This window comes from Momordica charantia (assembly GCF_013281855.1).
Source record: "Momordica charantia cultivar OHB3-1 chromosome 5 unlocalized genomic scaffold, Mcharantia_2.0 BLBB01000005.1, whole genome shotgun sequence".
In the NCBI taxonomy this organism is placed as follows: Eukaryota; Viridiplantae; Streptophyta; class Magnoliopsida; order Cucurbitales; family Cucurbitaceae; genus Momordica; species Momordica charantia.
The window spans coordinates 5919285-6199431 of record NW_028275163.1 but is presented as its reverse complement, the minus strand read 5'-3'; the positions used below and the strand labels follow the sequence as shown (position 1 = coordinate 6199431).

Sequence of the window (280147 nt, the reverse complement as noted above, 5' to 3'; positions counted from 1 at the left end):
AAAAATGAACTCTACCAAATTCGCAAGAATTACGCAGGAAAATTACTTTGGTTTCAAAACTCAGATATATGGAGGAATAAATTCTAGTGTTGACATCGGATTGGAGAAGTTAGAAATTATTTAAATTATATGATTAACTTTTGGAACTTGTGGCCATATCAAATGCAAAATGTTTGGAATTTAAAATTTTTTATATCCCGATTTAATAATAGAAAAGAATGTAAACGTTTGGTTGATAAATTGGTCAACTCCAACATTTTTATTGCTCATATCGACCTAATAAAGGATTTATTTTTTAAATAATTATTCTTTTACAAATGACTAAGGTTTCAAAGTAATTACAAAAATAGGATAGATAATATCGTAGAAATCGCTACGATTTGACCAAAGTCGTAGGCATGGACTGCGATTTCATGGTAAATCACAGTCATCGCCTGCGACTTATTCCGAAATTGTGGTCTTCGACCAGCTGGAGCCACGTCTCTGTTGAAGGAAGTCGCAGCCAATGGCTACAACTTGCTATGATTTTGGTGGGTACAAAAATGTCACCCACCCATGGTCCCTCTCCCTCAAAGTTGTTTCTTTTTCCTCCCATCTCCTTCCTCCATTGCCACCGTCTATACAAAAATGTCCCCCATCTAGTTCAGCTCATCAACCTCACTCATCACATGTTAAGATGGAATCTCGTCGTGGACGTCGCGTAAGAAGACCACGACAATGTAGTACAAGATTATCTATATTTTATAATATGTTTAAAAGTTTATATCAACTTTTTGTATCGAATGTTTAACAATTATAAAATTTGATATTTGACAAATGTTTGCTTTATAATATTCACGAAAACACAAGTTTATAATTCATTGAATTTGTTTTAATCCAATTTAAAACTTTCAGACTTTAAATGACATTTTAATCAAAAATTAAAATATAATAATAACAAATAAAAAATGTAATCACATCTTAATTAAATTTCACAATATTAATAAAAATAAAATTAAAAAAAACTGAAATAAAAATAACAATAAAAAAATAAAAAGGTTGAAGTCGCGTGCAATTTCGCAATATTAATAAAAATAAAATTAAAAAACTGAAATAAAAATAACAATAAAAAAAATAAAAAAGTTGAAGTCGCGTGCAATGTACGCGACTTCAAACATTAAAAAAAAGTAGAAATTGCATGAATTGTATGCGACTTCCATATAGGCGTGTACGCGACTTCCACTTACTCACCCGACACGTCAAATATCTACGACTGAAATCGCAGTCATTGTATGCGAGTTTTGACTTTGACTTTGACTTTGACTTTGACCTACCCTATTTTTGTGAATAGTTTTGAAAATCTAACTTAAAATTTATTTATTTAAGTTATATTTATTTTATTATTATTTTTAAACTAACATTATTTTTGTAATTTATTTTTAGAACTAGATTATTTTAAAACTTTGTCGCTAATAAAAGAGTACTATTTATTTTATTTTTTAATTAGATATTTATATAAATAATATAAAATAAATATTCTATGAATTTTTTTAGTACAACCAGCAGTAAGGTGTAGGTTTGAAGGAGTAGATGCCAACTAATGCTGAGTTATGCTAATGTTGGTAAATAGATATGTATTTTTTTTAATACAACATGTAGGAGTGGGGGATCGAACTCACAATCTCTTATTGGAGATATATGTCAATTACCACTAAGATATACTCAGCGTAAATAAATATGTATTTTGACATAAAAAAGTTTAAAATTAAAAGAATATATATTCTAAACCAAACTTAAACTCAGGTACGTTAAGAAAATTCACAAAAAAGGGTAACATTGTTTAAAATACATATTAAACTTATATTATAGAGTTCATTTTTTTTATTTGTTTTGTAATATCTATCATGAAAGTTTCATAATCTAAATTTTGTTCACATTCATATTAATTTAACCATGTCAAATTTTCTCAATTTTCCAACCCACATTTTCAATATTTCCAAACCCATAACAAAGCACTTTTAAAAAGCTTCATCTCACAATAACTATATAACAAAATTAAAAAATATCCTTCAATATTTTTTTTCCCGTAAAGGTTAGTAATACCCACAATTTTTTCTAATTATTTTTCCTTTCAAAATTATATATTCATGATACAACAATTTACTCTAAAAAAAAATACAACAATTTACTAATCATCCGATCACTAAGTCATAGATGAGAAAATTAAATTGTCATTTTTCGAGAGATTTGCCTTGAAGAGACTTTTATTTTCATTTGGAAATTTGACTCTTTTACTGTTATTTTTATTTACATGGTAGCTATATTATTGAAAGCTTGTGGTAAAAATGAGTTTCTTTCTACCGAACAAAGTAGTCGTGTTCAAAGGTCCGATTAGATGAGGATCGTTGTTGAACTTCTTCTGCTTGACGACGGGTAGTGAAATTCGAAGGATGCAATAGTTTTTCTTCCATATGGTTTTTTTTGTTAAATAATAATTTTTATAATTTTTTCATTTTTTAAAATTAGTGGTTAGGAAGATTGTCAAATATAAAAGAAAATGAGTGGTGCAAATTGAATCCTCCTTACCATGTGACACGTGACCTTTCGACCCGTGAAGGTACAAGCTAGTTTTTTTTTTTTTCAATTCATATATATATATATATATATATTTATTGTGTGATTCCAACTAATAAAAAGTACAAAAAAAAAAAAAGAAGAAGAAGAAGAAGAAGAAAAATGAACATGTTAAAGAAAAAAAAAGGAACATTTTAATACTATTTTCGCATAATGAAAGCAATTATTTTTCGAGGCAATTATTTTTCGAGTTTTTTTTTTTTTCTGAGTACCATAAATAGGGTATAGGATTTAAACTCTGTGATTTTTTGGTCAAAGACATGTATATTTCAAACTCAAGTTATTGAGTTGGACCATTATTAGTGATTGAAATTTCAACGGATTCCTCCAAATTTTATTTTAAATTTAAATCTTGATTTTATTTTAAACTTAGTAGATAAGATACCAATTATTTCTATCGAGGTTGAAGTTCAACAATCTCTCACACTTCCTTGAGTTTAGAGTAGCGGTTAAGATATCTTACTCGTTTTCTAAAGGTCAGAATTCAATCTCCAATCTCTACATTGGTTATACGAAAAAAATGATATCAAATAAGAGAGTAAATAATATTTATGAATTTGGACCGACGAGCTCTTATGATATATCATTTTCATTTAACTAGCTTTCATAACATAAGAAACAGAAAGTGAACAAAAATTGATAGAAAAAAGTAAGTCATCAAGGCTCAGCATCCACCATTTACAAATACCTTGTAATTTCCCATTAAACTCAAAAAACTTAGGCTGACAGGATGAGAATAAATTGATGTTTTTAATACATAATTAATCTTTTTGTTAATTTTATTTGGGTGTTCACATTTCATTTTTTCAAATATGGAAATACTGAAAGAAAAAAAAGGTGAAAATTGTCTAATCCAAGATTAATAAAGAGTAGAAATGGAAAGAGCTGAAAATAACATGAAAAACAAAAATGTGGTTTGAAAATAAGAATTTAAATGTGAATGTCTCAGTTTTATGCAAATGTCAAAAAATATATATATATATATATCAATAAAATGTCGATGTAGGTGAATATTTCTTAAAAATCTATAAAAATAAAAAGTTCACAACAAATATTTAAATGGTCAAAATAATAATCTCACTATTTCTAAATAAATTAAAAATTATTAATATCAATGTGACAGGGCTCCACCCCACTGTACACGAGAATGAATCATTGTGGTGTTTGTAAAACTAATCTTTTATTGATATTTTATCAATTTTTTTATACAATCATAGATTTACCCTGCATATCAATATCGAATTCATGCACGCTTATAAAAAATGTTGATATGTCGATAAAAATTTAATATAAGAGAGATAGTACACGAAGCTGTTCGGGATGAGACAAAAAAGATGGAAAGATTTGAGGTTGGTTGGAAGATTAAATATTGAATTATTGGAGTGAATCTTAGCTAAAGATTCAATGAATGGGTTTGTTTCACGAGTCACGTTTGGCCATCGGTATCCATGATGCCGTCTTTGACCCACCATCCAACACCTACTTCAAATTTATTTATATCGTTAAAAACAAAAAGTTGTAGGATGTTCCAAATTCAATCCAAACACTCTTTATATTTGTTTTAATTACCCATCTAATCTATATGGTTTATGTTTAATTTCAATTTGTTCTTTGAAATTTAAATTTTTTTAATTGGTCTATGGTTAAACAAAATCGTCTCTAAATTGTATTTATCACACGACTTACTTTTTTCTTTGTATTTTTAGGTGATCGTAAATTCTAATACAATCAAATAAAAATTCAGAATACGATACGATGTGTTACATATTTAATATGGTAGGTAGGAAGGATGGGTTGTTAAGACTTTAGCTAAATCTAATGATTAAATTAAAACTTTTAAAATTGTTTGAGACCTAAATACAAATTATTTAACTACGTAATTATGTGTTAGTAATAACTGTCAATTTGATTCTTTCAAATATAAAAAATTCAGGCAATGGGGAAGAATGTTTGAAAGTATAAAAAAATAAGATAAAATAGCATAAAAATGTTTAGAGTCTGAAATAAGAGTTTTATTTTTTAAAAAAAATTAAAAGTATTGTAAAACTTTTAAAAGTACCAATAATATCAAAATGAAATGAAGGCTCCGGAGTAAAATAGAGTTTTTACAGAACATTCCAAAAGTGTCGACAGAATCCTTCGAAAATTAAAGAGAAAAAATGAATTTTTAAAATTTAAAATTTATTATTATGGCCGTTTTTTTTAAAGGTATAACATATCAGGGTGGAAAATCACACCAACGATACTTGTTTTAGCCAACCTTTGTAGCTTCAATACATGGTCACGTTAGTATGTTAATACGCATTTTTAAAGTTTAAAGACCAAAATCACTGATTTTAGATGTTAAAAAAAGAAAAAAAAATCATTAATTTTAAAAAGTTATAGATTAAAATAAATGCTTCTAAAGTTCAGAGATTAAAATAAAATGGTGTTAAAAGGATTAAAAGATATTCATGCATAAGTCTGCCTCCATGGGCGGAGTTTAAAAATTTTTCAAATGAGCCAATTTTGCATCATAACAATATATTTCTCATTTCTAAATAACTTAATTAATTGGATCAAATAGGTACTAAGGTTTATTAAACGACCTAGAAATTTTTCATTATGATACAATTATGTAACATTGGTACTTAACATGAAAGGTACAGATATGACATAAATTATATGGTGGGATCTAGGTCTATACCGCATACAATATGCACCTACAAGAAAAACAGTGTACGTGACATAACTATTATTTTAAATGAAGGATGCAGATACAATATTTTATCTGGATCATTTTTTATTTTATTTGATATTTGTTATTTATTATAAAATTTGTAATCCATAGACTATAGACTAGTCTCCACGCAACAATCTTCTTATAATTCATTATGAGATATCTCTTTCCTTTTTATACAATTAAAAATCAACATATATAACACATATAAAAACTAGCTAATTGAATTGGATACTCTTAACAATATTAAAATTTTAAATTACAAAAATTTGGAGCTCTTGGTGTACATTTCTTCTAGGATCACAAGGGTTTCGAAAACCAAAATTTGAAAATAGGTTAGAGAATTTTTTTTTTTCTCATGCCTAATTCCAACGTATGAAAACCTCTCACATTCTAGCCTTAATTAAGGTTGAAGATATTGTCCTGTTGATGGAAATGTCGAGATCTCAATTTTATATCAATGATAGTGTTGATAAAATATAGACGTTGATAGATATTTATAGAAAAATCATAAAAATAAAAAGTTATAAAACATATTTAAATGAACGAATAACCATTTCACCCTATTGATTTAAATCTCATTAATTTATTTTATTTTGGTCTCTAAACTTTTAGAATGTTTATTTTAATCTTGAAACTTAAAAGAATACTCATTTTGATTCTTAGTTTAGACAATATCTGTCCACCTGATACTTATCTTAGTCAATCGATGTGACTTCAATACATGGTCAAGTTAGCATGTTATACACATTTTCAAAGTCGAGAAACTAAAAATCACTAATTTTAAAATGTAACATACTAAAATAAATATTTCGAAAATTTAGAGATTAAAATAAAATAATCTTTAAGATTTAAAAGGACCAAAATATATAGGAATCAAACCTCATCCTATATATATATATATATTTCCTGAGCAAAACCTCATCCTATTTTGTTGTCATAATAAAAAATTCTACCATATAAATCAGAAAAAAATATCGAACTTTCTTAGCATATCATTAAGGGAGAATGTATTCCTCATGTCATACTAAACTTTTTCCCAAATGATTTGCAATTTTTTTTGGTACAATAAGTGTAGATGGTAGATCGAATTTACAACATTTTGATTGAAGATATATGTTGAATAGTGCTCAGCTACGCTTGATTGAGCGGAGTTCAAAACTTTTCCAAAATGAGTAAATTTTGCATCATAATATATCTTTCTCATATCTAATAATTTAATTAATTGGGAGGGACATTCAGACAAAGTTTTAAAATAATCTAATTACAAAAATAATGTTAGTTTAAAAATAATAAGAAAATAAATGTAATTTAAATAAATAAATTCAAGAGTAAGTTAGATTTTCAAAAGTATTGATAAAAATAGGTTAGGTCAAGGCGGAAGTAGTGGAAGTGGCGTATATTATACGTGACTTTCACATTTTTATTTTTTTTTATTTTGGAATGTACGCAACTTGAACCTTTTTATTTTTTTTATTTTATTTCTATTTCAATTTTTTATATGGTTATTTTATTAATATTGCTAAATTTAATTAAGATGTGATTAAATTTTTTATTTTTTGTTATTATATTTTAAATTTGAATAAAATGTCATTTAAAGTCCAAAAATTTAAAATTAGATTAAAAACCAATTCGATGATTAAAATGTCATTCTCTTGTATTTCATCTTAATATGTTCTATAAAATAACATTTAAATTTAATGTAAAATAAATCGATAAAAAATATTAAATTAATAAAAACAAGGTATAAATTACATAAATATAAGTAATAGTTTTTTTAGAAAAAATATATAATTTTCGAGTATTAAACAAAGTCAATAACATATTTATCCACCCTATTTTTTAATTATTTTGAAATTTACGCTAGTTTTGTCCTTTGTTTTTTTAAAAGTAATTATTTAAAAAAAGAATCCAAATTATGTTGCTTTTGTAAAATCTGTCCATATTTGGGGACAAATAATTTCTTAAAGTGTTATTTATATAATTAAGTTGTTGATTATAGGGAACATAAGGGGAGACAGTGGGTGGGGGAGAGAGGGTGAGAAGACCCTCGATATATAAACTTTCCCACAAATAGACCCACGTTAGGGAGAAGTTGCAGTCAGCAACTGTGACTCTAGTAAAAATTAGTCACGACTGCAATTTACGATGGAATTGCAGTGTATGTCTGCAACTTTGATCAAATTTCAGTCCATTTTTGTGATTTATCTACCATATTTTTGTAATTATTTTGAAACCTATCCTAATTTGTCATTTATTTTCAAAAAATAATTATTTAAAAAAATCCACGACAAACTAGAAAAAATATAATAAATCTTAAATATTATATATATATTTTTTAAAATTGGATAATTGTCCCCTCTGCTCGGCTCCTGCCTCTTCGTTCTCTGACATTCTTGTTCTTGTATAGTCATTTGTAATTTATAGACTTGTCTCCATCAAGTAGGCCCTCCAAGAAGACTAACAAAGTTAGAGTACTCGAGACTTTTATAATCTTGTTGTTTTTGACCACTTTGTTATTGAATGAGAAATTTTTACGAATTACTTAATACCACATCATAATTTAAAATTATATTTTGGGACCAATTATAAAATTATACGTATCCTAAATTAATTTTAAATCGGCAAATCAAATTATGCCACGTGTCTCTCTTAGGGTCGTCTGATGAAATCAACTAATTGGATTAAAACCCATAAAGAGATTAGGCTCAAGCCCATAGCCTATTAGAGCCCATGGCCCATACAAGACCCACCAAGCTCTATAAATAGTGTGGGTCATCTCTCATTTTGAAAAGAACAAAAAAAGATCCGGAAGCATTAGGGATTCAGAGCATTCGGTGCATTCAATTCTGAACCCTCTCTTCGCCAAGCGACCGACCGAAGAACTTCAAGAAGCAGACCCATTGATTTGAGAACAAGCTCAGAGGATCATACATTACTATCCTCCATGGTATGTATTTTTGTTTTTTTCTTTTTGTTTTACAGTTAGATTGGCCCGACCGAACTTTTCTCTCTCTAAAACTTGGTGTTTTATTATATTGCGAATTTATTTTTATTTCTATTTTTTTTTCACTATAATTTTTCTTTATATTTCTAATTTTTTTTTCTTCAACATATCTTTTCCTCTCAACTTTACTTATTTTCTCTAAATTTTTTCTCTTTTCAGTACGAGGTGGGAGATCGAACTCACAACCTTTTGGTTGTAGATATATGTCAATTACCATTGAACTATAGTCGCTTTAGCCTCTTTTTGTTTTTGACTTTCCCTTTACTAATCTTTTTCCCATTTTTTTCTTTATCTCTCTAAAATTTATCTCTCAAAAGTTTATTTCATCTCTCTAAGCTTTAATTTTCATGTCTCTACATTAGAGAGAGAAAAGTTTCCGTAGGGTCAAGTCTCCACTCCAAGAATAGGAAATGATTGTCCCGACCCTGTCCCCGATTCTATTTTTTAAATAATTAATATATTTTTATTGACATAATTACTAGATTGTGAATAAATTATTAAATATATTTAAAAATTAATTATTTATACCAGTAATAATAACTCTAAAAATAATTTCTATATATTTATTACACTTTTTTTAATTTTTTAAATTATAAAAATAATTATAATTAATTATAAAACTGGTAATTTTTTCAACCAATATCTCCGTTCGCAAATAAGGATTCTTTAACATGGATCTCGATTCTTGAATCGAAAAACGAGGTAGAGAGGGAGATTAAAAATTTTTATGAGCACGAGAATGAGAGATGAGATCCTAACTCTTGCCCCACACCATTGGTATCTCTACCTACATCGATTTTTTCTCTCTAATATACATGTTTAATTTTCTAACTTTTTAAAAACAGAAAACAAAAAAATGGTTATCCATTTCTGTTTTTTTTTTTTTTTTTTTTAAAACAGTTATAAAACATATATCACCCTAAAACTAAAAACAAAAAATTAAAAATAGAAAAATAAGAGCAAAAAGACAGAAATGGTTACCAAGGACCCTGAGCTAATTGAATTGGACACTCTTAACTATATTAAAATTTGAAATAAAAAAATTTGGAGCTCTTGGTATACATTTCTTCTTGGGTCATAATAAGGGTTTCGGAAACAAAATTCTAGGTTAGAGAATTTTTTATAGAAAAGTGTCAATGGTAATTGATAAAATATAGATGTTGATAGGCATTTATAGAAAAATCATAAAAAAAAATCATAAAACATATTTAAATAGACAAATAAGGGTCAAATCGAGCATAGCTCAAATGGTTAAGACATCTATCTCTGACCAAAAGATCATGAGTTTATATATATATATGTCAATTTTTTTTGCACTACTATGTAAATGTTTATTTACCTTTTACATCGAGGTGAAACGCATAGGCATAAAAATATCGATAAAAATGTCAACATGCTGACAAAAATTTAATACTAGGTATTAAGTTAATACCATTTCTAATCCTCTTCCCTAAAAAGTAGATTTTTTTTTTCCAAGTAAACAAGGGATGAAGATCTAAAATCACGACAGTTAAACTGTGCTAAGGTTGACATCCTCTAAAGTTGTACTTACAATTTTTTCTTCTACATGTAGCTAGCCACATATGGTCCTGTAACTCTAGGCAGACCTGTGTTTGGGCCCACAATTCAGGCTTCAAGCTTGAATTTGTTGGGCCCAAATAGGCTGGGCCCTTTCTATCTTGGAAACCTTTAGCCCATTCATTATTGAGCTTGGGTCTGGGCTTAAAGACTAATGATCCCACAAGCCTCAGCCACTTATTGGACTCGGGCCTTAATTCTTCAATGTAAAATAAAATACCAAGCTACTAGCCAGCAAGAGAATTTAATGGATCTATATTAGCGGAGTTTAGAAATTTTCATAACGGGGGACAAATTTTACATTATGATATTTTACAGGTATAATCTTTCCCTTCAAAAAATTTAGAAATGGGAAAAAGAGAAGGAAAATACTAAAATTTTAAAATCTTAATTTTTTTTAAACTTCTTAAAATACTAGAAAAACTTAGATCTCCTTCTTTCTCCGTCCTTGTCTACATATTGTGATGAAAAAATAATGTAGAACTCAAATTGTAATTATAATTAATTTTCATTCATTAAATTATGATAACTCTAATATAAAATTTTGGTTACACTAGACAATTGTTATGTCCATAAATATAATTTATATTGTAACACATGAAATATTATGGACTGTTTCCTAGCCTTTTGCCCTCATAATGTATTATTGTGTTAGTTAATTAAAAGCCTTAATTCTATGGATGCATTTTCATACATCAATTTGATAAGCATTCAAACATTTTATTTTAGTGGGAGATTTTTACATTAAAAAAAATAACAAAAATTTGACAGACATATGTGTTGTTTATTTATTTGATAAGTAGATATCTATACAAATTACTTTAAATTATATGTGGTGAGTTAGACGTTGAATCTTAAAATGGATTCTAATTTTTATTAAACAATCTAAAATAGTTGTTCTTTTTTAAATACAAGACATAACAATTAAATTGCAAGAAAAATATTATTTTATTATTTATGTGAGAAAACTAGTTAACGCCCATCCAAATGCTAATCCGAACATAGTTCAAATGGATAAGATACTTACTATCATATTTGTCAAGGTTCAATCTTCCAGCTCCACAGTTATTAAACTTGAAACAAAAAAAAAGTAATGAATATGAATATGACTTATCCACATTCAAATTGGGAGAAAAAAAAGAACGAAGTAATAATCATAATAATGAATAATGAGAGAGGGGTAGACTTTATTTAATACCTAACCCTAGATAGCATTCCAACTAGGTTTTTTTTTTTTTTTTTTTTTTCAAAAGATAAATTAAAAATAATTAATGGCAAAACCCAAAGTCATATTTTGCTGCAACAGAACTTTTAGTGTGGTCTCAATTTAAATAATTTTACAAGAGAAATATTTCTTGCAATGCCACAATTGTTTAACTACAACAACTTTAACAAATCATTGGATTTTATTATGCCCTTTCTTTTTCTTTTGCCAAATGTCAATAAGTGTACTCTTTTTAATGATGCGTTTGTTGCAGGCTCAGGAAAAAAAAGGTTTATTTATTTTATTTTTCTATTATTTCTTGAATTATTGCAAAAAAGAAGAAAGATTTGAAACCATAATTAAAGAATGGAGTTACTAATCGTTATAGTGATTGTGAATGTTAGGATATAGAATTAAATTGTATTTTAGTTTAAGATTTTGCGGTAAAGGTTGGATATTCTATAAATGATTACATTTATCGTAATCTATCGATTCAAACCAGAATCTGTGGTCGAAGAGGATCTTGAATCAGCTCTCTCAAACCATAAAAAATATGTTCAAGAAGATTCCGGAACAGATGTGAAAAAATGTATAAATAAAAAGCAATACAATAAAAACACGGAAGCGGAGCTTGATTTTTTCCTAAAAAGATATTTTCGTTTTCAACCGAGATGATTCCTTAAATCAAAGAATGATCAAAGTATATTGTCTCCTGTTTAGAACCATAAATCCGAGAAAAATTGTTAAATCCTCTATTCAAAGTGGAGAAATGAGTCTGGATATTTTAATAGTTAGGATAGATTTAACTCTTACATAATTAATGAAAAGGAAAACATTGATTATCGATCGATCCAAAAATGAAATTCGACCCAGGTTTATGAGCCTAAAAAGAATCATCATCTTGAGGAGCATATTAAAATCCAACATAAAAAATATCCAAAGCATGGTATGGTATCAGCCATATAAATCGGTTATTAATCTAGTCTTTATTGTGTGTATATATATTTTTAGGTTCTTTCTCAATTTTCGCTACCATAAAATCATAATAATGTCTAAAAATTACAATTTGAAAGGAATGTAATAAAATACCAATTAATATTGGAAAGATAATTAAGAATAAATATAAAAATACAAAGTCATATTACAACTTTATCTAGGCGTGAAAGTCATAGGTAACATCCTTGATTATTGCACTTTTGGCTTTATAACCAAATATGATTTTTTTTTTTTAAATGCTTTGTTTCTTTTTAAAATACTTTCAAATTCTTGTTAAATATGTTTTGATTTTTTTTCAAAGAACTTTTTACTTGGTAAATAGTAAAACTTTCAAAGAACTTTTAAATTATTTAAATTCAAAGAACTTTTAACCAGATCAAACCTAAATTGTTGAAATTATCAACGAAAATAAATGACTTTAGTTGCTAATGTGGTCTTTCAATTTCATGAACGTATATATTTAAAGTCTCCTTTCATATTCTTGATTACTTTAAATCTATTTTTTAATTTCTACCTAACAAAAATGTTTTTTTTTTCGGCGTATGAATGATATCAATATTATTAACACGTCCCTTCAAAATATTTGTTAATTGTACGAATGTAGATAAATATCGATGTTATTATTTAATAATATGAATGATATTTCCATCCACTCTATGTTTTTTTTGGGTCAATCAATATTAATGATATAGACTACAAATAAACTTCATTCAAAATCTAAAGACGTAATTAAAATTTTCTAAATTTTGCAATTCCCATAAGTGGGAGTTATTTATTTATATTTTCACTTTTTTAAGCTTTAAGAAAGATATTAAACATTAATGACTTGTTTGGTTATTTTTTCCTTTTTTTTAAATAAAGAAAAATATAATTATATTTGATACCATGAATTGTTTATTATTATTTTTTCTTTCAAAAAACGAAAACTTGATATTATTGAAAACATGAACAAGTAACAAGTTTTTTTTTCCTTCAGAATTTCAAGTTTCTAGATAAATTTAACAACAAGAAACAAAAAAACGAGAACATTACCAAAACGGGCTCTAAATCTTTTGCCGAGGCTCGAACCAGAGGCATACGCATGGATTTGCATTTTCAGCCATGCAGAAAGCAAAGCCTTCCCTCAAAATTAAGCAATAAAATTGAAGAATATTGTCTGTTGGTGAAAGAATTTGGATTTTTTTTTACCAAACAATTAGTGGCTATCTACTCTACATCGGGAGACAATTAAAAAGTCATACGCAGAAGAAAAATATAAAGAAAGAAAAAGTTTCCCAAGCAGAGGGAACAGTAGGGAACGACTTGTCGCATTCAAATGATGAGCCATTCCTTAAAATATTAAGTCAATTCCATACAAAAATTAAACCCCAATACAAGTCATTAAAAACTAGAGCTAACTTTACTTTGATTTATTCTCATCATTTATGTCTTACTAATAAATTAATATATGTAAGCCCCATGTGATGTAAACAATTATTTATAAATGTATAGTTTATTTACGTGTGATACTTTGGGATTGAAGAAGTCAAATTAAAGTGGTCATTAGTGCCATAAAAAAAAATAATGAGGTAATATTATTTGTATCATAAATGAGAGGTTATGAAGATTCTAAAGTATGAGATCACAAGATGAGGAAAGTTAAAAGGAATTGGCAAAATACCAAATAAGTTGCACTTTAATTCTTTGTTAAGTAGTTCATTTCTTATTAAGAAATCTATAATTAAGAGTGCTTAGCTTGAAGTAATGGTACGGTGAGAAAAGTCTTAAAAAATCTTTTTATAGGATGGTCAAGTACGTGGGCGAGGACAAAAAAATGCTAAAAAGGAAGCCCTTTTTTTTCTGTTTTTTTATAACAAAAGAAAAAAGTGCCCGTTTGAATAAAAATCTCCTGACTTAAATGTAGCTCAATATTACCTGACATGTTTGTAGGAGATGTAGGAAAATGTTCGGGGCATTCAATTACCGGATCTAAATTTTGTTATATATGAATAGTGATGGATAGTTAATCTTGTTATTTATGAATAGTGAGTGATGCAATTGATAATTTTATGGAACTAGTAAATTAATACGTGGGACCCGCGTGATGTAAACTATGGTTTTGAATTATTTATGTAATGTGTGACACTTGGGATTCGAGAAGGTGTAGAGTGGTATTTCTTATGCTAAGTGGGTATGGATATTCATTTTATACGCTACTTACTAAAACATCAATATCATATTAAAAATGAATGTAGAACCACAATATTAAAGAATTATTATAAAGACAAAACTATAATGTAAACAAAGAAACAATAGTGAAAATTTTCTTATATCATGTGATTGATAAATTTTCAAACAAAATGATGTCAATAGCTACATTGAAGAGTGACAGAGGGATTGTAAGATTGTGCAAAATGTGTGATAATATATTAACAACAAGATCTCATAAATTAGTTTATTATCCATTTCAATTTATTTTGATGTAAAAGAGTGCTTAATTTCTTGTCGAGTTTATTATATAATATAGACTAATTTATCAATTATAATGTGGGAGTAAAATATTGTAGGTAATAAGATAAAGTAAAAGTTAAACATACATAATAACTTTTAGATTAAATTTTATTTTGGTTTATTTTTAAATGTATATACTAATTCTTTCCATCTATCAATTTTTAGATATGTTGTTTTATCTCTGGTGTCGGAACAAAAATAAATTTAGGGATGAAAATAAAATAATTATTTTACATAAGGTTCATTGACTAAATAATTTTTTTTTTAAATTTAGAGTTCAAAATAATATAAATTAAGTATGAAAGTTTAGGATCAAAATACTATACAAAACTCTATTTTTATTTTTAAACATTATGACAAATTGTTGATAACATCCCCTCAAGGGACAGTCAAGTTGGCAAGGATTTAGAGTCTTTGGTTTCCAAGTTTACGTCTGTTTGTGTGACAAGCATGTAGGATCCGATCCACTTTAGACTATGGGGCCTGAGCCTGTTCCTAAAGCATATGCCCTCGTACCAAATCCAACATATAAAGAAGTCTAGGCCGACGCAAAATCTGCACATGCAGAATATAAAAAATCTTCCAAATCATCAAATGAATAGTACGTAAAGAAAGAGCCTTTTGATCCCCAATATGAGTCTCGTCTTTCGAAGGGTCTCATTCCGTTCATATGTCGCTCCTTTGTAGCAGGGTTTTTGTATGTTTTAGATAAATAAGACAAGCACGTTTCGAGGTCTCAAGTTCGAACTTTTTGGTATACTTCCATTTTCCACTTTGTTATTTGGATGGCAAATAGCAGTTAGCCACTAAATTATAAACTTGTAAAATAATCCATAATATATTCCAACGAGGGATTAATGATTAGTCAACCATGTTTATTAGTTTATTAAATAAAATGGAGAGAGAAGAAGAAGAGAGTGGAAATCCACTAGAGAAGTATTAACACACAATTAATGAAGAAAGAACTTCTCCTCATTTTTCTTCACTTGACAACATAATTATTTATCATTGTTTTGTAGTTTAATAGCACTTTGATGCATTGTGTCTCCAATATTGCTTTTTTTTTTAATCCTAATATTTAGTGATGGTAATAAGTAGTCTTGTACTTGGATTATTTCAAACACCACTAAGAATTAATTCACTTAGTGATATAGTAATAAAGTAGTTATGTGCTTTGATTATGTCATACACCATTTAAAATTAGTAGATATATATAATTCACTCAGTGATTGTTATGGATGATTTTCTACGATTTTGAATGTAGATATCTTGATTGCTTCAAGATTCTCCCCACCTAACCAGATTTTTTAGATGTATCAGGATTTGAATTCCATAGTAATCACGATTCAACTCCGAAGTAAACCAAACCCTAAAAGTATGCTCACAACACTCTATACTTTATACTCAACTATTCCGATTCTGATTTAAGCATCGGAGCCTGTGTGGCAAGAGTCACACCGGTCTTTAATGCTATTCTGTTTTGCAGGTCCGGTCTTTAGTGCTATTCTATTTTGTAGGACTCATGGATCCCTTTATTTTAAAAGATTGATGTGAATTTGGCGGAACCCCAGACGACCAAATTTCTGCATTAACAGTGATAATAATAAGTATAAGTAGATGTACTTTGATTATTTCAAATACCATTTGAAATTAGTAGATGCAATCACATCTTGTTATGATGGTTTTAAGGGTCAAAATTTCACTTTAACCTTCATATTATTTTATTCTTTTTAAAGAAAATTTATAGATTATGTTTTTACTCTATAAATTTTGAATAAAAAGATATATTTTAGTTATCGCAGCTATGTTTTTTTTCTCAATCTCATTTTGATTCTTAAACTTTTAAAATAATTTTATTTTGATATTTGAAAATATCTATTTTAATTTATGAACTTTCAAGTTGATTATATTGTGATGTCTAAACTTTAAAAAAAATATCAAGTTTAGTTCTTCAAATTATTTTTAAGGATTGTATATAGGTTGTTAGTTTCAACTTTGATCTTAATATTTAAAAAGTGTTAATTTTTTTATATAAAAATAAAAATCTATTAACCAAAACATAATTGAGGGTTATGACACTACGTCGTCATGAGTTCAAAGTCCCACCTCACATATTGTACTAAAAAAGAAAAAAATAACCCTATTTCAAATGGAAATTTATAAGGATTTTTTTTAACTTTTTCATCTTGAGGTAAAATTGAAACTTAAAATTTAAGTTTCACATTTATTGTGTAATTACAAGGTTAAATGTGTAACTATACTTTTCCATGATCTGAAAAAATTTTGTTGGAGATTTGAATGTTTTTGTTCCAAAACTGTAACAAACATTCAAGATCTAGAACATTCGTCAGGAACATTTTTGTTAGATGTAGGAAGATTCTAGATGAATAATAAGTTTACAAGGAAAGGACAGGATTTTTCATGGGAGCAGAAGTTTTGAACAAGAATAAAAATATTTCCCCCTTATTCTGTTTTATAAAGAAAATGAAAAGAAAAGAAAAGAAAACAAACAAACACAACGTCAAACATGCGTTTAAGGGTTTAATTTAATTGAATTAATATATTTAAAAAAAGTAATTCGTAATGAATAAAGAATGGGTGTAATATATAATAATTAATGATGGCAGTTAGCAATAAAAATTAGTAAATTTTATTTTGAGAAACTAATTTTAATATATTAGTGCCATGGAAACCTTAAAATCATGGGGGAAAATAGTTTTTTTTTTTTTTTTTTTTTTTAATAACTAGGAGTTGGAGCTTGCTCCCTATACTAAGGACTGTGCCCCTTCCAAGGTCGAGACCTAGGAGACATCAATGATTTTTGATATTAAATTTACTAGAAGATAAAGTTCGAACTTGAGGCTTATAAGTCAGTGTGACCAAGAGATCCTAAACCATCGTCATTAGATATAGTTTTTTTCTAATAGTAGGACAAAAATTGACACGTATGTTAAACTTAAAATCAAAGATAAAAATATTATTTTAATATAACATCTGGGGTGAGATTTGAATTCACAACCTTTTAGTCGGGATATATGCTTTAACTTTTAACTATGTCAGGTTAGCCAAAAATAAAAACATTAATTCTTAAAATTCACAAAAAAAAAATATTAATTCCTAAAATTAACGACCACACTTAAACTTAAGTCAAACGTACATTAAGATCTAAGTATAATTTTTTTTCTTAGAAAGTATTTGATAAGTTATTGAAAAATTCAGAGAAACCTGTGTTAGCGACCACATTTGCTAAGATTATTAAAAATGTTATTAGGTAAAATCGAGGTATCATATGTCATAAGTCTCGTTTGACCACGCGGGTCGATTCCAATAAGACTGTTTAAATATCGAGTGCATCGGACGCAATTTTGAGCATAACAATTTTGAGGACGAGTGCATCTGGGTATCCCTACAAAAGATAGCCAGCGGGCAAGATGCCGACTTTTTGTACCCAAATGACGATACATCTCACAAGATCGTCTAGAGTATTGCCACGCCCCCATCCATAGTACAAAGAGAGAAAAATGATATAGGTAGTCTCCATAAGCTCTAGGCACGGCATACGATGTCCTTTTGTCTGCCTCTCACATTTGAACTCACTGACTCCCTCCTTCCATTATAAGGATAAAAGAGCAATCCTAATTGAGGTACTCGAACTTTTCTTACTCAACCCATTATGAGAATTCAACACACTCTCAAGTAGACTCTCATCCTTGAGATTATAGTGTCCCTATCTACTCTATTTGCTGACACTTCTATTCCCAACTTAAGTTCTAACTTAAAGATCAGAGTACGTTCGACAAAATACCATGCTAGAATTTTGTCATAGGTAATTAGAAGTTTGAAGACAGAATGCGTTCATGTGTATCTACCCAGAATTTGTTGCCAAGAAATCAACATCAACAAAAAAAAAAAAAAAGTTTAAAAGAGAAACCTGTGTTAGTGGCCACATTGTAAAGCTATAGAAAGTAGTCTTGTATAGCATTTCTATAAAGCTATTAGAAAATCAACTACAATACTTTTCTAAAGCTAAAAAACAAAAATAAAAAATCATTATAATGTAATAAAATTATGGAAGATGGTTTTGATAGAAAATAGTAGGGAAGGTTAAATGGAAATATCTAATTTAGTCCTCATATATACCTTGTTATAAAAGGAAGTTGTCAATGTAAAATAAAACATTAATAAGACATTTTATCATAGTTTGTTTTTACTATAATTGTCATTGAAATTCAAATTTACTGTGGTGAGTTAAACTAAAAATTTCATAGACGAAAACAATAAAAATGAAGAGTAATAAAAGTATTTAATTATCTTATAGTATATTTTATAATATCTTGACCTTGCAACTAAAATTTTCTAACTTTGCTTTGTGTTACCTTTTTATATCAAACCAATATTTCAAAAATTAAAAAATCATTCGTGTATAGACTTTTCAAAAATGGGAAATCAAACTAGTGGGTGAAAATGTGCATGACAAATAAATATACATCTTTTTCAAATGGCTAATGTGAAAATCATGTTTTACAAAAAGTTTTACACTTTCAATATTCTAAGAACTTAACAAATTTTCAAAAGATAATAAGAATTAAGATAGATGTATGAAGACCAACTTCCTAAATTTCAATATTACTACCCAATTATAGAGCTTTTGGGCATATATAAAATAATAGAGTGAATTTTCAGCTTCAAATTGATTATTTCATGGTCTACAAAAAGATATGGTTTTGGTATATTTTTGTTGATTAAAATAAGATTCACTTTGAAATATGGGTAATATGTCCATTGAAAGGATGTCCCCTATACCTAAAAGGAGTCATAAAGCACAATAGATGGACATTATTACAATTGTATTTTCTCATGCCTAAATGCCTAAACTTTTGTTTCGTCAAAGTTACGATAATTACTTTTTTTTGAGTTCAACAACTGCGAGACTGGGAATTGAACCATTGATCTTTGAAACGGTAATAGGTGTCTTAACCACCGAGTTAAGATTTGTACAATAGAGATATCAATTTGGACCTAGTAAATTTATAAGGTAGTAGTAATTTCTCTTGTAGATTTGGATTCAAAACTCTATCTCTTGTTTGAAGGATAATATTATTAAAAAATATTTATAATCGAGTCATCCTATTAATAGCCTATAATAAGTTTTCGTTTTTCATTCACATAAATTGCTCTCATGTTTATATGTTTATGACATTTTTCACTTTTGTCCTTATTTTATAAAAAATTCAATTTTATCATTTGAATAAAATAAGCATTTGATAGGTTACCAATAAAGTTTTATGATATTTAATAATTAAAGAAAAACAATTAACAATAAAAACTAAATTGACCCGTGATAACTATTTCGTTTTTTTATTTTTTGTTTTTTTATTTTTTATTTTTAATTTTTGAAAAACTGATAACCCATTCAATTTGTTGTTTTTTGTTTTTCAAAAACCATTTTTAAATTTTATGTATGTAAATTAAAAAATAAAAATAAAAATTTTCAAAAACAGATTTATGTTTTTCATCATCTCATTTTTTCTTATAATACTTCACTTTTTTTTTCTTTTCCATATTATCTCTAAAAAATTTATTTCTCACTCTTAAATGTTTTTCTTATTTTCTCGTTCAATTTTCTTTTATTGGAACTTTTATTTATATTATTGTAAAAAAAAAAATTGGTACGCAGGTTTGGAATCCTATACAAACAGGAGGCTTTTCCTTTCAAATGACAATAGCCTTATACTACTGCGAGTGCGAGGCCATTGCACGAAACCAAACCGCTCCCCCGCCCGATCAAGTAGCTGTTGCTTTGCTGGTAGGCCCACTTATGTTAGGGGGTGTTTGGGGAAAAGAATACCCTGGACACGAGGACCCGTATTGGTGCTCCAAGATGACTCATGAGTCATGCCCAGCTCGGACGGCCGAGATCACCACCACTAGCGTTGACAGATGCTAAGTATGAGGGCCGAGGTGAACCTGGCCGAGGTCCGACCTACCGGGAAGCTCGGTGGGGGCCGATGTGAGCTACTGTCAGCGGCGTGATTATCGGGTGTAACCGTCGGTCCCGAGATTACCGAGTGTAACCGTCGCGAGATTAGCGGGACTACCACCCATAAGTAGAGGACCTCACTCCACGATCAGGTACGATGATTTCTGACCTCGAACTAAACTGGGAATCCGACCTATACTGACTTGATCGTCGGAGTGCTCACCTTTTTGTGCAGGTCCGCCCAAGTATTCAGATCGGTCCGGAGGCCGAGTTCGAGCTACAATCAGAAATACACTCTTGTGCATATCCTTGCATAAACATTTGGCGCCGTCTGTGGGGATACGCCAATCTAAGTCATCCCAATTCTTTTAAACCAACACGCAAGCGAAAATGGTTCAACCCGCAAACTCGACCAATACGGCAGATCGAAGGACCCTAGCTGCCAGCGATGCCCACCAGAGGGAGGTCGGAGCAGCAGTGGTAGAGGGGCAAGGTCACGACGGCCTAGCAACAGAACCCCTCCGCAGGTCGGCACGAATCACCGCGCCTGTTCTACCACCTGCGCACCCCCCAAGGACATCCAAAGCCACCCGTTGCCGAGGTGGAACCTCTAAGAAGGGCGCTCGGGGTCCAGCCCCGGCCCCAACAAGTGAGAACTTGGACACACTCCAGAGAGAAATGGAGGCAATGCGCACGCAAATGCGGTCCATGGAGGAAATGTATAACGAAATGATATTAGCTGCAGGCGCAGGGTCCCGATCTGAGAACCGAGTGACGCGCGTTGGCATACGCGAGCAAAGGGGTTCCCACCTCGGCCCAGTCGAGGAGGAACATCCCGAGGACGACGAGAGCGAGGGACACACTCGCCAGAGAGGAGACCTCCGTGAACACCTCAACAGAAAGAGAGGCTCATCTCTCCGAAAAGGACAGTCACCATCCCGCTCACACAGGAGCTCCAACCAGCAGGCTGAATCCTCTCACAACCCAGCAACTCCTGCAGGAGTGATTACAAGGGAGGAGTTCGACCAGTTGAGGGGCCAGCTCGACGCTCAGGTGGAGGCCTTAAAGGCCAAATGTGAGCAGAAAGAAGGTCCACTGAACGATGGCGACTTGGGAGAATCGCCCTTCACCTCGGACGTTTTGGAAGCACCGATCCCTCCGAAGTTCAAAGCTCCTACCGTGAAACCTTATGATGGATCAAAGGACCTCAAGGATTATGTTGAGGTCTTTGAAGGCCTCATGGATTTCCAAGCGGCATCAGACGCAATCAAATGTCGTCCTTTTCAGATCGCGCTTACTGGCAGCGCGCGATTGTGGTATCGGAGACTGCCAGCCAGGTCGATCTCGACCTACTCTCAGCTAAGAAGGGAGTTCCTCGCCCAGTTCTCTTCTCGGCATTATGACAAAAAGACAGCGACCCATCTCGCCACCATCAGACAGAAGGAGGGTGAGACGCTGCGAGAATATGTCACCAGATTCCAGGAGGAGCAATTGAAGGTCGCACACTGCTCCGATGACTCGGCCATGTGCTATTTTCTCACCGGTCTAGCCGACGAAGCCCTCACGGTGAAGCTTGGAGAGGAGGCCCCGACCACCTTCGCCGAGGTGCTTCAGAAGGCGAAGAAAGTCATCGATGGACAGGAGCTCCTCCGAACCAAAACCAGCCAACCTGAACGAAAGATCGGCGGGGGCAGAAGTGGAAAAGATATAGAAAAGGCAGATCCCAAGTCCAAGGACAAGGGATCCTTCTCCAGCGGCCGAGCTGAGTATCGAAGGGCGGAGAACGGACCTACCAGGAGCCGACCTTACGAACGCTTCACCCCCAACACGATTCCGATTTCCGAGATCCTAACGAACATCGAGGAGTTTGAAATGGAAAAACTACTCAAACGTCTTGAGAAGCTTCGGGGAGCCCCAAAGAGGCGCAGCAAGGACAAGTATTGCCGCTTCCATCGGGAGCACGACCATAACACGTCGGACTGCTGGGAGTTGAAACGCCAAATTGAGGATCTAATTCAAGATGGCTACTTCAAGAAATTTGTGGGAAAGCCCAGGACCAGCTCGGCAGAGAAAAAGGAAGAGTGGAAGCGTTCGAGGACGCCGCCCCGGTGCACTGACCGACCTGCGATCATCAATAGCATTTTCGGAGGGCCAAGCGGGGGTCAGTCCGGACAGAAAAGAAAGGAGTTAGCTCGTGCAGCCAGGCGCGAGGTGTGCATCATCAGGGAGCAGAGGCCGACCTGCCCAATCACCTTCGACAGTGCAGACATAGAATAGGTCCACCTGCCCCACAATGATGCACTTGTGATCGCTCCCTTGATTGATCATGTGGTGGTCAGGAAGGTGCTGGTAGACAGAGGCGCATCTGCTAACATCCTGTCCTTACCGACCTACCTCGCCCTAGGATGGACAAGGTCGCAATTGAAGAAAAGCCCGACACCGCTGGTTGGGTTCTCTGGAGAATCGGTCATCCCAGAAGGTTGTATCGACTTGGCGGTCACACTTGGGCAGGACCAAACTCAGGTCACCCAAATGGCCGAGTTCGTGGTAATTGACGGTAGATCGGTCTATAACGCCATCTTTGGGAGACTCATCATCCACTCATTTCGGGCCATTCCCTCAACACTTCATCAAGTTTTGAAGTATTCCACCCCCAATGGCGTGGGCACGGTCCGAGGAGAACAGACCGCTTCGAGGGAGTGCTATGCCTCCGCGCTCAAAGGCTCATCGGTCTGCGCCATCGAAACTCTCGCCCGTGGGGATGAGATGCTCGAGTTCGAGGCCGACCTGCCGAGGAGGGAGTTTGTCGCACCCACTGAGGAGCTCGAGCTTGTTCCTCTGCTTAGTCCTGAGAAGCAAGTAAGCATAGGAACCAAGCTGGGGGCTACCGACAGAGAGGAGTTGATCCACTTCCTCAGATCCAACTCGGACGTCTTTGCGTGGTCTCACGAGGACATGTCTGGCATTGACCCAAAGATTATGACGCATCGCCTCAGCATAAATCCATCATTCCGACCTGTAAAGCAAAAAAGAAGACCTATAAACAAGGGGAGGAGTGATGTAATTGTTGAGAAAGTTAGCAAACTTTTGAAAGCTGAATACATAAGAGAAATTTCGTATCCCGAGTGGCTCTCCAATGTTGTATTAGTTAAAAAATCTAACGGAAAGTGGAGAATGTGCGTAGATTTTACGAACTTAAATAAGGCATGCCCGAAAGATTGCTTCCCACTGCCGAGGATTGATCAGCTCGTGGACGCCACAGCCGGGCACGAACTGCTCATTTTCATGGATGCCTACTTTGGGTACAACCAAATCAAGATGCATGTCCCGGATCAAGATCATACCGCATTCATAACGGACCAAGGTCTGTACTGTTACAAGATCATGCCCTTCGGTTTAAAGAACGCAGGAGCGGCCTACCAGAGAATGGTGAACAAAATGTTCGCCAAGCAGATCGGCCGGAATATGGAAGTGTATGTGGACGACATGCTTGTCAAGAGCAAGCAGTCTAAGTCGCATCTCTCTGATCTGACCGAAGCCTTCGAGGTTTTGAGGACATATCAAATGAAGCTCAACCCAGCTAAATGTGCCTTTGGAGTCTCTTCGGGAAAATTCCTTGGCTTCATGGTGAACCACCAGGGGATCGAGGCCAACCCCGAAAAGATTAAAGCCGTGCTCGAGATGGAAGCACCCAAAACACTGAAACAGCTTCAGTGCCTCAATGGCAGGATTGCAGCCCTGAACCAGTTTGTTTCAAGATCGACAGATAAGTGCCTCCCTTTCTTCAAAGTCCTACGAAAGAAAGGGCCGTTTGAATGGACAGCAGAGTGCGAACAAGCATTTCAGCAATTGAAGAGCTACCTCTGTTCGGCATCTTTGCTCGCCAAGCCCCTGCCAGGGGACAAGCTCCAATTGTACTTAGCAGTGTCTGACAGTGCCGTCAGCTCGGCCCTAATCAGGCAAGAGGAAGCGCGGCAAAACCCGGTCTACTACACAAGCAAGGCTATGACCGAAGCCGAGACCAGATACCCTCAAATGGAAAAGTTAGCTCTTGCTTTAGTCACCTCGGTCCGACGGCTTAGACCATACTTCCAAGCCCATACTGTGGTGGTGCTCACTAACTTGCCCCTAAAAAACATCTTCCATAAGCCAGAAGCTTCTGGACGCCTGATGAAGTGGGCAATGAAGCTAAGTGAGTACGACATCCAGTTTGAACCCAGAACTGCGTTGAAGGGACAAGCAGCGGCAGATTTCATAGCCGAGCTCACACCACCTTCCGAGCTGAGCGAGTCCGACCTACCGTGGACAATCTATGTCGACGGATCCTCCAATGAGAAGGGGTGTGGGGCCGGGGTCCTCTTGCTCGGACCAGGAGGCGAGCGATTTGAGTATGCCTTGCTGTTCGGCTTCCGGACTTCTAACAACGAGGCTGAGTATGAAGCATTTATTGCCGGCCTGCGAATCGCTAGAGCATTGGGGGCCTCTTGTGTTAAGGTCTTTAGCGATTCCCAGCTGGTTGTGAGCCAAATCAAGGAAGAGTACCAAGCCAAAGACTCCCGAATGGAGAAGTATTTGGGCAAGGTCAGATCGTACCTCGCCCAGTTTCGAACTTACGAAGTAAGCCGGGTTCCCCGAGCAGAAAATTCTAATGCTGACGCCTTGGCCAAGTTAGCATCAGCGTACGAGACCGACCTGGCCAGGTCTGTCCCCGTCGAGATCTTAGATAATCCCTTGATCTCGGAGCCAGATCTGATGGAGATCGACGCTCCAGAGCCCTCATGGATGGACCCAATAGTGGACTTCATTAGGGGCAATTCACCACAAGACCCCAAGGAGCGCAGAAATTTGGCAAGGCGAGCAGCTCGGTTCGTGGTCCGAGGTGGAGCATTGTACCGACGCGGCTTTTTCCTGCCTCTATTGAGATGCCTAACCCCTGAAGAGGGCCTATACGTCCTCAGAGAAATCCACGAAGGAGTGTGCGACAATCACTCAGGCGCCCGGTCGCTGTCAGCCAAAGTGATCCGACAAGGATACTATTGGCCGACCCTCAGCCAGGACGCCAAGAAGTTCGTTAGAACTTGCGACAATTGCCAACGCTACGGAAATATAATCCACCAACCTCTCGAGCTGCTCAACCTCATCTCGGCCCCGTGGCCATTCGTGCAGTGGGGGTAGATATCATTGGTCCTTTCCCTTTGGGCAAAGGCCAGACCAACTTCGCTGTGGTTGCTGTGGACCACTTCACAAAGTGGGCCGAGGCCGAGACACTCTCCCACATAACGGAATCCAGAGTCACGTCCTTTGTATGGACAAATATCGTATGTCGCTTTGGTATACCGAAGGCCATTGTGACAGATAATGGGAAGCAGTTTGACAACGCAAAGTTCAAAGACTTTTGCAGCAAGCTTGGCATAAGTCACCTTAGCTCGTCCCCCGCACACCCGCAAGCAAACGGGCAGGTGGAGGTAGTCAACAAGATCATCAAGCGAGGCATCAAACTTAGACTGGACTCCAAGAAAGGCAGGTGGGCCGAGGAGCTACCAGAGGTTCTATGGTCGTACCGGACCACCCAAAGAGAATCGACGGGTGAGACCCCGTTCTCCCTGGGCTTCGGCTCCGAAGCTGTAGTCCCGGTTGAGATCGGCATGCCATCTGACAGAGTAGAGCATTACGAGCCTACAGCAAATGAGGAAGAGCTGCTCCTCAACCTCGACTTGTTGGAAGAAAGAAGAGCAATGGCCCAGCTACGCCTGGCGGAATATCAGGGCAGAATGGCCAGACACTACAACGCCCACGTTCGACCTCGGACCTTCCAAGTCGGACATCTGGTCTTAAGGAAGGTTCAAACCCACGTGGGTGCCCTTGACCCGACCTGGGAGGGGCCGTTTGTGCTCAAGGGAATAGTCCGACCTGTGACGCACATATTGGCCGATCTGAAAGGAGACGTCCTCGCGCACCCATGGAACGCGGAGCACCTGAAGCGTTATTATCCTTGAAATGCCAAAATGGTTTTCAATGGATCTGTAAAAACTGTTTCAAAAGAATTATGATCGGAATAAATGTGATGATTTAATTTCATGATTCCGAGTTCGACCAGAAATTAAATGGGGGCCACGGACTCCCACACGATCACATTCCAGCAGTCGGTTAAAATCCAATCCTCCAAAACCTAAGGGTACGAGGTGCGATGCCAAAACCACTGACGAACTTAAAATTCAAACCTTCAAGGTAAAGAGGCGATGTGAAAAGTTCAAAATGATCAAGCCTCCGAACTTGAGGGTACGAGGTGCGATATGAAGAACAGCTTCGCACTTAGGATTTTAGCCTTTTAACGTTTTTTAAGTTAAGGGTGCGATATTAAAAAATCCAGAGTTGGTGCAATGCATTGAATACTAGACAGAGATTCGAATTCAAAACTTCAAGTATTTTTGAAGGCGCGACCTCAAAAGTACGAGGTGCGAGGTGACATTGGCTTTAGCTTAAAGAAAAAGCAAAGAAAGGAAGGCAACAAAGTAAAAACAAACGAGAAGCCTCTTTATTCAATGAAAAGCAGAGCCAAGGCTTATAGACCTTGCAGCTCTTCCCTAACACTTACAAAATAAGAGAAGAAAGACAGAGAAAGGCCTCATGAAAGGTGATCGCCTAAGAGCCTGCTTGAGGAGCGCCCTCCTGAGTGGTGCCGACCTGATCCTCTTCGAGGTCGGAGTAGTCAGAGTCCAGATCTCTGACGTACTTATCCACCAACGCTTGGGGGCCAGGGGTGCCGCTAGGCCCGGACGCCCACTGCTCAGCATACCTCTTCTTCAGACCACCGAGATCGATCTGAAGGTCAGACATGTCGGAAGCAATGCCCTTCATGAGAAACTTGAAGCCCGCGTCAGAGAAGTCTTTGGCAAATCCATCGAAGTCAGGATGTTGCCTAAACGATTCCTCCAGTAGGGCTCCATTGCTAAGACGCTCCTTCACTGTCTCCAGCTCGGCAGTCGCATGCTTCAGCTCCTCCTCCTTCGCTTCAAGCGCCTGGAGCATGTCGTCCTTTTCCTCGAGGAGTTGGAACTTCTCCTTCTCCAAGCCCTTGGTGATAGCATGGGCAGCTCGGAGCTGGGCCTTGCGTCTGTCCTCTTCTTTCTTCAGCAGCTCGGCCTTGACCTCCACCTCGGCCTTCAAAATTTCCACCTCAGAGTGAGCTTTCAGCAGCTCATCCTTCATGGTGGAAGAAGCAGCCTCCAAGGCAGCAGAGAACTCCTCTTTCTCCCTCGCTGCCAGAGCTTCCCTCCCATCCAGCTCGGTCTTCACGGCCAGAGCCGATTGAATGGAAGCAACAAACGCCTAAGAAAAGGTACAAAGAAGAAAGTTAGACCGAGCTACCTGTTAGGTAAATTGAGCAAAAACACCAATCTTACCTCAGCGACGTAGTCGATGGTCCTCTACAGGACGGACCCCGGGTCACTTACAAATTTGGACGCTCTTCTGAGGCAGCGGTCCAAATTTGCAGTCGAGATGCGGGACACCTGGTCCCTCACCCAAGAACTTGACGGCTCAACTATGAACCGTGCCGTCACGTCGGACGTCCCGCCCATCCTGGCTTCAGGATCATCCATCCGATCTGCGAAGCTCGTAGGCAAGACCCCACGAGCTCCGACCTCCAAGGGGGAGGTGGTCTTCTTCTTCTTCCTCCTTCGCTTCAAAGGGACTTCCTCCCTCACCTCCTCGCCCAAGGGCGAGACGTCCACCGCCTCGGTCTGATCCCTGGGGCGCTTCTCCCTCGAAGAACCCCCAGAAGACTCCAGCTCGATCACTGGGGCTGGATCTTCCGAGGCTGGCCCTACCACAGCAGGAGTGGCAGGTTTCGAACTCTGGGCGGCCTCAAGAGCATGGGCTCGGCCCTTGGACTTGCGCTTCACGTTGCTTGCAAATCCGTAAACCATGGCTGCAAAACAAAAATAGGAGTCAACACAAAGTTAGAGGAAAAAGGGGGGGAGCAAGCTCGGCATACCAAGTTCGGAGTTCGGCCTTGAGTTTTCAATGGGACGAACTGCAGGGTTGTAATCTAGCAGCCCGGACTCAAGCAGCAGGTTGTCGGTCACCAAGGTTCCGACCTTCCTACCCCTCGGAAAATGCTCCTTGTAATATTTCAACGTGTCGAAGGAGGCTTGCGTAAGCTCGGGGACTGGTCTGATTGATACTGCACAAAGACAAAGTCTGAGTTAGACCTGAATGACAGGAAAGAAAATCACAAAAAGTAAGAACTACTCCGTACCTAGGTTCCCAAACCTAGTGGGAACGTCAAAGAAGGAACGACCTGACTCGTCCTTTGCAAGCCATTCCCCAGAAGCGTAGAACCACTTCCTCACCCATCCCTTGATGGAGGTCGGCCCCTTAACTATACCGCCTGCGCCTTTCCTTGCGCACATATAGAACCGACCAGGCTTCTTAGCTATCCTTTTCGCTTCGAAGCACGTGAGGAGCTGGTTTACGTCCAACAGCTCGGCCTCTTCACTATCCCGAGCTCGTAGCCAAAAAAGGATGGCCAAAGCGAAAATGACACCCCACCCATTGGAGGCCACTTGAGCCGGAGCCAACCCAGTTCGGAAGAGAAATTCTTGGACAAAAGGGTGAAGGGGAAGTCTGAGGCCGTACTCAAACATTTTGAAGTAGAGAGTGACCCATCCCTCTGGAGGATTGTCAGCTCTCTCCCCCTCCTCCGGAATCCTAAGGAGGATGTTCTCAGGGATAGCGAATCCCCTACGAAGGGATCCGAGGTAGTGCTCAGGTATCCTAGAAGGGTATTCCAAACCCTGACCCGAGGTGGAGGCATCACTATCCTCCCGGTCATCGGAGAACCTAAAGTTTTCTATCTCCTCGAGCTCGGACTCTAACCTACGAGCTAAATCCTCATCGGACCCTAAGTCGCTGCTAAAAGAGGGTGACATGGCAACTACGTTCGAAAGAGAAAGTGAGGGAAGAGACCGACCTACCAAGGGTTCGAGTGCCTTCAGATCGAACTCCAAGAATTCAGGAAACGTGAGGTATGACCTGAAGGATTGGGGGTACTTATAGCTCGTCGGAAAAATTTCCCCACCGTACACGTGTAATCAACGAGCGGCTAGGATCCTCCCGAAGATCCGAAGCGTCGGAATATTTGAATATTCCGACGACGGTTGTGTTTTCCCACGAATAGGAAGTCGCCACGCGTCCAAAACAAGTCGAATGAACTTCTCTGCCAGGTCGAGATCGGACCAGACAGAGAAGGGGCCAATGTTTGGGGAAAAGAATACCCTGGACACGTGGAGGACCCCTATTGGTGCTCCAAGATGACTCATGAGTCATGCCCAGCTCGGACAGCCGAGATCACCACCACTAGCGTTGACAGATGCTAAGTATGAGGGCCGAGGTGAACCTGGCCGAGGTCCGACCTACCGGGAAGCTCGGTGGGGGCCGATGTGAGCTACTGTCAGCGGCGTGATTATCGGGTGTAACCGTCGGTCCCGAGATTACCGGGTATAACCGACGGTCCCGAGATTATCAGGTGTAACCGTCGCAAGATTAGCGGGACTACCACCATAAGTAGAGGACCTCACTCCACGATCAGGTACGATGATTTCTGACTTCGAACTAAACTAGGAATCCGACCTATGCTGACTTGATCGTCGGAGTGCTCACCTTTTTGTGCAGGTCCGCCCAAGTATTCAGATCGGTCCGGAGGCCGAGTTCGAGCTACAATCAGAAATACATTGTTGTGCAACCTTGCATAAACAGGGGGCATTGTCCCTCTTTATTTATATCTGTATTTATTTATTTTCTCTACAAATTATATTTTGAATCTTGTTTTTATCTCTAAATTCGTTTCCCCTATAATTTTTCTATTTCTTTATAATTTCTTTTTTTTTGTTATTTAACATATTTTTTCCTCCCGACTTTATTTTTTTTCCCTCTAAAATTTCTCTTTGTCTTTAACTTTTCTTTCACTATTTATTTTCTAAATCTTTTTATAACAAAATTTCTGCAGGGTTGGGTCCAAAAATAGGAAATGCATGTCCCGTCCCATCCCCGATTCCATTTTCTAAATAATTAATATATATTTATTACACTTTTTTAAACTTAAATTCTAAAAATAATTAAAAACAATTATAAAACCGATAATTTTTCTTCAAAACATCTTTCAGACCAAAGAACGAGGTGGAATGTGAACTAAAAATTTTCACAGAGTACGAGAATGAGCGAGACATCCTAACTTGCACCCACACTATTTTCATCTCTACTCTACATAGAATTTTCTCTCAATATATATTTTCAATTTTCTAACTATTTAAAAACAAAAAACTAAAAATGGTTACCAAACATTGGTTTTCTGTTTTTTAAATAAAAAAAGAAAAAAGTTTTAAAAACAGAAAACCAAAAACCAAAAACCAAAAACAAGAAAAACCAAAAATCAAAGAGTTGTTTGATAACTCATCCAATTTTCTATTTTTTATTTTTCAAAAACCATTTTGAAATTGTATGTAAATTAAAAAAAAAGTAGGTTTCAAAAATAGATTTTTCTTTTTATACTCAACTTTTTTTTTTCTTTGTCATATTTATCTTTAAAAAAATTATTTCTCATTCTAAAATTTTTTTCTTTCTAAATTTCTCTCTCTAAAATTTTTATATTTTGAATATTTATTATTATTTGTCTCTCTCTAAAATTTTCTATATTTTTATTATTATTATTTTCTAACCGATCAGTTTTATTTCTCCCTCTAAAAATTCAATATTTTTCATAACTTTTTTCTCTCTAAAATTTCTTATTTTATAACTTTTATTTCTATTCTTAATCTATTTCCTCTAAAAATTATATGTTATTTTCTCATTCAATTTTCTCTCGTAACTTTTGTTTATCATTTTATTTATTTATTTTCTCTAAAAATTATATTTTGAATCTTGTTTTTTATCTTTAAATTTGTTTCCATTATAATTTTTCTCTTTCTTTATATTTTTTTCTTTATCATATTTTTCCCTCCCGATTTTACTTTTTTTTCTAAAATTTTCTCTTTTTGTCTTTGACTTTTCTTTCACTATTTTTTCTTTCTAAATCTTTTATTTATCTCTCTAAAATTTATCTTGAAAAGTTTATTTACATCTCTCTAAACTTGTATTTTTTTTGTCTACATTAGGGGATGACAAAAATTTCTACAGGGTTGAGCCCAAAAATAGGAAATGCATGTCCCGACTCTGTCCCCGTCCCCGATTCCATTTTCTAAATAATAATATATATTTATTATACTTTTTTATACTTAATTCTAAAAATAACTAAAAAAATTATAAAACAGATAAATTTTTTCTCGAGAACATCTTTTGGACTGAAGAACGAGGTGAAGACGTGGTCGAAAAATTTCTTGGAGCATGAGAATGTGGGAGAGTATGGTTACTCGCACTCACACCCACCCACATTTCTCTCTCAAATATCTATTTTCAATTTTCTAACTTTTTTAAGAATAAAAAACTAAAAATGGTTATCAAACATATATGATTTTTTTTAAATAGAAAACTAAAAACAGTAATAACCAAAAACCAAAAAAAAATGGTTATCAAACGAGCCGTAAATCAATTCGGTTATCAAACATATATGAATTTCTTTTAAATAGAAAACTGAAAACAATAAAAACCAAAAACCAAAAACAAAAATGTTATCAAACCCGCCCTAAATTAATTCGTTTGGCAAAGTTTACAAACTGAAATATTCCAAAATTTAGACTATACGAAATTTGTAAGATTGAGGACAAAACTAAAAGTATGGAAGTTAAAATCTCAATATCAATTAAAAAAAATTCAAATCTTAAATATGATTTAAAATTTTAATTTATTTCTTTAACCCAAAAATATTGTTTTAATTTTATTCCAGTTATTTGAACAAAAATCTACAAACGTGCACTAACATTTTGTTTAAGATTTTTTTAGACAAATCAAAATAAATATACTTTAAATAAAAGGTTGATAAGATCATGAAAGACATTTTGTTAGAGGAAAATTGTGTCAACATCTCATTATATTGACCTAAACATTTAATAACCTCGTTACTTCAGAGGAAAGAAAAAAGAAGTAATTTGAGTGAAGTAAAATACAACTAATTTGGGTAGGGGCGACTTTTAAACCTCCGACCTCAATTAAAAGAGTAGATATAAATCTTTGATCTGGGCTAATATTACATGTGGTATGAGTAAGAAAATTCTGGGAAATCGTTAGAAATGGCTACGCACAGATTACCAAGTTTTTCTAAATTACACGTCATGGCCAAATTTGATTTCCTAAAATTTAGAAGAGGTGTATAATTACGTATTTACCCATCCACACATTTGATGACCATAGTGTCTATCTACGTTTTCAGTCTCCCAAATCAATGTTCACTACAAAATCTAGATAATCCCTAAAATCTTTCCACAAAACTGAAACCACCAAATCTACCTATATCATTCAAATTAGTTTAAAATTGAATTATTTTGTTTCTTCGTGTCTTTTTATCGATGATTGCATATCTCATTTTATATATATACTCAGTCAATGACCATCAGTCCGAAGTCCAAGTACAACAATTAATTTGAAGTTGGTATTCTTAACCGTAAATGTACATGTAGACCATGGGACTTAGACTTGATCCCATGCCCACAAGCATGGTCTAACTATTGGTCGGAGAAGGTTGGATCTAAATACGTTTGTTCATGATTTCTACCAAATGTCAACATTGTAATTATTATAGCACGATGACATACATCCAATTGGTTAGACTGACAACATTGCGTCAACAATTGGTCAAGATGAGGGAGACATCCTCCCTCCAAATGTAATGCGCTCTGGTGGTAGGCTATCGAAAAAGAGACTTGTTGCTCTTGTTGAAAAGAGATCGACAATAAAATATGGTAGATGTGGTCGGTCAAGACACAATCGGAGACGGTGTAAAAACGCACTCTGACATTTGTTTTATTCTTTGTTTTTTCTTAATTGTAATCTTCACTATCTTTTTTATAATAAACAGTGAGAGTTATTTTATTATTTGTTTTCCAGAAAACAATTACACTATCACCAATTTGAGGGTCGGATAAGGTCGTCGTTACAATCAATTACCTCATATAAGTTGCATTTTGATAACGTAGTATTAAACAGTCCATACACATAGTATATATATGTAGCTACTCCATGATCAAAAGGAAGCATATAAAATCATCATAAGAGAATCCAACATCTGGTCATGAAAGAAATGCAATCAGATATAAGATTAAATTATTCATACACCGTATAAGTACGTAGTTACCCCATTTTCAAAAGAAATTATAAAGAAGTTACAATCAGTGGTAACTTCATGATCCTGCAAGTCAAAAATTATTGTCAATTGCCTTGCCTTTAACCATATCTACATGGGGAAGAAGACATGTCTCAACATATTATAAGACCCTAAAGAATTACCCAAAATAAAGAAGATATGGAATTATTAAACTACGACATTTGAAATGAATACATCAAGATTTTGAAAGAATGTTTATTGAGAAAAGGAAGTGAGGAAGTTCCTTTCCTATCTCACAAAATAAGCAAGAGATGTCAATACGATGTGGGTAGATAAAGGATTCTACAGAGTAGATGACCATTTTGACTGGGTTACGTTTGTCAGAAAACAATTGTAGTTATCATCTTTGAACATTGAATATAAAAAACCAATATCGATCAACTTGGGTTTCCATGGTCACGAGGAATAAGGGAAAGGATATAGGATTACAAAAAAAAAAAAAAAGAGAATGATAAATATAAAACGGTGAGGGGCTCTTTGTATTTATTTACTGCCTATATTTTGTAAAGAAGATTCATTTACTGAAGAATATGTTCAGCGATGAGGGAGCTTTTGTTTCCATGGTCGCTAGGGATACGTTCAGTTTTGTATTTATTTGAAACATTTGCATTGGTTGTTGGATCGGTATGGCAATCCTAGACGGGGTGAATAGGTTTAATTAACAGAATATTAAACTTTTTAATAAATGGACTCAATTTAAACAAAAATAATACACTTTTTGAGATATGCAATTTTAACAAAGTAAGATAAAATAAATTCTAAGGCAAACAAGAGAAATTTAAAGCAAACAATCAAATTCTAAAATTAATTGCAAAAATAAATAAGAGAGAGTGTTAGAGAAATTTGACATCGAGAATTTTTATATAGTGGTTCGGCACAACTGTCCTACCCCACTTCCCAAGCACCTCTTGGGTTGTAAATTGAAATTCTAACTCTTTCCACGGTAGGAGTCAAACCGGTACACTGCTCTTGACAAGACAAAGACGATCCTCTCCACGGTGAGGATCACACCATTACAATGAGTTGAAGATTTTGAAACACACACTTACAAACTCTCATATAGAGTAAATATACAAATTTGAGCTCACAAAAATTTAAATCCTCACAACAATAAATTTCTCTCACAAATAAGATGGAAAGAAAAATTGAGAACTTGGAGAGATTAGTAAATGAGAATTTTGAAGTTATGGAAGATTGAGAATAAGAGAATTGTTGTGTAATTTTGAATGAAAAGTTTAGTTTAAATAGAAGGAAGAAAATGGTAAAAAAATCAAGTTTATTTTTGAACAATTAGATCTTAATTATTAAAAATGAGGGTTGAAATAATTTTGAAAAGAATAAATTAAGAATAATATATATATATAATTTTATTATTATTATTATTATATATATATATATAATTCAAAACTTGTCACATCTTTTATATATGTGTGAGAAAACAGTAAAATTTTCAAAACTTTTTTTTTACACCGACACATGTCAGCATTTAATGTAATTTTTTTTTAAATTCAAAGTCACTCTTTATAACTTTGAGTTTTTTTTTTAATCTTTTTCTTTTCTTTTTCAATATATATATTTTAAAAATAGAAGTTTGTCACCTGTCAGGTTACGAACTGTTCACGTCATCTTTTCGGGTATTTTTCCTTCCAATTTGTTTCGATCGTAACTTCTCCGTTTGAGCTCCGATTTGGATGATCTAACAGTCATTGGAATCGTTGTAACGAGCTCTACGTTGTGGACACTTTAAAATATAAAAAATGTCAATAAATAAAATTAAGTTTGTTATCATCAAAACATTAATTAATTAATTTGAGATTAAGATCAAAAAGCCAACATTGGTAGGTTTCCTAAATAATATTAAATTAGATTTACCCTATATATACACAACATATAGTTTTAAAAGAAAGATTTGGGGTTGTGTAAACCATATAGGTTTTATAAAAAATATGATGTATCTAAACAATATTAAAACAACGACATTTTAAACCTTAAGTCTTAGATTTCAACTACATCTCCAACAAAAAAAAAGTATATATATATATATATGTTACGATTTATAAAAAACAACGTTTATTATAAAAAAAAAATCTATTAGATCTAATTTTGATGTGTAGGCTCAATGTTGTCTTCTACAAAATCTAGTACACCACAAAAACTATATTTAAGAAATCCAAGCTCGCATATGCCCCAAAAACTCCATCAACAAGACATGCACTGATGGTAAACATATATCCGGCGACGAAGACGCATAAAATCTTTCTACACAATGGCACCGACAGATTTGTTCTTTAGAGAATGAGAACAAGAAAAAGCTGTCTTCCACAATGAAAGACGACTATTTATTTTATGGAGGAAAAACAATTTTCGTGATATAGTATGATTACAAAACCTCCAGTTTTACTCTCCCAATATACCAAATTTTACTACCTCCTCCATATTTTTGAAACTCCAAAATACATGGTTTAGTATTACATCATCAACTTTGTTTTAGTAATTTTGGATATTTTAATACTAAATTACATTCTCAGATAACTTAAATGAAATCTTTATTAAGTTCATAGTTCATCTATCATGTTGTTTATTTTTTTTTTAATTTAAGATTTCAAAGAATCAAATCAAAATAATCTCCAAGTTAATTTTTAAAGTATCTAATGTATATTTGGTCTCCTTAAACTATTATCTACTTTTCTTAGGTATAAGTTGCTTACAAATTTCCTAAAAAATCAAACTAATGTATGACATTTTTGTTTGAGGGTATATCTATCTCAAATAAAATATAAAATCGTAGGATAGTTTTAACCATTTCGTTTCAGGGCATATCTATCATAAATAAAATTAGAATTTGGATCATAACAGTAAATTAGCCACTATCACAATATTTGATACTTTTGATCATTTTTCAAAACGTATTATTTTTGTAGTCATCCCTCCGGTTAACGAAAAAATTCCTAGTCTACAAATAGACTGGATAAGGTGTAGGGATGAGCCATAGGTCATGGGATGAGCTCTTGGGCCAAGTAGCCTACGGGCGGAGCCCAAAGCCTTTTTTTTTTTTTCAAAAAAGAATGAGCTGAAAAAAAGGAAACAATCACATCAATGGATCAAAAGTAACAACTAATATATGATTCTCCAATATTCTCTCTCTTTCCCATATTTTTTACTTTACTATATCAATCATTCTAGTCTAAAATTTTAGAATTCACCCCACCAAAAGAAGTATATCCAACACTCTCTAATAGACCCAATAGTACAACTTTTATTTCAAACAAAAAAGAAAAACAATAATACATAAATTACAATCTAAACTCTAACCTTAGCTCGGTAAATTAAGGTTCAATCTCAAAAATAATTTACCATGAGATGGAAACCAGTGAACATTAATATCAATATTCATGGGGTTACATCTCAAAACCAATTGACAATAACATGAATAGTTCATGTCTATTATAAACCATTGTAAGGTCTGGGATCCTTAATAATTAATACGGTATCAGAGCCCAAAAAATCAAAACGAGCATTCAGTCAAATAATTGGGTCTCAACAAAATTGGTAATCTCACATCGAGAAGATAAAAGACCTAACAACGATTCATAATATAAGTTTGCTACTCTTCTCGTTACTAATTAATTTTGAGGATAGAAACCCTAAATATTGATATTTACTCGTTAATCATATTTACACCCTCCTTCCCCCTTTCACGTTGCCATCAAATCAAGCCCAACTTTCCCATTTAATAATCAAACAATGGAGAGACTAAAGAGAGAGAATGAATAATCACATAAAAAACAGTGAAAAAGTAAGAGTTAAAAAGTTAAAACAAAAATACAATGAATATCCCATCTATAGTTTTTAATTATTTGAGTGGTCCCTTTGGTTGATAGAGAGAAGCCATGCAGCTTTAATACCAATCCAGTCACAGTCAGAGTTACTTTTCTACTGCCCACAGCCGCAGCAGCACACGGACAGAGAAAAAAAAAAGGAAACCAGAAAACTTCACGTGTTTAATTTATTGTCTTTCATTAATTCTGATTATGGTCGGTTGTTTCAGTTTGACATGTTGAAAACAACGTAAACTAAAATGAAAACATGTTTCTGCCACACACGAAATTCTTGTACTGTCCAATGTTCGTGGTTTTGTGGTTAAGTTTAGTTAAACAAGTGTCAATTTTTGTCACATAAATTGGATACTCCTCTCCTTCACGGCTGTTTTTGGCTCCTATAACGGTATGAGAAGTACTGAAAGAGAGCTATAACCGACCATTTCGGTTGACCAATGATTTGGTTTCTTTTGATTCTTTAAGTTTTGTATGCGATATAGCAAGGTTAGTTGACTATGAACTTCCCGATAAGATATATGACTAGTCGAACAATATTAATCTTACGATAAAGCTTGAGCTGATGATTAGAATAAATTTAGATATCTCAACATACTAGATGCATTTTATATCGATAAAGTCAATTGACAATGAGAAGAATAGTCTATTTATATCATAAAATCTTGTTAGGTTCTCCAATGTGAAAGGATTCCTGAAAAAGGTTTCATTAACTCCTAATTCATGTCGAGTAGACCTTGTTGTTGCGAGATCGCGAGATAACCTAAGGCGGAGGGGAAAATACGAGGTCCCCCGAACAGCCCGAATCCCACGAGTGAATAGAAAGTTGGATCTATACGTCGTCGGCTCCCCTATCAAAAGAAAAAATTCAGGACAAATGGGAACCGTTAACTCTAAAAAATCATCACAAACCTCTATTTTTCTTTTCTATTGCAATTTCTGATATAAAATATATATATATATATATATATATGTATATTTATTTTGAGAACGAGTTTTTGGCTCAAACCCTTTTGAATGTAGCGGATAACAGTGGAGCCTGAGAATTGATGTGTATTGGTAAAGCAGTCATACTTCCTTCACCTAAAGGAGAACCAAATCTAATTCTCTCTCGATATGTTCCTCAAAAAATTCGACCACAACTTGATAGATCTTATGGCTCACCTTCGAGCACTTCTTACCTGATCTGAAGTTTATCCACAAGTTTGTTGTTAAGGACAACAGTACCCCGAGTACCCCAAACGAGAGCTTGCTCTTATCCAAGGCTTCTGAGCACAACCTGATAGAACACACTCACGGATTACACCATGTTCACACCTTTTGAGACTCACCACTTCTTTGTTCGGCACCCAAGAATTCACCAACACAACTAGGTTTAGACCATGGCTCTGATACCACTTTTTAAGGACAACGGTACCCCGAGTACCCAACGTATCTCCACAATGATATGATATTGTCCACTTTGGGTATAACACTCACGATTTTGCTTTTGGTTTCATCCAAAAGGCCTTAATCCAATAGAGATAATTGTCCTCTCTTATATATTCATGATCATTCAATTCCCTACTCAATGTGGGGCTTTGTTTGCAATCATCTTACAAACCCAACATTCTTAATGACTACAAGGCTCACCAATCACTTTTTATTTGACCTCCGAGGATTTCCCTGAGACAACTATGTAATTAGGTCATTGTTTGATACCATGTGGAGGATCTCGCATCGAAAATATAAGAAACCTAACAAAGGTTTATAATTTATATGGTCTACTCTTCGCATGATCAATTGGTTTTGAGATGGAACCCTATTAATCTTGATATATAGGCAAAAATTCGTCGTGGTAGAGAAGAAAAACGACACACGAATTAAAATGGAATTTCAATCAGATGTGGGTATCCAACGCTCCCGCTATAAATTAAAAAAATTGATTTTTTTCAAGAATTAAATCTTATTGAAACTGTCCAATATTGAGTTCATCTTTCATAACCGTATTATTTTTATTTTTAAAAAAATGTCACAAATTTAAAAAAAATAATAAAAAATTTCTTCTCATGCTGACAGTTTATTTCTATTTAACTCAATCAAATTACGCTAACATTTTTAATTTGCTGCTATAAATTAAAATACATATATAGTCTATTTTTTCTTAATAGCCTCCAAAAGTAACTATCCTTGAAAAATGATGAAAAACAAACATTTGGAGAAATAGGTGCCACAACTTTATTTTGCAATATCTTTTGTCTAGTTTGATTTGTAGAAACAAGAGGGAAAAAGAGAGCTTTTATTGGAATAATTTTTGCATATGAAACTATATATATTCATGTCTTTTATTTACATATAAAAATACTTGCTTGTCTAAATAAATTAAAACATATCCTCGTTTATTGCATTGAGGCAAGAAACATGCCACACAGCACACGACCAAACATTTACCTGTCTGTCTGAAATTTTGACATTGCAAAATGGGAAAAAGAATATTATTTAACAATATATAATCCCATATGCATATTATAATTCAAAGTTGAACATGGCTCTTGGTGTATAATAATAATCCTTTGACTTTTACTATATTTTTTTGTCCATGAATCTTGGAGGCTCTAAGCGTATATGTAAACATTTTTGATCAAGATCCATGTCTAAATGTGTATGAAAGTAAAATCACATTGGTAAAATTTTAGTCCTTATTCAAAGGATAGAATTCTGAAAGTCGTTTGCTTCTTTTTCCAATTTGATCTGTCATCGTGTATCTTACGAGTTTGTAATTTAGTGGAAAGTCATACGATATCATGCATGGTCACGTAGATTACATTGTATTTTTGTGTTTACGTTTTAATCATAATTTTGATTTAGTCTCTTATCAATCAAAGACTCCGGAAGAAGTAACAAGAAGTCCAACAAGTATTATCAGCTGCACTTCGGAGAAAAAACCCTATTTGTTTTTCATTAAAAAATAGTACTTCTTAAGCTAATAAATTCCAAATTCATATTCCTCAACTAATGATTTGCAAAAAATCTCAAAAAAAAATTATGGTACTATGGGAATACCTATTCATTATTCATTGTCTGCCAAGTCAGCACCTTATTAAAATTATATGGCATCCACCAATATTAAAATAATTATTTACAAATACAAAATTACAGTGTGAATAAAGGGAGTATGATAGGTACTCTCATAATACCATAAATTTTTCCCCAAAAAAACCCTCACATAATTCCAACAAAACATCACATAGTGAAAGGCGCTCATTTATGATTGACCATCTTTGCTGATAAAATTTATCACAGAGTGGAAAATCAAACATTTTGATCTCAATAAAAGTTGTAATGGGTGTAAATGGTATCTTATCCACTAAATTATATTTTAATAGACGTCCGAATGTAGTTGGGTTTAATTAATTTCATCCAACTTTTAATTTTCTCTAGAACTAAAAAGTTACAATAATTCATTTTCCAAAAAAAAATTACAATAATTTGGTACCATATGGTTACTTTATGCAAGGTTTGACTTTGGAAAAATATATATATATATCTTGAGAAAGCCTAAGGAAAAAAGAAAACAAAATAAGAGACGTAATTGCTTAGGTAATTAATTTAGGAAAAGAGTGAGAAAAAGGGATAATTTCTAGGAATTTTCTTGGCTTCACATCTGACAGAATCTTCAATTCAACCAACAACGTTAGCCACCAGACAAAACACACTTGGGAACAATTAGAAAGATTATGTTATATATATATATTGCACTAGATATTAATTTAATTTAATTAAGATTAAGCAACAACATGTGAAGTACACGATTACATGGTTTTTTAGAATAATGTTGGAAAAATCACTCCATGTTACCCAGCTGCCGCGTCCATATTTTTCTCCACAATTTAATGTTAATCATGTTTTACACACATATATATATATTCTTTTTTATTTTATTTTCCGAGTTATGATAGGTATGACTCAAAGTGTTTGTGAGTTGAATTAGATTGTATTTAGAATTTTTTTAAAGACAAGATTGTGTTTAGAGTTGAGTTGGATTTATTTCGAAATTGTTATTTATTTATTTATTTTTGTTCTTTTATATTTGAAAATTTTGATATGTGTATATTACTTTTTGCTTTTTCATTTACAAAAAATGTTTTCAAAACTGTATAAAAGGTTTTTGAAAAATGGAAGAAATGGTTTATTGTTATGTATATTTATTGTTTAATAAATGAGGAAGATTAAAAATGAAATAATAATTTTTAATAATTTACTAAAAAAATATCAATTTTCAAGTTGAACTTTTGTTTTAAATTAATTCAAATTCTAAACTAAAAAATTGAAAGAGTTATAAAACACATTCTTATTTTTTAATCTTTTTGTTTTCTTAGGATATATATATTTTTTCAATATGAATGAAAATGAAAATGTTTCCAAAATTGCGGCCAATCAACAGTTCATGTGTTATTATCCATTAATTTTACGTTTCTCATGTAAAACTTGATTTCCTTGGAATATTAAGACTATGACATATAACTATATAAGTTAATCATATTTTCTAATTTAATAAAAAAAAAGTTATCATTAATTATACATTCTATCCTAAAGGAATAAAGATTTAGAAACTACCTTTTTTGTTTAAATTTTTTATTAGAATTTTGAAAACATTTTTAATATTATACTTTCAATTGCCTTGGAATATTAAGACTATGATATATAACTAGGTTATCATTAATTTCTTTACCAAAAGAAAAAAATATATATCATTAGTTTCACCTTCTATCTAACAGAATAAAGATTTAGATATACTACCTTTCTAGTTTTATATTTGGACTAGAATTTTGAGAACATTTTTAATATTATATTTACAAAAAAAAAATTTAGAAATAAATTAACAAAACAATAGCATTATTGTTATTAAACCAGCACAATTTAAAACAAGAATAAAAGGAGCCAACGTGAGAATACATTAATTTAAATAAAATAGTTTTTCTTTAAGATTTAATCTCACTCTATATTTAGAAAAAGAACTTAATATATTTAGCTTATTTAAGGCATATTTTTATCACTGGCTAATTCAAGCTATTAAAAAATTTCATCACTCCTATTTCTAAAAAAAAAAAAAAAAAATTCATCACTCTTAATTACTTTTTATTTTTAGTTTTTGTTGAGTTTAAACAGCGTAGATATTTGAATCTACGAACTTTGAGACGGATTATACACATACTTAAAAAGTTACCTCAACCTTAGAAATGGTGAAAAAATTCACCAAAATAGTAAGATATCTTACTTAAAGAACAAAAAGAAATTTAACTAAAAAAAAATCCTAAAATGAATTTTTTTTCAAGAAATTTGAGAAACGCGTCTCACTAATTAATCTAAGAGAGGAAAAAATGGTCAATTTGAACCCAAAAAAACACCAAATATATTTACATCCAAGACAAATTCTTCCATCTAATTCAAACCCTGCAAAAAAGTCATCTTAACTCACCATTAAAAGAGATGAAAAAAATATATAAGAAAACTAACTTCGAAACAAGAAATCTAACTCGTTCCAGCTAAAACAAATTCTTCTACCTAATTTCAAATTATTTGAGAAGGTCATCTCACTAAACATTAATTTATATGTATGAGACGAGTAAACAAAAATACGATGCAAAATCAAAAGTCAATCGAACAGTCTTAAAAATTAGTAAAAAGGAAAAAAAAATTACTTAATCTAAGCCGTTCCAGAAGGTCATCTCACTGCACATTAAATTATATGTATTAGAAAAAAGAAACACAAAGCTAGCCATCTCACTAAACATAAGTTATGTGTATAAAAAAAATGAAACAAACAATATCTACAAGATCATCTCACTAAACATAAGTTATGTGTATAAAAAAAATGAAACAAACAATATCTACGAGATCATCTCACTAAACATTAAATTTAATGTATTAAAGAAAAAATGATTATAAAAGGTTTAGATATGTCACTAAACATTATATGTATCAAGAAGAAAGTAACAAACGATTCTAGAAGCTGATCATATTAAACAGTATCGTACATGTATTAAGGAAAAAAAATGTCTTGAAGCCAGAAGTCAAATAAAAAATCTTTAAAAAAAATGATATATACTTAATTCAAGCCATTTGAAAAGGTCACCTCACTAATCATTAAATTATACGTATTCTAACATCGATCAAGGTTATCATTTCACTCATCATTAGGTTAAATTATACATATTGGAACATATACAACGCAGGAGGTCGAGATCGGAAAATCGTAGGATAAAAAAAATCAAAGTAAATCTCAAGGCTGCGACTTCAATTACACGTCCAAAACCCTAAATGGTTCTTGAACTAAATTATGACCATATCAAAGGATTGGTAATGATTCTAAAGCTTCACATTTCCCCTTCTTCACACTGATCATATTCATGCATGTCACCTAATTACAACACTATTGGATGTCTTTGTCTTGCCCATTCTTTATTTTATTTTTCATCAAATCCTTCCATTCACATTCAATTATCAATATTCGGTTCAATCCGATAATCAATTAACAATGAGAGGTGTAGTCTATATTGAGATCCTTACCATGTCTGGCTCATCGATCTTGGTCGGATCCCATTTTGGACCGGATATGCTCGTTTTAACTTTTGGACTCTTATACCATATCAATATTCATGAGATTTCATCTCAAAACCAATTGACAATTTTTAATAAGTATTTTTGTTTCTTTATTCTTATAATATACATTCTAATCAAATCCAATAAAAGAATGGTTGGATTAGTGTGTGTGTGTGGTAAGTAAAAATAATTAGAGGAATCCAAAAAGAAAACTGATTATAAAAAAAAAAAAAAAAACCCTAGTAATTTTAAGGTCTTTTTAATAACAATTTTGATTTTTCAACTTAAGCAATAGTTCATCAATAAATACATATAACTAGATGTCAGAGGTTAAAATCCATACCTCACATTTTTACTGTAAAGAAAAATAATCTAATTGAGTCGTTAAGTTGGTAGTAATTTCTTATGTTAGGTTTTTAAGTTGTTGAGTTTTGTGGAATATTAACTTATTCTTTTTAGACTAATCTAATGTACAATAGTTGTAATTTACTGAAATAATTGCATAAAGCTCCCATTTTTAAGATGTTGATGACCTTAACTAAAAAAATCTTCAATGATAGAACAAACTAAAAAAATACACTCAATTTTTATAACCAAAAGAAAATGTCAAGGGGTTAAGTTTTATTGTTGCGAAAAATCACTGCCAACGTTTTTTTTTCTATCTTTTTTTCGACGTTTTAAAGTGTTGAGAAAAATTCAAATTCTTGTAGTGAGTGACGGAAAAAGTAGTTCCATAGTTCCATAGAGAATTAAATAAGAGATGATGTCGAGTAAAACATAGTGTAAATAAATTAGTTTTCATTTGAATTTCTTGATTGTTTCTTTATTTCGTTTATACATCATATGAAATTTTGCCTCCCTAATTTTTCCAAGAGGCCAATTCCCTCAACAATAAGAAAACAAATGATCCAAAAAAATGTACAACTTTTGTTGCTATGATATATCTCTATCAAGCTCTCCTCTACCTGAGGGGGAAAAAATAGTCAAAGGCTGAGGGAGTTTTTTGTTTCTTTTGTTTCAAAACCCTAAAAATATCAACACCCATTTCTTGAATTTTTTTTCTCAAAATCTTTATTCTCTTTGTGACCTAATTTTGTGATTGGCTCAAGTATCTCACTCTATTGCTCCCCTGATTCCGCCGTGGAAACATGTTCAAGCTCTGAGCATTACTGCAAAAAAACTCCATAGCCCTATTGATGAAATCCCCACCACTGTTGTTCTTTCTAATAATTCTCCCATTTTCTTCTTCTTGTTCTTCCTCTTTTGGACTCCTCAACAAGCTTATGTAAGTCTCCAAATCATGAACACAAGAAGGGTTTTGCATGTTGAAGAAATCAAGAACCAATTCCACTCCAACATGTTCATAGCTATTGTTTCCACCTCCATTCAAGAGCCCTCCAAAAACCCTAAAATTTTCATTGAATAAAACTCCTGGCATCTTGGTTATTGGGTCATTCACGTTCACAATTCTCAAAACTTTGACTCCCAATTCCTCACATCTTTGTTTGAAGCCTGAATTTCCCACTCTTGGCCCTCCAAAGGAGAACACTGAAACGGGAACCACTTCTTTGTTGTTCACTCTTCTGTTCAATCCTAGCTCGGCTATGTCATAGGCTAGAAGAACAGCCAATGCACTCCCCATGCTGTGCCCTGCCATTGTTATGCTCACTTCTTCGTTTTTGTACTTGTTCAACAGCCTCGAGACCTCCGAGAGTAGCTGCTCCCGGCAGCTCTCGAGCCCGAACTTGATGCTTGTCTCTTCTGAGGTGTAAAGGGTCAAGAACCCAGATTCCACCTGAAAAAACGATCAAATTTACCTTAAGCTATCAGTTTTTATGGTGTTGGAATTGTGTGATTATTTCTACCCTAATTATGGGTCATGTGCAAATATAAATAAAAAAGATTTAAATTAATTTCTCCTAAATTTCTAATAAGAAATCTTGTGTTGCTTCCAATTGATGTTTGATCCCGAAAGAGAATAAAGGGATCTTCGTAGAGTGGATTTTTAACACTTTCTTTAGTTATCCATCAGGTTTGTTTATTTTTAATTGTTGTTTCAATTTTTCATTCCCAATTGAGATATATTAATAGTGATTTGTTGGGTCTTGTGCTGATTTTTCGACACGGGTGTAAATGAAAAGATCGAAATATAAGCGTTTGAGTTTAGTGTTTTCGATTTACAAACCTTGACGTCGGGGCGTTGGTTGTGGGGATCGAGGCGGGCGGGTGTTAGAGAGCTCATGAGGTTGGCGATCCATTCGGAGTTGGTGACGGTCCCACGGAAGGTGATGACGATGTCTCGTCGGCCGAGGCTCTTGCTGGTCTCATCGGAGGAGACGGCAACGTACCCGATCCACCGCCCGCAACACGGCGGCGAGTTTTGGATGGGAGGAATGTTGATGTCCGGTGGAGTAGCATAGATGTATTTGGTTACTTCATAGCCCGAACTCTCCAATCCCACTTCCTTCAACAAACTCCTCTTCCCAAATTTGCAGGTCAAGTACCGTTTGGAGTTGGGATCAAGATCAAACGCCTTGTAACACACCGTCACAAACTCCCCGTACCGGATAACCTCACGGCGGAGGAGCGGGTGCAGCGTAGGCTCCACTAGATCTTCCCAGTTATCACAGCCGTGAATCTTCCGCCACAGCCGCGCCAGTCCAGCCACTTTGTGGACCACGGCAGCGGCCGTGGCAGGAGAAAACACATCGATCAACGGGACCAAGACGGAGGAAGAGGAAACCAACTGTCGAGAAGATGAATATGAGGAAACAACATTATCAGATTTTCTCGGTAGCGGGAGCGAGACTTGTCCGAAAGAATGAGACATGGGGCGACTGGTTTCAGAAAATGTGACATGATGGGGAATTGGGTTGAGCTTCAAAGTTATGGCCGCCATTAGAGGACTTTAGAGAGAGAAGAAGAGGAGGAGAGAGAGAGAGGGGTGAGTTTCTCAAGGGAAGAAGAAAATCAAGAGGAGAGAGAGATATATAAATAGAGAAATTTGAGAGAGGAGAGATAAAATTTGGATTAAAAAGGACAGTGGCTGAGAGAAAAGCGAAAGCCATATGTTTGGCAAGCGTTTTGACTGAGAATTTAAGAAAAAAAAGCCTTTTTTTTTTTTGGAGAAATTAATAATACTTTATTTGGTCGGTTCCTTATGAGCTCTGGATCTCTGTTGCGGCTAAGGGAAAGATCTCAAATATAAAAACAACATTTAATTGTAAAATAATAATAACAATAATAAATTTGTTTATTATTATTTTTTAATTAAAAAAAAAACCCAACAAGGAGTTCATTAATTAGGTTTGGTCCATTATGGTTGACTCCACAAATCATTAATAAAAATATTTTCAAACATTTTTCTTTGTTATATCAAAAATTTAAATTATTTTAATATTACATCATTAATGAAAGGGCGAAGATTTGAACTTAAAAATCATTATTTTTCTTACCGTATTATTTTTTTCATCATTCGATTCAATGTTTTAGACACCCTTTTCGTTTCTAACTTGTTTTTTTTTTGTTTTTTTTTACTTGAAATGATAATGGTTGGAAAATTAATCTTATTAGTTTTGTTCCTGGAAAGAATCAATCAATTGTTAATTATTGGTATTAAATGACTCAACCCCATTCGATAATGATTTTCTTATAATTGTACTCAAATAAATAAATATATAATTTTCTTCTAATTATTTAGTTTTAAAAAATAAGGTTTTCTACTCTTTTTTTTTCTCCTCCTTCAAAGTCTCAAGATTTTTAAAATAAAAAATACATTTTTGAAATAACAATATTTTTTGTTTATGGCTTTGCAATAGATCATAAAATAAATAGATCGTTAACAAGAAAAAAAAACTTATTTTTTCCAAAAAAAAAACATTTAATAATTTTACCAACTCAAATACATAAGCTAACAAGTTCATTTCTAAATAAAATTTGACTTCAAACTCGAACCACAAATCAGACACGTACTCTCATCATAAAAAAAAAAACCTAACAAGTAAATAAAACCACGAATCACAAATCAGACACGTACTCTCATCATAAAAAAAAACCTAACAAGTAAATAAAACTACGTATAATTTAATTTTTTTCTTCTCTACGGTGAGAAAAATTTCACAAAAGAAAAATATATTCAACAAATTAAGAAGAGGCTTGTTTAACCTACCGACCCTAATTTTAAATTTTGTAAAAAAAAAAGAATCATTAATAACCTATGAGTATCTCGTAATCAAAGTTTAATTTGTTGTTAGAGAAAAAAAAAGGAAAAAAAAAGGTGAAAGGCACGTGGAGATATATAGAGTAAAAGAGAGCGCGTGGGAGGTGGGGGCGAAAAGGAAAAGAGTTGACACGCGGTGGGTGCGAAGAGAGAAAAAATGGTGTGTGTGTGTGGGTGAAGTGAGAAATGGGGTGGTACTAGCCGAGGAATTCGAACACGGTGCGGCGCACGTGACCTTTTTTTTTTCCTCTCTTTTTTCTTTTTTTTTTTTATTCAACGCGTCTTTTATTTTTATTTTGATTTCATTTTCACAGTCCATTTTACGAAATGAGGAACTTCCTTTCTAGTCTTTAATTAAAACTATGACTTATCACGTACAACACAACTCAACTACTACTCTTTCTTTCTCTTCTTTCATGGTCTAATAATTATTTGGACGGTTTTCATCTCATTTTCTCTTTATGATTTTACGTAATAATGTTTTACTTTTCAAACCTAAAATCTAAGGGAGATTTGGATTACGTTTGTAGCCTTATTCCAAAACCGCTAGAACAAAACATGATGAAATTAATAACTCTTTTTTGTTTGGTAGGGATGAATCTTCCACCGATTCTTGAAAGAAGTTCAAGACATTGTGTGACATGTTTCGGAATAGTTGGTGGTGTGGTATGTTGGATCGTAAGGTGTAGCAAGGGCAAAAAGGAAGAAGGAGTGTTGAGGATCCACGTTGAAAAAATAAGTGTAGAATTTATCAATTATTTAAATTGATGTAAATCCAAAAATTAAATTTAGATTTGAATTTTAGACTGAGAGATGAGTTGAGTAATGCACTCTCAAATCTCTCTTCTCTATCGACCATGTGTTTCATTCTAAGAAAATCCACAAAAAAGAAGATTGAGAGAATTTTATTGCTGCAAATAAAATGACCCATTGAAATTATTAATGAACACAACCATTTATTTAAGGAAAATTTTATGACAATATAGAAACGGAAATTTTCTTTATTATTATCATTTAGTATGCATTACAAAAATTTCTCACTATACAACAAGGAATAATTACAAGAAAAACACTATTTTATTTTGGTATCAATCATAAAAGATAGCCTACAAGTTGATCCAGTAAAATAAGACTTCTTTTTATGAAATTCGTTTATTACGTTACGAATCATTAAACGATTCATTTTTTAAATAACATTATATATACCCTGTAAAACACAAAGAAGATTTTTAGTTTCAAATTATTCTTATATGCATCATCAGTAGACGTGAAATGTGAGATTTTTCCATTCGTTATTAATCTCCGATCACTACTTGGTTTTCTCGTAGATTTCGTTATGCGCTACAAAAAGTTAGTACCTAATTCGTACGAAAAACCCAACAATAAACAACCCGACAAAGGTTTATAATATACATAGTTAGACTACTTCTCTCTTTGTTAATTCATTTTGGGATAAAACCCTATCAATATAGATATGAACGGATAATTGTCCATCTTAGTTCGTTTAGATTTTTTTGAAAAAATAAAAGCACATATAAAAGTTAAATATTGTAAGATTTTCTCTCTATTTTGTTGATCCCCATCTAAATTTTACAAATTGATATATTACATATATAAAAGGCCATAATGTAAAATTTTGCCTCTCCACTATTGAAAACTTTTTGCTAGAGAATGATGTACAGAAGAGTTTGAAAGAGATTCACTAGCAATATTGATATAAGGTTCACATTTCTTTTTTGTTGCTTATCCACTCATAACTCCCTATTTAAACTACATTTAATTTTGACTAATTCTAAGAAAACATTGTGAAAAAAGCACATGCTAAAATAAGGAGTATTGGATTTGTAATGGTAACTATTAATCTCGAAAGTAAATACAATATATGTTCTAGTTATATAGGATGCAAGAGAATATCGAGACCACTAAGAATATCGAATCCTAAGTTTGAGACAACAACACCCTTGTTAGATCAAAACCTTATTCAAATATTAAAATTTTCTTCAAAATTAAAGATATTCTAAAATAATTTATATTTTGATGGTCACATTAATTACCATGTTGAAAATTGTGTTCCATGAACTTTGCGTTTTTAGAAGTTAAAAGGAAAAGGAAAAAGTGCTAGAAAGAATAGTTCAAATTTCTCATTTTCTTCTTGAAAATTAATATATGAAGTTTAATTTTGTCCACTAACAATATTCAAATATTATCTAACACCTATAAAATATCCCATAAAAATGTTCTCACCAAAATAGTGGTGGAGCCACGGCCACCATATTAAAAAAAGGGACGATAATTGCCCCTTCTTATCAAGAATTAGAAAATTTGAGTACTTTTATATATATATATATATATATAAAATTCTTCCCTCTATTTATTAAAATGTGCTTAATAAATTAGATTTTTGGTCCTACTCTTAAAAAATTAAAGTGAGGCCTTAATTTTCACATGTAATCACTCACTTGATGAGAGTGAGTAGCATTTGCCAAACGCGTTTGAGTATGATTTATAATCTTAGATATTGGATTAATAAAGTTTTGTCTCTGTTTAAGTCAAAAATTTTACAAGTTCATTGTATCAACATCTCTCTTGATTATTGCTTCAAGAAATGATGAAAGTTTTCTCTTTTTTCATACTTAGCAAGTGTTTTTGTTTGTTTTTTGTTTAAGTAAAAGAGCTTTTAATTAATTCATTTGAGATGCTTTTTAGATGTGTCATGATATGTTTGACTTCGTAGCCAAAAAAGTTCCTTTTAATATTTTTTTTTGGTTGGGAAAAGATATAATTTCATTAAGTAGGTACGTACCGGAACGTATAGAAAAATGATGCTATATAAAAACACTTCAATTGAGAGAAATAGTAGAAGAGTATAATTACAAAAGAGGTGAGATTTGGAAGACCACGGGAAGAGTATAATTACACTCATATGACATTAAATTTTAATTTTTTAAGGTTGGAAAATAGGGCTTATCTAGAATAAGGAATGACTTAAACGTGGTTTGTCAAAGTAAGCATAACTCAGCGATGATGGACAAATATCTCCAATCAAGAGATTGTGAGTTCGATCTTCACCTCTACATGTTGTACTCAACAAAGAAAAAACAAAGAGGAGTGGTTTGTCTAAAAAAAATGGAGTGGTTTGACTTTTTTTTTACTAATTTCAACAAAATTACAACATAAAAATCTCCAAATTAATTAAACTTACTAATCTCTAAGAAAATGAAGTGCTAACAAATAATATATAAAAAAAAAAAATTTTTTGATTGAAGATATATGTCAATTACTGTTAAAGTAGGCTTGGCAATAAATACACAAAATTAAGTCCAAGAAAATCAATAAATTAACATTGGCTTAATCTCCTCCACTCATTCGATAATAATAAAAGGCAAAAAAAAAAACTGTTGTGTCGTGTTTTTTTGAAACTCTATCGATTACATTTATCAAAGCTAAAGTTTAAGCACATGAAATTGAAAATTTAAGATAAAAAGTTACCTTATTTAAGTCCAGAAGAAAATTGAATTTTGAAATGGAAATTTTAAGATAAAAAGTTATCTTATTAAGTAAACAATAAAATTGAATTTTTAACTGAATATATTATCGAAGTACTTTTAACCATTAAAAAACAAATCGACACAAGATGAAAAGGATTCTCAAACATATACTTTGAATACTTTCATTTAGAAATTAATCTTTTCACCCTTAAAAGAGAGAAAGGAAAAGAAAGAAATTAAAAATATAAATAAAAACCCCAACAAAAAGCTTAATTGGGATGTTCTTTTATTATATGTTTTTTTATTTAAAAAAAATTGTAACAATTTACTGCTGTGTCAAAAATTTGTTTCATCTTTGCAGTTTTTTTTTTCTACACAATAAATTTTTTCCCCTTATTTGATTATTTCTCCTACACTAAAATGTTGGGTGTGTATATATAGATTAGAAAATTAAAATCACCATGCATTTTAAATGAATTCGATTAGCACATGATTTTAAATGATTTGAAATCTTACCGAATTTCAAATCCTGTTTTTATGTAAAAAAATTCATATCAAAATGGTCGGATTTTGCAGGATTTCATAGAATTTTAAAGTAAATTACCTACTTAACCTTGTCCTATTTTAATTTCTAATTAATAAATTTATATTAAAAGTCCAAATCATTAAAATTTTTATTTTTTTCATTTCCAACTAACATCCAACAAAGAAATTTAATTCATTTCAAATCATTCTCGTTCCAACAATATAAAGAATTGAAAATAATTTCTCAAATTTCAAATTGTGGAATTTAAAATTATTTTTTTAACTTTCTAGACGTCAAACAAATCAGGACTAATCTTTGTGGACTCCATATCATTCATTAATAGTGCTAATTATATGACTAATCATGAATGAAAAATGTATATACTCCTATACTCTCCTAGTACTGAATTTTTTTCCAAACCTCTTCATTGGGGTCACAAATTTATTGAATTAATTAGAACATGGCTCATAACATTTATATATGAAATGTCAAAAAGTCCCCTAAAAGGTTAGGGCTTCTTAGCATCTATAGCTCTTGTGTGAATATATTTATGAAAAAGTTGAGCTTTTTACATTGGGGAAGGCATTATCAAGCTCTTTTTGCATTATTATAATTATTATTTTATTATATGATCAATAATGCATGTGGGTATTATCATATTTATATAATAAAACTACAAATATTTAATTTCCACACACTAATCAGAGCCATTTAATTTCAGCTGGTTGATGTTCTTTGACCATGTCTTCTCATCAGATCCAATAATATTCTCTCAATTGCTTTTCGCACCCACCTTTAATTCCAATACACACGATAAAAAGTTCATATGTCATCTTCAAATGGATAATTTTGGATTTAACCATGTATATATTGGAAAAAAAATTAATATTCATTAATAAAATGATATGTGATGTGAAAATATATTTTATTAAATTTTTGATAACTCGAAATTGTGGATCCCTGTAATTCTGGGGTGTTGACGGTTACCTAACACTGTAATCGATATTGCGAGACTCGTCTCTGAATGGGAAAAGCCTCAGCTACACGCTATATGGAACTCAAATCGGAGAAGGGTATTTCCATTTGACCACAAATCCACTATACCACCTGCTAAAATATATTTTATTAATTAAGTTGAATAAAATATAAATATTATCCACCCAAATGTAAAACTACTTAATTACTTTTTTAAGCCCTAAACTATAATAATTTTTTTTTCTTTCGAGAAACTAAACTATAATAATTTATCCGACTTAAAATAACTTGCTGTTATAATAAAATAGATATTCTTATTGTAAATAGAAAACAGACTAATAAAAATGCTATCTACTGTCGATGGATTTTCTTATTGAAAAGATATCCATTTATGTTCAGTAATAGTGAGTATTTGATTGAAAAAAAAATCAACAGTTAAAATATGAATTTTAAATATTTAAAAGAAAATTTTAATGCATAGCATAAAATTTTTTTCCTAATATAACATAAATGTGACTTTTCTTAGCACGTTTATGTTATATTTGAGTTTGAGTTACTTTGATTTGGATTGCGCTATTTTTTATTAAATTTCAAATTTCTTCCTTATGTGAAATAAATAATTATTTATGCGATATATGTAAATGATTCTTTTTATATTAAAAAAAAAACTAGAGAAGAAATTAAAAAAATGGCACAAATGTTTTCTTTTCTTTTCCTTTTTTTCCTTCACAATACAGTGCTTTAAATGGGAATATAGAGGTTATACGTAAAAGACATTTTTGTAATAGTTTCATTCAAAGCTTCAAAATTTGGAGGAGAAAAAGAAAAAGAAGTTGAGAGAGAGCAAATATGAATTAACTGACACCGCATCCAAATGAAAGGAATAATTGTGAGATCATGTAAGCAATAGTTAAGAAAGGCTTAAATGAATAGGTAGTTACTATCTATATATATAACATAAGATCCATCTTCCTCTTCGGTGGTTCAATTATAGAAACTCTATATATAGTTAACGATGCTTAGCATGAAAAAACCCTAAATTTTTGGTGACCGATCCTTAGGAGTTTTCTGATACGGAGCATGTGAATAAGGACAAAACATGTTGAAAATACTCGTGTTGATATGTAGGCACAAGTACGTAGGTAACACGTCCAAGTCCAAACCCTAGCTCGGAATTCAAAACATTCCTTGGACCTTATTAGGGTTGTGCAGGAAACATATTAAGCAAATCCTAGCTTCAAACCATTGAAGGAATGGTCAATTTCAAAGAGGGGATTCTTGTAATTTGGAATCTCAAGCCATGGTTTTGTCCACATAATATGCATATTAATGAACAAGTCTCCATTTTTGAACCCTTTGGTAAAATCCTAATCCCACTTGATGCTTCCTTTTCCCATGCTTTAATTCTTTTCATTTCATGGTGTAAAATATTGGCCAATCTTAATTCAAGTCCTCCTTTTTGGTCATCTTAACATTGCATTTAGACCCATCTAATTGTTTTACCTTATATTTTATTGTCCCTCAAATAACTATTAGTCCTATTTTTAGTTTGGCTTTTCAAAATCTCTCAAAAATCCAATAATGCTTTCAACTTGTCAATTGTTTAAACAAGCTTATTATTGTTCAAGTTCAATTGGGGCCATGTAGATGTTTCTTTCTATATTCTATTTGTTTTTTAGGGTTTAATTTTGGGTGCCAAAGTTAGGTTAAGAAGCAAGGCAGCCCTCTATAATTAGGTTATTTGTTTCTAATATAATAAATTCATGAAAATAGTTGCTAAGATTTCAATTTCTATGTTTCCAAAAAATAATTTGACAAAATCAATAGACTAAACAGAGTTGAAGATAAAATAATTCTGACTTTAAATTTTCTTTTAACCAGTTGTTTTATGTTCCGTTTATCGTTATTTGAAACATTTTTCTTTTCAAAGGCAATTGGTAATGAGGGAGGTAGCTCATGTCTATTATAAACCATTGTAAGGTCTATTTTCTTTTCAATGTGAGATCTTTAATATATATATTCTGATCTTCGAGAATAAAATCATTTCCCTCGATTGGAGTGCTTTCATATAGCCTTATATATTTGATCTTCGAGAATAAAATTATTTCACTCGATTGGAGTACTTTCATATAGCTTCTCTCTTGTAATTTGTATGTTTCTCACATACACTTTTGAATAAAATTGATTCCGATATCTTATACAAAAAAAAAAAAAAAGCTTCAAGTATAAATTAAACACAATCATGATATTTGAAACAAAATATTTCATCTAAAATAGGTAAAAGATGGAAGCATCTTAGCTAGTCAAAGATCACACAATTTTGTAAGTTGAACGAAAGAAGAATTTAAAAAGGTCATTACACAATAGTCAAATTTCAAATTTCGAGTTTGAATTCTATTTTTAAAAGTTGTGTTTCATGTCATTTAATTTAGGCTCAAATGATGAGATTTGCTACGAAATTAATATTTGTTACCAGTGTAAAACAAATAATTTGGATGAGAGATTTCTGGAAACGGCAATTTGACCTTAAAATTGACAAAGATGGATGTGAACACTAGATAATGTGTGCTATTTATAATATTAGACGAAAATTTGACATTTGGTTTATATATATATATATAGCCAATCCAATAGGAACAACAAGAAATTTTGGGCATGAGAAAATCTTCAAAATTCCCCTCTCGATATAGATTCCCCATTTGAAATAAAATTGACATCGTCAATATGAGCATAGCTCAACAGTTAAGACATCTATTTTTTCTTTTAAGGCCGGAGACTTAAATCCATCATCCCTATATTTGTTGTACTAATAAACAAAGAAACAAAATTTCATCTCTATATATATGTTGTACTGAAAAAGAAACAAAATCTGAATCAGAGAAAATTTTTCCTTTAATATTTTTAAGAATGGGGACAATATAGGAATAGATATGAAAGAATCGAATCTTTAACCCTACTTTCACTTTGCGATGATCAAAATCTTTTTCTTTTTTACTATGTAGACCGTTAAAGATCTCAAGGAAGAATTTATAATATAAGTGAACTACTCATCTCACCACTAATTGGTTTTGGGATGAAACTTCATACATATTAATATGGTATCAGCCCAAGATTATGATGAGGTCCAAAAAGAACCATGGGAGATGTTAAGGATCCCACTTCGAGAAGATAAAAAACTTAACAAAGATTTATAAAATATATATAAAAAATATCCCATGAGACATGAATATTGATATAGATTTAATAAGATTTCAACACCAACTAAATTTTAGCCACTTTTTAGGATTGACATTTTTCAAACTTTGACTTCTAAAAAATGGCTATTCATCACGTAATTTTGTTAAGTTTTCTCAAGTCCACGTAGAAAAAAAAAAATCAAAATCAAAACGCAATGCAGTGATCACGGACGGGTACGGAGAGATTCCCTACTACTTCTATTCATACTTTAAGATACATATAATTGTCTACTTTATTCTTGGGATTATTCTATGTGTCGTTTTTAAAGGGTTCGTGAGGTAGCTAAAAGTGAGTGGAAATAGTAAGATGAGAACTTTTTTCGTACTTGGATACTCCTTCCCTTCATTGTTTGATACATTGACATCATGTTATAAATTATGTGCAGTTTATCAATCAAAATTGAAAAAATTAATTATATATACAAAATGACGGTGTGAAATAAGAAAAGTACAATATTTGTGTGATACTAAATTTTATTCGAAAGTAAAATAGTGCCAGGTGGGATATTGATCAGATTTGGATTAGGTTTTGAGAGCCAACGCGCTTTGGGATTGGAGTGTTGCCTAAAAGGACTTTTTTTTTTTTTTTTTTACCAAACAAACATTAAAAGGAAAAAAGGGAAAAAAATAAATGAGAGTTTCGTCGAACATTCGAAAATCTCAACCGTCCATCACTCTTCGCCATCAGCCGTCCAAATGCTTCCTTTTGCACTTTTGGTACTTTCCACATAAAGGCTGACACTATTATATGAAGAAAAAGAAAAAAAAAAAAGTGAAAGTTTTCATCATAGAGTTTGGAGGATTTTCATTTTTTATTTATTTATTTTTGTATTTTACAATTTGGAAAAAGATCTCGTTTTTATTTTCCATGGAGCGGATTTTAACTTTAAAATTATTGAGACCAAAAGTTTTATTGTCAATGGAGGCATATCAATAGGTAAATAATTCAACCATATTAGAATAGTCCACTTATATTATAATTTGGTCTCTCATATCATATTAATATTTGTGGGGTTTTGAAAAAGTAGCTCATATATCTTATAAATCTTTGTTAGTTCAATTATCTTTTCGATGTGAGTTATTTAACATATATAGAGCCGCCATGGTACTTATTTAGAGGGCCACGACACCGCCGCTTATTAAAAATGTAAAATAAAGACAATTTCTATCTGTAGCACCATGATGCTACCGCGATTTTTTTTTCTCTAAACTTTCTTTTGATTCGTTAAATCGGTGGAGCAATATAGAAGGGAAAATTTCGGGTCATTCCTTTGATGAGTATGGTGCAGTGAGTGTGTGAGAGCATCTATTGTTGAGAGTTTGAAAGAGGCTTGTAGATTGATTTACGAGCCTTCTCCTTGAGAGAAAATTTAGAGAAATCATTTTTGTGTAGTTATAAACTCTTATACTATTTACAATCTTGCGACGATAATAGAGAACTGAATATAACCCACATTAGATGAATCAATATAAATCTGGTGCCGATCTCTCTCTTCCCTTAACTTGATTTGTTATCATTCTAGATGACTATAAATTTTAGGTTGATTTATCTATTATTTTAAGTTATGAATTCCAGTTGATATAATTGAACTATGATTTGAACTAGAATATGATATGGGGTTAGATAATATAAATTGTCTAAATTTGTGATTGATAATATATAGTTTTATATCCCTGACAAAAAATCCTACTAGGGTATTAAGAGAGCAGGTACCTTCTTATCAAAGTCCCGAACCAACATCATAAGATAATCACTTACATATGTATTCAATAAAGAGGTCAGTACACTTTTCCACTTTCTAATATTGATCGGTGGTTATGAATTTTATCTTGATTGTTCCCCGCTCTTTTAATTGAATATGTTCTCGAAATAGTAGACTTATTAAGCGAACACTTTAGTTATCCTCATCTATGTGAATCAAATAACGCACTTTCAGGCAGGAATTAATAATACATTCACAATTAAAATTAAATGAACATATAATCACCCTATTGATTTGCACTTTTTGTAACAATATCTGATAATCTTATAAGAAACTACAAGGCTCATCCTGGTACACTCTTATACAAAATAATAACTCACCTGATTCCACCCAAACAATTAGGATCAAATCATTTATAATTTTACTAAGTTGGTCCTACCAAATATGTTATGAAGAAAAGACACCCAACCTTTCTCTATATACTGCGTAGCGCTTTTATGTTACTACTTGAACATGATCCTCTTGAATAGTGGCAGATTTAGAAATTTTATTTAGTGAGGCTTCATTTAAATTTTAGTAAAAATAATTTACAAAGTATAAGCATTGAAATTGTCCACAACAATTATACCAAATAGCATGTAAAAGAAAAAAAAAATCGAAACAGCAGGAGGGTGGTGAACAAAAATCTTAGTTTTAGAATATTTTTAAAATTTGACATATTTATATAAAGAAAATTTTCAATTTTGAAGGGAGCTTCACATGAGATAGGAAAATCAACATCTATAAGAGAGAATCTACACCAAAAAGAAAAAATCTATAATATCTACAATTAGATTAAAAAATTTTCTATATATATTTTTAATATAGGGGCCTTGAGGGGGGCTTGAGGTGCATAATCCACAAAAGCTTGGGAGAATTTTATTAATAAAATTAAATTATTTTAATATATAATAAAAAAAATTTCAAAGTTGAGGGGAGCTCGAGCTTCTTAGATCTACCGCATAAATCATATTAAGCAAAACTATCAAATTCATCCACTTTTCTATATTGTCATGAATTTTTGTTTTTTTTAAGGAAAAAGAAAATAATTTTTATATATCAACTTCTAACATTTAAGAAAGATTATTATACCTGTAACCAGTTAGCACATGTGTATTTCACTAAATTGTTTGTTTTCCAACCAAAATTCTAGTGAAAAATCTAATTAAGATTAATTAATTGATATATTTTTAAGCATAATGATTAAATATTACAATGCATTATTAAGTTATTGTACAAAGACGACTGATAGTATATTTAATTTAACCTTAATTTTGTCAAACTAAACTATAAGTTGAAGTTGAACGTACGATGAAAAATTGATACACTTATCAAAATAAAAGTTAGAAATTTTTCTAATATTAAAATAAATTGTGAATGAGAGGAGTAGTTGAGATTTATTATAGGTCCTTATTAGGTCAGTTATCCTTTCAACGTGGGGTCTTAACAAAATTATCAAATAATTTAGTCAATAAATATATAGGAAATAAAATACCAGTCATAAAATTATCAAAAGCCCGAAGTAAAACATGAAGGATGCTCATGGTCCAAAAATAACTTAGAAAATTAAACGCAATCATAAAGTTAGTAATTATTGAGCATAGTTCAACAGATCAAACCATCTGTCTCTGATCGAAAAGTCGTGAGTTCGAATTTCTCATCACATATATTGTACTAAAAAAAATTAAGGTTCAATTTTAGAAAATTAAAACTTAAAAAGTTAAACTAAATTTATTTCACTAAATACTAGAGTAAATAATGATCTTTTTTTGGCGAAAGTTTATATTTTTTTCCACCCCATATTATAAATGGGTGACTTTATTTTAAATTTGAATTTTAGACATAGCTTAATATCTGACAAAATTGATGTGAAAAACATTCTCCAAATCCCCAAAGTTCCAACACTCAAACAACTATTTGCAGCATTTTACACATTGATTTTATGAATTTTTTTTCCTTAAACGAAAGTATGTGTGTAATACCTTAATAGTTTAACATAGTCGCGGATAGCTAGAGAAATTTTTTCAAAGATTTTATTTAAAGTTGAGTAAAAAAATATTTACAAATACGTAATTCGAAGAATTCATAACTATAACTTAATACACCACACTGATCTCCTAAAAATCACGAATTCTACTCAAAGCTAATTTCAAAGAGACCTAAATTAGATGACCTGCGTGTGGCACCCGATCCAAAGGGCAAACTTGATAATTTATAGTAAACTATTAATTAATAATCTAATATATTTCAAAACTATGGGGGCTCAAAGCCCTTGGACCTATAGTAAATCCATCCCTAGTTTAGAACGTATCCATGAATAATAGCTCAACTTAAATTTGTATATAAAATTTAGATCTTAATTCTCACCCATATTTTGTACTTTGGTTAAAAAAATAAAAGAAATAAAAAAAAAAAGTTACACGGTTTTGCAATATTCGTACTTTTGTTACAGAAAAAAATTTGGACTTTTTAGTGTTTTTTCTTTTCTTCTTTTCTTTTCTCATCGTGTAAACATATTAGATAGCCTACAGAAGGAGTAGCATGCATGTCCCACATGAGGGTATACTGCAAGACAATTTAATGCACGGAACAGGATATTGTTGGGGACAAAACAATGAACTTATTATTATTATTATTATTATTATTATTTTCTAGTAATCGATGTCTGTGGTTTATGCTAACAGATTCCTATTATTAATATATATAGGGTTCCATTTTTTTTTAACGTGAGATATTTAACATGTCCCTTCAAGATCGTGGCTCTTTTGGCTCATCGATCTTGTTCGGATGTTCGTTTGAGCTTTTTAGGCTCTGATACCATATCAATATTTACGGGGTTCCATCTCAAAACCAATTGACGATGAGAGGGGTAGTCCATGTCTATTATAAACCTATGCAAAATTCCTTTTCTTTTCAATGAGGGATCCTTAACATGCCCCCTCAAGATCATGGCTCTTTTGGCTTATCGACCTTGGGTCGGATCCCATTTTTTGGATCGGATGCTCGTTTGAGCTTGTTCGAGTCTGATACCATATTAATGATGAATAAACCACTACTCAACTCATGCAGTGAGAGTGTTGAAAATCCAAATAAATGAATTTAATTTATCCAACCCATTAACTTAAGCTTTCAGATTGAGTGGTGATTTATTTATCTTTAATAATGGTATCAGACCAGGAGTTCCTGTGTTCGAACCCCTATTATTTCATCCCTATTTATATTGATTTCCACTTGTTAGACCTGATTAAAAATCCAACCCAGTGGATGACAAAATGATGAACTAAATTGTTTTTATTATAAAGTTTTTGAGGTAATAATTATGCTCCGACAGTGTGATGTCTGGTTTGGTTTGTGATTGTTGTGTTGTTAACATTCTCTACTAACAGACAACCTAGCAAGGTGTGATGGGGGGTTTTGTCCAAAAGCCAATTTCACCTAATACTAAGGGAACACAAAAACAACAAAGTGTTGTGTTTCCTCAGTTTTTTTCCCCTCTTTTTTGTTTTTTTGGTTTCCACAAATATTGAGATCTTAATTAGAGAGATGCTTTCCCTCTTTCACTTGACTTTCATTTCCAAATGATCAGTTAGCCATGTGGCACACCATGCATTATATTTTCCTCTCAACATATTGTTCTTATCTAAGGGAAAAAAAGGTATTTCCCAATTGTGTGGTCTTAACTTTGATGAAGTTTTGAAGGTTGGCTATTGGTTGGTGCCATTCACCTAATTATTTGGGTTATAAATTTGTCTAATTTTGATGTATTGATTATGAATAACTATTAACAAGAAAGATTTATTACTTAAAATAAATTTTAGGACTACTTTGATGTTTTTTTTTTTTTTTTTTTACTCTTTGGTTGGTCTTAAACTCTTAATTTCATTGAATTGAACATAAATTTGAATTAAGCAACGAGAATAGAACTTTTAATTTTTATTTATTTATTCTTTTAATAGTTTGTGACTAGTCATAGACATTCTTATGGTTGGACGAGACTAATTTTGTAGGTGTCCATTATTATGATCTTGTGTTGGATAATTTTGTTGTCTAAATTATAATTTCGGTATTTTATTAATGAGTTTGAAACTTTTTTACTTGTTTGATTTTGTAGTTGCATTAGGATATTTTGAGGGTTAGACTTGCATTTCTACATAGCTTATTTATTTTTCTTGAGAATTTTTATAAGTTAATTTTGAGGAGATATTTACTTCACCACTTATTTCATATTAGGATTAAATTTAATGAAGTTTGAAGTTTAGAGTTAAATTGATCTATTAGAAGTTCTTATTTTTATGATTTCATTAATTTCCATGATTTTTTTTTTTCAAAGGTAGTTGATTTCATTAATTTCCATGATTTTTTTTTTCAAAGGTAGTCGACGTTGATACCTCAAACGATTTTTCCATCAATATCTCTATAAATTTGAGACTTGAATATTTCCACTGACTTCAACATTAAATTCTTCTATTTAGTTTAACCCAAGATAATTCTAAAAAAATCATAAACAATTCAACGAAATATTGCTTATGAACCAATTTCATTTGAACACATTTTGGATTGTGTTGATTAATTAGATTTTGGGGTGATTGGTCTTTTTTTAACTCATATTTTCCAATTGTGTATAATTAGAAATATTCTAAATTCCAAGGCAAAAGAAGTGGGGGTTTTGTTCCAAATGTGATACACCCATTGAGTTGATACATTTAGGAAGCAAAACAAGAATTGTGTCTGTGTTTTGCTTAAAATGACAAAACCAACCAAGAAAAAAAATGGATCCTAAAGAGTTGGGTCCATACCCATTTTTCAAAAAGAAAAGATTAAACACAAACATAATAATTTATTTTCCCCTTTTCCCACTATTTTGTTTGATGATTTTTTGGGTAAAATATTTAGGAATCCATATGACATTTGGAGGGAGCTGTAAGGGAGTACATGAAATTTCAGTTTGGTTGGAGAAGGAAATGATCTAAATTATTTCTATTGATACGAGACCTTTTGGATGAAATCAAATATAAAGTAGTGAGAATTATGTAAAAAAAAAAGCAAAATCATATGATGTAGGTATTTTGAGTAATGTTGTCGGGAACAATAATTTGAAAGTTCTTAGGATTAAAATTTTGATTTTGATTATTTATTATTGGTATCATCTAAAAATTATTATTATTAGTACTAAAAAAAATATTATTAGTATTATTATTTTGGACGGCATGATGAAAATTACAAAACTAAAGCGTGAGAAGAGTTTTTATCTAAAATAGCAAAGGAGCCCCAAAATTTCACATTAATTACGGGGTGGAGAGAGAGAGATCAGGTTTGTACGAGGTGGACGGCGTGTTGAAAATTACAAAACTAAAACGTGAGGTGAGTTTTTATCTAAAATATCAAAGGGACCCCAAAAGTTTACAGTAATTTCGGAGGGACCCCAAGATTTTGTACAATTTATGAGCCGGAGCCGGGAAAATTTTCCATCATGGGTGAAATGAAAAACACACGTTTTTTTGTTTGGTTTTTGTCGGATTTTTCCCACTTCTCTTCTCAGTCACAGTCGTCCCTTTTTTTTTTCTTCCTTTCCTTTCTTTCTTTCTTTCTTTTGGTGGTTTTCCATAAACAAGGAAGTTAATTTTATATGAATAGCTTTTCTTTTCTTATGTAAAATTATAAATTTAGTTTTTGAATTTTGATGAGTTTACTTTTTTTTTTTAATGATACGACATGTTTATTGGAGGAGTTGTAAGTTGAATGTATGGCTACAATATGAGAAATTTGAAATTTTCACCCATCCTATAATTCATTTTGGATTTACGGTCTCATTCTGAAAAAAAAAACTAATCTATGACTCCCCTCTTCCTTATTTATTAATAATTTCATAGTTTTTAAATGTAAAATTACCGTAGTACCTCCATGTTTCAAAATCAACCATCTTTCCTTCCACAAATCTCTTTCCAATATTTATTCCCTCCACAAATCTCTCACAATAATTAATTACAACCTTAAAAAGTCTAACTTTCAAGAAAAATAAAAAAAAAAATTCAAGATTACAAAAATCTTGGACCAATATTTCATTAAATGCCCGAGATTTAATTGATAACAATAGGGTTAAGAGGAGAGAGAATGCAAAAAAAAGTGAAATTTCCGGATCCCGGACCGGGATCCTTCGGTTCGGGTCTGGGATCCGCAAATTTCAGTTTTTTTTTCATTATCTCCCCTCTTGTGTCAATTAAATCTCGGGCATTTAATGCAATTTTGGCCCGATATTTATGAAATCTTAATTTTTTTTGTAATTAAATCCGAACAAATTTTATGCATTTATTCTTGGATCATGCAAATCTTTTTTTCACCCTAATTTAGTTATTGGAGGATTTAATCTACATATATATTTTTTTTTTGTGTGGATTCGTTTGTTAAGTAATTGATTCCTAAATTAATCCATATTAGATTCAAAATTAAAAAACAATGGTAAGTGTTGAGATGAGAGATTGGTAGATAATTTTACTTAAAATAAACAAGGATATTTTGGTAATTTTACCTAGACAAAAAGTGAAAAGGGGTCACAAATTAGAACAATAGAGGTCACAAATTAGGTTTTTTTAAAAGGGGTCAAAAATCCAAATAAGTTCTATAATAGGATTAAAAACCTCAATTTCCGGTACAATATGACAAACAAATTACTAATAATAATAATAATAAAAAAGTGGGTAGTTGGACAAAATAAATTTGTATGATCATCGTCCATCATTTTAGAAAGAGTTATGTGATTGCATGTAATATTAATATTGATTGAGTTCCATCTTAAAATAAATTGACTAATGAGAGGAGTAACATGTATATTACTAACCACAGACATTTGTTAGGTCTCTTATCTTTTCAATCTAGGATTCTTAACAATACCAGATCAATAATCATAGATTTTATTTCAAAACCAATTGACACCGTCTTGAAGAGGTAATGATCCCACGTTGAAAAGATAAAGAGACTTAGCAAATTCTTATTGTCAATTAGTTTTAAGATGAAACCTTATGAATATTCGTATGATATATTAGAGCTCAAACAAATCAGACGAGCATTCGGTTCACAAAAAAATGAGATTATGTGTTAAGATTGGTGAGCCCAAAAAAACCACCATCTTGAAGGAGGCATATTAAAGATCCCACATTAAAAGATAAAGAGACCTAACAAAAGTTTATAATTAACTTGGATTACTCATCTCATAGCCCGTTGGTTTTGAAATGAAACCCTATAAATATATTTATTAATATTTATGGGGTTTCATCTCAAAACCAATTGACATCTCTTCAAGATGCATGTTAAGGATCTCACGTTGTAGAAACTCTCCATGAACATTTCAAGTATTTTCCCAAACATAATCAAAATCATTATTTTATCATTATTGACTTATAAAATACATGTTAAATATTAAAAAGAATAAATATAGCTAACATAAAAATGGATCTTTAATTAAAAATAAATCTTCATATAAAAATAATTTTTTTAATTTAAAATTTTAGAGAACGAGAAACGCTTACCAAACACATTTCTATGTTTTTAATAAAATAATAAATAACAAAAAATAATAAATAATTACCAAATATATTTCTATTTTAATTAATTTATTAAACAAGAAAAATGGGAAACAAGAAACATATACAAGAAAAGGAAAAAAAAAGGAGAGAAATAGAAATATTAACAAAGGGAACTTTAGAATATATATATCCTTGTTGAAAAATTGAGGAACGAAACAATTTAAATAATAAAAGAAAATTCAAAATGGCATTTCCCACCAATTTTCAAACTTGATTTCCCACCAAATTTCTCACTAATTTCTCACCACTAATTTCTCACTAATTCACCTTAACAATGAGCACCACATTGACCTTATTTATAGGCCATGGATGAGCATGTGGTGGGATTTACATGACACTAATAATGTCTAAAATTGAGACATATGGGGCATTAGGGTTTCCATACATGGTGCATGGATAATGAGACACCTCAAGATTTGGACACTAAGCAAGGGTTAGTGGACATCTATTTAATTTAAAAATTCATAATACTCCCCCTTAGATGCCCATTGTATATATGAAATATGCCTTGTTAAAACCTTACTAGGGAAAAACCCAGTGGGAAAAAAAAGACCTAGTGAAGGAAAAAGAGTACATATTTCATATAATCTAATAAACCCAAAATAATACAATATATTTAACTCCCCCTCATGGACACATCACTTGAGATCTCTGAGTCGTCGTATTCCAATGTCGCGCACCAATGTTTCAAAGGTTGTTGTAGGTAATGCTTTTGTGAATATATCTGCCAAGTTATCTTTCGAACAAATTTGTTGAACAGTGATAGTACCATTCTTTTCAACATCATGAGTATAGAAAATTTTTGGTGAAATATGTTTTGTTCTATCTCCTTTAATATATCCTCCTTTGATTTGAGCTATACATGTTGTGTTATCTTCGTAAAGTATCGTTGGAAGATTTTTACTAGATGATAAATCACATGTTTCACGAATGTGTTGAGTCATTGATCTTAACCATACACATTCTCGACTAGCTTCATGAATTGCAAGAATTTTAGCATGATTTGAGGAGATGGTTATTATGGTTTGTTTTACTGATCACCATGATATAGCAGTTCCTCCACATGTAAACAAATAATCAGTTTGAGATCTAGCTTTGTGTGGATCAGATAAATATCCTGAATCTGCGTATCCAACTAGATCGAAATTTGATTTGTTTGAATAAAACAAACTCATATCAGTCGTTCCTCGAAGATAGCGAAATATATTCTTAATCTCATTCCAATGTCTTTTTGTAGGATACGCACTATATCTAGTTAATAAATTAACTGAAAATGCTATATCTGATCTTGTGTTATTAGCCAGATACATAAGTGCACCAATTGCACTAAGATATGGTATTTCAGGACCAAGAAGCTCTTCATTATCTTTTCGAGGTCTAAATATATCTTTTTTCACATCAAGTGAGCGAACTTCCATTGGAATATTTAATGGGTGCGCTTTATCCATATAAAATCTTTTCAAAATTTTCTCTGTATAAGTTGACTGATGTACAAATATCTCATCTGCTAAATGCTCAATTTTTAGGCCAAGACAAAATTTTGTTTCCCGAGATCTTTCATCTCAAATTCTTTCTTAAGATACTCTATTGCCTCTGAAAGTTCTTCAGGAGTTCCAATTAGATTCAAATCATCAATATATACAGTTATAATGGCAAATCCCGACTGTCATTTCTTTATAAAAACAGAAGGACATATTGGATTATTCTTATATCATTCTTTCAACAAATATCCACTAGACGATTGTACCACATTCGTCCTGATTGTTTTAATCCATATAAGGATCTCTGTAACTTTATGGAATACAATTCCCGAACATTAGAATTGGGTACTTTAAATCCTTCAGGAATATTCATATAAATATCATTATCAAGAGATCCATATAAATATGCAGTGACCACATCCATAAGATGCATGTCAAGACTTTCAAACACAGTCATGCCAATTAATTATCTCAGTGTAATTGCATCCACCACAGGAGAATATGTCTCCTCATAATCAATACCGGGTCCTTGTGAAAAACCTTGTGCAACCAATCTTGCCTTGTATCTTGTGATCTCATTGTTTTCATCTCTTTTTCTTACAAATACTCATTTGTATCCCATAGGCTTAACATTTTTCGGTGTTCGGGCTACTGGTCCAAAAACTTGACGTTTTGAAAGCGAGTTAAGTTCTGCCTGGATTGCTTCTTTCCATTTAAGCCAATATGTTCTCTGTTGACATTCTTTCATAGATTTTGGTTCACAATCGTCACTTTCAGATAAAATGTCAATAGCAACATTATAAGCAAAAATGTCATCAATAACTACATTAGTTCGGTTCCATCTTTTTCCAGTCATAACGTAATTCATTGAAATCTCATTATTATCTTCAGGTACTTGACTTTGCTCAATATCTTTATGAGTAGTCATGTTTAGGATTTCTTCTAGAATATCCTCATTCTCAATTGTGTCATTTTGATTATTGACTATTTTTCTTTTCTGAGGATTTTTATCTTTGGAACCCATTGGTTTACCACGCTTATGGCGTGTTGCAGATTCATTAATGACAACTTTTTGCATTGGGATATCAATTTTAGATGGAACATTCGAAGCTGGTATATGTGACTTGGTCACTTTCTTAGCATCAATAAATGCATCTGGTAATTGATTTGCTATATTTTGCAAATGAATTATTTTCTGAACTTCAAGTTCACATTGATCTGTACGGGGATCGAAATGAGACAATAACGATGCATTTCATGTAATTTCTTTTTCCAACTTTATTATTCCTCCTCCTAATGTTGGAAAATTTGTCTCATTAAAATGACAATCAGCAAATCGTGCAGTAAATACATCACTCGTCAAGGGTTCAAGATATTTAATAATTGATAGGGAATCAAATCCAACATATAGTCCTAGCCTCCTTTGAGGACCCATCTTAGTACGTTGTGGTGGAGCAATTGGAACATATACTGCACATCCAAAAGTTCTCAGATGGAAAATATTTGGCTCTTGGTCATAAGCTAATTATAACGGGGAATATTTATGATAAGATGTTGGTCTAATGCGTATGAGCGACGCTGCATGTAAAATAGCATGTCCCCATACAGATGTAGGAAGCTTAGCTCTCATAAGTAATGGTCTAGCAATTAACTGCAATCGTTTTATAAATGATTATGCTAAACCATTTTGTGTATGAACATGAGCTACAGGATGTTCAACATTTATCCCAATTGCCATACAGTAATTATTAAATGATTGGGATGTAAATTCACCGGCATTATCAAGGCGATACTTTTAATTGTATAATCAGGAAATTGTGCTCGTAACTTTATTATTTGAGCAAGTAGTCTTGCAAATGCAAGGTTTCGACTTGATAATAAGCATACATGTGACCATCTACTTGATGCGTCTATTAACACCATAAAGTATCTAAAAGGACCGCTTGGTGGATTTAGGTCCACATATATCACCATGAATTCGTTCTAAAAATGTAGGTGATTCAGTCCCTACTTTAAATGGTGATGGTCTAATGATCAATTTGCCTTGAGAGCAAGCATCACATGATAATTCATTAGATTGAAGAATCTTTTGGTTCTTTAATGGATGTCCATGTGAATTTTCAATCATTCTTCTCATCATTATGGACCCAGGATGACCTAATCGGTCATGCCAAATGGTAAATATATCTGGATCTATGAACTTCAAGTTCGTAGTTGCATATGTTTCAATTACTCGTATATGAGTATAATATAATCCAGAAAATACAGCAGACAACTTTTCAAATATACGTTTGTTATGTGAGACAATAGATATAATATAGAGATATTCTATATTATTCTTGTTATCAGTCTCAATATGATAACCATTGCAACTTATATCTTTAAAACTCAGTAGATTTCTCTTTGATCGACTAGAGAACAATGCATTGTCAATTGTAAATTTTGTTCCTCTAGGCAAAATTATGTCTGCTTTTCCAAAACCTTCAATCAAGTTTGCAGAACCTGATATCGTATTGACTTTTGCTTTCAGCATTGTCAATTTAGAAAAATATTGTCTACTTTTCAATATTGTGTGCGTAGTTGCACTGTCTGCCAGACATAGATCACCATTGCTCATTTTCGAGTCATCCAATATATGAAAACTGTCCATGCTTCTTCAACAGGGAAAATGACAGAGGCTCGTGCTGATAACGTGTTGTAAAATTGAGGAACGAAACGAGGCAACGTCGGGGAAATAAAATAAACAAAACAATTCAAATAATAAAAGAAAATTCAAAATTCAAATGGTATTTCCCACCAATTTTCAAAGTTGGTTTCCCACCAAATTTCTCACTAATTTCTCACCACTAATTTCTCACTAATTCACCTTAGCAATGAGCACCACATTGACCTTATTTATATGCCATGGATAAACATGTGGTGTGATTTACATGACACTAATAATGTCTAAAATTGAGACATATGGGCATTAGGATTTCCACACATGGTGCATGGATAATGAGACACCTCAAGATTTGGACACTAAACAAGGGTTAGTGGGCATCTATTTATTCCTTAATATAATATGTTTCATGTTTTGAACCCATGAAAGGGATTATTAAGTTTTATTTTAAACTTATTCCAAATATATATCACACACCAAACTATTTACAAGAATAATGTTTGGAAAATGGTACGTCGTCTCTAAGACGACCTATGCCACTTCACGCTTTTTCAATTGCATGGCATTTTGCTGGTACTATGTGTTTTTTAAAAAAATTAATTCTCAAGAAACCACCTATGCCAATTTTGTACCTATTTAATATTATGCTGCAGTACAATCCACTTTTTAATTTAGACTACAGGTTTTTGGGTTTAAATCTCTATTATATTTTTTTTCCTTTTTATTCAATAGAACCGGTATTGTAAATTGTTTTCTCTTTTAAACAAATTCTAATAATTTTTTTTTGACAAAATTCAAATAAATGTTATATATTAAAATTTATCTTCTCTTCTCAAATAAAATAACAACTAATCCTAAAAAAATAAAATAATAACTATGAAAAACCATATTATTAAAAAAAATGTAATCAGATGTTTTTACTTTTGAACTATAATTATCACATTACTATAATTTATTTCATTTACTTAATTGGTAAAATAAAATCTATCTTTTCTTGTAAAATATTTTTTAAACAATATATTTTTAACAGTAATTACTTCATTTTTTTAGGATTAGTAGTTGTTTTTAGAATGAGTAACATTTATTTAAATTTGTCTAAAAGAGAAATAGTTACAATATAATTTATTTTATTTATTGTTTTAGTACGAGTAGGTGCGAATTATCGTTGAGCTGTGTTCATGTTGGCAAAAATAAATTCTATCTTTTCTTTAAAATAATTTTTAAAAATAATATATATTTTTTAATAGAAATTTTTTTTTTGGAATTATAATTTTAGTAGGGAAGATAAATTTTAATAGGTAACATCTATTTAAATTTGTTTAAAAGAGAAAACAATTTGCAATACAAAATTCTATTGAATAAAAGGGAAAAAAAAGTGATATAGCGGAGATTGAACCAAAAACTCTAGATTAAAAAGTGGGTATACAACCAATACACCATAATATTAAATTTGTACAAATTTGACATAGGTCCTCTCTTGAACAGACAACATGCCAGATTTAAAAAAAAAAACAAAACACATGGTGTCAGGCGCCATGCAACTCGGAAAGCATGAAGTGACATAGTTTGGTGGATGATATATATTTAGAATAAATTTAAAATAAAACATAAAATTAAAAAAAAAATTCCCATCAAATCATCAAACTTGTTCTGAATATTAAATATTCTCGAACTTGTTCTGAATATTGATATTCTCGAAGTCTCACAAATTCAATTTCTCTGTTTTATGTTGACAAAGTAAAATAATAATAATCAATCTAAACATAGCAACTTACCAAAGTATTAAAACATCGTAGTTTCAAATTTCCACGACTCATATATTGTTATACCAAAAAAACAAATCAAAATAATAATGGTCATGATTCATGATTATTACAAACAAAACAAAACCCTAATCTATATTATTCACCAAAACCGACGCCCAATTTTCGAGTCCTTTTTCCACTTATTTTCAAGACAATATGAGCAATTACTTAGAATCTCAAAAGTCTAACTCTTAATTTTCCACTCTATGTACACGTGTAGAGAGTGCTTTAACATTTTTTTAATGATCTGTGTGACATTGTTATTGTTATTGTTTTGTTTTGTTTCGTTTCGTGCGAGTTTGGTTTTGTTCTCTGACTTTGACTTTTGACTTGTTCCAAAATCATTCATAAGCAAGCACTGTTACAGTGGAGGCAAATTGTGTCTGAATTTTTCAACCCACTTCACATTTGCATTATTATTCAATCACAACCAAAAGCTCTTCTTTTAAAATAAAGTTTTTGAGTTGACCATTTCACACCTTTCATTTCTTGGTCCCCTCTCTCTTTTCAATGTTGTTGGGAGATTGATTTGGGAGAATCTCTCTCTCCCCTTTCTACGATCCAGAACCTGAAGCAGTTGAAGTTGATGATTTGTTTTTCAATTTTGCGTCTGTCTGTCATCATATTATTGGGCTCGTTGAGTTCGGTCCTATAAGTTTAAGTTCGACTCTTATTTTAACCCTTGATGAACTTAAAGGTATATATTAGATCGCCAATTGATGTTGAGATGAAATTCATGAATATTAGTATGGTATCAGAGCTTAACAAACTCAAAATAGCATCCGATTAAAAAAGGGACCCGATTGAGTCAAGAAGAACTACCATTTTATAATGTACATGAGCTACTCCTCCTATTGTTAATTATTTTTTAGATGGAATCCTATGAATATTGATATAAATTTATATGTTTATTCTTTATCTTTAAAAAAACATATGTGAGAATTAATGAGGATTGAGACTCGTGATTTTTTGATTGGAGATATGAGTGTTAACCACTTGAGCTTAGTTTTTCTCTGCTACTTGATGAAAGTTATCTATATAAATAAATATTATTTGAAGTTACAATATACAGTTGATGAAAGTTATCTATATAAATAAATATTATTTGAAGTTACAATATACAGATCATGAGTTACTTTTTAAACTGTAACAATGAAGATGCCCTTAAAGAATGACTATTTGCGTATGTAGGGGTATGAGACAATGCGCATACCCTTAGGTATAGGGATATAAAAGTCAAAGGATTGCCGATTCCTGGATAATAAAAAAAACATATAACAATCATCAGGTCGAATTTGGAGATTAAAAAAGAATATTTTAAAATTTAGGAAAATAAATTTTAAAACAAAATCTCTTTTTAATTTAGGTTCAAGAAGGTGAACATGAAGGTGACATAATATATATAGATAAATTTAATAAATATATTATTCATTGAACACATTAAAGAGCTTAAATTCATGGCAACTTTACGTTGGTTCTTCAAATAATTGTTCGTCGGTAAATATGATATATCTTCTTTTAGTACAATATGTAAAAGTGGGGAATCGAACTTACAACCTCTCGATTGGAAAAATATATCAGTTACTGCTAAACTAGGTATGACATGTCTTTGTTACTAAATAATATAAGCTTTAGTTGAATTATGTTTAAATTGACTAATATTTTTATTTTTATTTTTTTTTTCATTGTTATAATTTAATTATTTAGATGCACATTTTTTTAATGGTTGAAACGTGGTGCTTTTAACTCTTTACCTGATTAATAACCAAAATGACTATGAATGATTTAGAAAGAGAACTCAATTAATAATAAATATAAAATCAAATATAATATATATATTGGGTTCAAGTTCAAGTTTTTCATTTTATGGTTATTCTAAGAATGTTAGTTACATGGATAGCTTCATTTTTAAAATATTTATAAATATATATTTTCTTCAAAGTAATTATAAATATATCATTTCTAAAAATATAATATCACTATAAAATTATTTTAAAACCTTAAAAATGATTGATTGACTTAGATATAATTAGTAACCATCCCGTACAATTTTATTTTAATGTAATATCATTGACTAAACATAATTTGGATGATTAACTTAATTAGATATTAATTACTTTTTTAGTACACGATATTGATTGTTTTTTAACGGTTGTTTTCTAATGTTCTATCTAATGAAATAGTATTCAAATCTCAATAACACAGACATATATAGTTAGAATATTTCACGCACCTATTAATGTTTATTATCAATAATTTTAATTAAATTTTTATTTTTTAAAAGAAAAACTTTTCTGAGGAGAATCGTACCAAAAAACAAGAGGTTACATGAAAGCACCTCAATTTATAGCAATAATGGAGATATCATAATTACAAAAGATGGATGATTCATTTGGCCAAGATGAAATTTTTGTTATATTTTTATAACATAATTTTTGGATTTTAAAATATATTAGGTAGGTCTAATTATCTAAAATATATTATTTGGATACTCGGTTTTGCATATATCATATAATTAACTGTATGGTCCATTAGTATATATCGTAAATTCGTGATCAATTACAATGCTAACCTATATTAATGGATCGTGTGGTCTATGTTAGACTAAAACCGGAGTAAGCTATAGTCTTTATATTAATATTATAGACTATGATCAATGAGTAAATCATAGTCTTATAATGATGTTTCTAATGAAGCACTGTTGAAGTGGTGGCTTATTACTATTATATAGTCTTAGTCATATATATAATATATAAATAGATTTATATATAACTACCACACCAAACCATGTCTTGGTTTATGCAATTTTTGAACATGAATTGCAACTCAAAATGGAATTTCGGCTACATGATAATTATAATATGATCACTTCTACCGATTCATACCACATAATTTATAATTGCGGCTACCAATATCATAGTTCAAGATTAAAATAATATTGGGCCTTTGTCTTGATTATTTTAATCATACATGCATTTAGCAACAATAATTAAATTATAACATGTTAGTGTAAATTTTCTTTGCCTTTCAAACACTATATTTGGGTCTTTATACTTTCACGTTTAAACTAAATTTAATTTTACCTTCTGTCGTTTATCGTATCAATATTTTTTTTAAAACACAACCAAATGTCGGATATGAAGATTTGAATCTCCAATTCAATAGAAACAAGTAAATATTGAATTATATTCATATTGACAATATCATATTTGACATTAGTTCGATGGTTGGACAATTTTCTTCGATGGTAGATAACCAAATATTGAAAAAAAATAGATTCCAACAGAAAATGACGAAAATAAAGTCAAACTAACTAAAGTATATAATTTAAGATTCATTTTTCTAAACAAATATTTTAGATTATGATGTCGATCGTAGAGAAGCTACCCTTATCATTATTAAGTTGCATGCAACATATACGTTACCAGAAATTATTATGATAGTTCCCATTATTTTCAATTGTAAAATGACCAACGAACAATAATCAAATATTCTCATAAGATGATCAATCATAGACTTTTCAATTATTGATATCTGAAAAATAATTAAAAAGTTATATACCATGAAATAAAGTTCGTTATAGGTATAGATGTCACCAAAAAAAAAATATATATATATATATTGGTGATACATTATGCAACATCATCAAATATCTTATTCAGCATTTAAAAGTAATATATAAATTTATTTAATACATATAAATATGAATATAATCCAGTCACTATATATACAGATTTTTGTCTTGATGATAAAGTCAACCATAGATATTTGGGTCGCCATCTATTACTATTAAAGGCATTTTATATACTATAGGAGCTTCAAATTCTAGTCCTCACATTTATTTTACTAAAAAAAATGTTATTTCATTTTAAAAAATATTGTGAGTTCTAATATAAACCCTACTTACCAAAAGTTGAATCTCCACCTCACTTTAATTAAAAAAATATATATATGTTCTGTTTTTTCAAATCTTAAAGTAAAAAATATATCATTTAGTCATGTCTTAAGTTCCAACCATGTATAATCTCCCCACAAAATACAGTGAATGAATAAAATTAGATTTAAATATGGTATCTTTAAATTAACTTCCATGTTTTGTTTATTTTAATTTCTGCTCTTCGTTTTTTTCATTTTAATTCTTATACTTTTGAAATATTTGTTTTGATTCATTTTAAAAAGGATCATTTTGGTCCCTTTATTGTTTCTTTATTTTTTTTATCATAATTTCAATACAAAACTACACTCAATAAATTTCTTGCAACAAACTATCATAAGTGGTTCATTGGTCTAAATGAGCTAAGATAAATTGGGAGGGAACGAGTTAAAATTTCTGCTCGATCAGATCATGGATCGATCTCCAAACATGCTTAAAATGCTTACGTACGATTTCCTTTCTTTTCTATTTTTCTCTCTTTGTTATCTAATCCAACGATTGCAGGTTCAGATAGAGCTACATCCCTTAATCTAGACATGTTTTTTAACCTCAATTCACAGCAATCTCATGGGGGAATCACATGGGCTTGCACACATTTAAAACCAGCCCCATATATTATTGGGCTTGTACCAATAAAAAAGCCCAGCCCAAACTTGAATAAATCCTGTTCAGATATGGCTTGAACTTATGGGATTTCTTATTCTAATTGCAAACCAAATAGTGTGTATATTTTGATTTTTCAAATATCTAAAAGGTATGAGTACATCCATAGGATTATAATTATATAACATAATTCAATGTATAAAATTTACACTTTTGTAAAGAAACAATCCAATTTAAGATGGTATCTACCATAAATTTACCGTTATATCCTTTTGTACCTACGCCTAAATATTAATTATTTTTTGAAATCCAAAATTGGTTATTTGGAAGGTTACATTTTAAATCCCTTTGGGCCCCTTCGATACTCATTTTAGTTTTTGGTTTTTGGTTTTCTGTTTTTAAAAAAACAAAAACCATATATGTTTGATAAACCTTTTTTTTTAAACAACAGAAAACAAAAATATGTTTGGTAACCATTTTAAGTTTTTTGTTTTTAAAAAGTTAGAAAATTGAAAATACATATAAGAGAGTGAAAATTTTATGTAGAGTAGAGATGACAATGGTGTGGGTGCGAGTGAAGATGCTCTCCCATATTCTCATGCTCGTGAAAATTTTTAGTCTCTATTTCTACCTCGTTCTTGGGTCCGAGAGATGTTCTTGAGAAAATTTATCGGTTTTATAATTATTTTTAGAATTTAAGTATAAAAAAGTGTAATCAATATATATTAATTATTTAAAAAATGGAATCATGGACGGGGTAGAGACATGCATTTCCTATTTTTGGGATCCGACCCTATGGAAATTTTTGTCTTCCTCCTAATGTAGAGACATGAAAATGAAGTTTAGAGAGATGTAAATAAACTTTTGGAAGATAAATTTTGGAGAAATAAATAAAAAGATTTAGAAAAAAAAATAGTGAAAGAAAAGTTAAAGACAAAAAGAGAAAAATTGTAGAGAAAAAAAATAAAGTCGAGAAGAAAAGATATGTTAAAGAAAAAAAATTATAAAGAAAGAGAAAAATTATAGTGGAAACAAATTTAGAGATAATAACAAAATTCAAAATATAATTTTTAGAGAAAATAAATAAATACAAAGATAAATAAAAGTTACCGCGAAAGAAAATTGAACGAGAAAATAAAATATAATTTTCAGAGGGAAAAATAGATTATGAACAGAAAAAGAAAAGTTATAAAATATGAAATTTTAGAGAGAAAAAAATTAGGAAAAATATTAAATTTGTAGGGAGAGAAATGAAGCTGGCCTATTAGAAAAAAAAAACACAAAAATACACAAAAATTTGGGGAGGGACAAATAATAATAAATATTTAAAATATGAAAATTTTAGAGAGAGAAAAAATAAAGTTTGTAAGGAGGAATTTAGAAATAAAAAATTTTAGAATGAAAAATAAATTTTTTAGAGATAAATATGAGAAAGAAAAAATAAGTTGAGTATTAGAAGAAAAAATAAAAATTTTGAAAAATAAAAATTTCTTTTTGAAAACTACTTTTTGTTTTTGAAATTTATATAGAATTTCAAAATGGTTTTTGAAAAACAAAAAATAAAAACGGTTCTTTGAAAAACGAAAAACCAAAAACAAAAAACGAAATGGTTATCAAAACGGGCCCTTAATTTTTGCCTAATTATTCTTTCCAAAAATAAAAATTACGAAATCCAAAAAAATTCTCCATTATTCCAAATTTTCGAAAACCTCATTTCGACCTTTCTTCTTCCGTTTGGTTTCCTTCCACAAACCGTTCCTTCCACCATTGCTTTCGTCCGTTCGAATTTCTTCTTCGTCATCAGAGGACACCGTTCTAGGTTCTCCTTCGTCTCCGGTTGCCCGTCCATTGTTCCATCCGTTTATCACGAGGTTTGGTCGCCGACCGTGCATCTTTAGTCGCCGACCGGAAGCCCATAGCAGACCGTAGCTTCTTCTTCGTCGTCGGCCGTCGACCGTTCGAGCTATCCCGTTATCCTAAACATGCGGATATAATATATATCTACAACTAAGTACGATTCTGGTAGTTATAGGAACTCAAAATAGTCGGATATATTTTATATTTATCATATAGATTTATCTTGTAATTGTATTGGATTGCATTTGCTAGGTTAATGTTAATAAGAGCTGTTTGGGGAAAAGAATACCCTGGACACGTGGGGGACCCCTATTGGTGCTCCAAGATGACCCATGAGTCATGCCCCAGCTCGGACCGCCGAGATCACCACCACTAGCGTTGACAGATGCTAAGTATGAGGGCCGAGGTGAACCTGGCCGAGGTCCGACCTACCGGGAAGCTCGGTGGGGGCCGATGTGAGCTACTGTCAGCGGCGTGATTATCGGGCGTAACCGTCGGTCCCGAGATTACCGGGTGTAACCGACGGTCCCGAGATTACCGGGTGTAACCGTCGCGAGATTAGCGGGACTACCACCCATAAGTAGAGGACTTCACTCTACGATCAGGTACGGTGATTTCTGACCTCGAACTAAACTGGGAATCCGACCTATACTGACTTGATCGTCGGAGTGCTCACCTTTTTGTGCAGGTCCGCCCAAGTATTCAGATCGGTCCGGAGGCCGAGTTCGAGCTGCAATCTGAAATACATTGTTGTGCATATCCTTGCATAAACATTTGGCGCCGTCTGTGGGGACGACAATCTAAGTCATCCCAATCCTTTTAAACCAATACGCGAGCGAAAATGGTTCAACCAGCAAATTCGACCAATACGACAGATCGAAGGACTCTAGCTGCCAGCGATGCCCACCAGAGGGAGGTCGGAGCAGCAGTGGTAGAGGGGCAAGGTCACGACGGCCTAGCAACAGAATCCCTCCGCAGGTCGGCACGAATCACCGCGCCTGTCCTACCACCTGCGCACCCAAGGACATCCAAGGCCACCCGTGGCCGAGGTGGGACCTCTAAGAAGGGCGCCCGGGGTCCAGCCCCGGATCCACCAAGTGAGAACTTTGACGCATTCCAGAGAGAAATGGATGCAATGCGCACACAAATGCGGTCCATGGAGGAAATGTATAACGAGATGATACTAGCTGCAGACGCAGGGTCCCGATCTGAAAATCGAATGACGCGCATTGACATACGCGAGCAAAGGGGTTCCCACCTCGGCCCAGTCGAGGAGGAACATCCCGAAGACAACGAGAGCGAGGGACACACTCGCCAGAGGGGAGACCTCCGTTAACACCTCAACAGAAAGAGAAGCTCATCTCTCCGAAAAGGACAGTCACCATCCCGCTCACACAGGAGCTCTAACCAGCAGGTTGAATCCTCTCACAACCCAGCAACTCCCGCAGGGGTGATCACAAGGGCGGAGTTCGACCAACTGAGGGGCAAGCTCGAAGCTCAGGTGGAGGCCTTAAAGGCCAAATGTGAGCAGAAAGAAGGTCACTGAACGATGGCGACTTGGGAGAATCGCCCTTCACCTCGGACGTTTTGGAAGCACCGATCCCTCCGAAGTTCAAAGCTCCTACCGTGAAGCTTTATGATGGGTCGAAGGACCCCAAGGATTATGTTGAGGTCTTCGAAAGCCTCATGGATTTCCAAGCGGCATCAGACGCAATCAAATGCCGCACCTTTCAGATCCCGCTTACTGGCAGCGCGTGATTGTGGTATCGGAGACTGCCAGCCAGGTCGATCTCGACCTACTCTCAGCTGAGAAGGGAGTTCCTCGCCCAGTTCTCTTCTCGGCATTATGACAAAAAGACAGCGACCCATCTCGCCACCATCAGACAGAAGGAGGGTGAGACGCTGCGAGAATATGTCACCAGATTCCAGGAGGAGCAATTGAAGGTCGCACACTGCTCCGATGACTCCGGCCGACCAGAACGAAAGATCGGCCGGGGCAGAAGTAGAAAAGATATAGAAAAGGCAGATCCCACGTCCAAGGACAAGGGATCCTTTTCCAGCGACCGAGCTGAGTATCGAAGGGCGGAGAACGGACCTACCCGGAGCCGACCTTACGAACGCTTCACCCCGACCACGATTCCAATTTCCGAGATCCTAACGAACATCGAGGAGTCTGGAATGGAAAAACTACTCAAGCGTCCTGAGAAGCTTCGGGGAGCCCCAGAAAGGCGCAGCAAGGACAAGTATTGCCGCTTCCATCGGGAGCACAGCCATAACACGTCGGACTGCTAGGAGTTGAAGCGTCATATTGAGGATCTAATTCAAGATGGCTACTTCAAGAAATTTGTGGGAAAGCCCAGGACCAGCTCGGCAGAGAAAAAGGAAGAGCGGAAGCGTTCGAGGACGCCGCCCCGGCGCACTGACCGACCTGCGGTCATCAATACCATTTTCGGAGGGCCAAGCGGGGGTCAGTCCGGACATAAAAGAAAGGAGTTAGCTCGTGCAGCCAGGCGCGAGGTGTGCATCATCAGGGAGCAGAGGCCGACCTGCCCAATCACCTTCGACAGTACAGACTTAGAGGAGGTCCACCTGCCCCACAATGATGCACTTGTGATCGCTCCCTTGATTGATCATGTGGTGGTCAGGAGGGTGCTGATAGACGGAGGCGCATATGCTAACATCCTGTCCTTACCGACCTACGTCGCCCTGGGTTGGACGAGGTCGCAATTAACGAAAAGCCCGACACTGCTGGTTGGGTTCTCTGGAGAATCGGTCATCCCAGAGGGTTGCATCGACTTGCCGGTCACACTTGGGCAGGACCAAACTCAGGTCACCCAAATGGCCGAGTTCGTGGTAATTGACGGTAGATCAGCCTATAACGCCATCTTTGGGAGACCCATCATCCACTCATTTCGGGCCATTCCCTCGACACTTCATCAAATTTTGAAGTATTCCACCCCCAATGGCGTGGGCACGGTCCGATGAGAACAGAACTCTTCGAGGGAGTGTTATGCCTCCGCACTCAAAGGCTCATCGGTCTGCGCCCTCGAAACTCTCGCCGGTAGGGATGGGACGCTCGAGTTCGAGGCCGACCTGCCGAGGAGGGAGTTTCCCGCACCCACTGAGGAGCTCGAGCTTGTTCCTCTGCTTAGTCCCGAGAAGCAAGTAAGCATAGGAACCAAGCTAGGGGCCACCGACAGAGAGGAGCTAATCCACTTTCTCAGATCCAACTCGGATGTCTTTGCTTGGTCCCATGAGGACATGTCTGGCATTGACCCGAAAATTATGACGCATCGCCTCAGCATAAATCCGTCATTCCGACCTGTAAAGCAAAAAAGAAGACCTATAAACAAGGAGCGGAGTGATGTAATTGTTGAGGAAGTTAGCAAACTTTTGAAAGCTGAATACATAAGAGAAATGTCGTATCCCGAGTGGCTCTCCAATGTTGTATTAGTTAAAAAATCTAACGGAAAGTGGCGAATGTGCGTAGATTTTACGAACTTAAATAAGGCATGCCCGAAAGATTGCTTCCCACTGCCGAGGATTGATCAGGTCGGTCCCCGTCGAGATCTTAGATAATCCCTCGATATCACAGCCAGATCTGATGGAGATCGGCGCTCCAGAGTCCTCATGGATGGACCCGATTGCGGACTTCATTAGGGGCAATTCACCACAAGACCCCAAGGAGCGCAGAAAGTTGGCAAGGCGAGCAGCTCGGTTCGTGGTCCGAGGTGGAGCATTGTACCGACGCGGCTTTTCCCTGCCTCTATTGAGATGCCTAACCCCTGAAGAGGGCCTGTACGTCCTCAGAGAAATCCACGAAGAAGTGTGCTGCAATCACTCAGGCGCCCGGTCGCTGTCAGCCAAAGTGATCCGACAGGGATACTATTGGCCGGCCCTCAGCCAGGACACCAAGAAGTTCGTTAGAACTTGCGACAATTGCCAACGCTACGGAACCATAATCCACCAACCTCCCGAGCTGCTCACCCTCATCTCGGCCCCGTGGCCATTCGCGCAGTGGGGGGTAGATATCATTGGTTCTTTCCCTTTGAGCAAGGGCCAGACCAAGTTCGTTGTGGTTGCTGTGGATTACTTCACAAAGTGGGCCGAGACCGAGACGCTCTCCCACATAACGGAATCCAGAGTCACGTCTTTCGTATGAACAAATATCATATGTCGCTTTGGTATACCGCAGGCCATTGTGACAGACAATGGGAAGCAGTTTAATAACGCCAAGTTCAAAGACTTTTGCAGCAAGCTTGGAATAAGTCACCTTAGCTCGTCCCCCGCACATCCGCAAGCAAATGGGCAGGTGGAGGCAGTGAACAAGATCATCAAGCGAGGCATCAAACTTAGACTGGACTCCAGGAAAGGCAGGTGAGCCGAGGAGCTACCAGAGGTTCTATGGTCGTACCGGACCACCCAAAGAGAATCGACGGGTGAGACCCCGTTCTCCCTAGCCTTCGGCTCCGAAGCTGTAGTCCCGGTTGAGATCGGCATGCCATCTGACAGAGTAGAGCATTACGAGCCTACGGCAAATGAGGAAGAGCTGCTCCTCAACCTCGACTTGTTGGAAGAAAGAAGAGCAATGGCCCAGCTACGCCTGGCGGAATATCAGGGCAGAATGGCCAGACATTACAACGCCCGCGTTCGACCTCTGACCTTCCAGGTCGGACATCTGGTCTTAAGGAGGGTCCAAACCCATGTGGGTGCCCTTGACCCGACCTGGGAGGGCCCGTTTGAGGTCAAGGGCATAGTCCGACCTGGGACGTACATATTGGCCGATCTGAAAGGAGATGTCCTCGTGCACCCGTGGAACGCGGAGCACCTGAAGCGTTATTATCCTTGAAATGCCAAAAGGGTTTTCAATGGATCTGTAAAAACTGTTTCAAAAGAATTATGATCGGAATAAATGTGATGATTTAATTTCATGATTCCGAGTTCGACCAGAAATTAAATGGGGGCCACGGACTCCCACACGATCACATTCCAGCAGTCGATTAAAGTTCAATCCTCCAAAACCTAAGGGTACGAGGTGCGATGCCAAAACCACTGATGAACTTAAAATTCAAACCTTCAAGGTAAAGGGACGATGTGAAAAGTTCAAAATGATCAAGCCTCTGAACCTGAGGGTACGATGTACGATATGAAGAACAGCTACGGACTTAGGACTTTAGCCTTTTAACGTTTTTAAGTTAAGGGTGCGATGTTAAAAAATCCAGAGTTGGTGCAATGCATTGAACACTAGACAGAGATTCAAATTCAAACTTGCAATTATTATAATTAAAGGCGCGACCTCAAAGGTAAGAGGTGCGAGGTGACATTGGCTGCAGTTCAAAGAAAAAGCAAAGAAAGGAAAGATGTTGCCAACACCAAAGTAAAAACGAACAAAGCTTCTTCATTAAATGGAGAGCAGAGTCAAGGCTTACAGACCTTGCAGCTCTGCCCTGACACTTACAAACAAAAAAAAGGAGAAGAGAAGAAAGACAGAGAAAGGCCTCATGAAGGATGATCGCCTAAGAGCCTGCCTGAGGAGCGCCCTCTTGAGTGGTGCCGACTTGGTCCTCTTCGAGATCGGAGCAGTCAGAGTCCAGATCTCTGACATACTTATCCACCAACGCTTTGGGGCCAGGGGTGCCGCCAGGCCTAGACGCCCACTGCTCGGCATACTTCTTTTTCAGACCACTGAGATCGATCTGAAGGTCAGACATGTCGGAAGCAATGCCCTTCATGAGGAACTTGAAGCCCGCGTCAGAGAAGTCTTTGGCAAATCCATCGAAGTCAGGATGTTGCCTAAACGATTCCTCCAATAGGACTCCATTGCTGAGACGCTCCTTCGCCGTCTCCAGCTCGGCAGTCGCATGCTTCAGCTCCTCATCCTTCGCTTCAAGCGCCTGGAGCATGTCGTCCTTCTCCTTCAGGAGTTGGAACTTCTCCTTCTCCAAGCCCCTGGTGATAGCATGGGCAGCTCGGAGCTGGGCCTTGCGTCTGTCTTCTTCCTTCTTCAGTAGCTCGGCCTTGGTCTCCACCTCGGCCTTCAAAATTTCCACCTCAGAGTGAGCCTTCAGCAGCTCATCCTTCATGGTGGAGGAAGCAGCCTCCAAGGCAGCAGAGAACTCCTCTTTCTCCCTCGCTGCCAGAACTTCCCTCCCATCTAGCTCGGCCTTTACAGCCAGAGCCAATTGAATGGAAGCAACAAACGCCTGAGGAAAAACACCAAGAAGAAAATTAGACCGAGCTACCTGTTAGGTAAATTGAGCAAAAATGGAGACACTAGTCTTACCTCAGCGGCGTAGTCGATGGTCCTCTGCAGAACGTACCCTGGGTCACTTACAAATTTGGACGCCCTCCTTAGGCAGCGGTCCAAACTTGCAGCCGAGATGCGAGACACTTGGTCCCTCACCCCCGAGCTTGACGGCTCAACTCTGAACCGTGTCGTCACGTCGAACATCCCGCCCATCCTGGCTTCAGGATCGTCCACCCGATCTGCGAAGCTCGCAGGCAAGACCCGACGAGCTCCGACCTCCAAGGGGGAGGTGGTCTTCTTCTTCTTCCTCCTTCGCTTCAGAGGGACTTCCTCCCTCACCTCCTCGCCCAAGGGCGAGACGTCCACCGCCTCGGTCTGATCCCTGGGGCGCTTCTCCCTCGAAGGACCCCTAGAAGACTCCAGCTCGATCACTGGGGCTGGATCTTCCGAGGCTGGCCCTACCACAGCAGGAGTGACAGGTTTCGAACTTTGGGCAGCCTCAAGAGCATGGGCTTGGCCCTTGGACTTGCGTTTCACGTTACTCGCAAACCCGCAAACCATGGCTGCAAAACAAAGAAAAAAAAAGTCAGCACAAAGTTAGAGGAAAAGAAGGGGGTAGAAAGCTCGGCATACCTAATTCGGAGTTCGGCCTTGAGGACTCAATGGGACGAACTGCAGGGTTGTAATCTAGCAGCCCGGACTCAAGCAGCAGCTTGTCGGTCACCAAGGTTCCGACCTTCCTACCCCTCGGAAAATGCTCCTTGTAGTATTTCAGTGTGTCGAAGGAGGCTTGCGTAAGCTCGGGGACTGGTCGGATTGCAACTGCACGAAGGCAAAATCCGAGTTAGACCTGAATGACAGGAAAGAAAATCACAAAAAGTAAGAACCACTCCGTACCTAGGTTCCCAAACCTAGTGGGAACGTCAAAGAAGGAACGACCTGACTCGTCCTTTGCAAGCCATTCCCCAGAAGCGTAGAACCACTTCCTCACTCATCCCTTGATGGAGGTCAGCCCCTTAACTATACCTCTTGCGCCTTTCCTTGCGCACATATAGAACCGACCAGGCTTCTTAGCTATCCTTTTCGCTTCGAAGCACGGGAGGAGCTGGTCTACGTCCAACAACTCGGCCTCTTCATTATCCCGAGCTCGTAGCCAAAAAAGGATGGCCAATGCGAAAATGACACCCCACCCATTGGGGGCCACTTGAGCCGGAGCCAGCCCAGTTCGGAAAAGAAACTCTTGGACGAAAGGGTGAAGGGGAAGTCTGAGGCCGTACTTAAACATTTTGAAGTAGAGAGTGACCCATCCCTCTGGAGGATTGTCAGCTCTCTACCCCTCCTCCGGAATCCTAAGGAGGATGTTCTCAGGGATAGCGAACCCCCTACGAAGGGATCCGAGGTAGTGCTCAGGTATCCTAGAAGGGTATTCCAAACCCTGACCCGAGGTGGAGGCATCACTATCCTCCCCGTCATCGGAGAACCTAAAGTTTTCTATCTCCTCGAGCTCAGACTCTAACCTACGAGCTAAATCCTCATCGGATCCTAAGTTGCTGCTAAAAGAGGACGACATGGCAACTACGTTCGAAAGAGAAAGTGAGGGAAGAGACCGACTTACCAAGGGTTCGAGCTGCCTTCAGATCGAACTCCAAGAATTCAGGAAACGTAAGGTATGACCTGAAGGGTTGGGGGTATTTATAGCTTGTCGGAAAATTTCCCCACCGTACACGTGTAATCAACGAACGGCTAGGATGCTCCCGAAGATCCGAAGCGTCGGAATATTTGAATATTCCGACAACGGTTGTGTTTTCCCACGAATAGGAAGTCGCCACGCGTCCAAAACAAGTCGAATGAACTTCTCTGCCAGGTCGAGATCGGACCAGACAGAGAGGGGGCCAATGTTTGGGGAAAAGAATACCCTGGACACGTGAGGGACCCCTATTGGTACTCCAAGATGACCCATGAGTAATGCCCCAGCTCGGACCGCCGAGATCACCACCACTAGCGTTGACAGATGCTAAGTATGAGGGCCGAGGTGAACCTGGCCGAAGTCCGACCTACCGGGAAGCTCGGTGGGGGCCGATGTGAGCTACTGTCAGCGGCGTGATTATCGGGCGTAACCGTCGGTCCCGAGATTACCGGGTGTAACCGACGGTCCCGAGATTACCGGGTGTAACCGTCGCGAGATTAGCGGGACTACCACCCATAAGTAGATGACTTCACTCCACGATCAGGTACGATGATTTCTGACCTCGAACTAAACTGGAAATCCGACCTATACTAACTTGATCGTCGGAGTACTCACCTTTTTGTGCAGGTCCGCCCAAGTATTCAGATCGGTCCGGAGGCCGAGTTCGAGCTGCAATCTGAAATACACTATTGTGCATATCCTTGCATAAACAAGAGCAATTCATAATAATAAAGCATGTGCTAGGGTGTCTAAATTGATAGAATATGTTAAATGGTTATATGCGGATATAATATATATGTATAACTTTATATGAGATTGGGACTTCAATAATTAAATATTATATCCGAATATATTTTATATCTATTATTAAATAACAAATTGCAAGATACAATCCAGTTATGTTGCTTTTTGTTGCTGTTGAAACTTTTGATGTTATACTTCATAGTATCATTAAATCGTGGGTATATTTTTCAACTATTTTGAATTTGAAATCATGGGTAAATCTACATATTAATTAATTTAGAAATTGAAATCATGATAATCCTTTTACAATTAATATAGACTAATTCATGTACTAATCTCAATTAATAAGTGAATTAAGGGATTAAGGTGGGCCCACAATAATTAAAGGATTATGTCTACCATTTAATTTAAATATTTTATATTGCAACAAAAAAATTAACAATAATAAATATAAATCCAATAAATAAGGATAAAATCGGTATTATAAAAAATTCTAGATGCAGAAATCTAAAAATGTAAAATTGGAAAACTTTAAACATTTGTGAAAATAAGTTTTTAAAAGAGTCTCACGAATGTATTAACTCTATCTAAAATGATAATGTTTTTATAAAAAGATAGTAAAAAGACATTAATTTAATTAAAACATCAAATTCATGTCGACTTGTGCTGAGCATAGTCGAGTGGCTAAGCCATATATTTTTGGTCTATGAGATTTGGTGAATTAATTTTATATTATATTTTTGGATTTGAAAATGTTTTATTTATTATTTTTGGATTTCCTTCATAATTTCCTTAAGCATTAATTATTCATTTTTGTAATTTTGTCTAATGGATTTATTTGAAATTTGTGATATATTTGATCGAGAGATTTGAGGAATTGATTGTTTTCCTTGTCTCATTGTCTTTGATTTGACTAGCCTTAATTTTTATTGATAAATTGAATATTTTCCATAATATGGTGAGTAGTTTTATTCTTTAAATATTGAAAGGTGGTTTACACAAAGGATTGATATATGGTTTACACAGGATTGATATAGCAGTATTTTTCTTACTTATTGATTGATCCAATTGTGTCTTTCTTACTGCTTGATCCTTTGTTGGTGAAAACCGAAAACAGATTATTTGTTCTCTTTTAGTTATATATATTGAGAACGTACTTCGTTTGAAGATGGTGATCGTCATAAACGGTTATTGAATACACTGAACGTAGATCGTCAAAGAGATTGGAGCAAGGGATTGCGGCATAAAAATAAAGAAGAGAGTTCTTTTAAATTTATGCACAAGACAATATGTATTGTGTACTATGGGGTAGGTAGTGAAACCGAACCACGTTAAAAACGTCGTGTGTTCATCTACCTTTTTAGCTTTGCATATTTTTAGCATTTTTACAAGTCAAATTAATTTTTATTTCTACAATTGAAAAGTAAATTTTACATTCATCGTTATCATCCATTAAGACATTAAATAACTTGGATAATTAAGTCGTTTCAGGATTACATGGTAATATGGCATTACTATTTTTCTAATATTTTTCTTTCTCTTATTTCTCTTCATCTTCTCCAACGGGTATAATTGGTGCCAATTGTTGACTATCGTCGTTTTAGCTGTCTATGAAATTTGCGCCATTGACATAGGGAAAAATATAAAAAAATTAATTAAAAGATTAAAATAGAACTTTTAAAAGTTATGGACCAAAATAAGATAATCTTACAAATTCATAGACACTAAAATATGGTTTAACTTAAATTTTCTTGTGTTAAGTTGGGGAATAAAATAGAACTTTTAAAAATCGAGGGAGTATAATAATGCAGATTAAAATTTTAAGAAATAAAACTGAAACAAGTATGAAAATTCCAGATTTAAATTTTTTTTAACAACTTTAAAAAATAATAAGAAAATTCATACATGCATTGCCCATGTGATGTATTTTAACATGCATTTTTTTTATTTCTAGACTTCCTTTGATAATGATTAAAATTATTTTTTTAAGTTATTATTATTTTGAAATCTTAGCCCATTTTAAAATTAGACTATAATTTTTTTGAGTAAAATAAAATATAAAATTTTGGTTAAACTATTTTTTTCATTTTTAAAATTTAACTAACATTAAAGTAACATTTTAAATTTAAATACACTTTTATTATAGAAGATAAGTATTATTTTAATTTTAATAAAGGTAATGAAATAAATAAAGTATATGCTAAAGCAATTTTTTCTTTTTTCTTTTTTTAGTACAAAACAAATTATTATCAAATAGGCATTAGCTCTTGGAAATGCATGTTACTTGGTGTCTTATTATAAAGGGTTAAATTGGTAAAATGATCAATCTACCCTAAAAGCTGGTAATTAATCCATGTTAGGGACTTTTGTTGTTTTTTACAATTACAACCTTTCAAACTTTGTAGGTTAGTTTTGTATGAAATCCCTAATAATAGCCTTTGATTTTTTTTTTCTCAATTAGGTAAACATCTAATGGTTGTCTGGTGAGATTAATCGAGATGCATGTAAGCTGGTTCGGATATATCAAAATAAATAAAAAAAATTCAAAGAAAATATGAGCATCCAAAAATATTTAGTGTTCGAAACTAACCTACTATATATGTTTGTATATAGTGTTGGAACACTAAATAATCTAACTTTTACAAAATCAAATTTAAATAAACTAACTTTTTTTACAAGCAATAAATTAAACTAACTTAAAATATAGCGTAGATATTTTTTAAATAAACTCAAAAAAATAATAGTTGATTTGAATTTGATTTCTCTACCATTTGAAATCCGGAAAAATATCAAATGTAAGAGTATGAGATTGAATAATCCACTAAACAACTATAGTTTGGATTAAAGATTGCTTGCATCAAGTTTGTTTATGCAAGGATATGCACAACAGTGTACTTCTGGTTGTAGCTTGAACTCGGCCTCCGTACCGACCTGAACCTTTGGGCGGACCTGCACAAAAAGGTGAGCACTCCGACGATCAAGTCAGTATAGGTCAGATTCCAAGTTTAGTTCGAAGCCAGAAATCATCGTACCTGATCGTGGAGTGAGGTCCTCTACTTATGGGTGGTAGTCCCGCCAATCTCGCGACGGTTACACCCGGTAATCTCGGGACCGTCGGTTACGCCCGGTGATCTCGGGACCAACGGTTACGTCCGGTAATCACGCCGCAGACAGTTGCTCACATCGGCCCCTACCGAGCCTCTGGGCAGGTCGGACCTGAGCCAGGTTCACCTCGGCCCTCATACTTAGCTTTCGCCGGCGTTGGTGGCAGCCATCTCGGCTATCCGAGCTAGGCATGACTCATGGGCCATCTTGGAGCACCAATAGGGGTCCTCCACGTGTCCAGGGTACTTAATCCCCAAACAAAGTTGTAAATGGGGATTTTTGCAATGGAAGTTATTTAAGAAGTAATTGTTTCAAGCTGGCTTGGGACCAGATATTGGATTCAAGCCACATGGAAGGCAACTCCAACCAAATGAGCCATTGCGTATGTATGGGTATGGGGACAGTGTACTAGGGGTGTTCACGGGTTGGGTGTTGGTTTTGGGACTAACCCGAATTTTCAGGTTGGCCTTATTTAGGAACCGTCGAGTTTGAATTGGATGGTCAATCTAACCCAGAGTTGGATTTGATTGTCACGATGTATTTTTTTTTAATTCTTACTTTTTAATTATCACGGGGACGGGGAGTTATGATTAAAATTAAATGATGGATGAGATTAATTAAGATACAAAATAGAATAAGATAATATGAAAACCTTAAAAGCTAGAATTAAAACTAAATGGACGTTTGACATTTATATATATATATATATATATATAATACATATATATGCATAAATTCAGGTTAGGTTGGGTTGACCTGATTTTTTAAAGGTTGAATCCGAGACGCAACCCGATCAGGTTGGAAAAATCACAACCCAACTCAACCCTTACAATTTGAGTTGGATTTGTCGGGTTGTTGGATTTTCTAAACACCCACAACATACGGGACATAAAGGTCTAAGGGCAATTGTCGGATTTTCTAAACACCCACAGCATACGGGACATAAAAATCCAAGGCAATTTACTCCTGGATAATAAAAAAATTATTTAAGAAGTAATTGAATGAACAAACCACCACTCAACTCAAAAGCTTAAGCTGATTGGTTGAGTAAATTTAATTCATTTATATGGATTCTAACAATAATGACAACAAATAAAATAACAAAAAAATACGTTGTATATAAACCATTATATACCATAGGTAATAAGATATAGAGAATTAGATTTAGGAGTCGATTAATTACAAAAAAAATAATAATGAAGTAAGTTAAGAGGGTAAATATGAACTCTTGAATATGAAATAAAGGAAAATAGTGTTAGCAAACTAACATAGCAAAAAAAATTATAATTATATGTTACGTACTAAATTCAAAATTTTAAAAGCAAATAAAAAAACTACAAATCTTAGATTAAAAAAATATATAAAATCACATATAAGGTCGAAAAATATTAACCTAAAAAGTATTAAATAAAAAAATCAAATCAAATCTAGGATTATTGAAAAATGAAAAAAGGAAAATTTTAAAAAAATGAAGAAAGATGCGACAAATATAAGGAGTCAAACATCTTTGAAGACTCTTTTGTTGCTAAAGAAAAAGAATGTATGAGAAGAAAGTTAGTAAAAAGGTGCGAAGAATTTGACAATAGATAAAAGAATAATCAATAAGGCAATCGAATAGAGAAAAAAAAAATCAATATACACGACCGAATAGAGAATAGAGAATATATATGTTGTATATAAATCAATAAGAGAACAAGGTAAATAAGAGGAAAAAAAAGTGTGATAAGGTCTTAAGAGCATAAAATCAAACGATGGATTAATTATATTGTAAATTGTAAAAGATTCCCGAGTATATAGAAATTTAAAAAATAAAAGTAAAATAAGTTAAATTATAATATAGTGTGATGTAAATATGATGTATTGAAAATGTCAAATAGAGCATAATTCAGCAGTAATTGACATATATCTCGAATCAAGAGGTTTCGAGTTCAATCCCCACCCCAAAATATGATGTATTGAAAATTGACTAAAGAAAATTTGTGCACCAAACCAAATAAAACAGGAAAAAAATAGTTTAAATTGCATGGTATGTAATAAATTGGAAATTTCAAATAAAAAATCGAAACAACAAGTCTTATATTAAAAAAAAAATCTAAAATCACGTATAGGCTCTTGAAAATTTATTTTAATTTAAAAACAACCCAAAAAAATCTTAAATTAAAACAAAATTGAAAAATAAAATATAAAATTGAAAATATGAACAAAAAAATCTTGAATATGTAAAATTTAAAATAAAAAAAATGTAAACGCGGATTTTTTTTTATTTATCCTTGCAGCTCGAGTTGTTCATGATATTGAGTGGATTTTGCACGCGCCAAAGCGGGCCATCGAGTTGGAATTTTGTCGCTATAATGAAGTTGCTATGGCTTCTCTTTATATGGGCCGGCTCTCTTTGAGTTGTTTGGGGGAGGTTTATATTCTTCGAGGGGATTGTATCTGGATCGTTCGTATGTCGGCTGATCTTCGACAACTAGTCTCTCAGGTTTTAGCTGGGGGTGGATCGCCTTGAATTATAAGGTCTATTACCATTGTACTATATGGTCTAGGATCTTCTTTTTAAGTAGAAATAATGGTGTGAATATAGCTCTACTCAAGATTCTAATTTTGTTTTAGTACAACATGTGGGGGTGGAAGATCGACTCACAACCTCTTGGTTGGAGATATATGTCAATTATCGTTGGGTTATGCTCGCTTTGGCACTCAAGATTCTAATTAAAGGTAGACTATCGTGCAAGTTGCAATGGTTAGTTTTTAAAATCGTACTTATTTTATATCATTATACTAATCACATTGCCTATTACTTATTGAACTAATAGCAATAAATTAGTAATGAAATTTAACATAAAGCCTATATTTTAGACTTTAGATTAGTTTATTAGATGTTTAATTAAAACTAACGGTGCTTTCTCTCTTTACCCCTTATATATATTACAAAAAATAGAGAGATGATTCATATTGGAACTTAGAAATATCCCATAGTATCCATTTTTCCAAGAAAGTAAATATGGAAGTGAAAATTCTTTCAAGAGAAATCATTAAGCCTTCTTCCATAATGCCCCCTCACCCTGAAAACTTCAAACTTTCCCTTCTTGATCAGTTCTCCAATCTCAATTACATTCCCCTCACATATTTCTACCATTTCAATAAAAAAGATGGTGATTTTGACCAAGAATGCAATTTGCAAACTCACAGAGATCGCTGTCAAAAACTCTGAATTGCTAGCTGGAAGAATAAAAGATGGATCAATTAATTGCAATGACGAAGGAGCCATATTTTCAGAAGCAACCATTGATTGTAACATGTTTTAAATCCTCAAAGAGCCTCAATACGAGAAATTAGGTAAACTTTTACCTTGTTCTCCAATATGCACTGAAGAAGTTGAGAAATATGCACAAATTGTTGCTCAATATTCAACACTTTTTCTTGTGGTGGAATTGCCATCTCTATATGTTTCTTACATAAACTCATAGATACAACAACTGTAAGTTGTTTTCTTCATTCTTGGGCCTCTACAACAAAAGGGTCATTCGATTCATTGCCAAAAGTTGAATGTGGGGATTACAATGAGCTTTCTTCCCTCTTTCCAAAAATGGAATTCCTCCCATTTCATCAAGGAGATCATATGTTGAGAAATCCCAAGCAAAAGAATTGTGTCCAAAGGTTTGTGTTTGATGGGAAGGCAATATTGAATCTAAAAGAGGGCGGAATCCATTGACGTTCCAAATCCGACATCCGTGGAAGTGGTGACTGGATTCATATGGAAACATGTCATGGACGCTGCAACACTAAAATTAGGGTTTCAGAAGCCTTCTATTGCAAATCATGTAGTAAATTTAAGAAAGAGAATGGAGCCTACACTGCCTGAATTCTCTATTGGGAATATTTTGTGGCTATCAATTTCACAATACTAGAAAAAAGAAGTTCCCACAAAGTTGGATGACTTGGTGAGATTACTGAGGAAGTCATTTGGAGAGATTTGTTGGGAAATTGAAGACCCTAAATAATTTCTCCTTCCAGAATAACGACACAGCAAATTATACTGGTTCACCACTAAGGATTACCTCCAGTCTTTCACTCATATGTGGGTAATTCACTAATAATTGTTTAAGGATTAGAATACAAAACTCTCCCCAAAAATATCTCATAGAGATCCCAACAAAAGCCCTCTAGCTTCTAAGTATTATAACACACTATACTTAGGTACAGGAATCAAAAACACTCACTAAACCCACTGGATACGGAATCCTTTTCAACACTGCCCACAATCACTCAAGTCTTTTCTATTTGAATTTTGTACAAATGAAACCTTAATAAGGACTCTATTTATAAGAGGTCAAATATCCTAATTCTTATAGGAAAACAATATTGTAATCCTTATAAGACAACAATATCCTACTCCGGGTAGGAATTGGTAATAGTGTTGAAAAATTCTTTTCTTCATAGGATATGGGTTTCCTGTTTTTGCTCCATAATCCCAACAAGATTAATAAAAGTTATGTGCAAAAGTTGACAAAACAAGTAGGGGGAATTGGAGCTGTTTCTGTGATTCGTGAATCGGCCAAGGAATTGGTTTCTAAGAAGCCAAATTCAATCATGTTTAGTAGTTGGAGAAATATGGATTTGAATGGTGTGGATTTTGGGTGGGGGAAGCCCATATGGACAAGTTTTGCAGCACCTCCAAATTTTCGACCCTACAATATTATGTTTTTGCTCGAAACTATATCGAGCGATGGAATAGAGGCATGGATGTTGCACGATGAAGATAAAATGAAACTTTTGAAACAAAATCCAGAATTTCTCGAATTTGCAATCATCAATCCAAGTATTCTCTACCATCACGAAGAAAAGTGATGGAGAGTATTCAGAATCATAAACCTTTGACTATAGTAATTTATGTTTACCGTAAAAGTTAAGCCTAAGTTGCCTAACCAATGATTTAAAATAATAAAACTAGCTAGGGTAGCAAAGAGTGCTACTTTATGTTTACCTATAATAAAAATGTGTTGAAATTCAGCACAATTATGTTAGAAGATCCTTTACATATTCATCACAAGCAAAGCTAGGTTGTATCTCATGGTTTCTAAGAGATTGTAGAAACTGATTATAGTTTAGATATGGCGCTTTTAACAACATTGCAACTCTAAAATCCATGTATTTGTTTTCCAATACTCTTGCTAAATGAAAAACTTTGGCAATTTCATCCAAAGACTTCTTCATCGCAACTAACCTGTCACAAATAGATTTAAACTTCTTCAGATACTCTTATAAATTGAGACTATATACCTTTCTCAAGGTTGACCAAGGCTTCATTGAGATGAATTTCATTCTCCTTGGTCATGGTGGGATGTTGTTCCTTTAAAAAAATCTACACTTGACGTGTTGTATCAATATTTTCGATCAGGCTAAGGATTTCTTCATAAATATTTCTCAATAGCCAAGACACTAGCTAAAAGTGTTGCTCCTCCAAGTGAAGTATTTTGGATTGCATTGTGTCTTTCCCTTGTTGTCCAATGTATTCTTCTGGTGGCGTGTCATCAGTGAGATGTCACTCAATTCTCATGCTTCGAATGAGAGAGAAGATCTCAGATTTCCAAAGAAGATGGTTGGTGGAGTTCATTTTGGTCGAAATAAGGCTAGAACTTTGGTGGAAAACTTGTATGGTAAGAGTATTTACTGTTTTGGTCATTGTGAGAATTTGAACAAACTAATTAACACTTCTTTCGTGTAAGTATCAGCTCTGATACCACGAAAAATTATAGAATCAGTTTGAAACAAATTGCAATTTTATTCACAATGTCAAAGTATACAAAACATCCTAAAATTAATACTACTTACACAAAAACTAAAGTCGGGAGAAAAGAGAAGAGTGCAACGACTAGCTTTGATTGGGGAATCTACATATTTCTCAAATAAGGTAAACTAAGGGTATGTTTGGAAGTTTAAAATCACTTTAGATTGATTTTTTAGACATCACTTGTACGATGATTTTGGAAAATCAATTATGCTTAAATCTCTTTTTTCAAAATAACTAATTCTACCATCACTCCCAAACACATCCTAAGTTATTGAAAATAGAAATTAATTATAATTAATTATAGCAAAAATTAAGCAATGACAAAACAGCTGTAAATGATCAGCAAGGGCAAAACGAGCATAGCTCAATAATTGGCATATATTTCCAACGTGAATTCAATCTCCACCTCGTAAAAAAAAAATTTATCACCAAGGGAAATAATCAACTAGCTGTGTATTCCTTCTACACTAGATTTGGATGCCTAGTGAGGGGCGGAGATATTGAGATTTCAATAAATTCAAATTTCACAATGCAAAGCAAGCATTTCTACAATATTTATAGCAATAGATTAGATTATATTAGAATATAACTAATATATAAAATGTTAAAAAATTCTTTTATATTATAAATTAAAGGATGACAATTCTATCAAAAACAAAAAAGTTGTGTTAGATTAATCCTTAAAGCTACTGGCTATACACACGCTATAGCTAACTATTAGGATTCAATTTGCAAAGATTTTACCAATGTTTTTTTTTTCTTTCACGTGAGTTGTATGTTTTTTTTTTATACGTCAGTGTCTAGGTCAGCTTACGTACACCCGACTAATTTTATAGGACAATTATCTGACTTTACAACATCTGGTATCAGAAAACCCATAAGAATTACTAATTTCACATAAGTTGTATGGATCACCAAGTATTGTTTGTTTTTTTTTTTTTTTGTCAAAACGAGTATAACTCAGTAGTGATTGGTCCACATGTTGTACTAAAAAAATTACTGTTTTTTTTCTTCCTAGTTTTTATATTATTTTTTTTCGTACGAATTAACGGTGGGAAGGAGAATATTTCACAACCATATGAGATGGTAGAGTTATTTATTGTTTAATCAAATGAAAGAGCAAGGGAAGGCAAGTCAAAAAAATTTCGCAGATAGAATTAAAATTTTACATTGTCACTCTTTATATATATTATCTTTCCATTTTTAACCTTTTCCATTTTACATTGTGGATGATACTTGGCATATGATGAGGATGCACGGGAATTTGGATCTTCGGGCAATCAAATGCTACCCATTGTGTTGATGCAAAATTTATGGTTAGGATTCTAAATTTGCACCAATTATTAATCATGAAATCAGAAGCGGACGTCAACCTGTAATACAAACAACATTGAACAACGGTGTGGTGCTAGCTACGGTGACTCCGATATCCAAGTTAGAATCGGAAGTTGGTTGAATATGAAGAATAGAGTTTTCAGCAAACTCTCAAAGTTGAGCTTGCTCTTCTATTTATAGAGGTCCAGTCCTGAAGTTCTTACGAAACATATCTTTCTAGGCTTCGGCATTTTGTCATGGACAAGATGTCAAATTCAGAGGTTGTTGGCTCATTATAGGATTTTGCCAATGTTGGAGTAGGTTTGGGCCATGGATGAGCATCGTCGAAGTGTTGGTCGAGAATTGGTCGACGCGAATAAGCTTCGTCTGTGAAGTAGATGAATCGCTTCAAGGGAGTCGGATTCCAAGTGAATTGGTCGACGGTGTTCTTGTCGAATTGCACGCAATCCCTCGCAAATAGCCATCACCTCTAGGTGAGTAATATTTCTTTCCGCTCTTATAATTCTACAGCCTGCTCTGATGACTTCTCCCTTCTCGTCTCTTAAAATCCAGCCAATCCCCCCGATGTTTGTATCAGCTCGCCATGCTGCATCTATATTCAACTTCCATGAATTTGATGTAGGAGGTTTCCATCGAGCTCCTGTATTGTCTCCAATTCATCTTGTCAGGTACAAGTCCTTGTTTGTTGACTTTTCTTCTAGATTTGTACTTTGACCTTATATTCCCATAGGAATAAGGTTTCACCAGTAGGGGACAATAAAAAAAGTAAAATGTAAGAAAGAGAATCAAATAAATGAGTTCTAGATGTTTTTTTTACTTTCTTTTTTATTTAGTTATAAATTATTAATTATCAATAAAACACAATTAAGCAATATTGAACTTCAATTTACTAATTCAAATTATTTTCATCAATCTTCATTGTCTTATTCTAACATTTATATCGACGTCGACATTTTGAACTTTGGTTAAAACGCATCAATCTCCGACAAATAATTCGTGAATTTGCCTACATTATTATATTGAAAGAATAATAATAATAATTTAATATTTGATTTGACGAAAATACCTTCTCTTTTTTTCCCTTTATTCTAAGGTCACAGGTCTACATCGTCTGCATATTAATTGATTGAACAAACCTAACAACCGTCCATCTTTAATTCCTATGTTTCTTTTTTTATTCTTTCCTTTTCTTTTATTTTTTGGGTACAACACTTTAATTCATATGTTTGGTTTTCAATAGTTCCAAAATTTAATGCACGTTAATTCAATATACAAAATAGATTCAATTAGTTTTTTTTTTTTTTAAAGGAATTGGTTTTATTAAGAAGAATTAAATGTGGGTACTTTATTGTTGTTGTTGCAACACAATATATAGATAGGTAAATTAAAAATTCAAATACTAAGAATTTGTTGCAAACGTTAAATTACAATTTCATCCCTGTGCTTTAACCCCTAGTTTCAATTGTGTTCCCTATGAAAATTGTCCGATCATTTGACGAGTCCTTTATTGATGGTAAATCAGCTACATGATATTACATTTTATTCTAACTAGTAACAAATAGGTGGGATGTAAAATAACATAGTTTTATTTTAAAGTATTTAAAACATAAAATTTAATTAAATAGTTAAAATGTTAAATAAATAAATACAATTGGTTTTTTTTCTCTCCATATTTACCTCATCAATATTTTTTAATTTTTTATTGAATTTTTTTCTTTGTATCTAACACAAAAGTCAACGTTGCAATAAATCTTATCATTCATTAATATGATCAGTCAATTTGGTGACTAAAATAATTTCAGTGGGAATGGTTACTTGATATTTTTAGCAATTGAAAAACAGAATAACCACGACTTAACACGTATCTCTAAACTTATAGTACAAATAGACAAATCTTTTTTAAATTGAAATTTTAATAATATCTTTATTATTAGATATTTAGAAGGTTATAAGTTATTAAGTTTCAATTTATGCCTTATTTATCTTAATAAAATAAAAAGATAAATTTTACTGAGATTTTATCTTTTTGAGTTTCTTGAAAATTTTAAAATCAAACTAAAAAGGTAAATTTCACTTTTCCGAGAAGAAAAGGCAAAATTTACTGTTAAAATAATACAATACCCATTATATTTTTATTGACATTATTTATAGAGTAATGTTATTAATTTAATTTTATAGTCTTATTTAAAGGAACATTTTGTAGTCTAATAGAAAGTATCCAAACCAAACAAATTAGATAAATTTCACAAAGAAGATAGAAGATGTAGATGTTGTTAGTTTTATATATATATAAATATAAATATCTGGTTAGTTTTTTAAAAAATCAATGTTATTAATTTTCAAGATTTGTTATAATATTGTTGATTTTTGCCCAACATCAGATCAATAATTATTTGTTATTGTAAAAAATATATATATAAATTATTAATTGTTAAAAAAATTCACATGCACCCCTTACGGAAAGAAAAATGGGCAGCAGTAAAGCTTCTAAACTATTGTTATTATTATTATTATTTGATAAAGAGCTTCAAAATTATTTAATTAAATATAAAAATAAAAAGTAAACCTGATTTTGAAAATTATAAATTTTAAAATAAAATACAGTATTAAATATTTATAAATAAAGTTACATGAATTTCAACTCTGACATAGTTGCCATCACAAATATAAAAATTAGCATCAGTTCCGAAAAATCATAAAAAAAGATAATTTAGTAGGCTCCAATGCTTAATTAGCTATGGAGAAATCGCTTTGCAAAGTATCTAGGGTATTAGACGTACCTCTAGGGTTTAGCACATCGCTTTACTTATAAGGGTTTTTCTCCTTCGAGATTTCTCGTGTTGGGATAGCATAGCCCACCATTGATGGAGTTGTTGGATCGTAGGGATTTGTGGACTGGGTCAACTCACATGATGGGAGAGAAGGGACGAGGGCTTGGTCGTTTGGCGAGTCTCGGCCCATGCGGCTTGACCATTTTTTCGCCTTTTCTCGGTCGCTTGGCTCACTTGAACCTCTCCAATTCAGCTCGGCCCACTTCTTCTTACTGACCGAATGTCATCTCATAACATAGTATATGACAAATTAATAATAAATACTATTGTTTTTTTTTTGTGGAAGTAAAGTTTTTATGGCATGAATCAATTTTAGAGTTAAATAAAATTTTGGATTTCCTTTAGATAATGTATTTTTTTAAAAAAAAATTTATAGGATCAGAATGGTCACAAAAATAATTCCAAAAGTATAGTAGATAAATCACATACATTTGACCGTGATTTAATATAATTTGTGTATACGTTTTCACCATAAATTACTTATTTGTCACATGACTAGGTTTTATTTTTCAATAATTAATATATATTTTATTAACATATTTACTAAATTGTGAAAAATATTAAAATTTTGAAAAATTAATTATTTATAATAGTAAATAATAATCCTAAAAATAATTAATACATATTTATTACATTTGTTTAATTCTAAAAATAATTAAAATTAATTACAAAACTGATAATTTTTTCCACAAATATTCAGTTCCCAAATAAGTATTCTTTTATTCTCGATTCTTGAACCAAAAAACAAGGTGAAGATATGGTGGACTAAAAATTTTCACAAGCATGAAAATAGGAGGGTGCATCTCGCTACCACTTCCACACCATTGTCATCTCATAATTTTCTCTCTAAAATGTATTTCCAATATTTCTAACCTTTTAGTTATCAAACGACCCTAAACTATTTATTTTTAATATTACGTCGCAAATGAAGTTATGGAAATTCAAACCTACCCTCTATAATAAAAAGATTTTTCAAATATCTAAATAGTTGGTTGACACACCCAACCATACATTTCTCTCATCAGTAATTCATGCCCACAACCAACAACTAGCTCATGCATTTAAGATAGCTCTTGTTCACTGAAACTTCAAAATTAAAATAAAAAATAAACAGGTTTTAGCATTAATGCCTTAAATTTTTTTTTAAAGAAAAATCTACTTTTAAATCTATCAACATAAATTGTTGTAATAGTATCCATTGTTATAACAATTAAAAATACAATAGTGACCATAAATATAGAAGAGCTCCCAAAAAAAAAAAAGTGGCATGATCAATCTGGTGTGGTTCAATTTTTTCAAATCTACCTGCACAAAATTAAATTAAAATGTGATAAATGGAATGACGATATGGTAAAATGAGGTTACATCGTGGGTTTGAGATATTCAACAAACTGTCAACTCCTTGTGTAGATATATCACTATCTCGCCAACAACAAACATTAGATCAAATCATCATTTAAAGTTGAGAATAAGTACAAAACAAACACAAATATTAAAAGTTTGCGGATTATATATATGAATCTATACTTTGACGTAGATTTTTGTAAGATGCTTCAAATTCATGTATTTTTTCAAAGACATTGAGAAATGTTTTTGAAATTCTGATTGATTTCAAATTTTATTCTTTATCAAAATGATCGAATTTTGTTGGTTTTAACCATGAGATTTCAAAATAAATTATTTATTTAATATTGTCATATTTTAATTTTTGGATGAAAAATCTAAATCGATAAACTTTCTTTTTTTTTCTATCGAGTAACATCCCAACAAAAAATAATTTAATTATAATCATTTCAAATCATTCTCATTCTAAACAAAAAGAAAATAAAAAAATTTAAAATCATTTTATTGGACTTTCTTGACCCAAACACAACTTTAAAATGATAAAAAGTTGAGCATTAAAAGAATTATTTACCAATGAAATTGGTATGGAAACAAAGAAAATCAATACCATAGTTATTCATTGTCAACATCATTTACGATCGGTTCGGTACCTTCAGAATTCTGAGATATTTCAAATTTATAGTGTGAATAGAGAGAATGGATACTAAAACAGTAAGCAAAAATTTTCCCATAAAAAAATCTCATTCATTTATATCGAACACACTTTTTCGATACTTTATCGACATCGACGTATCCAAGGACTTATAGCACGTGGATACTTTTTCCACCAAAATTTTCCTTTGGGGTCCAAACTTTATCAGAAGCCAATAGGAAGGCGACATTTATGATTAAAAGTTATGTGGGACTGTGAAGTGTCAACTGTTTTTCTTCAGAACCATTTAACAATACTTGACGCTTGAGAGCTCTATCTTCAGCAGAGCTCTCTTCAACGGCCGCCATCAGTTCTTCAGATGCTCTCTTCTTCTTTATTGCGCTCCGACCAACGCCCACCTAAAGCATGAATCTCCCCAACGCTCTGAAAGCGAGGAGAAACCTCACTTCGCTGTTTCGTATCATGCTACTGTTCCGCGATCTCCGTGCATTTTGATGAAAACAACGTGAGAAGATTGTTGCTGTGTTATGATGCAAGGTTGAATTCGAAATCTCTTTCCAGGATTACGAGGTTCTTTCTGCTTCTTTTTCTACCTATTTATCTCGCTATTTAGGGTTTTCGGAGCGCGCCATTGCTGGAAACTCTGCTCTGCGTCTCGTGATTGAGCGCGTAGGTATGGATTTGCTGCGGTTTTTTCGGAAATTGTAGGGTTTTTTTTTTTTTGGCGTTTTTAGGATTTCATTGAGTTTTGAACCGTGCTCTTGTATGTTTTAGTTGTGAATTGGTTTTATGGAATTATCGTGCAGAGGAGATGAGATTTAATGGATATTGAGTTGATTGTTTTGTAATGATTGAGTTTTGGACTGATAAAACTCTTCCATGTTCAGTGACTTTGTACTCCTGGTTGCGATTGAGTTCATTGTTTTGTTGCTAGTTATGAAATTGCGTTGATTATCTACTGAATAGGCTTAGAAGTACTAGTGACCATGTAGATTACTTTAGGATTGAAACGAAATACTGGAGAACCATATACTGTTTGAGTACATGAAAGAGAAGTTATTATCTTATATTTCACTTTATCACTACATTCTTATTATTATTAGATAACTGATCAAAGATTCAATCCACCACCCTAACGAAAAATGAAGATTCAAAGCTTTTGGTGATTTAGATATGGTTTAAGATTCCCCTTTTTAAGTAGTAAAGATGCAGGGGGACTCAACTATTAAGTTCAATTGACAGAATAATCAGGCAGTGTAAAGAAACAAAAAAAAACTCCCGTGTGTTAAATATTCTATATTTCTTGGTTTCCCTTTTCTCCACACAAATTTGTCATCTCTGCAGAGCAGACCAGAAAGATAGGATGAGTGGTTGTTAGAGGTTTTACAAGAGACCAGACTGAGGCTCCATTGTGTTTGTTGATTGTGTGGTAGTGGAGGGATTGATGTCGTTCGGGATTTTCCCTTTATGCATATGTATTGTATTTCTTAGCAACTGTTTGTACCAATCTTTCATCATGGTGAATTCTTCTCCCAATGCAATGACTCTTTACACAAAATCTGTGTGTTTTTCTTTTGATCTTTTTGTACTTCTCTTCAACAGTTAACATACATTCATTACTGTTTACAGGATGACTAATGGCAAATATTAGTAAAGATGAGCTTGAATGGATAGAAAGAGTGAGATCAGAAGGAAATGTTCCAACTCTTGGTGCAGATGATGACTATTCCTATGGTTGGGCTTCCCCACCTGGAGACAAGTTCCTGGTGAGAGGTCCAGATTACTTTTCAACCAAGGCAAAAGTTCCTGCTGGCGAATCTCTTCTAAAGCCGCTCGGTTTCGACTGGATAAGAAGCTCTGCAAAGATTGGAGAGATCTTGAACCATCCAGACAACCGTATCGGGAAGGCGATCAAGGACTCTTTTCCAACAGGTCCTAGGCCTTTTATCTGGGCATTTAATATACAACTTCCCTGCAAAGAGAACTACAATCTTGTGGCTTATTTCGCAGCCACAGAGCCCGTAGCCAAAGGCTCTTTAATCGACCAATTCCTCAAAGGTGATGACCACTTCAGAAACTCAAGGCTGAAACTGATTGCTGACATTGTAAAAGGCCCCTGGATTGTCAAAAAGGCTGTTGGGGAGCAAGCCATATGCATCGTCGGGCGCGTTCTTTCGTGTAAATACGTCATAGGAGACAACTTCTTCGAAGTCGACATCGACGTGGGAACAAATATCATGGCGAAGGCCGTGTTTCATCTGGCATTTGGTTACTTCACAGCCCTGACAGTTGATATAGCTTTCCTCATTGAAAGCAAAACAAAGTCTGAGCTTCCTGAAAAAATTCTGGGCTGTTTTAGATTCTCTGATCTGAACCCTGCTTCTGCCATGGCAATGGAGGCATCTAATTCCTTGGACAGGTCTGCTACCAGTTTGCAGCAAGCTTCTGGGGCTACATGGCTGTGGAAATCAATTGGGAAAGGTATTTCTAGCATTCCTCATTCTGGTACTCAAGAAAGTGATTCAATGTTAGAATAATCATAGTAATGAAAATTTGATTGGGAAATAGAAAAAAGAAGGTTAAATTTGAGGCTAAATGTATAATTTATGTGTTAATGTTCGAGACGAAAGTCTTTCCAATATTCGTGAGATGAGAAGATTTCCCCATAACCTATGTGACATTCATAATTATTAATTCATGTTTTATTAGGATGTGAATCAATAAAACCTGCGATATTTAAAATAAAACATAAAAATATTCTTCTTTTGACCAATAAAATAATAGGTTAATTTAACATAAAATTTGGTAACTGCTTGTTAAACGGGTGTTGTCACATTCCTTACACCCAATCAACTCTTGAACCAAAAATCTATTTTTTAGATCGTGTTTCTTTTTTAATTACGTGACCAATCACACCTCGTAAATAGTCCGATGACATTGGTTGCTTTATGTGGTGTGTAGAGAGAGTGGGAGGGGAAACTAATAAAAAAAAAATTGGAACAAGCCTTAAAAATATAAAAATAATATAATTTTCACCCCATTTAAAAATGTTGATTTGAACTTAACTAATTAAGTTAAAGCACAAATGGAAAGGGGAAGATAATGGTTCTATACAAGTACTGATAGTTATTTTTCATTGATACAAGGCGTTTTGAGTAGCAGCCAATTTCATATCATGGTAAAATTTACAGAGAAGGTACGTTGGCCCTAATAGATACCAGTAACCCCAACAGTGTAACATCATTTTTTGACATATACTTTTGTCAATGTAATTAAGAAAAGAAATGCAAGTGGCATGGAATTTTTGAAGCAAGAAAATTGTTGAATTTTTCATCAAATGGAAGCCAACATGAAAGAGTCTAAGAAACAATGCTACCCCCTAACAATAAGAAATAATGCATAAAACATGCACATTTCAACCAAAAGTAACCTAATCCCCAACCCTAAAACTTAAAACTCTCCCACACAATTAGGGCATGCCGTGCCTCTCTCTTTCATAAATTACCAACTATTTCAACTCCTCAATTTGAGACTCCATCCCCCAAAATTTCTCTCACTCTAAAACTTTTTTTGTTTCTCTCTCTAGAAAGAGAATAATTTTTTCTGATGGAGAAGAAAGGGGCAGTGAGGGAGGAGTCTTTCCTACAGCACCCAGTGCTCTTTCTGCTTGTTCTGGGCCTGGGCTTTGTGGTGATGGACCCATTTGAGATGGGCCCTGTTGGGGGCCATGATTTCAGGCCCGTTAAGCATGACATTGCACCTTACAGCCAGGTTATGGGCCGCTGGCCCAAGGACAATCAGAGCCGTTTGGGCCTTGGGAATTTGGAATTTGAAGATGAGGTTTTTGGGCCTGAGTCCTTAGAGTTTGATGCCTTGGGCCGTGGGCCTTACACTGGGCTTGCTGATGGCCGCATTGTTAGATGGATGGGGGAGAATGTTGGGTGGGAGACTTTTGCAATTGTCACAACAAATTGGTAAATTTTCTTTTGCCTTCAAAATCAAAATTTATGTTTAAAAATACCATTATTAGTTTGGGGTTAATTTTCATTTGATTTGGCAAAAAGTACAATAATAGCCTCAATGTGAATTTGTTTCCCTAAATTTTAAAGAGAATGTCAATAGGAACTGAATTGTTATCATCACTCACAAACGTGCTATTTATCTTACTTCGGTCGACCTCAATTATATATAACACATTCAATTTACTGAAGCCCTCCTTCGGCAAAGAAATGAACTTTGAAACACTCATCTTGTACTAGTTGTTAGACACTTCACACTCACCAATCAATTTAACGTAAGGAAAAACGTTCTCAAATCAGGTCAGAAAAGCTATGCGCTCAAGGAGTCGAGTCAACGACGGAAAAACAATGGAAGAAGGAGAAGAAGTGTGGAAGGCCACTTGGGGTAAGATTTGAGAAAGGGAGTGGGAATTTGTACATTGCTGATGCATATTATGGGCTGCTTGTGGTTGGCCCTCAAGGAGGAATTGCCACTCCCTTAGCCACTCATGTCCAAGGAACTCCCATTCTCTTTGCCAATGATCTTGACATCCATAACAATGGTTCTGTCTTTTTCACAGATACTAGCAAGAGATACAATAGAGTGTAAGTATATACATCGAATAATTACCGGGCGTTTTTTCCTCGAGTTTTGATCTAATCTCTCGTGTTTTTACTTTTTTTTAGTTTTGTTATTTTCACTAGTAGATCTTTAAATTAGCTAATGATAAACTTCTATAACATTACTGAAATTTAGATGATAAATTAAGCTACCTAAAATTTTTAAGAGATCGACAGAAATTTCAACTTTTTGTTTCTCAGATCCTTTAATTTTTATTTTAAGAACATTTTTCTTGAAATACTTATAATTATGCATTTGGATACTATTTTTAAAGTTGTTTTTAAGTTATAAATTTGTTTGGTTACGCTGGATTTAGAAGTAATTCTAGCAATCAAAAGTATTTTTTAAAGTAATTTTCAATCCATCACTTTAAAGTTATTTTTTTAATAATAGTCTCTCAATTATTTCTTTAAGAAAAAAAAAATCAATACAACTTTTGTACATGCTCTTTTATTTATTATTGAACATTGTAATTAAAAAAACACTTTTGGTCTTCTAACATCACTTTAAAAACTATACAAAACACACTCTAAATTAATAATTCTCCCAAACATGCTTTTAAAAAACATGATTTAAGGGAAAAAAAACCGCAGGCGCACACATTTTCTTCAAAAATCGTCTCAGACAAACACTAACTATCATGTCTTATAAACTTACTAGTGTATTACCACGTGCAATACACGTAAAATTTTTTTTTAATTATAAGGTAACTTAAATTTTATATAATTTCACGTAAAATATTTTAAGTATAATTATTTTTAAAAATAATTAAGATTAATTTTTATATATATTTATTATTATCGACAGCTAATTACTAATAATAAAATGTACTATTTATAATTAATTGTTAATGATATATTTTGTAAATAAATAAATTAAAAGTAAAGGAAAAAATTATATATTAATAAAAAAGTAAATAGGTATTTTAATATTTTTATTTTTAAATTATTTCAACCTAATATGGATCCTTTATTTTATTTTTTTAATATTTTGTTTGTTTATTAAATATTTGTTTAGAGCTGACATTTTGTTATATATGTTGAATTTTTTAACTAAATATAAATTATTTTATTGATTTAATTTTATATTATAATTAAAATTATTAAAGAAAAAATCTTCAAATTATATTATTAGAAAATAAAATGACCAAAAGTTTATATTCCACCTTTTAAGATTCTATATAAATTATTGTTTATAATTAATTTATTAATTAAACATTTTTTTATGTATTGACTTCTATGATTTTTTTTTTCAACGAGCTTGTAATTATCTATATTTTAAACAAATATTCTAAATAAAATTGCTCAAAAAAGAAACATTCCAAATAAAAAACACACTAATTAGAAAAATAACAATAGTAACAAAAAAAAATCCAAATACTTACTATACACTCATCTTTTAGAGTAAATATGTTCATTCTTGAAGATTGCTTGACATATACTATTATTCAACTTTGTAAAATTGTGGAATGGTAATGTCACAAAAGTATTCGAGATATGTAGATTCAACATATGCCTCCCTTGCAACTTGATGAATATGTCACAAATATCTCGAGACGTTTTCATGATTGAATCATCTTTGAGAGATGTTTGAAGTAACTAAGAATAAAAAAGTATTGAAACTTGTGAAAAACATGTAGAAGAAAGCCTATTTTTATAGTAGTAGAGGATAAAACGTTACAAAAGCCTTTCAAATTCTAAAACTCTTGAAATTCTAGTATGAATTTTAATTAAAGAAAAAATTAATTTTATGTTGTTGGAAAACTTTTTGCATTCTAACCTTTTATATTTCATGCATTTATAGTATGGATAATTAATAATTAATAGTTAATTTAATATTTGTAATAATATATTAATGGTATAATTTGTAATTTGTAAATTTAGTAAAGGTCAAAAGTGTCCAAAAATGTTTTTCCTACCTCCTACATTTTTAATATAGTATAGATATCATCTACCAATCTTAAATCTTAACGTTCACCCCTAGAAATGATATAAATTGACAAATATCATGGGACTAAACTATATATTTAGCAAACAATTAATTAAAACCTGTCTTTGATTATTTGTAGGGATCATTTCTTCATATTGTTGGAGGGAGAAGCTTCTGGTAGGCTTCTTAGGTATGATCCTCCAACAAAAACAACTCATGTTGTGTTGGATGGGTTGGCCTTCCCAAATGGGGTGCAGTTATCTAAAGACCATAGCTTCCTTCTTTTCACAGAAACCACTAATTGCAGGTATGTCCCGACGTTTATAATGTTGGAGTGTTTTCTTAGTACAACAAATGTGGGTATGGAAATCGAATTTTAACCATCGAACTCAAAGAAAAAAGTTGCATGTTTTACTGCTAAACTATTTTAACATTTGCTAATTGTACTTTTTTCACTGGTCAATGTTAAAACTAGTCGATGATGAACATACATGAGATGATAGTATGTTGTTGGCACAAATTTTAAGAATAAATTAAGCTACGTGAGAGAGGAAGTTTCTAATTCCTCGTCCAAATTGTCATGACAGTAGTAGAAAATAATTTCTATTTAGGCAACCTATATAATTTTCATTGCTAACAACTCACTAAAGATGTGCTTGACATGCCTTTTAAGAAGAAAAAAAGTGGTCTTTTAAGTAAAACACTCTTTTTAGAATTTCTAAATCCTTTTTCAAAAAGCGCCATCAACTAGTAAAAACATTTACTACAACTCTATGAAATTTTAACCAAACATCGCCAATCCTTAAAAAATATTTTGTCATCCATAGACAATACTTCGAAAGGCACATGAAACACAAACTAAATATCAACACTAACCGACATAAAGAGAGTATAACCGAATAATGCTAAAACTTAAGAGACTAAAACAAATGCTAACAACACGATGTTGTATTGTATATTCTCGTACTAACATCTTGGTGCAGATTAATGAAGCTATGGCTAGAAGGGGCGAGAAATGGGAAAGTAGAGCTCCTAGCGAATCTTCCAGGCTTTCCAGACAACGTAAGAAGAAACGAAAGAAATGAATATTGGGTAGCGATAGATTGTTGCAGAACTCGAGCTCAAGAGGTTCTAACCCACAATCCATGGATAAGAAGCATCTATTTCAGGTTGCCATTGAGAATGAGCTTCTTGGCTAGGCTAATGGGGATGAGAATGTACACTGTGATCTCTCTGATCAGTGAAAATGGAGAGATTTTAGAAGTTCTCGAGGATCAAAAGGGAGATGTTATGAAACTGATGAGTGAAGTTAGAGAAGTGAAGGGGAAGCTTTGGATTGGGACTGTGGCTCATAATCATATTGCCACTTTGACTTACCCTTTGCAAATCAACAACAGTAATTCAACTTAGATTATTAGTCCTTTGGTTTATTTTTCTTTCAAGTTTGGTGAAATGATTTGGAACCATTTGGCTTTGTTGTTGATATTTTGATGAACTAGTGATTTGGGATGCTTCTTTTGTGTGGTGTGTGCTGGTGTTGTAGTTGTAGATGGTTTGGTATTCTCATTCCTAACAAAAAAAAAAATTAACTCTTGATCTTCTTCTTAAAGTAAAATAGAAAAAGTAAGCGGCAAAATAAAGAAATAGAAAAAGTAAGCGGCAAAATAAAGAAATATGTGAAAGTAGTGTTAACAATCTTAATTTTAAAAAATATAAAACCAAAAACAAAATGGTCATCAAACAGGTTCTAAGAAATCGACTAAATCAACTAGGGCCCATCAAAAACATTGTTTTAAGATCATCTTTGTTCTCTCTATGACGCTTTAGGCTTGTTATCCAAGAACTTGTTCAGAAATACTGTAATGAAAGGAAGATAGGAGTTTGTCGCTAGGTATTTGACCAAATAGGATCATCCAGTTCCTATAGAACCTATCACTAAAATACCCTTAGAGGGGGATAGGGCTAAACGGAGCGAAAAGAGTTTTCCATGAGATGAGAAATGAAAACTATTAACCCCACACGAGGTTTGTGAATAAGTGATTGATAATAAACAAGGAATGTCCGTCTTTCTACTAAACAGGATGTATTGAACTCATAATTCATTAGATACTTTTCATGAATGTCAACTAAGTATTTTTTATAATAAAAAAGAGAATATCTACCGAATTGAACTGTTGTTCATTTCAATTTGAATTAGGAATTCAACAGACAATACAAGCAATTATTAACTATATATACATTTGATGGTATCTAATACCATTATGTATTACAAATTACTATAAAGTAGGAGGGTTTTAAATGCGAGATCTAAAAACATATCTCTCCGTGGCACCGATATGCTCAAGACTCTACGATATGTTATCGTAAGCAATCGTACACAGAAAAGAATAAGTTTTGCAAGAAAAACTCAAGTGTAACAAGATAAAAAAAATAAAAATAAAAACTATTTTGGCCATTCAAATAGTCACATATGCTTCTAATAGGATAACTACTAGGGTTGATTCATTCACTTTTGTTTCTACAATAGTCCAATATTCTTTAGATACAAAAATTTTCTATTAACATATGCTCAAATACTCATAAAAATCAGCAAAGCAACTCTCTACATAGCCACATTTTCGGTTCAGAACACGACTCTTCCAAAATCTTGAAGTTGGTCATATGGACAGCTTTCTTTTTCTTTTTTATTTGTGTGGTGAAGGCAACCAACCTAGTGTATTCTTTTTTAAAAGTTAACCTAATTACACATCTTTGGGATATTGGGAAATCCAATGAGGAAGCTTTTTTTCTTTTTCCTTCTAACAAATAAGTATAAGACTAGAAACTAACTTGGGGTGAATTGCAACTCATGTCCCTTCTACCGCAAAGTGAAAGGAATCTATCAGAGTGCAATAGCAAGGGACATTTCTGAGTCAAAGTTGATCCTTCATAAGCTTCTTTCAGAAATACTGTACTCCTCACACCTTTATTAGTAATGTAGAAGATCCCATGATGATTTAATAAGCATAGCAAAAGTTTTGATGGTAGAAGAAACTCTCGGTGAAACGCATCCAATTGTGTTGATGTCATTCTCTTTTCCGTCGTCATGCTCATAAACTCGTGAAGAACTGCGACCACTCTCTTTCTGGCCTTTGGATCAGAAGCATCAAATCTCCTCGCATTCAAGTAGGGTGAAGGAAACTCCATTTTCTGCCACCTTTCAAGATGCTCAAGATAACTCATGTTTGGCCTAAAGCCTGGAGGAAAACACATTTTGAATGCAAATGGACCAGCAAAGTTACCATCTTTTGAGATTCTAACTCTTTTTCCACACACACGAGATGCCATAGCTCCCGCTCCAACTTCAGCAAATCTTCCCTCTCGAGCGGTGATTGCGAGTGAAGAATCCCAATTTTCCAACTGGAGGTGGGCTTTACCATTAACTTCCTTCACTGAAAAGAATTCAGGGTACTTGGGAATTAATGAAGTTTTGAAGTCACAAGGCAAACCCAATTCAGAAGCAATGAATTCAATACTTTCAAGCGGTACTTGACAATCAACTGACAACATTAACAGCTTCCTCAAATTCTTTACTAAGACGGGTTCCATTGCACTCCTAACATTAGCTTCTTCACTAGCAATCTTTTCAGCTTTATTGGTTAGCCTAACATAAGGGGGGGTTCTACTACCTCCAGAATCGACGTAAAATATAGAAGGGTACTTCTCAATAACAGCCATGAAGTTCCATTTCTGCACAAATCCGACTTCTTTCTCCAAGTCCCGTAGAAGTACAAATTTGTGTTTTTGAGATTGAATAATGTTTATAAGCCTTAGTATAAGAGATGGCTTTTTCTGAAAGTCCATGACTTTGTCAAGTTCACCAACTCTGTAATATATTTTTCTCTTAGGTCTCATTCCACCACTAGATTTGTGCCTCACCAAGACCCATGTAGAAGCTAACTCCTTGTGATCGAGAACATGTATTCCCAAAATTGGGTTAAAGTTGAGGTATCGATTTAGGCCTAAGAACAAAGATTTTCCATGCATTTTAAACCCTAAACCCTGTAGGAACAAATTTTGAAACAGTGTGCGGGCAAACTTGAAAAGCCCCTCATCGGACCATCCTACATCAGATCCAGAGCTATAAACTCTTTCATCTTAGTTTGTAAAATGAAAACCTGATGAACCAAGAATGAGTTCGGGTAGGTGCAAAAGAATACCTGCAAAAAGAAGAGGAGAGGACAGACGAATTCGACGATCCGGCGCGAGAAGACGTCAGACGAGGGGAAGGCTAGGGTTTCTGAGCAACGACCATTATCGATTTTGAGGAGACAAAGACGCTGTAGTAGACGGAGCTTCAACACTCACAAAGACCGATCTGCCGTCATCTATGGCACTCCACCGGCCGCCAGTCTCCCACGGACGCTCCACTATTGTTGTCCATCCAAACTGAGGTTTTTCCCTTGAAGGGTAGGTTTTTAGTTCCTTTTTGGTTATGTCTTGAGAGAAAAAAAAATTAAAATTAAAATTTAAAAGTTAAAAAATTAAAAAGAATACTTTTGGCGGATGTGCATTGCTAAAGTAATAATTTAATCTCTGATATTTAGTTGACGACGATTTAGTATTATATTTTTAAATTGGTAACAGTTTAGGCCTTGAAAATAATTTAGTCCTTGTAATATATATATAGATGAACTAAAGAGAGACCAAATAGTTTTATAAATTAGAAAGATTAAATTATTATAGGATAAAATTTGACACTTAATTTTAATAAATTTTTTTACAAAGATTAAATTATTACAAATTTTAAACTACATAATTAAATTGTTACAAGTTAAAGTTGAGAGACTAAATTGTTACTTTAGAAAATTAATTTAGGATGAGACTAAATTATTACTTTAATAAAAATACAAGTTCCAAATATGTTTTTTTTTTTTAAATTAATTTAGCCACGCCTTGAGTACAAGGTGTGTTTTGGGTAATAATAAAAATGGTCTTAGGGATAATTAAGGACATTATTAGGGTATTGAGCATACTTTAGTAATTGAGCAAGTACTTACGAATACTTTGTATGGTTAGTTATTGTAGTTCCATTATCTTTTATATTAGCTCGCATAGTCATCAGCCAGTGCCTATAATTCAAATAAAATAAACTTAGTTTATAAAAGTCATTAAGATTAAACTCTCAAATTCTTCAACCAGCTAAAGCATTCAGGGTTAAGTTCCAAAACAACGAGATTGAGTTCAGTTGATACAATCCCAAATTGGGTACACGACCAAACTACAATCCATTATGCCTCTCTCTACAAGTATGATCAGGAAGTACAAACACGGTGCAACAAGTAGATTCAAATACTTCAAAATCAACAACAAATAAATGGTAACACCTAATTCTCAGATTTTCATACCGGCTGAGAGGATGGTAGATGATGTTAATGATCCCACGTTGAAAATAAAAGAAATTTAACAATGGTTTATAATAAACACGAGCTACTCCTCTCATTGCGAATTGGTTTTGAGATGAAATCCCATGAACATTAATAGATGAGAAAGGTTGTCCACACTGATAGACTGTTACTTGTAGAAATTATAAACTGCAGTGACATAGTAAGAAGAAGATGAAAATAAAATAACCTTTAAGAAGAATAGGAAAAAAAAAACATGTCTCGACGACATGAGGGAAAAATCCCCCAATGTCGATGTCGACACCTTAAGGGATTAAGACCTGTAAAATCAGTTGAAGATGATAAGATCTATTCCAACTTTCGACATTTTGAATCTTAATCCAAACATCCCTGAATTCAAGTATGGTAAAACAATATTTTAACGAGCAAAAAATATTGAGTAAACTCGTCTAAAGCACCTTCTTGCTCACCCAACCAAAGATCTAGTACCTGTACTTTACAGGGCGTGCAAACGAAAGCAAATTAATATAGAAAGTAAAAAAAAAAGAAAAAAAAGCTCGATAAATTCTGATCCCTATTCAAGCTACCGGGAAAATCTCGCCGGAGAAAGAAACCAAGATGCTCACAGATTCCAATATAACGTTGGAGAAGCAAGGGGAAACTCATAAATTAAGACTTACGGAAAAGCTGGACAGTGATGGCGTCGGGAAATTTGAGGGGCCTTCTGCTTCTGCCCTTGCAAAACTGCCCTAATCATTTGTTATTCTTTGATGCAATATCAGTGTGCACCATGAAAACAGAACAGGAAATTGGGGAAAACCAAGACAACTTCGAACGGGTTAAAGACTTGTAACATCAATTTTTAGTTTATATAGATTGTTATGACTATCGAAAAACAAACTTCCCCCAAATCTTCTCGAAATTGGAACCTCCACGTGAAAACCTCGATCACGACGGCGGTAAACTCCGAGGCGACGAACACGGCGAACGAAATCCAGAAGGAGATGAGATTGCAAAAAGAGGCGAAGATTTGAGACCGAAATTCTACAGAGAACTGAAGAAGGGTGGGGACTGGGGAGGTGTGTTCCTTCATTTTTCTTTCTTTTTTAAAGCCATAAACCGATCCAACTGAATCAATCCGATCTTAAACCGACCCGTATATGTATCTATGACCGTTTTTAATCTTAATACCAAAACGAGCCTAAGTGATATATATTTCCAACTAATAGACCGTGAATTCCAATTTCGTGAGTTGGTTTTGATTTGATTGGTTTATTTTTTGTTTTCTTTTTCTTTTTACCTTTAAAATTCTGTTTGATTTCGTAGGTTTTATTTTTTTTATTATTTTTTTGTCTTTTATGATTCTATTTTAATTTCACTTAATTTTATATTTAATATTGATAATTTAAATAAGTTCATCAAATTTAAATTTAAAACAAAAGTATCAAAATATTTAAAATTGATAATTTAAATAAGTCCGTAATGACGATAGAATGTTAAAACTTAAAATTATATTTATTTATACAAATTAATTATAAATTTATGATGGTACTTTCAATATAATTAATAATAAAATTTCAAAAGTTTTAGAATTATGATAGTTTTATAGTTTCACTTCTACGACTATATTAAAAACTCCATCTCTTTATTATTATTATCTTATAAAGAATTTGTTAATTTTCTGTATAGTGTTATTTCTTTATTGATCAGTAATAATAATATTTCTTTTATAAGTTGATATATACAATAATCTCAATTGCATAAATGTTTATCTGTTTAATAAAATTTATCGTAAATGTTAAGTCACTTTTGCAAATCTACATAAACAAATATTAAATACCTCAATTGAAAAATAAAATAATATGAAAACTTATGGATTAACCTCTTTTTACGTTCTTACCTCCAAAATTTTTTATTTTAAACTTTTATATATATAATCTTTTAATTATAAGAAATCAAGAATAAAAATTAGATTAAAACTACCAAAATTGTGTAATTTATATATATATTTTTTGAAAAAACGACAAAGATTAATTAAAACTACAAACTAAATTTTGTTATCTTCCTTCTATATAAATTTTTTTCCTGTCTATTATATATAATTTTTATTTCAATTTTGCAAAGTCTAAAGAAGTTGACAATTTGAAAATTGATTATCTAACTTACATTTTATCTTTAACTTCATATGTACTATTAATTTCAAGCCTATTATGAATATAATAGTATGTATATGAGAGACTATTATATATATAATAGTTAGTGGAAAAATCCCAATATTTTGTATACATTGCTTATTGAGCATATTTTTGAATTTCACATAACTTGTTTGAATCGAACAACTTAAAACATAACGTGCTAAAAGACTAGTATATAATAAGACCATTTTAAACTAAAATCATGAATTTTAATAACATAATAAAAAAATCTCAAAGTCAACCTATGTTAATCGACCATATCATCAATTAGAAGCGTTTTGGTATTGAATTTTCCAGAGCCAAGTTTTTTTTTCCACACATTTAAGTTGGAATCGAATTTTTGCATAAAATAAAAGACCCATAATTTTGTTTATTAACGGTCAATTTTAATTTTTTTATTTGTTTTTTTTATCAAAATTTTTTATTTGTTTATGTATGTACTTTCTTCTAATAAAAAATTATACAACCCTTTTTTTAAGTTAACGTGATTTTATTATTTATCAATTATCAATATTAAATAAATGATTCTAATAAATAGATTAACAACTAATAAAATAAAATTTCTTATTATTTTATTTTAATAATAATATTATTATTTTAATTTAAAATAATATTAGCATAATTTTGAGTGAATAGTATTCGTAATTAATTAGCTAGAAATAAGAATTATATATTTATTCCTATTCTAAATCACACAATTTTAGTTAATAGTCTATGATTAATAGTAAAAATATAAAATAAATAACACTTTCGATTGATTTATTAATTTTTAATTCCTATTATTGTAACAAACCCTTATTTTATCCCGTTGATCTTCTCCTTCTACAACACTGTGAAAAATTATCTGTTTTATTTTATTTATTTATTTATAGTTCGAGTTCCTTCTTGAACTTACTTTTTGACAAATTTCAGATTTTTTTTCTCTCTTTTAACGAACAAAATTTTCAGATTTTGATATAAGGGCATTCAACCCACCCCATTCCCGCCGGTTTCGGTTTCTGCGCTCTTTTTCTCCGGCGAGTCGCGGCGTTGATCGTAAAAACAATGCTCCTCCGCCTCTGTAAACTCTCCCTCCGCTAACCATGGACGCGATCCTCTCCTCCGCCGTCGAAGAAATCTGCTCACAAGGTCAAAACGGACTCACTTTCCGCAATCTATGCTCCAGGCTCCAGCCCTCTCTCTCAGATTCCGGCCTCGACCTCTCCAATGGCGTCAAGGCCGCCCTCTGGACCCAATTACTACGCGTGCCCTCCCTGCAATTCCAAGCCGACAAGGTGGCATACTCTGCTAAGGACCCCTCGGTTCAGTCCTTCGAAGATGCTGAAAGGTTGAATTTGAAGATCGTAGCTGAGGACCATTTGAGGGATAGCTTTGTAGGGCTCTACAATGTGCGATCAGCCGGTTCCAACATGTCCGCCCCTCAGCGACGTGTCCTTGAGCGCCTCGCGATTGCTAGGTTCGTTGTGATTACGCTTGTTTTTTGCCTCATTCTGTAGTCTGCATATGATTTTGTATTTTGATGAAATCGAGTTTGTTTATTTGTTTTGATGTGATGTTTTTCTGTTTACGTTTACTGAGTCTCACTGATGGATAAGTATGATTAAAGTTCATGGGCATGCTCATATATTAGGTGCAATTCGTACTTCTTGTCACCCATTTGATCTTTTTAGTATCAATCTCCTTGTTTTTGATGGGCCAAGTTATGCAATTTTGGAGATATATGTATTGTGATAATCTCTATATTTGTTATTTTCTTAAATGGGAGATGAAAATGAACTCGATAGTCATCAATGGTTTCAAAGATGGGCGTCCAAACTGAAATGTCAAATGTTTCTCTGCAAGTAAGACACATTCTGATTTAGTTGGATTATAAGACTACCACTATAATCTCATTTTGGTAGTCTGGATGGAGCCCTTGTATACCCTTGTTTTATTATTTTCCTTGGTTAACAGAAATCTTGTTTCTATGTCGAAAAAGAAAAAGAAAAAAAATATTTATTTTCAAATATTATAGTAACAATATATTATTTTCAAACAAATACTAATCTGATTAATACTCTAATTAGTAATTAGGTTGACATTTTATAGTAATTTAATTTAGTAAGTAATAAACGTTATGTTGTACTGTAATTAGCTAGGCAAAATAATATCTAATAGATCACTTGCAGAAAAGATGGAGTGACCCAAAACCAACTTGCTAAGGAATTTGGAATTGAAGGAAGAAACTTCTTTTATGTAGTGAAGAGCCTTGAGTGTCAAGGGTTAATTACAAGGCAATCTGCAGTTGTTCGAACTAAAGAAGCTTTACATACTGGGGAGTCGAGAAATATTCCAATCGTGAGTACTAATTTGATGTACTTGCACCGATATGCAAAGCATTTGGGCTGTCAACAGAAATTTGAGATTACTGTGGAAGAAAATAATTCTGAGCATCTTGAAGATCCGATGGAAAGTGCTGCTGTTGAAGATGGTTTGCCTGGAAAATGCGTTCAAGATGTGCTTGTGAAGGACTATTTGCCGAAAATGAAAGCTATCTGTGATAAACTTGAGGCAGCCAATGGAAAGGTGCACTTTCTGAATGTTTTGCAGATATGTCAGTGATTTAATTATGGTGAATAGATTTGGTGATGGATATCCCAGTTAAGCTTATTTGATAATCCTAATTGCATTATTCTTTTTGCTGCAGGTTCTTGTTGTTTCTGATATTAAGAAGGATCTTGGTTATACTGGATCTTCTTCAGGACATAAAGCTTGGAGAGAGGTTGAATTTATTTGCATTTTCTGCCTTAACGCTTTTAGCTACCAAATATTTGTTGTTAAATTATTTCTTATAGTTCCAATTTCTAAACTTTTTTGCTGCTCAAAATATGCTGCCAGGTCTGTAACAGATTGGAAAAGGTTCGCATAGTTGAGGTGTTTGAGGCTAAAGTAAACTATAAGGTAGTTTTGGTTTATTTCTTTTCGAGCACGTATTCATAATATTACAACATTTTCTATTTAATTCTTTCAACATAAACTTTTTTCATTTCTTCTTTAATTATCTGTGAAACAATGTATCATTTTTTTTATTGTTTTTTTTTAATCCTCCCTGCCAACTTTTGTACCGTTTTACCAATAAATACTATGTATGTTATCCATAAAGCACACTTTTGTGTGGGAATTATTTATGTTTTCTAGACAAGTGAAAAAATCTTTTATTTTTTCCACAAGAAAACACGATATTTGAGAAGTTCCATAAGAAATTACAATGAAACTCCCTTTTGGTGAATAATAAGCAGCCCAAAAGAAAATGCATAAATTAATCACACAAACCCAACAACCCCCAATGGGCAGCCCAGCTGTCAAAGGCTTGGGGTTTCTTGATCGTACTAGCTTTGAGATCTCAAATTCGAAGTCTTTGGTAGCTCAATACCAAAAACCCTTGTTATCTCCCGAGTTTGGGCCTTGGTGTGGGTGCGGGTGCCCCTGGGTGTAGGGGAGCAAAAGCCCCGACTCCCAATTATCAAACAAAAAAAAAATCACACAAACCCAATAGAAATTTGTACCAAAAAAAAACCCAACAGAAATTATTTCTTAAAAAAAGTACCCCAATATGATTAGATATCAAAAGATGAAAATTTGCTAAAGTCTCCGGGTAGAGCACACCATGAGGCCCAAAGTGTTCATTCAGATTAAAATATTTCATCCCACTGAGCTATTTTGCCTTTGAAAATTAATTGTCTCCTTGAGTTGTTTATTTCCTAGAATATATGAAATTTTGATGAAGAAAGAGACTTATTTGTGGGAGAAGTATCGGATATGTATTCACAGTCTTGGTTTGAAGAGGCTTAAAGGATGATGAATTGGAATGCTGTAATCTTATGCAAATGTTAGATAAAGTGGGACTTAATGGAAGAGCAGAAAAGTGCAAATTGAATTTAGAAAAAGATGGGAAATTTTCTGTTTAATCATTTGTAATTCACTCACATAGTCACATGAAAGTTCCTCTTTCTCTAAATCATTTTTCTGACATTGGAAAAAAAGTCATCTTTCTAGAAATAAAGAAAAAGAGGAACTTTCACGCGCATTCTGCCTCTAGCAAAGATTATGCCAGAAAGAGCCTATAGCAAAGATTGTGAAGCATGAGGACTCTAGCAACTCCACCCACTTAGTCGTTCCTATGGGTAACAAAAAGTTAGATGGTCTTCCTTTTAGAAGATTTTTCTTGGTCTTCCTCGCCGTTCCTCTTCCTCACCCACAACCTCTCCTTCTTCCAAAAAAAAACAAACACTCTATGCTGGCTGCCCTCATATTCCCTTTATTAAGTTCTTCGCTCAAGTTCGAATCCTCCTAGCTGTCTCCTCTGAAATTTCATTTAATCCTTCCAATCACCCACCACCCCAACCCATGTCTTCCACCTCTTACTCCAACAGCCTTCTTTAGTTTGTTTGATTGTGGTTCAGAGGCACTTCTTGTTTGACGACTAGCCACATGTTAAAGAGGCCCACCCAAATTCTAATACCCCCTGCTGGACCCCTAGCCCTTTCCATTCGAATAAAGCTAATATTAGTTGTGTGAATCAGGACCAAGCTAGACATCTATGCATTCAAGGCGGATGGTAAATTATGGGATCCTTTGTGCTTTCTTTAAAACAATGGTGCCCAAGCAAACATGACAAGCCATCCTACATGCCTTCTTGTGGCAGGTGGATACAAGTTAGAAACATTCCCCCTTCACCAATGGCATTTGGGCACCTTCATACAAATTGGAAATGCATGGGGTGGCTTCATGGATTGTGCCAAGAAGATGTTATTGAAACTTGACATCATGGGAGCTCCGATAAAAGTCAAGTTCAACCACTAGCTTCATCCTAGTAGAGGTTCTCCTAAAGGCCCACCCAAATGATTCTTTGAGTTTCAGCTTTATGGCCTTGATCTATGAAGCACAACATATGATCACAAAGTTTGCTAGAAGCCACGATTCTTTTTTACGAGATGCTGTAGTGGACTTTTTCAGTTCGTTGCCCTAGGATCCAAACCCGACTCTACCTTCGTTTCAATCCCTTAGTACACCATTTAATGCACCTCAAACAATTCAATTCTGATCCCTCTCTTCCTCCCTTCGGATTCTACTTTGGTAAAAGCTTTAGAATTGGCCTGTTCTTTGTTTGTTCTTAGCCTCATTGAAAGAATTATATCTTGGTTCATTAAGAATGGAAATTAGCAGTTGTCGTATTGATGGTTCCTTTTTCTGTATTTGGTTTGAATATGACATGTTCATGGTAGAGGATGTGGAAAGGACGGTTCAGGTGCCTCTATACTCTTCGCAATTCTTATGGTTCGAAGGTCATATGAAGGAAGTTACTCAATAACCGATTCATGCTTCATTATTCTTTCAGCTGCTTGATGATCTGGGATAGTGTCGAGTACAAAAATTTAGAATCAAAGGTCTTTGGTTTCTGGAACGGGTTGTATGGCCTTCCACTGGAGGTCGTAAGAGTGCTCTAGTACCTGCTGGTGCTAAAAAGGATGGATTGCAGGTATTCTGGAAGATGCTGAAAACGTTCCCAGTCATGTTATCAGAAGCTCAAGAGCTAAAGATGGTAAGGAATGTTAGCTATATTGATGGTAAGACTGCAACCGTAGCAGGAAAGTAAAAAAATCTGGGAACCATCAAAAGAGTACCAAAAATGCCCCAAAGTATTGAAAGAACTTATGCTGACGTTGTAGCTGGAAAGGAAAAGAATGTACCTGCTAGGCCTTTAGGTGTAATTTGTAAAATTGCAGAGGAGTCAAGGATGATTAAAACAACAAATGTTCATACCTATTGGGTTAAAAAAGAAACAGAGGTTCTGGGTTTGGATTGGAATCGCCTAATGGTAATATCAAAGGGATGTGCACGTGTTGATTGGAATGAGATTACCAAGGTTTTAAAAGAAAAGTTCTTGCTTGACTGCATGATAAATCTTATAATGATTGATTAGGGACTTTTGAGATTTACAAATGAGAAGATACTGAAGCTTTGTGAGCTTTATGGCAAGTGGAGGAAGATAGGGAATTTTCATCCGAAATTAGAAAGGTGGAATCCTCACCTCACCTGCGTAATAGAAGTGAATTCATTCATGGGTATGGTGGTTGGATAACCATTAAGGACCTACCTTTGTATTATTGGTCTCGTGCAACTTTTGAAGCTATTGGAAGACATTTTGGTGGTTTGCTGGAAATTTCTTCAAAGACACTTAACATGTTGGATGCCTCAGAAGCCTTCATTAAAGTTAAACCTAAATATTGTGGTTTAATTCCAACCACAGTGACAATCGTTGATGAAAAATATGGGTCCTTTGAGATTAGGGCTTCAGCCAATTGTCTTCCATCTTCAGTTGATTCATATGTTTCAAACCTGGATTACAAGACACTATCAAACCCTTTGGATGTTGAAAGGTTTCGCAGAATTTCGGAAGATGAACAGTCAGATCTTATAAGGAATAATTTGGAAGCTGAAAAGTTGCAGGATGTTGAAGAAAATTTAATTATGGGAATTCAAAAGGACGCTTCAGAAGGAAACCCTAATCCGCCAACTCGAATTGAGGATTCAACAAAAATAGGGGTGATTAATGAAGAAAGAGACTCAATCGTGGAAGAGCAAGGATCTCCCTTAGTTCACGCAGTTCATTCACTGGGGAAATAAGATCTCCATTCAAGGAGCGTGGTTTTGAGGAGGTAATAACGGGGATCCTATTGTATGAGCAGGCGGAAGATGAACCGATTTTTATGACAGCTGATAGGGTGAATTTACGTCGCCCTAACTTTGATGCAGAGATGTTGCCAAAAAGGAAATTTATTCCAGCCTTGCCCTTTCACTATACGAGGAGAAAATTCTCTGCAAAACTAAGAAAGGGCTTTGATTCTCTAAATTCTGTTGGGCTAGCCCCTTTAAATCTAAATCTGGAAGATGCTTTTAATGAGGAAAGAGAACAAAATCAATCAGGGGAATTTGATTTGAAAAATAAATCTATTCCTCCCGGAGTCAAGGATCTGATTACTTTTAATATCGATAAGTCTTTTTCCCTTGAAAAAATTAAAGATGGTCAGGCCACGAATAAAGAGGTTCTGGGGGCTACATCTCTTACATCGGGCTGTATTAACTCCACAAATATGCAGTCGAAAAACCAAGAAGAAGACTGTTCTGATATTGAGGATGACTTTAATGGAAGTATTAGCAACCCAGATTACTCTTATCATGAATTGGAAGATAAAGAGATGAGTAACTTCGACTATTCTAATTATTCGTTTGGAAAAGATCTTAATAATCTCTGCGATATCACTGAGAAAGTTATAGTTGCTTCCCCTGTAGAATTGATCAATAAGTCTAATCTAGTGGAATCTAAAGAGAAACAATTCGAAGCTTCTTATAGTGTGCATATCCCCCTTATTTTGCAGCTGTAGGGATCTCTTTGTCCCCTATTAAAACAATAGCATGAAAATAATCTCATGGAACGTTCGTGGCCTTAACAATTACAAGAAGAGACTCAAAGTCAAGAAGACTATTATGAAATACAATCCAGATGTGGTTCTACTGCAGGAAACCAAGCTTCAACAAGTTGACCAGGATATTATTAAATCCCTTTGGAGCTCTAAAGATGTATGCTGGGCGTGTTTGAACTTGGAAGGTAGATCAGGAGGCATCTTATCTTTATGGGATGAAAGTAGAATCAAGTAACTGAAGTTTTGGAAGGCATTTGCTTAGTAACTATAACAGTATCCTTTTCCCACTTGAATAATGTGGTGATAAAAAATGTTTATGGTCCATCAAACAATAGAGGCAGAAAACGACTGTGGTCCGAACTCAGGGATATCGCAGGCTTCAGTGAGAAATTATGGTGTTTGGGAGGTGACTTTAATGTCACAAGATGGTCTTCTGACAGATCTTCGGGAGGTCGTATTACCAGAAGCATGAAGAAATTTAACCGTATCATTGAAGAGTTAGACCTATTGGAGGTTCCTTTATCAAATGGTAAGTTCACATGGTCAAGAATGGGAGACGATTCTACACACTCACTTTTGGACAACTTTTTTCTTTCCAGAGAATGGGATAATTTGTTTAACACCTCACCCGGTAAGTAGAGGTGAGAGAATAACATCAGATCATTTTCCTATTATCCTAGACGCAGGGGATTATAATTGGGGTCCTTCCCCATTTCGCTTCTTTAACTCTTGGCTTGAGAATAAAGAGTGTGTTCGCATAATTGAATCCAAACTCTTGGAGGATCGTTCTTATGGGTGGACTGGTTTTGTGATATCGTCAAAGCTAAGAAATCTTAAAGCTGTGCTAAAACAGTGGAATGTTCAAAATGAAAAGATGCAGAAAGAAAAAGAGGAGAAAATTGTGTCAGAAATTAATCTTATTTATACTAAGGATGAGATGCTTGGTCTCTCTCTAGCAGAGGTCGAAAATAGGTGTGTATTGAAACATAAATTGCTGTGCTTGTATCTGTCCGAAGAATAAGTTATGTTGCAAAAGTGTAAGCTTCATTCGCTTAAAGGGGCAGACGAAAATAGCAAATTTTTTCATAGATACTTGGCTGCCCGTAAAATAAAAGTGCTGATTTGTGAATTGAAAGATGAATCGAACGGTTCATTGGTAAATCAAAGGGAAATTGAAGCTGAAATCATCAGGTTTTTCGAGTCTCTATACAGCAGTGAGGGAATCCAACGATTCTCCTTGAAGGGTATTAAATGGAGACCAATTTCTAGCCAAAACAGTAGCTGGTTAGAAAGGTCTTTTGAAGAAACAGAGATATCGAGTGCTATTAAGAATCTTGGGAGAAATAAGGCTCCGGGGTCGGATGGTTACACGATTGAGTTCTTCATCCGTTTTTGGCAGAGGTGGAAAGGAGATTTTGTGAGATTCTTCACGGAATTTCATACGAGTGGCCTAATTAATGCTTGCCTTAAGGACAATTTTATTTGTCTGATTCCTAGGAAGGAAAATGTGGAGAAAATCAAGGATTTCAGACCCATTAGTCTCACTCCTACATACAAAAGCCTAGCCAAAGTCCTTACAGAGAGACTAAGGCATGTTATACCCAACATTATCTCCTTAAATCAAAGTGGTTTCATTGAAGGAAGACAAATTTTGGATCCAGTGTTAATTGCAAATGAATTCGTAGACTTCTATAGAACTCAGAAGAAAAGTGGCTGGATTCTCAAGCTTGACATTGAAAAAGCCTTTGATAGGATGTCCTTGTTGTTGTTCTTAATATGAAAGGATTTGGAAGTAGGTGGATTAAGTGGATAAATGGATGTATCAGAGGCAATAAATTTTCAGTATTTATTAATATTTAATAGGAGGCCGAGAGGGAGAATACAAGCCTCTCATGGACTTAGGCAAGGTGACCTTCTTTCAACTTTTTTTTTTTTTTTTTTTAATTAGTGATGTGTTAAGTGGCCTGTTGGAAAACGATTGTGAAAAGGGCATTTTTTTGAAGGATTTACACTGGGAAGGGCTGAGGTGCAACTGCATGTCTCCCATTTGTAGTTTGCAGATGCCACTTTGCTTTTTTGCAAAAATGACGATGTGATGTTAGAAGCTCTCTTTGATACTATTAAAGCCTTTGGGTGGCTTTCGGGTTTGAAGGTGAATTGGGATAAATCTTCATTGAGCGGGGTCAATATTGACTCCCAAAAGGATGCATTGACGGCCAAAAAGTTCAATTGCAAACCTGAATCTCTTCCTATTTTATATCTTGGGCTGCCTTCGGGAGAACCCGAAATCTGCAGATTTTTGGAATCCTATTATGGAAAAAACTATGTAGAAGCTCGCAAGGTGGAAGAGATGCCAACTTTCAAGAGGTGGTAGATTAACTCTTTGTACATCAGTACTTGGAAGCATTACTTTGTATTATATTTCTTTATTCCAAATGCCGACAATGGTATGTAAGAAACTGGAAAAGTGTATAAGGAACTTTTCCTGGGGTGATAATCTGAAAAGTTCTGTGAATCATCTTGTTAGATGGGATACTGCATCTCTATACCAAGAAGATGGTGGATTGGGTATTGGCAACCTTACTCAAAGGAATGCATTGCTAGCTAAATGGGGATGGTAAACATGTTCTATTTTGGCATCATCTATGGTTAGAGCAATCCTTAAAGATCAGTTTACTGCCTTGTTTCGGGTTGTTTCTTTCCCCTCTACTTCAGTTCATGAGGCTTGGGATCTGGTTTCTTCTTCTTGGAGAACTGAAACTAGAAGAAATCTTAAAGATGAAGAATTTGACGAGTACTTGATGCTCTTGTCAGATATGAATTCAGTTTTTTTTGCAAGAGGATGAAGATCAGTTGGTGTGGAGCTTAGAACCTTCAGGGTCTTTTTCGGTTGCTTCCTTATGCAAGCCTAAAAAGACTTCTTCCTTGATGTCAGACGATCAATGCTTTAGGTTGTGGAAGACGGGCAGTCAAAAAAGGGTTAACATCCTTTCTTGGATTCTTATTAATGGCAAGGTCAATACGGCAGAAATTCTTCAAAAGAACTCCCCAAATATGCACTTGCAACCATCCATTTGTGTACCGTGCATGGCAGCTTGCGAATTTCAGATGCACGCCTTCTTTTCTTGTCCATATGCAGCAGATTGTTGGCTTCCCTTGCTCCATTTGTTCAATATTTCTTGGGTGTTGGATTTGGAAGTGTCGAAGATTGTAAATCAGATGCTTTTCGGTCCATCCTTATCTTCTAAAGCGAGCCTCCTTTGGGCAAACCGGGTCAAAGCTATCATCTCAGAGCTTTGGTTTGAGAGAAACCAAAGGATTTTTGAGGAAAAAAGGTGGTCCTTGGTGGAGTGTTTCAATATGGCTAAATTCAAAGTGTCTCAATGGTGTGCTCTATCCAATCTTTTGTTAATTACTCCCCTAATATCATATATGCTAATTGGGGGCTTTCCTTTTCCTACAAAATGTCGTTTGTTTCTTATATTTTTGGTATTCTAGATTGTTTCTTTTTAATTTTTGCTATGTTTTTTCACTCCTTTGGGAGTTTATATCATTGAACGTTTTAGGTTCCTTTTCATTTAATCAATGAAAAGTTTGTTTCTTGTTAAAAAAAAAAAACAATTCAATTCCGACCAAACTCATGAGCCAATTAATATCCTCTCTTCTGTCTATCCCTTCTCACAACCTCTCTTCACCTCCTCCTTTTGCAAGCCCGTCCCCAAAATCCTTCTCCTGTGGTTTCTCAGTCCTTGACCCCTTTCACCTTTAATGTTGTTGCTACAGTTGGCCCCCTTTTGCAAGCCCGTCCCCAAAATCCTTCTCATGTGGTTTGTAAGTCCTTGACCCCTTTCACCTTTAATGCTGTTGCTACAGTTGGCCCCCTCATGGTCGCCTCAGTTAATACCATTCTTAAACAAGGCACCAAGCTTCCTCCTTAAGATACAACCACCATGGCGACCTCAAACCCCCCTCCAATACCTGCCCGATTCACAGTTCTCCCACTCCAAGGACAATAAAGTTCTTACACTTTGTAGTGCTGGAGACAGAGAGCTGGTTGAACTGGGTCTAAGAGGATGTTTGCAGTTCTGCCTTTTCCATAAAGTGGCAAGCCATCCAGAACTTGATCCTTTTGAAAGTCTCTTGTTTTTTAATCTTCACATCCCCAAAAATATTGTGATTTCACTCCTTTAAACTAACCTTGAGGGAGGCTAACTTCCTCATAAAGCAAAAGCCTTCCCACTTACCAACTGTGCTTTTTATGGGTTCTTTGGAATGGAAGTAAATAAAAGAATTTTCCTTGGTGAAGGAATACTCTCTTTTTGGTGGATCATTTAAATTTTTGTGACCGTTACTCTTTTACTCTTATCATCTCTCTCTCTCTCTATATATATATATTATATTTGTAATTATAGCCATACTGTTATCGGTACTTGTCGGGCCAAGGTTCTCCCCCTTTTGTTAATTTTGTTCCAGTAAAGAAATTGTTTCTTGGAAAAAAGTTTTTTTTTTTTTTTAAACAAGAAACAACTCTTCATTGATAAATGAAAAAAAAAATCTCAAGATACACACCCCCCAAAGGAGCAAAAGAAAAAGAAAAAAGGAAAAAGGAAAGGACAAGCTCAACGAGGAGCAATACAATCAAATTGAATAAGAATGAACATTAAGGAAACTAAAATCACCAACAAAAGGCCCAAGAACAGCTAAATCGAAACTCGGGACACCAAACAAATGTGGCCGACCAAATGAAGCTCCAATCCCTACTTGGATGAAGAAGGATATGGAGAAACAAAATCCTCGAGAACATCCTCAAGCTCCTTTATGTAGTCTTTCAACAATAGAATTGGTGTAATACCAAATATGAAAATTCATTAATCTTTCAATGAATTAATAACAAGGGAGAAGGGTGCCTTTTGTAAGGCTGAGAACCCGAGAGAAGGCTTGGAGTTAGCTTGAACTAATTAACTGAAAGATTTACCTACTTAACTAACTAACAAAAGGCTAACAACTTAAAACTATACAATGAAAACAGAAAATAGAGAATAGTCAACCGAATAATACATCTTCAATCTGCTGCCACTTGTTTTTCCAGACTTGAAAACTATATACAGTGGAACCTCACGTTCCATTAATTCTTACTCGTATTTTCTTTTCCTTCGTGGACATCATGCCTTTATTGTCATTTTATTTTAAATGTTACTCTTCCTCATTTTGACAGTCTGATAGTTGTCTACGTCTACTGAAGAAGTTTTCTCCAAAGTGTTTTGAGACGAGTAATTTTGGGAGAGATGATAGTTCTGGTTACAAACATCATATGAAATTTGGGAGGAAATATCAAGTAACTGATCAACTCGTTGAGCTTGCTATAGAGCATCAAATCTACGATATGATCGAGGCTTCTGGATTTGAAGGCATGACATTGATGGAGGTATGTTATTTACTTCTCATTGATCTGCTAAACTGTAATGGCTAGAATACCTATATATATAGGTGACAATGTTAAATTATTTATTTTGTTTCTTCTTTTGCTTTTTGTAGTAGATAAGGTTTTTTTCCTTCATTATTGACATCAAGTTATACTTTTTATGAAATAAAGAACTTTGTTGCCTTTCAGCCACTAACCTCGTAATTTCCTGTGGTGTGCAGGTTTGCAAGAGGCTTGGAATTGATCACAAAAAAAACTATAGTCGGCTCATCAATATGTTCACCAGATTTGGAATGCATCTTCAAGCTGAAACTCACAACAAATGCAATCTTTATCGAGTTTGGACACGTGGGAATTTCAAGCCTGAATATAATAATCAAAATTTTCATAAATCACAAGATGCAAAGAATAAAATTGAAAATTGTAGTAATCATATTGTCAATGTAAATAAGAGGTTAGCTCAAACGACTTCTCTAGATGGCTGTACAAATTCTGAAGATACAAATTTGGACATCGCTAGTGCTACGTGCAGAACAACTGATGATGGAAAAATGAATAGAGAAATTAGTGATAAGTCACATGGCGATAGTGAGGCTAACGTTGGGGTTATCGGTTTGCCACAAGAGTCAGTTTTTCAGCCAGAATGCTCCATTCCTGATGTAAACCTCAGTTCAGTGAACACAGTTGTTGAAACAAACTCTGGATCAACAAAATCTCCAACTGCGCTGTTAAGGCCATCAGTTTCTGCATCATATCAGAAGTATCCGTGTTTACCTCTTACTGTGGATAGTGCTCGGAGGGAGCAGAGAATACTTGAACGCCTACAGGTTTACTAAACAATATACTTATTAATTTGCATTGCTTATTGTTCTAAAACTGTAACTAGAGTTACAATCTTACATATTTTGTAAGTTCAATTGTGTCCAAGATAATTTTCCATATATCTTTTACAAAATGGTTTTACTGTGCTTACGCTATCTAAAACAGTATTCCCATATTTTTCCCTGTAGGATGAGAAGTTTATTTTGAAAGGTGAGCTTCATAGGTGGATTATTGATCATGAGACGGATAAAAGCACAACTACAGATAGAAGAACCATTGTCCGAAGTATAAACAAACTGCAACAGGAAGGGCACTGTAAATGCATAGACATCAATGTCCCTGTTGTCACAAATTGTGGTCGTACTCGTGTCACCCAGGTGATTCTGCATCCATCTGTTGAGACTTTATCACCTCAACTTCTAGGTGAAATTCATGATAAATTGAGGTCATTTGAAGCCCAAAGTCGTGGTCATGGCTCGAAAAAGGCGAAGAAGAATGCATTGCTTCCTGTATTAGAAGGTATCCAGAGGACTCAGTACTATATGTATTCTGACATTGCAGCGGTACGATCAGAAGCCATGCGTGCAAATGGATTTGTACTGGCAAAAATGATCCGTGCAAAGCTGCTGCATAGCTTCTTGTGGGATTACCTGAATTGTTCAGGTGGTTCTGATGGTACTTCCTCATCTGAAATATTTGTCCATGATCTGAAAAATCCTCACACTAGCTGCAAACCGTTTTTATTGGAAGATGCAATTAAGTCTATCCCAATTGAGCTTTTCCTACAAGTTGTTGGGTCTACTAAAAAATTTGATGATATGTTAGAGAAATGTAAGAGGGGTTTGTCACTTGCTGACCTTGCTCCAGAGGAGTACAAGCATCTGATGGATGCTAATGCTACCGGAAGACTCTCGCTGGTTATTGATATTTTACGGCGTTTGAAGGTAATTTCATGGTGACTTGCTAATATAAGAGTTTATGAGTTCGACGAGTAATTGATGAATTCTTGCGCTTTAAAATTCCAAGGGAGCTGAAAATGACCAACAAAAAAAAAAAGGAAATACTAAGTTTCAATAATTTGATATGAATGACCCTTAGGGTAATTAGGGATATTATTAGGGTATCGAGGGTACCTTAGTAATTAGATAGGGAAGTTGTTAGGGTGTGTTGTTATAAATAGAGTGAGGGTGTAAGAATGAAGGTATCCAATTAGTGAGTACGATTTTGACTTGAGTGATATCTCAAGAGGGGAGGGTCCAAGTACCTCTAATACTTGGTAGCTATTGTAGTTCGTTTATCTTTTATCCTTTAATATATTTGGAGGTTCTAACATAATCCTTGTTCATAGACGTAGTAAAGTTCATTGTTTTGCCACATTCAATCTGTTTTTATTTTTATTTTTTTAAAGAAACAAATATTTCACTGATGATATACAAAAAGGGAGTAGCTACCCATTAATTGGGTTATGAAAGGGTCTTCCAATTTTTCTTAAGATCACTTAAGACTAGCCATACTCTGTGAAAGGAAAGAAAAAATATATACACCAAGAGCCAAAACAAAAACATAATCAGAGAATGTCATAAGGATGGGACTTGTCGTTGAAGAATGTGTTGTTCCTCTCTATCCAAATGCACCAAAGAGAAAACTCTGAACTCTGATCAATTGAACCTAGAGGGATCTCTTTTTACCTTCTAAAAGTGTGGCCTACAAGGATAGCAAAAAGCCATGGGGTCTAATTACGAGAACGCCTTCCAATTAGAGACGAGGTCATTTAGAGAGTAGCTATTGAAAGGGGAATACAAACATTTACACCATCCAAGAGCTAATACAATAACTCTATAAAAAAAGAGAAAAAAAACCTCAAGAGGGGGAGATGTGGCATCGAAGATCTTTATCTCCAACCATATACTCCATAGAAAGGCCCGAACAATTTATACCCAAGGGATTCCTCCCTCCTTAAAAGGATGACCGATCAAGAAGATGCTAAGGAAGATGGAGGGGCTTTTCTGTAATCAATGTTTTAAAAGGCTAAAGGTGGCCTCGAGGCTTTTTCTCTTGAAAAGGCGAGGCGTAAGCCTCAAGGCAGTATGAGGCGTAAGCCTCAATTTTAATTAAAAGAATTAAACAAATCCTAAATTTGTGTGGTCAAGTATTACCAAACATAATAGTTATATAAAATTATCAAAATATCCACCTGTTACTTGTCACTAAAAAAAAATTCTAAAAAAACATCATAACATCACTACTATTATCACCAATAGAACTTACTTATTCTATAAATTGTTGTCTTCAATATTTTTAAAGTCTAGGTAGTAAAAGTAGTAATAGATTGAATTGTTACAACTCCCGCTTAGGATTCCATACAAAAAAAACCTTGATATTTTTTAAGAATTGGAAAAATTAATAGTATTCTTGTAATCATTACATGAGGCGTATACTTTAAGCCTTAGTGCGTTTTCAAAGAGGCGTAAGCCTCTTCTATGTGAGGCGTAAGCCTCTTATAATCCAAAGAAGGCGTAAGACTTGAGGCTAAAAGTTAGAGCCTTGCCTCGAGGCGGTCCTCAAGGCGTAAGCCTCAAAAGCCTTTTAAAACATTGTCTGTAATATAGTTTGCCATCCGAAGACCTCGAGCATTTTATGCCAGAACAAAGTGGAGAAATCACATGATCTAAAGAGATGACCTTGTGTTTCTGCCTCTTTGTAGTGTAGATGGCACCAATGAGGGGAGAGAGCAATATGGGGCAACCTCCTTTGTATCCTATCATGGGTGTTAATAGCCTCATGGTTAAGCTCCCAGCAGAAGAATTTAATTTTTCCTTAGGTACTTTTCTTTCCAAATGCTTTTGTAGAGATGGTGTGATTGGTTTTCCAAGGAGATCAAGAAGGTGAAGACAGATTTTGCGGAGAAGCTTTTGGTAGGGTCAAGAGGCCATTGCCACTTGTCAGAATATGGGAGGGACGGAACCATTTTGAGTGACAGTAGTAGCCAATCCTCAACCTCATTGTCCTTTAGCAGTCGTCGGAAGCTATAATCTCTGATTTGGTGGTTTTGGACCAAATATTTGATATTTTGATACCTTTGTCTGTAGAGATAAGGGATCTCCTTGTCTCAAGCCCCTAGATGCTGTACACTTGTCCCTCCATTTTCCATTGATGATGATAGAGAAGCTTGTTGTGGAGATGCATGCTCGAGTCCATTTTCTACACGTTGCCCTGAAGCCTATGTGATAAGGGATAGCGTCTAAGAAATCCCAAAAGAAACAAAAACCTGATTCCAAAACTTGCTAGCACATTCAAAAGATAGGAGTAAATGCGCTTGTGTTTCCAAAATTTTCATGCACATAATACAGCAGCTAGGTGAGATATACATACTGGGGAACCATTTGTGTATAACTTCATGAGTGTTGATGGAGTAATGGCTTAGCACCCAGCAGAAAAACTTGATTGTCTTGGAATATTTGTCGTCCCAAATTGTGTAGTATAGATATTAAAGCTGTGTCCTCATTGTGAGTGAGATTATTGAATAAAGACCTCGCTGAGAAGCTGTTAGTAGAATTCCTAGCCATACTGATTCATCTTCCGTGGAGGATAGACCTGTCAATATGAGGTTGTGTGAGCGGTCCAACCATTCAGAGATTTCATCCTCTTTAATATGTCTGCAAAATTTGTAATCCCAAGAGTTTGTTGCTGTAGACTTCACGAACCTGTACTTTCTTGTTTAAGGACAGTGCAAAGAGACTATGAAATTCAATGGGCAGAAGAGTGCTGTCAGTTGTCAACCACCCATCATGCTGTAAACTGATATTAATGCCCTTCCCAATTTTGCAAATGGATTTAGCCTTGACCTTCTCAAAAAATTTCAAGATAGTGTTCCAGGGGCCATTCAAGGGGTTATTCTCGACGACTGGCCTAGAATCAAAGTCTGGAGTCCCATATTTAATTGTGATAGCATTCAGTCTATGTTAAACTACAACCTAAATTTTATATCAGATACATATATGGAAAACATTTTTTTTTTTTTGCTGTTTGATAAAATAAATAAAATGTCCAAGAATTATTGGAGGACCAGGGCAGAGAAAGTGAAAATGAGGGCCACATAATATAAGTAAAAAACCTATACATGTTCAATAAGAACCGTAAGAATCAAGAATAAAAAATATGGGAACGTCATAAAATATTAGATTGAGAAGCTCAAACCCATGCATTGAACAGAACCAAACACCAGATTTTCTCGATTTTCTGATTCTATCATAGAAAACCCATCTACCTTAGATGACCACATAGGCAATCTAGACACCTACCCTGCCAATAATCTTACCTAACTTTTCTCAAAATGTATATAGCAAGTAGTATTTCCTATTCTGATCTCCACTATGCTGGTTGAAAGCATAGTATAATCCAAAATGGAGAAATGATTGGTCCTTAAATTTTTAAAAGCATTTATGCTATTGAAAATAATACCTTTTTTTTTTTATAAGAAACAATTTTATTGATGGGAACCCAAAAAAACCAAAGGAGTTATAGAAAATTTCTCCAATTGGTTAATAAAGAGTTCGTGCTATTTGAGTGAAAATAGAGGGATGCTTTACACCAAGACATAGCATGAAAAGTAATGTTGTCAAAAACACTGATGAAGGGCAACTCCTTGTCTAAAAAGAGCCTATGGTTCCTTTCATTCCAAAAAGTCCAAAGAAAGGCTTAAATGAGGTGTTTCCACATAATCTCTTTAGTTCCACAAGAACATAAGTGAGCAGGGTTTGGATGTCAATGGGGAAAGCAACTGTCCAATCAAAAGCGTGGATGATCAAGTTCCAAAAAGCCTTGGCCGGGGGGCACGTGTGAAAAAGATGGGAGGCCATCTTTTTTGCATAGTATGCACCATTGTGGGGAGAGGGCAGTGAAGGGTAATCTTTGCTGTCTATCTGAGGTGTTGATACCCTTGTGGGCAAGCTCCCATATGAAGAACTTGGTTCTTTTGGGGTAAAAGTCTTTCCATATGGCTTTGACAAGTGATGAATGGAGGTGTGATCTCTTCGGAGACACCTCAGAGAGAAGAGATTTGATGGAGAAGATAACTTTTTTGTCCAGTGGCCAAGCCCATGAGTCCTCACCTGCAAGGACGAGGGTGGCTTCTAGTTGATTGGATAGTGTGGCCCAATCTGCAATTTCCTCTTCTTGCAGATTAGATTTTGGCAAAAGTGCTAGCAGAGAGGCTTAACAAGGTTATTTCTTCTACCATCTCTTGTAATCAAAGTGCTTTTTTAAGTAGAAGGTAGATTCTTGATCCTATTCTCATTGCAAACGAAGTGATGAATGATTATAGATGTAGAAAGAAGAAAGATGGGTTTTGATACTTGATATGGAAAAAGCATTTGATAAAGTTGATTGGATCTTTCTTTCAGAGCTCTTCAGACAGGAAGACTTTCGCAAAAAGTGGATTAAATGGATCAACGGTTGTATTAGAGGCAATAACTTTTCAGTTTTCATTAATGGGAGTCCGAGAGGGAGAATTAAGGCTTCAAGAGGGTTAAGGCAAGGAGATCCCCTTTCTCGTTTCCTATTCTTATTGATAAGTGATGTGTTCAGTAGTTTTCTGGACAACATTCACCAAAAGGGAGTATTTGAGGGTTTTGTAGTGGGAAGGAATTCAATTCACATCTCCCACTTGCAGTTTGCTGATGACACATTATTATTTTGTAAAGATGATGATGAGATGCTCAAGATCTTATTTGAAGCCATTAAGACCTTTGAGTGGTTGTCCGGTCTTAAAGTTAATTGGGAAAAATCGTCATTGAGGGGCATAAATATGGAAGACCAAAGGGTTGTGCTGGTAGCAAATTCTTTTTGTTGCAAAGCTGAACACCTTCCTATTTTATATTTGGGTTTGCCTTTAGGAGGAAACCCTAAACTGGATTCTTTTTGGGCTCCAGTTCAAGAAAGAATTTCTAAGAAACTTGATCGTTGGAAAAAGTATCACACAAAGGGTGGAAGATCGACTTTATGCAATATGTACTTGGGACCATTCCCCTTTATTACTTATCTATTTTTCAACTCCCAGTGAGAGTTAGTAAACAACTTGAGCAAAAGATGCGTTCCTTTTTGTGGGGCGATTCTTCGAAAGGATCCTTGAGACATTTGGTGAGATGACATATTGCCTCCCTCCAGCGCGAAGTAGGTGGTTTAGGCATTGGTTGTACTATTTTTTTTTTGAACAAGATACAAACTTTTCATTGATAATGAAAATGAACAAAATTGTTCAAAGATACAAACTCCCATAGGAGTGAAGGTACAAGAAATAAATAAAAGTAAGCATTAGAAGAAATAAAAACCATAAACTTAAAGAAACCTCCTTAAAGGGGAATTATAAAAGCCTCCCAATTCATACAAAGCATACTAGGAGAATAAGAAGAGAAGAGATCGGAAAGAACACACCATTGGGAGGCTTTGAATTTGGCGATTGAGAAACACTCCATAGGAGATCGATTCTTGCCTTCAATTATTCGTTGATTTCTCTCAAACCATAATTCGGAAAGAAGAGCTTTTATTCCAAAAGCCCAAAGCAGATTAGTTTTAGAGCTTGCTTGCAGCCCACTGAAAAGTTGAAAAATGATTTGAGGCACCTCCTATTATTAAGCGCAACAATTCTCTTTTATCCAAATGGGGATGGCAGTTTAGCGTGGAGACAAAAGCTTTATGGCGTAGGGTGGTGGCCAGCCTATATGGATCTGACCGTGTTAATTGGAATGTGATACCTAAACTTCATGGTTTGGGTCGTAGCCCTTAGAATAATATCAATAAACAGTGGCTTCAGGTGGAGAAATTTTCTTATTTAAAAGTTGGTAGTGGATAGAGAACTCTCTTCTGGCATCACTTATGGGTTGGAGTCTCTCTTTTAAAGGATAGATTTCCTTCTATTTACAATATTTCGGCTTCTCCTCTTACTTCGGTTTCGGAAGCTTGGGATAGTGGGTCCTCTTCATGGAATATTGTTACTAGAAGGATATTGAAAGACGAGGAGATTATGGAGCTTTCGGAGCTTCTTTCTTGCATTTCTTTGGTTACTATTTTAGAAGATGATGATGTTTGTCATTGGGGATTGGAAAAGTCGGGCCTCTTCTCTGTTTCTTCTCTTTGCAAGATTCAAAGAGCAGATTTGCGGGTTTCAAAAGCTCTTCTATTCTCTCTTTGGAGTTTGGGCAGCCCAAAACGAGTTAATATGTTAGCTTGGATTCTTTTATATGGCAGAGTCAATACATCAGATGTTCTGCAGAGAAAAACTCCTAAAGTGGCTTTACAGCCATCCATTTGCTTATTATGTGCTGAAAAGGGGGAAAGTTTAAATCATGTCTTCTTTTTCTGCCCATATGCTACTGTTTGTTGGACTCTTCTCTTCCAGATGTTCCAATTAGCATGGGTGTGGGATCGTGAGGCTGCTAATAATATTTTTCAGCTTCTACATGGAGTTTGGTTGACGCCTAAAGCTAATCTACTTTGGATTAATGGGTTTAAGGCAATCATCTCAGAATTATGGTTCGAGGGGAATCAAAGGATTTTTGAAGATTCTTCATTAGAATGCTTCAACATTGACAAATTCAAAGCTTCTCAATGGTGTGCCCTTTCCGATATTTTCTCTTCGTATTCCCCTAGTATTATTTGTATGAATTGGGATGCCTTTATTTCTCCTTTGTAGTCTTGTTCTGTATTTTATTTTCTATTTTTGTTTTTATCTATCACTCCTTCAGGAGTTTGTATCTTTGAACAATTTTGTTCCTTTTCATATATCAATGAAAAGTTCGTATCTTGTTAAAAAAAAAAAGGATTAGCATTGAGGGGGAGACCCAAGTATGAGTTTGGCCACTTTCCAACCTTATAGTCGTATAAATCAGCAATGGTGCTTAGTCGATCCACTTCCATATTAAGGCCGAGAATCTCTGATTTGGTAAGGTTTATGTTTAAACCCGATGAGGCTTCAAAGGTTTTGACAATCTGAAAAAGGTTTTTGATGGCTTTATCATCATCTATGGAGAAGAGTAAAGTATCATCGGCGAATTGGAGGTGATGGATGTGAAGAGGTTCAGTTCCCAAAATGATACCATTAATTAACCCTGATCTGTTGCTTGAGTGAGGAGATGACTAAGGCAATCTACCACCAATATGAAGAGGAATGGGGAGAGAGGATCTCCTTGCCTAAGGCCTCGTGATGCTCGAATTTTATCTCTTGGCCTCCCATTGATGATGATAGAGAAGCTTGTATTAGATAAGCAACCTCTAATCCACTATCTCCATGTGTTGCCAAATTCAAAGCTTCTCAATGGTGTGCCCTTTCCGATATTTTCTCTTCGTATTCCCCCAGTATTATTTGTATGAATTGGGATGCCTAGGATCTCCTTGCCTAAGGCCTCGTGATGCTCGAATTTTATCTCTTGGCCTCCCATTGATGATGATAGAGAAGTTTGTATTAGATAAGCAACCTCTAATCCACTATCTCCATGTGTTGCCAAAACCTTTAGCACAAAGAATAGCATCAAGGAAGTCCCAATCACTTTGTCAAAAGCCTTCTCTATATCAAGTTTGATGATCACCCCTCTTCGCTTCTTCCGTTTCCATTCTTCTACTATTTCATTGGCAATGAGGGATGCATCTAAGATTTGTCGCGCTTCCACAAAAGCTGATTGTTGTTCTGAGGTGGTGGATGGGAGGACCTTTTTGAGCCTTGACGAAAGGACGCAGACCACAATTTTGAAGAGACAAGCGGTGAGGCTGATGGGCCTATAATCCCCCACAGTGCGAGCATCGGATTTCTTTGATATAAGGCAAATGTATGTTTCGTTGATGCATTGATGACACCATTCCTAAAAAAATCTTGGAACACTCATAATATCATGTTTGAGAATGTTCCAAAACTTTTTAAAGAATTCAGCGGTGTATCCATCGGGGCTCAGGGACTTGTTGGTGCCAAGATCACAAACTGCTAGCCAAACTTCTTGCTCAGTGAACTGTTCTTTCAGCCTCTGACTTTGATGGGCATCAATTGGATTCCATGATAATGATTGAGGGAGAGTTCTGCAGCCTGAATCTTTGGTGTATGTCTCTGTGTAAAAAGAAAGAAACTCGTTAACTATATCATTTTTAGATAGAAGGCTAGTCCCCTAACGGGAAAGGATTTCCCTTATGGAGCATTTACGTTTCCTTCCAGCTACAATTCTATGAAAGAACTGTGTGTTAATGTCACCCTCCTTAAGCCATTTGCTTTTACATTTTTGTCTCCAAAGGATCTCTTCATTTGTTGCTAACGAGAGGAGTTGGGATTTTATGGTGGATCTCTGCAGACGGTGTGCTTCAAGGAATGACCCTGTTTCCTCCATATTGTCCAAGAGATTCAAAGTTTTTTTGTTGCATTTTGGGTTTATTTATTAATTTTATCTTAGTTTATAGGATCTATTACTCTGGTTGGTTTGAGATCATGAGACTTGTGGTGCTGACAGTACAAGATTTAATTTGTATTGAAATTTCAAGCATGATAATTGACGAATTCAAACTAAAGTACCCTTAACAGTTTATTCTTTATTTCAGTTAGTTAGGTTAGTAGCTGCAAGTCCAGACGATGTAAATAGTTATGGGCATGCCACTTTGAAACATGCATTGGAGCTTAAACCTTACATAGAAGAACCAGTTTCAAAAGATGCTACTAGATCTTTGATGATCAAGTGTCCAGATCTTCGCCCAAGAATTAGACATGACTTTATCCTGTCAAGTAAACAAGCTGTTAACGAGTATTGGCAAACCTTAGAGTATTGTTATGCTGCGGCTGATCCCAGATCTGCTCTGCTTGCATTTCCTGGGTCTGCTGTTCGTGAGGTATTTGTTCTAACTTTAACAATTAGCCAACCAATGGTCCTTTATAATTTGCATAAGTATTTTTGGGTTTTAATGTATTACCTTTATTTCAATATTTCTTTTTCTTTTTCCATCAGGTGTTTCTTTTCCGTTCATGGGCTTCAGTTCGGGTTATGACAGCTGAACAACGTGCTACACTTCTGGAGCGTGTGGGAAAGAGGGACCAAAGTGAAAAGCTTTCATATAGTGAGTGTGACAATATCGCAAAGGAACTTAATCTGACACTAGAGCAGGTAATATTCTTATTCTTATATTCTACAGAATATACATATTAGGGGTGTTAAAAAAAAACCGACAACCCGAATAACCCGAGTTGTCGTTTGCCATCTTCCGTCGCCTGTCGCCGCCATCTTCCATTGTTGCTTCATTCTTCTTCTGCATTTCTTCATTGTTGCTCCATTCTTCTTTTGGATTTCTTCAATTGGTTTGTCTTTTGTTAATTTCTCAAATTTTATTTCACCCTTATGGATCTCAAGTGAGTAAACTAAGTTAGGTAAGGAAACTAAGTGAGAAACTATTTTACCCTTACTCTTATGGATCTAAAATTTTCTTTTACTCTTATTTTACTCTTATGGATCTCAACTGGGTTCTTCTGCTATGTTTTGGGAGCTTTTGCGCTGGAATGTTCTTCACCAACATGTTTCTTTTGATCAACCCGACAACCCAACCCAACCCAACCCGAAAATTTTGGGTTGGGTTGGGTTGGGTTGGACGTTTCATTCGGTTCTTTCGGTTCCTCAATCTCCCCAACCCGAAAATTTGGGTTGGCCCAAAAATCCCCTATAACCCGACCCAACCCAACCCGTGAACACCGCTAATACATATGGTGCCTATCGTTATTACACTTGAAATTTTCATTGTTCTTGGTGGTATAAGGATTGTTTTCAGCTTTGATGGGACAAGGCCCCAGGTTCAAATGGATTCTCAATGACATTTTTTCTAGAAGAGTTGGGACACCATCAAGGGAGATCTTTCAGGGTTTATCAGTGTTTTGAAAAGCATGCCTAGGCAAACCCGCTTAGGGTGCTCGCTTCTGGAAAAGCACGCATGCTCAGCACTTTTGACTTTTTTTTTTAAATTACTTTAAAATTTTCTAATGTAAATTAATTGAAAATCTCTTTCAAAAACCCCTTTTTTTCCTATATAATAATTTAAAAAAAAAACTCTAATTTCTTATACTTTTTCATTAACTCTTCTATATATAAATTTTTTTTCTACATTTTTCTACTGTGTGCCTCAAAACAACCCTCGCCTTTTTTGCACCTCAAGCTTAAGCCCTAGAGGGCTACTTTAGTGTACCTTGCATAAAAATGATATAGTCTATCACTGATAGATGTTTCAAGGCTATTTTAGTCTTTTTTTCATGCGTGTTGGGCTGGTTTTTTTTTTCCTTTTCTTTTTTGGGCTATATCTGTGAATCTAGAATGTTGTTGTCATATTTTCCATTAATTGCGCTTGACCAAACAAATGGTGGACTTTCTCTAAAGCTTTAGATTTCCAGATTAGCTTAAATGTACTTTGCTGGTAGCACTAGTCAGTGAAATTTTGCAATATGTTATTTATGATATCTTCCACTCAGCCCAGTAGTGTTTCTTAGTTGGTCATTTTTTTATCCTTGTTACACTTCTTAAAAACCTGGTTTTCTTTTACTTAAGTATGTATCAATTCATTAAATTTTAATGCCCAAGTGATGTGTGCATTTCTCTCCCAAAACGTTGCATGCAGGTTCTACGTGTGTATTATGATAGGCGCCAGCAACGTCTCAACAGATTTGAAGAAGGGACGGGTGATCAGTCTAGACAGTCAATTAAAAGCCATTCATCTCAAAGGAAAAAACTACCAAAAGAGAGGTCAAGAAAGCGTACACGACTTGACGTGGTCGGCAGGCAGTTGGATGAAACAAGGGTTACTACATTTCCTGAAACTTCTGTTTCGTCCATTGATAAAGATAACCAATTGGCTGCTAATTCAGGAGAGCATAGCACTCCATTGCAAGAAATTTTTGACGATGATGATCGTCTTGTAACTTTAGAGAAGTTTGGGCCTAATGAGGAAGATGAGGCATGCAGTTCTGTTGCCGCTTCAACGATGAAGCCAAATCGTCAAAGAAGGTTTATATGGACTGATGAAGCAGATAGGTAATAAGATGACAATGACTACCAAGATATCAACAGCAGCAAAAAGTTATAAACTTAAAAAGTTTCTAAATTGCCAGCCTTAGATCTAGTGTGGTGTTAAAATGATCGATATGAAGGAAAGTTTATTAACTTTTACCTAGTCTTGCAATCCATGCCTTTGGTTCTTTTTTGGGATCTGAAAACATGTCCAACTGCTGCAAGCAGTAATATTCGTGTAGAAATTCAAGCTAGTGAAGATAACAGGATTAACCATGTAAAATGTATTCTTAAAAGTATATGATGAGTTGTTGGAGATTCTCTTCTATACATGCATGCATATATAGATTATGTAATGACTTTCATGATTTTACCAGATGATGCTTCTGGATTCTATGTTTATTGATTTCTTCATGTATCTTTGCTTTCATTGAGACTTTTATTATCCTTTCAGGCAATTGATCATCCAATATGTCAGATACCGTGCAGCTGTAGGTGCAAAATTTTCTCGAACGAATTGGAGTTCTCTTTCTAACTTACCAGCACCTCCAGCTAATTGTAGAAAAAGAATGGCATGGCTGAATGGTAGCACGAGATTTAGAAAGGTTGTTATGAGGCTTTGTAACATTCTTGGAAAGCGTTATGTGAAGTATCTGGAAAAATCTAAGGATGCATCGAGTCATCAAGATGACCCCAAACTGATCTTAACTAGTTCTAAAGGGAAAGGTCTTAACAGGAGTAGTAGTGGTGACAGTAGATATTATGGTGAGATAGACTCTCAGGAAGAACAATGGGATGATCTTGATGATAAAGATGTAAAGATGGCCCTTGATGAGGTTCTTCATTGCAAGAAGATGACAATGTTGGAGGACTCCAAAGGAGTTGGATCTGTCTATGGCGATTTCTTGGATGCAAATGTGAGTGTTGAAGAACATGTAGTGTACATTGTTTCTTCTTCTTCTTTTTTTTTTTTCTTTTCCTTTTTAGAATGATATTATACAAGTGTCCATATATTCTGCTAAATAACCTCTGAATTTTGTATCTTTCGAGAGTTTGTATATTTGAACAATTTTGTTCCTTTTCATTGTTTCAATGAGAAGTTCGTTTCTTGGTAAAAAAAAAAACCTCTGAATTAATGCTTAGCCACATGCCCTTTGTTGTTGGAGTTAGCTTTGATGTTTGGGGCTTGGAGCACTGAAATTCATTCTCTAATTTGGTTAACTGACTTGCCATGTCAATCTGACTTATTATCTTCTGCAGTTGACGTTTTCCTATATAAAGCATACTTTGAAATTTACATTCATTAGCCACAAATGCTTGTGATAATCCACATATGCACTTTTGTTGTTTCATCTATTATGTGCTTTTCTCCCCATGTTTACTCATGTTATGTCAAGATCAGGTCTACTATCTTAATTGTGATTGATAGTGGGATTTAATTCTGTCTATCTATTTATTTTATTTATAGTAATTCTTTTGCCCTTTGATTTCCAGGAATCTGAATTTACTACATCTGACAATCCTCAGAGTGCAGACCTGGTAAGATCTAAGTCAAGAAGCCTTCACCAGAGGTTGAAGAAGATTTTGAGTGGCAGGCACGTCAGCAAAGAAGTATTTGAATCATTGGCTGTTTCCAATGCTGTGGAGCTATTTAAGCTTGTTTTCTTGAGCACCTCAAGAGCACTAGAAGTACCTAATCTCCTTGCTGAAAATTTAAGGCGTTATTCAGAACATGATCTTTTTTCAGCTTTTAGCCACCTTAGAGAAAAGAAAACCATCGTAAGTCGTGCTGAAATTAAATCCTTTTTTTTTGCAATTTCACTTTTTTTTTATTTACCTATATTTACTTTTTTTTACCCAAAAGAATCAAACTTCATATGTGTTAACCCGTGTTTTTTTTTTGTCTGATTGTCCTGCTCCTCCAACTTCTTCTTCAGTCTTTTGTTCCATTGTGCAATTAATTCTCTTTCTATAATTTTGCTTTCCACTTAAATAGCAATCATTTATCTTTTCTTTTCTCTCTTGTGGCACTTGATGTAGTTGTACACCTTGATTGTAAGCTTGTGTGAGGCCCCTATTGTAAATACTTATGCTAGGAAGGGTAGAGAGAGAATTGCACCCACCCATAACAGTTAGGAAAGGGGCTGTACGGGTAAGTTAGTTATAAGGAGGGAGTTTAGCTAGAATGGGTATATTCTGTCATCTTGAACGTTGGAGAATGGAGAGCACCAGCCTTCTCTAACGGCTGGGACCTCTTTGTATGCCTTAGGGCTTTCTATCTTGCTTCTTGGATCGAATCTATTGAATTTCATATTGTAAGGACATACCTTACAGCTTGTTGGCCGTTGACAGCCCAAGCTGCTTGTACAAGTTAATGGAGTACACTATGGTAGGACTTCAAATAGCCATGTTATCTTGAGTTTGTTGACCTTTTTCTTATTTTCTTTATTTTCTATTTTTTTATTATTAATTTTTTTTAATGAGATACGAGCTCTTCAATGATAAAATAAAAAAAAACAACGAATGTTGTAAGGGAACAAACTCCGAAAAGGAGCTAACAGAAACAAAATAGGAAAATACAAAGTCCATTTCTCATCAATCTCCGGTAGGTTTCGAGCTTCACATCAATCCCCAACCTCCAAGTCCATTTCCCTGTGGTGCAAATTAGAAAATGTTTTCGTGCAAGCTTGGGCTCACTGCAAATGAGCCTTAAAATCTTATAGATCACGATCATGAAGCTGTTGATCCAAAGCTGCGTTAACAGTCTTCTGTTGCCCATTATTTTATTGGCATTACACCTCATCAGATGGCTGTTGTACTCCATTTACCATGATGCTTGTGCGAACATATGTCATATTCACCATTAATTTTTTTCCTATTTGCCAGATTGGAGGCAACAGTGGTGAACCATTTCTGCTCTCACAAGTTTTTCTGCATAGCATTTCAAAGTCGCCATTTCCAGCCAACACTGGAGAGAGAGCTTCCAAAATTTCCAAGTTTCTGCATGAAAGAGACAAAGATCTTGTGGAAAATGGGATTAACCTTCCTGCTGATTTACAATGTGGAGACATTTTCCATCTGTTTGCTCTAGTTTCTTCAGGAGAGTTGTCCATTTCTTCTTTCTTGCCCGACGACGGTGTTGGAGAACCTGAAGATTTGAGAAGTTCAAAACGGAAAGTTGATAGCTGTGAACTTTTCGGTGACACTCAGGCTAAGAAACCGAAACTTTCACCAGCAGAGGGTGAAATTGTTTCTCGTCGAGAAAAAGGTTTTCCTGGGATTATGGTTTCTGCATGTCGTACTACAATTTTAAGAACAGATGCTTTGGAACTATCAAACAGTTTTAATTGTATTAATGACCAATGTTTTGGTGGGAGTGATAGATTCCACATTGTGCCTACTCGGAAAAGTATTTCATTTGATCATATGGAATCACTATGCAATACGGATGGAGTTGTATCTCTAATAGGGAATTATAGTGAGTCACCTTGGCAAACTATGACAGCTTTTGCAGATTGTTTGATGTCTGTACATTGTGATCAAGAACAAGTGAGTGTCATATCTCCAGAGGTCTTTAGGTTGGTTTATTCTGCAATTCAGTTGGCCGGTGACCAGGGTTTAAGCACAGAAGAAGTTTCCCAGGTGGCTAATTTACAAGGTATTCCATAACTTTTGAATGTTTTTGGGTGATTTTCTTAACTTGTGATTTCAGAACATGAAAATGAGTTAATTTTAAGATCATTGTTGTATGTTGTTACTAAATAGCCTTATCTTACGATTAAATTAGGAGAAAAGCTGCCACAAGTTATCATTGATGTCCTCCAAACATTCCGACGAGTACTGAAGGTTAGTATGCCTTCCCTAGTAACCTGACAGCATATAGTATTTTTATTTTGTAAGCGTACTCGTATGTTTATGTTTTTAAATGTACTTGCAATATAATCCCAAGGTGTTGGTATATTGGTGAGATGTTTCAAACTTATGTTTCAAGTTCAAGTCTCAATGTTTCCTAAAATAAAATGTACTTGCAATATATATTATATGCTTTATAGGCACAGATCAACTTGCAACTTACACTTTCAAGGATTGTATCACTCCTTGAGCAAAAGCGTTAAAAAAAAAGTTATGCCTCCCTCTTATCTTACTGGAGAGTCTTTTTGTAGCCCTTTTCTTGAGCCTTATGTTCTCATATTTCATATATCAATGAAATAGTTTCTTTATCCAAAAAAGAAAAAACATCGCCACCACCTTGAGAGGCTTGTTTTAAAAAATGGACTTCAAGTTGGAAATATGACTGATAGCTAACTATGAATTTTCCTTTAACAAATAATTTTCCTTGACCTTAAAAGCTTTAGAGCTGGCTTGCATATTTTGTGGTGGGATGTCAGAAGTAGATTTTGAAGTTGAATGATTATGGTTTTACATTTTGTACAGGTGAATTCTTTTGATAGTATCCGAGTTGTTGATGCTTTATATCGTCCCAAGTACTTTTTGACGTCGATTGCTGGTTCCAACCAAGATCATGTTACTCCTTCATCAGTGGATATGATTGGAAGAACTGATAGCCAGTCGGTTCTTGATTCAGAAAATTACAATGTTGGAGGAAAAAATCCAGAAAATCACATTGCTGATGGTGCAAATTCCCAGACGGAAAAAAGAAAGGTTGTTGGTGAGGTGCACAAAGTAACAATTCTCAATCTTCCTTCAGATGTTGATAGCAACACAAAAGAAAGTAAAACTAGCAATATGCATCCTCACGATGGATTATTTTGGTCCTCTTCTGGTGGTTTGAATATGCCAATACTCCCATGGATAAATGGAGATGGTACGACTAATGATATTGTCTACAAGGGGCTCAGAAGGCGGGTTCTTGGAATTGTAATGCAAAACCCAGGAATACTGGAGGTATGATTTTCTGATTTTCTGTTATCCTTCGGTGACTGTTCTTTGGCTTTCGTATTGGGCCATTGCATCCATCTTCCAGTATTCTCTTCTCTTGGGTCTAGTGGTACGATTGGACTCCAAATGTAATTTTCTCGCATGTATATTATTGTATATATTGGTATAAATATCTTAGTTATTGAAGTTTGTTAGTTATTTGTCTTTTATTGCAATTGCATTCTATTATTGTACGACCCCAGTTATGTCCTATATATTTGACTTATTGAATGGAAAAGAGAATGGATTATTCTCTGACAACATCCTATTAGCTTACATGGCATAATAATGTTGAGGATTACTTGGGGTAGCTAGGGTTTTTCCTTTCAGGCGACACTAGGGTATGAAATTTGAGTCATCACTTTGGGGTGGCTTTTTGTCAACAACACTCACTCCAACAGAACTGCCACCTGTCAATGATAAGAAAATAATTCTGGCTTACTTGTAAAAGATGGATACAAGGCTAGTCTAAATAGCAAATACAGGAAAAAATAAAAAGGAAGGAAAGCAACACATGAGGAAACAATTACGAATTAGGAGCTAATTACAAATAAGGGAATAAAATTTAAAGAAATAACTATAATAAATATAATTAGTTGTAGAAGATTGATATCATGTAATGAAGGTCCATTTGGAGCTCTTCCTTTTTATGCGATTTGTGAACAATTTGAATCTTAATCACACTTTGCATACTTTTGAAAATAATGTTCTGTTAGTTACTTATTAGGTTGTTAATCACGCATTGCATTATTTTGAAAATAATGTGCATCTTTCTTCCTGTTAACTTGTCATCCTTCCATGCTTATGTATTTTAGTAGAATGACTATCTTTTCCCTCAATATGTTATCAATACGTCATAATGCCTTTTCCATCTTTTGCATATATCTTTGTTAGGTTGACATTATCCTGCGGATGAACGTCTTGAACCCCCAGGTATTCTAAAATTTCAAATATACAAGTACAAAGTTCTGTCTTTCCGGTGCTAGGTTGAAGTTCTAATATTAAGTTTTCTTTTTTCTCAACTCTTCAAACGTTTTATCTCTTGCCTCTGACTGTATGTACTATCAAGTCTATTTCTTGGCATTTTATATCTAATTGAACTATTTTCAATAAGTAGCTAAATATGCTTGGATATGTGTATGTGAGCTGGAAATTTTACGTTGCTGATTCTGTGTAAGATATCTAAAGGGAGATGCTAGAAATGGGAGAAATTCAAATACAAGCAGTCTGAACTTATGGTTGTGTTAGAGCACATGAAGATTCTCTTTAATAAATGCCTGCACAAGTTTATCGCTTTTCAAAATATATAATTGTTCGAATTATGTATTGACACCATCTCTTCTCTCAGAGTTCTAAGAGGCTGTTAGAGTTGATGGTGTTAGACAAGCACCTCATAATTAGGAAGATGTATCAAAGTACGTTCAGTGGGCCCCCTGGTATTCTAGGGATTCTCCTCAGCAGGAGCAACAGAAAATCAAAGTTTGTTTTTCGTGAACACTACTTTGCAAATCCCATGAGCACATCACTGCTGTAGATAGCCTTCCATGTTCAGCATCCGTATCCTCCATACCCACTGCCCAGGTAGCTTATACCAGATGCCTTTTCTTTTCCTCCACCGTGAAATATTTGGCTGATTTTTAAAAATGAAATACAATTTTCTTAATTTCTTTTCTGCACAATGTTTCAGAAACTATGCACTTGTATTCCTTGTTTAATTAATTTGTCTTTGGTAGGCATGACATGATACAACATGTACTTTTATATATGATTGAAAATTCCCAATAATTCAACAAATAGGACACTTGGCTTAAAAGAGCACAGGTTGCTTTGGCTCGTTCACGATTTTTTACATGACCTATAATGATGTACCACCATCTTGCCCTGCTTGTTTTAGCTTGAAATTCTGATGGTTGTACTCTCTCATAGGTTGTTGTCTATTGAAACTTTGCTGAAAAGAGTACAGATTGTAAAATAGCACTCACATTGCTGATGTTCTATGGGAAACGCTTTAACCGTGTCAGCCTGCCAGGAATCAGGTGGCATCTATCGCTCTGGTTTACTTTCTTTCTGATTTTAACATGTTGGAGTTGATCTCTGCCCTCATTTGTTTTTGGCTAAAGTCCATTTCATTCTGCCATTCTCATTTTTGTAAATGGTTAGGCTTTGTATGAGTGATACCCCCAACCGCCCTAAAGGAAAAGGATATACTCTCCATCCCTCCTCTCTTGTGCATACGTTGGACTTGGAACCATGTGTTAGGAATACTAGTAGAGATATGTTGAAGATATTAATAGTGATATATTTGTAATTAGAGAAGTTTGATATGGTTGTTAACTTGTAATTTCTTTTAGAAAAAAGAATTAAATGATATGATTAATAGAAAGGGTCACTCTTTTTTTCTTACGCAACACTGCTTTTTTGTATAAAATAGACGTTTAGATGTCTGAGTCTCAGAATGTGTGGTTTATATTGAATTCTAGTTTCTCCTCTTGGAATTTGGTTTCCTAAATTTGTAAATTTGGTACTTATTCGTTCAGATGTTGCATATGTTTGACAAAAGTCGAGAACCGAAAATTATGTTGAAGTTATTGATTCTCTCTGCCGGGAAATGTTGAGTTTGTGGAGCCTATTCATCAAGCAGGATCGATCTAACCTCGTTTGAAGGAACCTACTAGAGACATTGGCATCGCAATGCCAGATGTAAAGTATTCACACAATATGGTGCATCTTGCTCACACAGCTGCATGAAGGGAGTTTGTGCCAAGACGCTCTTTCTTAAGCGTTATTTTTGTGGGTAAGAGAGTGGAATAAAGTCACTAGCAAAGTGTTTTAGGCTTGTTTAGGGAGGAAAAAGAGAGAGGAAAACTCATTTATAAAAGATGACGTATGATTCTACTATCCTAGTGTAATCTTTTCTTATTTTAGCAGAACCTGCAAAGTCTGCCGTGTAAACGATGTAGCCATATCGGGTGAACCTGTATAGATTTAGTGCTAACTTTTCTTGTTTTAACAGAACTTGCAAAGTCTGCAGAGGAAACTATGTAGCCACAACGGTGAACTTGTATATATTTAGTGTAATCTTTATTCCCTTTATGTTTCCTTTTCTTGATTTTCTCAAACTATTGTCATTTATCATTTCTGTGGAAATGAATTCTCAACAGCAAATCCATCAACCTCTGTCTTCATCTGAAACCAATCCCTTCTCCAGCTGCCCACTTTATTTGAAATTGAGAAATTTTGGATCACCTTTTTGGTTTCCCTTTGCTTTCAGGTGATGAATTATTGTTGGTGAAACCTTTCAATCTCTTGGTGGTGGAAACGAAGCAAACATGCTTTCTTTTTGGTATAATCACATTTTGAATTTTAAAAAGGTTCATCTCTAACATATTTTGTAATGTCTTATCTCGAAGGGGCCTAGCTTGTACTAGGTTCTAAACGAGTTTTCTATTCCTCTTAGCAAAGAGCTTGAGAAACTTTGAGCCGCCTCGAGCTTCAACTCCTCTTGTTTTGTATTTTTCTTTTGATCTGGTATATTACATCTAATAGTGATTCTTAGAAAGTATATATTTGGTGTTTGTTATTTTGGAGCAAATTTATTATTTTGTTGTTCATTGATCTACATCTCTTGAATTTGTTTCTAAAATTCATTTTAAGCTTGGTCAATCATTTGAGGATCAAATTTTTAAACCACTTGATCTAATATATTAAACTTTTTGGCCCAAGGATTTGATACATTCCAAAAACCTTTTACTAGAAGTGAAGAATTAGACAAAAGGTTGCACAATCTATAAAAATAATTCAATACATTATTTCATAATTAAGGTATATTGCATATGTTGCTTTATTTTGTTGTGTTTGCCTACCTTCTCTCAACATTTACTCATGGCATTGCACTAAATATTATGATAATAGCTATATAAAAATCAAGTTAAAAATTACTTTTAGTCTCCATGAGGTAACGATTTAGTACCTGAACTTTAGTTTGTAATGATTTAGTTCATGTACTTTAAAACTTATAAAAATTTAGTCCATAAACTTTGGTATGTAACAATATAGTTGTTGTAGTTAAAAAAAAAATTGTAATGATTTAGTCCCTGTACTAAATGACTACGACGTTTAATTTTGATGAAATTTTTTACGGTAGGACGAAATCCTTACAACTTTTTTATTAGGATGAAAATATTACGTACTAAAAATTAGGGACTAAACTGTTACAAATTTGAAATAATACAAATTAAAATTTTGAGGTTAAATTGTTGCTTTAATGGAAATATAGAAACAGTTCTTCACCTAAAAATTACAAATCAAAATCTAGAAAACATAATTAAATTTTTTTATGCCGTGGTAGTATAGAATACAAAAATCTAAAAACAAGAGATTCAAATCTTTGTTTTCAAGATTTTTAGATTTGTATTTGGTAGCGGAGGGTCTCATTAAAAAAAAAAATTAACCTTTGTTTCGAAATATTTGTGAACTTCTCGTAGTTACCAATTTATTTTAATCTAAAATAATATTAATTAATTTATTAATATTTTTGTTCTGAAGCTTGTATTGTTATTATTTTATATATTTTAATTTTAATATAAATAAATGAGTTTATACCATGAAATAATATAAAGTTTTTATATTTTAATTCTGTATTTTAAAATTTTAAATTCAATATTTGAAAATAGTGAAAACATAAAAATGTTTGTTTTTAAAATTTCTATTGTACGGATGAATATGAAAACAATTTTAAAAAGCAAATTTGTTAAATGCTGTCAAAAGAATATTCACTAAGGCCATGTTTAGTTCGGTGATGGAAATGGAGAAATGGTAATCAAATTTTTTATTCCAGGTTTATTATTGAACGTGAATCAAATGGTGTGATCCATCCACTTTTTTTTATTCCAATCCCCTGGAAGCAATCACATTTATCTTTATAAACTCGTCAATTTCATTTTCATTTTTTATTTTGTGGGTCTCACATATTTATTATCATCACTCTTTTACTTTGCCCTTTCTCTCTCAAGATTAATGAGACTCATATCTGATTTCGATTCTGATTCCAAACAGTTTTAGTAAACAACATCAAAAGTTCTTATTCCGATTCCAGAAAATTTCTGGTAAGCAAGGATATTACCATTCCGATTCCTCGTGGGTAAATCGGTTTAAACCTTTTTGATTCAGTGAATTAATCCAGATTACCAATCAAACATGCTCATTAAAAATTTAATAACTAAATAACACGACCTGCAAAATTTTAATATCAGTATGTTGGTGTTATTATTATTCCCTTTTTTTATTCTGTATTGTAATTATGTTCTCACCAAGTAATTTATAGTCCGTTTCGTAACGTTTTCGTTTATGTTTATGTTTCTTCAATTTTAATAAAAAAAAATTGCACGGTTCCAATACCCATAAATTTAAGAATGATAAAATCATATTTATATTTATATTTTATAAAAAATTAAAATAGAAACAATAAATAAGAAATTTGTTTAATTATGTCCAAAATTTTTATACAATTTTGAGAATGCTTTTAGAAAATAAAAAACAAAAAATAAATTAGTTGCAAAAATACTTATTCTTAATAAAATTTAAAATAACAACGACGAACGTACCAAACAGACAGTGGCGGATGCAGAAATTTTGTTGAGGAGGCTTGATACTAATTTATAAATAAGTAATACGATTTTGAGGTAACAGAGTTTTGTAAATATGCTCTACAAACTTAATTTCGAATATTATAATTATAAACAATTATTTGTTCTTATACCAAGATTTGTCGATAAATTTTTCTAAATTAATTATATAAAATATCTATCAAAACTACTATTACTTTTATTCATCAGGCATCAATAATATCTCTATTTAGATTTCAAATTAAATCTGCAATAACATTAATAAAAATTAAAACATAATATAATAATGATAATAATTATATATATGAAAGTAGTTGAAACGTGAGAATTTTATGTCCCACTCCAAGTTTTTACTAACAATTATATTTAAAATAACCTCGAATAATCAAACTCAATGTATATGATATAAGGTTAATAAAAATATACCTCAGAGTTAGAAGTTGACGGCAATTGACGGCAATTATTAGACTAAAAAAACCACAAATAATTGAAAATAATTTTCGGTAGGTTTAAAACACAAGTGGTACAATTTAAAAGTAGGTTTTAAATTTCTCACAAACTTATATATTCTCTTATTTTTCTTTTTTAAAAAATTACAAAATTTATCTTTTTTTCTTTATCTTTTTCATTTTTTTAAATTGAAATAATTTATGATTTTATTCCACTTCACCACTCACGAAAATTTGAATGGGAAAAAAATTTAGGAAAATCATGAATAAAAAAAATTAGATAAACATAAATAAATAAAATGTCCATGTTGGGTTCAGGCGCATCGGAGAAAAATCACGGAAAAAAACAGTCAAATAAAAATAAAAAATACCCTGTTCAGTTTCAAACCTGTACTGAGAGGGCTAAGCGCCGCACCGACCACTGGGACATTAGTATACATATACTATAGTATAAATCTAAAAGTTCAGAGGGGCTCGAGCCCAGGCTTAAATTCCACCACATTAATAATATCGCCGCAGATAAAATAAATTCAAGGAAAAGAAAAACTGCCGGTTGAATAGAAGATTAAAAAATAGTTAAAATTCAAAAAAATATTAAATATATAAAAAAAAGTGAAAAATAGTTAATTAACATTTTGAAATGGCCAGACCCTGCAGTGGGCCCCACGCCATAATTATAAATATATTTTATAAATATCAATTATAAATATATTAATATGTCATATTTCTTTCTTATTATTATTATTATTTATTGAGTTATATACTATTTTTACTCCATCTATATATACTATTCTATTTTTGAAATATCTATTTTAATTTATGTATTTGTAATGTTTTAGATTAGTCTATGTAATCTCAAAACATTCCTTTCATTTTTATATATTATATACTTTTAAAAAGTAACTATTTAACTTTATATTTACAAAATTTTAACATTAGAATAAAAACTCTTTAATATAAGTTATAATTACATCTCAAAAGAATATATTGAATATAATATCATGTTGAAATTGTGATAAAAAAAAGAGAAAAAAGGTAAAACAAACAGCCTAAAACAATAATTTTTAAAAAATACAAAGACCAAAATTCATTTAGGGACGTAAAACTTCAGTTCGGATCAATTTATAAATATAAACACTAAAATAGATAAAAAAAAATTATAATTAGAGGTCCTCTTCTTTTTTTTTTCTTTTAACATATCTACCTCTCCAGAAAAAAAAATTATAAATATGTTTTTAAATTGGGTACACCAAAATAGTATTTAATTTTTTTGTGTTTGTTTTTTGAGCTAAAAAAATGTGAGAAAAGGAAACATAACGGCATTCATTAAAAAGTGAAGCTTTATATGATAAATTAATAATAAATGTATTGTTGTTTATTAAATTTAATTTATTTGGAGTTTATAAACATGAAATTTCGGCGCCAAGGCAACCACTTTTTTTCTGGCGTCGGAATCCAACCCTAACAACCTCCTCAATGCATTTGAATCTCAATTTTCTCTCATTTTTCTGATCTTTCTTCCTCTCGATCCCGGAGAATCAGAAAAATGGAGGCCGACGATCGCTTCGTGGATTTGAATCCGAGGACCTGCGTGGTGTTGGGAGGGCGTGGGTTTCTCGGCCGATCTCTGGTTCTCAGGCTCTTGACACTCGGCAAGTGGATCGTTCGAATTGCTGATTCTGCTGACTCGCTTGAACTCGATCATTCCGAGCATGATTCTCTCCTCTCTGTCTCGCTTTTGTCTGGTCGGGCTTCCTATTTCCATGTCGATGTTCGCGATAAGGATCAGATCGTTACAGGTGTGTCTATTCTCTCTCTCTATCTGTTCGGATGATCGTGAATTTTTGAGAAGTGTACTTCGTTTTGTAGTCGAGAGTTGAGCGGGATGCATCTCGTGTTGATCGGTGTAGGTAGTTGAAGTGGTTTTGAATTGCTTTTAAAATGCAAAGAACTGGTATAAGAAGTCCGAAGAATTATTTGAATTATTGAAAGTATGTCAAGATATTCTAAATGAAACCTGAAATTCTAGGTTCTTATTTCTTCCTTAGTATTTATGACTTTTTATTTTTTCATTAATTTTCAAAATGTGTTTGGAATTGAAATATTCTCTCAATTGGATCATAATTTTAGTATGCTATGATCTGTGAATTATGTGGAAATTCTCAGCTGGATCATAATCAGAGAAAAATGTTTTCGAAGGAGAATTTTTCTTCAGCTGTCTACAGCGTTAGAACCTCCTTTGAAAACCTTTATCTGCTTGAATGCTTAGAAAAATGTAGAGAGAGAAGAAAACCGAAACTTCTGTAGTGGCTTGTAACGTGAATTAATTGTCATTCTTCACTGTTGCTCCTTTCAACTCTAGCTACCTATTAAGCATTTTCACTATCCTAAATATGCCCACTACTTAACTGGGAATGAACAATTTATATAACAGAATGGAATTGTTTTTCTTTTTTCTTTTTGGCAGCTGTCAGTGGTTCTTCTGTTGTGTTTTATATGGACTATGAAGATTCATGTTCGAATGATATTTATCTCTCATACATGATTATAGTTCAAGGTACAGAAAGCTATTAATCCTTTGAAAGAATCCTTGTTATTCCGAACATATCCCACTTCGAAGGAAGATGTGATTGCTGGCATCTTGATTTCTCATTTAGGTGCCAAAAATGTCATTAATGCTTGTCGAGACTGCAAAGTAAGACGGCTAATATTCAACAGTTCAGCTGATGTAATTTTTGATGGTTCACGTGATATAAATAATGGAGACGAATCATTAAAATATCCATGGAAAGTATGTTTCTGCCTGAAGTGTTTCTCAATTATCTATTTTTGGACATGCCTAACATTCTCTTCTGCTAATCATTTCCTCATCAAGTGAGTACTATGTACAGTTTGAGGACATGTTGAGTGACCTAAAGGCTCAAGCTGAAGCACTCATCCTGTTTGCCAACGATATAGATGGACTTTTAACATGTGCACTTCGCCCTAGCAATGTTTATGGGCCAGAAGACACGCAACTCATTCCTTTTGTAGCGAATCTGGCAAAATCTGGTTTGGCAAAGGTTTGCAGAATTATTTATGTTTTGCTCCAGGCTTTGTTTTAACTACTGTCATTGAAATTTCTGTAATATCCATCAAATATTGTGGATTGTTTGTGCACTACCATTTCAAGTCAGGATAAATTTAAGAACCATGGATCTGATCAAAATTGGTGCCATAATATAGTCCATAGTAGAAAGGTGTTATATCTCTTACTATAAAAAATGAATTGAGAAACAATGGAATACAGTTTGTAGAAAAGCTATGGCCTACGGGGTCTTTTTATATTCATTGACTTGATGAAGTTGTGGTTTGTCTTCTCAAAATAAGCTTATCAATTTAAAATATGTACCTGTTAGTATGATGTATAGAAGATTTATATTGTCTACTCTTATTGAAGTAACAGAGTTTCTCATTTCAGTTCATTATAGGGAATGGTGAAAACATGTCTGATTTCACATTTGTTGAGAATGTGACCCATGCCCATATCTGTGCAGAAGAAGCACTAGATTTTCGAATGGTGTCTGTGGCTGGAAAGGTAATGCATTTAAAAGATTGATCCATAGCCTTTTCTCATAATTTTTTAGTGATGAAATTAAGTATTTCCTTTCTATCATTTTGTAGGCATTTTTCATTACTAACTTTAAACCCATGAAGTTTTGGAAATTTATATCTCTCATTTTGGAAGGCTTGGGTTATCGAAGGTACAGAATTATAGTTCATGAATTTTTAAATGATGCTCTTCTGTTGATCCCTTTCCTACCTTTTTGTGCTTCGGCATGTATTTCATGAGAACACTAAGGACATGTAGTTTTTAGTTCTCATTCTTGTTTTGGCTCTTTTTTCTGATAATGTTGTCTTGCTACTTGTTCTGGCAGGCCATCAGTTAAACTTCCCTCTAAGATGGTTTGGAATGTTCTCTTGTTTATGAAATGGATACATGAAAGGTTCGGATACGATAGATATAATCATTCCACTTGGGCTCGTTACATTCAGCTAGCCTCGTGCACTAGAACTTTTAACACTGTTGCTGCACACAAACAAATTGGGTACTCTCCTGTTGTTTCCGTGGAAGTAAGTTGTTATGAATATATCTATATGTTTCTTGTTCGCTCATATTTTATTTACATAATGATAATGGCATATTGTCTTCTGTTTTTTTCGCTTCTCTTTGTTAACTATCCTACTCATTTTAGGTTTTTGATCAACTTATAGATACTTAAGACTGAAAATAGATAAACTAAAAAATAGTGCGTTTTGTTGTTGCTTTAAAATTCTTAACGAATTTCTGTTTTTCTGTGTTGGCATTCTTTTTCTAGTTTAATATCTCTCCGTCTCACATGTAAGCCATGCACACACCAATTCAACTTCGATGAAGTTTGTGAACTATTACTATGTTTCGATGATTTAGAAACAACTGCCTTTGGTAGGAATTTATTTGGTAACTGTCATGTCTTTTTTTCTCTTTCCTGGTGAGGAAACAAAATTCCACATTTAATTGATGAATGAAATTACAAAGGAGGCTAGAGACTCAACTCAATCCAAACCCAAAACAAATTACAGCTCCTGGAACATAGAGAGGAAAGGGTCCAATTACAAAAAGAAGGGAGAGATTTATACTAAGAACGAGTAACAAGAATCAGATTATCAAGAAAAGAAGAAAAATCTGAGTGTTCATCCTTGAAAGTGTGCTTGTTCCTTCCCCTCCATTATCTGTAAATGCCACTAAAAGGCTCTTGAGATCCAAAATCACCTTTTATTTAGGTCATCGATTCGAAAATATGTGGATGATCCACAATGCTTTCTCCCCACTCATTAAATATTGGGAATGAGTTCAAACTCTATGATGACCATCTACCTTAGGAATTAGTAATTCCTATGTGTTTCCCAGCACCAAATGTTGTAGTGTCAGACGGTTGTCCCGTGAGATTAGTCGAGGGACGTGTAAGTTGGCCCGGACACTCACGGATATAAAACAAATATATATATATATTGGTGGAAAAATACACCAATCAGGGGCTGGCCATGACATGGATTAATACTGAAATTAAAGGCTCTCAATCCGATTATCAAAACCTGGAACAAAGTGACTTTCGGATGTTTAAAGGCACAACAGAATCAGATTCAAACCAATTGATACATTGGAGGAGTCGGGCCTATACAGGACATCCATAGAGTACAGAGAGCATCCATCAAGTCACTTATTTCACTGGCTGCAAAGGAAGAAACACAATGGAGACAAAAGTGCAAATCTAAATGGATCAAATAGGGAGACATCAATTCCAGATTCTTCCATAGATTAATTTCCTCCAAAAAGAAAAGGAAGAATACCATTAGGGAGATCTTGTCCAGACACAGTAACAACTTATTTTCAGAGAATGACATCGTTAACGAATTTACTTCCTTTTATGAACAGTTTTGCACTAAAAGCTGGCTCTATATCTCTTCCCCCCTCTCTATCTTGGCACCCCATCAATGGCCTACTAAGCGAGAGGCTGGAAAAATAATTTACCGAACAGGAAGTATGGTTAGCTGTTTGCGATCTTGGCACTAACAAGTATCCAGGTCTCGATGGTTATCTAGCATAATTCTTTAAAAAAATTTGGAACATTCTTAAGCAAGTTATCATGATAGTATTCCTAGACTCTTTTAGGAATGAAATCTTTTTTTGAACAAGATACGAACTTCTCATTGAAATAATGAAAAGGAACAAAATTGTTCAAAGATACTAACTCTCAAAAGAGTGAAAATATAAATAAAAATTTTAAAACTCAGAAAGTTGCAACAAAAACACCCCAATTCGAACCGATCAAACTAGGGGAATAATGTTTAAATAAAGGAGATAAAGAACTCCATTGAGAAGCCTTGAATTTAACAAGGTCGAAGCATGTTGAAGGAGGCTGCCTCTTTTCTTCAAAAATCCTCAGATTTCTTTCATACCACAACTCATACACTAATGCCTTTACTCCATTAATCCATAGGAGAGAAGCTTTAGGATTCAAAACAGGCCCAAAAGAAGCTGATTCAAATTATCTGCTATCTCCTTGCCGCTAGGAAACACAGACACTTATTTTTGGGCGAATTATCGATGTCGGACACGTGTCCGACATGGATACGCCCAGACACGTGTCAGACACGCATTTTGGCGTGTCTGATTTTATTTTTCATTTTTTAAATTGGACACGACTGGGGCACTGTTGGGACACGACCTGGACATGGCCTGGGCAATTTTGTGGGTTTTCTGGGCCCAAATAAAAAGGCCCAATGTCCATGAGTCATTTAAAAAAAACAAATAAATGATAAAAACCTAATACCCACCCACGATAACAAAAACACACCACCCCTCTCCCACGAAGCCAACGCCGCCGCCACCAACGCCCCTGCCTCTGTTTTTTTTTTTTTTTTTTTTTCTTAGGTAAACTCCCCTGCCTCTGTTTTTCTTCTTTTCTTAGGTAAAATCCCTGCCTTTATTTTTCCTTAGGTAAACTCTAATAAAAACAATCATCTTTTACGTCCCTTCCTAAAAGAATATTAAAAAAAGTAAACGTGTCCATATCCTAATTTTTTAGGAATTGACGTATCGCTGTGTCCTGTCGTGTCCATGTCCGTGCTTCTTAGCCTTGCCGAAAATCCATGCCAGATTAAATTCTTCTAACAAAAAATTCCAGCACGGTCTTTGCATAGGGGCATAAGAAAAAAAGATGTACCATACTTTCTTCAAAGAAAAAAAGATGTGCCATACTAGCATCTAAAATCTATATTTGCCTCATCCCAAAGAAAGTGGATGCCCGTACTATGGGAGATTTCCGACCTTTTAGCCTCACTACCTGTTTGTATAAAATCTTGGCAAGAGTTCTTTCTTTTAGACTTAAAAAATTGCTTGCTTACACTATCTCGGAGCAACAACCGGCCTTTGTTTAAGGTAGACAAAGCCTTGGTGCATCACTAATTGACAACGAGATTATAGATGAGTGGAAACATAAAAAGAAGAAGGGGATTGTGATTAAGCTAGACATTGAAAAAGCATTTGACAAAGTTGATTGAGATTTCCTCAATGGTATTCTTTGTGCTAAAGGTTTTGGTAGTAAACGGAGAAAATGGATTAGAGCTTGTATATCAATAGGAAACTATTCTATCATCATCAATGGGAGACCTTAAAATTTTAGCCTCTAGAGGACTTAGACAAGGGGACCCACTTTCACTCTTCCTCTTCATTATGGTAGTAGGTTGCCTTAGCTGCCTTTTAAGACAAGCCGCCGCCTCAAACCTAATAAAGGTGTTGAATTGGAAACTAATTCTTTGCATATACATTATCTTTAATTTGCTGATGATACTATACTTTTAGTTTTCTCCATAGATGACGACGACTCTATTTGGAACCTCTTTTAACATCATAAAGGAATTTGAAGAGGCTTCGAGTCTTAACATTAACCTGAATAAATCGATTATTGGCATCAACATGGTTGAGGATTGCATGATTGCCATTGCTGAATCTATTGGTTGCAAGATTGGTAGATGGCCAAACACATACCTTGGATATCTTCGGTCAGTTAGTTCTCCCACCCAACTAGCATTTGTATAGAAATCTACGCTACCAATCTGTTTGGTGATTTTTGAACAAAAATGACCAGGGGTACCTTTTAAGTTTTTTGTTTTTTGAACAAGAAACGAACTTTTCATTGAAGATATAGAAGAGAACAAAAATTGTTCAAAGATATAAACTCTTGAAAGAGTGAAAGTGAGAAAAATAAAACATAGAAACAACACCAAACGGACTACGAGGGGAAAATAAAGGCTCCCTAATTGTTACAAATAAGATTAGGCAAGTAATTTGAAAAGCAATCCAATAAAGAACACCATTGGGAAGCTTTGAACTTAAAACCTGTTTACAGCCCCAGAATGATGGTCATTTGGTCATTTGAACCGTTCTAATATTTTGGTAACAATACTAACAGAGTAAACAATCTTCCCAAATAAGGTTATATCTTTGTGGAGTCGAGCACTAGCTGATGTATTTGGCTATTTTAAATAAGTTAACGTTGGTGATGCAGCTTATAAATCTTCTGCAACTTCTGATTCATTTTAATAGTCACACCTTTGTTTATAGCATTAATAGCAACAATGTATGAGTTTTAACTTCTTTTGTTCTCCATTTCTTTTTTCTGCTGGTCAACAGGAAGGCATCAGACTAACCATTGAATCATTTTCACATTTGCGCAAAGAATTGGCCGTTGCAAGTTTCACCGACTTTACTGAAGAATCAAAAGTTGATAAGCTGCTTGGTGGTGGAAGAGGTTCAAACATTTTATCATTAATGTATTTAGTATCATTTTCTATACCAACGTTGCTTAAACAACTTGAATAATAAGTTGAATTTTCTGATTTCAACTTATGGTCCTTGTGCTCTTAGATGATTGCATTTTTTTTTGTTATTTTATATTTGACTGAATGGCTGTTGCCAACTGACAGATTAAATGCGTGAATATCACCTCATCCAATTGACCAATATGTAGTTAGTAAGAACTCTCAGCGGTTCAGCTGGGGCTGACTGAGAGAGCATGCTTGAAATGTAATATAGATGTAGGTGGTGTATGCAGCAGATACATGGATAAATTGGCTCTTTGGAAGAAATATGGTAAATGGCAGCAAACATTGGTTGTTGTCTTTTTTTCCCCTTGAGTACGTTTAGTAATTATCCTGCAACTGTGTGCTCGAACAATTTTTATATATTTATTTTTTTATTGATTTGAAACAGAATGCATTGATCAAAAAGGAGAGAAATAGCCTAAGTGAAAGGGCCGAGGAGGGCTCGAACAACCATTGTATTTGTTTTTTAACATAATAAACCAATTTTCATTCAGATTTGATGATAGAAAGAAAGGACAAGCTAGAAACAACAGAGCGGAATAAAAAAATTTACACATCAAACGACCATTTTACTCTTTATTTGTTAACAAAATTCAATAAATACTGTTAAATGGACCATAATTTAATTGGGTCTTTATGAGAAATATTTTGAATTTGCTAGATCTTGGATACATATGCTTTGATATATGAAGTGTTAGCTATGTGTTAAAAAAAACCCGTTGATTAAATGTAATGCATCTGAAAGTATAATACCAATATGGTTATACCTACATTGTTTACAGCTGATTGGTTGAGTGCATGAATATTGCCTCATTCAGTTGATTAACTAGTTGTTGTACAGGGTGGGTGAATTAGAGAACAGGCTTGAAAGTACAGGGTGGGTGTAGCATCATTGTATGTAGATATATTGATACACTAGGCTGAATTAAAAGAGTTGCTTTAGGCAGTGTGATGATTTGTAGTCGTATTTGTAGTCGTATTTGCCTGCTTGGACACATGGATTCTTTTTTTGTAAAAAACAAATTTCACAAGGACATGGTTCAGATATGTTGAACAAAAAGCATAATAGATGCAGAGTTCATTGATTAAATAGTCTTAGATAATGCTTCGGTCCGTATTGATTAGAATGTAAAAGAAGAAAGAAGAGAGTTGATGAGAGGAGGAAGAAAAAAAGTAATAATTGGGGAGTTCGGTGGTAGTTGAAGTTTTTGGATCCTTACTCACTGTTTTATTATTGTCTTGATATAATCAAAGAAGGCCGGTGAGTTTGTTTGGGGTGAACAATTATGGTTGAGCGGTCTTAGGATTCTTTTATTTTGGGGTTATTACTCTGTTTTATGGAACGGTTAATTTTGTTCTCTTTTTTAAAATTCTACGCCCACCCCAAGGCCCAAACAGTTATTTTATTAACGAGAAGTTTTGTTTTCTTGCTTAAAAATAGTCTATGGACATTTTATTTACTGACGACTGAAATTCACTTGTGTACCATTTCAAATTTGTAATTGTTCGTTCTTATTATTACATCATTTGGTTTACTCCGTAACAGAAGGTAAATTTGTATGGAGGAATGACGTTGAACTTGTTTCTGCAGTTGCCGATATATTGTTATGGCGAGAAGAGAAGAAATCATTCACATGTTTTCTTGTTTCGTCTCTATTGTTTTATTGGTTTTTTGTACGTGGAGGAACTTTTATATCATCAGCAGCCCAACTTCTGTTGTCTATCATTGTCGTCCTTTATGGATATGGCTTCATACCACCAAACATGTAAGTCTGCTCTTGAAGAACTAAATATTATTTTGGAATAGGCTGCTTAAAAGTTACTGTTAGGATTCTTATGCAGTGATAACTGACACTTTTTTGTAGCAATGTACAGCATTTTGCTTTGTGGTGGTCTTTAAACCACAAAATTCTTTTGTAATTATAGACCACACTTGATAGATAGAAATTGGAAGGCTGCTAATGTTTAGTTGCTGGGGAGGGTGATCTTGACTCTCTGCCCTTAGGTCGTCCTTTCTCCTTTTGAACCACTGAATATATTGTCTCTTATAAATAGATATATATATATATATATAACTGACTTTTTGATGACCGTATGACTACTTTCTTTAACGTGGAAATGGAATTGAGACATTCCACATTTAAAATTCTAGGATTCTTGTTTTTGTTGTTTTAAGCCCTTATTTTATTTTTCTGCAGTTGTTTATTATTTATTTTTTTTTGCATGATTATTTGCCTTCTTGTATAAGGGCATGGTTTGATGATGGGAATTTGCGGTGTTTTCAGTTTGCCCTTTTCCCTTTCTTTTTTCCTTGACAAAAACTATTTTCCGTCTTGTTTTCTTTTTAGTCATCATTATTGTAGTAGTGTTTTGTACTGACACCGAGGCTTTTCCATCAGATATGGGTTTGATGTTCAGAAATTATCTGCGTCTACCTTTCATTATTCTGATTCTGTAGTAAGAGATACAATTCTGACCCTAGCATGCCTGTGGAACGGAGCTATGTGTAACGCAAGATCATTGGCCCGAGGAGGGGATTGGAATCATTTTTTTAAGGTATGGTTGCAACAATCATTTTTCCATGTGCCGGTGCTATACCGTATGGAAATCTTGTATGTTTATTTATTTTGTTTTTTGTTAAAATACTATTTTGGTCCTGACTTTAGTTTTTTTTGTCCCTCTACTTCCAAAACATCCATTTTGGTCACAGTCCTTTCAACTTTTGTTCATTTTAGTCTTTATGCTTGAAAAATATCTATTTTGGTTCCTGTGCTTTGAAAAAAGATCATTTTGATCTTTATTTGCAAAATTTTAACATAAATTTTGTACACAATAGAAACCCTTTAATACAATTTTATGTCTACATTTTAAGAAATTATGTAGGTAAGTGTCATGCTAACTTATGTAAGAGTGAGTTTGAGGTAAAAAAAATTCTTTCAAGTGTTTTTTTTAAGTATTTTTAGAATTCTCAAATATACTTTTTGACTGTAAAATTTTTTTGTCTATGATTCATTGGTTGTGCAGGCTGCAGGATATCTTTATGTCCTCAAGCTGTTTTTCTCACAATCCTTGACTATGCTGATAGGCATGGGTAAGCAACAACTAGGTTTTAATTCTAAACTCTACGCAGTTCTTATTCCTTGTTATTCTTACAATCCCTCGTTCGAATAATATTGCAGGACTGGCGTTTGCATTCACTGCATTCTTTGTGTACGAGCAATACGAATCCGAGATCGACGGGTTTGCAAAGTTCCTTTTCATCGGCGCCATGGAATTAAAGAGATCACTTGCAAGCCATATACCAGTACAAGTGATGTCATTTCTCTGTAGTGACAAAGCATCACATCAAGCTAAAGAAGTTGCAGCAACAAAGCGTTAGAGTCGCATCCAAGTATGTCTGATCAATCCGTTAGCTCACTCGGGTGTCTGCTAGAATATCTAGAGCCTTTCTCCCCCCAGTAGAAGCGAAGAAGTGGAGGTAATCTAGCATATTACAAAACTCGACCCGAACCCTTCTTCTTGCAACATTTTCTGCCATTACTATGCAATGTCTTTTAACACACACCTGTTAAGCATCAGAGGCCAAATAAAATGTTGAAACTCGATGTGTAGCGTAGACGGGCACGATCGAGATGTAGATGAATATTTGGGGCTAGAGTCTAGTTTTTCATCCTTGTCCTATCAACATTACTTGTAGTATTGATGGCCAGCAGCAGCTAGTTCAGTACTTGAAATGTGGGGCTACAGTTTTCTTTTTTCCTTGAAACACCATAATATAGGGTTGAAGGTGATGCAATTTCCCTTCCTTTGAATGCATTGCAATCTCTTAAGCCTTATAATATGTGATTCACCTTAGTATTGAAGATTAATAAGCGATATTAGTTTTGGTTTATTTTATTCCTTATACTTTTAAAATATTTATTTTCATCGCTGTATTTTTATTTTATTTTATTTGTTTGTCTATTTAAAAATATTTATCTTGATCATTGTATTTTTATTTTTTTGTCCATTTTAGTCCTTACTTGATTTCTGTACTTTTAGAAGTGGTTGATTTTTTTTCTATTATAATTTCAACAAGAAGCTATATGAAATGTAGCTTTAACTTTGTATTAAAAGATTTATTTGGATATATCATTTATGTTAAAATTTTGCAATTAAAAATTAAAATGGTCACCTTTTTCAAAGTACAACGACCAAAATAGATGTTTTGAAACTTACCGATTAAAATGAACAAAGTTTGAAAATACACGGATTATAGTGGACATTTTGATTGTGCATGGATCAAAACGAATAAATTACAAGTACCTAAGAACTAAAATAGTATTTAAACTTAATATATCTAAATCTTCACGATTGGTCTGACAATCTTTTTTTCAACTTCTCTCCTCAGCATGATCCATATATTCAAGTTAGATACTACTAGACTTAGAAAACAAACAATTCTACCTCTATCAAAACAAGGGAGATAGGACATAATTCGATTTGACGAGATAATAATTAAACTTCTTTGTATTTATCTACCAATACCAAAGGTAACCAATTATTTAAAAAAGTATAGTTTAGAAATGGAACAAATTTTATTTATTTCTTTTTTGGGAACGAAATCAACAAGCTTTAGTTATCTCATATAAAATGATATTTTATTTATTCACTATAGTTAATATTATAATTTTCAAACTTTCTTGAAATTAAAATATTGAGTGGGCTAACCTGAGGATGAATAACTAGTCAAGGTATAATTTACTTCTTTAAAAGTCGGAGGTTGGAATCTCCAGCTCCACCTATTTTAGTAAAGTAAAAAAAAAACTATACTTCAAATTGAACGAGTGACTTATGAATGTTATCAAGTTGGATGAACCAATAATTCGAACACTATATACGGAATCAATAGAATCGCAAGCTCAACTTACTAAAGCCACGAGTTCATGGTGATTGTTAAGGCAGTATTGTATCTCTCTATTTTTTTTTTAACAACTAAGTCAATTGATATAAAAATGTTTATATATCCCAATCAAAAAGTGATGAGTTCGAATCTCCACACATTTTAAGAATATATATATATATTTATGACATTTTTACTATTGAAAAAAGTAAGGTGAAAGTAAGGTGAGACCAACAAACTTATACGATAAAACATCAAACAAACGTCATTTTTATGACATTTAAAAAAACAAAAATAATAATATTTTATGAATACATATTTATTTTTATTTTAAACAATTAGCTATAATTTATCCAAAAAAAAATTCATAAAAAAATATGATTAAAATGAAATAAGGAAAATTGGACTGAATGGCTTTTTGAAAGGCAAATTATGAAATGTATCACAAACTCCAAATTTTATGTTTTCTTACGTATTTTTGCGTGAAATTACAAGTTACCCCTTATCTCATTTTCTCTACTCTTTCCTCTTCTTCTCAACTCTCTCTTTCTCTCTCTTATTCATTCTTCCATTTCTCTGCAGATCCTTTTCCTATCACTGTGATTTGATTTTTTTTTCTTTTTCAAGGATGTCTCTTTTTTCCATTTTTTTTTCTACACCACATCCCATTTGATTTTTTGTTTTCCTTTCATTTTTGGAATTTTTTGTTTTGATTTTGAAGGCATGCACTTTTCTCTCTCCTCTCTTTCTCCTCTTTCTTCCTTATTTTTCATTCATCTCCTCTCAATCTTAACAAAGAACACAAAAAACAAAGAGTTCATACAAACCTCTACATAAAAGAAAAACAGAACACACAAAAAAAGGTTCGCTCCGGTCACTCTCGCCGTCGACGTATGTCTCTCATCGGAAAAAAATCGTAAATGGAGTTTGTAATATATATTTGGAGTTTTTTTTTATGGTGAGTAGATAAGAGAGAGAAAATTGGTTGAATTTTTTAAGAAAGAGAAAATTTGTAATACGAGAGAGGAGAAAATAATAAATTGGAGAAAAAATGAATAAGGTAAATAGGTATTTTCACTGATGTCGGCAAATGAGCCTTTGAAAAAGGCTAGGCTATTTAGTCCGATTGCCCCCGAAAAAAAAGTCATTATTGATTGTGAAGTGATTTTGCAGGTTTATGGTTGGGTTCGAATCATTTCCCAAAAAGATCTTGAGAACGAAATTTTGAGAACGAAATATAGAATGATTCCAAAATGACTCTCGAATTCTCTACCTGAAGCAGAAGAAGCGGCACCGCGTGAGTGAGACTGAAGTTTTGGAAGTTGTAATGGAATTGGAGGCGGTGGGCGATCTCGCGCTTCATCTCATTCTTTCCAAATTAAGCCCTACAGATTCCGCCATAGCCGCTTGTGTTAGTCGGAAGTTCAGATCCTCGGCCTCCGAAGATTCTCTCTGGGAGAAATTCTGCAACCAGGACCTCGGCCTCTCCCACCCAGTTGATCCTTCGGGGAACCCAGTTCCTTCCTTCAAGGTTAGACCCCTTTCTCCCTCTTCAAGGTTAGCTATGCCTATGGTTGATTGTTTCATTTTGTCTGTATGGGTTATACTTCATGTACCCGAGTTTATTGTCGATTTTGATGGATTTATTCTGGAAAAGTCGCTGAAATTGTGGAAATTGTACAAATGATTTGAATCTTTGTTGTTACTGTTGGTTTTCTTTTTTTAGATAGTTCTAGTTTCATTGATATTTTCAATATTCCAAAGTTTGGGCTCGTTCTGGTATGCTTAATTTAATCGTGAGATGGATGTGTCAAAAGTTTGAAATCTAAGACTATATTATATCAATGCATCTATATACAGCCTTGCTTCCTAATACTTGATATTTCTCTTCTCTAGGAAACTTATCGAGCATGGCGCACAGCTTTTGCTATGTATCCTTGGCCTCTGGTCAAGCGAGTCAAGAGATGTTGGAATGGACTCAAAAACTGGTTGAGTATAAATTTTCCCGAGGCTCTGGAGACACTCCGGGAAGGTGCATCAGAAGCTGACATTCAAGAATTGGAAGACGCTTTGAAGGTGAAGTTACCACTTCCGACGAGGATCCTTTACCGTTTTCATGATGGTCAAGAGTTGAAAGGCAGATATGTTGATCGTATTCAAGGCTTTCCATTGGGTATTATTGGGGGATACTCTTTCTATCATCGGACTGTAAATGTTTATTTGTTACCTTTAAGACAGGTGATCTCTGAAACAAAATCTATCACTCGAGATCTCGGTTTCTCAAGGAGATCCAAATACATAGTTGTCGCTTCCTCTTCGACACTTATTGAGAAGGTTTTTTTCCTTAATTGTGCTTCTGGTCAACTCTTTGTGGGTACTGCAAATCTTCGGGAAGATGGAGAAATGATGGCATGTGTACCTAAGGCGTTGATAAACTCAGTGCATGAGTATGACACAGAACAGCAACAGGATGCTTTGTTATTATGGCTAGAAGAGCATGTCCGGCGCTTAGAAAATGGTATTATCAAGCTGCGTGAAACTGATAACATTAGAAGTATCTCTCTTTTTCCGGATGACTCTCCCTTATGCTCTGTTGCAATAACCAATGGTGTCCGTGTAAGTTATACTTTTAGTTATTTTGACTTCTTTTATAGCTTTTATGATCCAAGGTTGCCGCATATTAAGGAGCAATGGAAGTCATTATATTTATTGAATCTTGTAAAAAAGTATACACTTTACTTCTTATGAAGAGCACCTATTCAAGGACGCTTTGGTAATTGGGTTTAGGTTTCTCAATTATTTATGAGCTCAGAAGAAATGTATCATCTCTATCATTCTTTATCCCTAATTCCATATTTCTAGATAGAAAATTTAGTTTATCAGATATTCTACCATAATCTTGTTCTAGTGCTTGCCATTAAGGCAAAAATCAGTTTTCTTAATTTTTATGGTCTAACCAATGGGTAATTTTGTTACTTAGGTTCGTGCTTCTGCTGTCTTTATCCCGGAGTCGACTGATCTTCAAGACAACGGTGGAAACTATCAATTTTCATATTCAGTCCGCATGTCATTGCAGGCTGAAGGTTGCATCATAAATGGGATAACATTCAGCTCATGCCAATTGCATTATAGACACTGGATAATCCGTGCTAATGATTATGTAATTTCTAGAGTTAATGCAGAGGCCGTCATTGGACAGGTATGTATATATATATATATATTTCTCTTTTTTGATACCAGAATGGTAATTATATTATTTATCATGGTCAGCTGAACAAATTATGTGGAATACACTTTAGTGTAAGTGCCAGGAACTGTGGCTCACATCATTAATATTTTCATCAAAAGAATATTTGTTGCTCTAATGTTTAGTCATCTAATGGTTTTCTTCTCCCTTGAAAATTCAACTCTGGAATGTGCCCCATGTTTTTCATTATACATCTTTTATCAATATATGTTAATTTAAGATCGATTGTTGATAGCAAAAGAAAAAATCAAGTCATGTACTAGCTAGATATTACAAGGACCCAAGAGTGTCTGCTTATAGAAAAGGATCATACAGAGATTCACCATCCGTAGCAGATAGAGCAACCAGTGACAATGGGAGTGGCACAAGGCTTGGCCTGATGCAAGTTAAACGATCAAGAAAATTATTATTGTAGGTAGTCTGATGTAAAAGTAGACGAATAGCAACAATTGGAGTTGAATGCCAAGAAAATAGTATAGGAGCCTCAAATCCTTCGTAGCAAATTTTTTGTGTAACTGATGGATGATGGACTAAATTGAGGTTGTTGCCTGTGATATTGAGATCATCAACATAACTGAAAAGTAAAACCATATAAATAGGTATATGAAGAACTAAGAAGGAAATATTTGATTTGGACCAAACAAAGTTCCGTGGGAAAAAAAGGTCTTTAAATGTTCATACCAGGCCTTAGTCTTTGGAGCCTTTTTAAGGCCATTAATGGTAACATGATCTGGCCGAGACCGAGAGGAATCTTCATATAGGTGGTTTTGTCATATAGACGTCCTCTTTTTAACTCACTATTGAGAGAGTCTTTGTAATATCCAAATTTTGAAGAGGCCACAGCGAAGGTTAGAATAACCTAATGGTCAGGATGGGTGTCAGGTACTTGGTAAAAGCTCTTAGCAAGCGGAGCTTTATGCCTAGTTTTTTTTAACAAGAAACTAACTTTTCATTTTTCAATGATTAATGAAAAGGAACAAAATTGTTCAAAGATACAAACTCCGAAAGGAGGGAGCAAAAATAAAATAAAATAGTATCCTCTCCATTTTGAGCTTGTTAACCCATTTGTTGCTGATCATCCCAGTATGTAAACCCATATAGAACTAATTGAATTATGGAAGAGGCAGGGAGGAACGGGCAGCCAAGTTTGATTGTTTAAAGGGCAGTAAACTATTGACTGTTGCAGTACACTAAGCAGGATTTGTTCTTTCATCAGATAGGTGAGTGGTTCACATCGAGACCAATAAAGAAAGAAGGTCGGTCGTTTTTTATAAGGTGCCAAAAAGTGTTTGGGTTGGTGTGTCAACCTTCCAACGTGTGAGCATAGATGAATATTTAGAGAAGGGACTGAGGTGCTGGGTTTAGAAGGGGAGGTATGAGTAATGAAGGGGAGGTTTGAGCAATGAGGTTGGCGTAGGTGGGGGGTAGAGGATAAGGAAGATGAGGATGAAATTTCTAGAGAAGTGTATTGGATTTGGAATGGGAGATGGATAGATTATCTTCGTTGGAATGAGAAGGAATGGTACGTGTGAGTCACAGGTTTGATGTAGAAAACTCTGGTGAGGGTAAAATAAGTTATGGCAGTCAAATTCTATCGGGGTGATGGGAGGTTGATTGTTGTGATGAATTGTTTTCCCTAAAACCAGTAACATAAGGAAATTCCTCTTGCTTGAGGTTCACATGTGTGCTGGTATTTATTCTACGGAAGCATCAGTACTTTTTGCCTTCATATTGGTCACTACAGCCAAAAAAAGGCATCTGGCTAAGTGGTAGTTCCCATTTTTGTGCTGAATTGGGGGGAGGGGGGGCTTTCTGATAAACTAATTCATGAGGTATTTTTGTTCTAAGCAAAGAAGTAGGCAGCCTATTTATGAGGACTTTCGTATGGAAGGTTCTCACTGGAAAAAGAGAGGCATTTTAGCTTATGTAAAAATGTTACCCTGTTTCAACCTCATGTCTGCGGTTTCTTTCCATTCTCCCACTTTGTCTAATGTTTGAGAACAATCAAGCTAAACATTAATACCACATACCTCGACAAAGATTGATAGTGCATAGTGGTTTTGATTTCTCCTCTATCATATCTCAGGCTTTTATTGTCCATTAAATTGAACAGCTATTTGGTGCTTTGGAGCTACCACCTGCATCAGGATTCCGTGTCGATTGTTTTGTTGATTATTCTTTTGGATTGCATGTATTGTGAGAATCTGTTAAGAAGGTGTAGAAATAAGATTTTGAAGACCCATCAACCTCTGACGCTAGGCTTATAGATTTGAAAACCAAGGTGTTCGGTGAGCTCGTGAATATTTTAGCCTAGAGCAAGAAATTGCTCATGAATGAAAATTTGAAGCCAGAAATTTGGGCCTTTAACCTTGCTGCTTTATACTTAGAGATACTTCATCTAATCTGGAATAAGAAATATGAATAAAAGATCTCCACCTAATTTATGAAATCACAAAAAATAGCTGGAGGGAGGTCAATAAGTTCTTTATCTGTCCCCTTGGTGTGAAATTACCTTTCTTTTAACGGATTCATTCTTTTCATTGTCTTTCTACCGTGGTTCGTGGCTTTCAGTTTCCCCTCTTGCACCCGGGAGAGAAAGAATTCGTCTACGAGAGCTGCTCAACTCTGTATTCTTCTATGGGCTCCGTTGAAGGGTCTTTTACATTTGTTCCTGGAAGGTACACTTCATATATGATTTATTCTCCCATTTTGCTGTTCTTATCCATAACTGTGGATTTTGTGGCTCTTATCCATATATTGATTTAATCTCCCTTGGTTGTTGTCCATACCCATGGATTGCATGTTGATAAAAAGAACTGTATAGGATTACTAGAACAAAACTACTTCCCATTTGATGTGATTAGTGTACTTCATTGTTGAGTAATGTCCTTCATCTATTCCACTGTGTCCGAACATTGTGCAGTTTTCCTAAAACGGACCCCAAGGATCAGGTTAGGAACGCATTTTTCATTAGGCATTGGAGAATGTCCACTTTAAGAACTTTTCCCATCACATTACTCTTTAGATTTTATTTTATTGCTGGCTATTGTCGCTGTTCCAAAGTTAGCATTGATTGATATTTGATACTGTGGCTTAAGATTTCGAAACTGTCGGTTTAATCCCACTATCATCTTTCTCTATCTTCCTTATCATCATTTCCTGTCATTTTTTTGAGTAAAGGACTAACCCAACTACGAAATATTTGGAATAAGTTGATTTGGTTTATTTGTGGAAAAAAAAGGGAAAAATATTAGTTCTTTCAATGAATCAGGGATAGTAATTCAATCTCAAATTTTATATTATGAAAAAATTATACTCCGAACACAACAAATCTAGCCGAAATATAATTGAAAGAGTTATATACACTTATGGAGAGCCCATGAACCAATCCAATCCATAAAAGTTTCAACAACCCCATACCATATGACCATATGATTTAGGTTGAATTGATCAAGTTTTTCGAGTCATCTGAGTTTTTGTCACCCGTACAAATGATGTTTCCCTGGAAAAGTGAATAGCAATCCATGTCTGTGGGATGTATTTTGCTTCCAAAGTCTCAGCCAACTGTTCTTGTGCAAAGTGAAAACATCTTTTTTCTGGTGTTGTCTTGTTAATGTATGTATTTATCACACATGCATTTGTGCATACATGGACGTTTAGCCGAGTAGATTCGTATATCGACAAGGCTAAATTCTGCCGCTTTTTTAATGGAAAATTAATTTTTCAGCTTGATGAGTCCAAAAGGCAGATCATTTGAAGCTGAAGTGGCAAGGTTTCCTCTCCAGGTTCCAGAGTACATCTTCTGATCTCACTGCTAATGTACAAAAGATTTGAATTCTGTATACACAGCACATTTCACCTCACTCATCTTTCCTCTGTTTTGTAAAGTTTGAAGCATGTGAGAGTAATTTTTTTATAATTTATTTTGCCTGTTTGAGATCTCATCCTATTTGTTTCTAGCATATTGATGATTGTGCAGTGAAGTGAAATATATCTGATTGTACAGTGAAGTGAAATACATTGAAAGATGCCACTTAGACTTGACTAGTTCTATAAGGTGGCATTTACTTTTATTGTCATTAGATGCAAGAAAAGAAATATGGTTGCATTAAATTATTTATTGGTTGATAAGGGGTTTTGGATATAGATAGGTTTTTCTAATGTTTTAGCAAATTTTATTTATAAATATATCTATAAATATGCCACAAGGGCGGGCTCCATCGATAAGGGTATAGACCTTACCATCTTATATAGGGACTCTGGGTAATCAAATCGCTATATATATTGGCAAAACACGTTATTGATGCTTTAATCGGTTGAGATATATTTAAGTCGACATTATTTTGATGACTCATACCCGGGCTTCAACTGATTAGGCTGGGTTCGTCTCAGCTGGGTTCGTCTTATATAACTAGCCATGTTTGTCTAATACTAAGAAATCAAAAGAAATAAATGAAAGTAGTCCTGGTCCTTTTAACAAGTTTGGAACAGGTCTTTGACTTTTGAATGTTGGGTTTTACTCATATACTAAGTTTAAGAATTGTATGATATTTATTTTTGAGCAAATTTTAGTATTTTGTGGAATTATTGATATTAACGATTATGGTATATTATATTCAAAATTCAAAATTCATGGTCCTAGTTTAAAAAGTTTCAATTTAGTCTTTTATGTTTTTATACTTTTCAATTTAGTCTATTGATAAATGTTAAAACTTTACTAATAGTTAGTTTTTTTTAGTACAACATAATAGTTAGTTAATTGACGGAAATTTGAAAGAGGAGGTATCTGATAGAGAAAATTTTCTACCAAAAAAAATTAATAGTTGATTGCAAATATAACATTACTTTTCTAAATTGCAAATATAGTGAAAAATGGAGGACAAATCTAAATAAAAAGAAATGAAAAAGTAAATTATACTCCTCGTATTGATATATCTAATATCAAGTATATAAATAGATATCCAAAATTTAGTAGATAAATTATATATTTAATCTGACCTTTCGTGAAAATAAAGATGGAAGCCTCAATGTACTTAATATTAGGTATATCAATTATATCACAATATATTTCATATTAAATGTATCAATTATATTAGTGATATACTTTATATTCAGTATATCGATTATATAACTAATATACTTACAAAATTGGAATAACAAAGAAAACAAAATTTTGCTTAATTATTTTTTGGTCAGATTTACCAAATAAAGAAGAATTAATTGTTATATTTGCAAATGCTATTTTGGCCCATAAATTTGACATCTCAAGCCGAATCCATGTTGGGCCACAATTCGAATTTTTTTTTCTTTCCAGATTCACTCAATCAACTCAATATCTGTTTGGCGTTTTTGAAAACTATTCTAGTATTCTTTAATCCAAATGATGAAAATTATGCAGTATTTTCCGATTTTGAATTTGAAATTTAAAATACAGATAAAAACTTTGATAAATATATTTCATGTTATAACTTCATTTAATTTTTGTTAAAATTAAAAAAAAAAGTAAAATATAATATATTATAAACTATATAATATTGTAAATTAATTATTCTTCAAATATATATATATATTAATTAATTAATTAATATTATTGAACTAAATATTTAGTGGGTAATTATCATTAGTTTACAAATATATTACTAAATACCTTATACAATTTTTAAAATTGATATTTAATTTCCAAATTTACTCCCAAACACATAAAAAAAGCTGAAAATATTAAATACAACCTATTTTTCATTGAATTTGTTGTTTTTAGATCATCAACAAAATATACTAGGAAGTTTTCCAACTATAACCCTAGGGATTGAATTGTAAATTATCATTCAAGCAATTTTTTTAAATTTTATTTGTTTGTTTTCGTTTTTTTTTTACAAGAAAAATTTTCACATTACCGATTTCTTACGTGCTACTTACAATATTTTATTTAAACTAATTTTTTTACAATAAATAATAATATTATCTTTTCCTTAAAATTTTATACTCTTCATTTATTCTAATTCAAAGTATATATTTAACTTTTGATATGTTATTTTAAGATAAGAATTTTAAATTTGTAATGAATTTATTCATATTAAAATAAAAGAAATACACAGTTAATTTACAACAATCATATTAAAATTACAAAAAATTAATAAATTTTCAAGAGATGATATTTTATTTCGAACCTATGAAATTAAATAATATTTCATTTTAAATTATCTATGTTAAAGAATTTATTTGATTTGTAACTTAACAAAACTATTATATTTTGAACAACTAATGTTTCAATAAAAATTTACAGTATACTTTACATTCTCAAAATTTCAAAGCAAATAATTAAATAGATTTCTAAATTCGATAAAAAAAATTATAAAATCTCACTTTACAAATATACTATAAAAAAATGGTGGGATGAAATTTATTTTGATGTAATTATGGGGACTACTTTCTCTGTTTTATTAACTCTTTTGTCATTAAATATTTTGTTGAACACGTGATATCAATATTAAATTTTACTCGAAATTATTGTGAACAATTTGATCGACTTTAAAATTTAATTTATGCGTCCATCCATAAAAATAAATAAAATTATGATTTAAATATATATATATATATATATATATATATATATATATCAAAAATTGACTATCAACTCAAACCATCAATCCTGCACGTCAAATACATGCTACGTAAACTCAAACGACATAACACTCGGATCAATCCCAGACTTCACAAATTCAAGCTATCAATGTTGAACTCGTAGGCCAAAACACCCCTAAATGTTTTTGTTATACATTAAACATTCCTTTTTTAACTTGTCTCATTATTTGGTCAATGGTGGGATGGGATCATGGGAGGGATGAAGATAATTTTAATATTTCTTCGAAAAAAGATTATAATTATAATATTAGATATTTTATTAAAGAAAAGAAAAAGAGAACAAATATCTTTTTCTTCCATGAGCCCACTTTTGTTAGAAAATAGAAACCCTTGATTTACTTTTGGTCGTTTGCGATGCGATTGCGTAAATTCGGACCCGATTCGGCGATTCCCACTCTCCAGCTGTCCTTCTCTTTCGATTATAGCCTGCAAAAAAAGTCATCTGCTTCCCCCATTTCTTGCTTCTGCTTCTTCACTGTCCTCCAAGCTGCTGTTTTTTTTTTCAACCCATTTTTAATGCGTTGACGATTTGGATCTCTGGTTACAGTTTGGCGTCCTGCAATCCACGTTTTGTTTGTTGGTTCTGTTCCTTTTGATTTTCACCACTTGATTCCAAATGGGTGTCTGGTTCCAGGGCTTTTGATTCGAATTTCTCAACAGCCATTTCGGAAGCTTTGCTTGTTTGATGAAAAAATTGTGACTTGGGACTTCTATGTTGTTTGGTTGCTTTACGAGGGTGTTTCTTAGTTGATGGAGAAGGATAAACCCCAAAGCCATTCTGGAGGATTTCTGCCCCCATCGAGTCGTTACTCGGGTCTTTCACCAACTGGGAGTAGTTTCAATGGAAAATCTGAGGCAGCTACCTCTTCAATGTCGTTCCCTCCAATGGCTCCGAGTGCTAATTCCGATTCGGGTCAATTTGGTCGTGGAATGTCCAGCGATTCCAATCGGTTCAGCCATGATATCAGTCGGATGCCTGATAACCCACCGAGAAATATTGGTCACAGACGTGCCCATTCAGAAATATTGACACTTCCCGATGATATTTGCTTTGACAGTGACCTTGGTGTCGTTGGCGGTGCTGATGGGCCTTCTTTTTCTGATGATACTGAGGAAGATTTGTTTTCCATGTACCTTGACATGGATAAATTCAATTCTTCCACTGCTACCTCTGCAGTACAAGTCGGGGAGTCATCCTCCGGTGTTGTAGAAGCGAGATCAACACATGCTTCAGGAATTGGAGCAGCAACTTCTAAAGATGATGCCTCTGTTGGTTTGAAGGAGAGGCCGAGAGTCAGGCACCAGCACAGCCAGTCCATGGATGGCTTGACAACCATCAAACCTGAGATGCTTGTCTCAGGGTCTGAAGAAGTATCTGCAGCTGATGCCAAGAAAGCCATGTCAGCTACAAAGCTTGCTGAACTTGCTCTAATAGACCCCAAACGAGCAAAGAGGTATATTCCCTGTAGAACTCCTTTCCTTATTTTGTTTAACATGGACAGAAACTGATGGTGTGTTCTTTTATGATGTATCCAGAACAGATTTTGTGTGTTGCTATGTTTGGGTCATTTTATATTTTCTATTCTTGTTCATTTTCTAGACAGAATCATTGTTGCTGTACGATTTATGCTAATTCAACTTACTTGGATGCTCTACCTTTATTGCAAGAAGTGTATGATAGTATGATGTGTTTTTTGTCAATATTTGACGACAATATTTAGGGCAAGCATCCATTCGGGTTCGAACATTGCTTTGTAAGAAATGAAACTGTGTGTATATTTGGGTGGGTACGAACCATATCTTTTGTCTCTTGGCCCTGTTGATTTTTTTCTTTTGTAATTTCTCTTTTGGTGAAATTATTTTTTATTGTCAAGATTTTGAAATTTTTTTGTCTTTTTGTTTCTTATAAAAAAAAAAAAAGAAAATATTTTGTCTTTCTAGATTTCCTTTGATGAGAATGTTCACTCTATGTAAATGGAACCCTATCTTTCATATTGAGTTACGACTTATGAGGTGTCTTTTAATATCTAACTGGTATTAGATCATTTACGTGGATTGCGTTTGTGTGCTCTCTTTTCTTGAAGAACCTGGAGTTTTCTTTTTCTTACCCTGCATACATCTCCCCTTCTCCCTCGCCATTCAAAGCATTTTTTTTTTCCAATTTTTTCATTTCTGAGATTTTTTGTTTTTGTGTCTTTCAATTCTTATGTTCATCCTGTTTCCCATGGAGAAAATGAAAAAGGACTAAGAAAACTTGTTCATAATCCCCTTCATTGTGCAATGTATAGGATATGGGCAAATAGACAGTCAGCTGCTAGGTCGAAGGAAAGAAAGATGCGGTACATTGCTGAGCTTGAACGGAAAGTTCAGACTCTGCAAACAGAGGCAACTTCTTTATCTGCTCAGTTAACCCTGTTACAGGTGGGTTATCATATAACTAATTGTGTTTACCATATTTTTGGATGCCTATTCTATATTTGTGTATCATTCACTTTATTTTCTCTGTATTTCAATATAATGATATCATGTTTTCTTATTGCCTTCTTATTATCAGAGAGACACGAATGGTCTTTCTGCTGAGAACAGCGAACTAAAGTTGCGGTTGCAGACAATGGAGCAGCAGGTTCACCTGCAAGATGGTAAGGACCTTCTCTGTAATTTCAATTTTGAGGTGACTGCCACATTATAAAGTTGCCTTCTATTTGTTTTTATCTAATCGCCTTGTTTTGTATTTGTATAAGCAAATGTAGGTACTTGGAAGATAATTTTATATGTACTTTTGACATTGTGGACATTGAAAGTTTCTTTCTAGTCTCCAAGTCTCCATCCTATAGCATAAGGAAGGGCGTTTAAGTTTTACAGAGTTAAGTTTATGGGTTGGGGTTCAGTGCAAGTATGAGATATGACCCAATCGAACATTCATTGAGACAGAATAAGATTTTTTTTTCCTTTTTAAATAAGAAACAAGCTTGTATATGTTAGGCAAAAGAAGAGCAAACTAAGGGCTGGGGTAGAGGAAACCCCACCTGAGAACTAAATCAACATTTTCCAATTGTTCATGTCCAAGAAGAAGTGTGCTGTACATCCCTTAAAAAATGTCAAAAGTAGAAGCTTTGTCCTAAAAACTCGAGCATTTTTTATAGGGAGTCATAATAACAGTTGATACAAAATGAAAAGTTGATTAAGCGAAGCATTAGAGCATAGCTTTTTAATGATTATAGGATATGATGTGTCTTGTTGAGAGAGATAAAAAGTGGCAGTCTGTGAGGTACTTGACACACTTTAGTGGGATAGTTGTAGGAAATTGATCGATATACTTCTAGGAAGGGCACCTTTAGGCAGGAAGGCGTGAACTTATTTATTTGGTGAATTGTGAAATAGAAGATGAGATTCTTCAAATATTAGAATCCTGCTTCGAGTTTCATTTTGACCTGGCTATTAGATTGGGATGGTGCTTCTAGTTGAATATTGAAATTGTTAATGGCCGGGCTTCTCCTTGAGTTTGCTGGCTCTCTCAGAGGAACTGAGCTGTGGGATGCAGATTTTCAAGGTGTAGCTGCAAGTTGATCTCTAAACTCAAGAGCTTCTTGCTCTTGTGTGTGTGTGTGTGTTTTTTTTTTAATTTTATATTGAGCTTCGTACTTGTTGTCACAACCCTTATTTCCATCAACAGTGTGACAATTTTTTTTATGAAAAACACAACTTTCATGGAAGAATACAAGAGGGCAATACAAAAGAAGGAAAGCCCAGACCAAATAGAGCCACGAAACAACCAAAACAAAAGAAACAAAAAATGCAAATTACAGATATGGGCTCCAACTCCAGAGAATGAGATAATGGATAATCACTAAAGTCTTTGGTGAAGGAAGTCCAAAGAGAGGCTTGAACTTAGCCAAGCCTCAAACCAACAGTGTGACACTTGTTTGGATATTGTAGACAGGCGCTTGGATGGGCTAAGTAGTTGGATCACTTGCCCTTTCTTGCTAGTCACTATCTTGTAATCATTGGGTCATGCTTGCTCAAGATTTGGAGGATTTCGTAGAATTAAGCAATTGGAAACTTGAGCTTCAGAAGGATTCTTTGAGTTAAGCATTTGACATTTTGTCCAACCCTGCACACTCACTGATATAAAAAAGGAAAAGTACAAGGAAATCCCAAATGACTTGAGATGTTTTGCTTGCCTGCAATATTACGTTTTTAGCATTAGTATCTGCACCTGTTATGTTGGTTCACACAGTTTGGCATTTGGTTCCTGTTAGAGGTGGCCTGTCATAGAAATTTTGCCTTTGATATTGATTGATCATGCCATCATGGTGTAATCTCAAACCATTGAACATCATGATTTTAGGTTGTTTTTGAGCTTCATTTTCTTCACTTTAGAAAAACAAAAGATTTCATGAATTTGAGGTAGAGTAGAAGGAAAACCATTCTTCTTAAAGTATTTGAAGCATTTGAACAGATTAACAGAACAAAACAAAAGTGCCAATAACTAAGGATTTCAATGCTTTTCTTATGTGTCTCATTCTGGTCATGGGAGTCTTTTCTGCTATTTCTCGTAGTTAGGTAGTTTTTTTGGCTCTTGTTGTTTCAAGCATTCTTTATTTGTTTCATTCTTTTGTATTTATTCATTCTTCTCCATAAAAGTGGGTTTTTCATTTAGAAAAACAGAACTATCTTGTTAATCTAGGATCACATTTAACTAAAATCATAAAGTTCGACTTAAAAGTTCATTTTCATGTCCATTTTTGGGCTTTTAACCTTTTTCAATTTCCAAAACAAGATATGCTTTGTAATGTTCTGGTTTCTGTTGAAGCTTTTGTGTAACTCTCCACTACCTGAATGAAAAGTTTGTTTTAGTTTCAAAAGGAGACAAGATAAGATCCAATAATTTCTCTTGTGGGGCCCCATCTTTATTAGTATCTCTCCATCTCTCTCTCTTTTGACAGCTTTAAATGAAGCTCTGAAAGAGGAAATCCAGCATTTGAAAGTATTGACTGGCCAACCAATCCCAAATGGTGGATCAATGACAAGCTTTGCTTCATATGGAACTAGCCAACAACAACAATTCTACCAAAACAATCAAGCAGTACACACTTTGTTAACTGCTCAACAGTTTCAGCAACTTCAAATCCACTCACAGCAGCAGCAGCAGCAGAATTTTCAGTATCATCAGCTGCATCAGCTTCAGCAGCAACCGACCGGAGACATAAAAATGAAAGGGTCGGTTTCTTCTCCGAGCCTGAAAGACAACAACACATCAGATACGTCCTCTACCGCTTGTTGAAAGAGAAGGCCTAGTGAACCTACTTGTTGTCACAAATAGTTTATCTAATACATAGAAGAAGAGATGAGCCACTGTTCAAAACCATCATGGTTTAGCTTTCAAAATTTTAGTTGCATTTGATATCCAAATACCACATTTCTCAAGACTCCTCCTCCCCACAAGCATATTGTTTGCTTTCCTGTATCTGTTAACTTCTGTATAATGTTCATTGTTCTAGATAGAGAAGTTGTAGTTCATTTGTTGTTAGATTGTGGATATAACAGTTTCTCAGTCGATTCAGATGTTTGTTTTCTCTTTCTCGAGATTTTGTTATCCTTAAACATCGTTCTTAATATAAGATCAGAGATACCCTTTCATCCTTCCTTTGATTATGCAATTAATTCTCTACCTGAGCTTTAAGTTTCATTAAAAGAACTCCAAGTAGGAAGTTAGGATAAGTTTGTTTGGTGAAATGAAAATAGAAATCTAAAATCAAAGGATTCAACAAAAAATGGAGTTATATAAATACTAATGTTTCTAGTATTTCAAAATATGTATTTGGTAGCAAATTTGTAAATCAACTTTCAATTAAAAATTGTTCAAGATGGATTGATATATTTATAAACTAGTGGTAGTTACCGATTAAATATTTACTTTAATTAAAAAAATTATTAATTAATTTATATTAATTTAAAATATATTATATTTTACCCACTTAATTTTAACATAAATGAGTTTATAACAAAATATTATATTTATCAAACTCTTTATATAATCCTACATTTGAAAGTTTGAAATTTAGGAGAATGTAGCCAAATTCAATAATTTACCAACAAAAATGGAAGTTATGGGTGATGGGTAAGTGTGGGCCCATACTTTTCTTTTTTAATACAATATTGGTGGGGGATCCAACTCACAATATAGTTGGAGATATATGTTTGAACTATGCTTGCTTTGACGTGTGGGTCCATACACTTAAAAATTTTTAAAATGATAAATTTAACTTTTGATTAACCCATTGCTTTGTTCTAAGTTCTACGGTAGCTTAGCTCAGTAGTAATTGTACTTGCCTATGATCAAAAAGTCATGAATCTTTTCACTCCACTTTCGTGCTAAAAGAAAAAAATAAATCTAAGTTATACCTTATTTTGATTGGCTGTTGAGATTTCTTTTTAGTACAATAAATTGGGGGTGTAATCTTCAACCCGAGGTTCATACATGTCAACTTTTTACTTGTAATTTATGTGTTTAAATCTTAGTGTTCTTTTGGATCCCTCGAAATACATAAAAATATATTCTCATTTAATATGATTGTTGGTACTACATCACTTTTAAATTTATTATATCGACTCTAATGATGGCTAGGTCAACTCAAAGTTGTTCGATAATAACTTTTACGACCCTACACTGTTAAATTCATACTTTTTTTCTTACATTAAAAATTATATCACGACCCACACGAATAAAAAGGAAAATTCAAGCTAAGATGAACAGGTAATTGACTTGAGGTTGACATTACATTACAAGAGTTCTGTTACGTATGAAATTTGTTAGTTTCTGTTAGAAAACATTGCATCATATCGACAAACTTTGGCTTAGGAGAGCCTTAACAAACTTTGATTACATTATACTATTTTCAAACGTAACGATAATTTCTCATGTTCTTCATAGCTGAGGAGTGGGTCAGAAAAGGTTAATTTTTTCCCAAATCCAAGTCCAAACATCTCACATTTTCCCATGTGATTTCTTTTTTTTTTTTATTTGGGTTTCTTCTCCCAAATGGAATATGCTAATTTTCGGATTCGATTTCCACTCTCCAGTTGCTGATCGCTCTCGTTAAAGTTTGGAAAAGTCATTTCTGTTTTTTCTCTTTTTCATCTTCTTCCTCCTGATTCTCACTGTTTTCCCGAGTGGTGTTCTTTTCTTTTGACCCATTGCGAATACGTTGGCGGTTCAGATCTCTGATTATGGTTTGGTTTCCTGCAAGCCACGTTCTCGCGACTTCTGTTTTGATGTTCGTTTGATTTTAGTTACTTGATTCAAAATGTGTATACGGTTCGGGGGCTCTTGATTCGATTTTCTGGTTCGAGGGGTCTTGCTTGTTCGAAGAACAATCTGTAACTCGAAAATTTTTGGGTTTTGAGTCGCTTCAAAAGTGCGTTTTTAGTTGATGGACAAGGAGATACCGCAAAGCCATGCAGGGGGATTTCTGCCCCCAAGTTTTTACTCGGGTATTTCACCAAATGGGGGCAGTTTCAATGGAAAATCTGAAACAGACTTATCTTCAATGTCGTTACCTCCAATGGCTCCGAATGCTAATTCTGATTCGGGTCATCGATTTAGCCATGATATTAGTAGGATGCCTGACAATCCGCCGAGAAATATTGGTCATAGACGTGCGCATTCAGAAATCCTGACTCTTCCTGATGATATTTACTTCGACAGTGACCTTGGTATCATTGGTGGTAGTGCTGGGCCTTCTCTTTCTGATGATACTGAGGAAGATTTGTTGTCCATGTACCTTGACATGGATAAATTGAATTCGTCATCTGCTACGTCTGCAATTCCAATGGGCGAGTCATCTACCGCTATTGCAGAAGTGGCAGTAACACATGCCTCGGCAACTGGGTCAGCAACATCTGTGGATGATTCTGCTGTTGGTTTGAAGGAGAGGCCGAGGGTCAGGCACCAGCATAGCCAATCCATGGACGGCTTGTCAACCATCAAACCTGAGATGCTTGTCTCGGGGTCTGAAGAAGTCTCTGCAGCTGATACCAAGAAAGCCATGTCAGCTACAAAGCTTGCTGAGCTTGCGCTGATTGACCCCAAACGTGCAAAGAGGTATATTTCCTTCAGAACTCATTTCCTTATTGTTTAACATGAAAGGAATCTAATAGTTTATTTCCCTTGGCGTATTCTTTTGTGATGTATCCAGAACAGATTTTGCATGCTCATTTAATACTCAGAATTATTGATTGTTGCCGTAGAATTTATGATAGTGTTCAACTTACTTGGATGTTATATCTTAATTGCAAGAAATATATGATAGCTTGAACTGTTCTGTCATTTTTTGGTAACGAGTTGAGAGTAAGGATCTATTATTGGTAGTTTCTGGTCTTTTCTTTCTGTTATAACTTCATAGAGGCAACCATTTGTTTTTCTTACTATTCTTTTCTTGGAGGAACTACAGAAGCTATTCTGTGTGTGAAAGGTTGTGAATCTTGAACAATTGAATAGGATCTGGGGACTATACACGTATTGTGCAATAATGTTTTCTACTAAATACATTTGTTCATATTTGGGTGTAGGGATCAAATATCATTTCATTTGCCCTTGTATAGTTATTGTACAGTCTTATGCGTTTCCTTGTAAATTTCCCTTTTAAGGAAATTGATTTATTTATTATCAAGACTTGCTTTTGGACGAGAACTGTTTTCATTATAGAACAAAAGGAACTTGAAAGGGGCTGGAGGGTCTCAGCCCATGCTAATGAAGTTACTGAAAAGTATGTTAGACCTCCTATCGTATAGGCTTACTTGAGGATGAGCAAACAGGGAAACACTTCTAATGTAACTTCTCTGCGATAGATATTTTACTTTGAATGATTTTGTCTTAGGTAGTTAGTGAACCATGTATATCTGGCTGTTGGATAGGGAGAATGGTAGGTCTGTAAAACTCAAAAGCCAAGCCATAGGGCGATGAGAAATAGGCTATCTTGAGTTTGACTGCTGGCCTTACACATCAAACACCGGCTGGAGGAGAGATAGATCTTGGAGATACTCTTTTTTGGTTATATTATCGGCATTAATGGACTACCACCCAAAAAGGGCTCCGAAATAAAGATTTTATTTTTCACCTTGTTAGAATAGGCAGGCCCTTCCATATCCATTTGCAAATATTAGGATCCAACAAATGGAAGTTGTTTGAGAGACCTTTCAAGACAGACCTGCAAGTGAGGGTACATTGAATCACTAGTTCAAATCCAATCATCTTATGAGGGATATAGAGAAATATTTTCGTGAAGGTCCATAAGTGAAATCTACTCGAGAATTTCCAGGAACTTGAGATTTATTCTACAGTTAATGTCCCGAAGTCAAGCTGACAGGAATGGTGCTGACATAGCCTCACGAATGGTGTAATGATTTTTCAGTCTATGAAACGGAACGCAATCTTTTGTGCTGGGTGACAAGGCAGCTTTAAGAATTTAACTGTATACCATTGACATGGATGACATTTCTGTGCTCACCTTTCTTAAGAGTGGTGTTTTTTTTCTTCCTATATATTCCCTCTCCATTCAAAGCATGTTTTCTCAAAATTTTTCATGTTTGAGAATGGAAAGCTCTGGTTCATCTGTCTTTCAATTAGTATGTTCTTTCTGTTTAGTGTTTCCTATTACAAGAAAAAATAAAATATGTCCCTAAGCTCCCTTTTTGTGCAATGCTTAGGATTTGGGCAAATAGACAGTCAGCTGCTAGGTCAAAGGAAAGAAAGATGCGGTACATCGGCGAGCTTGAGCGGAAGGTTCAGACTCTGCAAACAGAGGCAACTTCTTTGTCTGCTCAGTTAACACTCTTACAGGTGGGTTATCATTAATAATGCTTATAGTTTCCTGTCCCTAAACACAATTCTTGGATTTCTGTTCAATATTTTTACATCATTTGGATTCCAATTTTTTATTGCATTTCAGTTATATAATGATATCATTACTTATTCGTGGTCCTTTGTAATCAGAGAGATACAAATGGTCTCGCTGCTGAGAACAGTGAAATGAAGTTGCGGTTGCAAACAATGGAGCAGCAGGTTCACCTGCAAGATGGTAAGTGCCTCCACTGTGATGTTGCTCCTCTCAATTTTAGCATTTGTCTCTCAGTTAGCTGCTCAAACTAGAAACTTGCCTTTTGAGATTGATAGATCATTTTGTGATCCCAATTGGCTGAGGAGATCATGCTGTTACACTTTTAACTGTTGCATCTGCACCTGTTATAGCCCTCACAATTTTGGTATTTGGCTACTCGTCACTGTAAGAATTTTTCCTTGGAGATTGATTGATCATATGCCGCTATCCTGAAGTGCTGAACATCATGCTTTTTAGGATGTTATTGAGAATCACTTCTACTTCATGGACTATTAACTATAAATACCTGTGAATCAATAAGTTCCATCATTTAAATTGATAATTTACTAGACTTAGAAGAGCGATGGTTGACCATATTAGGTTTTGACAGTTTGCCTCCTAAAATATTTCATGAGGAGGTTGAGTTAGAATAGAAGGAAAGTCATTCATCTAAACTGCCATGATGGCAATTATTTGAAGCACTTGGATGGAATGAAACAACAATATTTGATATAGGTTTAAATACTATTTTGGTCCTTGTACTCTCGACTTTGGTTCATGTTAGTCCATGTACTTTTAAAACGTCTATTTGTCCTTGTTAATTTAACTTTTGTTTGCTTTAGACCTTTATTCCCTGTAAGTTATTGGTACATGTACTTTTAAAAAATTACCATTTTGGTCCGTTGAAATTTTGTAAATAGGTATCAAAACGATCACATTATTATAAGTGCAGGAATAAAACAGACATTTTAAAAATGTATGGACTAGAATAAACAAAAGTTAAAAATACTGAGACCAAAATAAACGTTTTGAAAATACAGGGACTAGAATGAACCAAATTTTGACTAAAATTGTATTTGAACTTTGAAAATACATTAAACTAAGCATGTAGTTTCACTTGGGAGTTCATTCTCTTGCCTATTTTTGTGCTTTAACCTTTTGCAAGTTCTAAAAAGAGAGACAGAGAATAAGATCCAATAACTTGTCTCTCGTGGGCCATCTTCATTAATTTGCTTTGTTCAACTTTTGACAGCTTTAAATGAAGCACTGAAAGAGGAAATTCAGCATCTGAAAGCTCTAACTGGTCAGGCGATGCAGAGCGGTGGACCAATTTCAAATTTTGCTTCCTTTGGAGGCGGCGGCCAACAATTTTATCAAAACAATCAAGCAATGCATACTTTGTTAACTGCGCAACAGTTTCAGCAACTTAAAATCAACTCGCAGAAACAACAGCAGCAACAGCACTTTCAGTACCATCAGCTGCATCAGTTTCAGCAGCAACAGGCTGGAGACATGAAAATGAAAGGTTCAATGTCTTCCTCGAGCCTCAAAGACAATTCATCACGTGCGAGCTCTCCCTCCTCTTGCTGAAAGAAACGATCCAAACAATCGAGTGCATCTACTGATCCCTATCACCAATATATACATATGGAATGAGCAAGAGATGACCCCATCTAGAACCATTACGGTAAGCGATCAAAGTTTTCATTGCATCAATACCCGAAAAGCTCAATCCCCTTCCTAGAAGCATATCCCCTGGCCCCCTACCATAAGCGCTTCTTTTCTTCCCTGCATTCATTTATCTCTACGTATAATATTCATTGTTTGTAGCAGAAAAGCTGTAGTTGATTTGTTTATTAGCTTGTGGATATCACAGTTTCTCATGTAATTCCTTGTGTTATTCATTTTTTCTTTGAGATTTATTCAAATTTTCTCTCCCAAGGCTGAGCCATTGTTGTTTCCAAATGGTCATTTCTGCTGCCCTTGAAGGTGCCACTATTTTCTGTGAACTATTTAGTAGGTGTCGCTTCTTTTGCCATTTTTCTGATATCATGTATATAATTTATATATCACCTAAAACATTAGGATATGTTTGAAGGTTATTTCAGCAGGATCGAAATTGTTTTTATTATTGTTAAAATCACTCCCATTTAAAATAATAATGTTTTACGATGAGTGATTTCAAAAAATGACAAAATCATTCTCAAACAAAGTCTAATTCCTTAGCTCTCTACCTTCAAGTGGTATCTACATTGATTGTGAGCCTTTAGTTCTCTCCCTTTCAAGCAAAATCTTTGGTTACGAGTCCTTTATAGACGGAGAGTCGTGAATTGTACGACTGAAACATTGAAGTAGCTAAGACGTGCTTGCAAAGGTACACTCTATTATAAATTGGTGTTATTTTTTTTTAAGTATTATCGTTCAAAAACGCGGTGGACATTTAAATCTATACCCTCTAAATGAGATTATTAAAGTATCAAATAGTTAAATTATGTTCGAGTTGACTACAATATATGTATCGTATCGTACCAAAAAAGAATTACATGACAAAATAATTAAACAAAATAATTTATTTATTTCATATATTTAGTTAAATATAAAATATATAAATCTTATTTCCGTTATTAAAAGAAAGCATAAGACAGAGAATGGATGAAAGTGCACTAACTCAGAACTATATATATAATTACGCCTCTAAATTACAATTAAATCTTACAACTAATAATAACTAAAAGTAGGGATTTTTTTTAGTACAATAATTGGGGTGGAGAGATTCGAATTCATAATCTCTTGATCAGAGATAAGTATCAATTACTGACTCTGACTAAGCTTGCGTTGACAACTAACAATAGTTGAGCTAAGATCCTGTTGACAACTAGCGATAGAGATTAATGTCAATGATTTTCTAAATTTTATGGATAATTGCTAAAATTAAATAATCAGTGTGAAATTATTTTGTCAATAGTGATTTTGCCAATTTGAATTTAGCTCAATGGGTTAAAATACCTATTTTCGACTAAAAAATAATGAGCTCCAATTTCTATCCCCATGTATTATACTAAAAAAAAGAGTCGTTTGAACTAAAATATAAATGGTTAAAAAATACTCTTGGTTCATGTCCTTTCCCTAAAGTAACAATTTAATCCATAAACTTTAGTTTGTAATGATTTAGTCCATGTACTCTCAAATTTGTACAATTTAGTCTTTAACTTTAACTTTAGTTTGTAAGTTAAAGTTTGTAACGGTTTAGTCTTTATCGCTAAATTTTTTTTTTTGTTAAGTCTCTTATATATATAGATCGATAAACTAAAGAGAGACCAAATATGTTTATAAATGAGAAAGATTAAATTGTTATATGATAGAATTTGACACTTCATTTTAATAAAAAATTTTACCATAGGGACTAAATTGTTATAAATTTTAAACTATATAGATTAAATTGTTACAAATTAAAGTTTAGGGACTACACCGTTATTTAATAGGAGTACAAAGAATAAATCATTATAAAACTAAAGTTTGAGGTCTAAATGGTTACTTAATGAAATTACAATGACCAAAATGTGGATTGGTAAACACATTGTATTGATGTCTTATTTGAAATGTAATATTCTAAAAGGAAAATCGTGATTTTTATTATTTAAAAAAAGAAAGAAAAAACCACCTCTCTACATAACAGTCTGTAAAATTCTTGTCTCCCATTTTTTTCCGATTCCCTGTCTTGTTCGTGAATTCTTTTTTCTCTCTGCTTTCTTCTCTGTTCTTCTTCTTTGGATTGTTTTTTTTTTCTTTTCACCCATTTGAATCGATTCAGATCTCTGGTTAGTGGTTATAGTTTCGTTTTCTGCAATTACGCGCTCTCGCACTTTTTAATTTGTTCTTTTGATTTCACCCACTTGATCCAAAAATGTGCATGCGATTCTAAACGCCCGTTTTGAAGCTTGCTGCTTCGAAAGAACAAGAATCTGTAGCTTTGGGTTTCTATGTTATTTACTTGCTTTTTTAAGCGTGTTCTTGATTGATGGACACGGAGAAAAAGCAAGGCTTTGCAGGAGGATTTCTGCACCAATCAAGTCGTTACTCGGGTTTTTCATCTAATGAAAGTAGTTTCAATGGAAAATCTGAGGTACCTTCGTCTTCAATGTCGTTCCCACCTTTGGCTCCCAGTGGTAATTCCGATTGGGGTCAATCTGGCCGTGGAATCTCCACCGATTCCAGTCGATTCAGCCATGATATTAGTAGGATGCCTGACAATCCGCGGAGAAATGCTGGTCATAGACGTGCCCATTCAGAAATCCTGACCCTTCCAGATGATATTTGTTTCGATAGCGACCTTGGTATCATTGGCGGTGCTGATGGGCCTTCTCTTTCTGATGATACTGAGGAAGATTTGCTGTCGATGTACCTTGAAATGGATAAATTCAATTCGTCGACCGCTACATCTGCAAGTCAAATGGGCGATTCATCCTCCGCTGGTGTAGAAGCAGCAGCAACTTCTACAGATGATATTGCTGTTGGTTTGAAGGAGAGGCCGAGAGTTAGACATCAGCATAGCCAGTCCATGGACGGCTTTACAAACATAAAACCTGAGATGCTTGTCTCGGGGTCTGAAGAAGTCCCTGCAGCTGATGCCAAGAAAGCCATGTCAGCTGCAAAGCTTGCCGAGCTTGCGTTGATTGACCCCAAACGTGCAAAGAGGTAGATCTCCTTTGGACTCATTTCCCTTTTTGTTTAACATGAAAAGAAACTGATAGTTCACATTTCTTGGCGTATTCTTTATAGTGTATCCAGAACAGATTCTGCATGCTGTTATGTTTGCCCATTTTCTAGTCAGAATCATCGTTGCTGTACAATTTATGTATGTTGTGAAACTTACTTTGATGTTCTACCTTAATTGCGAGAAATGTACGATATTATGCTAGTGTTTTGTTTTTTTTTTTTTTTTGTCAATGTCTGACAACAGGTTAGCTTAGCTTTAAAAATATTGTTATTACTTCACCATTCTTTCTGTGTGCGTGAGATTGCAAATTTTGGACAAAACAAGTGATAGACTTTGTGGTCTTCCCTTTTTGTACAGTTTTGTTTCATACTAAATGAAAGTTTTCATATATTGGGGTGAGTAGGTATCATTTTTTTTTTTTTTTTGGTGGCATTATATCGTCTTTGTACAGTATAGTGCATTTCCTTGTAATTTTAATTTTAAGGGAACTAACTTGGTCTATTATCATGATTCTGAAAATATCAAGGTTTTGATGATTTTCTGCTTGATAAAATGGAGGACGATATTTTATGTCAAGCGATGAGTCAGCTTAGAAAATCTAACTGTATTTGATTATGGATAATGTTTTGATGCTAACTTTTTCTTAAGGGCCTGTAGTTTGTTTTCAGTATGCTCCCTCTCCATGCAAAAGCATGTTTCCTCCAATCTTTTCATGACTGAGATTGAAAAGATGTTCATATCTGTTTTCCATGTCTTTTAGTTATTGTGTTTGTGATTTCCTTTGTTGTGCAATGCATAGGATATGGGCAAACAGACAGTCTGCTGCTAGATCAAAGGAAAGAAAGATGCGGTACATTGGCGAACTTGAACGGAAAGTTCAGACTCTGCAAACGGAGGCAACGTCTTTGTCCACTCAGTTGACCCTCTTACAGGTGGATTACATATAATTAGTATGCTTATAATTTCACGTCCATGCATGGAAATTTTTTGGTGCTTATTCTATATTTTCACATCTTTTAGACTCCAACGTTCTGTTTGATCTGTACCCTACTTGAGGAGTGATATCATTTTTTATTTATTGTCTTATAATCAGAGAGATGCAAGTGGTCTCAATGCCGAGAACGGTGAACTGAAGATGCGATTGCAGACAATGGAACAACAGGTTCACCTGCAAGATGGTAATGGCCTCCTTCTCTGTGATTGCATTTTTTAGGCTACTGGCACATTTATATTTTCCTACTCTCAAATTCATCAAATCTCTCTGGTTCCCAATTATAGTAGCAAATGTATGTACTTGTTTGAAGAAATTTTTGTATGCATTATAGACACTGGTAGACGTTGGAAGTTGCTTTGTTCATACTATAGCATATGGGATTTTGCAGTGTTAAATCCATCAGGGCTTGGTACAGGAATGACTCAATTGGACATATATAAAGACATAATAAGAGTCAATACAAAGCAAATTGGATCAAGTGATGCATTAAAACATAGCTTTATAATGATTTCAGGATAAGTTGTGTCTTATTGAGAGAGGAAAAAGGAGGTGAGGTGGTATGAAGACATACTTGGGTTACACGTATCAATTTAAGAATGTGGGTAACAGCGAGATACTTGACACAGTTAGCAAATTTGGATATAATTGTAGGGAATTGATTAATAGACTTCTGGGGAGGGAAGGACTCTTTAGGCAGGAAGGTGCGAACTTCTTTATCTGGTGAATTTCGAAGTGGGAGGATGAGTTTCTATTGATATTAAAATTTTGCTTGGGTTGCATTTGGGAGATTGTTGGATTGGAGTGGTGCACTGGTGCTTCTAGTTCTAATTGAATATTCTAGTTAATGAACGGGAGTTCTCCTTGACTTGGCTCTGAGAGGTAATCAGATGTGGGAGGCAGATTTTTTACAAGATGTATTTTTCAATTACTTTTGAGTTTAGAGTTTATTATTAGTCAGACCAATATTTCTAGGTGCAACTTGCAGGGCTTCTTGCTTGTCTAGATGCAGAAAAGATGTTGCTTCATTGAAGCGAGACACATTGTTTTAAGAGGTTAAAGATGGCCTTGGTATTTTTTAATTGTGATTTTTATCCTTTGATAAAAACCATAAAATTGTATATGTATAATCAAGTATGAAAAAAGATAATCTCTGCAGAAAAAGTAAGATAGAACATAATGGTTATATAAAGGGGGAAAGAAATCACTTTTTACCCTTAAACCTCGTGATGCGAATCAATTTTTTAAGTATTGCTATTTTAACTTACAATTAGATTTTCATTTGAAGAACTGATGAGCTTTTATGTGCGTTCAATGGGTGTTACAAATAGAGGCCAAGTACTAAAATGACAGGGTTATAGACAAATCAGACACCACAGTTGGATTTTTGTCGAAATTAGTGAGTTTTTAGAGGTTTATTCTGTTAATCTTGAGCATTGTTTTACTTGGACTTAAATTTGTGTTTTGATTTGTGGGGGCTTCATTTTCAATGAAATTTGGGCTTGGAGAGACTTTTTGGTTGCATTTTGTTGGAATTAGTGGGTGAATGTAGTAATGCATGCTCAATGGCGAAAATTGTAACCCTTATTCAAGTCTAAAGATTCAACGAGGGCAAAGTAAGGGTAAATTTTGAATTTTTTCCCTTGCATAAAAAGTATGCATATGTATAAATGAAGCACTTTACCCGAAGGTATCTCTCTTGTGGGGCCATCTTTACCAGTTTTTCTCTTTTGACAGCTTTAAATGAAGCACTGAAAGAGGAAATCCAGCATTTGAAAGTATTGACTGGCCAACCAATGTCAAACGGTAGACTAATTACAAACTTTACTTCCTATGTAGCTGGCCAACAATTCTATCCAAACAATCAAACAGCGCATACTTTGTTAACTGCTCAGCAGTTTCAGCAACTTCAAATCCACTCACAGCAGCAGCAGCAGCAGCATTTTCAGTATCATCAGCTGCATCAGCTTCAGCAACAACAAATTGGGGGCATAAAAAAGAAAGGGTCAGTTTCTTCTCAAAGCTCGGAAGATAATATGTCAGACTCGAAGCCTCCTACCACTTGTTGAAAGAGCTGATCCTGATGACGACCAAGTACGTCGAGAATAGTTTATTTGTAAAGAAAAGAGATGGCTCACTGTCTTAGAACATTATGGTTAGAAGTCGATTTTAGTTGCATTTGGTACCCAGATAGCACATTCCCCTCCCTGATAAGCATGCATTTGCTTTTTTGAAGTTCATTATTTGCTGACAACAATGTGGTAGATGATTTGTTATTAGCTTGTGGATATTTCTGTTAATGATGTTATTCCTATGTTGTCATTACTTATTTATTTATTTATGAAGATTCTTTTTATTTAGCTTTTGTTTCTGCTTCTGATATGAGAAGAAACAAATACATTCTTTGTAGTTTTCTCTCTCTTCATCATCCTCAGTTTCTAGGATTTGAGACCTTCAAGTCAAAAGGTGGGCTATAGTGTGGAAATCAATCAACTGCTTAGAGGGGAACATAATAAGGACTAGAAGTTTTTATTTAGAATTTGTTCATGACCATGTTAGAGAATGACATTTAAGTTTGAGAAGAATGATTTGACTTAAATCTATTGGATGACATTATCTTGTAATGATGGAATTAAAAAAAAAAAGGAATAATCAGCAAACTTGTACATAATTTAGAATTGGCATCAGCTTTTACAAGTTTGAAAATCTGTGATGTGTATATGGAGGTCCAACTATTAAGCTAAAACTATCTTAAAATTTGAAGTATTTTATGATAGTTTAGCAAGAGAATATGTTACATAGTAAAACATTTAAACTATTTTAAAAAGTTATTTTGAAGTGTTGACTGTTTGAATTGTTTTATGATAGTTTGGTAAGAGAATATGTTACATAATGAAACATAAAAGAAATCTTAGAAGTGTTTAGAATTTATGGTAATTTCTTAAGTCGTGATCACGTCTCATGTCTTGCCTCCCAACTTAGTCACCAGTTTCATGTTTCCTTTGAATTTCATCGGTTCTAAATTCAAGTGCCTGTTCATCCCTCGAACATTTCCTTTGAGTGACTGCTGCTGTTCATCCCTCGTTCGAGTGACTGCTGCTGTTTATAGTTAAAAGTTCTTAACCAACCTTTCTCACCAAGCTATAGGAAGTTTAGATGGACAAAATCAGAACTTTGAAATTATTATTTGAATTCGAGATGACACTAAATCTAACATTCTTGGACGAGGATAAGATTATGTTAATATGCATAAGGAAAACAGGCCATGATGGCTAATTAAATTAAAGATGATCTTGTTTATGCAATAACATCAATCGACCGTTTGCTTTATTAGTAAGGATGAAACCCTTTGAGCAGATTGGCCTCAATAGTTTCCAAGCAAGCAGGATCTCATTTATTCTCATATAATCCTGCATAATTCTATACACATTTACATGACGGAGTAGCCTGGACCGCCACCGCCTTCTGGGACGCTCCACTCTATGTTTTGCTTTGGATCTTTAATATCGCAAGCCTGAAGAGAAGTGTCATTGATTACAAGTTGAACTACAGAAACAAATACATAACAGTACAGAACATTCTTTTGTTATATGAAACACCTGAAAAAGCAATACAAAACAAGATGGGATATATGGATGGAGAGAAAAATAGTTTTTTTCTGAGGCTACTTGAGAGCTTGTTAGACTTTGGTTACTAAAGAGTTCTGTAATTATCAGTTAGATGTTCATTTGGATTTGGAGCCTCTTTTGGAGGCTTGGTTTCTCCTTTTGTTGGGTTGTTTTTGGGTATGCCCTCGTACATTCCTTCATTTGTCTCAATCTAACCCGGTCTCTTATTAAAATATATATATATATATATGGGGGAGGTATTTACCACCTATAGGAATATAAAATTAACAGACCTTAACAACAAAAAAGAAGTAAAAAAGTAAAACTGTAAAAGTAAAAGTAAAAAAAAGATCTTCATCAGTAGGCCCTGTCTAAGTTTTCATTTTATTGTTACCTTTGGCTGGATAAAAATTAATTTTTGGATCTCTTAAAAGAGAGATTTCAATGATTTTTGCCAACTTAATAGTTAATACTGCCTCAGTTCCCTACTCTACCCCTCCCCCCAAAATACACACACACAATCTTGATGAAGCTTCCCAGGGGTAAAGTAAAAGGTTCAAATATGACTACCATGGCTGCATGCAGAAAACGACAGTTCCCCAACATTCATCCTACCCACATAAGCCAAAGGGAAAAGAGCTCCCTTCTTCCCTAGAAAAATGCTGGCAGGAGCTCAACACCAGAAACTGTAACAAGTATAGTTCAAATGAAGGTCCAATACACTGGGCATTACCTTGCAATGAAGACAATTTTGAGCATTAATTTGCAACTTCATCTGGTTGTTTTCATCAGGTATGTACCTATGATTCCACCCGTGGCATAAAAAAAATTAGCATTGATCAGATGAAATTTTCGTAGTATAGGACACAAGCATAGGTTCATAATGTATTACTCGTATACACGTGCAGGACAATATCTTGATTCGGGTGCAGCATATCCTGGAAAATTTACTTCCTCTGGAATCTTAGGGTCCCTTAAGCGAAGGTGGGCTGGCTGGTCATGTTCGTGATTTGTGTTGCTCCTATAGGAACATATAGTTGACATAATTTATAAATATACATTTTCAAGTATTCATCAATAGTTATAAAACCAGATAGAAGTCTGAAAAAGAGAGAAAAAAAAAAACACTCTGCCCGTGGAACAATTATCTGTCACTAACAACTATCGTTACATGGGACACTTGATTCCTCAAGCAGACAACTAAAAAGTAACCACGTTACCATCCAACTTTACCTCAGTTTCAGAACTCATAAGTACCCAACGATAACATTTGCCTTAGGAATAAGGTGTGCCCTCCCATAATGAAGTATGGTTTCTCCTATTATTTATTTTTCTCCTTTTCTTGTTTTTTGTTTTGAGGGGCAGGCGAAGGAGGAGGAATCATCCCAAGGGAGGGTATGCTAGGATCCCGAACAATATAACTATGATACTATATTGCAATATATCTGACCCTAGCCTTTTGAGAGGGCTCTTAACCTCCACACTCCCTCTATTTATAACTGCTAGTCTTCCCCTACTAACCAACATACTGAGTAATTACAATTATGTCACTACTGATTTCTCAATATCGTTCCTAATATTTCCCTGAAGGACTGGATTTTATTTCTGGCCAGTCAAAGTTATACCAAACACAAGATACAATCAGTGAAAACTGAAAAGTGAATCATTTCCTTGCATAATCTACCCATTTGTCCTCACTCGTTTAACTGAAAATACAAAAAGGAAGTTATCTAGTAAAATACCTGTGTAGTGAGGTCGGCACATCAAATGACAGAAGACTATCATGCTTTGGATAATTAATTGGAGTATGTAAACTTGCAACCTGCACCAATTAAGATTAGAAATTTAAAATAAAATATTAAGTTGTTCCTTGTTATTATGTGGGTACTTGAACAATTCTTGTTCAACAATTATTATTTAAATAATTAAGACTAAATTTACAATTTAAAGCCCTTTCCCTTCACAAAAAAATCACAGCCAGCAATTTACTCTCAAAGTGATCATGCAATCCATTATGTGCAGGCTCATTTGACTGTTTTAATATTAAATTTTCTTAGCTCTACACAACCACAAGAAAATGAACCAAGGTACGTTTGCCTTGCACCATAGTAAGGTCAGAATGAACAAAACCAAGAAAATAATAAATTTGAGTGCTAAACACAAAAACTAACGTTACATTATGGGTGTATCAAAATGCACACAAGTAAGATCAAACCAGGTTTTGAAAGAGGGACTTCTCACATCTGTAGCTTCATGGTCAGGTTTTCCATGCTTTAGTGTCAGAGGAGACCTTCCTTTAAGTACATAGCTGTAGGTGGAAAAAATAATGTCAATGAAATTGTCGCTGATCTGAAAGAACATTAGAGATTTGAACAGTCTTTGCATAAAATATAATAATAATAACAAGTGATCATAATCAGCTGAAGGTGACGATGAGGACATACTGCTCCAGGGCACTTATGGTCAATCCTGGAATAAGACCATGCTCAAATGCCTGTACCATGAAAATTAGAATATATAAGATGAAATTACAGCAATATATTAGTGCATACTTTTTATTCTCCATATATTTTAACCTCTTGGCATTCTTATATATATAAACAGTCCTTGAATAAAAATAATTATAAATAGAGTTTGAAAAATAAAGATGGGAAGAGTCGAAAACAGTTATGTACAGGTCTATAGTTCCGAGCTCGATATAGTTCTTCCCATATCCATGAATCTTTCAAACTATCCCAATATGCTTCCATTTTCAAGCCTTCATGAAGGGTGCCAAATGCAGCCTCAGCTGCCAGCATTCCTGTTTGAAATTAGGCACTCGAAGATTAGGTGTATTTAAACAATATAATTGGTACTTCCAAGAACAGAAAAAAAAAATATGACCTACTATTCTTGAAAGCTTTCAAATTTTCAACATAAACTGAATGCTTCCTGATCAAGCATATTTAGACAATAGATGAATCACAATAAGTCAGATAATTTTGAGAAGTACCTGACTTCATTGCGGTGTGTGTTCCCTTGATCTTTGGTACATTTAAAAAGCCAGCTGAACATCCAATAATTGCACCTCCCGGAAAAACTGGATATGGAACAGACTGAAATTTAAATGGCATCATATTCCTATTTGATAGTGAATGATACTTAATGAAAATGAAAGTTGAATATATTCTCTTCTGTTTCTTATCAAAAAAAAAAACAAGAAAATGAAAGTCAATAAATTCTTTGTAATATAATTTAAGTTTGATGACAGCTACTAACAACCAATTTATAGAAATCTATCTTCTTTCCATTTGCCTTAACTACCCAATATGATAAAACAGATGTAAACAATAAAAATGAACAACTTGTTTTTCTGTGTTGATTTTTTCATTTTTTATTTGCCTAATTCCCGAGATCCCTCATCAATGTAGTGCAAGTACGATGATTTCTAGCTTTCAATTGTGTACTACAATTGAGTGAAATTCCAGAAAAGAAAAAGGTTTGCACACCTGAAGACCGCCTTCATTTAACGTGCGAGCACCATATTGGACAACTGTCCCACCTTCTAGAAGTTCTTTGATGGCAGGATGATGTTTCAATTTCTAACAGAAGCAAAAATCATGTGAAGCTGAATAAATAGGTATGCTCGAGAGGTGAATGTCAATGAAAATAATACAAAAACAATGTTTTACCTGAAATTCTTCATAAGGATTCAAGAAAGGATTCTGATAATTTAAAGCAACTACGAGGCCAATAGAGATCTGTAAAATCAAGGGAAACTTGAATTAGAAATACAAGATCCAAACCAGCATATACCTCGAGAAGTCGTGTGCATAAAAATGGCTTACAAACCATAGGAACTATAAGGGAACTACATGCCAATAAACATGATTGGCATATTTGTTCTCACAACAGCCTGTAAGTTGCAGTATGCTCGGTAGTAATTGAAGTGAACTGGTTTTGTTTTGGCAAAAATGACTAGTGATTGGGCTGAAATTTACTTTTAACTAGCGACAACAATTTGGCTTCACATAAGAGACAAGTTATAATCCTCTCAGAAAAATGAGGCTTTAAATTTTAAGCTAAAAATGTAACTTCAACGCGAGCACATTTGCATGCTTACACTGGGCATATGACTTTATCGCCAACCCTTTCTCCTACTTTAATGAATAATGAAAGATAAGTTTCATGTATGCATATACGCATAAAAATTTATTTCCAGAATAGAATCACAGCATGTACTTCACTGATTACAGAAGCATTTACTCTTCATCTTGAGGAGCGGGGCAATGTCGAATGCATGTTGAACACATAAATTAAAGTGAGAAAGAAGTCATTATTATTTCATTAAATTGGATGTGGAGAGACATAAATGAGATGGGTTCAATGAGATAAAAATAATAATAATAATAATAATTTAAAAAATAATATTCTTGGCTAGAAAGAAATCAAAGGATCTTCCAAGATATAGAAAAAAAACCTTTGGACTCATTTTGTGATTATGCACGCCTCTTGTTGGGGTGGCATTCACAAGAAATTCTTTTGTAAAATAACAGATTTATCATTTAACAAAACCTCACCCAAACCTCTCCCATTAGAGATTAATTCTTTTCGTAGGGGGTAAAAAATAATGAAACAAGTAAACTAAAGATTTTTTAGATCAAAAAGAACAAGCGAGTAACTTGATGTAAATAGAAATAGTGAAAAGGGTAATGGAAAATAGAAAGGTGATGAAACAAAAATGAAAGAGTTGAGGTAGGGAAAAAAATTATAACCCAAAAATTTCTTGGCCAGTTCCAATTTTTAGTGAGATTGATTTTGAACAAAAGGTGCAAAACAATGTCCAAAACCTTGCAATATATGCATTAGTTTTTTCTTCCATATATACATAAGCAATAGTGTTTTTGTATGTTTGCAGTTTGCTTATCCACAAAAAAAATAAAATAAAATAAAATAAAAATTTGCAGTTTGAAGTCTAATTTACTTGAGAAATAACAATCAACCATCCATGTCATCTTGTTATTCTTGTGTCGCATAGCTTATAAAATTAAAATAAAAAAAAGTTTTATTGTGTGTCATACAATGTATATTTTTTTAGGATAAGAAACAAACTCACCTTACATAGGTATTATAGACAATAAATTACAAAAATAAAATCATGTACTACCTGCCTGTCCTTCATGTGGTACAGAAATGAGCCCCCATATGTCTTTTGATTCAAAGGCCAACCCAAAGTATGAAGCACAGCTCCTGGATTATGCTTGTCCTCATTTATTTCCCACACCTGAGTATATCATACACATTTAAGAATCTATTTATACATGATGATCTCTTATCAAAAAAATTTATACACGATGATCTGGAAGAATGCGCAGATATATGAAATTATATGGAATTACATTACCGAGATCCACCAAATCAAACCCTTTGCGGTTTTTTGAATGGAAGTGATTTCATGTTTCTTATAAAAGAAAAAAACTGCTGAGATTATCATGGTAGTAAACAGACCTGCCTATTTAAAAAGAGGAAAATGATTTGCAAGATGACAATAGCAGGATGTTTCATAGAGATATAACCGTTAGGCCATTACACAAATTAGGGTTATACATTGTCCAAGTAATCAACTAAACCAAGCCAGGTAACAAAAATAGCTTTCAACAAAAAGTTCCAATGCTTTCACTCTGTCAAATCTGGCTTTTAACACCGCTCAAATAGATAGGAGGAAAACAATCGTTCACGTGCATTTGAATTCTTGATACACCGATCAACTCTCAAAAGGAAAAGAGACTAACGTTCAATGGTACCTCTTTAATTCCCAAAGCATAAGTCTGATGCTGAGCGTTTACTTTCTCCCTCAAGCTGTATTTCTTCATTATTTTCTGTTTCATGGTATAAAGAAACAAAAAAGGCAGATACCATTATAAGGTGAAATCATGAAAATTTGATCATATCCAGCTCATGCAGAAGCATATTATTCATGAAACCTCTGATAATGATCCTCGACACCCCTCAGCCAGAAGCATTATGCGCCCTATATAGAAGAAAAGGACATTACACATTCGTTTAATATTATCGTTGAAACAGAGAAATGAGAAAGAGAGATAACCTTTCAATTCCACACCAAGTTGAAAATTCTCCTTCTTTGAACCATCTTTTGCTACTCCCATGTCATTAGTTCTAATACCAACAACTGTATCTGCTGTATCATATAATACCTGAAAATTCCACCATGTAACTTGAGAATATCATCATCCAAGAGCGTGTTAAGTGTTGAGAAGAAAGGACTTAAATGAGTACTTCACTCGCAGCAAAGCCTGGATATACTTCTACTCCCAACTCTTCAGCTTTCATTCCCATCCAACGAACCAACTGACTTAAACTACAAAAAGAAGGGCGGAAAAAGCATGTACTTAAAGCAGCCCATTCAGAGAAAAAAATTAATTAAAAGAAAGTAATAATCTACAATGCTTTTGGCAAGTGGGGAGTGTAATGAAATAAAAAATCTTCTCCCCCACATCCAAATAATAATAAAAAGAAATGTTATATTCAATGGGGAGATTTCAATTTCCATTAATTTAGAAATTATAAAATCTTAATCTCCTCACTGGTGCCCTCTCTGCAAGCAGCACAGTGAGTCTATTGGCCATATTTTTGTCTCCTGTGACATTGCCACAATATTATGGGCAAAAATTTTGAACCTTTTTTATTGGTCGGTTGCTCTCCCCACTGATATGCTCCTTTTGCTAGCATCTACCCTCATCAGCCACCCTTTCAAGCATGAGAAAAGATGCTTTTGGCTTCACTTCATTCGGGCTCTCTGGACCTTATGGATAGAAAGAAACCAGTGGATTTTTCAAGCTAAGGAATGCTATCATAACCTTATTTTTTAATCCATAGTTTATTTAGTTATCACTTGGTGTAAATGCTCTTCTATCTTTCAGCACTGTAGTTTTGTTTCATTATTATCCAATTGGAGGGCTTTTTTGTAACCCAATCTTGGGTTCTCTCCCCACTCTTGTAATCTTTCTCTCTTATTTCATATATCAATGAAATCGTTTTTTTTTCAAAAAAAAAAAAGAGTAAAATCTTAACAAAGCTTTTACTCCCTTTGGAAAGTCTTAATCATACAATGACATAATCTTTAATTAATTGAAAAGGATGGTGATTTAAAGAAAAACACCCTTTCCTTTCCCTTCAACCAAATTGGTGAAGCCAGCATACGGGGAATAACTAAAGTGCTGATCATATTGTATACGGTGATATAAAATTAATATTGTATTCAAATTCTAGATGGCTAGAGACTTGATTCGATACATGTTTAGTAAGTACCTTATCACATAGTTTCCTTCATTATTAAAGGGGCAAGGAAGTGAAATGGCACGATTTTTTGTTAGAAACCAAAAATTATCAGAAGTTACTGGAACACTGATTGGTGCCTGCAAATAATTGACAGAAAACATATTAAATATAGAATGAAGGAGAAAAGTGATTGTTGCTTAGAAGTTTTTACTATGCTAAATAGGGATCTATAGCTTCTAATTCCAGGTAGAAAATAGAAAATTAGTTAAAAGCATGTTTTAACATTCACTTGTTGGAAACTCTCAAGGCAAAGACTTCCTTATATCTCATAGATGCAAGTGTAATTATTTTATTCATATCAAAACAAGCTTTTTCTGTTATAAGAAACTAACTTTTAGGAGTGGAAGTACAACGACGCCATACAAAAAAACAAGCCCACAGCACCTAGAGGACTCAATTTTATAAAAAATGACTCCAACTATTTTTCTCTTTTTTTTCTTGTTTTTTTTCCTATTCTTAACAAAAGGTCACCCCAAGGGTGTTTAAGAATCAAAAAAGAATTTTAAGAAGGAGCTGTTATCTTCTAAGAAAATCAATTTGGAGGTGTGTTTTTAGGTAGTCAGAAGATTATTCAATTGGTGGTTGATTGGTTTCAAGGAAGCACAAGAGACCATAGGGCAGGGCTTTTATGTATCAACTGTTTCTTTTTCTTTCAAGGAGAGCAAGAGTTTTTTTCATTCTTCGTAGTTAAAACTTCAATTTTGGTTTATGGTTGGGGAGATTATTTTGGTTTTCGAAGGCAAAAGTGCTCTTTGGAAAGAAAGATTCAGCTTTTTCTATTTTTAGTGAAATATTCAGTATACATCATACATTTATAAGTTTAATTGAATTGCTATAAAAGAGAAACTGAAAAGATAAATAAATAAACCTCATCCTCCTTCCATGTGGGGATTAGTTCATCCAATGCTCGGGGTTCAAAAACATTTCCAGATAGGATGTGAGCGCCTATTGAGAAACAATAGGATGGTTAGACGGAACGACATAGCAAAAAAAATCCATAAGAATTGAGGAAAATAAATCTCCATGACCAAAATGGTTTCAAGAGAAGGCATAGTTGCTTCGGATAGGGAATAAAAGAAAAATAAATCATTGCTAGCAACATCCAAATGAACTTTCGCTTTCAATAATAATCAGGTGCATTATGAAAAGAATCCCACTGACATACTTCATCATAACATCCCTAAGTTGTGGCACTGTCCTTCAGACATTCCCTAAATCTTCTCCAGTTCAATTGCTTATTCTCTCGAGTCCAAGTAGATAAAGCTCAACCACATTGCTAAAATACCATTCAAAATGTAAAGTTCAGATGGAACCCAGATTCCAGAACTTTCCTCCACTTAACTGTTGCAGGAACTACTACAATGGCTGTTCTGTACAAACCTGACGGGACCAAGATTCTCAAATTACATCAAAATTCAGAATTTAATCCATGCATGCAACGGCACAGCAGTAAAATTAAGATCCAGTGGCAATTTTACATACTACGAATGGTCCAGAAAAAGAGAGCAAGAGTAGGAATCAACAGTTAGACAAGTCAATTATCTCAGTAACCGCTAATCTAAACACAATTGCACACAGTTTACATCTACGGTATCCATCTGAGTATAATCAAGCGGCTTACCAACTTCAGCGCCTTTCTCCACCACACAAACCGATAAATCAGCACCCTTCTCCCGGCACATCTGCTTCAACCGGATCGCCGCAGATAGCCCTGCAGGTCCTGCTCCAACCACAACGACATCATATTCTATAGACTCTCGTTCCGGCTCACTGCTGAATCTCCTCAACATACCCACGTAACTCCGACCTGTGTTTCTTCTGTAACCTCTTATATTACAACATTTCAGCCAATCCCCAGTTGAAAATAAGGTTTTAGATTTACCATGGCACCCGGGAAAGCTGGAATACCGATGCCGACGACAATGTGATGAATACCCAGATGCAGAATTTGTGGGGTCTGTCTCATTCGATTGTTTCCGAGTGAATTCAGATAGAAGAGAGAGTGATTTCGAAGTTGAAGCATTGGCGCGTAGGTAATATAATGAACAAGAGGATGTAGAAGAAGAAAGGGATTTCGAAGGAGACTTGAATTTGGAGAAAATTGAACGAAAGAAAGGCATGATTATTGAAGAAGCAAGTCGAATGATCAATGGCGAAGTCTGTTCATTGAAATTGGACACAAAATGGCAAAGCTTTGTACAGTAGAGACGTGAAGTAATTTTTTCTTTTTTCTCTTCTTTTTATTTTCTTCCTAATTCTTGGATAAGATTGAATTGTGATAATATAACAACTATCCAATCTTGATCTTCCATTGAAAAAAAAAAGGAAAGGAAAAAGAACAGATATTATAAAATATATATATATAAAGAACATCTAATTAAATTTATAATATATCATATCTATCCTCGTAATTTTTTGAAAATTTGTCACATGTTGAAGTCATGACCCATTGGTCATTATTTTAAAATATTTCTCCAATCATTAAAGAACGGCAGGAATTTTATGTTCATCCCAACCTAACTCAAGTGTACAAAAAACCTTAATACATCTCAAAATTCATTGCTTCGATCCCTGTTTGTTAAACTACAAAAAAAATTATAAATTTTTATAGGTAAGAAAGAGAGTATTTGTTTTTATTTTTTTATTTTTTGTTGTAAAACTATATAATATTTTTTTAATCCAACATATGGGACAAAATTCGAACCTTCTTAAATCACTCGACTCCCTTACTATAATTGTACAACACGTCATAGATAGTTATATGTTTTTTCTTTTTGTAATAATACCTACAAATATAATCTCATATATTATAGATTTATTTATATTATTGATGTATAATCTTATTCAAAAGATCATGTCGTGCACATCATTAATGATTAACTAATTAAACTAATTTGTTTGCATTACAACAATTGACTAACATATAACATTGTATAAACTTAATCATAAATTAACCTTCAATTTTGTTAGTGATAAGTTTTTCATTCAATTTCCTTCCATTTTGTTAGTGATAAGTTTTTCATTCAATTTCGTTAGTGATAAGTTTTTCATTGATAGGTGCTCATTCAATTTAGTCCGACAAATACAAATATCGTATGGAAAACACATTGATATGCTTTAAAAAAATAAACAATATTAGAAATATAAAATACATGATATATCTAAAATACACAATATATGATATAGATGTCTCTAAGAAGATTGAGCAGTGACAAGGGCCTTGGACCTTTAGGTATTACCATGAAGATCCAATCACCGTATTGCTCAGTCCAAGTAATGAGCTTCAATTATAGATATCCACGGCATAAGCTACACGAGCATCCATTACAAAAAATTCTAAAAGAAATGATATATGATACACAAACAGTTCTTCCGTGGGGTGGGAGCAAGAGTAACAGCACACTCGCAGTCAAAATTACACAAATGAGCTAAATCCACATCATACAACACGGCAAAGAATCTACAAATGCTCGCCTTTTTCTCATGAAAAAAACAAAAATGAAGTAACTTAATTAGCTTTGTTCACTCTATCTTTACACAGCATGTGCCATTCCTGAAGAACTGCAGCTTGAAGAGCAAGGTGCTCAACCTCTTCCGCAGTTAGTTTCGACAATGTTGACGGTCCCTTACCGTTCTCCTGACTATCTTGCTTCTTTTTCTCTCGTTCACCATCTTCCACATCTTCATCTTCTTCTTCGTCGTCTGATGATTTTGAGGACTTGGGTGGAGGTTGGGCAGCCTTGAGCAAGGCTATCCGTTCCATTGATATCTTCAGCCTCTCGGCGGCAGCCACCTTGACTTCATCTTCTGGCATGTACTCAACACCTCCATCAGTTATGTCATCCAACCAACCTTGAGGATCGGCTTCGATTTCCTTTGTGATCGATGCATCAGACGCTCGAATAACGAATTTGCATAGCATGGTCGTTGTCTCGTCACCCAAATCTACGTTTCTGCTTACTTCACTGGCTCCAAATATCATCATGCCCAGGAAACCCCCATACCATGTTTTTGCAGCCAAACAAAGCTACACAAGCATTCAAATGGGAACAAATTAGTAATGGATCCACAGAATATTTATTAGTTAAAACTGAAGACGAACTAGCTTCTGGCTGTGGTTAAAGATCTTTGAGATGAAGAACAAGATAGCTGGAACCTGAAGCTTAGAAGAAATCTTAAAGAAGAAGAAATACAAGAATGGGCGAGCCTAACTCTTCATCTATCCAGCTTCAGCTTCACAAATGCAGCAGATTCTGTCTACTGGAAGCTGAAGCCAGGGGGACATCTTTCTACAAAATTTCTTATAAAAGATCTCTACCTTACCCACTGTAATTTGAAGCCATTTGGAAGGACCCCTACCCAAAAGGAATAAAATTCTTTATCTGGGAATTAAACCACAGAGCCATCAACACAGTCAGAATCACAGCAACATGTTTTCGTCTCTTGTGAATATGCCTATCCATTTTGGATTAGCATCCTTTCATTTTTTGGATGGCATACTGCCCTACGGATAGATCCTCCCCAATTATTGGAAGCAACCCTTGAGGGACAACATTTCAAAAGGAAAAGAAGCTATTAGGGATGAATCTTATTAGAGCTTTCCTATGGCAAATTTGGAGAGAGAGAGGAACCAATGCATCTTCAACGAAAAAGATCTCTCATTCGATCGGATTTTTTTAGCTATAATTTTATTGGCTATTTCTTGGTGCAAATGTTCCCCCCATTCCACAGCTATAGCTTTTCTTCTCTTATGTTTAGCTGGAAAAGCTTTTTGTAATCCTATTTTTGGGCTACTTTTGTAATTTCATACCTCAATGAAATTATTTCTTACACCAAAAAAGACGAACTAGCTTCAACTTCCAAGGAGTATAACATTTTTCTATTCATCTTATTTCCTGATACCATTTTAAGAATTAAAAACCCTGCTAAGCCAGCAGAAAAGAATCAAATATGCTCTAAAGTTAAACGAGTTAATCCACAGTTGAACACTTCACCAATCATGTTGAACAAGTAAATTCAAAATATTCAGAAGAGGAAAGAGGAAATGAGCTTTTTGGAAGGGTTTGAGGTAGTGATCCAAGTAAAATATCTGCAGTTTGTCTACAACACTATTGTCTCACATAAGAAGCAAGGCCACTAAGAGTAGAAATGGCAACTCGAATGTCTAGGGCAGGAATGAGAGAAAATTTCAATCCCTATCCATCCCGCCCCATTCCCCAAATTCCTCATCCTACTCCATTTCCTGATTTAATTCCTAACCAGCAACTCACCAGTTGATCTTTTCTTCTGGGAGTTTTCTTGTTGCTACTTTTGAAGCTCGGTGGTAGTGAGTTTTGTGGATATGGCTTTTTGGATTTTCAATATCTCACATGGTGATTCTGTTCTTCATTGTTTAGTCTATCTTTTGGTTCTTGTAATATATTTGGAGAACTTGTCTTTATTATTTTGGTCGTTTGGTTTTCTTTTTCACCCATTTTGGCAGCTTGCATCCTATAACATTTTTTTAACTTTTCATCTATCAAAAACAAACAAAAAAACAAAAAAAGTTGTTTTTTTGTTCAAAAAAGAATTCCTATCCAGAAAAACAAACACAATATAAGTGTACGATTATAAACAGACATAGTAACATTACTTTAAGCTCTCTTTTGTTGGCACTTTCCTCTCAACTTCCTTTAGTCCACCTGCTACCACAGATAAGGTACACTATTGTCTGCTCACTCTGATCGCCAAAAACTATCCCTATCTTGACATGACCAAAAACTAAGTCTTTTCCTACGAAGTCATCCATTAGACGTATTGGTTGAATGACCCTTGTTTTAAAAACTGACACCCCTATCTTGAGAAAATTATGCGCCCTTCCCTATACAATACACTCTCGGGCAAAGCCACTCTTCTAACCATGAATGTCAAAAGTGGGGAGGACGTCACTCTTCCTGGGGAACCCACTTAGCCACTTGGTCTGCCATTATGTGCCACTCGAAGTGTCTTATTTTTTTCCCCAAGGCTAGTGTGGTTACTTTTATTGGATAAGAAATGATTCATTAAAGAAAGGACAAAATAACAGCCCAAGGACAAGGGCCGAGAAGGCCCTCTCCACAAAACTATCAAAGAAAAGCTCCCCAATCAAGTAATATCATAGAGAGGCTGTAATTACAAAATAATTTTGTATTCCTATGGCACCACCACGAAGCTAACAAATGAACACTATCACAAATGAGGCTAGAGTGGTTATGCTTATACTCACTATCACAACATGAAAGTTCTCTCAAATATTTCCAATTTTAAAGTTCCATCCAATAGATTGATTGGCCTCATTTGTACCACCATTCTGATATGAGGTTGCATTTTGTGGCATCTGGTTTGGGTCGAGGAGGAGTTGATCATCTATTTCTTTTGAGTCTGTCCCCCTTGACAGACAGGAAGATTTTGGAAGTTTCTGCCTTACTTCTTCTGTCGAGGGACGTTCCTTTTTGTTGGGAAGGAAGGATTCTGAGGTTTGGTCTCTTAGCCCATCCAAGGGGCAAGCAGTTTTCCTGTAGCTCTTCTTTTCACCAGTTTAGTTCTTCCTTTCTTCCCCCTTCTGCCCCGTTGTTTGTCTAACTTTAAAAGGTTTAAATTCCAAAAGAGATTTTTCTAAAAAAAATTGTATTGCAGGTTTTTCATGGAAAAGTCAACATTTTGGATTGTATCCAAAGGCATTCTTCCTTCTTCTTTGGGCCACAGTGTGTGTGCTTTGCAAAAGTGCCTCAAAGGATCTTGACCATATTACGTGGAAATGTTAGTTTGCTTAAAATATTTGGGGTTAATTCTTTGAGTTGTTTGGGGTGTCTTGGGTTCGTAATAAGGACTGTCGGGCGCTGGTGGAAGAGGTTTTGTTTTTTTATGTTTTAATAAGAAACCAAGCTTTAGAGAAATGAAAAAATATACAAGGGTGGGTTTTGTTATTCCCTCCCTTTGGGGATAAGGAAAGGTTTTTGTGGCAAACTTGCTTTTTCTTTTCGCTATTTTGTGGAGATTTGGCTTGAAATAAATAATATAATCTTCTGGAGGTTGAGAGATCCATGTATGAGAGCTTTTTTTTTTTTTAACAAGAAACCATGTATGAGAGCTTATTAGATTTAGTACCTCTCTATGGGGTCTGTTTCTAAGGTTTTTAGATAGGAGCCCCCTTCTCTAAGTGGGCCTCCTTTTATAGGGCTGGTTTTTATGTATTTCATTGTATATACTTTCATTTCTCTCAATGAAAGTTCAGTTTTCTCATTAAAAAGTAAAGGAAAAAAAAGATTGATTGGAATGTCCAACTTAGTTGATACCTTCATGAACCACAAAGTTATACTTCATGGAAGCAAATATGAGTAGGGTTCACATAAATGGGTTGGTGTGGGAGGGGGAGGGAACTGAAACAACAAAACATCAATAAGGCAAAGAACCGCACCTGAAACCCAGCCAAAGTTCGAATAATATATGAACAAACTCTGTGGAAGGGCTTGGAAGACAACGATTTCAGTCCACTCAAAAAGGGAGATGCTCCATATTGCTGCGCAGCAGTAGCCTTGAAGCCAGTCCCCTCATAAATATAAGTGCCAGTATACTCTACAATTGCAGGTAAGCTGGGCCATAGGCGGAAAAACTCAACTGGAGATATCTTATGTGGCGAGAGAAGCTCAGTGAGCGGGATTTTGTAAGGAAGACACCTCAAAATCACAGGTTCTCCTAGTTCTGGCCTTAAGCTTCTCTTTTGTCTCATAATATGAGAATCTTCTTCAGTGTAATCACCGTCATAATCTCCAGCCCCACCACTCCCGTAGAAGGGGTAGTATAAGACTTGAACCCAAAGGGCACATCTCTCAAAATGTGAGACACCAACTGTTACACTGCACAGAACTGGATCCTACAAAAGCGGAAGTAGAGTTGTGAGATAGCGTTGCCTTGAAAAACGAGGTAAGAGATGGCAAGTGAAAAAAGGATTCTTCTAATATCAAATGAAAAGTTAATCAGAATTAATCCCAAAGGTACACTAGGTTATGACAAATAAATCATTTAAAACATCTCTTAACATTCTCCTAGACGAGTTAAAAAATTCATTTTTAGTGAAGAGGCTCAACATCTGAACTAGTAGTTTAGTATGGAATTAAATGATGCTGCTGCAGTGTATTAGAGCTTACTCTCTTACACCGATTCCATATCTATTAATTTCAAAAGCTTAAAATGCTAGGCTGTGGTTGACTCAATCATTCTAACTCTTGATCAAAATTTCAAAGGCAATGCTAATAGTTTTGCTCACGAAAATTTAACTGATAATTTCAATCAAGCTATATATTCTTGTCTATATGAAGATCGGCATCTAAACAACCGCAGGTAAAATTAATTTAAAGAGAAAATATCACTATCAATAATTGACAAATTTTTTCTATCATTTAGTTGAAAGTCACTGCCCAACAAAGTGAGCCACTAAAAAGAAGGGAAAAACAACAAAAGGAAAGAAAAAAGATATATTACAAAGGGGTACCTGAGAAACAAGATTACGCAGCTGTCTTACTGCTTGAGGAGAACCATCCATGAAAGACAATGCTCCAGACAACCCAACTCGAATATCCACCCGATTGAGTTCAAGCTCCGTTAAGTTTAGAACCTGCAATATGTCAATACGCTCACATACATGCACCCAGACCCAGAAGAGAACCAAATAAATATCCATAGAGCTGTACTTCATTTTGGGAGGTTTTTCCATTGCTTTTCATTAGAATTAGAGAGTTAATAAAGCAGAAGTCGTATAGAAGGTAAAAATTGCAACTCGTTAAATTTTATGAAATTGAAAGTTTAGGATTAAAAATTGATAGACCTTGAACAATAGTTGATTTTTTCCCAAAGAAAACTAAATATTATATTTTGCCTATTTACCATTGAGCCCATGTTTGTTTAGGGGATAGATCTTTTCTAGATATATTATGGATTATTTCCATAGTATTTTACTTTTTTATATTAAAAAGGAAAAAAAATTGATCCCAAATTAATAGTTTCTATCCAATAAAACTACAGTAACAAGAGAAGAGAAGCATCTTTAACCTTCAAATGCAGAGTAATCCTTCCATCGCTTGAGTTTGCCAAATGATATGCTTCCACATAGCAAGGATCACTACTGCCAGTCAAAGTCATTGCAGTTGGAGGAACCTTGAGAAGAGTAGAGTCAATTCCTTTTGTCAGCAAAAGAGTTAATTCACTAGGGTCTGGCCTCCAAAGCTCTAGAATTGCCTTGTGAACCAAACCTTCCAATTTTCTGTCCTGAGCTGCAGCTGCTTCATAGAACTGCACGGTTAGTTTGTGATGGCTAAATGGGTAATCTCCTCTGGCTTCACTAACCCCAGCCCACCTGTAAATATGCATAATCGTCTTCATTAAATAAACTTTTCACTCAATTATTTTTCAAATAAAAAGAGAAAAAAAAAATCTATTTAAATAGAAAAACAAAAGGAGCTTCTAACCATTGAGCAACGTTTCAGAGGAAATCAATAACCTAATATTATGTATGTCTAATGAAGGCTGAATAACCACGAACACAATACCGTGGTCTTCAAATTACACATATGCTGAAATATTCAAATGCTTAAAAATCAGGAAGGGTTTTCTTTTTTCCCTTTTTCTAAAGGAAGAACTGATTTCTTTTTAATAATTAACATGTGCATAAAGGGAGGCTAGGGGGGTACCACCCATATGAGAGAGAAGGGAGACCATATATACCAAAAAAAAAACCTCCAAATAACAAAAATTTTAAAAAGAAATATTTCCAAAATTTTGGAATCCATGGCCAAAAAAGAGGCATGAGGCTGTCACTCTATCCCAAGCTTTTAAAGTGAAGAGACCAGACTTTGACATACGAACAAGACCGTGTTATTTTAAAGTTATTTCCTTTTCTGAAAAAGGAAGTCTGTCATTGAATTAACGGAAAGCTACAAACAGCTTACAAAGTTACAAAGATTACAGTAAACTCCATAGGAGTATAAACAGCTCCCTGAAAAGCCTGTATTAAAGACCAATGAAAGAACGTCCTAAATCACTCCCAAAAACCTTTAGAAAAACCCAAGAAAAGTTAGGAAGGGGGTTGCCAAGAAGCCTCTAAATGATAGAGAGAAAAAATTACAAAACAGAAGATCTCTCATTAGAAATGTAAACAACTCCTTAAAAAAAAAAGGATAATTTGCAGAAAGAAGAACATCCTAAGCCACTTTCAACAACCTTGCTAAAGAGCTGATAATCTGACAAAACTCAATAGGGAATATTTGATTGCAAATTCTGAAAAAAGAAAGTAAAAATTTTACCCATAGACTACAGGCTTCCTCTAAACTTCAAAAAAGTCCACCTTCCCTTTAGAGACAGCCAGTCCCCAAACAAGAACTATTAAATCAGCCAGTCAAAAAGAAGGGAAAATCCCACTTCAATCTTTCAAGAATAGAGAGAAAAGAGAGATATTCCAAAGCCAAGAGTCTTCAACAGCGTGAACTCCCAAAAACGAACTTTGAGTCTTTCTTTTCAAAGATGAAGGATAAAGCTAAACCTAACCATCAAGATTCTAGCCTCTGCTGCCTACCATCCTTGCTCAACAGTCTTCAAAAATAAAAGATAACCAAACCTAATTAAAAATGTCATTTCTAGAACATTGCAGTTACCATTAATCCCACTAGAATGACGGAAGGAACCAAGTTGTGCCTGTTTGACCGAAATGAAAAAAAGGTCCTAGTGCCTTTTTGGGTGGTTCGGCAGGAACTAGCATTAAGGGGTAAAAATAATTTCCCTGTACACTTAGGGGCATCATATAGTGAGAATTGAAAACCACCGAGAAAATTAGATATTTAACAATCCAATATATACTGACCTGCTTTCTGAATTGCTTGAAGCATACTTGATTCTCTGTAGTATTAAACGACATTGGTGTTTGTTGACTGAATCTGCCAAGCCATTACTTCGAAATTCTTCAAGTTCTTTGGTCAATAACTGGCCAGCCCTAGGATGACGTGATCCTAATCTCTGAGCACACAGAAGCACTGCCTGAACATCTTGAAGTCTATTTGTTGTCTCTGCTGATGAATCTACGTTGAATAAGACCTTGTGGATATTTGTTACAATGATATTTAATGCGTCATCAGGGTCATCAGCAAGAAGGGGATCCAAACCTTCAAGATCTATATGCTCCGAAATTGCCCAAAGAAGACGGGCACATATTCTTGGGGTATTTACCTGCCAAGATGATAATGAACCATTAAAAGCATATCAATATATTTTACAAAGTAAAAAGGAGGAAGATAAACTAATTGAATTACCTCTCGTAAATCTTTCACAAGTTCACGTTGCAAGTTCTGCAACCTCGTCTCATTCAAAATCTGATCTTGAGAAGCCCCATCCTTGACTCTTTTTACTCCTCCCCTGGTATCATATATATGGCATAGCCTAACAAGCAACTTCAAGTAACAATCAATTGCATACGTGCGGCCATCACAATCCCACTTGACACAGGGCCTACAGACTTCAACCACCTCCAATGCCGGCTCTGTCCAGTTTAACGCTCCATAACCAGTTCCATAGGCCAAGGCTCCAATAACCCTGCTCTCCATCCCAGTGTTCTTCTGTTCAGGTAGAGGTAAAGATAACTGAAAGCAACTTTCCACCAATGAGGCAACCAATTCCTCCCTGAACAAGCCTTTACTCGTAACAGTATTAAGATCGTCTCTAATTCTAGCATCTTCAAATAAAGAAGCAATATCAGTTCCTGCAAGAGGTTTTTGACCTCTACGAACACTTTCCTTGGCGAAAAGGTCAACACAGAGAGCCGTACGGCAAATACACGCTAAGGCATGCATACGATCAGACTCTGCTCTCAAGTTCCTCACCATAAGAAGTAGTCTCTTAAACAATGAAACCTACTAACGACAAGACATCATATTGTCAGGGTACAGTCCTACTTTGAAGGTCCAGGCAGAGATTTGAGATCCAGTGAAAAAATTATCGTCTTAGTAACACCACAAAAATGCAGAACTACATATTGCCTAACGAAAACAGAATAGATGAATATGAATACACATACCTGCATATGCAAATCAAGGAGGTGAAGATTGGTAACAACAGCTCTAACAATACTTTCTCTAGCCGAAGAGAATTCTTGCCTATCCCAGAGTGTGAGAATTGCTATGATCGACTGCGAAGCCCACTCAGGTTTCCCTCCAGGCACATCAGCCAAGTACAACATATTGATCCCCACCTCAAAAATTAGTGCCGGTTCCAATGACGAAGCTAAAAATGGCGCTAAATGAGTAACTACATCTGAAACTCCCACTAACCTCTCCGCACTTGAGTCCATGATGGTACCGTTGCCAGTAGAAGACTTCGAAAGCTTACTGATGACTTCAGCTGCCCCAGAAGCCACAGCCTTCACTGCATACACAATTGGAAACACAGCGGCCCTAAAACTCTCCACAGGCAAAATCAGGGACCTCGCCATTAACGCATTCCGCTTCTTCCAAACAAAGTCTGCCATTGACGAAATCCAGTTGGACCTAATAGCAAGAGAATTTTCACTATCCACCAACTTATCCCCTGCCAACCTACTCATTCTCTTCGAATCAAACTCCTGAAACAACCTTCCGACCGACTCGAAGGCAACCTTCGAAACAGCATCCGACTTATCCAACATGTTTTTCCCAATACGCAACCACCAATTCGATACCTTATCGAGCAAACTAACATTATTCTCACAGAGCGTGACAAGGTCGTCCCTAGCAAGAATACACCCCAAAGTTTCGGTGATCGAGAACCTCAAATTATCACTTGGGGAATCAAAACAATCAGAAATTTCTTTGTGGGACTCGGTAATCAGCTTGGCGAGGCGGTAGGAGGGGATGGCAGCGAGAATCGAGACTCCAGCAGCAGTGACATCAGGGTCAGGAAAGTCGAAATCAGTGCGAATGCCAGTGCACACGATATCCCAGAGATCCGCAGTGAGACGCGTAGAGCGGATAAGATCAAAGGCGAGCTTCTTGCAAACGGCAGAGGCAGGGGAGGCTACGATCTCCTCAACGGCGGACTTGGCGATGACGGAAATGTCCCGGCCAGCAGCGGATTGCTGCAGGGCCAGGAGAAGAGCGCCGGATTGGCGAAGCGCATCGTTAGAGCGAAGGTCGGCTTGGATCTGGGCGAAGAGAATGTCCATCAGAATGGGCTAACGATCCGAGGAGTACGAAACGAGAAGCAGCATAAATTGTTGTGGAGATTGTAGTCTGATCGATGGAGCAGGAGAGGAGGAAGAAATGGAAGGAACGAAGTTTAAGCCGGAAGTTGGAGGTGGCAATGGCGAACGAACATGGTTTCGATCGACGGAGTTTCTGGTCTGCGACGGGAGTTCGGGCTGCGGTAACCTCTTCCAAAATTGTGGGTTTTAGTTTAGGCCTACCACCGAGCCCATTACTCCTCCAGCTTATACAAATGGGATATTTTCTTTGTTAGTTAAATTACCAGTTTAGTTTCTCATTTTCCCGAATTTTGAAAATCATCTAACATGTGTTTGGTTCTCGCTGTGAAAGTAGAAATTTGAAAATAAATTATTCAATCAGAAATAGAGTTGTATTTTTTTTTTTTGTCGGATACAGAATTTTAAAAAGTATTTATTAATATTTTTTTTAGTGCAACCATTTATTAGTACACTTATAAGATTTTAAAATGTTTAGTTTAATTCTAAATAATATTAACTAATTCATTTACAGTTTTGTTATAAATTTTAAAGAATTATTATTTTACCTGTTTTAATTTTAATAAAAGAAAAAAAAAAGAAATGAGTTTATAACATAAATAATATATTTATCAAAATTTTTATTTTTTCAATTTAATTATATCTCTTTAAAAATTGTTATTATACACTTTATAGTTTTAACTTTAAAATCTGAAAATATCAAATAAATATTCATACAATCCGTAGTGATGAATGGCATAACAAACAAATCTTATTTTATAATGTATCCAATATATTTTTAAATTTTCAAAATTTTAAAAGTACCTGTTGGACGAAAGTATCAATATTGTTACATCTCAAAACCAACCAATTATCAGTTTACAAATTAGAGGAATAATCTTCATTTGAGGAATTTTGGATTATTGATATCAAAATCAATGGACAATTAAAGGAGTCTATTATAACTTTATCTTTTAAACTTGGGATCCTGGACAGAAAGATCCCTAAGACACAAAATTACAAATTCATGAATTTATTGATATGACTAATATAGTTTTAAATTCGTATTATGCTAATACAACAAAAAATGATCCTAACTGGTGTTGATACAAAACGAAACATAACATACAGTGTCCAAAACCAAATCACAGAGAGATCCAGTAGTTAGAAGGCTGGTAGTCAATGGAGTGTCTATCTATGCGATTTGTAGCGCTTTCGAGTGTGATCGTCTCTATCATTAGAATCCCTTCTGCGAGATCGATCCTTGTCCAAAGAGCTCCTCCAATAACGATCTTCCTTCTCAGAAGATCTCCTCTGATAACGGTCTTCATTCTCATAATAGCTCATACGAGGGGAATGTTCATCTTTTTCATTTGAGAACCTTCTCGATTCATGTTTCGTTTTCTCGTAGTTCCCTTTATGAGAGTGCCCTCTATAGTCACTAGAACCCCTCGTACGAGACCAATCATCATCTTCATCTATAGAACTACTTCTTCGAGTGTGTCCATCCTTCTCCAAAGAATCTCTCTCACTGGACCCTTCTTCCCTACATACAGAATCTGTTTCTCTTCTAGGAGGAGAAGGTACCTAAAACGAATAAGGAACTAACTCAAAAATATTACTTCTGATGTCACAATATGCAGACCACAGTCCCATGTTGAATGATCATCCATTGCATTACAAGAATATCAAGTAGAAGAGAAGAGTGACACTGTGAACACATGTTAAGGTTTTTTCTTTTCTTTTCTTTTGATGTATGTACATCGAAGACCTTGCTATTATTAAATTGAGACAAAGATTTCGAGGCTGATATGTGCCTTTGTTTTAACAGTTAGATCGATAATACATTCAAATAAGTACCTGAAACCGGGACATGTATCGTCCTTCAGGTGGAGGAGTAATGCCAAGCCTTTTTAAATCATCGAAAGGGATCGGACGTCTGCTCAAAAGGATATAGATTAGATATATTTAACCAGTTGATTACATAAATGTATACAAAGACAAGACTAAAAATATCCAGATCAAACACTCCCTGCCCCGAACAAGTAAATAAAAACACAAAGTAAAATAAGCCGCTGTATCCTTGAAGTACTTGCTACCATAAAAGGAAAGGCAGTTACAAAGTTGAGATTGGAAATAACAAGAATACACAAATTATCAATTGGGCTGGAAAATTATTGAGAGCTATTACAGCCCAACAAGCAATTCACCAGTTTGAAAATAAATGGCTAATCCTGACAAAAGAAGTTCATGTATGAACAGGGATTACTTTTACTTTCTCACCTTGCTACTACTCTAGGTTGGATGCAAATCTTGGGGAGGACAGGCATAACAGAAGTTCAGTCAGACCATACCATGTTTCTATGCCAATAAAACATCCATTGGCATAATACAAGAGAACTGAGGAAGCAGAACTAAAATCCATGCAAAGGAAAGCAATAACCCCATCCAGAAAACAACCCATCAGCATATATAATTAGGGAAGTGAACATACAAGGGAGCTCGGAATGGTCTTTCTCTTCCTCCAAATCGAAGTTGTCCAGATTCCTTCTTACCACCAAGACCCCCTCCTATTAAAAATAGGAGATAAAACCAAATAGATTTATGTAGGATGTAATAATTGTGAGACCATAGAACTTCCATTTACCTAATCTCCGTGGAACCCATCCTGGCATTAGCTGCTGTCGGTTGTAATCAACTATAATTTCACAATCATCTATCATCGAATGATGAGCATCCTGATGAAGAGAGGAACTCACTGTCAAATATCGATATCATTGGCCATTGAAACAAACATATAATTGTATTTATTACTGAAAGTTGAGATGCTTGGGAGGTTTTTCTTTTTTTTTTTAAATGAATAAGAAAGAACCGCGAAGTTCTGTGAATGATGGGAGATACAGCAAAGGTTTGACAAGCAACAAGAATCAACCTGTGCCAAGACCTTCCAAAGAATAAGTAATTAATTAAGAAAACCTAGTGACCATGAAAGAAAACAATACAACATCACATCCCACAAATGTGATTGCCATTGGACACCATAGAGCAAAAAGGAATGTAAACCAAAAACAAGGACAAAAGTAATAAGCTCAAGTGAAATTAAAGGACTCAAGAAGTTGTACCACCTTATATGCACGTCGCATCTCTTTTTCAGTTTCATATTCAACAAAAGCATAACCACGTGAAGAACCAGTTACTGCAAAATATCATGCAGCTTAGGTAAGAAACATAATTCTGTCTTCCATCACTTCCATGAACAGAGTAATCTGAACTTAAAACATGTTTATAGTATGAATATACCAAATATTGGAAATGTGACTTGAATTTTTGGGCACTTAATCAGGAAACTCTTTAAGCCAAATAAAAGATCAAATTAAGAATTAGATAAGGAAATCACCAATGTGTCTGACTAAGCGTAGATTCTTAACCCGGCCATACTTGCTCATAGCCTGAAGGATGAAATCTATTTTTCAGCTGACAATATGTTGAAGGAGAAATAAAAGGAAAAGCAGTAATTTATTAAATGCAACAAAGCAACAATAAAAAAAGGCAAGCAAGCTTTTGAGAATCCAATGGCCCGCAAGGGGCAACCCAGTTGGCAAGGGCTTGAGGTCTCTTGGTCGTACTGGCTTAGAGGTCTCAAGTTCGAACTATCTAGTGAGTTTAATACAAAAAAACCTTTAATGTCTTCCAAGTCTGGGCCTTGGGGCGGGCGTGGGTGTCCTTAGATATATGGGAGCAAAGCTCCAACCCCCAATTATAAAAATAAAAATAAAAAAAATAATCCAATGATTGAGAAAGCTTCTGGCACGCTCAATTCCTTTCTAGTCAAATTTTTCAAAAGGAAGGTGTACACAATTTGGACCGTCTTAATAGATGCTTTCTCCTCTCTTCAAAAAAAAAGACTTTCGTCTCCAACTTTAACTTAGACGTAGATTGCTTTTTTGGGGCCAGACTCTACCCTACATAAAGTTGACAAAGGATGCTTAACCTCGGGGAAGGACATTTAACCTCGGGGAAGGACATTTATAGTTGCAATGGCCGTTCACAGGGGTTTGGGTCACCAACTGTCCAGTCATCCAAACCTCAAATGTTCCCATCAACAACTTCAATAAGGGCAAAATCGCCTTATCAGGCCTGTTAGAGCCTCTTCTCTATCATAATTTATCAAGGATATAAAATTCTTCAACTCCCACGTTCCTTTATGCTTCCTGAATTATTTTCCCCTCTACCTTCTCAATTCCCATTGGTTCTCTAATAGGAGTTGGGCATAATCCTAATTGTTTCATGTAATCAAACAGAACAGTCCATATTCCCACCTAGGCACAACACTTCTGGCAGAATATTAATAGCAATAGATTGTACTTGTACATTGAACCAATCAAATGAAAATCCAGTCGAGTTCCCTTTTCCCTTTACTTTGACTGCATCCAAAGAGCAGGGAACAACAGCACTTTCATCTAGTTTGAATTTTAGTTCAATCCTCCAACAAATCGTGCCTCTCAATTGACCAATCTAACTGATAATACTCTTCTCTTTGAGTACCCATTGGCTGCTTAAACTTTATTTTTTGAAACGAAACGATTTATAATGAAAAGAGGGGGGAGAATAAAAAAGGGAGAGAGCCCCATCATTCACAAAAAGCTCTCCAGTTGCCTATCAAGGAGGCAAAACTATATGAATGAAAAGGGGGGCATTTATACCAAGAAATAACAAAAAAAAAACAAGCAATAAAGTCAAATGTGGCTTGTGGAGAGCATCCCTTTCCTTGAAAGATACGACGATTCCTTTTGTTCCAAATAGACCAAAGCAAAGCCCTAATAAAGTGGTTCCATAGCCAGGCTTTCTCGTTCTTGAATGGATGGCTAAGGAGGGTCGATGCTAGTAGTTGTGTCATCTCTATGGGGAGGGCAATCGACCAACCAAAGGGGGGCAAGAATGACACCAAAAAGGACACCAATGCGGAGATAAGGCCATATAAGGCATTCTTCGCTGTAATTTATCGTGCGTGTTTGTAGGCTGACTTCCCATTGGCTGCTTAAACTAATACACGAATCATCATGAACTTCTTCAAAGCCTCTTTGCTGCTTCTTCAACGCCAAGGCACCGAGCTAAGACCCTATCAGACATCTTGTAGTTCAAATTGCCACAAAGCATTTCAAGTCTTTCCTGACGATACAAAGGAGGCAGCCTCGACCCCAGAAAAATGGACAAGTAAAGCAGTAGAATAACAATAACAATAAACACAAACACCCATAAAAATGGTCATTTACATCCACCCACAACTAAATCCTCACATGAAGCCACATTATCCAACACCCACGTTCCGGAGGATAATTAATTCATCCCAACTCCAACCAGAAATCAATCAACAATAAAAAACGAAGATGAGGGATTAATAGACAATACTCTGCGAAGAGTGTCTTCGTCAGTCAAATGCGAAAGGCGACCAACGAAGAGGGTGCAATAGGGGTCCCCGGAGACCTTGGGATCGCCGAGTGGATCATCTGTCAGAAACAAACCACAGCAATGGATTATAACAAGCTGAAGAACACCGAAGAGTATGAACGACGTGTGGAAAAATCAGAAACGAGAGAATTACAGAGGCCAGCGGAGGAACAAAGTAACGCCCGGTAGACGGCGTTGTCGTGGGGAAGAATATCGGTGCCGTCGATGCTGCCGGCTTGAATGGGGTGGTAGTTCTCGGCGAAGAAAACCTTGTTGACGTTGCTCCCGTTCATAGCAGACGAAGCACACTCTACACGCTTTTTCACCCACAAAGTAGAAAAAGGCCGTGAATAAAGAATAGTAATGTGAGGAAGAACTCAGCGAAGCAGCATAAATTGTGGTGGAGATTGTAGTCTGATCGATGGAGCAGCAGAGGAGGAAGAAATGGAAGGAACGAAGTTTAAGCCGGAAGTTGGAGGTGGCAATGGCGAACGAACATGGTTTCGATTGACGGAGTTTCTGGTCTCCGACGGGAGTTAGGGCTGCGGTAACCTCCTTCAAAATTGTGGGTTTTAGTTTAGACCTACCACCGAGCCCATTACTCCTCCAGCTTATACAAATGGGATATTTTCTTCGTTAGTTAAATTACCAGTTTAGTCTCTCATTTTTCCGAACTTTGAAAATCATCTAACGGTCTGTTTGGTTGGTGCTATGAAAGTAGAAATTTGAAAATAAATTATTCAACGTTGTATTTTTTTTTTTTGTCGGATACAGAATGTTAAAAAGCATTTATTAATATTTTTTTTAGTGCAACCATTTATTAATATACTTATAAGATTTTAAAATGTTCAGTTTAATTCTAAATAATATTAACTAATTCATTGACAGTTTGTTATAAATTTTAAAGAATTACTATTTTACCTGTTTTAATTTTAACAAAAGAAAAAAAAATGAGTTTATACATAAACAATATATTTATCAAACTTTTTATTTTTATTTTTAATTTAATTATATCTCTTTAAAAGAAATTTATTATACAGTTTAAAATTTCAACTTTAAAATTTGAAGGGCGAAAGTATCAATATTGTTACATCTCAAAACCAATTATCAGTTTACCATTAGAGGAATAATCTTCATTTGAGGATTTTAGATTATTGATATCAAAATCAATTGGCAATCAAAGAAGTCTTTTCTGACGATACAAAGGTGGCAGCCTCGACCCCAGAAAAATGGACAAGTAAAGCAGTAGAATAACAATAACAATAAACACAAACACCTCATAAAAATGGACATTTACATCCACCCACAAACTAAATTCTCACATCAAGCCACATTAACCAACATCCACGTTCCAGAGGATAATTAATTCATCTCAACTCCAACCAAAAATCAATCAACAATAAGAAACGAAGATGACGGATTAATAGACAATACTCTGCGAAGAGTGTTTTCGTCAGTCCGATGCTTAAGGCGACCAACGAAGAGGGTGCAATAGGGGTCCCCGGAGACATTGGGATCGCCAAGTGGATCATCTGTCAGAAACAAACCACAGTAATGGATTATAACAAGCTGAAGAACATCGAAGAGTATGGACGACATGCGGAAAAATCAGAAACGAGAGAATTACAGAGGCCAGCGGAGGAACAAAGTAACGCCCGGTAGACGGCGTTGTCGTGGGGAAGAATATTGGTGCCGTCGATGCTGCCGGCTTGAAGGGGTGGTTGTTCTCAGCGTAGAAAACCTTGTTGACGTTGCTCCCGCTCATGGCAGACGAAGCACACTCTACACGCTTTTTTACCCACAAAGTAGAAAATGGCCCTCAAAGAATAAAGAATAGTAGTGTGAGGAAGAACTCAGCGGTAAGGCTTTCTCGTTCTTGAATGGATGGCTAAGGAGGGTCGATGCTAGTAGTTGTGTCATCTGTGTGGGGAGGGCAACCGACCAACCAAAGGGGGGCAAGAATGACACCAAAAAGGACACCAATGCAGAGATAAGGCCATATAAGGCATTCCTCGCTGTAATTTATCGTGCGTGTTTGTAGGCTGACTTCCCATTGGCTGCTTAAACTAATACACGAATCATCATGAACTTCTTCAAAGTCTCTTTGCTGCTTCTTCAACCCCAAGGCACCGAGCTAAGACCCTATCAGACATCTTGTAGTTCAAATTGCCACAAAGCATTTCAAGTCTTTCCTGACAATACAGATAAAGCAGTAGAATAACAATGACAATAAACACAAACACCTCATAAAAATGGTCATTTACATCCACCCACAACTAAATCCTCACATCATGCCACATTAACCAGTAGTTCTTAAATCATTTTATAACGAGTAATTTTAGTAAAATAGATTTAATGATAATTAATTCCATGAAAGTGATTTTCATACGGTTATTTTAACGTTTTGTTACATCATCTCCAAATAATTTTTGTATAATTAAAAGTAATTTTAACTTATTAATTTTTGAAGTTTAAAGAGAATTTGATAAAAATTTTAGATAGAGAAATATATTTAGGAATGAGATGGAAACTACAAATTAAAGAGATGTTACAAACTATAGAGAAAAAAAAAAAGAGATAGAATAAACAAAGTTTTGAGAGGGACAAGTAGTTTAGAAATAAAACAAATTCTCAAATTTTAAGGTGAAATATAAATATAAATTTAAAATTTAAAATAATAACCATTTTAAAAACTAATTTCCTATCAAAATAACTTCTCTTCCCATCGATCATGTTTCACAAATTAAAAAATTGATTTTAGAAAAACTTAAAAGCACTCTAATTGATTTTATGTTAAAAAAATCACTAATTTTACCATCACTCACAAACATGTCATTTTAAAACTAGAGTAATTTTGACATAAGTGAAACTTATTCTAGTCATGCTAAAATCGCTCTAACACACTCCAACACATGTTCTTAATATCTTCACTTATTCGAAATACTCAAAACAAAAGTAAATACTAACATATTAAATATGTATTCACATTTTTTTTAACATCGATTAAGACCGGTAAGTGAATGTTTATTTATATAGTCGAAATTTTCACTAAAAAACTTAAAGTTATTTTTAAAGTTGTTGAAGAATAAATAATATGTACAAAAATTTAATAAAATAAAAATATCTATATATTATTTTATGGTAACTAATCGAGTATATATATATATATATTTTATAAATTAAGCTAAAAATATTTATTTGTGAATCTTTAAACCAACCTATAAAATTTTCATGTATTTAAATCCAACTTTTAACTCGAACAAATTTATAACTCATCTTTAAACCATCCTATAAATTAAACAAATTTATAACTGAACTTTAAACCATCCTATAAAATTTTAATTTATTTAAATCCAGCCTAACTCAAACAAATTTATAAACTCAGCTGTAAACCGGATTGATCGAATTTTTCAGAACATTTTTTGAACACCCTGTTGCAAATACTTGAAACATTGACGTATATAGCTTAACCATGAAGTTTGTTATAAATAAGATACGAAATTAATTTTACTTCATCAAGGAAATACAAACCATCTCCTATTAGTTTGACTTCATCAAAATCTCCGCTCTCGACCCGATCTCCACCTTATTGAACTCAATATACATCAATTTAGTAGCACCACCCTGCACAAGCTGCAACAACAATGGCAATAATAATCTCTTGTATTCAAACAATTGGTTTTTAAAATCTACATTTCAACATAAAAGGGGAAAAAAATCAAAAGAATGGGCAAGAAAATGAATCAGAACATACAAAAGCATCAAAAATCGTTGAATTACAAAGAGAATACAAAAACACTTAGATCTCCCAGCAGGATAATATCAGAGAGGCCTACAGCTCCAAATCTCAGCCCCCATCACCGCACAAAGAATGGCTGTAACAGCATCTGAAATTGAATATTTTTCAATGTACCAACCAAGTATCACTGTGTTAGCGAACGAAGGCCTGCTTCTAAATCATCCATTGTAATAGTACAGAGTTCTTCTGTGTCTATACAGTCAAAACTCAGCCTACCATCCAAGTTCTCTCTCGCGTTTACGAGCATTGGATCGACTAAACCGCCGTTCATCTCCTTACGGCGCTTTTCTTGAGTTTCTCTCTCTATCAGCTCTGAAATGGCTTCCGTGGTGCAAGAAGGATGCAACTTAAAGCCATATAACAAGCTTTCCTCTGTTTGGTTGTCCATCTTGATATGGAGAATCTTTGCCAACTCTTCCGGACTAAAATCGTTGAAATGAAAAAATTTGGTTACCCGTCGCTGAAATCCTTCGTTTGAAGCTATTACACGCTTCATCGGTTCCCTGTAACCAGCAAATATGACTATAATTTTCCCACTGTCCATGACAGACATGATCTCTTCCAGTGCTTCCAAACCATAATCCTTATCGTCTGCTTTCTGCATTGGGATCAGTCGATAGGCTTCATCAACGAAAAGAATTCCGCCCTCTGCTTCTTTGATCTGCAAGTCAGAGAAATGGCATCCATCCGTAAAGAAACAATCCAAATAACTTAAATGAGAGGCTACAAGCCGCGGTGACGAACCTTCCTTCGGGTTTTCGGACCAGTATGACCAACAAATTCGCCAACCAAATCTGTTCTCTGTACTTCTGTTACCTTATCGGTCGGCAGGATGCCAACCATGTGAAGCAATTTTCCAAGTATTCGAGCTATCATAGTCTTACCTTTCAAAAATAATAACAACAATTAGTTTTGGGAATGTTTTTGGAAAAAAGTACTTCAGCTCAAAATCCTCACGTTTGGAAGTGATTGATAAGTACTTTTAGAATTAGTCAAAAGCTATGAGAAACTCTGGACTCCTATAATTAATTACCTGTTCCAGGATTTCCAAGAAATGCCATATGAGGGGGCCTCCTGGCGCCAACTTTGAGGCCTAAGGCCCTGCGTCTCTCATCTAAAAGCATTCCCTTAGCCCATTTCTGAAGTTGAATCTTGAGCTCATGCAGACCCACGATATGTGAGAGCTCATTTTCGAGTTCTTTCATTTTCGCTTTAGTTTCACTGCATGCCTCGATTGCTTTTCGCTTTCTCTGCTCTTCTAAATGCTGGTTCAACAATTCCCTCAACTTTTCACTACATGGGCCTTGGGACAGATGGTTTAGCGGAGTCATACCCTCCTGCATTTAAGTTACATGCCAACTTAGTACCAATTTATAAGTTACTGGATGGAGAACACTAAATCTTGCAAGAAAATTATAAAAGGATTACATCATCCATCGCACTACAATCGGCATTATATTCAAGCAATGTCTTGACAGTGTCACAGTTTTCAGCTTGGAGCGAATACCAAACAGCGAGGTGTAATGGTGTCATCCCATTCTGCATAAACAAATACACAAAAGCATAGACTTCAACCAAAAGATAACAATGAATCATGTATTTCATTTCAAAATCAACCAAATATAGATTACTAAAAGAAAAATAGAGCACATTGGCTTTGGCTTCAAGAAAAGCGCCATGAGCGAGTAGCACCCGTGCTGCATCATTGCACCCATTTTTTGCTGCCATGTGCAAGGGAGTCTCCCCATACTGCAGAGAGTTGAGAATATTAGCTCTAACCAGTAATAGGTTTGATTTCACGCAAAACGCAACCGCCAACAAAGAATAATATATGCTTACCATGTTTTTGGCTTCCAACTCAACCTTTTCTGGACCTTGCCAGGCAAGAAGAAATTTAACTATCTCAGCCCGGTTATAGCCTGCAGAAACATGAAGTGGTGTCTGTCCCATCTGAAGGAAGCATTGAAATCCATGAGTTTCACTCCAAATGTAACAAAAATAACAACATAAATCGGCATATATCTTGAATCATACATAATTATTGAGCAAGCAACAACATTGGAATTAATACCAAAAAGATCTTGTACAATTTTCTTAATTTTTATTATTTTTTTATTTTTAATAACTGGGAGTCGGAGCTTTGCTCCCCTGTACCCAAGGACACCTGCGGAAAGACATCAAGAGTTTTTGGTATTAAGCTGAAGGTTCGAACTTGAGACCTCTACTCCTAACAAAGAGACCTCAAGCCTTTGCCAATCGGGTACCTGTGGGCAATTTTCTTAATTGTATTACTGAGACACGTATGAAATGAGGAAAACGTATTCGAAATGAAAACTGATATTCTAGTCTTACACCAGCAAGTATTATCAGAATTCATATTTCAAAGGGAGTAGGGATATAACTGGATGGTTAACATGGGATAGATCAAAAAATAAAAATAGAGTAAATAAGCTCCAAACACACCTGAAGACATCCCAGATGGAAAATATGGGAAATTATGGACAAATAAAAGTTATACATGGTGCTAAAAGCAATATGCTTGACCAGTTCATCTCTAACAATAAAATTAAATCAACCACCAAAATTTCCATACATAGCCAATAAGAAAAGCATATGGAGTCAGAAACCGCAAAGAAGTCCTTATCTCATACACATCACCAAATCAATTCATACTCACAAAAGAAAGTCACTTCCCACTGAACAAATATAAAAACTTAAAAATTAAAATGATAACAAAAACTTAACAAAAATACCAAAAAGTTCATCAAGAAAGAGACCATACAAAAGGATTTCTATCGTTAAGAAGACTGGGATTTTCCCGGAGCAGCTTTTGAAGGCCAAGAACGTCCCCATACTGAGCATAGCTATGAATGGTGCTGGGTTTGCTAGACCTTGACCGTTGATCTTGAGGCTTCTGCATATCTTCAAATTGAATATGGCTAATGAAACACCAAATGGTCACCCCCTGTTCTTAATCAAGCTTTTGAAACCCTGACCCTGCTTACATGAAACACCAAATAAATCAGAAGAAATAAAATGGTCAGGACATGAGATTATCCTGACAATTAATCAAACATCAACTCCCAACAAATTGCGGAATTTCATAGAAAGAAGAAAAGGTATTCTGAACTATGATAACAATTATGTATAAACTCAAACCCAGGCAGAAAAGAGGAAACCAAAGTTCAGTTTCGCATCTTGCAAGTTCACATAATATAATTGAAAATTTTAATAGCTATCTCAAAGTTAAAGATGAAGCTAAGATAATAGCATTTCTGTAAAGCAGGAAGTAAAATATCCACCGACATGTCTTCCATTTCCATCAGTGGTTGACATCAATACAGGGAATTATTATTTTATCTTTAGGATGTCATGGAAATGATGACAAAATGTTAAAAAATGTCTAAATTTCAACAGAACGGAATGAGAAAATGTGAACCAGAGTGAGGTTAGATGGGAAAAACTACAGAAAACAGAGAGAGAAATTTCTGTATCTCTAGTTTATAAATTTGTTTTATTTTATTTTATTTTTCTAGCATAGACAGCATCTCTGGTGACCCTAACTACCATAATTATATGCTCATTTGATTAAAAAAAAGGTTCAATATAATCGGATTAAGAAAGAAAGGTTCCTTGATTCACTAACAACTACCATCCCAGTTCGCAAAATTAAGAAAAACAAAGCACCACCCACAGAAGATCTGCAAACTACGTAGACAAGAAGCCATGATCAGAGGTGACATCAAAGCCAAATGATCCAAATTAAGAACATGATGAACTCAGAAAGCGTCTAATAACAATACCAAATTCTCAAACTCACCGACGAGTGAGGATCCTTAAGTGGGTATCACGGCAATCGGGCCAGATGGGGGTCCAGTAAAAAATCAAAAGAGCCGCCCCAGAAACAGAAACGAATCCAGAGAGAGCCAATGCAAGATCTGCACGAGAGAGCGAATTCTGGAAGGAGGAAAGACAGAAGACCGAGATCTGTGCAGGGGAAAGGAGAGGGAAACGGGGAAGAAATTAAGAAATGGCGGAAGGGGCGTGGATGGCGGGCGAAAGAATTCTACTGGGAAAGAAAAAAAGGAGAAAATTTTGTGGATTTTGGGAGAACCCAAGTGGCGATAATAGAGGCCAGTTGCATACCCACGTTCCTTGGCGCCTGTTTTGCTTCGCAGCTATTTTCCATGGATTGGATCGTCTACAAAAAGGCTCTCTTCTTTATTAAGCAAAGGCAATGCCAAATACTATGGTTCTAATTTTATCTTTAAAAGACAATTAAGAATAATTGTGGGATGTTAACTTCTATTTTTTTAGTGAAAATTTAATGAACGGAGATTCTCAGTCCATTCCTCAATTTCTAAAGGGGAAAGTTGAAACGATCGGAGAATGAGATATCAATTAAGATAAAAATTTATGTTAGAGATGGAGAGTCATCTCTTTAAACCATAGAAAGTGTATCTCTCATTATATCTTGTTTCGTTGTCGTTCTTATATTAGAAGGCTTAAAAATAAGTCTAGCAAATGATCAGGTAAATAAGATTAAGGATGACAAGATTTCCTATCAATGAATCTTCGTGAAACCTCATTCTAAATGGGGCAAAAAATCCGTATTTAGGAAGGATTGAGGGCAAATAGAGTTCCCCACAACAAATTTCGATAAGAGAAATACATTCATTGACTTAACCCTATTCCAAATTTTTAATTAGTTGGTATTTATTTATTAATATTTTCTACCAAATTATAAATAAAAACATAAGTATTGAGAAAAAAAATAAAATTTTAAAATAATATAAATATAAATAATTTTTTTTCCATATAATGTGTATACACAAATTTGATATATTTATTGATATTTGTATGTTTATAATTTAAAAATAATCAAAATTAAATTAATTTTCAAATTTTCCCCCTAAGACCATTCTTACAAAATGACTGATTCTTTCTGAGAGTTAGTACCTCAACTAATTTACATTGATAATGACTAAAGTTACGATTATTAAAGTCGGTGTTGAGTGATAAACTAAGAAGAACAATGATGAAGATTTTGATATTGAAGTGTTTTATAATATTTGACTAGTAGAGAACTGATATTTATAGGCAAATGGCGGTGGTTGCCACATTATTTGATATGTATTACTAAACCATCAGACAATTTGAAAATGTACATTAGTTAGACATAACTGAAGCTACTTTATCATTTAAAGTTGGTGTTAGAGTGATAACCCAATAATAACAACATCAGGATTTGGTAGCAGAATATTTTGTATTTGACGAGTAGAGAAGTGATATTGATAGGTTAATGGTGATTGTTATCACCTTAAGAGGTATCGTTAGATTATTTGAAGTCACTTTTGAGATTCACTCATGGATATCAATTTGATCTTGGATATCGAGATCCAACATGGATCAATTTGTTCAAGGAGATTTCCCCCAAATAGAATTTATTTTGAGCATAGGTTAGCATGGACAAGTAGGAAAACACACGTGATGTGACTTAAGTTGTGGGGACGAGCATAATGTATCTTTCATGGATGAGGGGTTTAAGGATTTAGATGTTTTATGTGATTGAGCTAATCAATATTTTTAAGTTGAAGGTGTTGGTTTCTATGTCAACTACGTTGAAGTCGTGTTTGAGAATGTTGAGGAATGTTTTTGAGAATGTTGAGGAATGTTTTTCAAACATTTCATTGTAGACAAATTGAGAAGTTTCACTAAGGTGTCGTGGAATCGGACGTGAATACTACCATCTTTGTAAATTGCAATAAATTACACATGAGTACCCCTATTTAATCACAAGACACGTGACGTAAAATATATAATCAAATCTATTATAATCGAGGAATCAAAGAGACATGAGATATTAAAAGATAATATACCACCTTTAAATTCATCTAATTTGCACTATAACTACAAGTATGGATGAGGTCTATTTGATCATTTGTGCTCCTTTACAAGTGAATATTTCATCTCTATGTGCTTCAACTTTTGTTTGCATTTGAAATTCTTACTCCATCCTCTTGTTTGTCTCCCATTTGTTTATTAGACCTATCACTTAATCGTTTTCGATAACTCTCTTGACTTAATTCTTATCTTGATTCTAACGACTATTTAAAGCTCGTTTTTTGAAAGTGTGACAAAATTAATAAAGTTCTAGAGTGAAATAATTTTAGTAAAAAGTAATTTAATAAGCAAATTTTGACATTATTTTTAAAGAATGTGATAGTGTCAAGCGTGCCTTCATGGAAAGGGCAAATATCATGATTAAAAAAAGCATAAAACTCACATCGAAAGGGGTCGAGGAAGAAAATAAGAGCACTTTTTTTAGTACAATAAGTAGGAGATTTGAACTCGACATATTGGTCAGAAATTAGTGTAAATTACTACTAAGCTAAGCTCATGTTGGTTAAAATAAGAGCAATTAAATTAATATTCTCAATGAGATTACTATAATTTGACCAATAATTCTTTTGGTTAAGTTGGATATTGTTTATATATATATTTAGTTCATTGAGGATGAAGGGGGATTCGAACTGATGGACTCTTAGGAAAGAGTATTGATAAAATGCTACAATTTTATATTTTAGGTTAAAATACTAGTCGATATTTTCAATTCTAATTTATTTTTTAGTCAATGTACTTTTAAAATGATTCATTTTAATCCGTATACTTTTAAAAATATTCGTTTTTGGTCCATCTATTTTAAAAAGTGACCCTTTTGGTTTTTTAATTTTATTTTTTAATATCATTTTTGTCTATCACAATTACAATAAGACATTAAACTCAAATACATCTTTTAAAATATAATCATGACTTTATATTAAAATATTTATTTTATGTGTAGAATTTGTATTAAAATTTTAAAAATAGAAACCAAAATAGTTACTTAAAGTATAAAGACTAAAACAAGATTATGAGAATACAATAACTAAAATGAATTAAAGTTTAAAGTAGATGTACTAAAATCAACATTTTAAACATACACCGACCAAAATAAACCAAACTAAAAATATAAAAATTAAAATATTATCTTTAACATTTATTTTACAAATCATTTAAATTTAAATATTAAAATTGACTGTATTAAGGAAAAGAAAAGAAGAAAATTTATTTTTTTACTCTTTTTAACTCAATTAATAGGCAGGAAAAAGAATTCAAACTTTCATTTTGGATATAAATAGATTGCGTTATACTCGGGTTGACAGGTTAATATGTATTGAAGGAAGAATTCAAACTTTTATTTTGAAGATAAGTAAGTTAAGTTATTCCCGAGTTGACAGGTTAATACATCTTGAAATAAGAATTCGAACATTTTTTATGAATATAAGTAAGTTGAGTTAGGCTCAGGTTAATATATATTGAAGTAAGAATTCAAACTTTTCATTCGAAACATAAATGAGTTGAACTATATTCGAGTTGACAAATTAATATATCTTTGAAATAAGAATTCGAACCAAATATAAATAAGTTGAGATATTTTCACGTGGACAAATTGAGTTATGTCGGGTCGAGACTCCGCTCCATATTAATATCTGACAGGCATGTAGCCTAGAAAGATGGTTTAGCAAATAACATAAGGAAGAAAAACCCCCCACAGAGCAGTTTTGTGAACCCAAAGGCGCAAACGCAGGTAACTGCTACAGCGAAGGAGCCGGAGAAGATGACGACGAAGATAGCGCCGGGAGTCGGAGCTAATCTACTCGGCCAGCACGCCCCCGAGCGCAACCAAGACGCCACTGCCTATGTCGGCAATCTAGATCCCCAGGTCTTCTTTCTCTTTCTCTCTGCTCTTCATCAACTAATTCGTATCCAAAACCCCTCTTCTAGGGTTTCCATCTTCTTCTGATTTCATTCTCATCATACCCTTTTTCTGATTCTCTCAGGTTTCTGAGGAGTTGCTTTGGGAGCTGTTTGTTCAAGCCGGCCCAGTTGGTGCGTTCTCTATATATTATACTAGGAATTTATCAGAACTCTATTTAAGCTGTCTTTTCTCTTCTGGGTTGGAGAATTTCATGAAAAAAAGTTTTACCCACTTCTTATTTTGCAGTTAACGTGTACGTTCCGAAAGATAGAGTGACTAACTTGCATCAAGGGTATGGGTTCATTGAGTTTCGCAGCGAGGAAGACGCGGATTATGTGAGTGATGCTTTACACTTTTTGCCTTTTTAATCCTCTCACTTATTTGCTATGGGATGTTACTATGATTTTCAATTCTCAATGTTTTTGCAGGCGATCAAGGTGCTAAATATGATTAAGCTCTATGGGAAGCCGATTCGTGTAAACAAGGTAAGTAGTAAATTTATTCTTTCAACTGTGATATGATGCGTTTTGATATTTTAGAAGATGGATATTTAACTTCTATTATGAGTGAATTGCATATTTCCAGGCGTCTCAAGACAAGAAGAGTTTGGATGTGGGGGCGAATCTCTTCATAGGAAACCTAGACCCAGTGAGTAGTTATATTGTTATGGTTGTAACTGGTGAACTTGCGATATTAGATTTGACTATTGTAACTAAACTTTGGTGTTTGTTTCAGGATGTTGATGAGAAGCTCCTATATGATACTTTCAGTGCATTTGGGGTCATTGTGACGAATCCTAAGGTTATAACTTTTCCTCTGAACCCCATCACGCATTTATGTTTTTCTTGGAAGATTCAAGATAATTTTCGAGCCAACTATTAACCATCATGCATTTATGTTTTTTGATAAGTTTCTTATCAAAAAAACTATTAACCATCACATTGCCTTCTGGTGTATTTTACTCTATCCTGTATTTCTGTCACGGGGCTGGTAGTCCTAAAGGAGGTTTATTAATTGATATCTTTGTGACTTGCTTAATGATTATTAAGTGGGATCATGAAAATGCATTCCTATAAACTACAGGCTGTTTGGTCAGAAGGTTGCTCTGCATTATAAATTTGATCCTTGAATTTCTGTTGTCCAATAAAAGGTTTAGGGAGTTCAAGATAGTGAAGCAGGGCAGCCAAGATCTTTAGAAATCTTTAGCCGAGTAAACTATACATTTATGCATTTCTGAACTTAAAGTTTCTAGGATTTGATTCATGGCTACTCCACATATATCATCTACAGTTGAATTTATAATTGCTTCATTAGTATTATTTATTATGGAATATCTGGTTAAAGTGACTGCTTTTAACTTTTTTTTGTTTGCTTTTTATGGACCTGGTTCACCATTTATCTTTGTTTTCCTACATATTTTTTTAGTTGCTTTTCTGGATGATTGAACAACTATATCTTTTGTAGTACGCCCAAGACATTCGTTCTTTAATTTCTTGGCCAAAAAAAAAAAAAAAGCTGAAGAATTACAGTGTGCACTTTTTGGCATCCTACTTGAAGGGTGTTTCAGTAGAATGCCCTTTTAGCTCTATTATTATATAGGATCACTGTAATTTTTTGTTTTTTTGTTTATTTTCTTTTACCCTTCTCTCTCGTGTGTTTTGACTCTTTAGTTGTTGAACTGCATTGACAAGTCGCTTCTGTTTCAAACATAATTGTGATTGGTAACAGCCAGTATATGGTTTCTTTTGTCTTTCATAACTTTCTTTTCTAATGAAATAATTATTTCTAATTGTTCTCTCCCATTATTTTCTATTTTTCTTTTCTTGTCATTACATACAATTTTTATAATTTTAAGAGTTGTGAACTGATTTTTCGTCCGCATGGGTTAGCATCATGTTCTTTGTGGAAATGGGACTTGTTATATGACCTGGCTTCATGTTTCCTCTTATTCTCTTGAAGTGCTTAGTAGTTGGGTATGCTGGATTGGGAAATTGTTCGGGCTTTAAGGGTTTATAACATAATGGCTGTTGGGAGGCTTAGATTTTTTTACTACCAAACTCTAGTGTATAAAATCAATTTCCTTTCATGCTCAGAGAGCAACAATGATCACTTCTTTGTTGTATGCCCTATTTTTCGTCTTCGGTTCTTTCATGTCTGGCTTGTACTCGGTCCTCTTTTGGGGGACGTGTTTTAACATGAAAGTCGAGAGGTTTATGTTAAATTGTGTTCTGACACTTGGATTATCTTCCTTTTGTATTACCAGATCATGAGGGATCCAGATACAGGAAATTCACGTGGGTTTGGTTTTATTAGCTACGACTCTTTTGAGGCATCTGATGCAGCGATTGAGGTGCGTCTTTTCTTTGCTTATTGGCAGTCATTCCAATCCAGCAATAGATGCATCATCCTGTTTTGATATATTATATACGAGAACCATCATGGGATGACTCAAGTGGTCAATGGGGGTCAATGTAAATAGCAAAGGACTTAGAGGGAATGAGTTCAAACCATGGTGGCCACCTACCTAGGATTTAATATCCTACGAGTTTCCTTGTCAATCAAATGTAGTAGGGTCAGGCGGTTGGTCCGTGAATAGTCGAGGTGCGCGCGAGCTGGCCTGGACACACGGATATCAAAAAAAAAAATAATAATAATAATATATATATATATATATATATATATGAGATTCTTATTGGCAGCAAGATTTTAAAATGATTTGTCCACCAACGATCTGGTTGTACTACTTTGTCCTTGAGTTCTAAAATGATTTGTCCATATAACAACTTGCACTATATTAATTTGTTCTAAATACATCATGAGACATCCCTCGAAGAAGAATAAAGAAAACTAATCTTGAGACAATTTTTTGCTATTTTCACAGGCTATGAATGGCCAATATCTTTGTAATCGGCAAATAACGGTTTCGTATGCCTATAAGAAAGATACCAAGGGAGAGCGGCACGGAACGCCTGCAGGTAAGAAATTGTTTGATTATGTGTAAAACTTATGGCATTGTTTTTATGTTATAGACACAGTTCAGACTATTTGAAGGAGAACATAATCGTTGTTTTAATCCTTCGGTATGGCCTTTTTCTATTTGGTAGAGAGAGTCCTGGCTGCTAGCAATCCCCAGAAGAGTAGGCCTCACACTTTGTTCGCAAGTGGCCCTCCGACACTTCCAAAGGTTGCCCAGCCGAACGGTGTGATCGGAGCTCCGGTGCCACCACGCCCCTTTGCCAATGGCACCATTGCTCCCAGCCCGATTCCTGCAATACGTCCTCCGCCACCACAAGGGGTGGCTTTCCCCCCTATGCAGATGCCTGGACAACCAGCCTGGCAGGGCCAGCCGCAGCAACCAGGTCAAATGATGCCAGGTTCCATGATTCCACCACCAGTTCAGCAGTTCCGGCCACCTCCTCCAAATATGCCTCCACCGCCGCCTCAGGCTCCCGCTCATTCAATGCAGATCCCTCCACCGATGGGAATGGGAGGAGCACAACCACCGCTCTGGCGACCACCACCACCGCCGATGCAGATGCAGCAGCAGCCCGGGAGGCCCCCTATGCAAATGTCATCAATGCCTCCGCCGCCTCCTAATCACATTCCACCGCCTCTTCAATCTTCAGGCTAAGACATTATTATGCTAATCTATCAATGAAAATTAGGTTTTTCTGCTTATTTCATGTTGTGATGATGTGTTCAGTAGGTTGTCATATTGTCATACAAATTGCAAACACTTGAGAAATTAGGAGGGAGTTCTGAATTTTTGCTACAAAATGTAAAATGTTCTTATTTTAATTGTCTGAGACACTTAAAATGTCGAAAAGAGTACTTGATTATGAAAAATGAAATTACAAAAAAAATGGTCTGTAAATAAGCATAAATTATAAAAATGGAACGTGGAAAATAAAGTCATTACAAAAGTGTTCTCCATATTATTTTTTGAGCTTTTGATTCCATTTATCTTGATTCAAAACTTTTTAAATGTAACAATTTTAATCCTTACCATTAATAGATTACAAATCCACGATTGGTCCAAACATGAAAAGGGGATTGATCTTTGATAATGAAGTGAGTATTGAACCAACATCAATTAGATCATTGAGAACTTCCATTCAATTGGATCAAATTTAGAAAAACTTTTTTAAAATATGGAATAAAAGAATTGTTCCAACAATCGAAGAACGTGTAAGCAAACTTCTTATATTTTTCTTTAAGAAGTTCCGGTTTGAATTTGGTACTTCTCCATTTTATTCTTTTTACCCTTTTTGATATCTGTTGTGCACGTTTAGACAATATGAGACATTTTCGCAATATCCAAATTTGACTCTAAATTTGTACTATTGACAAATGCTAATTTACAACTAATCATGATCATTTCATTGTGACTTTTCATGAATTTTTATAGAAATGAGTAGATCTATTAAAAAATATCTGAAACCACAAGCTCACTAGATTTAGTGGCACATTGAGTAATTTGAATGCAAGTATCAATCCTTGAGACTCCATAAGTTAAAGAACAAATCAATCATCTTTGAAAAAGATACAATCAAAGTGGCAAAGAGCATCCTAATGGGTTCAAAATCTTGACCATACAAGGAAAAAAAAGATGTTATGAGTTTTTATGATTTATAATCAGCAGAGAATTCCAACCAAAGAAACAGGAATTAACACCTTCTAAGCTAAAGGTAAATTATGTACAAGAAAAAAGGTATAGGTGCCCTTGGAATTATCTCGATGAACGAAAAAGAAGAAATTTAAACCAAAAATTTATAAATAGAATTCAAGTTCTATATCTTGGTGTTCTCTACCAAAACTACGTATCATTCTCCAAAAATTCTGAAAGATGGTCTGTCTTTCTTCAGAAATCTCGGAAACTCATTTTTGGGTCCATCGATCTCCCTGCACCGCGTCCTCTTCCTCCCCTTCCCCTTCCCCTTCCTCTACTTCTTCCTCTGGAACCTCTGCCTCTGAAGAATGATTTTCCATGCTTCATCTCCAAAAGTGAATGGAGAAACTCATCACAAAGAATGCAGCCAACAAACAGTGTAGCTCCGTCCTCCAATGGTGTAGTTTTCTTGTTGAAGTCGACTTCTATAATTTTCGAGTCGCATTCGTCACACTTGTCGTTAGTGGTAGAGATCCTATGAGCACCCTGAGGAAGGAAGACAAGGAAATTGCACTTGTTGCAGTTGAGTCTCCAGTTGGGTGCACTCACTGGATCTAGGACAAGCGTCCCGCTACATTCCGGGCAAGCACAGACTCCTTGGGTTATTAAAGAATGTCGACATGTTGGGTGTGGGCAGAGGAAGCATGGCATACCAATTCCCTTGGTCGATTTTCCAGAACTTTGGGTGGTTTTAGCAGCACCATATAATGCATCGATACCCTCAAATGGAGGACTATTGTAGCAGTATGGGCAAAGAGGAAATGACTTGCCTTCTGGGCCAGGTAAGGAAAAAATCAAAAGTTCGAAGTTATCCAAAGGACATGTAAGTTCCTTATACAGCTGAAAAAAAAAACAATGTACATAGAGAGTAAAATTCAGTATGATAATCAGAATCAAGCACGCAATCTTAAAAGGATTCATGCCACGAGTCATCAACCTCAGTTTCACAAAATATTCAAGGCAATAATGCATGCAATGAATGACATGAGTATAGCTCAATTGATTGATCAAGTAATGAGGTTTTGAAGTTTCAAATTTTCCAAACTTGTTGGACTCAGGAAAAAAATGAAATGAACTTTTAGAAGCAATTGACAAGAAATTTAGTCACATACCTACTAATTAGGGAAATTGAATGTTTCTCATAGTGCCATCACACAAAATAAATAGAACAAAATGAAGTGGAAGATATGTAACAGACATAAAAAATGCTTATATTACATAAACTGCATATAAAAGGAGCAATATAGATGAAATACTATTATTAATCAAGGTAAGTAAGACGGTGCAGCAGTTACCATATGCTTTGCGAAAATGAAGGTACAATAGTATAATATCTGCACAAACTATATATAGGGCATGAAACCAGAAAGCTGGAGAATCTTTACCAGTGGAAAATAGTAGCAATAATTTGTGATATATTTACCTTTATTGTTCCCTTCTGCGGAAGATAATAAACCTCCTCACATGTATTACAGTACATGCGCTGTGGTTGGGAAGAAATAAACTTCATATACCGCAGGCATTTGCCACATTTGCTAAAAGAGCGTCCAGAATCAGCAAGAGGAGAAAATTGTGCTTCAAACAGAGCATCCATGTGATCAATCTGAACAAGTTATGAAGCGTTTTACAAGTTTGATTGTAACAATTCTGAAGTTAAAAGGTCAGATTCTCAATGTAAAACATTCTGCTTTAGCCTTTTTACTAAGACTTTTGCAATGATTTTGTACATAGCTAATTAGAAACAAAATTAAGGAACCGTGAATAGGAGCAAGCAAGCAAGTAAAGGTCCTTGAGATTTAAGTAATAAACAAACACGACTTTTATTTAAAAAAAAAAAGACAAAAGAACGGAAAGCCTGTTATGCTTCTGTCATAACATATGAAGTAACCTTTATAAAGGAGAAAATGCTTCTTCGGATGACCTTCACTAGAGCATTTATCTTTTAGTCACACAAGGATCAAAGGAATCGAAGGATCTTGGTCCTTGGATCTTCAGCGACAAAGAGAAATTCTTTAATAGTTTTTTGGAATCTATAGTTCTTTGAGTAATCTCCTGGTGTAAGTTATCACCTTGCCTTCATCATTATAGTTTTTCTACACTTTTTGTCAAATTGAAGAACATGTAACTCCAATAAGGCTATTTTCTCCCTCTTTCATAACTTCATACAATAAATTAAATAATTTCTTATTTAAAAAAAGTGTACCCATTAGTAAGGATGCACAGTAGAAATAACCTTCTTAACGAAGTAGCTGTACTTTTGCTTGAACTGTTGCAGTGCATTCTGCACAACACTAAAATGATCTACTTGACCCTTGGCAACAAGAGTGATCTGTTGCTCAATGAAACTTCGAATATCTGGTAGGCCGAGATCTGGGTCAATACATTGATAACCTCTGATTAAAGTGATACCTAGGGCAGTTGGAACCAACCTCCTTCCAGCTTGAACCTGAAATTTAACAATGCAGCAAAATAACCAAGGTAAAATGTGCTAATATTTCATGCTGGACTATCACATCAGCAGTAGCACTCCAGGACATTACAAACCTGCACATAGTTGCGTTCGCCTATGTTGTTAATGTGTACAGGTATTGATGCATCTGTGCCTATTCCATGCTTCTCCATGAGAGAAATCAACTCACTTTCACTTAAATAATCGGGAGGCGTGGTGTTACCCTGAGAATTTTAATGAGTATGCAGATACAAAATGTAGCATTAGTCTATGACCGAAACACATATGGAGTCCAAAATAATCAAAAAAAGAAAAAGAAAAGAAAAGAAAATCTATACAATGCGTGTAAGTACAACTGGAAAGCATGGTTACAGAAAATTGATGTTTAACAGGACAGAAAGGTACAGATCATCCATCTTTACTGAAAATTGATGTTCACTTTTATTATAAGAAATGAACAGAAAATATATTATTAGAGATAAAAGGATAGAAAAGACAAGCGGAGCCTATGGGCTGGGGCTAGAGAAACCCTGCCCAAAGAACCACATTCCAACCATTAATAATCATGGGAGGCTGTAGTTATAAAAGAAAAGAAAATTGATGTTTAACAGGAACAAAAAGTACCAATCATTATTCCACCATTATACACTAAGTCATTTGCAAAGACATTCAGAATTCTCTCAATAATAGTGGTGGCTAACAGGTGGTTTTCCATCCATCTCTAATTGTACTTCTCGTTATAAAACCAAGGGCATAACCCATGTCCCCATTTTTGCAGAAATGGTTTATTAGACCCGTAATTTAGTAACTAATAGAAATGAATGGCAGAGAGAAGCAGAATTTCAAGATCTTATACAGAAATAACATCAAATGCACAGAAACTGTTAACAATTAGTAATGTTTTCAGAAGCTATAAGTAATACCTGATAAAGATCCACCCTTGCAACTTCTATTTTCTCTCCCTTCAGAAACTGAGGTAGTTTCTTTTCATTTACTGCCAACCATGGCATAATGGAGGTGAATCCTTTTGCCATAACATGCACCCCAGTACAATGGAATATTTCTCCAGCAATTGAAAACTGTATCTTCGTCCTTCAAGGGAAATTTGAAATGTGGATAATTGATTAAAATACATAGCCACAACAGAACGAAACAAGTTGTACAAAATTTTCAGCTATTCTAATTTAGCTTCCTTTTCAATTTTTAAGGAGTTCTATTTAATGGCCGATCATAGTCATGTTAGAAGTCCTTAGTGTCACTAAAAGATAAAACAGAATTAAAATGACTATAGACTATGGAATAGAAATCCTTTTGGATGTGGGTTTTTTTTTTTCCTTTTTCTTTTATGTTTAAATAAGAAACAATTTCAATGATGGAAGTAAATACAATCTATAAGGTCAAGCGATACCAAAGGAGTTATAAAAAGGTCTCCAATTGCTTTGTATAGAAAAAATTAGTAAAAAATATATATTAAGATTAATACATCAGAGGCCTGGAACAGTAAATCACATCAATGATCCATAGTCCTCTCCTCCCCATAAAAAAACTCAATCTCATTAAAACTACAGTTCCCACAAAACTGTAAGAAAATCATTGAGCCACTATTGCTTTTTTCAAATCTGAAAACTGCGGCCACAAAGCCTTGGTGGACAAAATCCTTGATACTTGAAGGAAAAAAAATCTAGCTTCCAAAAATCACTAAAAACTTACGCAAAGCACCAAGGACTCCTACGGCTACCACCATTTCTAAGAAGGGTATGCCACCCTAAGCCATCTATCCATACTTTATTTTTGAACTTCAAAGTATCCAAGCTAACTTGTGCACACCTCGACCAAACTCATGGGAAAACCACCTAACTTTGCAACATTCGATTGCCAAGGAAACTCAAAAAATTTTAATATCCTAAATAGGCAACCGCTATATACCCTAAGCCATCTATTCTTCCTACCATCTTATCCAAAACACATTAGATTCTTCAGAGGATTTCCATCCCCACTTTGACAAAAGAACTCTGTTTGTAATCTTCACACTACCAACCCCTAACCCACCACACTTTAATGGTTTCAACATTTTATCCCATCTGGCTAAATGCTTAATTTTTCCATCCCCTTGCCTTCCCAGAGAAGTTTCTCTTTTTTTTTTTCAATAGATTTTAAACAATTGGATTTAAAAGTTCATCCATCTTTGGATTTCCTCCTAAAAGTAATCTGAGATAAAATATTGGATTTTGTTTTCAATCTATGAAATTCTAGTGAAATTAAACAATATATATATAATTATCTTTTATATCCGTAAATATTTGAGCTAACTAACGCACTTTGACTAATCTCGTGGGACAACTGCTTGACCCCACTACATTTAGTTACCAAGGAAACACGAATGATATTAAATCTTAGATATGTGATCATCCTGACTTGAACCTATTCCTTGTAAGCTTTTTACTTTTTTCATTGCCCCTGTTGATCATTAAGGCCGATCCATGGTGGCTAATCAAAAATTGATTTTTTGAAAACTTCTTTTAGTTTCAAATTTTGATTAGGAATCCAAAAACACTTTAGAAAGTAATTAGAAATAAAAAAGAGAAAATAAGCATGATTTTCAAAAATAGCTAACCGAAAACAAAACATAACAAACAGGCCCAAATTTGTTATCAAACAGCCACACAATTTCCCTTACTTTTCAAAGACTAGTAAACAGTTCAAACAGCTCCAAAGCCCTTGCGTTGGATTCTACAAATTCTCCTTCTATTTCCTTTTATTATCACCTTGTTTCCTACTGCCAAAATTAGGGTCCAAAAATAAATTCAGATTATAACGGCCAAAAGACTCGATTAAGGATTAACCATTAAACATGAGTTGTATTTATGGAGGAGGAGTACTGCCATCTAGCAGTTTCATGCAACCAGAAATTACTTAGTGCTTCTAGAAACTGTCTTCTAATGAGGAAGACTGTCAACTAGCAATAAGTGTTGCTAGGGATTCTTCTTCTCCGTCTTTTCTTCTTCTTCTTATTCAAATTTCCTTTTTATACTCTGTCTTTTCTTTTCTTCTTTCCAACGCTTATTCTTCTCCCCACCCTTCCTCTTCTTTGTTTTCTTTGTTTCCTTCCGATTCTTTTTTTTAATGAGGCTCGCCTTATGCGTTCAAGACGGGCTGTCCGCCAAGCATCTGATGTGTCCGCTCCGCCACGTGTCCAAAATAAAATAAAATAAAAAGATATGCTATTTCACACATGTCCGTGCTTCCTAATTTAAAATCCTCCAAACCCTCGAATCAAAATATAAATTAATCCCAACAAAGTTTTCCACCATTGTCGTGCATCAGAAATTGAGAACCAATAAAACCAAATAAAGAAACAACTAAAACAAAGTTCGTTACCTAGTATACTTGCAGTCAGGAGACAGAGACCCAATGAAGTGTTGACACACGTACTGGTACAATCTCCAAGCATCTCTCCCTAGCATATCTTCAGTTGCTAAACACATTGGAGTAACAGGAGGATGATCACCTGCATCAGTTCCTGATCGTGGTTTACTGTATCCATCAGATAGAAGCACCCGTACATAATCACCCCATTCTGGATTTTTCAAAAGGGAGTGTAGAGTGCCTTTGAAGTCAAATGAAGAAGGATAAGCTGTACTCTCTGTACGTGGATAGCTACAAAAAGAAGCCAAGGGAAAAAAAAAAAGAAAAAAAGAGAAACAAAAAGTAAACAGAGAGAGAGAGAGGTCTTCAGGTTACAAGAAAAAGAAAAAGATATCAAGGAAGTAAAACGTCAACCTGCGTTGAAGGAAAATATATAAAATGTCTTCAGAATATTCAAACAAGAAAAGAGTAGAATTGGCAAAGATTCAACAAGAAGAAGCATATTGTCTGTCCCTAAAAATTTATCCTTGTTATTTTTTATTACGTGGTAGTTCACTGCCTAAACCTTGAGACATATACGGTGCATTCTTAAAGCAAATGATATGACGTTAAGATAATCAAATGTTTTTCCTTTTCTAAAGGGAAATTAAATTAGATTGAAAGAACGAGATATACAGAAAAAGAAAAGAACCCCCAAAAGAATAAGAGAAACGAGCTAGACAAATTCTCAACTGAGGCCTACTACCACTCTCTTGCCTGCTTATGCTGCTTGGACTGACACTTCAGAGAGCCCCTTCAGTTTTTTCCCTCTTTCCATTTCATTTGAACGTGAAAAGAAAGAAAGAATCATGGATTAGGAGCCAAAAAAAAAAAAAACGTGTGGGTCCGATTTCTCTGTTTGCATTTTGCAATGAGAGCATATGGAACTTTCCCCAAACAAAAAATAAAACGTGTAGGCACAAGATAGTGAAATGACTTCAAAATATTAAATGGAAAAAAATAAAGGTTTCCAAAGGACAAAATTCACAGGAAAAAAGACGGAAAGAAAACCTGATGAATCCTTGTGTATACAATCGTTCAGCTAGTTGCATTGCCATTTGAGGTCCAAAGCCTAGTGCGCTTGAAGCAACCTGCATACAACATGACGATGACTTGAATCGATCTAAGAACGTAATATAGCTTTTCCAAGAAATAAACGCAGCAGATATCTTGAACCAGAATTCAAATGGCAACCACTTTCCACCAGGTATGAAGACTATTAATAGACTCATTCAGCCCCTTCAATTTTTCTTTTCTTGAAAGAAGTCCAATTGATGTAGTTCTTTAGAATCTTGTTTGAAGAATGGAAATGATAACTCTTATTGAAAGAGCTGAATCCTATTTATAGGATTCTTAGCTTTAAAACTTACAATGGTAAACCAAGTTACCGTGGGGTAAAACTAAAACTGCCAACACATAATCTTTAAAACAAAAGCTAACTAACCGAACTGCTAAAGACAACTACTAATTACACCAATTTCCCCGACCCAAAAAAAACAACTCGTCCTCGAGTTATGGGGCCAAAGTAAATTCATCCGGTGGTAGATAGCTGTAAATGTCTGCAACATTAAACACGGGGCTGATGTTGTAGTTGTTTGGTAAGTCGACTTTGTAGGCATTGACACCGTAGCGCTCTAGAATAGGGAAAGGACCCAACTTTTTCTTCTTCAACTTATTATAAGTTCCTGCTGGAAATCGACTTTTCCGTAGGTGTATCATCACAAGATCACCCACTTTATACTCCTTGAAACGTCGTTTTTTGTCTGCAAAAGCTTTGTACTTCTCATTTGATCGAGTAATATGATCGCGGATCTCTTGGTGAAGCTTGGCTATTCGTGTGACCATTTCTTCGGCCTCCAAGCTGAGATCAACAGATGAAGGAAGATTTGTTAGATCAAGTGTTAACCTAGGAATTTTAGTGTAAACAACTTCAAATGGACACTTCCCCGTGGTTCTATTCTTCATGTTATCGTAGGCAAACTCGGCTTGTGCAAGAGATAAGTCCCATTGTTTAGGATGATCTCCACTAAGGCATCTGATGAGATTACCAAGAGATCGATTGGTAACTTCAGTTCGGCCGTCCGTTTGTGGATGGCTAGTAGTGCTGAATTTTAAGCTAGTATCGAATTTTTTCCATAAGGTGCGCCAGAAATGACTTAAAAACTTCACATCTCGATCGGACACAATAGACTTAGGAACGCCATGGAGGCGGACAACTTCCTTAAAAAATAGTGTAGCTAGTGTAGCAATATAAATGGCGTTTGATGTCTTTTTACATGCCAAAAAATGTGCCATTTTGCTAAATCGATCCACTACTACCATAACAGAGTCAAAACCTCGTTGGGTCTGCGGTAACCCAAGGACAGTCCATAGATAAGTCTTCCCATATATTTTCTGGTATAGGCAAGGGAGTATATAAGCCTATGTTTTGAGTGGTTCCTTTATATGTTTGACAAAGAAAACATCGACCAATATAGTTGGCCACATCTTTGCGGAGTTGAGGCCAAAAAAACCTCATGTTCAGTATCTCCATAGTTTTGTCTCGTCCCAAGTGGCCGGCTAAACCCCCGGAATGAGCATCTTTTATAAGAGCCTCCCGAAGAGAAGTATGGGGAATGCACAGGGTATGGCCTTTAAATAGAAAGCCATCCACAATATGGTAACCATCGGAAGCTGTATGTGTTTGGCATTTGGTCCAAATAGTTCCAAAATCGGGATCTCCTTCGTAGGAGTCAGGTAAGTGTTCAAAGGCAATGATCTCCCCTTTTAGAGTTGTTAATAAGTTTCCTTTCCGACTTAGAGCATCTGCAGCTTTGTTAGTGATGCCAGATTTATGTTTAATGACAAAATTGAACCGTTGAAGAAAAGAAAGCCAGCGAGCATGCATACAACTAATAGAGTTTTGTGTGTGCAGAAATTTAAGTGAAAAGTGATCGGTAAATAGGACAAACTCCTTATTTAGCAGATAATGTTCCCATTGCTTCAATTCTCTAACTAAGGAGTAGAGTTCTTGCTCGTAGGTGCTCCATTTTTGTCGTGATGGGCTTAATTTTTCGCTGAAATATTCGATGGGGTGGGAATTTTGGGATAGCACAGCCCCAATCCTGATCTCGGAGGCGTCTACGGCTACTTCAAAGGGCTGGTTGAAATCAGGTAAAGTAAGGACAGGACTACTACTTAGCTTGTGTTTAAGTAGGTTAAAACTTTCGGTTTGACTAGGTCCCCACGCAAATTGGCCCTTTTTAAGGCAGTTGGTGAGAGGAGCAACGATGGAACTGAAATTTCTTATGAATTTTCTATAAAAAGAGGCAATCCCAAGAAAACACTGCACATCTTTAACTGTTTTGGGTTCTAGCCAACTTGAAATGGCACTAGTTTTCACGGGGTCCATTTTGACTTCGTTGTGACCAATAATAAACCCTAGAAAAGAAATTTCTTCAACTGCAAAGAGGCATTTTTTCAGATTAATGGCTAGGGTAGTTGTCTTATACCTATTATTGAGTTGTTCTTCTGCCGTGGTTGCTGTGGAAATGGCCTCATTGAGAAATCCGATTGGTTGGAGAGCTAGTTGTTCTTTGATGTCTGTCCGCAATCCGCCGATAAAACGAGCCACCAAGTATTGCTGGTTTTCGCCAAGATTTGTGCGGGCTCCTAACCTGTGAAATTCCTCAGCGTAATCTACAATCGATCGCGTACCTTGTTTACAGTTTTGGTACTGATTATACAGTATTTGCTCGTAGTTAATAGGGAGAAATCGTTCACGCATCAGCCTCTTCATTTTTTCCCACGTCCGGATCGATCTTTTCCTATATCGACGCCTATTGACTTCCAACTGATCCCACCAAGCCAAAGCGCCCCCCTTCAATTTGAACGCCACTAGCTGAACCTTTTTGTGATCGGGTGTGCCCATATAGCTAAAAAAGTTCTCAACATTCTTCACCCAATCCAAAAACCCTTCGATTTCCATCTTCCCGTTGAATGTTGGGAGGTCAATCTTCATCTTATACTCATTTGGTTCTTGATATGGCCTTTGATTACCCCGACGCCCTCTGTTACCTTCTTCTAGTTCCGGCATATCTTCCTCCCCACTAGAAGAATCCAAAAAAAATTCTTCCGTGCGTCGAAACAGGGGATTTTGGTTTAATTCTTGACGTGCAGTCCTCTGTTCTTGGGGCATTCTTGGATCAAGAACGTTTTCTTGGAACCTATTTGGTTGCACCCGTGGTTGTTCTTGATAGTAATTACCTTGATGCTCTGTTTTCCTAGCTTCTTGGCCCGTTCTTGCTGAGTTCTGTTGGATACTCAATCTCTCAAGATGATCGTGCATACCTTCCAAAATCTGTTTAATCTCACTCACTTCCCGTTGGATGGTCTTCACATCCCCCTCAACCAACTGCAAGCGTATGGTTGCTGACCGTGGTGAGAGAACGGATACTTGATCCGCTTCTTTGTTGGCAAGGGAAGAGTCCGAAGTGGTTGGTTTCTTGCCCGCCATTGACTGCCCAAAATCTGGGAGCTCTGATACCAAATCTGATGTAGTTCTTTAGAATCTTGTTTGAAGAATGGAAATGATAACTCTTATTGAAAGAGCTGAATCCTATTTATAGGATTCTTAGCTTTGTTAGTGATGCCAGCTTTAACTAAAACTGCCAACACATAATCTTTAAAACAAAAGCTAACTAACCGAACTGCTAAAGACAACTACTAATTACACCACCAACACTCTCTTTGGAAAGGAGTTTGCAGAGCCTTTGGAAGTTAAAGAGGTTCAAGTAAATTTGAATGAGGCTTTTAATGAGGAAAGAGAAAGAGTTAGACCAAATACTCTTTCTTTTGGTCAAATTAACTCCACTAATGAAGGCCTGATTCATAGGTCATCTACCCTTGATTTCTCAGATAATGATTTGGAAGATGAGGATGGAGCGATTAGTATTTTTTTTTTTTTAACAAGAAACAACTTTTCAATGATATATGAAAAGGAGAAAAAATTCATAAATACAAACTCCTAGAGCGAGAGAAAAAAAGAAAAGACAAAAACATAGAATAGGCTCAAGAGGGAGCATTAAGAATAATAAAATCCAACGATAATATCGAGCTAACTACAAAACAAAACTATCCACCAAGATGGAGCGATTAGTATTAGTAGTAATTTGGATTCTCTTCCAAAGTCTTCCAAAGTCAGACCTCCCTGTGAAGATATTTTTGAGCAATCCTTTAAGAAAGATTTTCAAATCCTTTTTCATGAGCAAAAAGAAGTTGAGAAGGCAGATTCTTCAAAGCAACCTTTTCATTCCTTTTCATTCCTCCTTATTTCGAAGAAATGGGATCACACTTGTCCCTATTGATATGATCCTTTGATTTTAAAGAGATGTGTTAGAAGTTTGGGTCCTCTGTTTTTAACGGTTCACTTATTTGAGATCATGTAGCATGGTTTTTTTTTAATATTCAATATTTAATGTTGGGTTTGTGCTTTGCGGTTTAAATTTTTGGAAGGAGTCACTTTAACATTTGTTGGGTCTTGAAGGGAGCTGATTGCCATTTATTTTCGGCTGATTGTTGGTTTTTAATAGGGTTGCAGCTTTTTCTAGTGTGCACTTATTTTCTTAAGCAGTTTGGTTAGCAATGGTTGAGAGACATTTATAGTAAGAGATCCCTTGGTCGGTTTATCTTACTTCGAGGGTTTTTCTTTTTTGAGAAGCTTACTCTAGCAGCATGGATATCCCCTTGGTTGTTGTTACAAGAGCACCCTATGAGAAGGCTAGAGTTTCAAGCCGTTCGAGATAGAGAAATAGATCAATTGGAGCTGCTGGCGGGCCTGAAGTTAAAGTCCATTGAAGTTTTCTTTTTGTGTCCTCGCTTCTTGGTGGATTGTTCTGATATTAGTTAGCATGTTCTTATTGATAGCATTTTTTGTTCTTAATTTGATTTTATTGCTCCTAGACGAGACTCGAGACTCTATTCTGTTTTGTTCTTTTCTCCTTTTCTCATTTTCTCATTTTCTATCGCTTCTTTAGGAGTTTGTATCCTTGAAATTTTTCTCTTTTTCATATATCCATAGAAAGTTTTTTTTTTCGTTGGGTTTGTATCATGAACATTTTTTCTTTTCATACATCAACGAAAGTTGTTTCTTCTTTTTTTTTTAACGAGAAACAACTTTTCATTGATATATGGAAGAAAAAATGTTCAAGATACAAACACCCAAAGAGGTGATAAAAGAAGATAAAAATAACATAAAATTAACTCAACAAGAGCAGTACAAACTCAGAGAAGATAAAGAGCATTCTAAACCAGAACTCAGAAAATTGCTTGCTACAATGCTTAGAGAACAACTTCAAAGCCACAAATTTCAGAACCAAAAGAGCAGAAGATAACATAGAATTAGCTCAACAAGAGCAATAAAAAGTTGTTAAAACATCGAACCGAGTGGATCGACTGTCAAGTAATTTAGAAGATGTTAGGTCTTGTCTGGGAGAAGCTTGATCTACTGAGAAAGGAACAATAAGAAACAGAACACAGAACACTGCTGTGGTGTCAGCCTACCACACTCCGTCGTTGCTTAAGTCAGTTGATGAGCTTAAGAGGAGAAGAACAGAAAGGACAAGTCTCGGTGGAATTGCTTACCTTGGAAGGTTGAGGGTCATTTCTATTTATAGATTTGGTGGCAGTGTGAATGAAACCCATCAATGGGCAACAGGCATACCTATAACCTGCAATATGGCGTGACAATTGGTTGCGCAATAAGGTGTGATGTGGCCAGCTCACCTATAACCTGCTTTATGGCATGACCATAGGCTACACAATACGGAATGAGCTATTCACATGCTTGTGAGCATATAACGCGACCTACTGGGCCGCATTACACGTGTGTGCTAGTTTGGGCGGCCCAGAAGGGCCCGTTTTGGGCTTGTTACACTTCTTCGACGGGCTTGTTTTAGCTCGATCTTTTGGTGGATCCCCAACAGTAGCCCCCTACTTTAAAGTTAGAGTTCTCCTGGCTTGGAAGTATTGGATTTCAATCTTTGGGTTCCCACGCCGCGTAATCACCCTTCTCTACCTAGAAATATCTTCACATGGCGTCGCCGCTCAATACCACCCTTCACGCCGCCCAATGGCCGTCGCACCTGCCGTTTCACCCTTTGCGAAGCTTTGAGGTTTTGAGGTTATCCGCCGGTTTCAAGGTACTTGACGGATTTTTGTGAAGTTTTGAGGTTATCCGCCAGAATTTTGTGCGGCCTCGTGGGATTCGACGGAAATTAGTGCAGCTTCGAGGGGTAACGCATGTCTTCGTGTGTGTGCGGAGGTTTAGGCTGTTATTAGCACGGCTCAAGGTGGCGTTTTGAGCATCTATTGTGCAGTTTTTAAGGCGGTTCAAAGGCCATCCTCCAGTGTAGTTCAAGGGTGGGTACTGCTCTAGTCTTTTCCTTTGCGAAGCTTTTTGGCGGTCATTAGGCAGTTTGTTTCGAGGTGACCACCTGCTCTTGATACTCGTTCTTTTGAAAATGTTTGATTCCAATCTAGAGGATTTTGTAATATTGAAACCTTTGGAGCCGTATTTGGAGGAATTTTTTCCTGGTTTGCCGGTGAGCTCAAATTTGGAACGACTCCATCTGTCGTACCCCCATTAGGCATAGATACTTTAGTGATAGGGAGTAACACTGCAGAGTGTTCGGGTGTAACAACCGATAGGGCGGTCATTTATATAGATGATAAGGCGGCCGATGGATTGGCTGGAGGTGATGTGTCGGGAAGAAGGCCAGATGAGGCCGATAGAGCGGTGTTGGGTACGTTAATACAGCTACAAAGATCGTCGGGGGTGAGGGAGGAGGCCAGATGAGGCCAAGGGAGCGGTGGTGTTGATGCGGGTGTAGCTACGACTCGGGTTGATGTTTCTACGGCATCGTGCCCACCTGTTTCTACGCTGGGGCATCCATTAGACCTAGTCCCCCGGGTGTTGATTCAAAGATCTATTTCTCGGGCAACCCCCTTGTTTACTAGTGGACTGAAACTTCCCTTCCTTATTACCATCAGGAATGAATTGAAATGCCAATGTAAGAACTCTTCCAACGAACGTGAAAGGGTAGGAGGAGTTGACTAGTCACAGGGGTAGTTCATATAGGCCACCACGCTCCACCTTGAGGCCTATTCATTCTGAACTCTAGATCTAATTTGAAATTCTTACAAGGAGACAACTCCAGTAGTCATATATCTACCTTCAGAAGGTTCACTGTATTTAGTCCAGAAGGCCGATGTTTGCTTTCTTGTTTCTCAGATATTTCTGTTACTTCTACAATCCCATCTTCGGTTACCCGCTTTTGAAACATTACAGCAACCTGAAACATTGGGGAAGAATATAAGACAGTAAGCATTGCAAAGAACAGATTAAAAGGTGTTTTATCAAGGCTAAAACAATGTCTCACATCACAATCGAATAACTTGCCACGCTCCCAGTCTAGATTAAGTTCATATCCATTTTGCATAATATAAGGGCACACAGACCAAAATTTTTCTGGCTTAAAAGTAGTTATTTGCAAATGACGCTGTACACAAAACCCAAGTGTGGGAGTTTGGCATGGCCCATAGCTGAAACAAGTGAACAACATTATGATTAGCCAGTGATCAAGACGAGATCATTAGTCAAGATGATAACATTTTAGATGAAAGTTGAAGACTTGAATTGCTTTTGCATATCAAAGTTGAAGCAGATCAAGGAAGAATGGTAACTGAGACCATTAGTAAATAATTTGAAATCTAATCCATGCAAACAAGGGGAAAAGAGAACAAAATGGGCTCCAGTCTATATTCAACCCCCCCCCCCCCCCCAATTTTATATAACCAAAATTATTTATTTATTGTATTTGTGTGCGTGCAATAGAGAGAAACAGAGAGACAGGATTTTGAGGTAAGTAGGTAAAGATGACCTAAGAACAAGAAACTTTTTTTTTTTGGTATGAAACACGATATATCATTGATGTTAAGAAATATATAAAAGGCCGCGAGGGCAAGTTACAAGAACGCCTTCCAACTAGAAATAAGGTCGTTTAGGTTGGAACTATTGAAGGGTAAAATTTAGAAACATTTACACCAACCAAGAGCTAAGACAACAACCCTATAAAAAAAACCCTCGAAAGGGAGGGATGTGTCATTGAAGACCTGGTTGTTCCTTTCTAGCCATAAATTCCATAGGGTGGCCATTCAAAAGACTATCAAGGAAGATATATGGGCATGGGTGCATGGCTGTCTGCCACCCGAAGCTTGTAAGAATTCGTCCCCAAAAGCGAGTGGCAAAGTCACATGAAATGAATAGGTGTCCTTGATTTTCCGATGCCCTATGACAAAGGTGGCAGAAGCTGGGGGAGAGAACTATGTGAGGCAATCTCTTTTGGACCTATCATGCATGTTAATTGCTTCATGACTGAGCTCCCTTCTTGGGGAGCTTGCCTTGCAAATGTTGTTATAGAGTGAGGGCGTGCTTTGGTTCTCAGGAGATGTCAAGTTACTGAAAACTGACTTGGTGGAGAAAGTCTTTGAGGTATCAAGTGGCCAGAACCATTTGTCATTTGATGGAGAGAGACCGTACGTATTTAGTGAGTGTGAGAGGCGCAGCCAATCCTCGATTTCCTCTTCCTTGAGAGGTCTGCGAAAAATATAATCAGGTAGCTTTGGACCAAAGATCAGATAGTTTGGCATCCTTGTCGATAGTGATGACATAAAGCCTGGGGAAAAGAGAGGCCAGTTGCTCGTGTTCCAGCCATCGGTCATTCAAGAAGCTAAGATGGCTCCCTTCACCAGCCCAGCAGATGGCATGATCCTTGATGATGTGTAATTGCTGCATGATTGCCCACCAGGGGCCTTTATAGGAACAGGGGGAGGAAAGGCAGGCCAGATTGTAGGAGATGCACCCATGTGTTTCGCCTATATAAATTTCCTCCAAAGGTGGTTAGGTTCAGTAATGAATTGCCAGATCCATTTTGATAGCAGGGAATGATTCCTATTCCTGATGTTACCTATGCCGAGACCTCCATCAGTGAGAGGGAGCTTAACCAACTATTATTACTTGACATCCAAAACAGTAAAACTACAACAACAACAACAAAAAAAATCTCAAAAACAAATTTTCCAAGCACGCCAAATGAAAGGTTTTTAAATAAGTAAAACCTTTTAAATAGGAAACATAGACTATATCATTAATAGAGAAACATATTCAAAATGGGAGGAAGAGAAGAAATCTTGACAACCCAAACGATAAGGGAGTTATATGTAAGAATTAAAAAATAAAAAGGAAAAAAAACTCCATAGTTGGTAAGGAGTAACTCTTGTCGAGAAAACTCCAAGAGGAAACAACATATCTAACTCCTAAGTCCTAAATGTCATGAAGAATCCTCACTAAACCTACAAAGCTCCTCTTCGTTTCCAACTAGATTTCACGAGGAGTATATTTGCACCCAAAGGAAGTTTTTCTTAGCTCATAACACTTATAAGTTGATAAATAAAATAATTAAACTCCATGTTCAGACACCGTTGAGGATCATAAGTATGGAATTGGAGCCTCCAACAGTTAGCACAGGACAGTGAAGGAAGTGGTGTTCAAGACTTTGAATGCCATTGTTACAGAGCCTGCACCAGCTAGGAGAAAAGGTATGAAGAGGGAATTCTTGAGTGAATTCGATCATAAGTATAACATCGACATGGAAATTTTCACATTTTAGGGAGATTTTGACTTCCATACAGCTATATTCAAATCCTTTAGAAGGTCCATAAAGGTATAGCAAAACAGGGACCTTAGGTCCTTAGCTGAGAAGATCCCTGATTGATTCAAAATTCCAGTATCTTGATTGATTGGACAAACAAGAAAACCTTACATTGAAAGCAAAATTAGAGATCCACCATCTCTTTCTAGCTTTTCATGTTTGACTACGTTATTATATAGGACAACACTTATTGCTAAATTCCAACGAGACATTATAGCAATATCTGAAAGAGGTAAGAATTTAATAGCAGAAATATATGTTTCCCTCAATGCATCAAAAGCTATAAACGAATAATAATATAACATGCATAAAATTATATGGACACATTGTATGTATTTATTAATATAATTATATCTGTAATATATAATATAAATGTACAAAGAAGGTGAGCAAGAAGAGAACTCACGAGATGAGTCTGGAATCAAGGTTTCCATATTTACCCTGAAAGAAGGTAGTCTGAAAACGCGTAAAGGCAACTCCTACTTTCAAATCTATCTCTTGTCGAGCATCTACAGCCAGTGCCTCATTTCTATTAGGTTGAACAAGGTTATCCAAAGCCTTCAAAATATCTTTTTCAGTAACAGAAGAAAACCTTGCACGATACACTTTTTTCCGAAATTCATTGCCACCAAATCCGGTGCACTCAATAACTGCAAGCAGAACCAATGTTAATATTTTCTTGATAAGAAACAAATGATATCAATAAACAGAATAGATACATCAAATGAATCAAATGAAACTAAATAAAAAATCCCACCTATTTTTGTTATTATTCAAGTACTACAATCTATACTGGGCGGTAAAACTTTAGAGTAGACGAATACTATGAAGAGCTCATAATGTTATAATGTACATTTTCTCGAGGTGAGGCAAATAATAGACCACATACCACTTTTCTTCACAAAATCAAGTTTTACCTTTCCTTTTTCAAGTATCTTCCTATATTCGAAAAAGCCATTGTCAATTTGTTTCAACCAATCAAGAAATCATTGCATTGAGTTTGCCATCAAACGTAGGAAGATCAATTATGTTTATGTAATTGCATGAATCTTGCTTACTTGAATGGTACATCTCGTTTTCACCCTTAATGAATTCCTTCCTCTGGTTTTGATTCAGATTCTTCCAAGAAAGCAAGACTCAGTTCCTGGAATTAGCTTCTTGCTAGTTCGATGCCCATATCTTGTTATTCCTTGCAGTTTGTCTCTCCTACCCACTGTGAATTCTTAAACACTTTTTCTTCTTCTGAACGATTGGCTAGTCTGTCTCCTAGTATCTTTCCCTTTTTTTTCTGTCTTTTCATAAAAAACAAATATTCTCCTTAATTGGAGGTTTGTTTTGTTAATCATTTAATCAATGAAGTTTCATTTTCATTAAAAATAGGAAACAAATATTTCATTGATGGTATGAAATATTGCAAAAGAGATTCCTTCTATGGGACGCCTATCAAGGAGAAAATAAAAAGGGGAGGATAATCAAACCCCAATCATAAGGAGATTACCAAAAACTCCTCCTTTGATTGCAATTTGCCAAAGGGGGCCAAGGTTCAATTTGATGAGAAATGTTTTGAATTGAATGTTACTATCCTTCTGTGCTTTCTTTCAAGCCTGTCATAGGTTTTAGATAATCCTCCAAGGAGAGGAGGTGGTGTCGTAGTTCAAACATTGCCGCTGATAGCTCACCAAAAAAAGAGGTTGCATCTCTTATCAATACTCGGGGATTTCTCAGAGTCGTTTCTTTTGGGCAACCAAGTCCTTCCTTGCTTAGGAACTTTGGTGTAGTCAAAGTAAGATTGAAAGATGATTTGTATTAGATGCCTTTAAAGTTACAAATGACCTCTTATTTATAGAGAAGAGGCCACGGTCAAATGGGTTAACAACCCAAACTTAAAGACTAACTAACTAAAACTAACTTAAGTAGAACTAACTACTGTTAGTTACATCAAACTTAAAATTGGTAGAACCAGTAGAAATGAGGGAATTATTTAAATAATATCGGAAAAAGAATGAATGTATAAATGGGAAACCAACCTTTATATTTATAAGCCAGGTTATGAGATTTTTGTGAATAATTAAAATGGTGAACCAGTCTTTTGACTTAGGGTTAAACATAAGCCTATTAACCAAAATTTATTAAGATGTTAAACAGGTTACAAAATTGTTGGATTTATTAATATTTGTGTAAATATTAGGTGTCAATATTAGTTGTCAATATTTAGTCTTTATTGTTGATATTCAGTCTTTATGGTGTTTATTACTTTTCCTTGTTTGTAGTAGGTCATTCTCCTGTATAAGAAGACCTAAGTTACATGTTTGAATCAAGGAGTATATTTTTTACTCTCTCCAAAATCAGAGCTTAGGAAGTAAACCCTAACTCTCAAAACCCTAGCCATCATCAAAAATACCAAACCCTAATTTCAAAACCCTAGCTGTCAATCAAAACCCTAGCCGGCATCCATTCCTCCTTCCGGTAAGTCTACCTCCGACGAACTCCCCACGACAACGCAGTTGTTGCCGTCGATCCGTCGTCCTCACCGTCGTCCTCACCGGTGACATCCGCACAGATCCGCCGCTACTCCCATCCGCGACGCAACCTGTCGTTCGACGGTCTCCGTCATCCGCACAGATCCACCGCGACGTGACCCCTCATCAGTCGACCTCCGCGTCCCTTCGTCTGGTATTTGCGATCGCCCATCTTTGCCTGGCGCATATCCTCGCCGTCTTCGATCCGCCAGCACTCTTGTTGGTCACCATCTTCTGCTCACAGTCGACCTCTTCTGCTCGCAGATCTCACCACCGCCTCTATAATCACCGTCAATCCTGTCCGTCGGAGATTTTCTAAGTATTGCATTGTTCAGGGCTTTGGTTCAAATCGGTTCGGGTTGGTTCATCTGCCGTAACTTATTCTGACTTAGTTCGACTCTCCTGGTTATGGTTATCTCATTTCTAATATCAATTTGTGGCCTGATTTGATTTGGTTAATTACTATCTGGTGGTGTGATTCTGTTGTTAGTTTTTGTTCAGGCAAAGTTGTTCAGGACAAGTTGTTTATTTAAAATGGTCCAAATCTCAACTGACAATGGTAGAGAAATGTTTGGTGATAGTCGTGGTGACTCAAGTATAGAGCAAATTCATCAAATCCTAAAATTGCTATCCTCCAATTTACCTTCTAATAACTCATGTGTATCCTTGACACAAACAGGTATTTATTCTAAGGCTTTCTCGTGTAGTAACTCATCTCCATGGATTATAGATTCTGGAGCTTCTGATCATATGACAAGTTCTTCTAATCTCTTTGAATCATACCTTCCTTCATATTCCAATGAAAAAAATAGAATTGCATATGGTAGTTTTTCTTCTGTTGCAGGCAAAGGAACCATTAAATTGACTGAGACCATTTCGTTACAGTTTGTCCTTCATGTTCCACAATTAGCATGTAATCTTTTACCTGTCAACCAACTTTCTAAAGATTCTAATTATCGTGTTACTTTCTTTGAATCCCATTGTATTTTTCAAACTTGGAGAGGATAATTGGCCGCGGTAGGATGATTGATGGTCTCTACTACTTTGATGAAGGTACCTTTAGTAATAAAATAACTCAGGGTCTTAGTAGTATTAGTTCTCTTCCTGTTAGGGAACAAATTATGCTTTGGCATCGTAGACTAGGACATCCCAGTTTTTTCTATTTAAAATATCTGTTTCCAAAGTTATTTAAGGGAATTGATTGTTCATCTTTTAATTGTGAAAGTTGTGTTTTAGCAAAAAATCATCTCTCCACATGTTTTCCAAAACCTTATAAAGCTTCCAAGCCATTTTACTTAATTCACAGTGATGTTTGGGGTCCTTCTAAAATCAGTACTCATAGTGGAAGAAGATGGTTTATTACTTTCATTGACGATCATACTCGCCTGTCTTGGGTTTATTTAATGTCAAAAAAATCTGAGGTGAAAGACATTTTCAAAAACTTTTATGAGATGATTGAAACTCAATTTCAAACAAAAATTTGTATTTTACATTCTGATAATGGAACTGAGTATTTTAACGAGTTTTTGGGAAATTTTTTGAAAGAAAAAGGTATGGTTCATCAGTCTACTTGTCGGGATACTCCTCAACAAAATGGGATTGCTGAAAGAAAAAATAGGCATTTACTTGAAGTAGCACGTGCTATAATGTTTTCTATGCATGTTCCAAAATATTTATGGGGGGAAGCGATTCTCACAGCGACCTACCTAATAAATAGGATGCCTACTAAAGTTTTAAATTTCAGAACTCCTCTCAAAGTTTTTGGGTGTACTACTTACGTTCACACACCTAGTCATTTCAGGTCGAAACTTGACCCTTGCGCTATTAAATGTGTTTTTTTAGGCTATGCTTCAGGTCAAAAAGGTTACAAATGTTTTGATCCTCAGACAAAAATTTTTTTTGTGAGTATGGATGTGTCTTTCTTAGAAAATCAACCATATTTTACCCAAAATTCTCTTCAGGGGGAGAAAATGAATTTGGAAGATAATTTTTGGGATATTTCTGTTCCCCTTCCTAGTCCTACCTATTTGGATTTTACTAGTCCTTCAATGTCAAGCATAGAAACTGTCCAATCAGGGGGAGAAATACTACAAAACGATTTTGCGAATCCTAGTTCTGAGTTAAAGTTTTATATTAGAAGGAAATTCAATCAGAGGAACCAAGATCAAATAGTTACTCCTTCACAAAGCCAATCTGAGACTCCGAGAAATGAAACTGAACTGTCTGATAATCCTCCCTCTTCAACATTGTCTGGTAATCCCTCTTCTTCAAATTTTCAAAATAATTCACATGTTGTCTCTGACCTTGATGTTCCCATAGCCATTAGAAAAGGCGTTCGAAGTTGTACCAAATATCCTATATCGAACTACATTTCATATGAAAAACTATCAAATAGTCATAAGGCCTTCACATCTAGGATAACTAATTTGTTTGTTCCAAGGAATATACATGAAGCTTTAGAAGATCCAAATTGGAAACTAGCTGTCATGGAGGAGATGAATGCTCTAAAGCAAAACAGTACTTGGGAGATAGTAGAATTGCCAAAGGATAAGAAACCAGTGGGATGTAAATGGGTGTTTACCGTAAAATGTAATGCAGATGGTAGCATCGAGAGATACAAGGCTAGATTGGTAGCTAAAGGCTTCACACAAACCTACGGGATAGATTATCAGGAAACGTTTGCTCCTGTTGCAAAAATTAACTCTATTAGAGTTCTTTTGTCTCTTGCAGTTAATTCAAATTGGCCTCTCCACCAGCTTGATGTGAAAAATGCTTTTCTCAATGGCAACCTTGAGGAAGAAGTTTTTATGGATTTGCCACCAGGTTTTGAAAAAGAACTCGGTTGGAATAAAATCTGCAGATTAAAGAAATCTCTCTATGGCCTCAAACAGTCTCCTAGAGCTTGGTTCGAACGATTTGGAAAAGTCATATCGAGTTATGGATTTCTCCAGAGTCAAGCTGACCATACTATATTTTATAAACACTCTAAGAATAATAAAATCTCAATTCTGATTGTCTATGTAGATGATATTATTCTCACTGGTGATGATGAAGCAGGACTAGCTGGTCTCAAGAAAAATCTGGCAAGTGAGTTTCAAATCAAGGACTTGGGAACATTAAAATATTTTCTAGGAATGGAATTCGCAAGATCGAAGAAAGGTATATTCGTTAATCAAAGAAAATATGTTCTTGACTTACTTGGAGAAACAGGATTGCTTGGTTTCAGGATCGCAGAAACTCCTATTGAACCTAACTTGAAATTACAAGCAGCAAACGCAGAAGAAATAAAGGATAGAGAGCAATACCAGAGACTCGTGGGAAGATTAATTTATCTGTCACATACACGACCAGATATTGCATTTGCTGTAAGTATGGTAAATCAATTCATGCATGCACCTGGACCAACTCATTTTGAAGCTGTCTACAGAATCTTGAGATATTTGAAGGGAACTCCTGGAAAAGGTATTTTATTCGAAAAGAATAACCACTTCCAAGTAGAAGTTTATACTGATGCAGATTGGGCTGGAAGTACTACCGACAGAAGGTCTACTTCTGGTTACTGTTCCTTTGTTGGAGGAAACCTAGTTACATGGAGGAGCAAAAAACAAAATGTAGTGGCCAGGAGTAGTGCTGAAGCAGAGTTTAGAGCATTGGCTCATGGAATTTGTGAAGGTATATGGATCAAAAGGATACTTGAAGAATTGAATATTCCTCAGCCAACACCTATACGAATTTATTGTGACAATAAGTCTGCCATATCTATAGCTCATAACCCAGTGCTACATGACCGAACCAAACATATCGAGGTTGACAAACATTTTATTAAAGAGAAGATTGATGCAGGTACAATATGTATCCCTTATCTTCCGACAACAGAGCAAATTGCCGATGTTTTAACCAAGGGACTTCCAAAGAAACAATTCGACAATTTAATCAGCAAGCTGGCTATGGACGACATCTTCAAACCAGCTTGAGGGGGAGTGTTGGATTTATTAATATTTGTGTAAATATTAGGTGTCAATATTAGTTGTCAATATTAGTTGTCAATATTTAGTCTTTATTGTTGATATTCAGTCTTTATGGTGTTTATTACTTTTCCTTATTTGTAGTAGGTCATTCTCCTATATAAGAAGACCTAAGTTACATGTTTGAATCAAGGAGTATATTTTTTACTCTCTCCAATTAACAAAAACATATCCCTATAAGCCTACACCATAGTTGCTCAGAGAGTAATATCCAAATTCTAGCGATGTAAAGAAATACTCTTGAGTATTGATAGGAGATGCAACCTATCAACGAGTTGCTTGGACAGTCATTTGAGCTCATTAGTATTCCTATCAACGTGTAATAGGCACAAATCTTGTTAGATCTTGGATTCCATAAAATCTTGGGTCAGGTTGTCTAAAGGTTCATTTGTACAGGTGACCATGCAATAACCCATGATGGTTTCCCAAAATAATTGCTCCCTCAACCCTGCCAAAGTTCAGGAAAGGAAAGCTTGCCCTTGCTTTTACTTGGTATTTTTTCATATATCAATGGATACGTTCCCAGGGGGAAAAAACACAACTAGAATTCAACACTGTTAGACACAGGTTTTTAACGAAAGGAGATGAGGGCAAAACCAAAGAGAGATAAATAGATAATATATGACTACAAATAGAAGGAAGGAAAAAATACTGAAGACAAGCATAAAACAAAATTTTGGTTTGAAAGAAATCAAAGAATCTTTGAAGACAAGTGTAAATCTTGGGGCCGATCTAGCTAAATTCAGGGCCTCTCATAGGTGTGCACTTCCTAATTTATTTGCACATTCTTCCTTCTATTGTTATTTGTACGAACTGGGATGAATTCATTCTTCTTAATTGGATTCTCTGTTTTTTTCTTCTTCTTTTGATCATTGGGAGTTTGTATCCAAAACATTATTGTTTCCTTTCCTTTTCATTAAATCAATGAAAAGTTTGTAGACAAAAAAGAAAGGAAAAATAAAAAAAACTGTAGGAATTTATATAGATTAGATTATCTTAACCAATAAGACAACAAAAATTGGATTAATGATTTCAGGGGGATAAGTACCTTCGAAACAAATATTTTCACCTTCACGATCGCAATCCAACCATAAGACCAAACAATCACAACCACGTGCTTCTCGACTTAAATGTTGACGTATATGAGCCTTAAAACCAACAAAAATAGTTAATATTTTATTAACAAGAAAAGCTGGAAAAAAATCATATTTATCCTGGAAATTTAACATCATATAAAAATAAACAAAACAGTGCATGATATGGTGAAACACTTCTTGAGCTCAACCAAATATGTGATATTTTTTTTAATTTGATAACAGACTAGACATTGAATAAACAAAATAAGGTTCAAAAGCAAGCCTTCACAAAAAAATCCAAGGGGAAAAAACAAAAACAAAACCAAATAATTACTACGGAGAGCCCCATCTAGGTCATAAAAAAGAGGTAACTAAAGAAAGAACAATAATTGAAGCTAAATGGAGGCTGGGAATACTGCAATCACTCTAATCCCCAAAGAATCCTCCTTCTTCCCATATCAATGCTCCACAATATGGAACGGTAGAGAGAAATTTACTTTGTTTATAAATATATCAGGATTAAGGTCACCTACTCAGCAAGTTTCTCATTCCTTTCCTAACTAGGCACAATACTGAATGCAAAAGTCACAGAAACCTGCCATAAATCTTCGTCGAGAGAGAACAGTGTCACAAAGTACAATTTGATCATTGAATGCCTCTTTAAACAAGATACACCACCAAGAAAAAATGGAGAATAGAACTTTCAATAGAACCAATGGGGATAATCCTCCCTTGTCCAATAAACCACACACACACACACACAAAAAAAAGTTCTCTTTCAAAATTTATCAATCAGCAAGTGTGGTCAAGTGAATTGGTCATTTGATGATAGAAGTTCTAGAAGATAAGCATTCCAAAAATTTGGCAAATTTTATCATTTCTCTAATTCCATTACCACAAGTAGATTTCCAAAGTTCCTTTTGACATTTAAGTTACCCCCAAGCACCAGCAACGAGCACCCCAAGATAAGAGCAAACCTGTGGCTTCGAATTTTTTTCCCAAGGTGACCACAATACACGTGATCACACAACACGGCACACGCACACACATTACCATCACACCTTGTATTATCTGCTTTACCTACGTGTTCTTTTCCTTTTCCCTTTTTTTTTTTTGGTAGTGTACAATGAGTCAAACTTACATTATATTCTTTGAACAAACACATAACACCTTTGTTTGCTATTTTAATGGAAGAACGGTAACTATTTCTTCTAGACAATGTGGGCCAAGGCCAAGAGAGAAGCCAGCCAAGCACAGTTGAAAGTACCCAACAAATACCACTACAGCCTTCTTCCATCCAGTGAACACAAAGGTGATTTTGAGATTTCAAGGTTTCTAAGGCAAAGAGAGCACTAATGGGGCAGTATTCTCCAACCGGGTATCCTCTTTCAAGTTAGATCTCATCCATCATTTTCTTAATTGTCATGAAAAAATTCAGATGCTCCTTGCCATATGGGAATATCTCTCTCAGACAAACAAAGAAGAAAGGAAGACATTAATCAAAGGAGAAAATATGAAAACAAAACAAAGGAGAGAAGAGAGATGGATAAATGAGTGGCACATATAAATGAGAAGCACGTGAATTTTGTGGACTATAAAAAATAAAAATAAATAGACAAAAAGAAAACCAAGAATATAAACTACATTAGACAAAAAAAAAAAAAAGAATATGAGGGGACCTAGGTTTCAAATAGAATTTATATGTTATAAATGAAATTAGTTGAAAAACTAATGCAAACTTAAAAGGAATAGTTTGCTTTAGTTAAGAAAGAGTCTGTTTAGTTGATTAACTATGGCAAACTATTTCTCCTAGTTAACTTTTTGACCAATTTTCCACAATGTGAGAGAGTAGTCTACAAACTACATAAAAAATGTAAGAACAACTCGTACCTTTGGATTTGATTCCGTCTTAATTACTGAAGCTTGAAAAAGATCCAAGGGATCAGTGGTTGTCCAATTTTGAAATCTATCTGGGAAATCTATACTAAACCCCAAAAAGACAGAGAAATGCACTAAAAAATGAGTCAGAAATTGTTACTTATAAAATAAAATAAATAAAGAAGCCAGAAAGAGTAAAAGACTAGTGCATCATCATGAAACGGCTCAAAACAAGCATACAAGTAAACTTAGTCGGGAAGTATCAGAGAAACTAAACAATCATTCAGCAAAGAGTAATCTTGCAAATTAATAGGCACAAAACCAGTATTTACCAATCTATACTATACCATATTAATAAGACACCTTGGAACAACAATTGAATAATTTGTGGAATAAAATAATACTTAAGCCTTTACCATTAATTAAGGAAAGTAATAAATAATTAATAAGGAGCGTATTGTGTAAAACTATATAGATAGATATATATGGAGAGACACGAAACTTTCCATTCAAAAGGAATCATACAAAAGAAAAGCTAGGGAGATGAAGGCATTTCCCTGCTAAAATGGGGGGCTTAAACGAAGGCCCCTCCCAGTATACGTTAATCAATATTAAAAACAATTGCTTAATAGTTAAAACCCAAAAATGGGACCATTAAAATAAACAAAACTTTCCTAGTTCTCATTAGAAGAAGGATTATCCATTCCTTAGAGATAAAACCTATCTTAAAGTTATTCCATTTATATGAATGCTGAGCAATTGCTCTCATCAGGTTAAGCGAAAATAGGTGGTTATGAATGAAAAATGTTACTATCCTCTTAAGACGCTTTTTTTACTTGATCAACTTTCCAATATCCCCTCAAAGCAAATCTATACCATGAATGACACATGGTGTCCAGTGCAAATGGGATCATTTTTCTTTCAAATATTTACTTATGGTCCATAATAAATGAAGTAACCAAACCTCTTAGAGAGAGAAGGATGAAGTAAAAAAAAAAAGAACTTACCAACTAGGACATAACTTCGGAACAATACCCATGACAACTTTTATGTCATTTTTTTCCAATCTTCTCTACCATGCCATTCAAGAGTTCAAAAATATTTTCTCTAGTTTTAATACTTGAAGATACATCCAAAAACATAGTTCCAATAGTATAATGAACTATCAATGAGCAACCATTCTTTTCCATTCAACCTCACGATCCTTAATTACATCTTTTCTGTAATTTCCTGTTTCAAAAGGACACTCTAGCCTCTTAGTAAGAACAATGTATAACACTAGAACCAAATTGCCCCACTGCCTCCTAACGTTACATAAAATTTTCTTAAGAAATTTTTTTCAAATTAATCCAAATGAAGATTGAATTAAATTGCTGCATCCCTCTCTTTATTTGTTATAGTTTCAAAAATATTGATTCCTTAAGTTTCTTTAATCTATTTCTCTCCAATTGGTCAGTAAGGTAGAAAAGTGTAATTATGAAGGGATTTGGCCTTAATAGCCCACATAGCCACTAATAAAGAACACTATCCCAAAGTTGGTAAAGTGAAGAATCTTCCTCTGCAAAAGTCTGCTTATTGCACTCAAGCCAAAGAACCCAACAAACAGCAGGCGAAGCAAGGAGTCAAAGTTCCGATTTTTTGTAAGACCTGAATGAGCCAAGCTAAAAAAAGACACCTTAACCATAAATAGGAAGAATCTTTGCTTCACCAACTTTGGGATAGTTTTTTTTTTGGATAAGAAACCTTTCATTAAAATAACAAAAGAAAGGGACAACCTAAGGGCAGGGGAGGAGGGATCCCCTCCCAAGAACTACCTTTTTTTAGTACAACACGTGGGGATGGGGGATTGAACTCACAACCTCATGGTTCGAGGTATATGTCAATTACCGCTGAGCTATACTCTCTTTGACCCCTCCCAAGAACTACTTAAGAATAGCTCTCCAGTCGTGCATAATCATAGAGAAGCTGAAATTACAAAAGAATTTTTCATGTCTATGACACCATCAAGAAGAGTGAAGCTGTACACTATTACAAAACGTATCAAACGAAGAGGACTTATCTTCAAAAATTCCATAATTCCTCTCCAACCAAATGTTCCAAAGAAGGGCTCTAGCCGCACAATTCCATAGAATTTTCGCCTTTCCTTTGAGATGCCACCCTTGGAGTGCTTCCAACAACCAATCATCAATGCGAGATGGCATACACCTCGTGAAACCAAAAATTTGCAGCAAAAAAGACCAGCCCTTCAAAGCAAAAGGACAGTGTATAAAAATGTGATCTATAGACTCTTCCTTTTCAAAACATAGCACACAAACTGAAGGGGATAACACCCAATTTGGGCACTTTCTTTGGAGCCTATCGTGAGAATTAATCGCTCTAGCAACCATAAGAAGACTTTAACCTTCTTGGGGATCCCATATTTCCAATTGAGAGAAATCAAGGGCAAATTCAGCTTTGGAGTTATTTCAAAGAGGTTTCTGAAAGCCGATTTTGTTGTGAAGGTGCCGGATGAGTCAAGAGACCAAACAGCTTTATCAATTCCCTCCCCAATACGTATTGTATCGATCTTGCTCACAAGACCCAGCCAACTATCCACTTCTCTGTCACGAAGTCCCCTTCTCAACCCCAAGTCCCAATCATTCTCATTCTCCTTCCAGCACTCCGAACCATAGGCTTCTATTTTGAGGACAAAAGATAGATGTTAGGGAACTCTTGGGCTAGCGTTGTACTTCCTAACCGACTTTGGGATAGTGTTCTTTATTGATGGCTTCAGGGGCTATTAAGGCCAAATCCTATCATCCATACCTCTAAAAAAAAATTTGGAAGGACAAGTACGGTAAGGGAATCACTTTTTTCGGAAGGTAACTAAGTCACAACTATCAACACACATGATATGGTCCAGAAGAAGCTCCTTTTCATTTCTATCTCCCCTAGTTGCAATATGTGCATGAAGGACTCAGAAACTCAAAGCCATTTGTTTATCGCTTGTAAATTTGCTGCTGAATTTTGGAATGGGATCCGAGCATCTTTTGGTTGGCAAAGTCCCCTCCACTTCAATATGAACATTCTCCTCCATTTCTCACTAGCGGGTCATCCTTTCAAAAAAGATGGAGCAATTCTATGGTTCAACTGATTCGAGCCTTCCTCTGAACCATTTGACTAGAAAGGAATAACAAAATCCTCTACAATAAATATCTTCCTTTCAACAGGTTCTATGGCCAAGTTTTGGCTCAGGTATTTCACAGATTATAGTCTTAACAACCTCGCACAAACTAATAACAAACTAGAAGGCCTTTTAGTAACCCGGTGTTTGGGATTCTTCCCCATTTTTGTATATTCACAACATCAATTTCGACGAAATATATGTTTCTTACAAAAAAATGCTAAAAATGGACAGATTGATGGAGTGATCAAGAACCCAAATCATGCTGAAATCAGAGAACAAGCTAAAATGGACAGCTTGATGGAGTGGGAAACGCATCTATCAGTTTATATTTTCATCTCCCTTTGAAAATTACTTAACTCTACACCTGTACGCCCACATCCACAACTTTTTGCTAAAACAATTGAGTAGATTGCTTTTACAATCTAATCTTTCATTTCTTAGAGAAGTATCAAACCACTGACAGCCAATTCCCACAAGCCTGCCATGCTCCACTACTAAGTCAGCAAAAGTAATTAGATTCCACCTTTTTACATTCATCCCCAAAGGCTTCAACCTTTTAGACATGAAGACAAAACCAGGAAAACTACAGAATGAAACAATACACTTCCTGGCGGACCCTCTTGGGCTCTTGTTCTAAAGAGCTTTATAATTCTTTTCCTTCTCTGACCACTTCCAAATGGAAGTGCTCTTTCTAAATTCCTTAGGAGTAACTTCTGAAATTCCATTGATATCAATAAAAAACACCATGCCTCGCCTTGGCTCAAGGACAGACAGTCGTGCATAAAGATTCCAAGTGCAGAAAAGATATTAAAGCACGTGTTATGGTGTTATAGAGGAAAAGCATACAGACCTGTAAAAGAAAGCTAAAAGTTATCTTAGTAGAAAAGTCAGTAACGATAAAGTGCAATGCGAGAAACAAAGAAATATTTGTTCACCACAGGTTAAGCCAAGGATAGCCAAAGTTGCAACTGCAACAACCAAACTAGTTATTCATTGTATGTGAATCTCGTACAGATCCCTTTAAAAGATAGTTGTAAAATCAATAAAGTTTCTTCAGTCTTCATGTTCTTTACATGTATATAATTTAAGTACCAAAATAACATTCCCCACATACCCTAAAGGTAGTTAAATGAAAAGGCACCTGAAAATATGTCCAATGACTGATGTCACTTTATAATGTGCATGAAGCCCAAGAAATCTCCCATCAAATTCATGTATATCTGTGCTACCCTTTCTCGTAGACATCTGTAACATTAACATGTTGAGTGACGTGTCAGTATTACTTCCGAAACTTTTTTTTACAAGGAAACAATACTTTTCGTTGATAAAATGAAAAGGTACAAAACTCCTATTAGGAGATTTAAAAAACAGCCCAAAAAAATTATACATAATTTCTCTATAGCCCAAAAATAACAAAGAAATAATAAAAAAATAATTAAAAAAACTCAAATCTAAAAGAAGCCAAGCTCAACATGAAAACTCAAGCTTTTCCAAAATTAAAATAAGCTACAGAAAAGAAGTAAGCCCTTAGCAAAACCAGGCCATCATAACCAACATCAACTAACTTCAAAATAAGCTGGATCTTTACAACCTTCTTGGAATTGACCATGGAAGCACAAATATGTGCAAAAATATGCCGGCTTAAACATAAACATAAATCATTTTGAGTGATAGATTGGTTACTAGGGATATATTAATCACTACTACACTTTTCAGTTTGTTACAGTCAATACTTACAAATAGTAAAATTTCATCTTCCCCTCTACAATTAATGTTTTGTAATATAATGGGAAGCATAGATCCCCAAAGAGTAAAATTTCATTTAAATCTTACATTTTGAATCAGGGTGGTGAATGTAAAAACAACTGTGAAAACCCTGACCAGCTCTTACTCTCTTGTTCCTATGTGGTGGATCTGTAGACCTATCAATGTCACTGCCTAGGTTTTAGAAAGAGAATATGCTCCAAGGTTTTTGTGAGTCTGTGACCACAACATTAAAAATAGAGCACAACTTGTGCGTTAATGGTGTTTGCCTAGTCTTGTAGTATCCTTAGAAAGGAATGAAAGGATCTTCAATGAATTTCAATGGCTGTAGAAAATCATTGTTGTTGTTTTCGTTTCTTCTCTTGCAGTCTTAAGTTTAACTCTACACTGTTTATTTCTTAAGTTTAGTTTGTGCCAACTCGAGGCCTTTTCGTAAAACATTTTTACGTGATTAGGCCTTCTCTATACAACCAAACGAAATTATTCATTGTCTACAAAAACACTCCTATACCCGTAGAATATTCTAAGGAGATAAATTTAGGGAAAAAAAAAAAGACACAATAACAAACGTAGTATGTAATACTCAATAGTATTAGCCAAAAGATTAAAGGTGTTATATGGAATTACCACTAAATAATTATATACACGTGCAGACAGTGAGAGTGCGATGCTAGGCTTTCTAATGACATGCTACATCATATATTTTGTAACGTTCAAATCATATATTTTGTAAGGGAGGTTTTGCAAGTTATCCATATCCTACGAATGCTAATCAGCTCTTCCTGCTAAGAACCGTTTTTTGTGTTCCAATATCGTATAATCTATTGTCTGAGTCTTTAGGGCCAGTGAAAAAGGTAAAAAGAAACTGGGAAATGGGTTCAAAACTCCAAGTTAAATAAGTTAAATACTCGAACTGCATGCAAGCCCGGACACTCACGGTTAATAATAATAAAGTTTAAAGAAATAAACTCCCAAGTTAAATATTAAAACCCTACAAGTTTTCTTGCCAAACACTCACCGTATCAGGAAGAAAAATTATGTACTGCTTACTACTTACTTGGCCATGAGAGAGTGCAGAAGCAATTGAGAGCGCAATGCTTGGCTTCTCTGCCACCTGAAACAATGACGATAAACAGTTAATAAGAAACCAGACGAAAAAACAGGACAAATTAATGGCAAAAAAACAGAAACAAAAACAAAAATCGGTGAAGTTCAGACAAGAATTCAGAGGCTCATACAGACCATAAGAACAGTTGAAGCGACCATGATGACGATTGTCACCGGAGCCTAAAAGACAGAACTCGGCGACTTTGTGAGTGAATTGGGATTCTTCTATAAAGCACCGATCAGCTAGCAACAACTGAAACTGAAACAAAATCTTGTCGATGGTCGAGGAAATGGACACAGAGGAGGAGAAAAAAATAAACAAGCAAGAGGAAGAATGCGCGCATAGTTGAGTTGGTAACTGCGTAAAATGGGCTTTGGGCTTAGTAATTGGGCCATCTAAAAGGCTCCTCCAGGCCTTATAAAAACTCCCAGGAAAAAGCGAAAAAAAGGGGGGAAATCGTTGGATTGTTCGCTTTGAGAGGATGCCTTCTTTTATCCTTATGTGGTACTCGATCATATTTTGATTACTTTTTGTTTTCCGTCTTTTTCTACTGTACTAAGGTTGAATTGTTCCCGTATTGTTTGGGTTTTTTAAACGGAGTTTTTTAAAAAATTATTCCTTAGTGAAACCGTCGTATACGAGATCTTTCTTTTTGTTTCGTCCAGTGGAAAGTAGAACCGTACACTTTGAATAAAGTCATTGCTACTACTATGCAAATCTTAATGTCAAGTTTGGATTGAAGCCTACATCATATTCCATAACAGTTTATTCGACAATCATTAAAAAATATGGTTTGAGTGAGTTATTTCAACTCCACTCTCATTCAAGTTTATGATTAAGCATATTTTTTCTATATGATCGATCCGTAAACATCAACCACTCCAAATTCAATTGATTTTTCCTCAACAAATAAGTATTTGGCTAATCCATTTGAAGATAAGACACTCAAAAATCTCTCATCTTGTATTTTTTTGAATAGAAAAAAACCTGAACTCAAATTTAGCATAATTTATGTAACATATTACAAAAAAAATATATAACTTAAAAGGAATATTTGTAAAATAAGTAATTTAGTTATTACCATTAATCTTTTTATAAATTATTTTAATAGAACCTGATATTGACACTTCTTTTTCCATTTTTTATTTAATAAACATATCCCACGTTGAATTGACAAATGTTCAAAGTTATATCTAATAGAAAAAGTGTTGAGTTACCAAATTGTTTACATTAGTTAAATAATTAATTAAAAATTAACTAAAGTAACAAAAAAAATGAAAGTTCAATTATCAAATTAAAAAAAAAACAAGTAGGTTAAAAAGCACAGTTTAATTCCTAACCTTTTTTAGGTGAGAGTTTTGTGCTTATTATTTAAAATTTATGATGATATAGTTAACCATTTAGTTTTATGTCAATACTAAGGTATCTATGTCCTACCAAAAAGTCGTGCATTCGAATCTCTACCCGTGTACTAAGAAAAAAAACTGAGTCTTTATATTTTAAAACCGTTATAATCTCTACCATCAAAAATTATATTGAGTTGTAATAAAGATTTTCTTTTTTTAATATATGTAAATCAATAAATTATTTATAGACCAAATATGTGTTTTAAATTATATGACTAAACATTTACATACTAAAAATCCATATTTTACCTTAATGGAATTTTCCAGGACTAAATTATCATAGATATTAAATTATATATGCTAATTAAATGATTGTGTATTAAAATGTCAATTAGCAAATCATTGTATATAAATTTCAATGTCTAAACTGTTACATCCTACTAACATACAAATCATTACTCAAAGAAAATCCCAATAATCAATATGTTTCTTAATAAACATCTCAAAAACTTATAAGAAATATTTTTGAAACAAATTTGCACTTTATTGTTTTATGTAGCTTGTATTTATAAATTAGAAAATGTGTCATTTCATATGATTAAAAATCATTTAATACATAAAATTATATATCTCAACTTAAAAATATAGTTTAATTTCCATCTTCATTTTCTAAGACAGCATTTTTTTTTAAGTACAAATCAGCTTTTTGATCTTCCAACAAACAGTACTATATATATATTTTTTTTTTTTTCTGTTTCCATGATGCCTACAAAAAAAAAAGCATCACAAATAGTTATAGGGGCATTTTTTGGCCCCAAAAAACTAGAAATTTACGAATTTACTACATTTTTTATCTGTCACAAATTATGATTTTAATTTAAGGATTCTAGGGGGAAAAAACCATTATTGGCACGTTACAATTTTACTTTTGTTTTAAAAAAAAAATCATGTGGTATTTGAATTATAAATTTCGACAAATCACAAATTACCACATAATAATGACAAAATTATATATCATTAAATTGAAGCCTAATGTCACGTGTTATTGTTGGGCATTTGAATTTGACCAATCAAATTATGTTGTGAGCATATAATGACATAAGTTGGTCTAATAAGATTTCGCTACAAGATCACCATCAAGTCAGAGGCCGATTAAGATCATCTCCAAATATACAAATTGTATTTAAGTACACGAATAATAATTTTTCCAAAAATCTCACGTGAACAGAATTTATCATTTTATATGATAATTGAAGTCGTGCAAGTACAAGTACATAAATAATTTTTACTTGATCTGACACAAAATAGTCGTAGGAAGGTATTCAACTTGTTCAACTAGTAATATAAAGGTACATACTAAAAATGTATAACTAAATAACGAAATGCATTTCAACTCGTTCATACCTAACATCTACCAACAAAAATCGTATGAGAGGATTGAAAATGCATGTTTGGGATATATCTAATCCTTATAATCAATTCGATCACAACTCTTTCATATTAGAAAATTAAACTTCAACTTCAAGTGATTTTGTTGAGTATGACTAGATAAGTTTAACAAATATAACTCTTTTACCATACACGAGAGTGTAATCTCAAATGTATAGAAACATAATGTTAAGGCTAATAATAAAAATTAGTTAATTAAAGATTTGAAGTTTATACATCCTATGGATTTAATCCTGTGTAACATTTTTTTTAAATGTACCACATGTGGAATAGAAATTTGAATATTTAAAATCTTCTGTTTATTTAATATAAATTTATAAAATAATATTGATTGTTTAATAGATGATTAAGTAATCGTAGTGATTACTTAATACAATTTTTTTTTTTGGTTTTGATAACTAACTTAATACAACTTTTAATAAATAACAAATTAAATTTCTTATAAAACAAGAGATACTTTAATGGAGTTTAATAGAACTCAATCAAATATATGAGAACCAATAGCTATTTCTTTTCTTTTTTAGTACAAGGACCAATAGCTAATAGTTCATCACCATGTTCGTCAGTGTATGATAATTTTTTAATTCTTATCAAGGGTATAGTTCAAAATCATATAAGATTTTTTTTAATATAAGATTAAATAATAGATAATTGGCCAACATCAACTATAGTTAATACATATTTACCTCCCAAAGCTGGTTGAAGGTTAAAATTATTATTTAACTCAAAATATATATATGGAGAGTTATTTAGGAAAATCATTTTACAAAGGTGTACAGAAAAAATATTTTAGTTCATTTTAATATCTATACTTTCAAAACGTCCATTTTACTTTCAACTTTTATTTATTTTAATTTTTGTATTTTCGAAACATTGGTTTTAATCCCTCTACTTAACAAAAAAAAAAAAAGAAAAAAGTGACCATTTCAGTAGCATTTTTTTACTTTTATCTTGCTTATTTCAATAAAAAAATTTAACAATTAAATTTTTTGAAATATAGAATTTCTATTGAATATAAAATTTATGTTAAAATTTTATAAATAGGAATCAAAATAGCCAATTTTTAAAGTATAAAATTAAAATAACGTTCGAAATTACAAAAGGAAAAATAAAACAACCAAAATAGAAGTAAGATCAAAACGAATCAAAGTAGATAGTAAATAGATGAAAATAATATTTAAACCTAAAAAAAACCATAATTGTAAAAAATAAGTAATGGTATGGGTGATTTGACAAATATGAATAGGTTAAGACAGTCAAACAAATATCTTAATTCTTTACCCACCACTTTTTTAGTTTTCCCATAAGAAATTTTATTAAAAATAAATAAATTAAAAAAAAAAAAAGACAAATGAATGAACTAATGATTATAATCTACCTGCCACTCTGCCATTCAATGATTCTCCTTTCTCCAACTTTTCAACCTAATTATAATTATAATTCCCTCAAATAATTTCCAATAAATAAACTAATAAAACTCTGCAATTTGTCAGATTATAATTATAATAATTAATAAATAAATCACTGACAAACTAATAATTAACTATTTTTAATCTACCTTGTTAATCGTGCCCGCCGTCCAATAAAACACCGACACGTAGCCGAATAAGCCCACCGGTTTTGCCCGGGTCAAAATGGTAATCACCCGATGCTTATCAATGATTGAGGGTCACGTTAAGATCCATAGGGGAAGCTTTTTTCTCTTCTCTCTATAATTATTATTATTTTTAATTACAAGTTTAATATTTAAACTTCTAAGGATTTTTTAGTTGAATAATATTTGGTATCTTCGCTTTTAATAAATAAAAATGAGTGTTTCGGAGTAAATTGAAAATGATAATAAAGAAGAAATTTGTTTTTGTTATTTTGAAAATTTCTATACAATTTTGATAATGTTCCAAAAAAAGGGAAAAATAATAAGTAAACATAATTATTTTCAAAATAATTAGATTTCTTAAAAAAATTGGAAACGATAAATACCAAAAGGGTACGTTACCAAATGAGCCCGAAGATTTTCTATGATCTTTTGATCAAGAATATAATACTTTAATCAATTGGGTTCAGCTCAAATTGAAATCTAAACTTTTAACACTGGATTTAATAAGTCATTAAAATTTTCAACTTCGCGTCTGACTTTAAAAAAGTGCATGATATAAAAATCTTTAAATTAATAAAATAATTTCACCCGTTTTAAATAAATTATTATTAATACTATATTCACATTAGTGATTTTTGTAATACAGTAGAAATGTAACGATATCTATGAAAATATTAACATGTCAACAAAAATATAATATATCCTACTTATCGTATACTCTTAAAAGAACGTGGGGTTCATACAAAGTTTAACCATCAAATTTGTAATTTAAGTTTATTTAAAAAAAATTGTTGATTAATTTAATCATGGGGCTGCCGACAGACACTGTTTGGGATCTCGAGATTAGTTAAAAATTAAAAAAAAAAAAAAAGAATTATAGAAAGAGAGAGAGAGAGAGAGGGGTGTGGGAGTTGGTCGGATTTTGACATTACTGCAAATTTGTTGAGGCAATTTGCATATGCTTTTCAATAGTTAGTTTATGGGATATGTGTTACCCTTTTTAATTTACTTTATAATAATGGTTTTGGCTTAAATTTATTGGGTTAAAAAATATTTTTGATCTAATATTTTTGGTGACATAACAATTTAGACCTCATTTTTTTTTAGAAAAAAATTGAACTTAAAAATATTACTTTTACTGATGTATTTTTTTGATTTGTCGTAATTTTTTAAAACGTTATCCAAATCTAGGTCAACTTTTTAAAAATATGAAAAAATAGTTGTTTTTTATTTTGGTATTTGATTAATAATTTAAATGCATTTCAAAGGACGTGGAAACATACTAAAAAATGGTCAGCTAATAACGTTTTTATTAATTGATTTTGTTTGTGTTTTTATTTTCAACGTTTCTTATTTTTCAATTAAATAAACAAAACTACTTTTGATAGGTTTTTTTATTGTTCTCTTTTTTATTCAAGGAAAAACACATTTGGTACCCCTTTCTTATTTTTCCGTTCTCTACTTTTTTAAATAAAAAAGATTAATAGTTTTGTATGAATTTTATTCTTTAAGTTAAATATTCAAAAAATTTCTGCTATATTTTATTTTTAATACTTATTACGCATTTTTTAAGTCAATAATGATAAAATATAATATTTTATTTATGTTTTGAAAAAATATAGAAAATTGGAACTATAAACAAGAAAATTAATTTTGTTGTTTTGCAACGTCTCTATGCAATTTTTAAATACATATCTTAAAAATAAGAAACAAGAAAATAGAAACATTTACTAAACGTTTGTGTTTCTAAAAAACTGGAAACGATAAACAAGAAACGAGAATGTTGATAAACAGGCGCTTAGTTCTTGCAGTTAAAATTTGTAACGATAAAAATTCAATTTATAAAGTGAAAACTTATCTTGAAGTATCAATTTTTCTTAGGTAAAATTTAAATTTCCCTTAGCACCCTTTTTTTCAGTACAACATGTGGCGTGGAGGATCGAACTCATAACCTTTTAGTTTAAGAGCAACTTATCAACCTACAAAAATAAGAAATTTAATTAATTTTTAACAATATTACAAATAATTTTAATATATAAATACTACATTATTATATATATATATATATATATAATCGTTACTTTTAAGTCTAGTATGCTAAATGTACTTTTAATATTTTTTTTATTTTTTGTTTTGAACTTTTTAAGATATTTATCTTTATTCTTAAATATTAAAAAAAAACTATTTTAATGTTTGTGATTCTTTTAGTTAAAACTCAATTGTTTTAGTTAAACCTTCTGTAGAAATTGGAACGTATGACATTAGTCTATTATTTGCTTCAACTAACTCAGTCGATGGGAACTATTATCTCAATATAATTTGATTAAAATGTATGATATGCTTTAAATGATAATGTTGATAAATTTTAAGGAAAACGCAATGAAAATTTTTTTTAAATAGTTTTTATATATAAAATTTTGAAAGCAATTTAAAAAATTGTGTATAAAAGTATTTGAAAAGAAAAAAAAAACAATTCAAAAGGAGAAAAACACCAAACAACCCCTTACCCACTTGCTAGTGGCCCCATTTTCTGTTCCACTTTATTTCCATAAGGATTTTAGTAGATTTGAAATCAAAGTTATATTTTAAGTGAATTATTTTTGTTTTTCATTTTTAAAATAAATAGATTTCAAATCATATATATGATTTCAAATCCTATTTTTTTTATATAAATAAGTTTTCAGCTCAAAAGGTAATTTTTTTTCTTCCTATCCAAAAATTATGATCATGAAGCCTATATTAGACCATTAGTAAAACTCTTTAATCATATTTTAGTCTATAAACTTTTAGTAAAACTCTTTAATCATATTTTAGTCTATAAACTTTTCGTTACTTCATTTTAAAATTCTACGCACTCTTCTCAAATGTTCTATTTTAGTTTCTTGCTTTCAAACCTTTTATTTTAGTCCCTATATAAAGTATTTTATCTATTATCGTTAATTTCCATTAATCATTTAACAAAAATTTAAGGTCTAAATATTATTTTGGTCTCTGTACTGTACTTTGTTCATTTTGGTCATGCACTTTCATTTTTGTCCATTATTTATTTTTAATTTTTGTCCATTTTAGTATTTGTATTTTCAAAATATATGCTAGATTTTTGTACTTTAAAAAAGTGACTCATTTTGTTGTTATTTGCAAATTTTAACACAAATTTTATACGATGGAAACCTTTGAATACAAATTTATGATTATATTTCGTGATTTAGTGGGTGAAGTGTCGTGATAAATTTGTGATCGAAAGAATGGAGATAAAAATAAAAATTAATGGACCAACATGGTCACTTTTTAAAAATATACATACCAAAATGAATATTTCGAAAGTACAAAAATTAAAATGAATTAAAGTTGAAAATAGAGAGACAAAAATAATTATTTTGTAATAACATGGACAAAAATTAACAACCAAAGTAAAAATGACGTGGACCAAAATAACACAAATATAGTTGGGTCAACTAATGAATATGGCTTCAAATGTTTGCAGACACGAAAATAATATAAACATTTGAAAGTTAATGGAGACAAAAACAAAATATTTATAAGTTGAAGTGACTAAATCTAAATAAATATGAAGTTTAATTTCCCCCATAAAGTAAAAATTAGTCTTTTGAATTTTCTAAATCGATAATAATTTAGTCCTAAAATTTTAATATATAATTAATTAATCATATAATTTAAAGTTTGTAATAATTTAATATCTACGATAAAGTTTTTTGTTAAATTTTCTTATACTTGTAGATCAATAAATTAAATGTATTTATAAATTACAAATACTAATTTGTTATACAATAAAAGATGATACTCAATTTTTTATGTAGGGATTATTTTTTTTTCTATTTTTTTTTAATACAACATGTGGGGGTGGGGATCGAATTCACAACCTCTTAATTATAAGTATATGTCAATTAACGCCTAGCTATGCTAAATTCAAAAGATTAACATGTTACTAATTTGAAAGTACGATGATTAGATCGCAACAAATTAAAGTTCAGAGACATTGCTTCTATCGAGATAAAATGTAATTTTTTAACCTGGAAAAGCTAACGGCACGAGTCATTTTTAGAAATGTTTCTAAAAAGTTGTAGCTTTAATTGTAATATAGAAATCATACATATACAAGGACCCAATTATAATATTTAAAAACATTGGGACTAAAAGGAAAATAAGGGAAAAGTACAAACACCAATTCGGACTATATTTTCATCCAACTTTTAGAAAGACTATATTTTATTGACCGAACTAAAAAAAACTATTTATTTATTTACCGACACCATTTTCAACGTTTCTAAAAACCATACATATAAAAAAAAAATCATTTTTCAAAAAAAAAAAAAAAAAAAACTAAAAAACGTTTCTAAAAGTCGGACGATGACATGAGGGGGAAAAACACTATCTTTAATAATTTCTAGGATATTGTAGGATTTAATTTAAATCCACAAATTCAAATTCAATTTGAATTTGAAAATAAGGGAGCAGTTATGTAACTGCTCCCCTAATATCTCACAAAGAAGAAAGAGAGTGTTAGAATTGTCTCAAAATTCTTTCGAGGAATTCAGGTAGTAAATTGTGAGATCTTTCCATTCGTGATTGATCTCCGACAGTGAGTTTTCGTGGATTCCGCTACGACGCTACAAAAGGTTAGTATTCTACCCACGAAAAACCCGACAAATATTAACGAGGATTAAATTATTATTTTTAGTACAATAGATAGGAATGTAGATTTTGCCTAAAAAAGGATAGGAATGTAGATTTGAACTCACGATTTTTTTGGTTGAAGATATATAACCAGTTGGGTTATATTCAGTTTGACGCCAATTGTTATTTATATATAAGCCACCATAAAGCATAACAAATGAGTAGATAAAAGTTGAAACTACTAGATAAAAATGTCTAACTATTCGATTGATCTTGTATTAAAATTAAAGTTCAAAATTTTAAAAAATTAAGAACTACGAAATATAAGCATATAACTTTGTAAATTAAAATAGAATTTAAGCTTTTTATCAAAAAAAAAAATCGAATTGCTAGTTTGTATTAAGGACATATAAGGAAAAAGATCTTATAAAAATAAGTCATACTAATTGCTATGGTAATTATATTAACTTATAAAAATAACTTATAAAAATAAGTAGTGTTAATTACTATGGTAAAAAGAACTCACGCAAGATAATTAAAAAGTATTTACATAAAATAACATAAAATAAATATGTATTTACCAATGTAACAAGTTTATAATTTGACAAAATAACATAATTAAAACTAAAGTCAAACTTCGAAGGTAATGTAAACTATATTAAAAAAAAAAGGTCAAACTTAAGCTATAGGTAAAATTCCGAAATTCCGAAAATTTTACACGTGGCTAACTGCCCAATTGGGCTTAAATCTAGTTGGGCAAAAGGCCCAATTTTGGGTGGAGCCCAATGTTAGGACTTTTTTCTCTTTTAAATAAAAATAAAAAGAGGTATAAATCTCACAATAATTTTCCATTTTCCAATGGTTGAAACTCACACAAGGAGAGTATAGCTACCTTTTTGATTTATAAATAATATCAACAAATTTATCAATACCTCTGCCTCCTCGATAAGTCATAAGTTTGAATCTTCATTCTTGTATCTATGTTGTACTATTTTTCAAAAGAAATAATATTAATATATTGTTATAACGTACCTATAACTAATTTTGTTTTCAAAAAGTCTAAAATATTGGTAAAAAAGTTCAATTATGCCTATCATCTTTGAAATAATGACGACGTGTCATGTTAAAAAATCTATATATGATCCGATTATCAATTCGACTATGATTTGGTAGAAGGAAATTCTAATTATCTTATTTGATACCGAAAGTTCAATCCCTATCCCACACTTGTTATATTAAAAAGAAACAATACAACCCGCTAATTCAACTAAAATTAATCTAATAAGCAAGCCACATTTTTATTAATTATTATTATTATAATA

General features: G+C 34.4%; 16 protein-coding genes and 1 pseudogene across 36 annotated transcripts; 10 read left to right on the top strand and 7 right to left on the bottom strand.

Moving 5' to 3' along the window:
- Positions 1-45234: 45234 nt before the first annotated feature.
- On the bottom strand, positions 45235-47260 carry LOC111009297 (galactolipase DONGLE, chloroplastic-like). Its single transcript, XM_022282348.2, has 2 exons — positions 46503-47260; positions 45235-46112 (listed from the first exon to the last, which is right to left on the bottom strand). Exons 1-2 carry the CDS (start codon positions 47214-47216, stop codon positions 45405-45407), a joined length of 1422 nt encoding a protein of 473 aa, XP_022138040.2. The 5' UTR covers positions 47217-47260; the 3' UTR covers positions 45235-45404.
- Positions 47261-93212: 45952 nt separating this feature from the next.
- LOC148211194 (limonoid 7-O-acetyltransferse-like) lies at positions 93213-95059 on the top strand (annotated as a pseudogene).
- A 7376-nt stretch (positions 95060-102435) lies between these two features.
- Positions 102436-104833, top strand: LOC111009144 (ENHANCED DISEASE RESISTANCE-like protein (DUF1336)). Of its 4 annotated transcripts, XM_022282100.2 has the most exons (3): positions 102437-102701; positions 102778-102837; positions 103794-104833. In XM_022282100.2, exon 3 carries the CDS (start codon positions 103802-103804, stop codon positions 104699-104701), a length of 900 nt encoding a protein of 299 aa, XP_022137792.1. In that variant the 5' UTR covers positions 102437-102701; positions 102778-102837; positions 103794-103801; the 3' UTR covers positions 104702-104833. The 4 variants fall into 4 exon arrangements, with proteins under 4 accessions (XP_022137796.1, XP_022137793.1, XP_022137792.1 ...); XM_022282104.2 differs by lacking the exon at positions 102778-102837 and having other exon boundaries at positions 102436-102701; XM_022282101.2 differs by lacking the exon at positions 102778-102837 and having other exon boundaries at positions 102436-102734.
- A 922-nt stretch (positions 104834-105755) lies between these two features.
- LAP3 (Calcium-dependent phosphotriesterase superfamily protein) lies at positions 105756-111044 on the top strand. The gene is made up of 4 exons (XM_022282468.2): positions 105756-106138; positions 106484-106768; positions 108853-109020; positions 109697-111044. Exons 1-4 carry the CDS (start codon positions 105771-105773, stop codon positions 110121-110123), a joined length of 1248 nt encoding a protein of 415 aa, XP_022138160.1. The 5' UTR covers positions 105756-105770; the 3' UTR covers positions 110124-111044.
- Positions 111045-111193: 149 nt separating this feature from the next.
- On the bottom strand, positions 111194-115210 carry LOC111009389 (Ubiquitin carboxyl-terminal hydrolase family protein). 3 transcript variants are annotated; one of them, XM_022282457.2, is made up of 4 exons: positions 114778-115199; positions 113753-113824; positions 112913-113191; positions 111194-112816 (listed from the first exon to the last, which is right to left on the bottom strand). In XM_022282457.2, the coding sequence occupies exon 4, from the start codon at positions 112737-112739 to the stop codon at positions 111531-111533; it is 1209 nt and encodes a 402-aa protein (XP_022138149.1). In that variant the 5' UTR covers positions 112740-112816; positions 112913-113191; positions 113753-113824; positions 114778-115199; the 3' UTR covers positions 111194-111530. The 3 variants fall into 3 exon arrangements, with proteins under 3 accessions (XP_022138149.1, XP_087980589.1, XP_087980590.1); XM_088124464.1 differs by having other exon boundaries at positions 111770-111909; positions 111995-113191; positions 114778-115210; XM_088124463.1 differs by having other exon boundaries at positions 111194-113191.
- Positions 115211-117202: 1992 nt separating this feature from the next.
- LOC111009503 (B-block binding subunit of TFIIIC) lies at positions 117203-150041 on the top strand. 2 transcript variants are annotated; one of them, XM_022282599.2, is made up of 19 exons: positions 117203-117748; positions 118461-118857; positions 118979-119053; positions 119170-119232; positions 128971-129180; positions 129399-130004; positions 130188-130943; positions 139573-139857; positions 139974-140129; positions 141622-142034; positions 142465-142927; positions 143505-143789; positions 144897-145668; positions 145798-145856; positions 146445-146915; positions 147843-147881; positions 148297-148529; positions 148875-148984; positions 149486-150041. In XM_022282599.2, exons 1-17 carry the CDS (start codon positions 117375-117377, stop codon positions 148480-148482), a joined length of 5610 nt encoding a protein of 1869 aa, XP_022138291.1. In that variant the 5' UTR covers positions 117203-117374; the 3' UTR covers positions 148483-148529; positions 148875-148984; positions 149486-150041. The 2 variants fall into 2 exon arrangements, with proteins under 2 accessions (XP_022138291.1, XP_087979855.1); XM_088123729.1 differs by having other exon boundaries at positions 148875-148987.
- Positions 150042-154430: 4389 nt separating this feature from the next.
- LOC111009273 (3-beta hydroxysteroid dehydrogenase/isomerase family protein) lies at positions 154431-165324 on the top strand. The gene is made up of 12 exons (XM_022282314.2): positions 154431-154820; positions 155489-155578; positions 155679-155812; positions 155913-156083; positions 156482-156598; positions 156685-156764; positions 156939-157134; positions 161237-161354; positions 163019-163193; positions 163827-163983; positions 164452-164518; positions 164607-165324. The coding sequence occupies exons 1-12, from the start codon at positions 154568-154570 to the stop codon at positions 164804-164806; spliced, it is 1758 nt and encodes a 585-aa protein (XP_022138006.1). The 5' UTR covers positions 154431-154567; the 3' UTR covers positions 164807-165324.
- Positions 165325-166928: 1604 nt separating this feature from the next.
- On the top strand, positions 166929-173572 carry SKIP16 (SKP1/ASK-interacting protein 16). Of its 3 annotated transcripts, none has more exons than XM_088124143.1 (6): positions 166929-167172; positions 167483-167840; positions 168206-168925; positions 169290-169508; positions 172128-172234; positions 173284-173572. In XM_088124143.1, the coding sequence occupies exons 2-6, from the start codon at positions 167637-167639 to the stop codon at positions 173360-173362; spliced, it is 1329 nt and encodes a 442-aa protein (XP_087980269.1). In that variant the 5' UTR covers positions 166929-167172; positions 167483-167636; the 3' UTR covers positions 173363-173572. The 3 variants fall into 3 exon arrangements, with proteins under 3 accessions (XP_087980269.1, XP_087980268.1, XP_022137910.1); XM_088124142.1 differs by lacking the exon at positions 166929-167172 and adding an exon at positions 167250-167267; XM_022282218.2 differs by lacking the exon at positions 166929-167172 and having other exon boundaries at positions 167407-167840.
- A 2954-nt stretch (positions 173573-176526) lies between these two features.
- LOC111009245 (putative transcription factor PosF21) lies at positions 176527-181844 on the top strand. Its single transcript, XM_022282266.2, has 4 exons — positions 176527-177652; positions 178487-178619; positions 178753-178837; positions 181145-181844. The coding sequence occupies exons 1-4, from the start codon at positions 176949-176951 to the stop codon at positions 181480-181482; spliced, it is 1260 nt and encodes a 419-aa protein (XP_022137958.1). The 5' UTR covers positions 176527-176948; the 3' UTR covers positions 181483-181844.
- A 1227-nt stretch (positions 181845-183071) lies between these two features.
- Positions 183072-188023, top strand: LOC111009117 (putative transcription factor PosF21). The gene is made up of 4 exons (XM_022282061.2): positions 183072-184302; positions 185907-186039; positions 186193-186277; positions 187329-188023. Exons 1-4 carry the CDS (start codon positions 183632-183634, stop codon positions 187664-187666), a joined length of 1227 nt encoding a protein of 408 aa, XP_022137753.1. The 5' UTR covers positions 183072-183631; the 3' UTR covers positions 187667-188023.
- A 1736-nt stretch (positions 188024-189759) lies between these two features.
- LOC111009256 (putative transcription factor PosF21) lies at positions 189760-194144 on the top strand. Of its 2 annotated transcripts, none has more exons than XM_022282290.2 (4): positions 189760-190771; positions 191593-191725; positions 191887-191971; positions 193624-194144. In XM_022282290.2, the coding sequence occupies exons 1-4, from the start codon at positions 190095-190097 to the stop codon at positions 193851-193853; spliced, it is 1125 nt and encodes a 374-aa protein (XP_022137982.1). In that variant the 5' UTR covers positions 189760-190094; the 3' UTR covers positions 193854-194144. The 2 variants fall into 2 exon arrangements, with proteins under 2 accessions (XP_022137982.1, XP_022137981.1); XM_022282289.2 differs by having other exon boundaries at positions 189761-190771; positions 193522-194144.
- Positions 194145-195034: 890 nt separating this feature from the next.
- ETFQO (electron-transfer flavoprotein:ubiquinone oxidoreductase) lies at positions 195035-204950 on the bottom strand. Of its 3 annotated transcripts, XM_088123825.1 has the most exons (19): positions 204613-204950; positions 204352-204537; positions 203599-203675; positions 202701-202807; positions 201669-201750; positions 201478-201586; positions 201356-201402; positions 201164-201250; positions 200539-200655; positions 199064-199132; positions 198881-198973; positions 198385-198487; positions 198068-198192; positions 197837-197886; positions 197634-197700; positions 197135-197214; positions 196285-196413; positions 196126-196192; positions 195035-195298 (listed from the first exon to the last, which is right to left on the bottom strand). In XM_088123825.1, the coding sequence occupies exons 1-19, from the start codon at positions 204848-204850 to the stop codon at positions 195215-195217; spliced, it is 1917 nt and encodes a 638-aa protein (XP_087979951.1). In that variant the 5' UTR covers positions 204851-204950; the 3' UTR covers positions 195035-195214. The 3 variants fall into 3 exon arrangements, with proteins under 3 accessions (XP_087979951.1, XP_087979950.1, XP_022137932.1); XM_088123824.1 differs by having other exon boundaries at positions 204352-204949; XM_022282240.2 differs by having other exon boundaries at positions 201176-201250; positions 204352-204948.
- A 938-nt stretch (positions 204951-205888) lies between these two features.
- Positions 205889-216181, bottom strand: TPLATE (ARM repeat superfamily protein). The gene is made up of 7 exons (XM_022282139.2): positions 214807-216181; positions 214046-214642; positions 213601-213962; positions 211797-212100; positions 211240-211362; positions 210166-210621; positions 205889-206757 (listed from the first exon to the last, which is right to left on the bottom strand). The coding sequence occupies exons 1-7, from the start codon at positions 215926-215928 to the stop codon at positions 206239-206241; spliced, it is 3483 nt and encodes a 1160-aa protein (XP_022137831.1). The 5' UTR covers positions 215929-216181; the 3' UTR covers positions 205889-206238.
- Positions 216182-216960: 779 nt separating this feature from the next.
- On the bottom strand, positions 216961-222004 carry LOC111009418 (RNA-binding (RRM/RBD/RNP motifs) family protein). Its single transcript, XM_022282492.2, has 8 exons — positions 221546-222004; positions 221353-221450; positions 219341-219392; positions 219069-219139; positions 218591-218681; positions 218438-218513; positions 217804-217882; positions 216961-217530 (listed from the first exon to the last, which is right to left on the bottom strand). The coding sequence occupies exons 1-8, from the start codon at positions 221682-221684 to the stop codon at positions 217135-217137; spliced, it is 1002 nt and encodes a 333-aa protein (XP_022138184.1). The 5' UTR covers positions 221685-222004; the 3' UTR covers positions 216961-217134.
- Positions 222005-225036: 3032 nt separating this feature from the next.
- On the bottom strand, positions 225037-229382 carry LOC111009383 (AAA-type ATPase family protein / ankyrin repeat family protein). Its single transcript, XM_022282448.2, has 8 exons — positions 229011-229382; positions 227973-228187; positions 227030-227140; positions 226841-226939; positions 226619-226729; positions 226224-226527; positions 225935-226074; positions 225037-225851 (listed from the first exon to the last, which is right to left on the bottom strand). The coding sequence occupies exons 2-8, from the start codon at positions 228108-228110 to the stop codon at positions 225315-225317; spliced, it is 1440 nt and encodes a 479-aa protein (XP_022138140.1). The 5' UTR covers positions 228111-228187; positions 229011-229382; the 3' UTR covers positions 225037-225314.
- Positions 229383-232729: 3347 nt separating this feature from the next.
- On the top strand, positions 232730-236789 carry EMB2444 (RNA-binding (RRM/RBD/RNP motifs) family protein). Its single transcript, XM_022282573.2, has 9 exons — positions 232730-232955; positions 233074-233122; positions 233238-233326; positions 233420-233476; positions 233577-233639; positions 233727-233792; positions 235255-235341; positions 235873-235966; positions 236096-236789. The coding sequence occupies exons 1-9, from the start codon at positions 232851-232853 to the stop codon at positions 236620-236622; spliced, it is 1137 nt and encodes a 378-aa protein (XP_022138265.1). The 5' UTR covers positions 232730-232850; the 3' UTR covers positions 236623-236789.
- An 801-nt stretch (positions 236790-237590) lies between these two features.
- Positions 237591-270113, bottom strand: LOC111009207 (DNA topoisomerase, type IA, core). Of its 10 annotated transcripts, XM_088124147.1 has the most exons (16): positions 269933-270112; positions 269748-269804; positions 268068-268171; positions 263773-263866; positions 261855-261954; positions 254855-254912; positions 254703-254771; positions 251932-252094; positions 251725-251844; positions 244526-244605; positions 243488-243766; positions 241033-241201; positions 240205-240333; positions 239894-240106; positions 239084-239263; positions 237591-238500 (listed from the first exon to the last, which is right to left on the bottom strand). In XM_088124147.1, the coding sequence occupies exons 1-16, from the start codon at positions 269954-269956 to the stop codon at positions 237853-237855; spliced, it is 2487 nt and encodes an 828-aa protein (XP_087980273.1). In that variant the 5' UTR covers positions 269957-270112; the 3' UTR covers positions 237591-237852. The 10 variants fall into 10 exon arrangements, with proteins under 10 accessions (XP_087980273.1, XP_022137893.1, XP_022137897.1 ...); XM_022282201.2 differs by having other exon boundaries at positions 254669-254912; XM_022282205.2 differs by lacking the exons at positions 269748-269804; positions 269933-270112 and adding an exon at positions 255321-255554 and having other exon boundaries at positions 254669-254771; positions 263773-263861.
- Positions 270114-280147: the final 10034 nt, after the last annotated feature.

Coding starts and splice junctions, on each gene's coding strand:
- LOC111009117 (XM_022282061.2), top strand. CDS start 183,632: ATGGACAAGGAGATACCGCAAAGCCATGCAGGGGGATTTCTGCCCCCA. Junction 184,303..185,906: donor GACCCCAAACGTGCAAAGAG/GTATATTTCCTT, acceptor TGCAATGCTTAG/GATTTGGGCAAATAGACAGT. Junction 186,278..187,328: donor GCAGGTTCACCTGCAAGATG/GTAAGTGCCTCC, acceptor AACTTTTGACAG/CTTTAAATGAAGCACTGAAA.
- LOC111009297 (XM_022282348.2), bottom strand. CDS start 47,216: ATGGCGGCCATAACTTTGAAGCTCAACCCAATTCCCCATCATGTCACA. Junction 46,113..46,502: donor ACCAACGCCCCGACGTCAAG/GTTTGTAAATCG, acceptor TCGTTTTTTCAG/GTGGAATCTGGGTTCTTGAC.
- LOC111009503 (XM_022282599.2), top strand. CDS start 117,375: ATGGACGCGATCCTCTCCTCCGCCGTCGAAGAAATCTGCTCACAAGGT. Junction 119,054..119,169: donor GACATAAAGCTTGGAGAGAG/GTTGAATTTATT, acceptor ATATGCTGCCAG/GTCTGTAACAGATTGGAAAA. Junction 143,790..144,896: donor TTAGAGAAAAGAAAACCATC/GTAAGTCGTGCT, acceptor CCTATTTGCCAG/ATTGGAGGCAACAGTGGTGA.
- LOC111009383 (XM_022282448.2), bottom strand. CDS start 228,110: ATGCAGAAGCCTCAAGATCAACGGTCAAGGTCTAGCAAACCCAGCACC. Junction 226,730..226,840: donor TTCTTGAAGCCAAAGCCAAT/GTGCTCTATTTT, acceptor TTGTTTATGCAG/AATGGGATGACACCATTACA. Junction 226,075..226,223: donor TCTTGGAAATCCTGGAACAG/GTAATTAATTAT, acceptor TATTTTTGAAAG/GTAAGACTATGATAGCTCGA.
- LOC111009207 (XM_022282201.2), bottom strand. CDS start 269,956: ATGGTCGCTTCAACTGTTCTTATG. Junction 251,845..251,931: donor GCAAGTTATTCGATTGTGAT/GTGAGACATTGT, acceptor CCAATGTTTCAG/GTTGCTGTAATGTTTCAAAA. Junction 244,606..251,724: donor ATACAGTGAACCTTCTGAAG/GTAGATATATGA, acceptor TGTTGTATGCAG/GTTGCTTCAAGCGCACTAGG.
- LOC111009389 (XM_088124463.1), bottom strand. CDS start 112,739: ATGCATGGAAAATCTTTGTTCTTAGGCCTAAATCGATACCTCAACTTT.
- LOC111009245 (XM_022282266.2), top strand. CDS start 176,949: ATGGAGAAGGATAAACCCCAAAGCCATTCTGGAGGATTTCTGCCCCCA. Junction 177,653..178,486: donor GACCCCAAACGAGCAAAGAG/GTATATTCCCTG, acceptor TGCAATGTATAG/GATATGGGCAAATAGACAGT. Junction 178,620..178,752: donor CTCAGTTAACCCTGTTACAG/GTGGGTTATCAT, acceptor TCTTATTATCAG/AGAGACACGAATGGTCTTTC.
- EMB2444 (XM_022282573.2), top strand. CDS start 232,851: ATGACGACGAAGATAGCGCCGGGAGTCGGAGCTAATCTACTCGGCCAG. Junction 233,123..233,237: donor TGTTCAAGCCGGCCCAGTTG/GTGCGTTCTCTA, acceptor CTTATTTTGCAG/TTAACGTGTACGTTCCGAAA. Junction 233,640..233,726: donor TCATAGGAAACCTAGACCCA/GTGAGTAGTTAT, acceptor TGTTTGTTTCAG/GATGTTGATGAGAAGCTCCT.
- LOC111009256 (XM_022282289.2), top strand. CDS start 190,095: ATGGACACGGAGAAAAAGCAAGGCTTTGCAGGAGGATTTCTGCACCAA. Junction 191,726..191,886: donor CTCAGTTGACCCTCTTACAG/GTGGATTACATA, acceptor TCTTATAATCAG/AGAGATGCAAGTGGTCTCAA. Junction 191,972..193,521: donor ACAGGTTCACCTGCAAGATG/GTAATGGCCTCC, acceptor CTCTTTTGACAG/CTTTAAATGAAGCACTGAAA.
- LAP3 (XM_022282468.2), top strand. CDS start 105,771: ATGGAGAAGAAAGGGGCAGTGAGGGAGGAGTCTTTCCTACAGCACCCA. Junction 106,769..108,852: donor AGCAAGAGATACAATAGAGT/GTAAGTATATAC, acceptor GATTATTTGTAG/GGATCATTTCTTCATATTGT. Junction 109,021..109,696: donor ACAGAAACCACTAATTGCAG/GTATGTCCCGAC, acceptor ATCTTGGTGCAG/ATTAATGAAGCTATGGCTAG.
- LOC111009273 (XM_022282314.2), top strand. CDS start 154,568: ATGGAGGCCGACGATCGCTTCGTGGATTTGAATCCGAGGACCTGCGTG. Junction 156,084..156,481: donor CAAAATCTGGTTTGGCAAAG/GTTTGCAGAATT, acceptor TTCTCATTTCAG/TTCATTATAGGGAATGGTGA. Junction 164,519..164,606: donor GACTATGCTGATAGGCATGG/GTAAGCAACAAC, acceptor ATAATATTGCAG/GACTGGCGTTTGCATTCACT.
- LOC111009144 (XM_022282104.2), top strand. CDS start 103,802: ATGGCAAATATTAGTAAAGATGAGCTTGAATGGATAGAAAGAGTGAGA.
- ETFQO (XM_088123824.1), bottom strand. CDS start 204,850: ATGCCTTTCTTTCGTTCAATTTTCTCCAAATTCAAGTCTCCTTCGAAA. Junction 202,808..203,598: donor CCACATGGAAGGAGGATGAG/GTTTATTTATTT, acceptor AATTATTTGCAG/GCACCAATCAGTGTTCCAGT. Junction 198,193..198,384: donor ACACACCGCAATGAAGTCAG/GTACTTCTCAAA, acceptor AATTTCAAACAG/GAATGCTGGCAGCTGAGGCT.
- LOC111009418 (XM_022282492.2), bottom strand. CDS start 221,684: ATGAACGGGAGCAACGTCAACAAGGTTTTCTTCGCCGAGAACTACCAC. Junction 221,451..221,545: donor TTGTTCCTCCGCTGGCCTCT/GTAATTCTCTCG, acceptor TGTTTCTGACAG/ATGATCCACTCGGCGATCCC. Junction 219,393..221,352: donor ACGAAGACACTCTTCGCAGA/GTATTGTCTATT, acceptor TTCATCCTTCAG/GCTATGAGCAAGTATGGCCG.
- SKIP16 (XM_088124143.1), top strand. CDS start 167,637: ATGGAATTGGAGGCGGTGGGCGATCTCGCGCTTCATCTCATTCTTTCC. Junction 167,841..168,205: donor ACCCAGTTCCTTCCTTCAAG/GTTAGACCCCTT, acceptor TCTCTTCTCTAG/GAAACTTATCGAGCATGGCG. Junction 172,235..173,283: donor TTTACATTTGTTCCTGGAAG/GTACACTTCATA, acceptor TTAATTTTTCAG/CTTGATGAGTCCAAAAGGCA.
- TPLATE (XM_022282139.2), bottom strand. CDS start 215,928: ATGGACATTCTCTTCGCCCAGATCCAAGCCGACCTTCGCTCTAACGAT. Junction 214,643..214,806: donor TCCTTGATTTGCATATGCAG/GTATGTGTATTC, acceptor TGTCGTTAGTAG/GTTTCATTGTTTAAGAGACT. Junction 211,363..211,796: donor GGATTACTCTGCATTTGAAG/GTTAAAGATGCT, acceptor GACATATTGCAG/GTTCTAAACTTAACGGAGCT.